At 41.9% G+C, this 282,651-nt stretch overlaps 19 protein-coding genes and 2 long non-coding RNA genes across 42 annotated transcripts in view; 6 read left to right on the top strand and 15 right to left on the bottom strand.

Moving 5' to 3' along the window:
- Positions 1-839, bottom strand: part of LOC137128022 (deoxynucleotidyltransferase terminal-interacting protein 1) — a 3,719-nt gene extending 2,880 nt beyond the window's left edge. The window contains exons 1-2 of the mRNA XM_067505671.1: positions 480-839; positions 89-159 (exon numbers count right to left, since the gene is read on the bottom strand). Coding sequence (XP_067361772.1) covers positions 89-159; positions 480-554 — 146 coding nt within the window. The 5' untranslated portion in view covers positions 555-839. The remainder of the gene's footprint in view (positions 1-88; positions 160-479) is intronic.
- Positions 840-1,876: 1,037 nt separating this feature from the next.
- On the bottom strand, positions 1,877-17,268 carry pcif1 (phosphorylated CTD interacting factor 1). 4 transcript variants are annotated; one of them, XM_067505413.1, is made up of 17 exons: positions 17,164-17,268; positions 14,490-14,665; positions 14,167-14,291; positions 13,959-14,084; positions 12,853-12,986; positions 12,608-12,762; positions 12,339-12,486; positions 12,155-12,238; positions 11,355-11,454; positions 10,287-10,446; positions 10,025-10,194; positions 8,969-9,055; positions 8,700-8,884; positions 8,319-8,412; positions 7,392-7,567; positions 4,380-4,705; positions 1,877-4,277 (listed from the first exon to the last, which is right to left on the bottom strand). In XM_067505413.1, exons 2-16 carry the CDS (start codon positions 14,608-14,610, stop codon positions 4,384-4,386), a joined length of 2,187 nt encoding a protein of 728 aa, XP_067361514.1. In that variant the 5' UTR covers positions 14,611-14,665; positions 17,164-17,268; the 3' UTR covers positions 1,877-4,277; positions 4,380-4,383. The 4 variants fall into 4 exon arrangements, with proteins under 4 accessions (XP_067361514.1, XP_067361516.1, XP_067361513.1 ...); XM_067505415.1 differs by having other exon boundaries at positions 1,877-2,090; XM_067505412.1 differs by adding an exon at positions 15,183-15,384 and having other exon boundaries at positions 1,877-4,705; positions 17,164-17,233.
- Positions 17,269-18,271: 1,003 nt separating this feature from the next.
- zgc:77375 (uncharacterized protein LOC402927 homolog) lies at positions 18,272-24,812 on the bottom strand. Its single transcript, XM_067505416.1, has 9 exons — positions 23,833-24,812; positions 22,496-22,687; positions 21,792-21,904; positions 20,681-20,774; positions 20,254-20,287; positions 19,684-19,858; positions 19,390-19,566; positions 18,808-18,976; positions 18,272-18,466 (listed from the first exon to the last, which is right to left on the bottom strand). Exons 1-9 carry the CDS (start codon positions 23,926-23,928, stop codon positions 18,272-18,274), a joined length of 1,245 nt encoding a protein of 414 aa, XP_067361517.1. The 5' UTR covers positions 23,929-24,812.
- A 155-nt stretch (positions 24,813-24,967) lies between these two features.
- On the bottom strand, positions 24,968-31,400 carry isy1 (ISY1 splicing factor homolog). The gene is made up of 11 exons (XM_067505417.1): positions 31,255-31,400; positions 29,806-29,828; positions 29,627-29,678; positions 29,302-29,367; positions 29,007-29,049; positions 28,796-28,908; positions 28,287-28,404; positions 28,079-28,201; positions 25,918-26,033; positions 25,248-25,340; positions 24,968-25,169 (listed from the first exon to the last, which is right to left on the bottom strand). Exons 1-11 carry the CDS (start codon positions 31,255-31,257, stop codon positions 25,062-25,064), a joined length of 858 nt encoding a protein of 285 aa, XP_067361518.1. The 5' UTR covers positions 31,258-31,400; the 3' UTR covers positions 24,968-25,061.
- A 1,576-nt stretch (positions 31,401-32,976) lies between these two features.
- On the bottom strand, positions 32,977-37,443 carry cnbpb (CCHC-type zinc finger, nucleic acid binding protein b). Of its 8 annotated transcripts, XM_067505408.1 has the most exons (7): positions 35,839-37,312; positions 35,637-35,737; positions 35,403-35,518; positions 34,991-35,019; positions 34,771-34,857; positions 33,971-34,169; positions 32,977-33,874 (listed from the first exon to the last, which is right to left on the bottom strand). In XM_067505408.1, exons 3-7 carry the CDS (start codon positions 35,503-35,505, stop codon positions 33,822-33,824), a joined length of 471 nt encoding a protein of 156 aa, XP_067361509.1. In that variant the 5' UTR covers positions 35,506-35,518; positions 35,637-35,737; positions 35,839-37,312; the 3' UTR covers positions 32,977-33,821. The 8 variants fall into 8 exon arrangements, with proteins under 8 accessions (XP_067361509.1, XP_067361508.1, XP_067361510.1 ...); XM_067505407.1 differs by lacking the exons at positions 35,637-35,737; positions 35,839-37,312 and adding an exon at positions 37,319-37,443; XM_067505409.1 differs by lacking the exons at positions 35,637-35,737; positions 35,839-37,312 and adding an exon at positions 37,319-37,441 and having other exon boundaries at positions 34,792-34,857.
- Positions 37,444-37,575: 132 nt separating this feature from the next.
- On the top strand, positions 37,576-41,104 carry LOC137127879 (uncharacterized). Its single transcript, XR_010914478.1, has 3 exons — positions 37,576-38,545; positions 40,684-40,824; positions 40,968-41,104. It is a non-coding gene; the product is annotated as an uncharacterized lncRNA (long non-coding RNA).
- On the bottom strand, positions 40,341-51,660 carry LOC137127877 (RNA-binding protein 39-like). Of its 4 annotated transcripts, none has more exons than XM_067505399.1 (15): positions 51,523-51,660; positions 50,007-50,069; positions 48,003-48,052; positions 47,291-47,464; positions 46,479-46,532; positions 46,258-46,378; positions 45,504-45,656; positions 45,174-45,332; positions 45,003-45,068; positions 42,931-43,135; positions 42,487-42,573; positions 41,670-41,793; positions 41,356-41,461; positions 40,718-40,796; positions 40,341-40,625 (listed from the first exon to the last, which is right to left on the bottom strand). In XM_067505399.1, the coding sequence occupies exons 2-15, from the start codon at positions 50,055-50,057 to the stop codon at positions 40,522-40,524; spliced, it is 1,533 nt and encodes a 510-aa protein (XP_067361500.1). In that variant the 5' UTR covers positions 50,058-50,069; positions 51,523-51,660; the 3' UTR covers positions 40,341-40,521. The 4 variants fall into 4 exon arrangements, with proteins under 4 accessions (XP_067361500.1, XP_067361499.1, XP_067361501.1 ...); XM_067505398.1 differs by lacking the exon at positions 51,523-51,660 and adding an exon at positions 51,108-51,265; XM_067505400.1 differs by lacking the exon at positions 51,523-51,660 and adding an exon at positions 51,108-51,265 and having other exon boundaries at positions 46,258-46,375.
- A 1,961-nt stretch (positions 51,661-53,621) lies between these two features.
- Positions 53,622-63,342, bottom strand: tsen2 (TSEN2 tRNA splicing endonuclease subunit). Its single transcript, XM_067505394.1, has 12 exons — positions 63,017-63,342; positions 62,329-62,395; positions 62,194-62,233; positions 61,867-62,106; positions 55,850-56,009; positions 55,451-55,525; positions 55,198-55,248; positions 54,815-54,959; positions 54,672-54,708; positions 54,395-54,506; positions 54,224-54,313; positions 53,622-54,126 (listed from the first exon to the last, which is right to left on the bottom strand). Exons 1-12 carry the CDS (start codon positions 63,185-63,187, stop codon positions 54,067-54,069), a joined length of 1,248 nt encoding a protein of 415 aa, XP_067361495.1. The 5' UTR covers positions 63,188-63,342; the 3' UTR covers positions 53,622-54,066.
- A 1,294-nt stretch (positions 63,343-64,636) lies between these two features.
- On the bottom strand, positions 64,637-66,839 carry mkrn2os.2 (MKRN2 opposite strand, tandem duplicate 2). 2 transcript variants are annotated; one of them, XM_067505396.1, is made up of 4 exons: positions 65,825-66,839; positions 65,401-65,450; positions 64,998-65,166; positions 64,637-64,912 (listed from the first exon to the last, which is right to left on the bottom strand). In XM_067505396.1, exons 1-4 carry the CDS (start codon positions 66,037-66,039, stop codon positions 64,666-64,668), a joined length of 681 nt encoding a protein of 226 aa, XP_067361497.1. In that variant the 5' UTR covers positions 66,040-66,839; the 3' UTR covers positions 64,637-64,665. The 2 variants fall into 2 exon arrangements, with proteins under 2 accessions (XP_067361497.1, XP_067361498.1); XM_067505397.1 differs by having other exon boundaries at positions 65,295-65,450; positions 65,825-66,022.
- Positions 66,840-67,222: 383 nt separating this feature from the next.
- On the bottom strand, positions 67,223-74,885 carry LOC137127874 (butyrophilin-like protein 10). 3 transcript variants are annotated; one of them, XM_067505392.1, is made up of 7 exons: positions 74,601-74,885; positions 73,689-74,027; positions 70,855-70,890; positions 70,061-70,345; positions 69,784-69,906; positions 69,497-69,552; positions 67,223-69,204 (listed from the first exon to the last, which is right to left on the bottom strand). In XM_067505392.1, the coding sequence occupies exons 1-6, from the start codon at positions 74,671-74,673 to the stop codon at positions 69,500-69,502; spliced, it is 909 nt and encodes a 302-aa protein (XP_067361493.1). In that variant the 5' UTR covers positions 74,674-74,885; the 3' UTR covers positions 67,223-69,204; positions 69,497-69,499. The 3 variants fall into 3 exon arrangements, with proteins under 3 accessions (XP_067361493.1, XP_067361492.1, XP_067361494.1); XM_067505391.1 differs by having other exon boundaries at positions 67,223-69,552; XM_067505393.1 differs by lacking the exon at positions 70,855-70,890 and having other exon boundaries at positions 67,223-69,552.
- A 603-nt stretch (positions 74,886-75,488) lies between these two features.
- mkrn2os.1 (MKRN2 opposite strand, tandem duplicate 1) lies at positions 75,489-79,831 on the bottom strand. Of its 2 annotated transcripts, none has more exons than XM_067505385.1 (4): positions 79,431-79,831; positions 78,094-78,140; positions 77,649-77,805; positions 75,489-77,571 (listed from the first exon to the last, which is right to left on the bottom strand). In XM_067505385.1, exons 1-4 carry the CDS (start codon positions 79,649-79,651, stop codon positions 77,340-77,342), a joined length of 657 nt encoding a protein of 218 aa, XP_067361486.1. In that variant the 5' UTR covers positions 79,652-79,831; the 3' UTR covers positions 75,489-77,339. The 2 variants fall into 2 exon arrangements, with proteins under 2 accessions (XP_067361486.1, XP_067361487.1); XM_067505386.1 differs by lacking the exon at positions 79,431-79,831 and adding an exon at positions 78,712-79,424.
- A 296-nt stretch (positions 79,832-80,127) lies between these two features.
- On the top strand, positions 80,128-85,920 carry mkrn2 (makorin, ring finger protein, 2). The gene is made up of 10 exons (XM_067505384.1): positions 80,128-80,256; positions 81,307-81,435; positions 81,523-81,653; positions 81,988-82,125; positions 82,245-82,420; positions 84,485-84,550; positions 84,699-84,847; positions 84,941-85,051; positions 85,294-85,438; positions 85,539-85,920. The coding sequence occupies exons 1-10, from the start codon at positions 80,231-80,233 to the stop codon at positions 85,704-85,706; spliced, it is 1,239 nt and encodes a 412-aa protein (XP_067361485.1). The 5' UTR covers positions 80,128-80,230; the 3' UTR covers positions 85,707-85,920.
- A 1,469-nt stretch (positions 85,921-87,389) lies between these two features.
- LOC137127873 (uncharacterized) lies at positions 87,390-91,901 on the bottom strand. Its single transcript, XR_010914476.1, has 3 exons — positions 90,549-91,901; positions 87,973-90,322; positions 87,390-87,474 (listed from the first exon to the last, which is right to left on the bottom strand). It is a non-coding gene; the product is annotated as an uncharacterized lncRNA (long non-coding RNA).
- LOC137127871 (protein FAM107B-like) lies at positions 87,442-101,098 on the top strand. Of its 2 annotated transcripts, XM_067505388.1 has the most exons (5): positions 87,442-87,577; positions 91,908-91,983; positions 96,460-96,667; positions 98,486-98,645; positions 98,921-101,098. In XM_067505388.1, exons 1-5 carry the CDS (start codon positions 87,554-87,556, stop codon positions 99,035-99,037), a joined length of 585 nt encoding a protein of 194 aa, XP_067361489.1. In that variant the 5' UTR covers positions 87,442-87,553; the 3' UTR covers positions 99,038-101,098. The 2 variants fall into 2 exon arrangements, with proteins under 2 accessions (XP_067361489.1, XP_067361490.1); XM_067505389.1 differs by lacking the exons at positions 87,442-87,577; positions 91,908-91,983 and adding an exon at positions 92,854-93,044.
- A 906-nt stretch (positions 101,099-102,004) lies between these two features.
- pik3c2b (phosphatidylinositol-4-phosphate 3-kinase, catalytic subunit type 2 beta) lies at positions 102,005-138,564 on the top strand. The gene is made up of 33 exons (XM_067505382.1): positions 102,005-102,355; positions 108,192-109,112; positions 112,001-112,101; positions 112,369-112,529; positions 113,174-113,294; positions 116,346-116,457; positions 117,548-117,627; positions 117,805-117,868; positions 118,198-118,344; positions 118,441-118,474; positions 118,655-118,850; positions 122,484-122,606; positions 122,701-122,868; positions 123,091-123,205; positions 124,714-124,856; positions 125,991-126,179; positions 126,264-126,357; positions 126,791-126,885; positions 127,030-127,210; positions 127,676-127,783; positions 128,534-128,626; positions 128,719-128,848; positions 128,936-129,072; positions 129,997-130,166; positions 130,549-130,705; positions 130,961-131,070; positions 132,181-132,379; positions 132,625-132,749; positions 132,951-133,068; positions 134,736-134,811; positions 135,553-135,659; positions 135,863-135,991; positions 136,093-138,564. Exons 2-33 carry the CDS (start codon positions 108,255-108,257, stop codon positions 136,282-136,284), a joined length of 4,833 nt encoding a protein of 1,610 aa, XP_067361483.1. The 5' UTR covers positions 102,005-102,355; positions 108,192-108,254; the 3' UTR covers positions 136,285-138,564.
- Positions 138,565-139,616: 1,052 nt separating this feature from the next.
- LOC137127868 (protein phosphatase 1 regulatory subunit 15B) lies at positions 139,617-146,715 on the top strand. The gene is made up of 2 exons (XM_067505383.1): positions 139,617-142,229; positions 143,956-146,715. Exons 1-2 carry the CDS (start codon positions 140,385-140,387, stop codon positions 144,166-144,168), a joined length of 2,058 nt encoding a protein of 685 aa, XP_067361484.1. The 5' UTR covers positions 139,617-140,384; the 3' UTR covers positions 144,169-146,715.
- On the bottom strand, positions 146,176-149,309 carry LOC137127872 (achaete-scute homolog 5-like). The gene is made up of 2 exons (XM_067505390.1): positions 149,232-149,309; positions 146,176-148,196 (listed from the first exon to the last, which is right to left on the bottom strand). Exon 2 carries the CDS (start codon positions 148,112-148,114, stop codon positions 147,617-147,619), a length of 498 nt encoding a protein of 165 aa, XP_067361491.1. The 5' UTR covers positions 148,115-148,196; positions 149,232-149,309; the 3' UTR covers positions 146,176-147,616.
- Positions 149,310-154,956: 5,647 nt separating this feature from the next.
- aldh4a1 (aldehyde dehydrogenase 4 family, member A1) lies at positions 154,957-162,231 on the bottom strand. Its single transcript, XM_067505359.1, has 15 exons — positions 162,055-162,231; positions 160,333-160,426; positions 160,133-160,225; positions 159,958-160,005; positions 159,605-159,760; positions 159,028-159,177; positions 158,763-158,837; positions 158,486-158,673; positions 158,176-158,249; positions 157,184-157,380; positions 156,723-156,770; positions 156,473-156,625; positions 156,235-156,356; positions 156,029-156,147; positions 154,957-155,950 (listed from the first exon to the last, which is right to left on the bottom strand). Exons 1-15 carry the CDS (start codon positions 162,093-162,095, stop codon positions 155,838-155,840), a joined length of 1,671 nt encoding a protein of 556 aa, XP_067361460.1. The 5' UTR covers positions 162,096-162,231; the 3' UTR covers positions 154,957-155,837.
- Positions 162,232-164,148: 1,917 nt separating this feature from the next.
- LOC137127302 (E3 ubiquitin-protein ligase RNF123) lies at positions 164,149-266,896 on the top strand. Of its 3 annotated transcripts, none has more exons than XM_067504114.1 (40): positions 164,149-164,305; positions 164,861-165,157; positions 167,038-167,122; positions 168,702-168,781; positions 169,464-169,561; positions 169,647-169,701; positions 170,148-170,233; positions 170,437-170,523; positions 170,605-170,672; positions 170,748-170,876; positions 171,141-171,252; positions 171,527-171,631; positions 172,424-172,549; positions 172,740-172,832; positions 173,401-173,476; positions 173,602-173,717; positions 175,126-175,225; positions 176,230-176,291; positions 181,002-181,073; positions 183,631-183,751; positions 184,531-184,632; positions 190,295-190,395; positions 190,848-191,040; positions 191,779-191,924; positions 193,876-193,959; positions 195,886-195,993; positions 196,087-196,264; positions 196,574-196,648; positions 196,789-196,876; positions 197,066-197,153; positions 198,221-198,305; positions 202,000-202,139; positions 202,799-202,855; positions 203,174-203,305; positions 203,580-203,655; positions 204,858-204,942; positions 245,521-245,738; positions 254,954-255,048; positions 261,489-261,574; positions 262,329-266,896. In XM_067504114.1, the coding sequence occupies exons 2-40, from the start codon at positions 165,076-165,078 to the stop codon at positions 262,426-262,428; spliced, it is 3,990 nt and encodes a 1,329-aa protein (XP_067360215.1). In that variant the 5' UTR covers positions 164,149-164,305; positions 164,861-165,075; the 3' UTR covers positions 262,429-266,896. The 3 variants fall into 3 exon arrangements, with proteins under 3 accessions (XP_067360215.1, XP_067360213.1, XP_067360214.1); XM_067504112.1 differs by having other exon boundaries at positions 183,628-183,751; XM_067504113.1 differs by having other exon boundaries at positions 164,247-164,358; positions 183,628-183,751.
- amigo3 (adhesion molecule with Ig-like domain 3) lies at positions 219,902-237,892 on the bottom strand. 2 transcript variants are annotated; one of them, XM_067505564.1, is made up of 2 exons: positions 234,977-237,892; positions 219,902-222,458 (listed from the first exon to the last, which is right to left on the bottom strand). In XM_067505564.1, exons 1-2 carry the CDS (start codon positions 236,393-236,395, stop codon positions 222,420-222,422), a joined length of 1,458 nt encoding a protein of 485 aa, XP_067361665.1. In that variant the 5' UTR covers positions 236,396-237,892; the 3' UTR covers positions 219,902-222,419. The 2 variants fall into 2 exon arrangements, with proteins under 2 accessions (XP_067361665.1, XP_067361664.1); XM_067505563.1 differs by lacking the exon at positions 219,902-222,458 and having other exon boundaries at positions 233,287-237,890.
- Positions 266,897-276,601: 9,705 nt separating the features above from the next.
- Positions 276,602-280,583, bottom strand: LOC137128213 (zinc-binding protein A33-like). The gene has a single exon (XM_067506038.1). It carries the CDS (start codon positions 280,385-280,387, stop codon positions 278,990-278,992), a length of 1,398 nt encoding a protein of 465 aa, XP_067362139.1. The 5' UTR covers positions 280,388-280,583; the 3' UTR covers positions 276,602-278,989.
- Positions 280,584-282,651: the final 2,068 nt, after the last annotated feature.

The following is a 282,651-nucleotide window of genomic DNA, read 5'->3' as shown; positions in this document are numbered from 1 at the left end:
CGCATATGCAGGTCAACAGCATGTTAATACTCACAGTATTATCCATCAGCAGATCAATAACCTGGTAACCAGTAAGAACAGCATTCACCTGACTGTCATGTGTGAGCGTCGACCTCGTCTGTGGATCTGTCTGTGTTTGATCATCAGGTTCCACGGATTCTACACAAATGTGTATCATTAATAAATCTCAAATTTAAACAATATCCTACTGTGTCAGATATATAAGATGCAGTTAAAGTATACTGTTATACTATACTACTATTATTTTAATTCTTGAGTCTCTTCTAAAATGTTTTTCGAACATATGGACGAAAGAAAAAAAAATCAAATAATAACAATATTAATAATCACAACAACAAGTATGTGATGTAACAACATAATTAATAAATAAACAAAATAAGATTAAATTTAAAACAACCAGAATCAGGTTAGCATCGAGCTAAGCTAACACTTTAGCCGCCGTCATCTTGGGTTTGTACCGGATTTTGCTCTGGCGGCTCCAGTCCGTCCTGCTCCAGCCAGTCCCGGCCTCCCTCACTGCGGTGGGCTCCCATGCTGGAATCGGTGCTAACCGGTCCAGGCTCGGCTTCAACCTTTGCGGGGCTCGGCTAACGCAACAGAAGCCAAAAACTAACAGTGGAAGCTTCTGACGTTTGACCCCCAGAACCGATGTTACAAAGCACCGTTTTCGGGTTTACAACCCTGAGTCCCAGCGTTAACACGCACCGGTTTGGTGAACTTTTTGTTTTTATAACCCGATGATTAACAAGCAGTTCTGAATGTTTGTTTCCTTTGATTCTCTCTCCAATTTATTTCCGGTTGTAGGAAGTTAGACGAAAAAAAAAGTCTTCCGGCCATCTTTCAAAATAAATGCACCGGAGCCTTTCCTGCATACGGCAACAGTAAGTGCACCACGATCAGTTTATATTAGTGTTAAATATCCTATTTAAAATTTGATACGTTCTGCTTTTTCACCGGTGTGTTTGTTTAGCAGAGAAGAGCCAAAAGGGAAATGATAAAACAAAATACTTTGTGACTTTCTTTTCAACATAAAGGGAATTTCATCATTAGACACACACCGCTCTGAGAATATAACTGGAACAGTAACACTGAATACTTTAGAAACACTTTGTGGATTGGTGCACAATAAATGGACACTGAAGTCAGTCTCTTCAAGATCAAAGCTGCCCTTCCTGAGCCTGCGTTATTATAATGGACCACCACAATAGGGGGGGGGACTGCTGTCCCTCTCAATATAGTTTATATCATTATTTAAGATGTTTGTACATGATCCTGGTACCTGTGTTCAGATTCCATGACATGAGTAGCATCACCTGAATAACTGTCAGCACTCAAAAACATAGATTCTATCAGGTGGGGTTTAAAGGATGTGTATGTGGCAACTTCCTGGAATAAAAAGATGATCATCATTTGCAAATGTCCTTAGTATTTTTTTTTAAATCTTTTTAATCTGTTTTGTGTTTATTAAGATGATGACCATTTTAACATAATCTCCATTCTTTCAATAATCTTAGTGGTTTTACTTTTGTACTTTAGATAAAAATTAGATAATCTGCTTAGTACTTTGACTAAAGTAAAAGATTTGAGTGGAGAATTTTTTAGGCCAAAACTTGCACTTTTACTTTACTACCGACTTTGTGTACTTGTACCACCTTTGTACACAGTGTATCACACATTGCTCTTTTAATTATATATTTTTTTGTTTATTGTAAGAAACTGATTTTCTTAACATCTCTATTTTTGTTTTGAATTTAAAATCATTTTCTGAAACCAAAATTGTGTTGTCAGTAGAGACGGGTGTAGAAACTGTGAACCTGTGTGAGTCCAGTGTAAATGAGAAGACGTACTAGCTGTATTGGGTTGGATATATTTTACTGCAGTATTTCTGCAGCAGGATGAAAGACAGTTTTACATTCTCCAGCTGTGACAACTATAAACAGCCGAGTCTTCCTCCGCAGCAGCATCACATCATCATCCTCTTCGGATTGAGACTTGGGGAATTAAAGGAGATTCTGTTTTTTTCATTGTCAGCTTGTCGAAACGGGCTCGAGTCGCTGTGAACACAGAATCTGTCGGTTTAAACAGAAATACATTGGAGATGAACTATGATGTCTCACAGTTATGACTGCATACAGCTAACTGTATTCATTACGCTCATGTCATTACAAGAAAATATCGTGTAATGTCTTCACATGTAGAGCTTTTTGTCTCATGTCATATGTTACTTTCCTTTTAATCATCTTATTTTTATTTAACAGATACACGCAGTGGTGCATCACAGAAGTGTAACGTTGGTGTTCAGACTGTTTCAAAGGCAGATACTGTTTTACTCTGTATAAAAGTAACAGACATTAAATGTGAAGAATTTGCAATTTAGTAACATTGCAAGTCTTTTGTTATTGTATTGCATCTCATAAACAAGAAAGCCATTAGTTATTAAATAGTTTTCTTAAATGAGTTAAAAAGTTAGTCAGAAGTTTGACAAACTGTCCTATTTAAAAGTCAAACATAAGTTATTGTATATATGTATGATGAGAACTATGTTTTGTAATTATTAAATTACAATCCTACAAATACACAAACGTCTCCAGTGTGTTTCCACAATATTTAAGACTTTAAGGAGGAGGGGGGGGGGAGTGCTAGCTCAACTCTACGAAAACAGAAATAAATCCACCACGTTCTCCAAATGTTGGACTGTTACTTTGCATTAAATTAAAACACTGAGGTTGAATGAAGAACAACGCTGCTCAGGATGAAGACTCAGCCTGAAAAACACATTCAGGAGTACGAACATCATTTAGAGTCAAAACATTTCATGCAAAAACAAAAAAACAATACAAAACAAAAAAACCCCAAACCATAAAAACAAACATATCATTTACAGAAAAAAGAACAGCTGAGAATTATTAAAAAAACAAAAACAAAAAGGTGGAGGAATATTCTGCTGGTTAGATGTCAGCATTACTGATGAATACACACTTCTACTTTTACAAGATATAGATTTTCTTAATAACACTTTGGTTTAGTTTAAAACAACCTATCATAAGCTTTATAATACAGAAAACAAATCTCTTAAAAAAATGTTAAATTAAATCAAATTTTAAAAAAGAACAGTTAAACAATTACATTTGTCATTTCCAATTTAACAGCAGATGAGGAAAATAACATCAAGAGATTTCATATAAGTTCACCTGTACAGTATCTACACACGGCAATACACGCCAACAGGACGAATCACCAGCCAATCAGAGAACACAGGCAGCTGCTGGCTGCTCGATCATTGGGTTACAAAGTGTGAGCAGCATTTGCTTTTAAAAATCTGCAAAAAGTTAGTAAAACATAAACCTCCTGAATAATGCAAACAGACTACAGCTTTATGTTTCAGCCTCAGAGGCCCTGGAAAAAAATATATTTTTGGCTAAATACAATTAACACAAAGTCACAATATTCATAGAAAAATCTAAATATTTAACGAAGGAAACAATGTTGTAAAGCGAATTATTGACTTTGTTAAAACATTAACATATTATGGTCAAATTAAAGAAAACATGTTGGGTGTGAAACTGTCTGTGTGGAACCTAAGAACAGGAGTTCACTTCAGGAAGCCTCACACCTGGTTTCACACCTGGTTAACGCCCCCAGCCCAAAAAGATAGTGGACCTGCTGCCGTGTCTCGGATCAACCTTCAACTTTATGAACCCACAGGACGTCTGGGGAGCCCATCCTCCATGACCAGTTTTGGCTGGGTCTCCTTCCACTAGTAAATAAATGCTCCACCTCCTATTTCCCACTGAAACTCAGTTTCCCACAGTGCACTGCAGCTGGGTTGCGTGACGAGTATAAATAGCTGCCTTATCAACCAATCACCAATCCCTGTTGGTGTGTGGATCAAACAAATCAAAATCCTCAACTGATGACATCACAGATGACATCACGTGAATGAGATTTTTATTGCTGGAGCTCCAACACTTTGCTGTTCACTGATTAGTTCCATTTCTCATTGGCTGGAGTGCTTGTTGCTACAGCCACACCTGGACATGAATCAGCTGCGGGTGGAAAAAAACCCAAAACACAACAGCTGATGAGAGCTGATTAAGGGAGTTTTGTAAAAGCCCACACAATGATGGATTTCGACAGCTGTCAGAGGGATTCTCAGGGGTCCATGCTGGGGCTCCGCCCCCCCACATGGTGGAGACAGCATTGTGGGTATGCTGAAAGAAGTTGAGGGCGTGCTACAGGTGCTGGTGGGGGACAGTCTGAACAGACGAGACAACAATCAGAAGAAACTAAGGCTGAAATCAAAAAAATGTAAACACCTCTCGAACAGGTCAGGGGGGTGTGGTTACATTGTAACCCACCTCTCTACACGGTGGTCGTCTTGTCTCGTGGACTGCTGCTGCTACTGCTACTACTGCTGCTACAGGTGTTGTTGTTGTCATGGCCACCCGGTGACATCACAGCGCTCGGCGGCCTGTCAGAGGCCTTGGGGGCGGAGTCTTTTTCTCCAGGTGCAATCTGGGCAGGGCCAGAAGTTGGCAGGGAGGTGGTGCGAGAAGAAGAGGGGCGGTAAGCCGCCATCAGCTCAGCCAAACGCTCTGGGGTTGGAGCCCACTTGGCAAAACCTGCGTTGTTTTGAAGGAAGATTACTGCCGTACCATGTACTGCCCGATAGTACATCTCATCCCTGCAAATAAAAGGATCAGTATTAGCAGGTATTCTTGAAGGTTTGTATATTTCACTTTAAAAAACAGTATAACGTGTAGTATCGGTAGACTGCAGTGCAGTTTAGAACATCTCCTCTATGCAGGAACAAACAAAAAAATACACTTACTGGCCACTTTATTAGGTACATCTGTACACTCTAATCCAATCCAGCAGCTCTGCCATGAATTCTGCTTTTACAATGTTCCTCAAAATTTCTCAGTTTTTAAGTTGAAACCGTCAGAAAGGTGACAATTCTACTGTGTTTGTTTTTGAGGTGGGTAGGTAGTGGAATTGTACTGGAGCGCATTACAAGAGGAGGAGGTTCTAAAGTTTTTGCCACCCTATTTAAAATGGACGAGGGGGCCAAATAGTTAGAGCTGCCCAATTAAAAAAAAAAACCTAAAGCTCTTTACCTGGAAATTAGAGGAGTGATAGATGAGAAAATTATCAGAACTGACTAAAAGCTCTTTTTAAAACATTATATGAAGGCTCCATCTAGTTAATGCATCTGTATTTTGTTGCTTGAGAAGCCAGAAATACTGCAGTGTTATAGTGAAGCCTGATGATCAGAAGTCACCATAAAACCAAAAATCAAGATAAACAGCAGAAATAAATAGAATACTATAGCTGATTCTGACACATCAATAACATCTGATCTAATTACTGCAGGGTGTAAAACTATGAAGTTTGACTTTAAAAATTGCCCAATAAGATGCAAACAGGCAGGCGACTTCATACACATTTATTACATCTAAATGAAATGACGCCCACATTAAAGAGGGAATTTTAACACAATTATAAAACACTTAAAACCCTGATTTATTATTGGTTGTTGCAGCTGTCAGTAAACACCATATGTCCCTTACTTGATGCACCAACCGGGAGATACCTGCAGATGGCACCTGTGTTTTGGATGGTTACTCATGGTGCAGATGCTGTGCGATTTACTGTCTCAGCTGATTTGCTGTACAGATGTTAGACTGTGTGAATGAGTGCATTTACATGCACTTAAGTAACTGGTATATTCAGAGAAATCAGCTTTCTCAGGGAATTGGGGAACAATGTTTACTTAAGTAACCTAGTTATGGAAAATCCCTGTATACTACAGCAGAACAGTAACCAGATTTCTCCTGCACCTCTGACCTTTTTTTGAACCTGGCACACAGATTATAGTTGTATAGTGACGGAAAATGCTGCTTTCTGACTTCTCTCTCTCTCTCAGAGTGACAGTGCAGGGGGAGAGAAAGGAAAGACATGCAGCTGATGCACAAAACACTGAATTTTAAGAATCCATGGGGAAACTTTTTTTTAAAAAGACTTATATGAGACATTGTGTCAGTTCATTTTTCTGTCGGACCTCAGGTTCACTTTGTTTAAAATGATGCAGCATCACCCTGTTAATCTCTTTTTTTATTCATTCTTTCAGTTAGCTGCATGCAGCTTATTGTCTGCAGCCTTTGGTTAAACGCATGCACAGATGGAGAAGGTTGATTAGAAACCTGGTTAATGGAGTCTGGAGTAATCAGCGTTCTCCTGACAGAAATCTACCTGGGGAAAGCAGGTTTCCCTAATACCTTACCCCGATTTTGGAAACCAGTTTTCCCATATACATGACACAGAAATCCGTTCTCCAGAGAAAGCAGACTGTAACCTGGTTACTTAAGTCTATGTGAAAGCACTCAATGTGAGCAGAGGGAGGAGAGCAAGTCATCTCATGTCAGAGAGCTAATGAGCTAATGTCCAAGTGAAGTCACTGGCTTCAAGTCTTTCAAAGACTCTCCTGAAGGCACCAGGGCACATGGGCCAAAGCGAATGTCCACGACAAAAGAATGACTCAACCACATACACGTTTCTACATTTGTACAGCAGGCTTTTTGTCAGAGGGGAAATCTTATGCATCCTTTACATGTTAAAAGTGTTTCATCCTTTTTTCTTACAGGCAGGGCCAGAACTGTGGTATTACAGCATAAGAACTGTAGTAATAAAACTGAAGATGCATTGAATCATAGCCTAAACAGCATCATTCAATTATTCATATCCAATTGATGAAAATGTCGATGGCCTAGTAAACACTCAAACCACAAACACTTATGGATTCTGTTGATGGCCCAAGCAATTTAATAAAGATAAAACTAATGTACAGTCTATAAGTGTTTGGTGATAGTGATAATAAGTAAAGTTCAGATCTTGTGGACAACTGTCCAAAAAGAATTTGACACAACAACACATCACAGGCAGTTTCCGAAAGACAAGTAGACAAAATCTCATAATTTTTAAATGTTAAAACTCATGTTAACTTCATGGTCCAGCACCTGAACAATGCACTCATCCCTTCCTCAGTTGGACAATGCAGTCTTGTAACTGTGTCCAAGCACAATTTTCAAACAGAGTTTGCGGTAAAACAGGTTTGCTGCTGATTGTCAATAAGTCCAAAAGGCAGTGACGACAACATGAAATCAAAAGCAGCAGCTATTAGATCTTCTTTGTTGATGCTAAATATGGGGTTTCCGCTTGCTTTCCCAACACCAAAAATCTGACCCCATTTAAGCCCTGTGGACTGTATGAATGAGTACAGGAATTGGTACTGTGTTAAAGATCAGTATCACAATACAATTGTAAAAGTGAAGTACAGAATAACACAGTCATAGTTTTAGTAGTCTTAGTACCTTTTGCAGATGTGCTGGCTTCCAGAGCGATACTCGTGCTCGTAAGGTGGTATGGTCAGCTGGTGACGGAGGAACCGACTTCCCTCCATGCGAGTCAGCGCTGGGGTCACAGGGTCTCTCCACTCAGGGACGAAGACGATGAAGGACAGAGGCTCCGAGGACTGATCCAGGAGCTCCTGACAGAAACACAGACCACAAACAGTTCACATGCATGAAGAGACCAGTCCTCAGGTGTCAGTGTTCAGACCAGTATCAACCACATTACTTCAGATGGTCTTAAAAAGGACCAGGGTCAACATGGCCACTCTAAACAGTAAAAGCACTGGGCTAAAAGATTCCCAGTTAAATCCAAGTAAAAGCATTAAGCAGGTTGGTTACATGTCACTTAAACTACAAAAGTCAAGTACTTCACTAAGAAAACAATGTGTTTTAAAGTTATGATAAACCCTGTAGACCAGTTAATAAAACATAAGGGTCAAAGGTTACTGTTGGTAAAGGTGGATCTAATTTTAGCCACTTTATGTGCTGACAGGTGGCTAACTCACAATGATGTATCAGCATTTATTAATACATCATAGTATTAATTTTTGTTTTGAGTGTACAATTTTGATAAGGGACAAATTAAAAAATTAATGGTGTGTGAGGGCAATTACAAAGATTCAACTCGTGTTCCACATTTGCCTGAAGTTGTTGTTTAATCTTTGCCTTAAGTCAATAAGGACTTTAGTTTGGCAAATAATTATTTCAGACCATTTAATTTGTTGTATTTAAAATATTCAACTGAAGCAGAAATCAAAAGCAAAGTCAGACTAAAGTTATTTCAAAGAAAATTGGGGTTTTCTTCTTTTTTTATGGAAGTGATTTTATGTTATTTCTTAATAAATACGATAAACAACAGTAACTAATTACAGTTTTTACTGAACGAACCTCAAAGTGCGTGACCATAACTTCCATTAGCTCTTCACAGAAGGGAGGGTTGGCTTCAAACGAGCCACTGACTGGACAGAAAGACAGGAAGGGCCTGAAAATACAAAAGTACTGTTACTAACACATGTTTGTAGAACTATAATATTACTCACTTATTGAATATACTAAAGTAGCTGCAGTATTTTGTATCTGTTGCTGCAGTCATGGGCTAGGACCTCATGAGATACATGCATGTTTCAGCACCGCCATTGCAATGTGCACACGCATCACAGGATCTGCAATGTTTTTGCTGTTTGATACAGAAGGAAAACTCACACACTTCCACTTTTCCATGACTAATCTAAAAGAGCAGCCCTACAGTGGAGAATTGTTGCTCCTCACCCTCTGGATCCGAAGAAGCCGTCAGTGTCAGGGAACGCCGAGCAGAACTGTTTGAAGTAGCAGTTTAACGGCGAGGCAAAACACTCGAAGGAAACTCCAAACTGTCGGTTTAGTGCTTCAAACACAGACACCGGCAGCGCGCCCTGCAGGCCAGTCCCCTCGTTAGCACCGCTGCCAAACATCACCTGCAATCACACAGCCCATGAACTTATTAACAAGCTTCCGGCTTCCAGATGAGAAGCTGATTTGTTAAGAGACAGCGAGCTGACCTGATATCTCTTTAGGAGACACCACACTCTGGACAGGAACTTCTCAAAGCGAGGATCGTCAATGCAGCTGTACCTGTACAAAAGCTCCTGCACAGAGAAAGTGTCAGGTGAACATCTCCATCTGTTGCTTCAGGTACTGTCACTAAAACTGATCACTTCTTGCAGAGATGATAACAGTAAATCCTTCCAGTGGTTGAAACAGAGTAAGTCATCTTTCTTTCCTGATTGTAAAGTTGGACAATTTATTCAATTAATGTGATTGATTACTTTTTTTTGGTTTTGAATTATGTAAAAAATGCCTAAATTGAAAAATTTTGATTAGTCACATCACATGCTGTCACTCATCCATAGAGGATGTAGCTAGTGTTGTAGTACTGAAGATTGGTCTCGAGACAGGTCTTAAGACCACCTTTTTTAAAGGTCTCGGTCGTGTTTTACTCCGTCGTGTCTTGGTTTCAGAGAGGACGGACTCTGCATTCTGCTGAGGACCGGTCAAGCCCACAACTGTGGCAAAACTCATTAAATTGCCTGAGCATTCACTGCTTTGATGTAAAAGGTCCTACTTCAAATGCAGCCACTTCCGTCACTTCTATCCGATTGGAAATTATTGGTTTTCACCCCCATAGAGCAGAACACCTTATGTAGTTACTCTAGATGGGTGTTTCAATACACAGCTGGTCCAAGTATTATGTGTTACAAAGTTTACAGCATGTAAAAGGACAACAGGCTTCCTACAGATGTTTTCTTTATAATTATGGCACCTTTAGCGTTAGTTACTAGGGAAAAACACATCATTTCTTTTTATTAAAAATTATTAGAGATGTTATATACAGTATGTAGCAATATAGCATGGCAGTAAAATGTTCATGTTTTATCTTGTACACCACTGGGTTTAAGCCGAAGCTCACCTACAGACCGTTCAACTCAACAGCACCTGGCTACATGAAGACCTTTAACCAGGTCTACAATCCCCCCACCCTCTGCACTCTGCCAACAAATGGCATCTAAGCAAAGCCTCATCAGAGCAATATCAGCTGTTAAACCTGAAGTACTGACCAGTTTGCTGAAGTGACCCCTGTTTACTTTGACCACCTCCCCCCTGAAGCGCAGACAGGCCACGTCATTCTCAAAGTGGAGCTCTACCCGAGGGAGGGGGGGCGAGGGGGCGGCTAAACGCACCGGGTAACAGTAGACCAGGCGGGACTGCTGCGGGGATGCACATGCCTCTGCAAAAGGAACACACATGTAAATAACAATCCACGTCAGATGTGTGTACATATGAGCATGCCAGACAGCAGGCACAGCTGTGTGTGTGTACCTGTGGGCGGGTCTTGCAGCAGGCTCAGGTGTATCTGTCTCAGGCGGCGGCTGTACTCTGCAGACAGCTGGTAGATCTTGGAGCAGATTCCTTCCACAGAGTCTTTTGCGACGGCAGTGACATGAGGACCACACTGCTTCCTCAGGTGCTCCAGACGGTCCTACAGGAACACAGCTGAAATTAAACGTTCATGCATAGACTCTGCTACTTCTTTGGCCTCAAGCTGGTACCTGAGACATCCTCTCAGACCCCTACAGAGTCAGTGTTCTCATGCCAGGTGGACCTGGTAATGTCAACTGTCCTGTTGAAATCAACTTAATGTGAGGTTGGCCGTAGCTCAGTAGGTAGATCAGTCGTCCACTGACCCACAGGGTCAGAAGTTTGGATTAGACTACTTCCTAGCTACATGTCAAAGTTCCCTTGGGCAAGAAACTGAACCCCAGCTTTGTTTTCCGGCAATCTGCTTGAAAGCTGTTAACATAAAATCTGCATTATTAATTAGTCCCCTGATTGGTTGGGGATGTGGCCTTTGCATTCAACCCCAGCCTAAAGCAGGATGCTGAAGACTTGTCTACAGTGCCCACTACAGTGTAGGAGAGCAACGATGCAAATGAGAAAAGGGCTTGACAAGTAAGAACACATTGATTGTTGTGGATGACACACGCCCATGCAGGTTAGCTTGCACGCAATCCTCTGCAGCTAGCATGTTGAGGCATGGGCCCCATAAACAAGACTATAATTTCAGAAGCAGTGAAGAGGCCACATGTTGTGGCCCACCATGAAAAAACAATTCTTATGTAGTAAGGTGTTAAGAACCAGTCTGTACACATTTGGGTTGACCAGGACTGATTAAAGCCACCTGGTGGTGAACAGCTGACAGCACTGCTTCTATTCACCTGAATAGAATATACCCATAGATTTTTGATCTACAGTTTTCTGGAAAGCAGGTCGTCTCAAAAACCACCCTGAACAATTTTGTTGTGGATGATCTAATAAACAACTACAACATAATGATGTGTTCAGGGTAAAGAAAGAAAGAAAGAAAAACAGACGCTTACGGTCACTTACCATGTAGTCCTCTTTGGTGGCGGAGTGGTCCCGGCGGAGCCAGCTCATTGTATCTTCAGCGTTCCATTTCACCACCTTTCTGCTCTCTGGACTGGCGTTTCTGCACAGTTCAGAGGTCAGAGATTACAGGTCAGTTTTGGCGTTAACAGGGTATCTGCACAGCTTTTGAAATTGTTTTTAATACCTGTAAGACCTTGACAAAGAAAACTTTTATGCCATTTCCACAGTGGAAAATTGTGCAGTAGAACTGAGCAAGATATTTTAAATCTATCACAGTATTTCTCCCCCACTGTCTCCCCATGTCTCTGAATACGAAGTCTTATCGTCTCATTTGTCAGTTCTGTGATACTTTCATCGTAAGTAAAGTCAGCCTCTGTAGATTTGTGCTGACTTTTTATACTTAAACTTCAGAAAAATCTCCTGCAATGGTCACCAGTATTAAAAGTCTGCTCCTCCTCACTCATCATGTGTAGCACATTAATTAAAAACTGCAGCTCTGTGCTAAACCTGAGACAGTAGATATGTCTTCAACTTAGCAGTACATTTAAATGAAATGTTTACTTCCTGAACCCTGTTACCTTCAGGGAAAATTGCAAGAGCGGAGGAATCTGGCAGAATCAAAACATCAGACATTCAGGGCCTGAATAACATCATTTCAATTATTAGTCACATAAAAACTGCTGGACTTATTTTAACTCTGATTAGTCTGAATCAACTTTTAAATTAAAAATTTTATTCTGAAAATTAAATTGAGGAATTTTAAGAATCCACAGATACCCTGGTTAACACCCCTGACCTACCTGGAGTCGATCATCTTCTTGGCGGCTTCAGCATATTTAAACAGCAGCTTCCTCGCCTCCTCTTTGTACTTGATACGAGACAATCTGAGACACACAGACATCAACAAAAACATTATCATCGAGGTGGTAACTTAATAAACAGTCCATTCAATCAGTGCATCCCTGTCTTTAGACAGACAGGTACCTGATGGGGATGTCGTTCATCACCTCTCTGAACATGGACGGGGAGATGACCGGGTCACAGTCACTGGGCAGTAATGGGTCATGACCTTTGTCAATCACTTTCCTCTCCAGCAGCCAACGATTGAATGATTCCCGGGGCGGATCGATCCCTGAATCACAGACAGACCAATTCAAGTGGACTTACAGGCAGTAAGAAAAACTCCATTTTTCAACAGGTTTTATTTCCTCACTTTGGTGGGAGAAAACTGTTACAGTATGACAGAATGGTACCTTCTCTCTGGTGGCACAGCTCGTGGTAGTGTTGCCTCAGTTTGGTGACCAGCTGAGCTCTCTGCAGCTCAATCTCAGGGTGGGGGGGCAGGTGGTTGGCTGGGGCGTGCTCTCTGATCACAGCGTTGGTTTGAATGTCCAGGTCCCAATATATCCTAAAAACCCACGTGAAAGTGTGAACCCTTAAGGACATACAAAGCAATGATATATATGCCATCAGGAAGGGGAGGGACCTTAGGACTCACACTGCTGGTCTGTACGGCGTGGGGGTGGGACTTGGTGTAATGGGGGTGGTTGATTGAGCCTGTTTTTCCTCGGGAGCAGAGCTCCAGGGTTTGACACCAGGGGTGCTGGGAGAGATTGGTGTGGTGGGCTCGACCTGGAACCAAAGAAACACCTGGTCAGATTAAAGAAAGTTAGAGGATTCCATTTCCTATAAGCCAGCAAACACCGGTCCCTGGTCTAATGGCGCATACATGTGGACATGAGGTTTATTCATTTGGCAGATGCTTTTATAAAAAGGAACTTGTGCCATTACCTTTCCTACCATCACTTTCTATGATCTTTGTACTTTACTTGGGCTGTCAGTTAGTTACAAAACAGCAAAAAATCTAAGTCAAGGAGAAAACGTTAAGGCAAAGTGTTATGAGAAGAAATGTTTGGATTTTATTAAATGCAATGGCCAAATAGGACAAATAGGACTTTATACGATAGATAAATAGGTTGCTGAGGAGCTCTGTGTTCCACCATTTGAATACTGAGAGTAAGGCTGCTGAAAGTGCAGAATTTGGTAGAGCCGTCATTACCGTGGGACCACTGAGTTTGTTGGCAGAGGGGAGTGGGTGCAAGTAATTGTAGAACGAGATGAGGGGGTTCTGTTGAGTTTAGGCAAGAGTCAGTGCTTTCAGACTGTGATGTGGGCAGCTACAGGAAGTCAGTACAGAGATCTGAAGAGTGTTGCGAGTAAATGTCCTTTTCAAATGATCAAAAGCTGCTGTATTTTTGCATCATCTGGAGGTAGCACTGTAGCAGGGCATGCAGAAGACAAGACAAGATATGACCAGTGCTTGCAAGAGGAATTGGGTTGCATATTCAGATAGGGAGGGTTTGATCTTTCTTATGTTGAAGAAGGCTAATCTAGATGATCGAGAGATGGAGAAACACAGAGCGACTATGAACGGAACTGTGTCAGTGTGATGGTTTTAATTTGTTCCTTTGCTCCACCTAAGACATGTTATCGCTGCCACAACTCTGATCTGTGATTCCTAATCTGAGGCTAATGGCAAGTTTTAATTGTGTGAATGTGACAAAGTCATAAAATTATCACCTGAGCAGGTGTAGGTTTTTTTACCTTAGCTCGTTTGAAGCTGTTAGGTCCCGCCCCTTGCTCTTCAGAGCTTCTCCTTTTCCTCTGACCATTACCAAGGTTACTGTCAACTCCTTCTGCTGGGGCTGCATTCAGACCCAACGGGTCAGACTGGGGAGAGAGACAGGTCTCAGTCTCAGATCCAGTTCTCGTTAATACTTAACAACGCAAAGTTTATATTTCAGTGACTCACGATAACGTCGTGCTGACCAAGAACTGGAACTTCCCACAGACTCTGATTGGTGAATCTGTTAAAGTAATATGGTCGGTTCTCTCTCCGTGACCAGCACTTAGACCAGCCCGCCTGGACTAGTTCATCTGTCAAAGAGAGAAACCGGTCAGAGACCAGAGACAAGAGACACACACACACACACACACACACACACACACACACACACACACACACACACACACACACACACACACACACACACACACACACACACACACACACACACACACACACACACACACACACACACACACACACACACACACACACACACACGGCTGTACCTGGCAGCTCAGGTGGTTTTGTGGGTGGAGAGGGGGGCGGTCCCTGTGAGGAGGCAGGGGCAGCGGGAGACATTACCCTGGCCACCTCCCCCTTCGCCGAACCCTGACTGTCATTGGACATCTCAGCTGTTCATCAGAATGACATCGACTTGCTTGGAAAGGAGAAGGTGATGTATCTATTGAAACAAAACACAAAAACTTTGTAGAAGTCAGGAGGAACTTAATGTATTTAAGTTTCACTGACTATGTTTAAACATACAAATATGTTGGGGACGACTGGTAGTCGAGTGGTCCCAATGTCTCTAGTTCAAACCCCGAACAGTGGACCTTTGACTCAATTCCACTATCAAATGCATAAAAGCCCTAAAAATACATTTAAAAAACTTTAATGCACATGTCATTAACAGCTAAACTGGTGTCATAGTGAAATGTGTCTTCACTTATGAAATATTTGAAGTAACTCGTCCATTTACAGAAATTTGCAGCAATTCAAAGTAAATTAAATTACATTTCTCCATTTTTGTCACAATCTCTTTTTTCCTCTGTTTCTTACCACAGTAAATTGGAAGTGTAAAGAGAGCAACATTACTTTTTCTTTACAGACCAGACAATACATTTTTCTAGCCTAGATTTTGTTTTATCTGGAGTATTTACTTTCAAATATTTGTGTCTTTTAGGTATCATTTGTATTACATGTGTATTACAGCGACTGTATCTCAGTTGATAAGGCAGTCGTCCACGGAGCACAGAGTCAGTGGTTTGATTCCTGGTCACGGATACGTGTCGACCTGTTCTTGGGCAAGACACTGCTCCCAGGGGGTCAGGTGATCACCTTGCATGGCAGCCACCGCCATGTCTGTCATAGAAACATACTGAGGGAACGGAATATCTGTACCTGTATAAAAGGCAAATAAACTTGATGTTCTTTGGGTTTTGGACAAAACTTGATGTCAACAGAGCACCTAAGAAACTGATCAATAGAATATATAATAAATGTTGCACAAATGCACAAATTTCTTCTGAAAAACAGTTAATTTTCTATTAGAATGAATCTGATTCTATGCTACTGTTTGGAAACTGCCAGCTATTTGTTTTATGAACACAGCTGTGCATTTCAGCAGATGTGTGTGTAGTCTACTCTGTAATCCTATTATTTCATACTTGGTTTTAAATTTAATTATGAAAATGTGATTATTAACTTGTGTAATAAACAATTGTAATTGTACTTTCCCGTGAACATAGCAGCAACTTTATACACGTGAGTTTGTAAGGTGAAACTAAACTATAATCAGATGGACAATGTGGGACTAAAGCTGCAACTAGGCTTTTATTTCATGGTTTGTCTATAAATAACAGACCCTAAATTTCAAGTTTAGGGTCATCACAGCAGTGCATTAGTCTACGTGTTGGTTTGGCACAGATCTTCTGCCTGGTGAACTTCCTGACAACCCAGTTTCTACCAGGCTTCGGACCAGCACTATGAAGATGGGGAGGGGCTGTTGGGAGTTCAGTGTCTTGCCCAGTACAAATGATCAGGAAGAGCGGGGTGCGAACCTCTGACCTTATGGCCTGTGTGCGGCACCTCTACCAAAAGAGCCACTGTGCCCCATCCTCAAATCTCCTTTAACTTGTTTAACTCGTTAAGCTTGAAACCCCATGATTTCATTGACAATACCAGTAAACTGAGAAACCAGAAAAACCAACAGGCTGTAGCTTGTATAATAAAACCTGAAATCAATTATCAAAGAACTACAGCTTCATTTTAATTAAACTAAATAAACAACTTTTCATAGCAGATATATCAAACTAAACCTGGAAAAATGTGATTTACTTGACAGGTTTAAAGCCTGTATATGAATAATTTTGTTCTTAAAAAAAAAAAAAAATCACTTTTATAGCAGATTAATTTTTTGGTAAAGACATCAGCGCACTTCGTTTGTCTGTCAAATAGGAAATAAAAAGGCAGATATCTGGGATTTCAGTCAAAAGGTAGGAATAAAAATGAAAGAGGAGGCCGAGCTGTTTTTTGGTGACAGGCTGTGTGGCGGGTTTTAGGCAGCAAACGGAGCAATGCTCGTGTTTAAAGAACCTGATCGGAAAAGCACCGATGGTCACAAAATCCCTCAAGTGATGTTTCAAACGCTCCGAGGAGACGTTTGGTCACTGCCGAGGTTTTCTCTCTCATACGCAGAAACGAGCGCCATCGCTCCGCGCATGCGCCTGGCTGGCTTTCCAAACAAACACGGAGGAGGAGAAGAAGAGGGGGAGAAGGAGGGGGAAGGACAACAAAAGGCTGCGGCTGCTCCTTCACAGCCCGGGCTCAACACACGGGCTCCACGGCGGTCGGTCCCGTCCTACCGCGAGCTCAAACCGGGCTAAAGTGACTTCAACAACTACAGTGTGAGCCGGGATCACTTCACTTCGCTCCGTAACAGCCATTTTACGCGGGCCGTTCGGTGTCCGCTCGGAGCGGCAGCTGCTGTTTCGGCGCCACTTCTCACACAAGATGGCGGACACGCCCCTGCCACAGCACGGCGCGTTCTGCACAACATTTCTTCTCCACACTTCTCACTCAGCCGCCCTGCGCGCAGAGAACCCGGTAATTCTGATGCGCGAAACCTTCCGCCGCATGTCGGCGGGGTCGTAGGAACACGGTGTGCCCTCGTTCCCTTACCTTGAACGGTTAAGTTACGGAGAGTTGTGGGTCCTGTGTGTTTGTTTCGGGTCATCCGCTCCGCTCCCTCCCCGCCTGCTCAGACATCTTTACAGGGACCCGGGGTGAGCCACTGCGCAGACGCAGCGGCGACCTCGCTTCCTGTTCCGTGTTGGCCTTGTAGTCGCCGCCATGTTGATGAGGTCAAAAAGCTTGAAATTAAAACAGTTTCTTTAAAAATGAAGAATCGAAAAACAACTTAACTTTTCACAACCAAACTGTACGAAGGTTATTTTTTTTTAATTTACCGTTCCGCTCCACCACCAGCCCGAAACCGTAAACAGTTTAAAGCAGCAAAAACATCCGTTATAGAAAAATTTCATATACATTTTTTAAGAGGTTTTTAAACAATATTTGTCAAACATGTAAAACACTTTCTATTGTACACTTAAAAACAATTTTCTTGTAACTAGGAAGAAAAAAAATACTCAAATGCTAAAATAAAACTGGGAGTGATAATTTAAAGGGAACAACAACAATCTTTTGTTTAGTTATAACTTTAAAAGTATGAGAGTTTAAACTAATGAAATTATATTCTCTGTGTTTGTAATATCCAGATGGTGCCGTTTGTGTTTTTGTTCTGAACCCTTAATCTCTGAAACTAAAGTTAAGACAGCTGCATTATACAGACAGGTTCTGTAGTCTCATTGATGTAAATGGAGGGAACATAAACTGAAATTTACTACCTTTATAAAAGTAGAATTTATGTTGGATTACATTGAATAAATTTTTTACAAACTTCTCCATCAATCCACACAATAACCAAAAATGACAAATTGAAAACATTTAAAGAAATTATTAAACATTTGAATAATTTAATCTCACATTTAACTCCCATTTATGGTGCAATGTATTTCAATAAAACATAAAATGTTTATGTTTACAAACCAAAAATTAAATCACAGCTTATAGCTCGTTTTATCTGGAAACATTTGAAATCACAGACCTGGCACCAACCAACCACTGTCGATTAGAAGATTAATTTAAAAGCAGATTCTTCACAATTCAGAGTAGGTAAAGGTTCAAAGAGTGGGTTGACTATAAAAAATAAAATACCCTGACCTACAGGTCAGGGGTCAGAGGTTACAGCCTCCAGCTGCAACAGCAGGTCGACTGCAGCCTCCACATCCTCCACCACATGGTTTGGCTCCACCAAGTCTGGCTCCAGGATTAGGTCTCTGTGACCATGGGACACTGTCTGTGTGATGATGCTGGTCTGGTCACTAGAAAACGAGGAGCGTGGATTGTAGACACCTGTGCACACCTGAGGGCAGGTAAAACATACTGATAATGTGAGGGTTTGTGATTACTGTCCTGCTCCTGGGTGATTAGAAGTCATTAACAGTAAATCTTAAAAAACAAAAGAACACAAGGTGTAAAACAAGCATCAGTAGAGACAATGGTCGAACCTCTGAATCATTATTGGTGGTAGTAGGTAGTATTTACCTGTTAAATGTTAAAGCTACTCAGTAAGAACAATGTTTAACATTAAAAGAATATTCAGGTAAATTAATGTATTTTGTTCAGATGTGTTAATAGTGCACCAAATATTATTGTTACTGACAGAAATTAAGAGTCTGAAAAGAAACTAAAAACCCTACGAACCAGTATGGAGCGACATTGAGCAGCAGCTGACACCAGCTCCTCCTCCATTGCCATGTGATTCCCAGTTCCCTTGGCAACAAGCTTGGTGCTGGTTGCCATGGCAGTGAGCTGCTGAGCCAGGTAACGGTTGTACAGGTTGGCACCGTAGATGTCCGTCATGAGGTTGTCACTAGGCGACAAGGAAGGTTTGTTTTCATGTCAGTTTAGATCAGCAGTGGGACAGGTTCAGTCATGCACCTGATAAAGCAGATCTGTATGTTTGATTGCAATTGGAGCAATGAGTTCTTTTAGTGCCCCTCAAGTTGCTGCCTGGTGAGAATTTGTCCCTGAAAAACCATTTCAAACTGGATTTTTAAAGCAGCAAACAAGATAAAACCATCGCAGATATACAGTGTTTACAGAAAATGTGGGGCAATTTGTTTACAGACAACGTTACAATTTGGTTGCAGATGGTCTTATGAACAGTTTGGTTAGAGACAGTGTTATGCATGTTTCAATTACAGAAATGTGACAGAAAGTTTGGTTACTGATGGTGTCACAGACAGTTTAGTTATAGACTATGTTATAGTAAGTTTTTGTTACCCGACAGCATAGACCGTAGTCAGCTTGCGGTCTTGGTTCTGCAGCCTCAACAGATGCTCGGCATACTGGTACATCAGTAGACTGGGTTTTCCAAGCGCCGCCTGGTACTGCAGCTCCCGACCTGTCAGCTTCCTGTAGATGGACTCCAGACACAGCAGGAACATCCCATGACCGAACCTACAGCAGCACAGTGGGGTCAAACTAAAAACCCACCGTCCTGACAGATGTGGACACAGCTTATAATTATAACACCTAACAGATCAGTTTTTGACATAATGGCATTGAGTTGGTTACCGTGGTGATGGTGCCTCCGCCATCCACATCAGATCCATGTTGCAGGCCAAAACTGGCAGGTGAGCAGACACCTGAGAATCGTACTCGCAGCTGGGACTCCCATTGGTCAAGAGCACGTCAATCAGCAGCTGCAGGTTGGTTTCCCATCTGATTGGCTCTCCAAAAAGGATGATCGCTACAACAACACAGGAAGTCAGAGATAATATAAATTCAGCATTTTGTTTTCTTCTTTATTCATTCATTTTTTTCCTTTTCATTTGCTTATTTGTATCTGTGCAGTGCCAGTCCAAGCCAGGTAGAAATTGAGGAGGGTTTTGTCAGAAAAGGCTGTGACAGATAAACATCTGGACAATGATCAGCTGTGGCCACCCTGAACTTCTGGGATAAACACAAAGGACAACATACGTTTTCATTTTGTAAAAATGTAGAGCACTTAATATTGTTGTACTTGCTGGAGTTACAGTGCACCTGGTAAAAACACGCCGATACAGAGTCAATTAAATGTAGTCAAATGTAAGTAAACCAGAGGAAGAGCATTACATTCTATTGTGTGTTGTGTGGCCGTGTTACCTTCTATTTTGGGAAGAGTGGAGAGAGGAGATGACTGAAAGAGGAAAAACACTGTTACATCACTGATAATCAAAGCTTCATTAAAAGTCTAACAAGTTTAAGTCTTCTGGATTTTGATCTGGACCTGGGATGATGTGGTCTAATTTGCCGTCTTCAGTATAGGTTCATTTAGCCCTCAGTCCAACAGTAATGTGTAAAATTTATGCAAAATGAGGAGGCGCCATTCACATATTCAAAGATTATAAGATTCAAAGACAATTTACGGACTAAAGAAGCTGTATGAGGAAAAAAAAACACCCATTTAATTTTAGTTGGAATTTAATGGTGGAACCTGATTGAGTCCTTAGGCCTTAGTCAACTAAGAACTTAGGTAGGAGTTTTTAAACTCAGTGAGGACAAACCAGCATCAACTGTCACAGGTACTCACAGTTGGTCTGGGTGTCCGGTCATGGTCCACCATGTCCAGGTGTGGGTGATGGTGTCGGAGCTGCTCAATGCTCACCACATTTTGAAAACCCAAACTGATGACAACTTGGTAAAGACTTATGTTATGAGACTGTCAGACACAGATACAGCAATAGGATGAGAGGCTGTTCGCTTCCCTGACAACTGTCACTAAGGTTGTTACATGAAACAACAGTCCTCAAAACCGGTTTCATCCTGATTTGCTAGGACTCAAAGGATTCATCTGAACAGAACCTTTAACTCCAAACAAAAATGGCTAAATCTGACTGATGTGTAGCTCCCCTTTAAACACGTTATTTTATTCTACATTATAGCAAATATAAATAAAATGAAAAGGTTTTCTGATTTTATATCAGTAAAGATAATGCACATATGCATTTTGTACATAGGTATGTGTTGCACATGCATGTTAAAATTAAATTTGTCCTCTGCATTTAACCCATCTGGTGGGGATGGTGGACAGACACACGCAGTGCTCAGGTAGCCAGAGCTGAGTGTCTCATTCAAGGACACACCTGGTGCATTGACTGGAATTTGATCCTACAGACTTATCTCGGCCTGATGCTTCATTTCAATGGGTGGTGTGTATTTAATCAAAATGACCCGACTGTGCGCTAGTGTGAATTAGCTATGAATTTGCTGGCATAAGTGTTTACTTAAAAAAATATAAAATAAAGTAAATTATAAAAATCTAGGAGATGTAACTTGTACAATACTTTGATGCACAAATAAATTATTCTATGTATGTACTGAGTCAATCAGGCCAAAACTACATGTTTAACAGAATTTTAAAAACTGAAAAGTGTTTTATGAAAATTGAACAAAAGATTTTAAAATCAGTGGTTATCATTGTCCCTTTGTTGACTTTTTTAAAGTCTACTTTATAGAGTCTAAGTTTTACTAGTACAAGACCTTCACAGATTAAATATTAGAGACCATGTAAATGTGAGCTTCTCTGCAGCTTGAGACATTTTGGCCACAGTTTTGTATTCTAGGTCTATGGTAAAAATTTGACCCCGACAGGTCAAAGGTCAAGAACCAGTGAGGGATCAGAGGTTGGCGGTGAAGGATACGTGTTAGCGATGTCGATCACTGGTCCCTGTCCAGACACCAGGACACATTTATCGTGGAAACGCTTCAACATTTTCAAAGGACCGTGGGAAAGAACCACCTGCTCCGGAGTGATCTACAGGAGAGAGGTGACATGACTGGTGGTCCACTCACAGCATAGCAGCAAATAGCTCAAAACTAATACATAAAAATAAATAAATAAAAACCATTTTCAAAAAAGCTGTGAAGCTGTAAATACAAACAATTTTTAACCTATATTTGAAAATCCATAAAATGTTGAAATAGACATTTGATTGTGGGTTAAAATAGTCCATCCTCATTTCTGGCTTGATCTTTTATACCCCATCATGCTAACTTATTGCAAATTAATCTTATCGGCTGTGACATTAAACCAACTTTTGTAGTTACCTGTAGCATTGTACACTGAAATTACTACATCTATTTGAATTAAATGAAAACACAAGTGAATTGGCAACAGAAGTGAGTCCAACATAATAAAAAAGAAACCATGAACTAAATGACAAACATACACGTGGCTTTCAAATTTTCACCTTCACATATTAAAAAGTCAAAAAGTGAAAACTGAGTTGACAGCGTCAGGATTTTAAATTGCAAATGACTTTAGCTGCAGTACTGGCAGTGACCACTGGGTGAGTGGGGGCGCCACATCATCCATTTGATGTCAATCACCCTCAGTCTGTCTCACCTTTATGTCCAGGAGGTCAGACAGCTGTTGAGCCTTGTGATGTCTGTGACAACTTCCTGTATTGGTGACAAAGACGACAGGAAACAGGAAGTTGTTGTTTGCATCAAGAAGCTTTCTGAAAGCTCGCTGAGCTGCTGGGATCACAGAGCGTCCACGGAGCAGGACGCCGTCCACATCAAAGAGGATGCCAACCTGATAGGGGAGACGGACACAAACAGGTGACTTTTATTCACTAGTTTGTTTCATGTCCATGAACAAATAAATTGTCAGCTGGTTAGAAAGTCTTTTTTTTCCCCATAAAAGGTTTTTTTTTTTAAATGCCAAAATGTTCCTGAACATTGAAGACCTGAAGAACATTTAGCATTTAGCCAAACCAGTGGTGGGAGAAGCACTCATGCCCTTTACTTCAGTCAAAAAATACCAACAACACTGCAGAAATACTCACCGTCAATCCTGTATTCAAATTCAGTACCGTCAAAGACCTGTACTTAAAGTATCAAAAGTCCTTTGTGTATTACATGAGCATATTGTTACATTAAGGCAACATTTAAATGCTGGAAGTAAAGAGAAATCTGAGAACAATTAAAGGTTCCTCAGCACAGCTGGAGCTCTTTTTGATTAGGGCAAAAAACTGTGTAACACTAGTCCAGTTTTTAGGACCTGGATGACTGAGAATCTTTAAAACACAAATTTGTATTAATTTTTCTTTGATGCAGATGTGTGGTTAAACATGTTACAGACTAAAATGGAAATCATTTGATGGAACTGGTAACAAAGTCTTTTCTCCTGACTTTAGAATTGCAAAGCTTTTTACGTTTTAATTCCTCAGCACAGGACAACAGCTGTGGCTGGAGATATTATGTTTAAGTTTTCCATCTGTCGCTTATGAACACAAGATGTCAGAATTGGTTTGAAGAACCATCTTTAAACTGGTCTCCTATTGTTCGTCAAAGTCACTGTTACCTCACATCTGTATCATTCTCATTAGCTCTACAGCTGGAAGGAAATTTCATTCACGTGGACTCATGGATGAACTGATTAGAAGATAATGACATAAAAAAATCTTAATTTGAAAAGTATTTAGTAGCTACACATTATCTGTCAGACAAATGTGGAGAAGTAAAAAGAACAATGTCTCCGTCTTACATGTAATGGAGTAGAAGTACATAACTGACATACTTGACTAAAATATTAAATATTGTTTAAACATAATACCTGAATTAACAGACTCCCCCAGGATGTCTGACCTCAAATCACCTGAAAACCCTAAAAACTTAAATTGGACACAACCCAGGACCCAATAGGGCAGGTGACATCCCCATAAACCAACCACTGACCTGTCTGCTGGTGGACAAGTGTCTGAATGTCTGCTGCAGGAAACCTCGACCCCACATGACGCCTGTGTGCGGCAGAGCAGCAGAGCCATTGCTCATTTATACTGACACAAACGTGACGCCACTGGAGGCAGGACCCAGACGTAAAGGGTCATTGTTTTATTATCAACAAAATCCCAACATTTTCATCCTCAGTTACATCCACGCGGAGTCACATCAGCTGAACAAACAGGAAACCACCTGATGGAGTCTGAGACAAACTCAGAACGAAGCAGCAGAAATGCTGAACTCATCCTCTGGACGTTAAAGACAACTTCCAGAAATACTGGCAGCAAGTGAGGCAGAAGTTAAAAGTTCCACACAAATATAATTTAACTCATTTACACCCAGCAGATCTTACATTAATAAATTAGCATCTAACGTTTAGTCTTTAACATGTGAATGCTAAACTTCCTGAGAACCTAACAGAAGCATCCTCGGTATCCACATAAAAAATGTGCCCACATATAAAGACATACATTCATTAAATAATTGAAAGCAGCTGACAGACATTCTCCCTCACATGCAGCCTTCAGTTGTTAATCAGCCAATCACATGCTGCAGCAGCAGCAGCCCCCAATCAACCAATCAGCTGCCAGACAGAGCACGAGACAGGACACATTCTGCTGCTTGCCACTGTCTCAACATTGTCACGAAAATGTTTTTTCTATTAATGACACTAAGCTCAGGACATGGAAAATGTTGAAGACAGGGTTTGATGATTTTATTCGTGCTGTGGACAAGACTCAGATCTGTTGTCTCACACAGTCACAACAAGACAGAATGAACTGTAGCACAAGGAAATAAGTCTTTATGCAAACAATCAAACTTGATCATAGCAGCATAAAACAATTCTGGTATGATGTGGAACATTCATCAGGGTTCTAAGTATGCAGGACAAATGTGTGGAGGTAGAAAGGCTCAGCTAAGCTCTGTAGCTGCTGCTAAAATGACACCTGTCTGTCTATGGTCAAGGTGCATCATGGGTAATGTAGGCACCCAAGAAGTAGTGTGTTCTGACAAAGATAGAAAGAATGTTTAAAAAATCTGATTAAATGTCTGCGACTGTTTAAAAAAAAAACAGTAAAATGTGACAAACTGAGCTTAACTATGTTTATTAAGAAATGGGCTGTGTACAAAATTCCATATTTACATCAACAGACAGACACGTTAAAGACAGACAGACACACAGGTCAAAGTCCCAGCAGAGTTCTGGCTTCTTGACTTTGAGCCTGAAGAGTCTCACTGGCGTAACGCTGCAACAACTCCATCTTCTTCCTCCGGACCAGGGCCTCCTCCACCTGTCAGACAGAGGTTAGGGTGAAACCACTCATCAAGATCCTCAGAAGGGTGGAAAAACAAACACACGTGGGTCTCACCTCTCTTTGTGAGGGAACAGGTACGTGAGAAATGAAGGTGACTCCTCCCTCTTCTCCCTCCTGCTCCTCCCGACTTTCCTCATCATCGTCAGGCTGCACGGGGACACAAAACAAACACACACTTACTGACACCAGTAAGGTCAACAGGGGTCCAGGCAGACGTTTAGGTTTAGTGGAACTTTGGAAAGTTTGGTCAAACTGAGTTGAGGGAAACTGATTTTTCAGTTCCACAAACAGATCTTTCAACCTTAGTAACCAAACCTACTTTTTCTCTTTTGCATTTAGTCCTTGTGGCTGGTGGATCAGTTTCAGTGTCAAGCTCAGTATATTCAGCATAGTCCTGCTGAAGACCACTACATCTGTCTAACATTCACTGAACTTTATCCCTTATCAAACTACTATCAACAACCAGACATAAAATCTCTTCAGCCACAGTAAAAACAAACAGTTAACCTGATTTGAGATCAGCTGTGTCCCTAATTACCATGACAGCAGAGACAAAAACATGCAGTTGTATAAGTGAAGTCTGGCAGCCTACACTGGTCTGAACAAACCATAAGAATCTTGTGATCCTGATCAGAAACTGTTCTGCAGGTGATGTGCTGTAATTAGCTGATCGCTCTGTCACAGCTGATTGGAGGAATGATGAGTAGGTAAATGGACATTTCACCTCGTCATTGTGGACAGTGTAGATGCTCTCCTCTTCCTCCTCTTCCTCCTGTTGCTTCTCTCCGGACAGACGAGACTCTCTCTCTTTTTTCCACTTCTGCACTGCGTCCATCACAACTGCACGCAGACACAGACAACAACAACAAAAACAATCAAATTAGGGCTGTGAATAATCACACATTTTACTGTAATTAATCCTAATTATTTCGACCGACCTGAGCCAGAGCATATGCTTCAGATGACAGGTCAAAGGAACCACAGATGTGTTAAGGAGAATATAGATGCCATGGCCCCTCTCATGTGAGTGAATATGAACAACTGAATAAATTAGCATCTATTTATACTGTAACAGCAACTTTAAGGCAACGTAAATGCATCTATCAATCAATCACTGCTCGAGTTGAGATGTAATGGAGTTCAAACTCCATTAGACCTTATGAGGGCACAGAGGTCACGGTGAGGCCCACAGTGACAAAGGGCTTCACAGCAAATCAACTGGTAACTGTAATTTATAATGTGGGTTAGGATTCCCCTCAGATTAGGGCTTTTTTTTTGATAACTTATGTGCATCGAGTTTGGGTCAGTTTTTTTAGGTCCCTTTCATCGTCTATGAAGCAATAAGTCCTTTACAATGACCTTTGTTTTGTTATTGATGCAATAATATCCCCAGTTCTTAACAAAATATAGATTTTTTTTAAATGATTGAAAATTATTGTAGTAATTGAGTCCACCAAGTGTTCTATAGCACAAAAGAAGAACAATTTCCCACCGAATTCTAAGGATGTAAAACTTGAAATAAATATACTGTACTCTATACTGTAATATACACTGAATTTACTAATTTCTCACTTTTATCTAAAATGACTTAAACCTTGAGGAGCCTGAAATAAACTTTAAAATTAATAAGACCTGAATCACTTCTCTGAACAAGAATTTCTTCACTACTTATTTCATATCGACTGGGAAATAAATCTATGCTATTGCTGATGTTGAAAATGCTTAGGATGACGCCTTTTATAATTTGATTACTAAGCACGATCCATATGAAAAAAATAGAGTAAAATTTTACAATAATTCTTGGTTCACTTGGGTTGCAATCACTTAAGCGTGTCACACATTGTGTGACGGTAATTCATTCATGCAAAACACAGAAATGTTTGTCTCTAGACTGATTAATATAAGCTTTGATCCAAAAAAATGTGAAATGATTCATTTTAATAATCAAGTTACTTAAATTTCTCACTGAATAGTTTCAGCAAAATCCCACTGGATCATAAAACCATTTCAGGTTTTATTTAACAATGGATTCTTGATTCTAAACTAATGTCTTCTTCTTTTCCTTTCGGCTGCTCCCTTTCAGGGGTCGCCACAGCGAATTATGTGCCTCCATCTAACTCTGTCCTCTGCATCCTCTTCACTCACACCAACTAACTTCATGTCCTCCCTCACTACATCCATAAATCTCCTCTTTGCTCTTCCTCTAGACCTCCTGCCTGGCAGCTCCAACCTCAGCATCCTTCTACCGATATATTCACAGTTTCTCCTCTGAACATGTCCAAACCACCTCAATCTGGCCTCTCTGCCTTTATCTCCAAAACATCTAACATGAGCTGTCCCTCTGATGTCCTCATTTCTGATCCTGTCCATCCTCGTCACTCCCAAAGAGAACCTCAACATCTTAAGCTCTGCTACCTCCAGCTCTGCCTCCTGTCTTTTCTTCAGTGCCACTGTCTCTAAGCCGAACAACATTGCTGGTCTCACCACCGTCTTGAACATCTTTCCTTTCATTCTCGCTGATACTCTTTTATCACACAACACACCTGACACTTTTCTCCACCCGTTCCAACCTGCCTGCACTCGCCTCTTCACCTCTTTTCCACACTCACCGTTGCTCTGAACCGTTGACCCTAAGTACTTAAAGTCCTGCACCTTCTTCACCTCTGCTCCCTGTAACCTCACCGTTCCACCTGGGTCCCTCTCATTCACACACATGTATTCTGTCTTGCTGCGGCTAAGCTTCATTCCTCTGTTTTCCAGAGCAGACCTCCACCTCTCTAGATTTTCCTCCACCTGCTCCCTGCTCTCACTACAAATAACAATGTCATTCTAAACTAATGTAACGGGATTAAAATTAATGTCACTGCATTGTGAAAAAAAAACACCTTGTTTCTCGTACTGCGCCTCCAGAGGAAGCAGGACTCCATCATCTTCATCTCGGTAGCCGTAGTACTCTGCGTCTACTTCCTTCATCAGCTCCCCTCTAGTCTTCCTTGGTGCTGGGGCAGCTGGGAGCCACATGAACAGTGAGGACCAAAGATCACGTTATATTTACTATGTCAAAATGTCTGTGACTGTACAGAGTTTACGTACGTTCTTTCTCGAACAGCTCTCGGACTCCAGGCAGATCTCTGGCTGCTCCAAAGTATTTGTACCCTCTGTTTCCAGGAACCTCCTTCCCCTCATGATCCAACATCTTTGGGCCAACGCGCTAAAACAAACATCAACAAATCCTCAACACGCGCCCAGATTATTCCATCTGATGTTATTTTGCTTCAGGATACAGGATTGGATTTGTATACTGGATTTGTTAAGATTTGTTTTTTACGTTCCACAGCCCAAAGTGGAACCAGTTTTCAGCTCCCTGACTCACAAACACCCCCCCTCTGCCAGCAGGACCCACTCATCAGAGGATCAATTAGTGATAGTGCCTTATTTCCATGTTCCTAATTCTGTTACTGAGTGTTTTTTTATTTCATGTAGCTCACACTGAAGGGAGATACTGTCTATGTGACTCTGCTGTATAACACCAAGTGAGACTAGAGCTGTAAATAACCCAAAGTTCTGGTTTCCACTGCGGATACTGGTTTATCTTTGCTTACAGCGTAGTCTGGTCCCCCGAGTTCCTTGATCCGGACCTCCCAGTGACCTTTTTCTCTCAGCAGCTTGTTGATCTCATCATTCAGATCCCGGATCCTGAACTCCCCAAGACCAGCTGCAGGCAGAAGGGTCAGAGAGAGGTCAGACAAAAAGAGAGAGAGATAAAGAGAGAAAGAGACGCACACGAGTCCGAGAGATCTGGTTTAAACTCACCATTCTGGATCTGAGCCACCTTCTTGGAGATCTCACTGATGATCTGAAACACATGCGGTTCACACACGTATCAGTACAAATGCAGTACACACAAAACATGGTTTAATGAGGGCAGACTACAACCCAGGATGCTTTTTACTATCAAATAGCTAGTTGTGTTGTTTACATGGGACTGATGCTGGACTTATCTCCCAGCAATCGAGAATTTAGAGACAAAAAGAAGTTTCAGAATTTCTCAGAAACAAGGTAACTGGCACTTGTGCTTATACTGCACTATGTACTACAGAGTAATTACCTGTCTTCTCCACTTCTCAGCTTTAGGAAGTTCGCTGCACTCTGATGCGAGGAAAGGTCTCCGCTCCTGTAGAAACACAGGTCAGAAAGAGAGAAAAGCTCAGAGAATTAGACACAAATATTCTGGTTGTCGTCTCTTGGTAAGACCCAGATTGAGGAGACTCCTCTTTCTATTTGTAACCAATTATTTAAAAAATTCTTCTCTTCATCTACTATATGTTCTCATTATTTAGAACTTTAATGGCAAAAATCACAACTAACAACACAGCTTGTGCCCCCCCCCCAGTAACTGTGACAGAACAGTAGAATGTAAAGTAGAACCTGACCTTGACTTTTCCCTCTTCCAACTGAGCCTGTCTGAACCGAGCCAGAGCCGTCCTGAGAGACAGAGGAAGATGGTTAGAAACACAACATCATCCTCAGAACATGAGGCAAATCCCAGAACACTCACCCCCACCCCTGCACACACACACACACACACAGACACACACAGTACAGTACTTACATGGCTTTCTCTGCATTTCTCGCCTGCATAGACAGACAGACAGACAGACATCAGTTAATAATTGAAAATACATTAATCTGCTAATAATCAATTAATTTTAAATGTCAAAGATACATGATACCGTTTGGCTAATGTTAAACTTAACTGAACTAAACTCAGCAGGAGTCAAACATGTTTAAGCAGATAATTTACATTAACTATGAAAGCACTTCATGCACTAAAATATTCTTCCGGAATATTGCTAAATGACTTAATAAAACTACTGAAGAGTCTAAACTTAAGCCCCAGGTGATTAAGAACTGAGTTGTCACCAAGAAGCTCAGACCAGACGCTATTCAAAAGCCAAGAATTTTATCAGAGCCTGTTTGTGACTGAATCAACACTTTAAACTTTCTGATGCGATCAATAAGATCCTCTGAACATTGTGTGACATTTTGATCACTTTATTGCAATCTAATTTTACAGATTACTGTACTGAGAAACTCTAGAGATGAAACCTTTGTGTCTCGGCCTGGTGCCTGACTGAGCAACAAGATTTTAAGGCCTTTCAGAATAAGAACGTCACATCAGCTGGGTGGCAGTAGTTTAGTTAGTACGTTAGCTAGGTTCCATTCTGAAGTGTCTTTGGGCAAGTACTACAATATCAAGCATTGACACGTGACCCACTAGGGTCAGGCGAGAAAACAACACTGTAAAAGCACTTTGGATAAAAGTGCTATATAAGAAACCATTTAATCTGTAATGTTTGTGGTTTTATTACAGTAAAATATGGTTTTGTTAAATAGATGAGTTGTGTTTATTTTGCTGTTTCTGAGCTAAAATTGTTGCATAAATACATTTACTGATTTACTCCACACGTGAACTAAATAATCCTAAGAAAGTTTCACACCAGACTCCGTTAACAAAACAGGCACTTTATCACGGACTGTGGGACCAACAGCCCCTCACACAGTCATAGTAACAGTAAATCTGACACGTTATTCAAGTTTACACTTATGACTATGAACTTTGCACTCAGTCTGAATCTGTAGCCCGAGTACTGGAGGTCCATTTATAATATTTACTGACCTGGACCAAATAAAAATGGACCCAGAACGGACACAGCCCAACAGAAGTAACGTTATGCTGACACCAGACCCCTTTTAAAATTATGTTACTTAAACGCGCACACGCTGCCTGAATCCTTAGACAGACTATGTGGAAACACTTTAGTCTTTGGACTCGTTAGTGATCGTTCCCTGAAAGGTTCGTCCCAGACGTTATGACTTAAACTATTTTTACTAGGCTCAAAAGTTTGTATATGACGAATATTCATCATCGTTGCTGAACGGAGCCATTAGCTCATTAGCCCTTAGCTTCTTCAAACAAGCTAACTAAACTCTGGCTAACATCTTAGCATGCAAACTATCTGTGATAAACTATAACTGATCACACTGATTAGCTACTCACCATCTTTGTTGCTGGTTTTTATATTTCTTTACGAAATTACAAATCCGGAGGAAAACTGAAGCAACATTAGCTTCCAACGACGCACACACCGCAAGAAGCGGCGCACTTGCTTCTTCTCCTGTTTCCGGTTTCCTGGCGCGTTGCCGCTGCTCTACTGACACCTGCTGGAGACCTCCACTCCCAGCACCCACAAGGAGTTTACACGCGTAAATACATAGGAACTAATGAGGAGATAATTTTAAAAGTAGTTTTGTGTGAAAAAAAACTGCAGAACTCAAAAAAGTAATGACCAGAAATTGTCCCAAGAAGAAAACCTGTCTCTTAGCCCCACTCACAAAACCGTCACTACTTCTGCCTGTATTGGGGCCTTTACTCTGCTTATGGTCGGCCTGACAGCCTCATCTAATTCTGGAAGTGGGGCTTTGAAGTGGCCATGCCCACACTAGTATTTCTACAAAAGGACCACCTCTGGGTGTACCTCCACTCACATGGGAGACATGAGATCGACAGCACGAATCCCTACCTCAGTAACATAAACTGCCCTGAAAGAGGCCCAATGACAGAAGGCACACAGTTCTGGAATTCATTCCCTCTGTGTACATCCTGTGTCCTGTGCTGAGGAATTTAGAGACCTGTGTGTCAGGGATGTGGTTGTTCTGTACTGATGGCCCCGACTCAACGCATCAGCTGCCTTTCAGAAGATTTCAGCACATTCTCATCACTCACTACTCATCTCATTCCACCACCACTTATTTATTATTTATTTACTTTTATCATTCTACATTTACTGCACTACACTGTTTACCTGCTGTTTTTTTTTTGCACATTCCAATGCAATTGCACTTTTTTTTTACATGCTGGACATTTAAATGCACTATACCGTTTACATGCCGCTCTTTTTTTTTAACACCCCTAGCACACTTAACTGAACTGTACTGTACTGTACAATAGTATACAGTAGGTTTACTGGTCGGCACTGTCTTGGGTCTTGTGTCTTGTGTCCTGTCCTGTGTTACTTGTGTTGTCTGTCTACACTGTCCGTCTGTACTGTTTTTTCGTCTGCACTGTTTGCACTTGGTTGCACTCGATGCACTTTATTATAGCTTGTGTTGTTTGTAGCACCTTGGTTCTTGGAGGAACGTTATCTCGTTTCTACTGTGTACTGTGTACCACTGTGTATAGTAGAAATGACAATAAAAGCCACTTGACTTGACTTGACTTGACTTGATTTTCCTCGCCTACTGGGCAGCTGGAGTCCACCATGGTTCTGCAGTGTATTCTGACGTTTAAATGTAGCTTACACATTGTGGTACTCATTGTCTTCCAAATACTTTATCCTTTAATACGTGAAAACTGCAACAAACTTTTATGTTTAACACATATCATTTTGGTTTGCCATTAGTACTTTTGTTAATGTCATGCTTGTTTCCATCTATAATTTCCCTTGTAAATTCCATTCTTCTTTTTGTCTTGACTGGTTGAAATGTGAATGCATAAACATGGACTTTATTAACCAGCTTACATTCAGCAGCTAGCTCGAGAAAGCCGATTTCTTAACTTTCATGTAAATGGGAAAGCTGTTTTATTACGAGCAGATTGGTCTTATTCTCTTCTGCTGCATGTAAACACAGATCTCAGTAACCAGGTTTCTGAAGTAGAGTCTGCTGTCTGGGCAGAATTGAGCTTCTTTTAGTTGTGAAATAAACAGCTTAAACAGAAAAGTGTCTTTGCTCCGTTATCGTCCTCCTCCACCATGTTTTATTGTCAGGTTAAACTTACAGTCTGCAGAACAACCAAAAGACATTTTTACAGTAGCTCTAAGTGATATATTGTACAAAAATAACATTTGGATCTTTTGTGAAAACATCTCCTCTCCCAAAACTTAAAATTGTTTTTTTTTAATGTGTTTTATTATTATTAGTTTTCTCCGTCGGTGCCATCAGATTTAAACAGCAACAAAATACACTTTTAAAAATGAATAATTCATGTTTCTCGTCATTCTGATTGGCTTGTTCGTCCTGCGGTGTGATTAGCTGTTTGCTGGAGGTGGAACCAATCACAATTCTTTCAGACAATATCCAGAAAAATAAAGTTAATGTCGGAAGATAAAAACTTCCGGTGCTTATTTTTTCCTTTGTTATAGCCCTGCCCACTTTAGAACTGGGGGAGGGGCTTTCGTAACTCTCTCAGCCAATCAGCTGGGCTGAAAGGATTCTGAAACGCTTTATATGTCATGATGACGCTACCAAAACTAAAAACACAGATTCTGTTTTTTTGTTTTGTTTTCTTTTTTTATAAAGGCAGAAGAAACGTTTTATTGTCCGGCCCTCATCCTCCCTCTGCCCACTCTGATTGGCTGCTATGAGGCTGAGTGACAGGCCTCGCAACAAATGAGAAGAAGAACATCAGAGGGAACGAATAAAGAGAAAGAAAGAAAGCAAAAAGAAAGAAAGAAAGAAAGAAAGAAAGAAGGGGGGGGGAATTCAGAGGTGGGGGTGCCATCTAGGCCGTGGCTTCGATGGTGCACTCCTTGGCCAGGTGACCCGACTTCCCACAGTTGTAGCAGTTCAGCTCTGATGCCTTGCTGCAGTGCACGGCGACGTGGCCAATCTCCCCACACCTGCAGCAAACAGATGCACTGGTTAGGCTGGTTCCACTCGTGTACCTCTATTTACCTGTACTTCTTAAAAGAAATTCACCTAAAGCCCCAGTTTACCTGTAGCACTTGACCTTCTCGCAGCACTTCTGGATGTGACCAAAGCCGCCGCAGGAGTAGCACTTCTGCTCATGGGCATGGTTGCAGTCCCGTGCCATGTGTCCAGCCTTCCCACAATTGTAGCACAGCTGCTCTCGCTCTTTCTTCGGCTCTTTGCAGTCTCTGGAGATATGACCCCCTCTGCCACAGTTATAACAGGCTGCAGGGATGACAGCAGGCGGAGTGTCAGGTAGATACACCGGCTCTGTTCTAATGTCACCTCAGGTCACCTAAACTCACTTCATGCAGCTTTTAGAGGTATCAGTCACTGAAGGACAAGGACTAGTTTGTGCTGATGAGGAATGACATGGAGTTCCCCAAGGCTCCATTATAGGGCCACTATCTTAGATTAAAATATCATAGCTGAACATATACAGGTGTATAACCAGGTGACTGTGGTGCACTGAACAAATCAGCTGCACATTCCAAGAAAAAAACGCCTGAAGTGAGATGATTAGGTTTGGAACCTATGAACAGTCACCACTGTCAGCTTCAGTCACTAATGTGAAAGATCACAAACGGGACAAAACAAGCTGGAGTGGCCCAATCAGATAAGAAATCAGATTCAGCAGGGTTTAGAAATCTTTGTGTTAATAATAATGTTATAGTAATGCTATGATCACAGGTCTCAGCTCCTCACTGACATTAGGAGACATCAGTCCATTTATAGTACTAGCTCCTATTTGTCAAAGATTTAAATAACTACGAATACTTTACAAAGCACAGAATGTTTTTAGATCTTCTATTAATTGTTACATCACTGTATTCTGGTGTGTCCTCACCGTCTTCAGTCCTCTCACAGTCTCTGGCGACGTGTCCAAGCTCCCCACAGCGGTAACAGAACAGATCTGAAACACAACACATTACTGAGTCAAGTATTACAGAACTTTATCAAATAAACAGCATGTGTGATCACCAACAACTCTCGGATTGTACATGTTCATGTGATGTCAACAAAATATAACTTAAAGCTTTCAGAACCTGAGGAACATCTACAACTTTCGTTTTTTCTGCAAAAAGAAACAAAATAACAGTCATTTGTACAGATTTGAAACCTGACAAGTGAAAATAAAGAGACTAAGTAAGAGGCTAATTATTTAGTCAGTTAATTAGTTTAATTGTCAGCCAGCATGACCAGGTTTGATATTACTTTCATGCTGGACCTCAAATAGCTCCAAACAAGCTATGATGTCATACATGCAGCTGGTTTTCAAGTCCGATTTAAGATGAGAACAAACAAACTGTCCTTCAGTGAATGAGGAAAGCTAAACATACACATGCAGCATAGTCCACTGCGTGACACTGATGAAGAAAACTAAATACTAAGACTTTCACTGTAAAGGCCAGAGCCAAGCAAGAGTGTTAGATATTGACATGTTTGAACGGAAGTCACCTTTGCCTCTGCCACGGCCTTTCCCTCGTCCTCGGCCAGCACTCGGACAGTTCTTCACCCAGTGGCCGCTGCGGCCACAACCGAAACACTCATTACTGCTCATCACCACGACGACGCTGAACAGAGACAGACATTTTATTATAATTAATTATTCAGTTTTCAAATACAGACGACCAAACGTCCTAACCAACACTCCTCCAGGTTAGTTTTGATGTGACCCACATCTGTACACACCTGCACCCGCATATAATTCTGATTTAACACACATCTGGTTTAGCAGACCATAGAAGATGAAACCCTGAACAATCTGAGGCCTGAAGACTCCTTCCCTGTACCTAGGACAGAGAAAGAATTAAGTCAGCAATGACCCCCCTCGTGTTTAGGTCCAGATCTGCATCTGTTTTCAGCATTGCTCCAAGTACAATCCTCCGCTTACTCAGTAGAGGCCTCGCACACAGACGTAATCCACCATCCTTTAGGAGAAAGGTCTGGACCGGACATCTCAGTCGAGCTCAATCCTGAACTGGATCAACTCAGGTGGTCTTAAGGACTGGCCCTGCTTAGGCAAGACTCATCATCCTCTCATCGGTCAGCAGAGTTTAGTCCAAAGCAAACACTCACTCTGCAATGGGACCATTTTAAACAACTTTCATTTGACAGAATGTTGAAGCCTCATATTCACCCGGACTCGAAATGGGACCAGTCCACGTTGGAGTTATTCGTCCATCGCTCTTCATTTCTCATGATGAGAGTCATTGTAGAATAGTGAACACATCCAAACCAACCACTCTTTACATTTGTGTTATTGTTTTCATATACATAAATAATTCACAAAGTTCCCTTAAATAGAGTGACTTTGTGGACCAGAAGACAGCAGGAGTTTATTATACTAATGTGTGTAGCTTTAAATGTTTTTATATTGTTGTGTTTTCACTGAACACTGAATTTAAACAAAGAAAAAGAGCAGCTGGAATAAGAAATGCTTAACAGGTTTTCATTAGATTTACTTGGAAAACAACTAAAGCAATAAATAGATTGTCAACACAGACGGTGATGAATTTCCTGTTGAGGTCTCCAGTTTTTTTATATCTGCAGCAGTGTTGAGTGCTGAGAACCAGGCGTCTATCTACAGACACCTGGACTGCATCAGAATCATCGCCTTAGTACTGTGCATGAGAAGTATGTTGACATACTTGTCAGCACTAAAAGTGTTAAATCAGCTCCTATTTACCTGCTGCAGGTTCAGTGATGTTTACATCCACCAGAAACTATTATCCATTTATAGATCATTCTGGTTAAGCAGTGCATGTGGATCATAATACTTTTGCACTATTATATAAGTAAACTTTCTAATGCAGTGCTGTGCACTTTGACTTGTATCAGAGTATTTCTACACTGTGGTAATATACTTGAGTACTTCTTCCACCACTGTAAAATCTCCTTCAGTATCGATCACTTTGTGAGTTGCTTCAGTCTTTGAAACAGCAATAAACACGACCATTGATGAAAAGCTGGTTAACGTTTCCTAGCTTTTGTAGTTTGGTTCCGTTTCGCAGGCTCTGCAGCAGCACCGCCCCCCAGATTTCCCGCGGCCTCACGTCGTTCACATGCAGCTGCGAGCGGAGACTCCCCTCCGGCAGGATCCGCTCCACACGCGGGAGAGTTGCTCCTCCGACTCGGTCCTGCAGGTTTCCGCGCTGGGTGTAGGGACGGAGGCGGCCTGTCAGCGGGCCCAGCACGGTCATATTGTCGGCTAGCATGCTAACAGATTAGCACATGTTCCACAGCAGACAAACAACGGGAGACTGTCCGCTTCGCAGCGTCTCCGCTCCGGCATGGAGCGGCGCTGCAGCCCGGCGGCAGTGAGCCTCCTGTGGGGACAAAAGAGTGGATCGATGGTCGGAGCTGAAACTCACCTCAGACCCGAAACCGTAGATGTTTGTTTTCTATCCTCCTCTGCGCCACACGCGGTCTGCACACGGCACCACGCATCCTGCTGCGTTCATGACCAGGCACAGGTGGCGAAAATGATGGTAAAATCAGGACTTTACCTGCAAAATATCACTGACTGAGGCTACAGACAACAACAGACAGATACTCGGAACAACGTGTTTATTCGGGGGAGTTCTAATGAGAAAATAATTTAGTTATTTACGCATTGGTTTTCTTTAACAATTGCATATGATTTAATATACGAGCCCTGGAGAGGAGCCTGAAAGCATCATGTGCACACGGCCTCGACAGAGTGGGGCGGGGCCGCGCACATACAGCTGTTTTGTGTTTGTGTTAACAGCTGTTTGCATTCAGCTGTCAATCAGTGTGACGTCAAAAACAAACAGCTAATGAGCCTTTTACATTTTGAGATATAATTAGAATATTTAATGAGATATTTTTATGTTGTTTTTCTCATTACACTGGAGAAGTCAGGCTGTCTGTGATGCTGCATTTTTATTAATATGTACAAAAGGTTTTTGTGGAGTTTGGGTCCTTTTGAGAGATCTTTCAGCGCCACTGCCTGGCATTTAAAGTCAATCCGTGTTTTCTTTCTGGTACATTAGTTACTGTATAGTGAGACATCTGGATGTCGCAGATGAGTCTTTATTGATCCCACGATGGGGAAGTTCCAGCAGTGAAAAGACAAGCACCAGATATTGCACCACACATGAAATAAAAGATAGTTCCCCTCACCTAACCAAATATTGCACAAGAGCACAAAAACTTACATAACGGACAAAAAAGTTCCTCCCATAATAACCACACAGACAAACTCACAAAAAGTTGCTCCCATTTGTGTGTCGCTGTATTGATGTGCTGTACAGTCTGATCGCTCCTTCATTCACTGGGGGTGTAACAGTCTTGTGCTGAAGGAAACTGCTCAGAGCCTCCACAGTGTGGTGCAGGAGGTGAAAGGTGTTATGCGTGATGGATGTCAGTTTGTCCAACGTCCTCCAGTCCACCACCTCCTCGATGGAATCGAGTGGGCAGCCCAGGACAGAGCCGCCTCTCTTAACCAGCTTATTGAGTCTCTTCCTGCCACATGCCCAGTACACAACGGGCACACAAACTGCAGAGGCCACCACAGTGTCATCGAAAATTTGGAGAAGAACCCTGCTCACACCAAAGGATCTCCGTCTCCTCAGCAGGTGAGATGACTCTGGCCCTTCCTGTACAGGACATCGGTGTTGTTGGACCAGTTCAGTTTATTGTTGAGGTGCAAACCCAGGTATTTAGAAATGTCTGAGCCCCGAATGCTCACCGGTGTGACTAGTGGGGGTGTCGGCCAAAGTCAATCAACAACTCCTTTGTCTTGCTGGTTTTTCAACACCAGTCAACAAATTCAATGATGATTCCCATATATTCCTGCTCATTTCCCTATGACACACAGCCAACAATGGCAGTGTCTTCTGAGAACTTCTACAGGTGAAAGTCTTGAAGTCTGACGTGTCTGACGTGTAGAGGGTGAACAGATAAGGGGAAAGCACTTTCGCCTGGGGGGGCCCCTGTGCTACAGACCATCACATCTGATACACAGTTGTGCAGTCTCACATACTGTGGTCTGTCAGTGAGGTAGTTGATGGCCCGTGCAGCCAGATGTTGGTCCACACCTGCCACCTCCAGCTTGCCCTGCAGCAGTGATGGCTGGACGGTGTTAAAAGTACTGAATAAGTCAAAGAATGTGACCCTAACAGTACTCACAGGGGCCTCCAGGTGGGATAGCGCCCGATGCAGTAGGTAGATGACAGCGTCATCCTCCCCGATGCCATCGGGTCCTCTACATGGTCTTCATAAGGTGGGAGGTTTAGGCGTCAGGTTTGTAGTGATTCAGCTCTCTAGGTTGCGCTGTTTTAGGAACTGGAAGTACACACAGGTCTTCCACAGAACCGGGACCCTCTCCAAGCTGAGGGTTAGGTTAAATATGTGTCGGACCACCTCACTGAGCTGGTCTGCCCACTCCCTGAGGAGCCTGGGGCTTTTATACTCTGGGGCTGTGTCCTTCCTACTTTTTGTCTTCCTTAACGCTCCTCTCACCTGGTCCTCAGTGAGTTACAGCAGGGTGGGTGGTGATTGGTTGTGGTTATCTAGGAGCCCTTTGTGACAATAGGACGAAAAGCAGAGATGGAGGACGACACAAACAGAACAGGCTGGATTTCTTTGGATGGTGAAGGCAGACAGATGTGGATGAAGTACATGGTTTTGAAAATATATTTATGTAATATTATATAGCGCTTTGGATAAAAGCGTTTTATAATGTTGCTTCTCATTCACCCAGTCACACCCTCACGGCTGTGGTGCTCACCTGAACCTGTCTTTGCCAAGGACACTTCAACTCATGGCCAGGTGGTGACCAGTTGGCACTGGTTTAAAGTAACAAGTACTTTGTTACTTTACTTAAGTACATTTTTCATATATCTGTATTTTATTTAAGTAGATTTAATTATTGCTACTGCTGCCACCTCACAGCAAAGTATTCTCTGGCGTGAATCCACATATCAGCTTTGGTGGAGTTGGCCTGTTTTCCCCACACGTCTAAGAATAGCCAGTTGATTAATGTCGGTCTCTGGTTTTAGTCCTGTTATGTACTCAGTAATGTAGTATTACTACTGTAACGTTTTCCAGTGCTGTTGATCCTTGTGATGGGTTTAGTTATTAGTCCATTTATTCAGTGAGCACAAACACTCAATGATACTTTAGTTTGTTCATAAGAAAAGAATTTATCCAAATTCACACAATTACTACACAATCTAATTTGAATTTACTCAGTTTGATGGTTACACTGATAACCTTAGCTCTATTATCTGCAACACGGCCTCGCACTTTACACCTGCATCACAGGTGGCACCCCACACCTTCCCGCCATTCAGAATCCAGCCCTTTCCCAGGAGAACTTTATGGTATATTTATATAAAACTAGGTAAAATAAAAGAGACTGTAGCTATGTGACTTCAAAATAAAATTTAATCAGCATTTTTTACAAAATCAAATCTTCCATTAGAAAAGCAATTAAATACCAAACAACCAATCAGCTGACAGCACCTGCAAACGCCCACCTCCTGACAGCTCACAGAGCTCGATCATTGGACAATATTCAGAGTCCAGTGTCCAATCAGAGGGCTGTGAGTCACCGTCGTGGGGGGTGCGCCAACAGCTGTGTGGCAGTGGCAGACTCTGGGAACAGGTTGTGATAGGTTGGCAGGGGGATGTACGCCGCTGTGATTATCTTACCTGAAACAACAGGTAACAATAATATAACAACAATAAGACGTCTCTGATTGGTCCACAGCACCAGTGCATAGGTATCACATGACAATTCTTACCTGCAAAGTATCTTCCGTGCAAAGCATTGACAGCAGCCATGGCAGCTGGGATCGATGGACATTTGACGTAAACGTTTCCCTGGAATGAAGCAGATGTAAAATTACAGGTGAGCAACAGGTGCAGGTAAAGGTGAGGAGATCTGAAAATATTTAACTGTGGTTGAAAGTAAGTAAGTACAATTGCATAGGTAATGTACTTTAGTCTGAAGTACAAGTGTTTTCATTTTATATTACTTTTGCTCCATTCCAGGTATCTGACAGAAGCAGGTTGTTAAAGCAGAACATGATGGTGTTTTATTATGGATGAAGCAGATGTACATAAAGTCCAGTGTAACTTTCTGTATCAGGAGAACTTTTACTTTTGATTCTTGTCAATATAAATAAAAATCTACCACCAAAGAGCCAACTAAACAAACATGGCTGTTCTCTGCCTTTGGAATTCTTTAAAATTACTATGATCAAAATTTTCCCAATAAGGAAACATCACCTGGAGCAGCAGCAATGGGAGTCAATACATTTTTTTAAAATAGTTTCTGAACAACAATGGGGCTCTATGACACAGCTAAATAACCAAAAATCAGGTTCTGGAATCACTGGCCTGACAGTTAGTGGACAAAATAAGTCAGGGTGTACTGTACCTCGGTGGAGTTCTTGTCAACATAGATATGAACAACTCCTCCATGCTTGTTACACTCCTCTATGACATCATTCTGGATATCCAGCTCCCAGCCAGGAGGCTCCTCACTGAAACAGAGACAGCATTCAGGTACACGACAACAACACACAGAAACACGTTTGTGTACAAACCAAGTCAGACACACACAACAAGAGGCTACAGTAATTTACACTTTGCAATGGTTGCATGTGAGCAGCTGACAGTTCACCGTGCTACTTTTAACACAGACGAACAGAACAGCCACTGAGACAGAGGGACAGAGACAGGTAAACGTACCTGTTGGGGCTGAACATGTTGGACAGCTGGAAGCAGTGTGTGGCGATTGGCTGAGATGGAAGATTCAGAGCAGTTGAGTTCATGTTCATATTGAGAGCTGAATTTATGGCCGGGTTCATGGCAGCTGAAACACAAATTTGAACAACTTCACAAGCTGCATCACAGAAAACAGGAGTGAAACATTAACAGCGTGACAGAAAGTGCTGCTTCTGTGAGAAAGTCAAGGCTTACAGCAGGCAGGTTGCTATGAATAACCTGCATTTAACAGCTTTATTATTTTTCCATCCAACTTTTTCCACTTTACTCATTCTGTCAAATTATTATTTTATTAATTTATATTTCAACAATATAACATGAAGATTAAATTAAAATCAGTGTTATTATAATTTGTATCCAACTGATTGTGTGTATTCAGATTTAAAATACACTGAAGTGGTTGTATAGATATTATTTGTCTACAAATAATATTTTAAAGAAAATAAATTATTTCTAATTAGATTTTTAATTAACTGTTTGCACAATGCTAATTGTTCATTTTAAATTAATAGAATTAATTTAGATATTCTCAATATTCATCAAATATTAAGGTGAATATATTCATATTTTATTTGTTATTGAGTTGTGTTTTATGTGATGTGAGATGGAAAAAAAACTCCCTGCTCTTAAATTTAACACACATTCGTCAACCACTAGTCTGTAGTTTGAAAACTGGGAAACTTCTTCTCTCTTCAGAATCTCCCAGTTTAAATGAACACATCAAAGTGGTTTTAGTTTATCAGAGAGCGGCTGATAGTGATAATGAGGATGATGTATGTACCTGATACTGCAGCGATGGCTCCAATAGCAATAGCTCCACTCATCTGTATAGCCTGCTGAGCAGCAGGAGGGATCTGCAGACCGGTTCCTACAAAAACACAACCAGAGAATCCTTCAGCTGAGCTCAGACAGAATGACTGTTAGTGTGGATGTTTGTGTCATCTGAATGATGAAAGATGGATGTGCTATAGCCTCACCAGTGTTTCCCGTTAACCATTTAGACTATGAAAGCCCACCAGTTCGAATCTATCCCACCACAGTCTCAATATTAACCAAAAATAACTACTTCTCATAAGAGATCTTTAACATTAGTTTTCACATCGTTGCAGCAAAGCTTCTCTCCCTGCCTCAAATCTTCACATACAGTCATCACCAACATCATCACCCCTCCACCGCTGTGCTTAAGAGTGCGTTTGAAGTGTGTCAGTATTAAGGATTATCTCACCCTCTGCAAGCCGGGCCATTAGCTGCAGTCGCCCCGTGGTTCCCAGGTCGATCCCGGTGCGTTCGAGCTCATCGCTATCGAGAAAAGATGAAGCTGTGGAGGCGTCGGTTCGCTCCGTCACATGCCCCACCTTCATGGGGCGACCGGCAAGCTCAAAGCCGTTCAGCTGCTCCAGTGCTTTCTTAGCACACTCTGAATCTGTAAACTGAAAAGGTACAACTCACATTAACTGTGACTTTCTGTCACCGATGTTGAAAACTGGCTGCAGGCTTTGAAGAAACTTGCCACTGCTGCATTTTTGTTAGGGCACAAAACTTTTAGAACTTTAAACTGTGCATTTTGATTCACGTATTTAAATCATCTGCTACTGTGAATGCAACATAAGTACATTTTATTTTTAGGCACTTTTCTCAACACTCAAGGTCACCTTACAGACACAAGATAAAGCAACAAACAGATAAAATAACCAGTAATAACCGAAATAACCAGTAACCAGTCAATAACCAATAAAATAACCAGTTTGAACAAAGAACTGTGTTGATTACTGATTTACTGATTTTAGTTGGAATAGGTAAAGACTAAAAAGGGGAGTTTTAAGACGGGATTTAAACATGGGGAGAGTCCTTGGATTGGAGGTCTGCTGGAAGCGTATTCCAGAGATGACGGGCAGAGCGACTGAATGCTCTACCCCACCATAGAGGAAAGGCGAGTTTGTGGAGTGGATAGAAGGTGGGCGGAGCATGAAGGTTGGGAAGCGTGAAGGTGTATATGACTGAAGGAGGTCTGACAGGTATGAGGCTGAGAGGATATGCAGGCCTTGAATGTAAGTAGTAAAATCTTATATTTAATGTGGAGATGGACCAGGGAGCCAATGGAGTAGTCTGAGGATGGGGGTAACATGATCTGTGAAGGTGTATCTAGTGACAAAATATGCAGCCGAGTTCTGACGCAAACCAAACGAGAGAATTACAATAATCTAAATGGGATGTAACTAAAGCATGGATGAGAGTGGGTGCACTGTGCTGAGCGAGTGACGATCGGAGATATTACTGATATTACAAGATGGAAATAGGCAGATTGTGCTACATTACGAATATGGGCAGAAAAGCAGAGGGTACTGTCCAGGATCAGACTTTTAACCTGAGGGGAGGGTGGGATGGTAGAACAGTACTGTCCATAATCCTTGACAAGCTCACAGGTGAAATGACCCTCATTGGTAAGCGAGGGGATGTTGAGTAGCCTGAAGGAGATGATGCTGGCAAGGCGAACTGTGTTAGCGCTAGCTGAGCTAATTAGGTTAGCTAGTGCATGTCTGTCCTGTTTTCGCAGTATGTGGTTCGAGCTGTCAATAGTGAAGCTCCATCTAGAGCCTCTGTGGATATACTTAGGATGAGGAGGAAGATGAAGGATTCTGAGGTGAGAATGCTGGTGGAGAAGTTGCATATTGTCGTAGTGGTATTAGTTCGGCTGCCATGTACTGCAGCAGTGGTGTTACAGGACATGGCAGTGACAGGTGAGTAATCCAGAATATTAGTACGAACCAGTTTTCCATATCTATTCTGGCTGGTGCAGGTGGGTGCAGATGCTGAATGGAAATATCCTAGCGGTGGGTGCGGCAGCGTGTGTAGGCAGGTAAACAAAGGCATATGTTGCCAGGACGTGGTGTGGTGGGGTATCAGCACGGTTATGTTAACTAATACATTCAGTTAAAAGTACATTTAAGATGACAATCAGTAACAACAGTGGCAGAAGCAGCTAATCGCACCAGCATCCAACCTGTGTTGACATATTTACTTATTTATGTATTTGGTTTGGCTTGAAATGTGAACAACAGCCAGTTAAAAAAAAAAAAAAAAAACTTGAAATTTTGATTCATGTTTTGTTTTAACCAACATTTATCAGGTGAAAAAAAAAAAAAGACTGCGATGAATAGTTTGTGGAAAGAAAATAAAATTATGGTACTGAACAATCAAATTTGATTTGACTGACAAAAGTCCGATAAGGCGATAGCTCTAGAAAAGATTTCAGATTGAATAATCTGACCCTGATGATGAAGATTAGGAAAAACTCACAGTGATGAAGCCGTAGCCTTTAGATCGTCCAGTCTCGCTGTCCATCATCAGCTGAATGCTCTCAATCTGAGAAACACCACAACAGCTGTCAGACTTCTTCGTACATCCTGTATGTCTGTACTTTATATGTACTGTACTTATGTTTACTGAAAGTGTGTGGTTCTGTCTGACCCGTCCAAATGGCTCAAAGATTCCTCTCAGCATCTCCTCTGTGATATTGAAGTGCAGGGAGCCGATGTACAGCCTCATTGGTCCTGAGGATCCTTTCTGCAGGTTGTTGGCTGCGGCTGCTGCTGCTGCTGCAGCTGCTGCTGCTCGGTTCTTCTCTGCCTGAAAACACAGCTCCACACTTTCACATGAGACGTAACAGTAAACTGCGGCTTTGTTACACTACAGTTACAGTAAACAGGCTGCAGTAACTCGGTACTAAAGATTTGTGCTTATGTAGACAGAGAGACATCAGTGTCCTTACGGGTATAAAAACATCAAGGTCTGTTTTACCTGTGAGGCCTGTACAATGATGGGAACTCCCAGCAGCCTTTGCCCCGTCAGCCCAATGGCCAGAGGAACTGAGTTTGCCTCCACAAACTCGATGTAAGCAATGCCCTTGGATCTGCGCGAGTTCCTGTCGGAAATCATTCTCACGTCTCGTACCTGCAGAGGGACCACAGGAGATGTTACCATGACAACCGCCCACAGAAAACCCCAAACCACCTTCAGCCTCCTCAAAAAAAAACTACAGCTGCAACATGCAGTTGATGAATCCTTCAGTTTATTAATAGAAAATAAATATAGAAATGGTCAACAACAAATAAATTATGCCAGTCACATTTAAGAATTCGACAAAGTAAATTCTTTTGGATTCTGATCTAAAACAAAAAAACATTTGATGAAGTCGGTCTAAATGGAGTCTAAATGAATTTACAATGATTTTTCGTTGAACCCGTTTTTGCACAATAACCAAATGTTCTTATTGCAGTGTTTTTAAAACCATATATAGGAGAGGAATACGTGTACGTGTTGCTTTCAGTACTTTAGAGAGATAGAATTATTAGAGTCTGACTGAAGTCAAACAATCTCCTGCAGTGTTTCTGTAGAAAAGGTTGATTTTTGTAAACAACGTTTGGAATCTGTGTCATTCTGCCATTTTTACTAAATAAAATAATCTGCTTCTTTCCTGCATTTATTAGCCTTTGTTCTGGACTGAGGCCACAGAGAGTTACTGCTCAGTGGAGCCAGCATCAGTGAGCTTTACCTTTCCCACAGCAGAGAAGAAATCCTCCAGGTCTCGAGGACGTATCCTGGCTGCCAGCTGCATGCAGAACACGGTCCGAGCATCTCGCTCCTCTGGAGTCAGGTTATCGATCGGCAGCCTGCTTACGGCAACGTTGAAAAAAGCGTGAAGTGTAAAAAGAATTGATTGAGGAGAGAAATGTCTGAACCTTCATTTCACTGTGGGGCATAAAACTGTCTCACCTGATTGGACTCTTCTCCTTCCTTAATGGACTTTTACTCCTCGACTGCCGACCGCTGCAAACAAACAGTCACAGGTGTAACCTCTAAAGTTTCTGAAGGTCACCTCAAAGAGAAACTGCTGCTGTAGTGCTGAGGAAATGTGGCTACAGTAACTTCAGTTTTTGCAGCCGCTTTCGTTGTTGCTGACGCCCTTTATCACCATTATTTATATTTTATCGGTTTTATAGGAGTATTTGTGGAACACTTTTGTCCAAGTCAACTTATTAAGCAGCAGATGTTAGGGAGAACTTTAGTGTACAGTGTCTTGCACAGGATACTTCAACATGTATCCAGGACGACTGGGAGTCAAACCAATAATCCTGTGGCTCAGACATTACTGTGCTACCAACTGAGCTACAGCCACTGTGTCTGTATTTTATCGGTCACTGCACAGTTCGGCTGGATTAGGTTTCTTTGCAGCTTGTTTTGTTTCAGCTTCAGCTGTATGAGAAGAAACGTGCAGCTAAAGGTTTATACTGTACATTTCTCATTTTAGTATTATTATTGATGAGGTGAAAACATTTATCAGAATATAAAACACATAGGGCTGCGTATAGAATTACCTGCTTGATTGCTCACTACACTGATGCAGAATATTATTTACATTTGTTACTTTGCAGGCGTGGAATTTGATTTATCAACCCAATTTCCCTCTATAATAACTAACTGAATAGTCCCTTACTAAATTAATTGTTTTATTAAAGCTCATAAATTCATGTGAAATTCTAAAAAAAAAAACATACTCAAGCCTGCTGAAAGAATATTTCACTCACTGTTTGTGGTGGTCTCTGTAGCGCCCGCCCCTCTCTCTGCTCCGGCGTCGTCGTTCTCGGCTATGGCTACGACTTCTCCGTCTGTCTCTGCTGCGGCTGCGTTTACGCTCTCGACTGCGGCTCCTCTTTCTGTCTCGACTTTTGCTCCGCTTCTGGTCGCGGCTGTGCTTCTTCCTGTCGAACACACAGAATATGGCCTCAATTAACATTTTCATAAATTGGAGGAAGACAATTTACCTGAAAAAATGTGAAAGCAGAGTTAGGCTGTCTGTGCAATATTAACCTAACCTACCTAGAGCAATTGCATACTGAGCTCTGAACATTTTCAAAACTCAGGTGACCTACACTCTGTAATGTACGTGAACACATCAACAATGCACAATCACACATTAATGGTCTCTATGGAGACACTGTGTTACTGTCTTTTAATGTGAAGTCTCTGCACTAAGACAAGCAATAGTTGAGAGGAGCTGAGATGTCTAACACTTCCATATCACTAAGTAAACATGACTTCTTAGTTTTATTACGTTGCCTTCAGTTGCTACGGGCGGCATTTGTCAATTTGTTGACTAGGAAAGGTGCAGGCATCTCCAAGGCAACAGAGACGGCTGACACTACTGTCATTAACACGTGAGTTCACAGGTGCAGATGCACAGACATGTAGATAAAGGCAGAGACAGGTCCAGAGACTAACAGGTGTAGATGTGGTTACCTTTTGGAACGCTCCTCCTGGTCAGTGGGGCTGGGGACCTTGATGTCCTCCTATCAGGGTCGACAGAGCAGAGCATGAAGAGGCAACATTCAGGAATCAGGAGGGAGGGGGATGAGAGAGAATATAACAATTTAATGAGTTACATTCAAACAGGCTGTTCTTTAGGGGGTGAGGGGTTCAGGGATGAGTCTGGCTTAGTCAGTCAGTCAGTCCGTCCGTCCCAGACAGAGGCCAAGCCTGTGTGTGTATGTGTGTGTGTATGTGTTTGGGCAGTCACTATGTGTGTATGTGTGTGTGTGTGAGGGGAGGGGGGGGGTCAGGTCAGCTGGAGCTCCGGCAGCAGCAGACACTCCATTGTCCAGCTCTTCTTCTTTTGGATGCAGAGCTGGGTTTGGCTGCTGGGACTCCTGAGGGCCCTGAAGCAGACAGGAGTCTTAGTCACTCAACTGTGCCCAGAACCAGAATCAAGGTCACAGACACACAAGGTCTCTCAGAAACCCCCTGACCTGACTTCCTGCAGAGCTGCTAAAATAAAAATGTGACGGTTTATGTGACACAGTGTAATCTAAAACCTGACAAAACTGACCTGCAGTCCAGTCCACCCCAATCCTGCTCTGATCCTGACCTCAGACCACACCAGACCAAGGGCCTTGTTTTAAAACTACTAGGATCCCACACACAGGCTACGTGCCCACAGCAGACAGAAAATACATATGACAAAATCATCAGATTTAGAAATCTGCAATCTTCACACGCATTCCCATTATATTTACTTGATTTTTTTTATTTAAAAAAATATTTTTTCATTCTGTTATTATGGATTATTGTGTGTAGTTTGAAATATTTCCATTTAATAAATAAATAAATAAAAATAAATAAATTTCCAGCACAGTAAATGCAGAAAAGGCGAAGAGACTGTAACCTATAACTACACACTAAAGAGATTTCACAGCTGGCCCAGTTAACCAGTGGTGCTCTGTTCCCCCGTTCTCTGAATCATCACTTAATTTGGCGTAAAGGAAAAGAAATCTTGACATTTAGATCAGGAAACGCAAGAGACTTTCGGTTTCTGAAACCTGACGCATCGTACAACATGATCAGCTGCTCTAAGCTGATGACAGTCTTTGACTAAACCCAAAGAAGAATCATTATATAAGCTGACTTCAGATTGTTTGTGCGGAACGCTTTCATAAATGGGTCACATACGATTCAAACATTTTCACATCACGTTGGACTTTTATACAGCTCCACCATTATAAACAAGCCCCCGAGTCTAGACTCTGGTCCCTCCTCTGCCATGTCACCACAGAAATATTCTGAGCTTTTTGTTGGGATGCAGAATAATGCTTATGCTAAGCTAATGATAACGCTGACGACAGCCCAGTCCCATGAGCCTTCTGTGTAAATTATTAGCATTTCCCTACACTTCTTCTCTCAGAATTCGCAGCTCTTCCTCACCAGCAGGGGTTGGGCCCAAATCAGGTGACAGTTTACAGTTACCAAGGAAACCAGTAATTTTACCATGGGGACCACAGTACAGCAAAGCATGATGGGGGCTGTTTACTACCTTCATGTTTGTGACAGATCACACTGGCATTCAGGGAAGTAGAGGTGAGAAATCGTTAGGCAAGTCTACGAAGAGAGATAGATTTAATCATGACAGTGTGTGAAGGAAGGCCATCATCATCATCATCATCATCGTCAGTGTCAGCCCAACTCTGCTGCTCAGACAGTTAGCAGACAGAGCAGCTGGAGAACACAGAGGATAACCTGAGTCACAAACACCAACAACTTACACAATAACAGTCTGTGTCCTCACTCGTGTTGTGACTGTGTCTCTGCAGCGTGGAACTTCCTAGACTCTTATCAGATCAATCATAAGAGGTAAATATTTTCCTTTAGTCCTGATTTTCAAAATATGTTTCAATGAGGTGACAGCAACTGTTTGAGGAGCAGCAGAGTCGGGCTGAGAATCTCAGCGACAAAGAGCAGACAGACTCTCACCTTCCTGTACGGAGCTTCCAGCATCTCTTCAATGTCCAAGTCGTCTGCCATCCTTCTGCTGCTCTGTAAAGACACAGCCATTTAACTGTCAAAGCACAATTCACATGGATGCCACAGTCACATCTGCCGTTACTAAGCACTGACTGCAAAGAGTTTACAGCCAGATCATACACAGATCACGTTACAATGTCCAAACTATTTATAGCCAATAAAATTTGCAGTCTATGCATAAAAATGTCTTTGATTCCTCCATAGTTCATCTAACATTTCAAAACAAATACAAAATGAAAGCTGTCGGTCCACATTTCAAACACATCTTGATCATTCCATTTGCAGGAGGCTGTAGCTCAGTTGTCCATGAACAACAGAGTCAGCAGTTCACCTCCTAGTATCTCCTGGCTACATGTCCTTGAACGCAACAATGAACCCTCGGTGTCAGTGGCCATTATCTGTTTGTGTGAATGTGAAGCGCTACGCAATCAGACCATTTACCTTTTCAGATCACTGAGATCACTGTGCAAACACGTAGGGACCCGATAGTACAACTTTTATAGGTTTTTGCATTAATACAGACGAAGTAAAAAGCATACTGGCTCCTGTGGCACTGTTCTTTATAACTTTATATGTTGTCACATGGTCCGGCCTCTGAATAAGTACTTCTACAGTAAAAGCAGCAGAAGAAATACTAAATAAAACACACGAGTCAGCAGCTTAGAGGATGACAGTCGCCACTCGGGACCAGTTTTTATTAATTAAACAGCAGGTGACTTTATTCCCGTGAACTCATGAAACCTGACGGCTGCTCGCTCACTCATAGAACCCGGTTACAGCTCGGGGGTCACGCTAGCCGCCCTGCTAAACACAGTGTCCCACCAACAACCACCCCAAAGTCACCGCCAAATTCCCGTTAATGTGCCGATGTGTCTGCCCGTTCGACTTCAGGTAAACACACCTGAGACCTGCAGTTAACAATTAGCTTAGCGTGCTAACAGTTTGAAGCAGCTGCCTGGAGCCCAGCGGGCCTCTCGTCGTCTTTCCCGGGTTCTACGGACTCTTTAACCGTGTTGGTGGTTGTTACCGGTGTGTAGGTTGGTGCTTTACCTGGATACACAGCGGTCGGAGGAAAAATAACCAGCAAACTGTTGCGTTATCCGTTTAACGGTCGTTCTACGGTCCTTCAACGCGACTCCGTGCTGTAGCTAACATGCGACTTTGGGGAGCCGCGCTGTTATCGCGAGAATTCATCTAAGTGCGCTCAGTTTACAGAAATAGCGCTATTCGTATGATACTACAATTTAATATATCCGATATAGTACTATAATGTACTGGTCAAATTGTTAAGTATTAACAATGATTACAGAAGAGATACACTATTAAAACGCACAAATAAAAGTTAGGCCTTGTTCGAAAAGAGCGGGTGATGCATATGGCGATTGATTTAACATGAACTCACAGTCGTATGTGTTATTAAATGTTATATATCCATCATATTATTTCTCCAAAGTATTATACTCACTAGTCAGACTGATAATCCTGGGTATCCACAATCACAGAGTACTTCAAGATAACTACAACTTTGATTTCACTGCTCAATATTACACTTGACAGACCTGACACTCCTTAAGTACAGGTGGCCATTTTTACAAGAAATGATTTACATTTCCTAGTTAAAAAGAACATTTCATATATCCACATCATTCGTCGTAGGACACAAGACGTCTATTTTTTCACTCTTTATGAATTTCACATCCTATAAAAAATAATAATAAATAACTCCAGATTTTATAATCTTGAAATTACCAACTAGACTAGTAAAGAATCTTAATATATTTACTATTTCTATCATGACTAGTCAAAATGCAATTTCAGATATCTATCTATCAGAATCAGGAACAGCTTATACCACAATTGAAATTGTGGCTAGAATTACTTCCATCTGCCATTATGACTTAGCAGAGCATCATTTTTAAATGCAATTACAGTTATCTATTATTTGTATAAAAAAAAATAGATAACTGAAATTGCATGTATACTAGTCATAATGTGAAATGTGGATGTCTGCACGGATATTTTTACTAGTTTCAGTGTATTTTGAATAGTAAAACTACGTTATGAAAACCCAGGTTTGTCAACCCAGAGTTCAGGTTTGACCTCAGGTTTAACCTGAAACACCCCCATGTGGAGTTAGAGGTGAACTTTAATGTTCGATCATAGCTCTGAAAAATGTCTGTATGAGCCATCGTGCTTTTCTGTGTTTGTTCTGCTTTTGTTTTCTCCGTGGACGCGGTGTGGAAGTGTGTGTATACGTGTATGTGTACGTGCTTATCACGTGGCTACTTTAGACGTTTTTCCAATTTAAATTTGCTTGACCAGTTGTCAACGGAAACGACATTTGATTTTCTTTATGCCAACGGAGCAGTGGAATGTTTGTGTGTGTGTGTGTGTGTGTGTGGATGTACACGGTTCCGTGGAATTCAATAAATGTTCAGTGTTTTATCAATGATCGCTGGAGCGGATAATTGCTACAGCGTCACATGGTCAATCAGCGAGGACGCAGCTCACAACTCTGATCCGTCAACTGGGGCAATGAACTAATATGGGAAATGATTAGGGCTCCATCTAATTCTGTTTGGCGATTAATCAATGTATTTAAAAAAATCTAGAGATTATTTTCAAAATGATGTAAATTTATAATCGTACAAGCGGAACTAATTGAGCATAATTTTATCAAACAGAAAAATATCAATAATTAAGTTACTCAAATTAAAAATTTTGATCAATCATCAAACTCAATCATATATATTTTAAAAAATAATCAATTATCGGTTTAAACAAACATGAGAAAGGATGCAGTGCAGAACATTATTTAAACCTTCTGATTGACACACTGAGAGAAATTAACTGTATATAGAATATTGTAAACAGATCACCATAAATACTTAAATACTAGATCATATAAAATATCAGTTTGACTTTTTAAAATTCATATTATCAGCAGATTTCTAGATCACTTCGTTCTCACAACTAAGTCTTAATCTTTCGTGTATTCAGCTCTGTGTTAGGATGCAGCAGTGAAATGCTGACATTGTCCTTTGCTTTAAGAGAAATAATCCACTTCCAACTTGAACCTGTATTTGTGCCCACGTCTGCAGAGCTGGAAGGTGATGAATCAAGAGCAGAACAAATGGTTATAGCAGCTAGAGGAGAATCTGATATTAGGGTTTATTATTTGGCTGGAAACATGTTATGAGACAGTTTGTTGTATTATTCTGTCCCCCACATTAAGTATCAGTGAGAACTGGCTACATAGGAAAAAACTCCTGTCTGCACTTCAGGTTAACAGCAGCATAAAAAACAGCCTCCAAAACTGAATCAACTCTTTTGAGTGTGAACACAAACTGAACATTATCACCTTCATGAAGCTTTGGGTGGATGTAAACTAACGTGTTTGTAGCAGTTAGCGATGAACCAACCAGCATGTTGTAGTAGTCACTTGACGGTGGATGAGAAACTGCAGGCACAGCTGAAATCACCGCTTTTCGGATCATTTAACGAGTGTTTGGACCATTTCCTCTCACAGATCGTTAATTTATGGAGCGTTTTGATCCTGAGTAACTCTGACTTGACCTGAGCTGTGTCCCTCTCTGCTGCAGACTGGGTTCTGTTCTCACTCAGACTCAGAGAGAAGAAGCTGCTCCGCAAGTTTATTATCTTATTCACTAATCTCAGTGGTCTTTACAAAATCATATATACAATGATTTTCTTTATTGCCTCAGATCCCAAATCGTTGTGTCCCAGGGGCACTTTTTACTGTCCCCTGCTTGTTTTATTTTCCCAGTGTTGCAGACAAACACAAGCTTTTCTGATATTTCTTCTTTTTCCTTTTAATAAAAAATAATTATTTCACATTCAAACATAAATCATTTCAATTTCAGTCTCATCACGACATCCATAGATGTCAACCTAGTTTTCACCCAGTGAGTTGTTTGACTGTTAGATGACGTCAGTCTCTTTATCACATCTTCACTCTGTAGCATCATCAATATCTTCTGTCAGCCAATCAGATGTCATCCTGCTCCACTCGCTCTCTGGAGGAAACCCATCTGCTGACAATCACTTCCTGCAAAGGGCAAAATCTTTTAGCTTGGTGTTTCTGTCGTAATGTTCAATTCATTTTAATTTCTCCCCGACACAATGTAGTCTCTAATGTTTGTTACCTGAACACTAAATCTGCTCAGGCACACAGGTGAGTCCAGCTCAGCCTCTGATAGGTCGGCAGGAGAAATGACGTAAGCCAACATCAGCTCCTGTGACACAAACACAAAATCGTCAGCGTTAACTGAAAAACAGAATCAGGTGTGGTGTGAAGAAATCGGACATATTGTTACCTTGGAGACGTTGGCAGTGATCCTGCTCAGAGCTGCCAGGGAACGCCATGAAAACGGACGCAATGCACAACCCCTGAACGCACTGTCCACGCGCTCAACCACCACTGAATAACTACAGCACAGGGAAAGACGAGACAGTACTGCACCGTGAGGACATTTTAATCAGGTTTAGGAGATGGTTGCGGAAAAGTTGGCTGCAGACATAAAGTTATGACTCTTAGAAGAGGTGGAGGGTGAAGTGCATTATGTGTCTTCACAGCTATAGGCAGTGTGTTACCTGGCGTGGTAGAAAGGGGGTCCTTTCCTGTACAACACTGAAACACACAAAGGTGAAACACACCATCAGTTTACACACAGGCTCCAGTCCCATCGCCTGTAACCTTGACTGTGTGTTTCTGTGTGTGTGCGCATGTGTCTTACTGAGGTCCACGCCATACTTGGATGCCCCCCCTCTTTTAGGGACCCAGCCCCTGCTGCGGAAGTGATGATAGGCTGCGTATGAGCTAACGAAGTCCGGACAAAGCGACCGGAACATCCTCCACAGCTCCATGACTGACAGGGGCTCCTGTCCAATCAAAGCACAGGGATTATTACCCACAGACCTTAATTCAGCCATTTAATCCAAACTGCACTGATTTCTGGTTTGTAAAACTCTTTTCTATTTCAGTCTGTTTCTACGTCCTGTACAAATAACCATTTCCTGCAGGAGTCTGTGTAAATACAACTTGATTTGAACACTGGATGAAACATGAAAATAAGACTGTCTGTCCTCTCATCTGACAGACACACAGACAGACAGGTACCTGGTGCTGATAGACAGACAGGCAGCCCAGACCATAGACCAGGAAGAAGGCCTGGAGGTGGACACAGACAGTAAGACAGGGAGGAGGAAACGTGAATCATCAATCAGTACATTAATGAGTGAATGAATGAATGAAGGCTTCACTTGCTGCTGTCTGAGAATAACTCAGGTGGGATCAGAGCGAGCTGATGTTCTGTAGCTCAGAACCTGAATCACAAACACACAGTCCTGCTTTGAGTCAGTGTCCGTGTTACCTCCTCCAGACTGAGCTGCAGATACTCTGAGAGAGAGAATGGAGTCCGCCGCACCTCTCTGACCCCCCCACCGTCCTGCAGACACACAGCAACAAGCACTGAGTGATGTTTCCTACATTCTTTCAGCAGCTGCTGTGGGATGTTCACATGCTTCATAAGATTTATGAAGAAATGATCAGACACCCCCCACAACAAACACACAGTAACTTAGGAGAAGTGCTGCACTTGTCCCAACATAACTTCACTAACTTATGTAGTGAAGGCAGCAGATGTGAAACAGCAGAACCAGATTAATCCTGTTCAGCTCCACACGCCACTGTAAAATTCCGGAAACACAGACTGAGTCCAACTGGATCTCAGAATGAACAATGACAGATCCTATTTCAGACACACACTCACCTCACTGTCAGAAAACACCAGGACAAAACCACGACCTGGAACCAAAGGCTCAGGATCAGGTTCAGAGTCAGAACTGGGGTCAGAATCAGGCTCAGGATCAGGGTTGGAGTCAAAGTCCTGGTCTGAGCCGGTATCAGGGTCCAGGTCTTGTGTGTCCAAGCTGAAATGTTTATGCAAACATTTAGGGACATTCTGAAACTGTGGTTCTCTTTAAATGTTTTAAACCTCACCAAACTGTGAAATCTAAAAACCTGAACACATGAATCCAGATCTCTGGATTCTGTTGCAGGGAACAGAATCAGGTTTCTTTTCACTTTAAACTCGTGCATTATGAATTACTTCACACGGAACTAAGAGTTGTTCTGGATCACTAGGGAACAATTATTCACATATTTACAAAAACAACTTTTGTTATCACTGAAAATACAAACGGTTTTGGTTTGGAATGGTTTGTACAACCACGTGCAAAAGTTCGTACCCCTCCAAAAACCTTTTTTGTTTAAAAACATTTTTAAAAAATCATCTGATCATAGCAGGTCTTAGTATTAGGCAGATACAACCTTAGACCTAAGAATTGTACCTGGGACACAAAGATTCAGGATCTGGGACAATAAAGAAAAGAAATAAATCTTCTTTTCCTTTGTGCTGTTCCCTCTCAGGAGTCACCACAGTGAATCATGTCCCTCCATCTAACTCTGTCCTCTGCATCCTCTTCTCTCACACCAACTAACTTCATGTCCTCCCTCACTACATCCATAAATGTCCTCTTTGGTCTTCCTCTAGACCTCCTGCCTGGCAGCTCCAACCTCAGCATCCTTCTACCAATTATACATTTGTGTTCTGACATCATTTTATATTAATTCTTTAAGGCACCACTGAGATTATTGAATAACTTGCGGAGCAGCTTCTTCTCTCTGGGTATGAGAGAGGACGGAGCTCAGCCAAGTTTCCCTGACAAGTTGATAATGTTCAGTTTGTGTTCACACTCCGAGGAGTTGATTCAGTTTTGGAGGCTGTTTTTTTGTGCTGCTGCTGAACTAAAGTGCAGACAGGAGTTTTTTCTTATGTAGTCAGTTCTCACTGATACATAATGTGGCGGATAAAATAATACAACAAACGGTCTCATAACATGTTTCCAGCAAATTAATCAACCCAAATATCAGATTCTCCTCTAGCTGCTATAACCATTTGTTCTGCTCTTGATTCATCACCTTCCAGCTCTGCAGACGTGGGCACACAAACAGGTTCAAGTTGGAAGTGGATTATTTCTCTTAAAGCAAAGGACAATGTCAGCATTTCACTGCTGCATCCACGAAAGATTAAGACGTAGTTGTGACAACGAAGTGATCTAGAAATCTACTGATAATATGAATTTTAAAAAGTCAAACTGATATTTTATATGTTCGAGTATTTAAGTATTTATGGTGATCTGTTTACAATATTCTATATACAGTAAATTTCTGTCAGTGTGTCAATCAGAAGGTTGAAATAATGTCCTACAGTGCATCCTTTCTCATGTTTGTTTGTTTAAGCAATAATTTATTAAATATTGAAATATATGATTGATGAATCAATGCAACCGCAAGGGGGCACAAGCCAGTGTCTTCTTGTGCCAGTCCCAAGTCTGGATAAATGCAGAGGGTTGTGGCAGGAAGGGCATCCGACGTAAAACACATGCCAAACCAAACATGCGAATCGTGACAAAGACTTCCATACCGGATCGGTCGGGGCCCGGGTTAACAACGACCGCCTCCGGTGCTGTTGACCTACAGGGTACCGGTGGAAATTGGACTACTGTTGGTCGAAGACGAAGAAGAAGAGGAGGAAGGTGTGTTCGTAGGCAGAGAGAGAAGAGGAAAGCTAAGAATGTAGGACTGACAGTAGGGACTTTGAATGTTGGTACTATGACAGGGAAGGCTAGGGAGTTGATCGACATGATGCAGAGAAGGAAGGTGGACATACTGTGTGTCCAGGAGACCAGGTGGAAAGGTAGCAAGGCTAGAAGCTTAGGAGCAGGGTTTAAGTTGTTTTACCATGGGTCAGATAGGAAGAGAAATGGAGTAGGAGTTATATTGAAAGAGGATTTTGTGAGGAATGTTCTAGAGGTGAAAAGAGTATCAGACAGGTTGATGAGTCTGAAGCTGGAAGTTGAAGGGGTGATGTTCAATGTTGTGAGTGGTTATGCCCCACAGGTAGGATGTGAGTTAGAAGAGAAGGAGAAATTCTGGAGTGAGTTAGATGAAGTGATGCAGAGCATCCCCACAGGTGAGAGAGTTGTCATTGGTGCAGATTTCAATGGGCATGTAGGTGAAGGGAACAGGTGATGAGACAGTTATGGGCAGGTTTGGTGTTCAGGACAGGAACGCAGAAGGTCAGATGGTGGTTGACTTTGCAAAGAGGATGGAAATGGCTGTAGTAAACACTTTCTTTCAGAAGAGGCAGGAACATAGGGTGACGTACAAGAGCGGAGGGAGAAGCACTCAGGTAGACTACATCTTGTGTAGACGTTGTAATCTGAAAGAGATCAGTGACTGTAAAGCATTGGTAGGGGAGAGTGTAGCCAGACAACACAGGATGGTGGTGTGTAAAATGATACTGGTGGTGAGGAAGATAAGGAGGACTAAGGCAGAGCAGAGGACGAAGTGGTGGAAGTTGAAAAAGGAAGAATGTCGTTTAGTTTTCAGAGAGGAGCTGAGACAGACTCTGGGTGGTTTGGAGGTGCTTCCAGATGACTGGACTACTACAGCTAATTTGATCAGGGAGACAGGTAGGAGGGTACTCGGTGTGTCATCTGGAAAGAGGAAAGCGGACAAGGAGACTTGGTGGTGGAACGAGGAAGTTCAGGAGTGTATACAGAGAAAGAGGTTAGCTAAGAAGAAGTGGGACACTGAGAGGACTGAAGAGAGTAGACAGGAGTACAGGGAGATACAGCGTAAGGTGAAGACAGAGGTGGCAAAGGCCAAACAAAGAGCATATGAGGACTTGTATGTTAGGTTGGACACTAAAGAGGGAGAGGTGGATTTGTACAGGTTGGCCAGACAAAGAGATAGAGATGGAAAGGATGTGCAGCAGGTTAGTGTGATTAAAGATAAGGATGGAAATGTATTGACAGGTGCCAGGAGTGTGATGGGAAGATGGAAGGAGAACTTTGAAGAGTTGATGAACGAGGAAAATGAAAGGGAACGAAGAGTAGAAGAGGTGACTGGTGTGGAGCAGGAAGTAGCAAAGATTAGTAAGAGTGAAGTGAGGAGGACATTGAAGAGGATGAAGAGCGGAAAGGCAGTTGGTCCTGATGACATACCTGTGGAGGTATGGAAGTGTCTAGGAGAGGTGGCAGTAGAGTTTTTGACTAGTTTGTTTAACAAGATCTTGGAGAGTGAGAGGATGCTGAGGACTGGAGGAAAAGTGTACTGGTACCAATTTTTAAGAACAAGGTAGATGTGCAGAGCTGTGGCAACTACAGAGGAATAAAGCTGATGAGTCACACAATGAAGTTGTGGGAAAGAGTAGTGGAAGCTCGGCTAAGGGCAGAGGTGAACATTTGTGAGCAGCAATATGGTTTCATGCCTAGAAAGAGTACAACAGATGCAGTATTTGCTTTGAGGACGCTGATGGAGAAGTACAGAGAGGGTCATAGGGAGTTGCATTGTGTCTTCGTAGATTTAGAAAAAGCGTATGACAGGGTGCCGAGAGAGGAGCTGTGGTATTGTATGAGGACGTCTGGAGTGGCAGAGAAGTATGTTAGAGTGGTGCAGGACATGTATGAGAGCTGTAAGACAGTGGTGAGGTGCTGTAGGTGTGACAGAGGAGTTCAAGGTGGAGGTGGGTCTGCATCAAGGATCGGCTTTGAGCCCCTTCTTGTTTGCTCTGGTGATGGACAGACTGACAGATGAGGTTAGACAGGAATCTCCATGGACTATGATGTTTGCAGATGACATTGTTATTTGTAGTGAGAGCAGGGAGCAGGTGGAGGAAAATCTAGAGAGGTGGAGGTCTGCTCTGGAAAACAGAGGAATGAAGTTTAGCCGCAGCAAGACAGAATACATGTGTGTCAATGAGAGGGACCCAGGTGGAACAGTGAGGTTACAGGGAGCAGAGGTGAAGAAGGTGCAGGACTTTAAGTACTTAGGGTCAACGGTTCAGAGCAACGGTGAGTGTGGAAAAGAGGTGAAGAGGCGAGTGCAGGCAGGTTGGAACGGGTGGAGAAAAGTGTCAGGTGTGTTGTGTGATAAAAGAGTATTAGCGAGAATGAAAGGAAAGGTGTTCAAGACGGTGGTGAGACCAGCAATGTTGTTCGGCTTAGAGACAGTGGCACTGAAGAAAAGACAGGAGGCAGAGCTGGAGGTAGCAGAGCTTAAGATGTTGAGGTTCTCTTTGGGAGTGACGAGGATGGACAGGATCAGGAATGAGTACATCAGAGGGACAGCTCATGTTAGATGTTTTGGAGATAAAGTCAGAGAGGCCAGATTGAGGTGGTTTGGACACGTTCAGAGGAGAAACTGTGAATATATCGGTAGAAGGATGCTGAGGTTGGAGCTGCCAGGCAGGAGGTCTAGAGGAAGAGCAAAGAGGAGATTTATGGATGTAGTGAGGGAGGACATGAAGTTAGTTGGTGTGAGTGAAGAGGATGCAGAGGATAGAGTTAGATGGAGGCACATGATTCGCTGTGGCGACTCCTGAAAGGGAGCAGCCGAAAGGAAAAGAAGAAGATGATTGATGAATCAAAATCTTTTAATTGGAGTAAAATAATTATTGCATTTTCTGTTTGTTAAAATTATGCTCAATTAGTTCTGCTTGTACGATTATCAATTTATGGTAGATCTCAATATCATTTTGATAATAATCTGTAGATTAATCAAAAACATAATTGATTAATAGACAAAAAGAATTGTTAGGTGCAGAAGCTCCCTGATGCAATAGTCTGTTGTTTCACCATTAGCAGTAATAACTTAAAGGTCTTTATCAGTCTTTCACATTACTGGGGAAGAATTTTGGTCCATTCTTCTACACATTACTTCAGTTCATTGAGGTTTTTGGAATCCTCTGCTATAGAGAGGACTTCATGTTCGAATCACTGTCTGCAAGGTGCCAAGGTCCTGTGGCTGCAAAAAGCCCAAATCATTACTCCTCCACGGCCGAGCTTGACAGTGGGGATGAGGTGTCTCATCTGTCCATAGGACGATGGTCCGAGTCTTGTGGTTTGTTCAGATACAGTTTTGTGAACTTCAGTCGTGATTTCATGTTCTAGATAGAAGAAGAGGCTTTTTCCTTTTTACTTGTTCAGTCTTCTTCTAGTTGTACTGAGGGGATGTTTACATGCTCAGTGAGGCCTGTAGGCTCTGAGATGAAGCTCTGGGGATTTTTCTGTATTTCTCTGAGCACTGCTCAATCTCATTCCACCCAGTGCTGGGAAGATAACAACTGCATTGAATTCTTTCCACTTCCACAATAATTTTTCTCCTGTTAAACACTGAACTCCAAATTGTATAGAAATGGTTTTATAACCCTTTTCATTTTGACATACAATGACAATTATTTCACTAAGACCATTGCTCGTGTCTTTCCCTCCTGACCTTAACAATCCAGACCAGCAAACTGCTGGAACTTCTGCTTTTATATACGTCTGCAGACCTGCTGATGATCAACTGACCAAGGGCTGATGATTAGCAGCACCTGGCTGCAACTTCCCTTCTTAAATTCTATGCAAGCAGTAAGGGGGCACTTAGTATTGCCCACATTTTCTTTCGCTTTGGCTTAATTGTTCTCAAATAAATAATGGCTTGGTGAAAAAAACTTTTATGTTGTTGTTTGTCAGAGACTGTATTTGTGTTACGTTGACGCACTACAATCAGATGATTTCTATTATGTTTTTACCCCAAAAAACATAAAATCAAAAAAGCACAATTAAGTGGAACAAACACCCATTTAGTTTAAAATAAAAGGTTTTATCTTTTGAGTTGTGTTTTGTCAGTAAAGAAAGCAGAAAATAGAATTGAGTCTTGTGAGTAGAACAGTACCTGCAGCTTCTCTCTCTCTCTTCTTGCTCGACCTCTGAGCCTGACCTGGGCCTCTTGGTGGGGGAGCAGACTCCCCCCTCTGGTCCTGTTCCTTCTCTTTCCTCCCCACTTCCCACCTCTCTCCTCACATCCTCCATCGTTACTGGCTGACGGAGTTGGATCAGTGTTTGACTGACAGTGTCTTCATTCAATCCCTGAGCAGACAGAAACGACCTCGCACACCTGAGCAGCTCCTCATACCTGGTGTGGGACGTGGAGAAGATGTGACATCATCAAAAACAGGGAGTGATGCCATCATGTGAGCAGACAGAATGTAATGTCACTCACCTGGACAGTGAGATGACAGGTAATAACAAACCTTCATGTTCTGAAAAAGAAACAGAAACAGAGACCAGTGGATTTAGTTGACAGTCTTGATTGGACCAGATTCAGGATGATGTCACTGTGTGGGTGTAAACTCACGCTCCCATTGGTCAGACAGGCTGTGGTCCGGTCTGGCTCTGGACAAGATGCCTTTGCCAAAATAACCCTGAAACACAGCAAAACCCGATCAGCGTAAGACAAAAAACTGCTCCCAGCGGTTTGATCTGAATGTCTCACTGCTATGACAACAGGTTCAAAACGTTAAAAATGAAGACCCAGGTCTATTGATGTTGATATAGATTAGTCAGAATCAAAATCTGTTTTATTAGTCAAATCTTATCACATATTCTAGAACTTTTAGTAAAAGTCTGGAAATTTAGTTACCTCTCAGGTGAATTTATGTGATATTTCATGGTTTTCGTGGTAATAATACCCGTCAGATCCCTATAACTCTTGAAGGGATTGCATTTGTGTAAAGATGGGGGGAGGGGGGCACACTGCTCTGAGGTGCTCCTGTGCTGCTTGTCAGTGGGGAGGAAGTGTGTATTTACACAGCGCTGTACAGCGTATTTCACAGATGAACATATTTCTGGTTTTAGGTGATATGGGTTAAGCCTATTGGTTTTAGATGGTCTGGATTACCTTAGACCTGGTTTTAGGTCCTGAAGATTAACTAAGAATCGCTTTTACATAATGTGGGCTCAGAGCGGGTTTTACTAAGTGTGATTAAGCTCGGTTTCAGAGGATGTGGACTAATGTAGACTAGGTGATGTGGGTTAACTCAGACCTGGCTGTAGATCTTCTGGATGTGGTCCGGATCACAGACCAGCACGTGTTGGTTGATGAGCTCCGCCCGGAGGTGGCTCCTCTCCCCCGGGCTGCGGCAAACCGGCAGCGGTGCCTCGTATTCCTCCCGAACCCGGTTGCGTCGTCGGGGTGGGCGAAACTCCGCCTGCATGGTGGAGGACCCCGCTTGGACCGACTCAGACCGGGTCAGACGTGGTGTAGACTGTGCTGATGCGACAGACGATGCTAGTGTATAACTTTTCACTTCATGCACCAGCTCTCAGGTCGGCTTTGTTTTGGTGTCGGACTCTGTGTAACAGAATCTTTGTCCGGGTAGAAACATCGACAGTAGTTCACTGGTTTGATCAAATGAAAAACAAATTTATCATGTTGTAAAGTCATTTAGAGAGAAAATGTTTCTTAAGAAAAATGTTGAATAGTTGTTAAATATTTGCTTTATGTTTATGCTTGGAAGCAGAGGCTCACTTACAAATAATTTAAGGGGGCTTACATTTTTCATCATCTGCACAACTTATTTCTGTTTTCTAGTTAGAGATTTTCTTTTAAAACGTTTGTTGATTTGTACATTTACATACCCGTGGTTCTACATACTGTTGTTCTTACATTCTGGGAACATAATTAATGCTGTTAAGGGGCGTAAAACCGACAATAGATATTTTGTTGTATGTAAATAAATAAAATTCTTTTTTAAGACCATCAAAACAAGACAATATCCGTGAGATTCTTCTTCATCAACGTAAAGTTTTATCTTGCTTGACCATTTTGTGCTAAATTATACCTGTTGATGTGTGTGTGTGTTTGTGTGTGTACACATTTAAAACTGTTGTTATTTTAGTTTAATAAGATAAACTGTTAAAGTTACAACAGTTATAAGAAACATTTCACAGCTTGAACATGTTCGACAAAGGAAAATAATAAAAATACACACAGACTGTGAACATGTATCCTCACAGACAGTAGTTAACGTGTACACACACATATGCTGGTAATAGCTTCCCAGAAGCAGCTTCATGGTCCTGTTTAGACCTCAGCCTCATTCAGGTGTGAGGATGGAGTAGAGAGGGTCCAACCCAAGTGAAGGGAACATGAGGTGGAAGCAGAATATGTGCTCATGCCACCAGCTTCATCCGTAACAATGTGGAAATAAAAATACAACTGACTTTCAACTGAACTCTTTCACCCACATAAACAGTTTGTCTCATTACTTCACTAGCTTCAGTTTTCTTTGTCCAACATTTTCTCTCTGAGTTGTTCTCAAATCTGGAGCAAGAGTTTAGTTTGTTGTCCCCATGTTACAGATTACATCAGGCACAAAAGTTATAATCAGTTACTAAAACATCAAACTGCTCCCTAAACAGATGGTTTAAAGTAAGTCAGAAGCGACTGATTTGGGGTTAAAATAAAGCTGAATCTGTACAGTTCATGTCCTGGGTTTTGTTAATCTCTGTACTAAGTCAGAATTTGTCTCAAAATTTAGAGCAGGTTTAAATCTGAGGTCATTTTTGCTGTTTTTGACTGTTGTCCTGACACCTGCTCTATCTGAAGGAACTCATTTGGAAACCAGCACCTGGAGGATCAGCTTCCATGACAATAGAGGTCAGACTGGTTTACAGTCCTTTGTGAAACGCTTTACTGAAATAGTCCTGGTTTAACTGGCGTCTCCTCCTGCTGGTCCTCCTGCTGGTCTACTACATAGTACTGGTGTCTCTGGATGTGCTGGTGCAGCGTGGTGTACTTGGAGACCCTCCTCATCCTCGGCAGGATGAAGGTGTGAGCAAAGCTGTCTCTGCTCAGGGGGCTCCGGCCCTCCACCGCCAGGACCCCGTTAATAAAGCCCAGACAGAAACTGAAGCAGTTGTGGTGATCCTCATCAAACCTAAGAGATAGGTGAGGAGAGTGAGATGGGTGGTCAGAGAAGGGGACACGGTGGTCACAGAGACCTGAACAGGTTTCAGGAGTACCTGTGCCAGGCAGGGTCCCACATTGGTCCATCAGAGAAGCGGTCCAGGTACTGGTCCCACTGAGCCAGTAGGTGGAACATGTCAGGTCGAACCAGAGGAACGCTGATGCAGCGCTCCCACCTAGTCTGGTCTCTGCAGACCCCTCCTGGAGTGTAGTTGTACACAACCCCTACACACACACATTAAACAGGAAGGTCAGACTGGAACGTCTGACTGGGGTCAGTGCTCGATCATATTTTCTCAGTCAGTCCATCAGAACCATTAGATACAGGTGTCCTCACTGGTTTCTGACCCTACCGTTAAACTGCTGGAATAATATAAAACTCAGGTCACACTGAGGACAGCGAAGCTGCCAGGAATGGAACTGGCGACGCTTCTCTGATCTCTGTACCCTGAGTCCCACCTTTGGTGTTGGAGATGCCGGTGTGCAGGTCTGACGTCCCATCAAAGTCTCTGAGGAACAAACAGCAGAAACACACTGGTAGGACTAGTAAACCTGGGTTAAACTGGGTTAGACTGGCAAACAGGGGCAGTGGTGGCTTAAAGGTGAGAGAAGTGAGCCTGTAGCTGGAAGGTCGCTGTCTCATCCCTCATCAACATCACTGTGGTGTTCTTGAGCACGACATGAAACCCCAGCTGCTTTAATGGAGCTGGTTAGTGGTGTGGTTTTACTGAACAGCCTCTAGGTGTGAGTGTGTGTGTGTGTGTGTGTCTACCGTGAACAAATAATGCTAAAACCACTTTGGTTTATACTGCATAACCTGGGTTAAACTGGTTTAAAGTGGGTTTTCCATGAGGTCAGAAAATTCTTTTTTTTTTTTGCTCACCTGTCCTCGTTGTCATGTGCAGGTGTGACCAGCAGGCAGCAGGAGGTCTTGTGTCCATTGGTGAGGGGTGAGGGGATGCTGACTGGTGCCTCCTGCAGCCTGCTCCCCCTCAGCTCCTCCCCACAGCACGGACACTGCTCTGGCAGACAGAAACAGAAGATCTCCTTCTGGCAGTGACTGAACCGGATCACAGCACGTTCTGACTGCTCCTCCATTTGCTCCACAACACCTTCTTCTGTCACCTGTCTTCTTCCTCCTCTGCTCCTTTGTGGCTCGTTTTCTTCAGTTTCATCTTCTCCTCGCCTCAGTGTTACCCCTGGTCTCCAGGTAACAGTCTATCAGATGACACTACAGCCTGGCTCCGACCTATCAGGTTGCAGTTAGTGTCAGACTTCACTCAGACTTCACTCATTTCAAGTTGATGTTGAAATAAAGAAAGATAAAAGATTAAATGATTTTAAATTAATGACACTAATAAAACTAAAAATACAATTAAACACAAAAATACTGATTAAACTAAAAAATGTTAAAACTTACTGCACGATAAAGAAAACACTGTTAAATAAGTACAGTCAAACACTAATGTGCCGTCTTGTCTCCAAAGCTCTAATTAACTCGACAGACACAGGCTGCTTTTGAACAATCTGAGCTCAGAGCTGGATGTGTAAGTTATTGGTACCAATTAAGTTCTTCAACTTCTAACCTAATGTTGAGGAACTGCTTATTTTAACAACTCAATTCATCACACAGATGTACCAACATTCTGTAGGATGCTGGTTCTGACATAATCTGGCCCACAGGAAGCACAGTATCTGTGTGCGTCCTAAACCTCTGCTGTTGATGATCTTTTGAGGCTCCATTGCTTTGTATGCATCAGTACCAATGTATCAATGTATCAGTGTCCTTTCCATCCTGGCAAGTGTGCTGGTCCCTGCTGAAGAGAAACATTCCCACAACAGGATGCGATCACCTCCACGCTTCACTATAGGTATGTTGGTCTTTAGATGGTGACTTGTATTGTTTTTCCTCCAGAACATAACTCTTGGTTTTCAGGCTACAAGTTTTCTAAGAGTCTCATCTGACCATAGCATCTTTTACCGTTTGGCCTAAAAATCTTTTAGCTGCTAAAAATCTTTTAGCTGCTGTTTGACAAATCTCAAATAAAACCTAATGTGTCCTTTCTTGAGGAATGTGTTTTTTTCCTTTAGGTTACTTTAAGTATATTTGGATGCTCATTCTTTTACTTCATTCTTCTTCTCTACTTTGTTCAGTAGTGTCAGGCACAAAACCATCTACCTGAACTTTTACTTGAATATGAAATAACTTTCAGTATAAAAGCTGATCTGAATGAAGTGAGAGCAGGTTCACATTCTCCATCTCATGTGACTCTACAGTAATTTCATGATGATCAATTTCATAGTGTAAATGAAAAGTCAACTTAACATTTGTAGGTTTTATTTTCAGATTTCAGAACTGAGAAGCATGAATTTATCTGACTTTGGAAAACTGATCAATAAACAAATAACTTCTTTAAGTAATGACTTCATAAAAACAACATTGCATTTATAAAAAAACTTATCATCTACATGGTCCCTTTGAGCAAATCTGGTAGATTTCATTTCAGCTTCAACTGATGCATGTGCAGATTAAGTCTGATGATGTAGTTTTCCATATTAATACAATGAACATTTTGTCAAATGAAAAACTTGCAGAAATGTGACACGATCAACTCGCTGAAGTCTCTTTGTCACCTTGAATCACAATGAGTTTATGTTTCCACAAGGTTCTGATAATCGAGACGTGACAATGCTTATGTTGAACCAAGCACAGACAGCAGTGACAACCTGGAGAGGGGGCTGAAATTTTACCTTAAGCAAGATTTATGCTTCCAATTAATTCATACTGTAAATCCAGCTTGTGAGTGTTAATGAACTTCTCTCCAAAGTAGCTCAGATCACAGTGGAAACAGAGAGAAAGGTCAGAAAGGTCCATCAGTGGAAAAGACCCATCATGATGATACAGAGTTAGTCTCTCCACTCACAACAGTGGTCACAGTGTAACAGCCATGTTACATTAGTTTTTATTGTACTAGAGTAAAACTTAATGTCCCTGGTGCTTTACGTTGCTTACTGCTAATTTTAGGGGACCGTTAATTAATTGTGCAGTATGTATATAATAATTTAGGACGACTGTGGCACAGGAGGTAGAGCGGTCGTCCCCCACAGTTGTTGGTTCAATGTCGAAGTGTCCTTGAGCAAGACACTGATCCCCAACTTAGTTAGAGTGTGAATGAGAAGCAGTGTAGCTTCGAGTACCACAAGGGAAAATTTAAGTGTGGACCAGTTACCATTTATCTATAAACACATAGAAATTAATAAAGTGCTCAAACTATTTTTCAATGTAGAATTTCTGACTCTTCTTTATGTGAGTTGAGGTGCAGCCTGAACAAATGTTTTGCACATGCATTAGGTTGATTTTGTAATTACAATAAGCTCAAGTTCTTATCTGGGCAACTGACTGTAGTTTTCACACAAAAAGATGTAAAACCTGTTCTTTAGTTTTTCATTAACATGAAAACATTCAAGGAAGTCACATATTATATCCATAAAAAACACTTATTTAACACATATATAAATGTTAAAAAAACATTTATTTAATATATATATAAATGTAAAAAAACATTTTAGGAATGTCTACGCAAAATCTTTGTATTTTCCCAAATATTACAAATGCTTGTTCAAAAGTTGAAAGTTTGAAATTTGGATAATGACTAAAAATTACATAAAATGGGACACATGAAACATAGACACATGGAACATGGAACAAATTTCATTGTAACATGTAAATGTAAAAATATTCATATTCAATGATGGTCCAAACCCGGTAGAAATTGGGGAGGGTCCGAAAGGGCATTCGATGTAAAAGCTGCCTAATCAACATGCGGACAATAATCACCTACATTCAGGGTTGTTACACTGAGCGACCCTGAATGTAGGTGATAAGCCGAAAGGGGAAAAAAAATAATATTCATAATCAATGATGAGCAATAAAACTTCTAATTTCTCACTATGCTTTTTGTGTATGAATCCTGGTCTCCTGTGGAAAAGTCGTGTGTCTTGTGGATGCACCACGGCGTCCACCTCTATGACACTGTTTCACTTTAAGCTCAAATATTGAGGCTGACTCTGGTGGAGGAAGGTAGAGCAGTTGTCCACCAATCTCTCAGTTGTTGGTTCAATCCACTGCTGTCGAAGTGTCCTTGACCAAGAAACTGAACCCCAGCTTTGTTGCTCCCAGTGAGTGTTGACCACCTGCATCAGCCCCATTGGTGTGTGAGTGTGAATGGGTGAATAAGAAGCAGTGTAAAGCGCTTTGAGTTCCTGTGGTAGAAAAGCACAGACCATTTACCATCTGAACTAAGCTCACAGCTTCAAGCCTCAATCAGGAACAGCTGCTCTAAGCATAAACACATAACTCAATGGGACTTGACAAAGAGGTGCTTTTTGACACCTTAGTATTGAGAACAGGCTGAATATGACCTTTGTTTTGCATTTGTTGTGTAAATTTGGTCATTTAAGAGGCTTTAAATTGTGTGGAGCTGCCATATATTAATGACCCCAACCCCAACAACAGTGGATGGAAATTCACAATAGATATCAAACTATCAAACACCTTCTAGGTGAGTGGGACAGCAGCACCGTTCTCAAGATTTGTCTGTTGGTCAGAACCTGCAAAAAAGAAAAACATCTTCTATAAATCAGTTTTGATAATAAATAAAAAGAATTTGTGGACCATAAAAAATTAGACAGTTGATAGTGATGAATGTTAGTTAAGTTAAAAATAATTATGTTCATTATCCAATAATCTATTTCTCTCCAATTAATTAATTAAATATTTAAAATGGATTTTGTATTTGCTCAGTGACTGTTACATTCATGTCTGTATGTGATGTAACTTACGTTTCTTTTGACGTTTTCTGATGTGCTTTATGACCAATAACACAGCTAGGGGGCCACCTACAGTTGCAACTCCAGAGACCCATACACCAATGAATGTACCAGCTGAGTGGTTACATTTGGTGTCTGAAACACATCACAAAAGATAATGTAACAAAGACTGTAAGTGCAGGTCATGTACAGTAACCATGGACAACACAAGACAATAAAAATGTTAAACCTAAAAACAAATGACCAATGAAAAACATCTGAAAAGTAGTAAACTTAAAAAAATTCCCACCCCAGAAAGGAACGTAGATGTCAGCAGCCGTCCTGTGTTTGATGTTGTCCTGTGTCACTACACAGTAGAACTGGTTTGTTGTTGTCCTGGTCACAGTGGTGATGAGGGTGACAGAGTAGTGATGGTCTCTGTATGAGACCTGTGGCTCCTCAGCTGGAAGGACTTTCCCATCACTGTCCTGCCACTGTACTTTAGGTTGTGGAAAGGCACCTCGGACCTCACACTTCATGAGAACCTTGTGTTCAGTGGCATTAAGTATTGTTACGTATGGTTCTTGAGCTGCACCTGTAAACACATAAACATCAGTTTATGAAGTGCATCACTTTTACTAGAAATGGAAGAAAAGAAAATGCAGAAGAGGAGAAACAGCATTTGACAATTAATGAAAACTGAAACAATTATACAATCATGTGTTAATTAACTAATCACTAAACACCATCACTGATATATTACTTGTTTTCATTTAGAAACCAATCACATCCACATTTTCTTGGTTCCAGCTTTTCAAGTGTGATCATTTTCAGCTTCTGTATGTGTTTGTGTGTGTGAGTGTGAGATAAAGGACCAGTGTGAATTTTCTACTATTAAAGTGAGGACATTTTGACAAAGTATGGACGGTGCTCATGTTTATCCAGCTTTTTGAGGGTTAAGACTTGGTTTCAGGGAACGATGTGCTGGTGAACTCATGGAACAATAGAAAGTAAACCTCTGTGTTTTGATGACTGATAAATCCATATATTCTATTGACCTTTTGTGCCTAAACTACTGTGACATGTAAAATTAGTGACTCTCACCTGGGATTATGTTAGAACGGTCTTTAAACGTTCCCCCTGAAAAGAGAAAAAACAATGTTAGCAGGTGCATTTTATTCTTTAGTAATGTAATTAGTAACATGAGGTACATGTATGGCTGTTTCTGCAGCTATTATCTCCATGGCAGGTGTGTAATGGGTGAATTTTATGTGTATCTCAAAAACATGATGTGTGTCAGCTCCACCAAAACAAAAACGACAAGTATTTGATATGAACATTACGTCGGCTCTTTTACAATGAATAACCAAACCAAACAGAGCAGCCACTGCATGAATCTCTGCACCTGTTGGTGCATCATAGTAAGGGACCATCTGCTAATTATTAATATCTGTAACAATAAAATAAATAAAACTAATTTCTTTTCATGTTAAAATTCACAATGTCACAGTTTACGCTACATTTAATTTAGAGTAACTATAAATTTGAGGAGCACTGAAACGTGCTCTCATGGTTATAATTTTGACTGGCAAACTGCCCCTCATGTCTGTAACACGTGACTTAAAACTTCTTTACTGATGTGACATTAATGTGACAATTAACACAAGGAAACGGTTTGTCAGCAGGAGTAGAACATCTGTTAATTAATCATTTTAAACCCACCGTATCTACAATAGCCATAAGCTAAATGATACTGGATCAGACAACTGGAATTGGATTGTAATTTTTCCCCAGCTCTAAGTATAACAGCATATTGATCATGGAGATTTTGGCTGCACAAAAAGCAATAGAGATACGTCTTGTTAAATTCCTAAAGAATAACATGGACTCTAACATTAATGTTACCTTTAAAGATTGAGTCAATACAATCAGTGAGGATTTCACTGAATGTACAATGTGTGTGCTACAGTACTACAAAAGTCCTGTGAGTTCTGCCCCCCATTACACACCTGCCATGGAGATCATAGCTGCAGAAACAGCCATACACGTACGTCATGTTACTAATTACATTACTACAAGAATCCCACGCACTCTGCTAACATTGTTTTTTCCCTTTTCAGGGGCAGATTTTAAAGACAGATCCACCTTAATCCCAGGTGAGCGTCACTTGTAGTTTTACATGTCACAGTAGTTGTATGAGCCAAACAAGGGGGTTAGTTTAGTTACTTGTTTTATGTAATGTTTGCTTGTGTGTGTAATGTAATTGTTTATGTAATGTGTGTTTGTGATGTGTCTATGTACTGATGATGTCTTTAGTGACATCATATGGCTTTGATAGTTTACCTTTAAGTTTGTTGACCAGTGGTCAAGGAAACAATGCAATGCTAAGGGTTTGTTAAGGAGAGATGCAGTTTTTAGCTCAGCTACTGAAGGGTGCAGACGTGACACAGTAACTGAAGCAGAGGAACTGAGTACAAGGAGGTGTGGACTGCAACAAGGTAGAAGAAAAGGTTCTGTGTGTAGCTGTAGAGGCACACGGTTTCTTACCGAGTTCTACGAGTTCTGCGAGTCCTGTGAGTTCTGTGAGTTCAGACATACTTTGGGAAACTTGTTTGATGAAACAGCTAGTGAACGTGCTTGTGAGATCACTGTGCTTAACGTTGTATGTACAATTGATCTGTCATTGGCTAAGTTGAGAAGCAAGTCCAATAAATGTTCAATGTTTGTCTAACAACGATCTCTGGAGTGAAGTATGTGCTGAAGAGTCAGGAGCGTCAGATTCGAGTAAGATCACCTCTACATTACAGTTGAGTACCTTCAATGTGAATATGTTTTCAGATAATGTTGCACACAATGGCAAATAATCACCACTGAGAACATGATTTATCAATCACATCATCACATCAGTGCATCCACACAAGGCCAAACACCCACTGAGAATATATACAGTATTAACATATCATAATTTTAGACAACACCACATCTGCGATGAATTCTAATTTTAATTATGAATAATTATAATTATAATTAGGATTAGAATCTGCAACATTACTTAGCCTTCAGAACACAAGTAGTTTGACAATGTGAACGAAGTTTGTTTGAAAGCTTTGCAAATTTATTAACACAAAAAACCTTCAAGACCGAAGTCCTTGTCTTCCCAGTCAGACCTTCAACACAACAACATCAACGTTGGATCTACAGTGATCGTCTCCACTAAGTCAGCCAGAAATCTGGGGGTCGTCATCAACGACCAACTGAGCTTTAAGGACCACATCTCCTCAGTCACATACAGATTTGCCCTCTACAACATCAGAAACATCAGACCCTACATCCTGGAATATACAACAAAACTCATTGTACAAGTCCCTCATTCAGGTCTACAACCCTTCCAGTCTGCTGCAGCAACACTTCATGACTTTATGAATAAAATTGTAGCTTATACAGAAAGAATTCATCCCACCATCTCCAACCTTAGTTGTGCTTAGTGCTTAGTCTTCCCCTCTTTCCCCCACTCTTATGTCAACATTGCATGACATTAACTTTGTGTCCTCAGTCTCCCTCTCAGTGTCCCTCTCAGTGTCCCTCTCAGTGTCCCTCTCAGTGTCCCTCTCAGTCTCCCTCTCAGTCTCCCTCTCAGTCTCCCTCTCAGTCTCCCTCTCAGTCTCCCTCTCAGCCTCCACAGCTTTGGAGCTGTGTTTTAAATGTGGCTTTTTGTCTACACGTCGGTATAGTTCTGTCTTTGTTAAAGTGCCTTGAGAATATCTTGTTGTGAGTTGGTGCTATACAAATAAAGTTGAATTGAATTTTAAATATGATATAAGATTCATACCAATTTACAAAAAAACAATATGTGGTGCTAAAAGGATAGAAGAAGCTCTTTACACACACACACACACACACACAAATCAGGAATCAGCTGTTTAGAAAGAAGTACTCACCAATTAAAAGTTGAATTTTGAATATTTGTGCATGTGGCTGAATACGTGGAAACACACAGGAGTAATTGCCGCTGTCAATCACGGTTGTACTTCGGATAATTATGGAAGCGTTGCCAAACTCCAGCTGTCCTGGATAATGTGAGACCCGTCCTATGAATTGCTGATCTTGACCTGTACGACCGTTGTTGTAATGAATTCCAGCATCATAGAGGAAAACCTCTTTCTGATCATCCTTCTTCCAGTCAAAGACTTTCTGAACAATGTTCTCTCTGGTGCTGATGGAGCAGGGTAAGATCACATCATGTCCTTCTTTACTCATCACTTTGACAACACTTTGGTCTGAAAGCAGAAACACATTATAATAATTATGTTTGAATATGGAACAACAAGGTTAAGTCAGCAAACACATTAATATGTCATCTCTGTTTTCTAAAGGCCGGGGTAAGATGTATTAATAATTTGAAATAAGATTTGTTTTGGTTTAGTTTTAGACATCTTAAAAAGCCTACGTGTGCCAAGTTATGGATCAAGTCTGATCCATAATTCAACCACTAAATGTTTTGGTTCAAAGACAATTTGTATTTAAACAGTCCTCTTCATCAGGCTGTTCACAATTTGACATCATGAGACGAAGACAACACCTAACAATTGTCAAGTTACTGAGACATTGACATTTTTCGTTGTGGTAAACTCACCACAGTTTGTTTGAGATATAGAAACTAGCATTGCATGCTAGTTAAAAGCCTTACATTCGGGTTTTGTCAGCAACCCGCTAAGCGATGATTCCTTAAAAACTGAATCAAATGTGAAAATAACAGCTGATTTCACGTCTAACGTTAAATCGCTACAGGTAGTGTTTCTGTATTATGTTATACTTGAGTTTTTCTACGTACAAAACGACGTTTTTCTTACCCTTCGCATGTCCAACTCTTGCAGCAGACAGAGACAGAAGACACAAAATTGACCAAACTGTATTATTTAACATGGTGAGTTACAGCGTAGTGCTATGTCAAGACTAACGTTACGTTTTCTGAAATGGTAAGTAGTTAGCTGTTATAGACTCCTAGTCGCTACTAGTACTGTGAGAACTGTTTGTAACGTATGGCGCCTGTTAATGATGAAGAATTTTAACAAGTTGTAAAGTCATTTAGGAAGAAAATCTATTAGTCTATAACTTTTCACTTCACTTCCACTCGGTGAAACAGAATCCTTTGTCCGGGTAGAAACAAGTAGTTCACTGGTTTGAGCAATTAAAAAACAATATTAACAAGTTGTAAAGTCATTTAGGGAAAAAATGTTTCGAAAAAATTTTTCGAATAGTTGTTAAATATTTGCTTTATGTTTATGCTTGGAAGCAGAGGCTCACTTACAAATAATTTAAGACGGCTCCTATTTTTCATCATCTGTTAACACAGTGCAAATTATTTCTGTTTTTGAGTTAGTTTTTTTTTTTTTTAACTTTTATTGATTTGTATATTTACATACCTGTGGTTCTACATACTGTTGTTCTTACATTCTGGGAACATAATTAATGCTGTTAAGGGGCTGTTCTATTTCAGTGGAGGTGACCACATTTAGGTTAAACCCCCGACAAACAAACCAGAACCATCTAAACGTAAAACCGACAATAGATATTTTGTTGCATGTATATAAATAAAATGCTTTTTTAAGACCATCAAAACAAGACAATATCCGTGAGATTCTTCTTCATCAACGTAAAGTTTTATCTTGCTTGACCATTTTGTGCTAAATTATACCTGTTGATGTGTGTGTGTGTTTGTGTGTATACACATTTAAAACTGTTTTTATTTTAGTTTAATAAGATAAACTGTTAAAGTTACAACAGTTATAAGAAACATTTCACAGCTTGAACATGTTTGACAAAGGAAAATAATAAAAATACACACAGACTGTGAACATGTATCCTCACAGACAGTAGTTAACGTGTACACACACATATGCTGGTAATAGCTTCCCAGAAGCAGCTTCATGGTCCTGTTTAGACCTCAGCCTCATTCAGGTGTGAGGATGGAGTAGAGAGGGTCCAACCCAAGTGAAGGGAACATGAGCTGGAAGCAGAATATGTGCTCATGCCACCAGCTTCATCCGTAACAATGTGGAAATAAAAATACAACTGACTTTCAACTGAACTCTTTCACCCACATAAACAGTTTGTCTCATTACTTCACTTGCCTCAGTTTTCTTTGTCCAACATTTTCTCTTTGGGTTGTTCTCATATCTGGACCAAGAGTTTAGTTTGTTGAGTCTGTTGGATTCTTCCCTACCAACCTTGTACATCCAAATTAAGCCATGTTTGACATACACTTTCTTAAAGAATTGTCTTTCTGCCTGAACATAACTCTTGGTTTTCAGGCTACGAGTTCTCTAAGAGTCTCATCTGACCATAGCATCTTTTTCCGTTTGGCCTCAAAATCTTTTAGCTGCTGTTTGACAAAACTTGAGAAATGTGTTTTTTTTTCTTTAGGTTACTTTAAGTATATTTGGATGCTCATTCTTTTACTTAACTTTAAAGGTATTTTTACTACTTTGTTCAGTAGTGTCAGGCACAAAACCATCTACCTGAACTTTTATTTGAATATGAAATAACTTTCAGTATAAAAGCTGATCTGAATGAAGTGAGAGCAGGTTCACATTCTCCATCTCACCTGTCAAACACTGTGTCTGATAACAACAACAATGGACTCAGTCTCATGTGACTCTACAGTAATTTCATGTTGATCAATTTCATAGTGTAAATGAAAAGTCAACTTAACATTTGTAGGTTTTATTTTCAGATTTTCAGACTTTGAAAACTGATCAATAAATGAATAACTTAATTAAGTAATGACTTCATCAAAATCCTGCTGAAGGTCGACATTGCATTTGTAAAAAAACACAATCAACTTATCATCTATATGGTCCCTTTGAGCAAATCTGCACATGCAGCTTCAACTGCTGCATGTGCAGATTAAGTCTGATGATATAGTTTTCTATATTAATACAATAAACATTTAGTCAAATGAAAAACTTGCAGAAATGTGACACGATCAACTCGCTGAAGTCTCTTTCAAGGTTCTGATAATCGAGACGTGACAATGCTTATGTTGAACCAAGCACAGACAGCAGTGACTACCTGGAGAGGGGGCTGAAATTTTACCTTAAGCAGGATTTATGCTTCCAATGAATTCATACTGTAAATCCAGCTTGTGAGTGTTAATGAACTTCTCTCCAAAGTAGGTCAGAACACAGTGGAAACAGAGAGAAAGGTTGGAAAGTTCCAGCAGTGGAAAAGACCTATCATGTATCTAACGACACCAGTGTCACTGAACCAGAGAACTGAATAATCAAGTATTCATCTCATGTGCTGGCAGACCGAAGTGTTTTAAACAAATCAACCAAACTGTGGGTAGTTCAGGGAGAAAAGGGTTTACGACAAACGCACAGATCTAGCTGACAGTTTGTGCAACGTAGTGGCTACAGTTCAAGGGAGACACGACTGTTTCCAGTGAATAGACAAAACCAGGAGGTGAATCAGGAGGCCCAGGACACTGGAGTGTTTTCAGGAACGAACAGACCAGCAGGTACTTTGTAGTTCAGGGACCCGGTGGTTCAGAGGACTCAGGAGACTGGACTGTTTCCAAATAGGCCACATCAGTATGTAGGCCATGAACGGTAGGACTCTGCAGTGCTGTGGTACCCGTGCTGACAAACGTCTTGGTACACCGACAGGTATTTGGAGGCTGCCTCCATCCTATGCAGGATGTACTGAGAGGTGAAATGCTCTCTGGTGATTGGCTCACTGCCCTCTGACCTCATCACATGGTTGATGTAGCTCAGAGCAAAACCGTAGCAACACGACCCAAACTCACGCTGCTCTTGAAACCTGCAGAGAAAGAAGATTTGTCACAGCTTCACCTGTCAAGCAGGTGTCAAAGCCAGGGAGGGGTCACATGGTCCCACCTGTCTCCTGTCCAGGTGTTCAGATTGCTGAATGTTTCTAGCTGTGTGTCCCATAGCATCCTGTCATTGCCGGGGGCAACCAGAGGGACAATTATGCTCTGCTCCCACCCCACCTGCTGACGCAGGACCCCCAACTCTGTATAACTGAACACCACACCTGTAGAAACACAGACAACACAAAATATAAGTTAAACAAATTAAATTCAAATTAAATTTATTAAAAACTGAATGAAAAAAACAAAACAAAAAACAAAATCATATTATAACCTATCACAAATTATTTTAACAAAATAATACAAATTAAAATATTATAATTTGCATAAATTCTCTATTAAAAGAACAAAATAAAAATGTAAACATTTAAAGTATTGAAATTGATAAAATAATATTTAAATTGAAAAAGAAGATGACAGAGTAAAGCAAAACTAAAAATAAAAGCCATAACCTTTGGAGTTGGAGATGCCAACATGAAGCTCAGACTCATTCTCTTCACTGTGAAGACAAACAAATTATCTGGGGTCAAAGTTCATCATTTTGGTGAACACATTGTTCCAGTACTTACAAACCTGACTGTCCACTACATCTCAAAATATTACAATATTCTTTTTTTTTCAGAATGTAATTCAAATGTCAAACTATACATTTTCTACGGGCACCATGTTGGTGACCCCTGGTATAAACACTGTGTATCTGCCTGATTAGTTCAGCATACAAAACCACAGTCACTGGGAAGACAGTCGTCCAGAAGACAATGGACACACTCTACAAGTGGAGTAATCCCAGCGAGGTCCAGGCTCAAAGGCCTGGATGTTACCTGAGTTCTGTATCACAGCGTGTTAATGGAGAGTTGACTGGAGGAGAAAAATGTGGGACTTAAATGTGGATGAGCAACAGGGAGGACAGCTGGCCTAAGATGACAGTCAGGCAAAGATGATTCAAGAAGATGGAGGAGTTTCATGAGGAGCAGAGTGATGCTGGAGTCAGTGCATCAAGAGCCTCCATACTGTCTGTTTACCATCTGTCCTCATATCAAGCCAATCCTGAACCAGAGACAACGTCTTACCTGGACTGAAGTGAAAAAGAACCAGACCGTTCCTCAGTGGTCCAACGTCCTCTTTTCAGATCAAAGTAAATGTTACTTTTCATCAGGAACTCAAAGGTCCCAGAGTCTGGAGGACTAGAGGAGAGGCACAGAGTCTGCATCGCTTTAGTCCAGTGTGAAGTTTCCACAGTCTGTCATGATCTGGGTCCATGTCATCCGCTTGTGCTGGTCTGCTGTGTTTGATCAAGTCCAAAGTCAATGCAGCCGTCTACCAGGGAATGTGAGAGCTCTTCGCTTTTCTGTCTGCTGATAAGCTTTATAGAGACGCTGGATTATTGTTCCAGCAGGACTTAGCAGCACCTGACAGTCCATGTGCTACAGTAAAAGCCGGAACCAGTACAGTACCACGTACTGGTTTTCTGACCATGTTGGTGCTGTACTTGATTGGCCAGTTAACTCAGACCTTCATGCTGAAGGAGGACAGGGACAACATGGAAGAACACATGGTTTATGTCCTTTCTGACTGATGTTATGAAAGGCTGGTGCCGGATTTTTCTGAAAACTGTGAGCTTGAATCATCAGAATTAAAACTAAAGACAAGGACCCACTGTCTTTATTTGTCCTGTTTATATGAACTAAAATAAAAACCAATTTGACTCATTCAGGTCTCACTTCAGTCTGAACCAACAAGGTCCGGAAAAAGGTTAGAGACCTCCAGGTGCGACCAGGTCTGGATTTACCTGAACCCTGCTGCTCCGACCTGGGACGTGATGAGGAAGCTGCAGGCCGCTTGGTGTCCGTCTCTAATCGGAGTCTGGATCCGGACCGGAGCCTCCATCAGACCGAACCGCACCGCCTGACAGCAAATCGGGCACCGCAGCGCAGTAGGACCCGCCGGGTCACCGAGCGTGAAGATGGTCCGGTCACAGTGTCTGAACTGTAGGAGGTCTCTGAACCCCATGAGGACCCCGGACAGGAGGACGGACAGGTGCAAATACAGGAAGTGGCCAGGGTGACAGGTGTGGGCGGAGCCCTATTCTTGTCCCTGACAATCATGTGTGCATGAGCGCCCCCCTCTGGAATGGACCGTGGATGATCCACAGTGGAACAGAATGGGAACCTGGGGGACAAAGAAGACGGAGACATCTGAATTAATCCTATAAATAACACTTTAAAACATTTATTTAAAGGAAGTGACACTTTGCTTATTAAATGACTGATGGAAAACCACTGGGCTTTTTATTCTAATCAGTTTCTTTTTAAATAAAAACCCCAATGGTTTTTATATAATACAGCAGAAAAAAAGTCACATTGAAAACCTACATTTTATACTTTCCATCACCGAAACGATTCCCACTGACATGTAGTGGCGTGTGGAGTAAAAGTATAAAGTATTATCAAGTAAAACTACTGCAGTAAAATACCGCTACCTCCTCGGGACCTTTGTGTCGTGACTGCGTTTTTCAGTCGGATTAGTTTGAAAGTGACACCGAGGTGACGTTTCCGAAGTAGCTGTTGCAGCTGAAACTCCTCGTGAAAGATGAGCACCAAACAGGTTACTTGCAGGTAAGTATGTTAGTCATTGGGCTACCTGTGTGTCTATCGGTCACCTGTCCGTCTTGTATCCGTCTGTGTCTCCGTCCTACACTACGATGTTGAACGAAAACATGGCGGAAGCAGCTGCGTGCTAATGTTTTTAGCCGTTAGCTTTGTGTTTCGCCTTCACTTCAGTTTGACTGACTAATGTTAGCTAACTCTGACTCGGTGGGCTTAATCGATTAGCTGTGCTCATTAAAACATTAATCTGCAAATAATCACATAATTTATTTCCTATTTTGCTATTTTAATTGAAAATGTAGAAATGAGTGGAGCGATGGTTTTAGCTTCACCACGTGAATGTTCTTCTTAGTAAACTGTTGTTTGTCTACATGAGAAACCCTTGTATATACTATACTGTTATTTCTGATGATATATTAGACTTTACTACATTAGAATATTTATTACCTTAAAACACTCTCATTGAATTAGTATTTTAAGTCTTTTTGAGGGATTGTAAAATGTTCCTGTCTTTAACATCTGTCACCAGATAATGGAGTCATTATTAAATATCAAACATCACAATTGTAAGTCGTCATTGTGATTGGCCCCCATCCCCCTTATTAATTCTATCTGGTGATATAGAAGTAATTGCCTCTTTGCCCTTTCAATCCTCATTGACAGCACTGAATGTGGCTCGTTTGGGGAAGCCTGCCCTCTTGCATGCATTTCATCTTAAATTTATAAAAACAAAATGCAATTACAACACCAAAACCAAACCTAACCCAAACCCAAACCGCTGAGACACAGGGGCTTCTCTGATTGGTTGGAAAGATTCTACCAGTGTTGGTTCAAATGGTCTTTGAATAAATGTGCTTGAGAAGGTATTAAATGCCCCCTGTCCTTGAGGGAGTGGCTGAAGCATCTGCACTGTCATTTTTTGTAACCTGATTTTGAACAATGAACAATTTGAACTGTACAGATAGAGCTGGAAGTCAGTAATGGAGCAGAGAAGTTTCCATCACCCGCTGCTATTGTCACTTCCTATTCAGGAGGTGTAAAAGGTGTCTCGTGTTGCAGGTATTTCCTCCATGGAGTATGCAGGGAGGGCAGCCGCTGCCTGTTTTCTCACGACCTGAACAACAGTAAACCCTCAACAATCTGCAAGTTCTACCAGAGAGGAGTGTGTGCTTATGGAGATCGCTGCAGGTAACAACATATGACAGCTAACACTCAGCTGACAGGAAAATTAGTCTTTGAGTAACATCACTTTCCTTGTGTGTCACCTGTGTGCAGGTACGACCACATAAAACCATTCAGAGGAGGAGTGGGAGCAGCTTCAGAGGATCAGCCAGGTGTGGGAGGGGCTGGAGGTGGAGCCTCTGTCAGAGGTGGAGTAAAGAAGACCCTGGTTCTAAGAGACAGAGGTGACTAATCACAGTCTGCACATGCTTGGTATGTTTGCAAACAAACAGGTTAACTCTGGGTCAGGTACATCACTTCCTTTAGGGTTTCGGGTTCCATTAAGTACAGTTTACCCGGCAGGAAGTTTGCCTGGGTAACAGGTTTTTTTAGGGTCTCAGTAGGGAGGAATATAGATTTGTTAATACACTTTGGGGAAGGTGAACACTTCATTTACATCACTTACACACAAACAACATGAAAGCTGCCGTCACACAGAAGACAAACTTCAACAGAATCATGTCCCAACATCCACTCTCCTACTGTGTCCTTCCTCCTGTCTCTCTGTCTGTTTCCCAGCTCTGTGTGTTGACAGTATGTTTGGGGGTCAAGCAGATGGTTTGGGGTCAGAGGTCACAACACCAGCATCAGCAGCTGTTCCTCATTCATACGTGGACGCCATCAGGACTGGTCTGGACACTTCAGCACAGGAACAAGGTGGGACAATACTCATTACTCATTGGTTAGTGTCAGTCTGCCATGCCATCAGTAATTAATCTTAATAACAGCTAATGTCATATTTATCTTTATTTTATGTTTACCTGTGTGGTCTGTAGACCCTCCCCTAGAGGGTGGGGCCTATCAGGACCTCCCCCAACTGTGTCCATACGCTGCTGCCGGACACTGTTACTACGAGGAACGCTGTACCTATCTCCATGGCAATCTTTGTGATGTGTGTGGGCTGCATGTGCTCCACCCCCATGACCCAGAGCAGAGGAAAGTGCATGAGAAGGTTTGCACATTCATTTAGTTTAACTTAACCAAGAGAAAGTCTGCGTTGTTGTTTGTGTGTTTGTGGACTCGTCCTTTTATCACAGTTAACCATCCTGTATCGTAGTTCCCATGATTCACATTCCAATCATTTATGCACAGAAACTAAAGCTGGATTGAATTATTTTGAGGTATGTCCTGATACCAATACCACGGTTGGGTATCGTCAGAAACTGTCATATGTACAATTCAAATACTGCACCTGATACCACATTAACCTCTCATTGGTTGAGCAAGTAGGCAGAGGTGGAACAATGTCTTTGGTTTGATTTGGAAAAATCTGTGACAGTTTTCAGAAATAGTGTTCAGTGTTTCCCCTGTTGGGGTATTTATTTCTCATGCAGCACCTTTGGTTGGTAAATTCCATGTGAGGGTCGTGTAAAACAAAGTGAATATTAATAAGATGTATTTATTACAAGCAAATAATTTCTCCTGTATGTCTCACTGGGGGCCTCAGTTATGTGTGATGTTAGTCTCCTAACATATACAACAGAAATTTCCTGCCACTTATGAAAGACAATGTTTAACGTTGCTATTTCACAACTATTGCATTGTTAAAAAAACGAATTATAATAAAGGTATTTCTATTTAAAACTTTGTTTTAAATTTATGAGGCCAAGCAAACAAACTTACCACAAGTAGCCTGATATATCAGATTCAAACTTGAACTTCCCATCAATATAATTTATTTTTGCTTATCTGTGGACTTAATTTAACAGCACAAAATCATATTTCAATACTCTGCATTGTAAATATTATATGCATCTAGTTTCAGTTGTGTTCAGTTGTGTTCAAAGTCCTTCCTGCAGGGATGTGTGACCATGTTAGTTAGTGTTTTAGAACGTAGCCGCTGTGTAACGGTCAGAAAAGACCACTGGATTTCTCTGTTCCCACTAACTACGCTCCCTCTGTTCATTCACTCACTGTGTCAGTCTACTGCTGCTCTTACGTTTACCGAGCTGGGGAGGAGGAGACAATTAAATGATGTGTTTAAGGACAACAAGGGACGAATTATATAAACTTTAGTAAGTCGCCAACATCTACGTCTTTGCGACGGCTGGTTCTCATCCTCCAAATAAAAAAGTGAGTGGCTTTTAAAAAAGTGAAATTTGGGCACAACATTAACAAGAACGGCTCTCGGATCCCATGGGGAGGGGTCTCGTTACCATGGCGGGCCACCATGCTTGTACCAGTGTGGGGGAAACACGTGTTTAAATGTGAACTGTCCAGGTTTTGAAAGTCAGTCTTCAGATGTAGATCAGCAGTGTCTTACAGTTTCTCTCATTAACTTCACTGCAGTGGATGATGAGGATTTTACCGTTAAGCACAACTGTTTACTACTTGAATCAGTATTGGGAAGTTCTTTTGTGGCTTCACATAAAAACAAAGTCCGTGTCACTGCAGAAACCTAAGCGTTAACTTCCTGTTAGCTACAAAAGCCTATGCTGTGTGAGCTGAGACTGTAAAGTATCAAATCGAGACAGAAGGTAGCTCTAGGGTTTCACAAAGGTTTTCTTCCAAAACTTAGGAATCATTTGTATGTAGTGTGAGGTTGAAAATATGTGTGATGGGCACATGTTTTCATATTATCTTATGCTGATTTCCAGATTGTTCTGAGATCATATGATGTAATGACCAACACCTACAAACCAACCAATAACAACCAACCAATAAGAATACAGTGTGACACTGCAGTCGTCACAAAATTGAATCTTATTTGGACATGTAATGTGTCTCATGTCAGTAAATGCTACACGAACAGAGGCTTTTGGAAGCTAACAAACAGCTTCTTACCACAAGTTCTTTACAGTCTCTGCATTCTCTTTAAAAAACTGACATCCTAAGTCCACATTCTCCTCCTTCTCTGTTCTGGATCACGCACCGTAATCACGTTTTATTCGTGTATGTTGAGTTGGAAGCCTACAATTCAGTGGCATCATGTCTGACAGTCTGTAGGCTCCTTTAGAGGGTTTGATCAGTTTTTGAATGGTGGATAGCACTAATAAAGCTTTCTGTGTATCTGCAGATGTGTCTGCTGGCCTTTGAGGCTGACATGGAGAAGGCGTTTGCTGCCCAGCTCAGCCAGGACAAGGTGGGTTATGTCAGGTCCTAATCTGGTTTTTATGGTCACAGTAACTCAAATACAGAGTCTTTCTGAAAGTCTTCCTGTTTATTTTCCTGTTGCTGTGGTTTAGAGGGTTTCTGATGTCATTCTAACACTGACGTCTGCTGTTGTTCAGGTGTGTTCCATCTGCATGGAGGTGGTGGTGCAGAAGGCGAACCCATCGGACCGCAGGTTTGGCATTTTGTCCTCGTGCTGTCACACTTTCTGTCTTGGTTGCATCCGACAGTGGCGCTGCACCAGAAACTTCAGCAACAAGATTATCAAGTAAGAGTCACAGAGTCGCCACAGGGACCCTGAGGTTTGGACTGTGGGCTATAGCTGGCGGTCTGAGGTTCTAACAGCCTATCTTGGTCTCAGGTCATGTCCAGAGTGTCGGGTCATCTCAGAGTTTGTCATCCCCTCTGTCTACTGGGTAGAGGACCAGGACAACAAGGACCATCTCATCGATCTCTTCAAGTCTGGAGTCAGGTAAGATACCAGCCTGTGCCTCGGTAGCGACGCCCACCTGTAGATTTTCAGCCAATGAAGTCACAGCAACTTTTCAAAAGAACCTTAAAAGTCCAAGTCAGTGGATCAAAGGTGGTTTAGTTTTAGGTGGAGCTGAATTAGGTCGGGATGATAAAACACAACACTAAAAAACACTAAGTATTACTGACTTGACCGAGCTCAAACAGGTACCTCCATGTTGTTTTCTGTGTGTGTGTCTGCAGTAAGAAGGCCTGTAAGTACTTTGACCAGGGTCGAGGTTCGTGTCCATTTGGAGGAAACTGTTTGTATCTACACGCCTTCCCAGATGGAACCCGAGCAGAACCCGATCGGCCACGGAAACAGCTGAGCTCCGAGGGGAACGTCCGGGTCAGAAACCACAGCTGTCTCTTGGATTCAGTCTTCTATCACCTGGGTTCACCTGGTTCTGTGGCTTCTAAGTCCTGTTTTTTTTGCTGTTTCTCTTCAGTTCATGAACAACGTCCGACTGTGGGATTTCATCGAGGAGCGCGAGCAGCAGTCAGTGCCGCACCTGTCGCCCCTCGATGATGACATCTCTGAGCTGAGGGACCTCTTCATGCAGATGTCTGGGCCGAGTAACGAGGAGCCAGAGACCCTGTCCCCTGCAGACCAGTAGAGACCTGACAAGACCGTGTCCTGATCTCTCTAGGGTTCCCAGTGATAGGATGTTTGTGCAGGAGTCACTGAAATATTAAATCGTGTGATCACTCTGCCGCTGTGTGTTTCAGTCTGACAACTAAACCATGTCCCTAAGTTTGGTCATTGATGCATTATTACTACGGTTTTATTTATTATGTAAATAAGTAAATACAGAGTCAGTGTGATGTCAACTGCTGCTGCGTTGTCTTCATTTTAAAGATTCCATCGACTCAAAATGTGTTTCATCTGTTTTCTGCTCAGAATGATTTGTTCAGATATGTGATTGTGTTCCGCTGATCATTCAGCTCATCAGCTGAATGAAGGGATGCAGGTTTATATCTTCCAGCTCAAACGATGAGTCAGGTTCTCATCCATCCAACACAATTTACTGATTCACAGAGGAAGTCCACTCCACAACCGTGCCGGCCAGGACTTTAAACATGTAAAAATAAATGGATATTGCAAAATACCTGTTAAGTTATTGGAGGTCAAGTTTTGTTAGTGTACTGTGATCCATGAGTTTTTGAAAAGGCCAAAAAGAAGCTGTCGAGTGGTTGTAAGTAGAAACTGGATTTTTTTTAAAGGCTGTGGGTAAATGTGAATCCAAGACCTGCAAAATTACTGTTCATAACTCTGGGAATTCAAGTAGAGTGGAGATTGAATCTTTCCATAGTGGAAACACTAAAGAGGAGAAATGGATTGTTGTGTTCTAGGTGACTAACAAGGAGGAGGTTTAGATATTTAAAATTTTCACTTTTACATTTTCAAATTTAATATTTTGATACTTCAGAAACTGTTGTTTTAACCTTTTTAAACCCATATTATTTTTATCTGGCTTCACCTCTTACATGCATTTTGTTTTTAACCTGTTTACTAAATATAGCTTCACTTGTGTCGGTTACCAGGCAACATTTTTCCTCTGTGCCAACTTACGAAGATGGCTGAGCAAAACCCACATGACCATGTACCCACCAATGAAAACTGGTTGTTAAACATGTTTGTATGATATGATATTCGTTATTATATTGATGTGTCCTTCTAACAGACCCCAGGCTGAAATGTGCTGGTCCATTAACACCATCCTTTAAGTGTTGCTGGCAGTTTGACCTTCTCATGATACTAATACCTGAAAGTCTGTGCAGAGCAAGGAGAGAAAGAAGCAGAGTAGCTTGGTTTTAATTTAGTCTCCACATTTTCTCAGAGCTCAGCTGAATATTGACGAAGCTTCTTTTTTCACAGTTCAAAGTTGAACCAGACTAGAGGAGTCCGTTCAGGACTGACAATCTCAGTTTGGTGGGGCCAAGGCAGATAAAGGGTTGGTCTGTGTTTGTGATCTCTGAGCATCACGTGATCCATCATGTGAACAGTTGAGTTCAACTTTGGAGAAACTTCTGCAGATATTTGTGAACTCCGCTCCTGATCCCGGCCTCCCTGCTCTCTGCTTGTCAGCTCTAGTTAGATTAATCCAGGCAGAGCACCTTAACTCCTCACAGCGAGAGCAGCCAGTCAGGCATGTAACAGGTGGCAGAGACACCACCTCCTCCTCCTCCTCCGCCTCCTCCTCACACTGGGGCTATTCTAGCTCTGTCCAGCTGCTCTCTGCTCTCCTCAATCTGGGACGGGGTTGGGTTGGTGTGATGAGGGTGCCCGGGCTGCCTCGCAGTTTGGTGGGCTAACAGACCCCAGCACCCAGGCTGTCAGGCTGCCAGGTGGTGGGGGCAGCAAGGCCTCTGGGAAAAGAAGTGCTGCAGAGGAAAGAAAGACAGGAGGACTGTGGACGGTGGCGCTGACAAACAACAAAGGCTCAGTAGAGGACTGGGAAGAATGGGAGCTGCTTATGGGAAGAAGGTCAGTGCAGCTTTCTGTGGGTAGTGGTGTAGAGACTGTGCTCAAAGCTTTGCAAAACCAACACTTTAGTTCTTTTACTACTTAAATGTTCACCTCTAGGGTTTGGCATCAAACATTTTCCAACACTTTAGAAACAGAAACATACTCAGAGCTGAAAAGAGCCACAGATTCATCAAAGTGAATCCAACTTCTCCAGTGTGAATACGTGCTGCTCTCTGGGTTGGAGACCGTCTTTAAATATAACAAATGGTTACAATAAGCTACTGTGAGCGAATGTTAGTTTGTGATATCTGACAAACCGAATACTGGATGGAGCTTGCGTTAAACACAGGTGGTGGTCTTGTGCCAGCAGTGTGTTGGCTTACAAACATCCGTAGGGACGATGTGTTTCCTGCCTGAAATTCTTCTTCTGTGCTGCTCCACCTTTAGAGGACTGGAGGACTCAGAGTGGTTAGTGGTGCTGTCAGAGCTGGAAGGTCCTGCTAGCTGTGTGTTTCTGGGTGGGTTTTTGGGTTTTCCTGGTCTCTACCGGTTCAGTATTGCAAGGACGATGGCTTTGCCTTTGTGCTGACGTTGATGGGTGGGTAAAGAAATAAGTCACATTCACTGATCCTCGCTCCTCGTCTCTGCCCATTCTGCTGATGTGATTCACTTCTGGGCAGGTGCAGCTCTGAGAGGGGAACCTCCAGAACCCATTCAGTTTTAAGGTGATATGTAATGAACTCGACTATCACCTTTGGTTTGAAAAACAAATGTTTGAAGATGGTGGATAGATGAGGAAAGTTCTTCTTTAACGACTGTTTTAATCAACTTCTTTATTGTGGGTTTATTGGCTGAACATTTATAATATTTATTGGTCAGTAGAAGTTGAAATGATTTCATGACCACTGCTGGGTGCTTAGTTTGTGCCTCTGGTTGATTCATGTACGAAAGCAGTGGATTTACTGAATCAGACTGCTGTAAAAAGATTCCACGTAACTGAAGAGCAGCAGCTGTGTTCACTTGTGACACGTCAGGAGACGACTACTGATATCCATACCCACTCAAACAGAACCAGCTCTGGTTGGATTTCACCAACTACTGGAGGCGTGGAAATGTCCAAAAACACGGAGAAGAGGGGCTGGATGCCCACAGCTCTTAAAGCAGTTTTGTTTCTCAGAGGTGAAAACAAAGTGGAGCTGGGATCTGAGGTTCTGATTAACCAGAGCCAAGCAGACCTTTGTAGATCAGTATAGATATTTGTGGTGTAGACAAATATTTGAGCTGCTGGGCCAAAGCACCTGTTGATGAGGGTGTACTTGTTGCCATGGTGACCAGCAGCTGAGAGCAGGGTGGAGGGCTGCATGCAGTGGGTCATGTGTCTGTGATGCCCCCCTCACATTTGGCTATTTTTAGTGGAGAGCTCCTAAACAATGCAGCAGGGGCGACGGGAGCGAACAAGCTGTGGTAAAAACAGATCGTCTTTCTGCACAAACAAGTGGTGTCCAAACGCATCAGTCCTTCTGAAGATGTCATCACCGTTTCAGATTTAAAACTACATCCTCAACAAGTTCTGAGAAAAGTTTGATAGGACACATGAGGGCGGGTTAGGTTCCAGTGCAGCTGCTGAGTCACGGTGGGAGGACAGGGGATGGACAAAGTGCAACACAAACTAAACTTAAAACTGAAGTTAACACAAAATCCGGAAAGTACATTGACTCCCACACCTTTAAATCTGAACAAATATTTGTGATACAGTCTGTGCGTGGGTTCATTAAACATCCGTAAATAGCTGTAAATGTTCAGGGTTCATAGTTTTAGACATTAATTAAAAAGACACTATTATATGTGCAAAGATGTGAAAGTTTCTAAAAGCTGATCCCAGAAAAAAGAGTGAACCATTTGAGTATGTTGTAATGATGGTGGAGGATGTGTGGACCAATCAGAGCTCAGCGAGGAGGTGAACAGACTCTGATGGGATAAATAGCTGCAGAGGAGTTTCAGCTGCGATTACATAACAACGCTCATTAACCAAAAGAAGAAGAATGAGGAGCATGTGACTGTAAAATGTAGCTTCAGTCTGATCCAGGATCAGATTGCATGTGCAGAAACACAGAACACACACGTGTGTTTTAATAAATCAGGTCTGTGTGTTTGTACTGTGGCTCACACCTGAACAGGAGGATTAGGACAATCAGAGAAAATCCCACAGCTAAAAATACTGAAACCACAGGAGAAGGAGGGAGATGTGGGGGGTGTCACTCACAGCTACAGGACGAGATGCAAGCAGATTAAAAATGTTGTGTCCATAGTAAAAAAACAACTTCAGACTTTATGGAAACTGAGACAGAAGTTTGTGGTGTTTTCACCGTTTAAGGAAATAAAATACAAACACATCATGTGACTTCATTATTTAAAGTGTTCGTCACTTCCTGTTTGTCCCAAACAGCCAGTTGGTGTGTTCAGTACAGGTCTGCTGCTCCCTGTCTTACTGTGATGCAGCTGTGTGACCAGCAGATGTCAGACCACCTTCGGTTCAGTTCTGCAGCCTGCAGAGACCCCCGGGGTCCTGCTTCAAGTCCCGCAGATACACCCTCAGTTAGTCCCTTCGTGTTTGCACTCAGACAGGATGCTGATCGTTGGACATCGCTTCTCCTCAGCATGTGGCCTTCAGCTCACTGGATTCTTGTGTGGTTTGTTTGCAGAGGAGGTGAATGTAACATGTAACTTTTCCACTGGTTACATTTTGACCAAATGGATTTTTGTCTGAAAATGGATGAAATCAGTTCAATCCAGTTTAACTTTGTCGAATTAGAAATTTGCAGCTTCTGTCCAAAACTTTAATGTCAAAACATTTTCACAATATATGAATAAAATACCCACAATATGAATAAAATGTGCGGAAATATTTTAAACAGTCCCCAAAAATTACTAACATTGCAGAAAAAAAACCAAGAAAACAGTAAAGAAAAATTGATAAATTGATAAAAACCTCGTGCAGCCTCTGATTTCTGATTTCCTGTCTTCATGCCTGATATTCAGAAATAGAAGAAGAGAATCCACTAAATGTTGAACTGGTCCTTTAACCTGAGTCCAGACTGGCACCAGTTTAGGAGAGATGGCCCTCGTGTCCCCTCCACAGAACCCCCTTCCCTTCCTTTGGAGGGGGTGGTGGTGAGTGGGGGTCTCTGAGACAGTGGGGGCCTTGTCACCATGCTGAAGCCTGATCAAGCGTCTCCTAGCAACCAACACAAAGTCCATTCAGCCAAAAGGGACAACGTCCAACTGACCTGGAGTCTGACAGTGGAGGAACAGCTGAGAAACACCCAGGGTGGGGGCTGGGGGGTGAATGTGAAGAAAAACAAGCCACTTGGAGATGTTGTTAAAGGAACAGTCCAACATTTGACAATTTTGTCTTCTATCAGTGACGTGTCTGCAACAGTAAAGGTGCGGAACAGCATTAATACTAAAGTCAGTACCCAAGAGTTTGGGCCAGGTTCAGTCACACGGCTCAGGATAAACTGGCTTTAATGTAAATATTTAAAACTATAAATCCACGTTTCTTCTTTGACCAACTGCGATACCTAGATCAGGTGTGGTCAGTAGTTCAGAGGCTGGAGGAGCAGTGGGTGGAGCAGGGACAGTTGGACAACAAGCAGGGCTTCAGGAGCACGGTGTAGCTGTCTTATGGGGGAGGGACTGATGAGCCTGTAGTGAAGCTGCTGGTGGGGAGGGGGTGCTGGGGTTCAGGCAGAAATATGGAGCTAGATACTGATAGCTGATACTTTGTCATAAAAATATGTTAAAAAATGCGTCATAAATTTTAGTCTTGGTTTTCTTGTTATTGTCAGGACTTAGAAACCAGAGTCATTGTGGCTTTTAACATCAGATGAATAAATTATTTCCTAAGAGTTCACTCAACTCATTTAATGACGACAATAAATGCAAAGTATGTTAGTGGACTGGTTCTCCATTTGTTTTCTAAGTAAAAAGGAAAAAGGTCACAGTCTTTAATATGTGTTAAATGAGGTCATGGCTGTTTACGAAACATCAGGCAGAGGAGTGAATAAAAGCTCTTGAGTGGACAATAAATTTACCAGCAAACGTTCAACTTGTAGAGATGTGAAACCCAGAAGGTAACATGGAGCTAAGACCTGCAGAGAAGGAAGATGGACCAAACACAGCTGATGTGGTCTGGGGTTCTGCAGTCTGAACTCAACATGTGAAAAATTCTCCTTTTGTGTTGAAACGGCTCGACCTGCCTTCTCCTGTTCATTCCACGGTTGATATTTTCTGATTCTGCAGCTCTGCCGTCTTCATTTCCTCTGTTTTTATCTTCTCTCTCTTCCAGAAGACGTACACCATCGACCATGAGCCTCCGCCGAAGCAGCAGTGTCTGAAAAATGGAAAACCCCCAAATGGCAAAGGTAAGTTTGTCCCTCTCAGGTGATTGTCTGACCCAGAGAACAATGACGCCCTGTGGAAACTAGATTTAAAAAAAAGAAACACGTAATGATAAATTACGCTTTTCTTTTAAAGCCTAAGAAATTCGGTTCATATCCTCTGGAGTTTGTTTGAGCAGATCAGAGTTCAGCATCATGGAAAAGCTTTATTCTGACTTTGGGAATAAAAAGAAGTGAAACCTGCTGTCTGAGGTTCAAAAGCAGAAATGTCCAGTGTCCAGTATCGACAGACACACATCAGGGCAGAGTGGAAACACGACTCTAGTCTGTTTCTGGTTTCTGGAAGTCTGCTTAAAGTTTGCTCTATGTGTGGATGGAAACTTGACCTTGACTGAGGATAAAAAAAAAGTGTCTGAACCAATAAACAGGTCAAACTCTCACAGATAATTGAGTCCAGTCTCCAGGACGTGAACACTTTTCAACAAGGGGCACAAAAAGGTTTATGAGGTCCACCAAGCCTCAATCAATGGCCTTCTACTAATCCATGTTTTAGCTCCATCCTCGTTTTGGCACTTTCTTATTTCAACGTTAATTTGGGGGGATTTGAAAAGTTCATCTTGTATTAACTTTTGAAATGTAATGGTTTCATTTCCTTAATAAATATGGGCCCTTTGGACTGAAGCCCCCACCCTGACTGATAGTCCAGCCTTGTTTACAGGAGCACTTCTGTCTGATCATCGAGCTCCACCATCAGCTCGTGCTGTCTTTTAAACATGCTGAACTTTAGCCTCTGGAGCTGGTTTTTATAAGTTCCCCTGGATGTGGAAAGTGATCTGACAGCAGCGTGGGAAAAGGCTGCGAGTGGGTCAGGGAGTGGAGGAGGAGCAGTGAGAGTGAGGGAGGGAAACACCAGGAGGATCATGTGACTGTAGTTTTACACTCAACACGACTCAGTCAGAGCAGAGACGCTGCAGCTCCTACAGGCTGAAACACATGAGGACCATCAGGACCACATCAGATGGACCAGAGCAGGATCAGCAGCCCTCAGAGGCCGGCCGCAGCAAGGGAGGGGATGGTGAAGTCTGGTAAGGAGCAGACTCTGATCCTGGACCCTTCTTAGTTCAGACTATAGGGAGAGAATCACTGCTCAATGGTCTTCATGTGTTTCCTTTAGGCTGAGCTTAAACATCAGAGACCAGCAGATGTTTGTAGACGGATTCTGGCTGATTGACAGTCGATCAGTAAGAACTGTCACAAAGACCAAATAATGATGTCCTGATGTGTCCAAAGCCTGTAACTGAATCTGATTTTCAACAGGACACATTTGTCTTTATTCTCATGCTCTTCAGCTTCACAACTGAGACCAATTGTTCGATTTAGACCCATTATTTCAGTGTCTGTTTGACGAAATTTCTGTGAACTGCAAAGGGTTTAAAAGCCCCCCCTGATACCCCGTCCCTACTTCTGAGTGGGGCCCCATCTGGACACGGTGTCCTCAGGTAGCAGTAGATTCTGCCTTCATCAGCTTCCTCCCAAAGTGAATCCTGCTGGAAGCTTTGTCTGGTTCACTGCTCGTCCTTCCTGGGGCCAGTCCTGGTTGGTGCTGACTAGAGCCGGGTAGTTTTCCAATTTTAAAGCCTTGACTTCGATATGGGGTTTCTGAACGATACTTTCTAAGCGAGAAAAGAAATGACATTATGCTATGTTTGTCTTCATGGAGGAGGATTTAATGTGGGACTGTGGGATTAGACTGACTTTGTTTCAGCTCAGTAAAACTAATAAACTGACAACTGGGGCTTGATGTTGTTAAAACCTTTTCAAATTCAACAACAAAAGTACATTTCTACAATTCTAGTTTGTTTCTAAAGGTTTAAGCAATTTTACAACTTAAAAAAAACATTTACTGCAAACCGATTAATGCAAGGAGGGAAAAAATGTGAACAATACCAATATTTTCAGTATAAAACAGCGAGTTGCAGGTGGGTGTTAAATGCTGCAGGTCTACTGTCTCACTGATGCTGATCAGAGTTCGTTATTCAATGATGAGGCATTTTTCAACACTCAGTATTAAAGCAATCAGACGGTGCCATGACAGTGTTGTAGTCCAGTGGTCCAGCCTGAGACCCGGCCACTACAGACCAGCACACTTGTTTTAAACTTGTTCTGACCCAGTTGTCACAGTCTCTCATTGGCTCCACCCCCCTGATAGATGTTATTTGCCAGCCAGTGGTTTTAATGTTGTGGCTGTGTTTATTTATTAATGCTGAAACATGAGGAGTGTACAGATTTGTTGAGCTGTAAAAGCGGAAGAGTTTAATATTACGACACAACAATTCTGCAGAAAAAAAACTAATATTTTCCTGTGTGTGATGCAGTAGTTTGTCACTTCAGCTGAAATTGAGTGTTTCATTAGTAACAGTGCATCCTGTTTTCTTAATGAGTGTGTGTAAAGTGTCTCCCTCGCTCTTTACATGTACATGTCGTGTTTACATGTCTCTCAAAAAAGGACTCGAGTTATCGTCGTTTTGCAGCCCCAGCAGTGAGCAGCTCTTTCTGCTGTTAGATTTCACATTTCCTGTAACTCAGCGAGGTGCGAACTGTTCAGAAAGCGGCGTGAAGATTGTGAGGCGGCGGTGAGCGTAGGAAGAAAGTGAGAAAATGAAGAAACTTGGTGTGAGTGGGAGCTCACATCCACTCGCTGTGCTGACTTTATTATGTAATCAAAGATTTCAGGGGGTTCAGTCAACAGAACAACTGGAGGAAGGTGAAGTTGTGCAGATCTGGCGTTTTAGCCCGAGTTTATTTCCCGTTTCTCTAATGTTCTGGTCCATTGGAGGAAGAGGGAGGTTCGAGGTGACAGCACTTTTTCAGTTGCTGCCCCAAAAATTGTGGAATGAGCTGCCTTTGCACATCAGGCATGTGTCCTGGTTTTAAATCTCCCTTAACACACATTATTTCTCTTTTATTGTCCTCATGTTCGTGTTCAGCACTTGGGCCAACTGCTTTTCTTTAAGGTGCCTTTTAAATAAAGTTGGATTGGATAATGTTGTAGTCCAGGTTTGTTTCTGCATGAGCTTGTCTTTTTGTGGGTTTCATGTTGTGTGGAGCCGATCAATAGCTGTTGGACAATGACCTGCCAGACTAGTTTGTCTTTTGCAACATGTCAGTGTTTGAGCTGAGAGCTGAGACTTCAACCTGCTGTTTGAACACTTCACACATCTGTGTTAAGCCATATGGATCTAAAACACGATGAAGCTAAAACAAAAAAACTATTTATGGCTTGTGTTGTTGTCATCAGCTAAATGTGTCAAACTCGGTAAATGAGAGAAAGTTCTGATTTTCAACTCGCAGAAGAAACAACAAAGTTCTTTGGTTGCAGCTTCTCTGAGCTCTTTAAAAGATTTAATTCTGACCTTCCGTATTTTATTTCCTCAGGATGAATGAATGAAAGAGAAAAGACATTATCTCCTGATATTACTGTGTAACATGATCGCATTTCCTCCTCGCTGAGCTGCAGTCAGACCAACTTCCTCTGCAGAGATGCAGAAATCAGCTGGTAACCAGATCAGAGGCTCCTCACGCAGACATCGATGAACATTCACAGAGGGTTTAGTTTGCACGACCTGCATCAAATCGATATGAAAACACACATCATCTCAGTCCTGTTCATTTCACCTCAGAGCCACACACACACACACACACACACCAGCTGAATGTGCAGCTCCCAACACCTTTACAAAGCTCCATAGTGCATTTGAGCAACTTCACAGCTTTGGGTTTGTTTTTTGCAAAAAAAAACTGAAAAAGTCAGAGCAGCTAATGAAAAAGCAGACAATTCCACAGTCTGAGCAACAACTTTTCACCGTCACAGCGATGGGATGTCAGATGTTACCCAACAACTGGACAGTGGAGCAGCAGATACGTTGTCTCCAGCTTCACTGTCCTGCATAGATTTTAAAGCTCTGGGATCGACTGCAGCAGCAAATGTGAGTGTGAGCCTCAGCCACAGCTGCTGTCCACAGACTTTGGGCCATGTATTATTGTCTTCCTATGTTTCTGACTGAGACTCATTTCATTTTTGTGAAATATGACGCAGCGCTGACGCTGGTCTCTGGTTGCACTGGGTCATTGTGTGTGTGAACTGATGACATCTGATCTGTGTCTCCCAGAATAACTGAGGACTCGGATCAGATGCCTGTTAATCTGGTCTTTCTCCTCCTCGACACACAGGGACAACAGAGTCCCTTGAGACTGTGAAACCTTAAAACAGAGCTTCATCCTGATACCATCAAACAAACTAATTCAGACCTCGCGCTAAAATCTCCCACAGGCTTCAGTGTCAACTAACATCTGATTGTCTGTAGAGGTAAACATGTCACTATGGAGACATCATGGAAGCAGTGGAATATAATGTGTCAAAATCTGATGTTTATCTGCAAAACTCTGAGTTCACAGTTTGCATCCTTTACTTCTGATCACTGTCTTTCCTCCCCTCTGCAGCCTCAGCGTATGCAGACCTGCAGCAGCACCGTTCTGACGGAGTCCACAGGAAACCGTCCCCGGTGTCCAGCTACATCCCTCAGCCCGACTACCTGAATGGAGAGGAGGATGACGATGACCTCATCAAACCCAAAAAACTGGTGAATCCTGTCAAAGCTTCGAAAAGTCACCAAGAGCTTCACCGAGAGCTGCTGAGCAGCTGCAAACGGTAACAACACACAGTTTCAGTAAACACACCAGGACTTTGGTCAGTGGGGACACTTGTACAAAGTAAAGACGCATTTAGAAAGAGAGGACATATCAGTAAGAACTTTGATCCAAAACAATTTTGATAGATTATTGACTATGAAGACATTTGATGTTCATTTCTAACAAAACATTTGAGCTAAAATAGAAGCAGTACTTGTGGAAAGTGGATATTTAGTAGGAGCAGGGCGAAGTGTCGACGTAATCGGTTACGTAAATACGTCGACTTACACAACGTGTAACAAGTAGGAAGTAAGATGACATTGATCCACTGAAGAGCGACGGACAGAAATAAACTCCAGCAGAGACCAAACGACGTGGTCGTCTGCCAGCTCTGCTAACTGTTTGACTTAGTTTGCTGTTGAATTGCTAAATGGAGATTGAATCACATCCCTTGGACTTGAATGGAACAAGGTCTTACTTTATTTATATTGTGGCGAGAATTGTTTGTTTAGAGAGAAAATCATTGAATAAAATATTGAAACAAAAATAATTGATCAATTTAAATGTATATTTTTACTACATTAGTTTCAACTATAATATTCATATTAATAAAATAATAATCAAAAAATTAAAAAGAGCTTAATGGGAAAATAATCTATTGATTAATCTGATTAAATATTTACAGATTAAAAACATCATGGCCTCTGTTTAAACTTATGTTCACACAGAAAATGATCAGGCAAATAGAAAAACAGTCAGACGGAGTGAAAGCAGCAAGGAGCCAGATTATGGACGTCAACAACTTTAATCTGAGGCCTCGTCTCTACTGCAGCCACACAGTGTTTGCCTGTGGTACCACATCCACCAGTTTAACCAGTCTGACCAGCTGGGATTAAGGGTTTTGTTTGAACTGATCTGAAGTTTATCTCAGCAACCATTAGGCCACTGCCTTTAATTTCCACTCTCACGGAACAAAATCATTCCTTTAACTGATCTGCGCTGACCAAGCAAAGAGCAGGTCTCCTGCAGGTGTCTGTTCTGTCCTTATTGTCCTGCTCAGTTTGTTTGCAAAGCATTTTAGAAAAGTAGGACCTTTGTGCCTGCTTTTGGAAAGGTCTTCCAGAGTATCCAGAACAACATGTTTTGGAGGAGACGTGAGCCGAGATCCTTTCAGGACTTGTTGTGGCAGTGGGGACTTGTTTAGGACTCTGTGCTCTGGGTCTATTCTGTGTGTGAAGTTTCTTGAACAAAATGAGTTGATGCTGCTAAGCAACAACCTCCCACCTCACAGCCTTCTCCACCAAGGACGCTGGGAAAGTTTTCACCTCCACACAGTTGCTCATTCAGTACTGTGGGAGACGCAGGGTTGATTTGCTCTGCAGTTCTGTCATTGAGGAGGGAAACTGAGGCTGTAAAACACTTTATTCACTGTAAATAACCTGACGCTGGGACACACGGCTGCAGGGTGGATGTTCCGTTTAAACTGTGCGCAGACACAAATGAAGGGACAGGAGTGTGTTGATAAAGGATCTGATAAAAACAGCAGATACACCAATTATGTCACGTGCAGCTGCCGACAAGGAGCAAACTTCTAGGTTTTACATGTCAAATTAGCACATTTTATCTGTAATTAGACCAGACTGCCCCCTGTTGGGCACACACACACACACACACACACACACACACGGGCACACACACACACGGGGACACACACACACATGAGACAGTTAGAGAGTAACATGATGAGACGTTTACATTTCAACAGCAGCAATAACCACAGTACTTGTACACAGAACAGAACAGTTCAGGCAGACTGATGTATGATGTACTTTCACAGAGGGGGGGCGAGCGTGGAGATGAAGCCGGAGCTGCAGAGAGTTCTGGAGTCGAGGAAAAGAGATCAGGTGATCAAACAAAGAAAACAGGAAGACGAAGCTCGGAGGAAGATTTCTCCTCTGGAGGCCGAGCTGCTGAAGAGACACAGGAAGCTGGAGGAGGTAACACACATGTTGTTATTAACACACACACGTGTTGCTAGTAACACACACTGTCACTCATGCACACATTAGTAACACAGGCCTTGTTAAAACACGCCTGTTGCTAACGCACAGCTACTAACACAGGTGTTGTTCAATCTAGACTAAAGTGGAGCAGGAAACACTGATGTTGTCCCATTTTAAAGTTAAGTCATGATGTCAGTCAGTCATCGTGTCCGTCTCCGTTCCTGCTGGACGCCTCCCCTCAGCTCAGGGTTTCTGTCTTTGTTTTGCAGTTGGAGAAGCAGCAGGAGAAGGAGCAGGAGGAAAACCTGAAAGCTCCCGAGTTCGTCAAGGTCAAGGAGAATCTGAGACGGACGTCTTTTCAAAGCAAGGAGGAGAAGGAGGTGTAGAGACAGAGCTGCTGTCCAGACTGGCTATAACTTTATAGGACATAATGAGGACAGACCCAGTAACATCCAGTGAGGACGTACTGAGGACGCTGCAAGGACATAAAGTGAAGAAAAACATGCTGCAAAAACCATGGAGACCAACACAGGACACGATCGTGTTGAGCTGGAGATGAGCTCTGTGTTTAGGACGACTTGTTTCCTGACTTTCACAAACATCCAACACAGAAAAAAGCAGAGATTTTTCTTCCACATCCAAGCTCATAATGTCAAGAAACAATCCTGAGAAAGTGTTTAAGAGACACAAAAGTTGAATTTCAAAGTTTTGTTTTGATTGAAACACAGAAACTCCACTTTATTCAGTACCTAAACAGGAATAACTATCTAAGGTGTGAAGCATTTTCTGTGTGAACCTGACCGAAGCCCATCGCGGTTGAGTTTGTGCAGCGTTCTTCTTCTACACCTAACGGCATCGTTTCAGATTTTTACAGCACTTTGACTTAAAGAATAAAGCAGAAACATGGATTTACATATTCTGTTCTAGAATATTTACAATTACACCTCATTATGTGAACCTACGTAACCAAACCAGACCTGAACCCAAACATACATTTAGTTTGAGTCCGACCTGAACCCGCGTGTACCCATGGGTCATGTCGGCCTCGGTTTGGGTATCCTCCCTTTAATGTCCTCCTCCCTATCCTCTCACCGTGTTTATCACTTTAATTATTTAGAGGTCTGGGGTCCACCCTGAGCCCCCATGAGGGAAGTGAAGACGAGGCCTGATCAGGGACCTATGGAGCTGGATTACTGTGTTATAAACTCATTCTCTTTATGGGGACATTGTTTTATTTGTACTGCCTTTTTACAAAACACAAAATTATGTTCAATGTTCTATTTCGGTTTACAGAACGTCACAAGAGATTTATATTTAAATTGTTTTTAAACAGTTATGTAAACAAAAGTCATAAATCCCAGAAAATGTGTCCAGAATTGTACATTGTTTTTAAAGAGACAAGAATTTATTGTTGATTAGTTTCTCTGACATTATGTACATTTCTGTACAATTACTGTCATCTGAGAAAATGTAGCTTAAAATATTCTGGATAAAAATTCCAAGTTTGGAATTATGAGGTAAAACTCTGACAGTTACAGGCTCCTATGATTTTCCTTTAATTCTGAGAAATGATCAGATACACAGATTTACAGACTTGAGGAAAGTTTTTTTTAAACTATGATCATGAGAAACAAGCCCATGATCATTCATTCATTCATACATACATGTGACAACATAGTTCCAGGATTTGGAATTTCAGCATTTGTTATTTTTAAAAAATGATAAAACAAAAGTGAAAATGACAAGAAGTCTCTAATTTGATTGCTCTAATGAAGGAGTGGTGTTTCTGACGGACCAGATAAAGATCTGGACTCACATATTTGCTGAGTCAGAAATCCACTTTATTCTCACAAGAATAAAGATTTTTGTTTCATTTCTGTGGTAAATCTTGCATTAGTGTAATTATTGTATTTTGTAACATCAGTATAATCACGTGAATGGAACCGTTACTGACTTTACTGTGTTTTACTACAAACTCAACTTGTGCCTAAATCTTATCAAAACAGGTTAAAGGTTCAGCTGCAGTGTCGCATGTTATTTAAATCACCATTATATTTAATCACTTTTATGATAAAACATCTTGAAAACATTTTTTTAATCTAAACGAATGATGTGTAAGAGCTTCGGTACTAATGAGACGAGACTGATGTAAAACCATAATTCAATTCTTTAGCTTCACGTGTAAAAAATTGATTTCTCAATACAGTACAGACCATATCAATAATATGCGACTCTGAAACTGAAGCCTTACACCAGGTACAACAACATCACAGAGCACTTTAGACTTTAACTGTAGAAATCATTTTTTTGTGTTTATAATCTGACTTTGTTGTTTGTCTGTTAAAGTGAAGATGATTCTGACAAACGTGCACAGACTCACACCGGATAAAATCAGATCCTGAAGCAGAAATGTCTTGATACGAAGACAAATAAAGGACTAATCCTAACATTGTGTGGCTTCATTATTCATTTAGAGAAAATGTATTCATTTACAGAAATTCATTTACAGAAAAGTTATTTGTTGAGGAACAACAGTGTAACACAGAATTAAAAGTTTTAATCATGAATCAACTTCCAAAAAACCAATGATGACCCTTCGCTGACATATAAGAAAAGGAAACAATAAAATAATTAACAGAATATTTAATGAACTACAGTCACAGCATCACCCTCTGAAATGTGCTGCACTAGAAGTACAAAGTAGTAGCAACTACAAATACTTTTCTTGCAGAGTTGTTGTTTTTTTATCCACCAGGTGTCACTGTTTCTTCTTTTGTCCCCGAAAACAAGGCTTGTTACCAGCATTGCTCTTAACTTTAAATTACCCTCTTTAATTTGTCCGTTTTGGCTCTGACAAGAAGAATAAAATAAGGCAACAGGCAACAATGCACTTGGTGGCTAAATATTATTATTATTATTATTATTATTATTATTATTATTATTATTATTATTATAATATATAAGTCAGGCCTCAGAGCTTCTCTTCCTGCTTGTTTTCCATCTATCCCTGCACAAGCCTCATGGTCCAGCTTGTGTTTGGCTGAACACACCTGATCCAGGGAATCAAAGGGGGGTAATGGAAACCACTCAGGGGGACAGAGCTGCTACAAAAGGGCCCAACCAGGACAAAAGTTTGACTCTCGCTCTCTGATAACCTAGAGACCCCTGACCCTTGACCCCTGCTCCTGGGCACAGTGTAATAATCTCACTTCAGCTCAGTTGGGTTGTTCATGTTACACTTTCAGTTTGAAAAAGCCACAAAGATTCAAACTAACCATGAGATAAACGCAGTGTGCGCGCACAGACGCTCCGTGAACACGCCCGGAACAAACTGTGCTTTTGTTTTGAAGCCGTCACCGGAAGCGGCCTGTGTGTAGCGTCCAGCCTCACGCGCCGCAGCTGCCGAGGAGCCGCTGACGCAAACCGCCGAAACCGTCGCCAGAGACCGGGCTGCAGAGGTACCGGAGCTGCCGGAGCCTGCTTTGTTTGACCACAAAAAGAGGCGGACACGGCGGAGCCGAAATCCGGTTCTACCGGCCGAATGTGAGGAGCCCGTCTGAAGCAGAACCGGAGGCTGTGGGTCAGTGTGGCTGCGCCGAGCAGAAGGCGACACTTCAGGGGACCGATGTGGTTTCTGGCAGAAGACTAAACTGCTTTAAAATGGCAACCACCGCCCGGTCCCAGAGACCGTAGACCGACAGCAGGTAAGACTGGGCCTCCGGAACCGGAGCAGCTGCGAAGGTGAAAACCCGAGGTGACGCGTTGGTCGAGCGGAGGCTGAAGCTGCGGGCGGTTCACTTGCTGTGAGACCTGCCCGTCTGCGGTGCACTCAACCAAACTCCGTTCAAAAATCTGACAATTACACCAAACACGCCCTATGTTAAACCTGGGCTTCCGTTCCAACAGGAACCACTCGCTTCTACAAATTACTTTAGTCTGCTTTGAAATTCGGCTTAAATTTAAAGCCCCGAAACGCCGTTTATTGCAGAAGATTGAACCTTTGGAAGTGGGTCGGACTGCTCGCCTCCGCGCCTCCATGACGGGCTGACGGTGGAAAAACACTGGCACGAACAGCAATAGAATCGATATTTAGAGTTTTCGAGCTAACACGAGGTGATATGGTGGCTGCGTGTCGGTGCGAACGGCTGCAGTGTGGCACTTCGTACTGGGGCGGTGTGACTGAAAAGCGGCAGATTTCTGAATGAAGTTTGGTCGGTGTGTCTCGGTGGAACTGTACAGCTCTGGCTGAAAACGCTGCAGCTGCTGCAGGAGCAGCTGTCACGGACACGTTTGGACACTTTCCCACAGATTCTTTATCCCACTGACTTTATAACAAAACACACAGTCATAAAATCAGGCTTCACCTGTAACCTGTAACAGTTCACCGTAATATTTTCCCTATGACGTCATATACACCTGTCTGACAGGTGGGGTTTCTTGGTTCAATTGAATGTCACTCTGAGAAACCTAACAAAATGTGTAGACCTGTAAAACGCATCAAAGAAATGAACAATTCGTCAACAAGTTTGAGAAACGTTATCACACAGGGGCGTGGTCAGGAACCCAGGTGAACCACTTGTGTTAAAAAATCACTGAGATTTGACAAAAAACAAGGAAACAGGAACGAACAGTTTGATCTTTGTTTTTTAGGATTGTGTGAAATGTCAAAGACCTGGAGAGAATTCATTCATTTTACAGTGATCACTATTATAATAACACTTTGACATTACACTGTGCATCATGATCATACTGATGTAAACAGGAAGTGAAGTACTGCTGCTGTGGACTACAGCTCCTGCTGGCAGTGTATCATGGATGCACAGACATTATTACTGTGATACTAAAGAAAAGTTATAAAGATCAGGATTCTGAATGAGGTTCTGCAGCCTCTGTTTTTGTTCTACTTTCCGATGATGGAAATCAGTCTCGGGAAGTGAAAGTCAGACTGAATTCATTTTTTGTGGGTAAAGATGATTTTTCAGCTCCAGCTGCTGTGTTGGAGCAGCAAAACTAGTTTAACCTGAACCCCTTTGGCCGCAGACTTGTAGAGGACAGCAGGTGTTTTTTATTGGCCCTGCTAGAATCAATAAACTAAATCATCAATCCTATCAACAGTCCGGTTTCCATGGAGACCATGAGTCACACAGTGACATAAGGGCTGATCAGCATGTAGAGTCACAGAGTCCTAGTGGACACAGGAATGTGTGTATGCTATGCTCACGTGAGCGAGTCTCAGACACACCTGCACCTGTAGAGATGATGCCTGTGATCCAAACAGGAAGCTCACACACCTGTCTGCTATATTGGCCAACATCAGCTCAGTGCAGATGTTATCAGTACCTGTCACACAGTAAATAACAGTAATAATAATAAAAAGTTTCCATAAAATGTCCTGAGTCTATCCCGCCTGTCTCTGCTGAGGTGAACAGTCTGATGGTCAGGATTAGTCAACGTTAGAGCAACGTCAGGAACCTCCCTAAATTTCCCAAAATGCTGTAGTTAGTGAACGCAGCCTGATCAGGACAGCAAATACAAACAATCAGCTGGTCACTCATCAGAAACGGTGGGTGGAGACAAGCTTTCATTGTAAACCTGGTGACAATCCATAGCTCTGTTAGTGATTTCAACAACACATTCATAATAGTGAATAGAGGTGTTTGTTTGCATAAATGTCATGTTTCGAAATAAATAATCCAGATGATGATGGACCACGTGTCTAAAGGTGACGCTGACGAATGAGTCACATGATGAATGTTGCCTCCAGGCACCAGAGGAAAACCTATGGAGCGAGAGGAAACTGGAAGCTTTTTCGTATGAACACAGCCTTGTTTCCAGAGTTAGAGTCAGCTGTTTTATCTATTTCATGTCACTGTAAATACAGAAAAAAGGATTTCATTTTGATATTTTTGTGTCACATGTACTGCAAATGTGCACAATAATGAGAATAAAAGCTACCCAAAAGTAAGCGTTCGTTGACCCAGTGAGCCAGTGGCGATGTAAAAATTACCCAATCACGTGGTCACAACAACTGTTACTGTGTAAATTTACCCAAGTCTTGTGTGGGTTTTGTATAAGGCCGACTTTGGGTCAGTTTTTACCAGGCAATTATTTCAGCTGCTCAGATTGACAACAGCAGTGAAAGTTGGCTTGTTCAAGCTGCAATCTGTGAAAAAAGAAAAATAGATAGATTTATAGAGTGTAAATTAAAAATATGTAAAGTGTATATGGTATGTTAGTTCCTGAATCCAGCAGTCTAATGGCCTATGGCTAGAATCTCTCTTGTGTCTCCTGGGCCTGGCTCTGATGTTTGTAGATGTATTTTTAAAATACTTTTGCTGGGTTTTTGGTGCCCTCAATAATGATCTTTCAGCTTTCCTCCTGATCCAATGGGTTTAGGGGTTGTGCATGGATGGTAGGTCAGACTTTGTGATGTGCTGGAAGGCCCTGATGACTCTGCAGGGCTTTCCAGTGCTGCTTGGAGCTGTTCCACACCAGGCTGTGATGCAGGCAGAGAGAACAGAGACCACCATCAAGAAGGTCCATTAAGACTAAACTCCGGTGTCATTTTAACAATTTTTGGAGACTTCAAGTAAGAATTTAGCCTAATTTGAATGGAGCCTGGTTTGTGGTGTTGCTGCCAGTGGTCCCACCCCCATGTTGTCTCTGGGGGGTTCATGAGTGACAGACATCAGTTCTTTGTTCTCTGACTGAAAGGGTTTTACTCTCTGTGGTAGGGGGGGGGGGTGTTGGGCGTCCGGCTGCATTGGAGAGGCTGACAGACAAACTAAATTCTAATCTTATCTGACATCTGGACCAGACCAATGACACCAGTGCTGTCTCCACATTGGTTTTTGATATTGCTGCTGTGAACTGGGACACAGCTTGTCTGTGGTGTGCTTATCATAGTTTAATTCCTCTCTGTGGGGGTACAGATGAGGACAGGGGGGGTTGTATGTGCTCTGTCCCTCCCCACCCCCATTACCCACCGACCACAACCACAGGGGGTTCAAATGAAGAGGTAGGAATCAGACCATCAGACAGCAGCCTGCTCCATCTCATTAATTCTAATCAGTGATTTACTGAAGATTAAAATGTCTATGAACCAGTGGTGCAGAGGAAGAGGATGTGTGCTGTCAGGATGCAGATTGATGTTAGGGCCTCATGTGTTCTGAGCAGTTGGTGCTGATCGGTCCACTGTGTACTGCTTTTTGGTTGATGTGATGAGGTTGATCTTGATCAGCGTGGGTTGCCCTCTGGTCATCAGTGAGACCCCTCCGATTGGCTGTTCAGATTAGTGCATCTCAGCTTGATGTGTCATGGTCCTTAGAGGCGGTGCTTTGTGTTTCATGAAATGAAGTTCAATTTGTTTGCTGCTGGTAACCATACATTCATGAAAAAATACAATTTAGTTGCATTTGAGTAATTTTTATTACTTAAATTTGAGTTTCTTAATAAATGCATAGTGTTCGCTGAATCAAATGACTAAACTCTTCTCTGAGATCACTTCAGTTCACTCTTTCTGCCAGTATCACTGTAAAATGTCTCAGTTTATTGACATCCCCTGTGATTTTCTGGTGTGTGTTGTCTTTTTGTCCACATGCTCAGGGCCTGCAGTTATAGATATTAACGCTTATGTAGACATTCAGGTGGGGTTTTATGTGATTTCCTCTTATTTTCAGTCCTTCCTCCTCATTTTGTTAGTGTTTCCTTCCTTCCTTCACATTCAGCAGGCAGGCCCAGGTCTGTAGGTCAGATCCTGATTCAGTCTCTGGATCACAGCTGTGTTTCTGTGGAAGTCCCAGTTAAACGCCTGCTGCAGTCACACATACTGCAGGAGTCTGAGGTTCAGGTTGTTTGTCTTCGTTTCTCTGAGCAGGTGTAATGTAGATGCATCAGAGCTTCTCAAATATCACTATAAAAGTTTTGATCCTTGATCCAAGTTTTAAAGTTGAGGATGTGTTAATACATTTTGAATAAGTAAATTCAGTTTTAGCAACTTCTATTGGAAATATTTCCATTCACAAAGTTTAAATAAATAAAAAAACTTAACATAAACTTACCATAATCATGTAACCATATGACAAAGCTTACAGTCATTTCCATTTAAGATAAATAGAAAAATTATCTGCAGAGGAATGATTCATTGTTTTATCTTTGTAGAACAGAAAAAGGAGCAGGTCAGTGCAGGTCTCATAGTGACACATCACCCAGCTCTTCTTCACTGATGAGTGAAGTGTTGTGACTCAGTAGAAGAATTCAAATTATAGGAAAAAAATGCCGCAATCACATTTGCCTATTGGGTTATTGGGTCTTAAATTCTCATTTAAGAAGATGGAATCAGACTCTTTTATTATAATATATTAATGGTTATGTTTCGGCTAATTGATTAGTTAAAGCAGTGTTTGCTCACTTACTCCCCAATTTGTTGGACCAATTGAAGATTGGCGGAGCGGTTTTAAATGACTTAATGTCAAAACTTAAAGAATGACTGTGGCTTAGGAGGTAGAGCAGTCATCCATCAATCCCTGGGTTTTTGGTTCGATTCCTGACTTCTGTCACCAGTCTTACTGTCTTTGCCCATCGGTTTGTGAGTTCAAATGGGTGAATTAGACGCAAAGTAAACTGCTTTGGTAGAAAAAGTGCTGTATAAGTGTGGACCATTTACCTTTCATCTGTTCGTTAAATTCCTAAATGAAAACACACACAGAGCAGTCAGTGGTAAAAAGATCTTAGATTTTTCTCCAAGTTGTTAATGATAACTTTTAAACGACATTATTATCAACTGAGGGAAAATGCTTAAAACATAAAACAAATGGTTAAGGGAAGTAGTTTAATTAAAAACCTGGTCCTGACCTGCAGATAGTGGAAGGTTTGATTACCAATCAGGCCTCAGGAGACCTCAGGTCCTAGATTTACTGCATGTCAGTTGGATTCGGTGATTAAATTCTAAATTAGTTTTTAAACTGACTCCAGTAAAATATGAGAATATCTGTAAAAACATCCACCTACAAGTTTTTCCCTCAGCTTTTCTTTACTCTCCCCCTGTGATCAGCAAATGCTGTTGAAAGTCAGTAAATGGCCTCAGAACAGTTTTTGATAAACAGCTGACTTTAGGATTAACAACTTAAATTTGATACTCAACACTACACAACAGTAAATCTTCAGCGGACATCACATAACTGTGTAGAAGTTTCTTTCTGACTCCTCACACAGGTTAGCTGAGTAGTTGAATTTGACATTTCAGTCTGCACCTCAGTCTCGTTTTCTTTAATAAATGCTATTAGAACAAATCGCCTCATTCCAGGAGAGACACAATAATATGATACCGGGTAATACGTTGTCCATTGTTTTTCAGCCATGCATGCTACACACCCCAGAAGATAATTCACCTGCAAACTCTTTTACATACAAAAGAACAAACATCACAAACATAAAATCTGAGTAAAAAACACTAAACAGTATTAATCAGTGATGTAATTGTGTAATTGTTGATGTTTTTGTTGTTCATCTCCTCTTTCTGTCTCTCCTCTCTGTCCTCAGCTGGTCTTCATCAGCTCCATGTGTCCTCGCTGCCTCTTCTAGCAGCACTACTGTGGACGCATCATGTCGGCAGCTCACACCCAGAAGGAGGGCAGTGATGCATCCTGGGGGTGTCTGGAGGGTCTGGGTATCAGTCAGAAAGAGCTGGTCCTGGCAGAGGCCCTGCAGATGGAGTACGATGCCCTCTCCAGACTCAAACAGGACAAGAACGGTACAGGAACCAGCCAGATTGAATCTATTGTTTCCAACCAGACCCGTTCCAAGACTCCAAATCCCTCCATTGAACGTCCTAGACCCACTCCCAGCCAGTCCATTCCTGGCCCCTCAGAAGGAAACCTGCTGAGGGGTCTCTCTGGATCCGATTCATCATTGAACCAGCCTGGAGGGTCCCACTCTCCACCCTCCATTCCAGCCAGGATGCTCCCTCCTCAGGGTGGCTATGGCAAAGAGTCCCTGTACATACTGGACAATGCAGAGGTCAGCAAGTTCAGAGATTATTCAGGTTCCAACCTCAGGGACTCCTTTGGATCTAAGCCAGGGCTTCTTTCCAAAGGCTTTCCTTCTCTACCAGATGATGTCCCACCTGCAATCCCACCTCGAAACCCCATCCCCCCATCATCAGGGTCTGGGAACCCTTTCCTTCCTGCTCGAGGGTCCACCATGCCCCGTGATGTGAACCTGTTCACACCTGATGTGGATCAGCCCAAAGTGACTTCAGGTGAACTGAACTATGACAACATCAACGAATCACTGGCTAGACTCAATGAGAGCCGCCAGGGGCCTCGAGTACTTAGGGCCAATGGAGACCAACCTGGGAAGCCTGTAGCTCGAAGTAAGACGCTCCCCCCCCAGGTGCCCCCCAGGACGTATGTACCTGTACCCAAGAGCAACAAGAACCAGAGGCGGGTGTCTGTAGACCCGGTAAGAACCTGACAATTTTCTGGTCACTTTAAATTCGGGCTGTGTACTTTAAAGCAATAGTAATATTCTGAGGCCAGTTCCTTTAAGTGTCAGTCATAATGCAGCTCTGAAGCTCTGTGTGTAACGGAGTGTGAGGAGGCTCCTCCTCACAAACACACCTGCAGCTTTCTGGTACTATTAGTTATTTTATGTAGATCTGACAATTTAATCACGGGCGATATTGAGTCTATGTGACTCTGGTGTAGAAAGGAATGAATGAACTTTCATTCAAGTCTCAGTTTATTAGGTGCTACAGGACAGTACCATCAGTACAGTGTATTCATTCATATGTTAATGAAAGTAATTAAACCTGAAAAACGTCCATTTAAAGTAAATTCTGAGAAGATGCCAGTAATCAGTCTGACGTCCTGTGATTAATCCCAATTACCAATTTGAATTGGCCCTCGTTTAAAGACCAAACATGCCAGTGTTAGTCATTATGACTATCAGATGTTTCTGAATAAATAAGGGAAATTCTTTGTCATAATAATTAATGTGTTACAGATCTGCAATAGTTAATTTAATAATTCATATGCTTGTTCGGGAAAATGAATGCTCAATTATTTTGACGATCAAACACTTCATTTAATATTTAAAGCAAAATCCAAACATTTAATGGTTTTCAGATTTGTTTTTCAACTTGTTGCTTTTCTTTGTGTTTTTTTTTTGGTACTAGTCCAACACCAGAACCACCTGTAGGAAAGAATGTAACAAAATCTAACAAAATAAGTGTCTCAGTGCATCAGTGTTACGTAACAGCAGCAGTGGTACAACCGTTTTCTTAATGAAACAAACACTCGTACGTTGCTGAATGAAATCAAAAAATTCCCAACTACGTTCGACTGTATATGTCTCTATTTGTGCCAAGATTTTACAGTTCACTGTTTGTGTTAAAAAAATAGGAATCTGCAGTTTGTGAACATCAGCGATCAGACCAGTTAAACCAGTTGTAATCTAAAACGCTGGTGTTAAGGTCAACTGCAACAACTTTATTCATCCAGCAGCTTTGGAAAACATGACAGGTTTTTACCATCTGACATGTATGTTTACGCGTTGCTGTGGCTGTGGCTCAGGTACAAGTCAGTAAAACAGGACAACAAGAGTTTCAAAAGTCAACATATTTTACCTCATATACTGTATTTATTCACATTAGGCTTGATTAACATCTGTGTTTTCATCAAACAAAACCTTCCAGATATTTCACTGAGGTATATACCGGCTGTGACATGTTTTGTGGACAGCAAAATTAATTATTTTTGAAAGCAAAATCACTTTTAAGTGTATAATGTTATAGAAGCACTATTTTCCAATTAATTGGACAAGTCTTACTGGAAATAAATGCTTCTGACCAATATTATGTTGAAGCTCTGAAAATAAAGGGGAAAAAATCTGTAAGGATATTAATTAACCAAACCACCTAATAACTACAGTACATGTCAGGGAAAGAACAAAACCTCATCTTTTTTTAATATGTTATTTCATTCTGTATTTTTTTTTTAGTGGGTTCATGCAGTCTTTTAAGATAAACATTGATAAAGGTTTATTCTTAAATAGAATGAAAGGAAATGCCAGATTATATCATCAACAATATCATGAAATAAGTCAGTCTAATACCTAAACCTGATGTTATGTCGAATTGGATCTAAGATATTTTGTGTAATAATCACGTTAATGGTCATGCAACTTGCCAATTTGGAACAATTTTGGCACAAATACATTCAAATGTTATATTAAAGGAATCTACGATAAACAAGCTACACTGTAGGGTGGGGAAAACAGAAAAACATCTTTGGAGAGGGTCAACTATGACTATGACACACAAGTTCAGATTTAGAGCTTTTATTTGCTATTTGCATGTGATATAATAAACAACATAGAACACAGCACCTTTGGTATCAGACCATCCGAATATCATTTCTTCAGAAACTATTGGAACATGTGACTGGCAGGTGTTTGTTAGCCAGGTGTGTCCCGTCATATTGTTCAAACAACAAATGGCTCTAAATTATTAATTTTTGGTTTTAGCCTTGGGTTTTACGTGTCAAGAATAAAAACAATCAAAGCCCTTGTACTAGCATTGATCATAGCTAATACTACAATTGTGCATGTTCTGAAAAAGAAACCACTGGTAAACTGAGCAACCTCCACAGAACAAGTAAGCAAAAAAAATGTTGATGACAGAAACATTTTGAGAGCTGTGAAGAAAAAACACAAACCAACAGTCAGTGACATTGGCAACAACCTCCACAGAGCAGGACTGATAGTACCACGATCCCCCATCTAAAGAAAACTTAACGAGCAGAAATACAGAGGCCATGACCCAAAATGGAAATTCCTCATCCACAGGAAGAATCAAAAAGTCAAAAAGTAGACATGATCCACAAAAAGTTCTGGAACAGTTTTATGGACTGATGAGACCAAGATGAGGCTCTAGCAAAGTGATGAAAAGACCAAAGAGTGAAGGAGGCAAGAATCTGCTCATGGTCCAAAGCCATACAAGCTTATCTGCACAATGGAGGTGGTGTCATGGTTTGGGCAGCATGGCTGCTTCTGGATCAGGCTCACTGATCTTTATTGATGATATAACTCATGATGGCAGCAGCAGAATGTCATTGTTCTTGGACTTCAGTGAGCTTCTCACAGCTCATCTGTCTCCTGCTACTGGCTCACATTTCCTCTGTGATGTTGTCTGCATCCTGCTATGATGCAGAGTTACTAACCCTGGTTCATGCCTCACATCTTAGTGCTTTTCATTTATGACATTATCAGTTGTAAAGACAGTCAGGTTGATGCAGTAGTCCTGCTGGGGAACTCTCCTCTGATTGGCCGACTGTCTGTGTGATTGACAGGTGTCTCTGGGCTCCAGGATGAATGGGTTTGGATATGAGCTGTTCCAGCTGTTCGAGGAGAGGGACGAGGAGGTGGCAGCTTTTTGCCACATGCTGGACGTGTGAGTAAAACAACACCTACTGTATCTGTGGGTGGGGCAGCCGAATCAAGTTTGTTTTATCAGTGTTTATTCCAGAAATGTAACACAGGGAAAAATAAAAACTAATGAAATACACAAAATTAAAAAAGTTTAAGACCATTAACATGATGAAATATGGCCCTAAATGATTTCCTCAGTACTGCAGGTGCAGACCTGGTTTTACGGTTGGGGTCAGACGAGTGAGATCTTCATCCCTGCATCTGTGAATTTAACTCTCTGTGTTTTCAGGTTGCGTTCTGCGTACCCGTACAGCGACCCCTTGAAGAACGCCGGCTTCGTCTGGTCTCCATCTGTAGGTCATGAGGAGCTCCATCAGGGTCTGGGGGTCAGTGTGAGGGTCACCATCATCAGTGGACATTTCAGAGAGCCGCTCACCTTCACCTGTGATGGTAAGACACTGTCTCACTCATTCAAATGTTATCAACAATACAGAGAAAAAAACTGCTTCCTGTAAGGGTGGCTGACTTCAAAATAAAAGCCCCAATGTTCAGAATACAGGAAGAAATCAAATCAGAATAAATCCAAATATGTTGAGAAACATTTTTGTGCTATGCCAGAACGTGTTTTATGACCAAAAAGCTGAGCAACTACCCACTGCAGACTTTTTGCGCCTCAGAAAGTTTTGCTCTTTGTATTTAAACCACCAGTAGACCAGTATGTGTTTATATTCCTACTATATGTTGATTTGTGGAGAGTCAACAGACTGTTTTAAATTCGAATAAATCGAAATTTTCCCGTCAGAGAAACTGGCAGTAACATATCATGCGTCGACTCTGACACCAGCTGTTATGTTCCAAAATGATCTATAGCATTTAGGAACACCACAGAGAGAGCTAGTGATGAATTACCACTCATAACACTGGTCTCCCCTGGTTCTGACAACCATAAAAAATGTCCTCTGGTCTGAAAATGGCTACAAAGTTTTATTATGAGAATAAAGTTCTAACCCTGACACACTTAAGTGTTGTTTCAATTTGTGAGATGAGATAAAAAATCTTGTTGTTCAGACAAATAAACTCTGTGTGTCTCTGAGGTTCGTCCACGGTGGACCTGCTGATCTACCAGACACTGTGCTACGCTCAGGAAGACCTGGATCACCTGGACGTGGATGAGTACCTTCTGAAAGTCTGTGGAAATGACGAGTTCTTCAACAAGTAAGAACTTAAAACCCCAGACCTTCAGAGTCCGTGTCTTGATGTTTAGAGCTTGTTTTTGGTTCTGGGGGCTTCAGCGGCTCCTTTAGTTTCTTGTTTCTTCAACACTGAAGCAAAGTTTTATTGAGTACATTGTTTGTTTTCAACCTTGGACCATCTTGAGTCAAGCTAAGGGACCTGAATCATTTACACATACACTCAGATGTTTTTAACTGTAAAACATTTGTAAAAAGCAGTAAAAACCAAAGGAAAGTAAATCCACAACCTTGACACCCAGCTGTCACTGTAATCTGTGTGATGGACATAAGGGTGTGTCCTGGTTTTTACGTTTCAGATTAATGTCGCTAATTCGCAGTGTAAATTCTGAACAGCATGATATTAAAACGTGAACAAAACTGTTAAGACAACAGCAGTGTTAACAACAGCTGTAAAGTATGTATAGAGTAGTAACTCCTGTTATTAGACTGGCTCTACAGAAACATCTGCTCTGTCTGTCAACAAGGTATAATCTCTGCTCGCTAACATGAACACCTGCAGACAGCTGTGGTTTACTCTGTGCATATTTTGATCAGTACTTCTCTGTGTGCTTCTAACAGTTAATATGTGATGGAGTCTGTCTGTAAAGGTTGTCCCTTTATATACGTGACTCGAGTGCTGTGGCTCAACCCCACCCACCCCCCCCCACCCCACCCCACCCCACCCCCAAACTGATAAGTGTTAAAGCCAAACTGCAGAGCAGCTGGTGGACAGATGTGTCTGAAAGGTAGAAGCCAGGACAAAACAAAGTCTACTTATCAAAATCTGCTGGTTATTGCATCATGATTTCAGCAGTTGCACAGTCAACAGGTTAAAACAGTAAAAATAGGAGGGACACGTCCCATCTTCACTGCTGTCGTCAGTGTTAACTGGCAGGAAACAGCAGAATAATAAAATAACAGGAACACAGATCTGTGGTCTGTGGTTCAGACTCATAATAACAGGCTGCAGCTGAACCAGCAAGACCACAGCACACGCTCATAACTCAACATGTCCTCACAGTGCATAAACTGTTCCCAGAAAAGTTGGGACTTTTTCTAAAAGGCAGTACAAACTCAAATCTGTGATTTGTTCATTTGTTTAAACCTTTCTGTGACAGAAATCCAAATAATTGCTTAAATATTCACTGACAAACTTAATAATAATTAATAATTAATAATTAATTTTAGAGTTTGCTCCAACATAAAAAGTAATGTCTAAAACCACATCATCTTTCCTTTTAATGACCCTCAACTGTCCGTCAGCGTTGTCTGATTCTGATCTGACATACGCATTTTCCCTATGTGATGATTAAAGTTCTATAAATCTTTGAATCTTGAGTCATGCGTTTAGCAGAAGACAGATGTGGGCTACAACAGCTCAGACACACACACACGCACACACACACACACTCTGTGTCTATGAAGCCACCCTGTTGTAACATGTAGAGAATGAGGCCTGATGATGTCCTGCAAAAATATCCACTGACTTCCTGGGAGAACCTCTCTCTAACATAAACACACACCTTCACATTGATGGTACCTTTATACATATTCCAGTCACCAATGCTATGGGCACGAATGCCCGTATACCTTGCACCTTCCACTGATATCAGTGTGGATGACATTTTTCATCTTTGTTACAGATACACTAATGTCCATTTTTCTAGAAATGAAGCTGAAACATAGACTTATCAAGTTTTAGCTCAAAAAATTGTGCAGCAGCTTCCTCCTTATGTAACATGGTCTCACGTTGCATTTCTGTAAATTGTGGTGAACTGCGAATGGCTGTGACAGACGGTCGGCCAACTTTGGGCCATCAGTTAGTACCTGTTGCCCTAGTGTGAATGATTTGTGGTGTGTCCTGCCCTGTTGGCACCAAACTGACCCTGTATCTGACCCTTTTTTTTAGCCAGTTCCACAGGTTGAATCGGTGTGGGATGGTTTGCAAGAGAGGCCTACTGATTGGCTGTTCTGCTGAGATGCTTAGTGCATGAGAAGAGACCACAATATTAAAAAAACACCAAGATCATTTGTAACTTATTGGACATTTTGTCAATTTGAAATAATTATAAACCCACTGTGAATAATATGAGTGGTGTAAAAATGCTAAGCTAAAGCTGCTTTGGCTACAGTTTGTACTTGCAAGTCTCCAGGTCTTTCACTTGTCTTTTCCAAAGACGCTAACTCTGCTCCTTTATTATCAAATCACGATGCCTAAACAAATTAACTTGCTCATTGTTAATCATCCAAAAGAGTGTTAGTTGAATTTTTTTGTTTGGGAGCAGCTGTAGCCTGGGTTGTAGAGCAGTTGTCCCCAAACCAGAGTTTGTTTGTTTTTTTAATCCTATTCCTACGTGCAGAAGTGTCCCTGGACAAAACACTGATGGCTGGTGGTAGCTTCATCATCTATGTGCTCATGAAGATCAGAAAAGTATTTAAAATGCCAAATTCCTAAATTATAAACTTTTGTCTTATTTTGATTGTGCACCACTGTCTTTTTGAGTGTGTTGCAGCAGAAGTTGTTCAGTGAAAATGCATAGAAAATCAGTCAGATAAATAAAAGTTGAATAAAATTAACAGTCCACAGATTTGTGTTGTTATTGCATTTTAGTCCCAACTTTTTTGGAAATAGAGTTTGAAGAATTGTCCTCATCGTGAAGAAATAAATAACTAATAAATAATATTAATAAGTGGGTTGTGACATTTGAGCAATACATGCCCCACACAGCCAGCAGCTCCAGGTGTCCCCAGAGACAAACTGAAGGACTTGATGTGTGTCCTGTCAGTGGAAGTGTGTTTGAGTCTGATAACCTGCTGCAGGACAGCTGAGCTTCCTGCAGTCAAACAATAACTCTGAAGAATTTATTTTCAGATTCATACATCAGCAAACTGCTCTGTCCAACACAGCGTCAAAGTCTGGTCAAGATTAAAGGGACAGAGCTGAGATAAAGAGAAACCTGCAGGACTGTAACTGTCTCTCTCTCCCTCTCTCTCTCTTTCTCGCTGGTTTGGGTTGTTTCTGTCTGTCTCTCAGCTCTCAGACTCTGGCTGGTCTGGAGTTCGTTCAGCAGTGTCTAAAGTTTGACTGGGACGTTCGACTGATTCTCACGAAGAGATCAACCATCAGCACTGAGCTGACTCGCACGGTGCTCGCACACACACGCGCGCACACACACATACACACTCACTCACTCACTCACACACGCGCACACACACACACACACGTTAAATGCTGCCCTGCACACTTTGCAAATGACTGTTCATTCCCCAAAGTTTCGGTATTTACATCACATGTTGAGGGTGTGTGGTGTGAAAGACGTATGTCTACTTCACTCTGCTGTCAGAGGAAGACAATGTAATTCTTACCTTCAGGAAACACAGAAACAACACTATTTTCACTTCCCTGTATTATTTGTGTTTTTCTTTTATTATCTACAGCAGTGGTCACCAACCTTTTTGAAACTGAGAGCTACTTCTTGGGTACCGATTAATGCGAATGCGACTTTTGAAATAAGAACTTAGCTGAATTTACAGTTAATTATGTTATTACTAATAATTAAATTAAGGATATTCATCTATGTGAAGACACGGATCATGTTAATGATTTCTCACAATAACTATCAAATGTGATTTAAAAAATAGTAGCAACAAAAAAATTTAGATGCAGCTCATTGGTAAATGGCGCTATGGTGAGTTACTTTTAGAACAGGCCCGTGGGCTACTCATGTGGTCCTTGCAGGCGACCTGGTGCCAACGGGCACCATGTTGGTGACCCCTGATCTACAGTATGAACAGACCTTGATGATGGTTGGCTACAGATACTCTGTTCATACACTGGTATCACCTGCATAATTATAGTGAATTGGAACCTGTAAATACAACTCAGACTTAAGTTGAAAATTACTTTATTTCATTTACTGCTTTTTCATACATCAACATAATCACATTGTTGACAGATATAGTATTCTTTCTTGTGTTAGTGAGACGTTTTCAGTATCACCCACCTTCAGACACAAAAACACAAAAAGCCCACAGTGCAGCCTCAGTGTGCAACTTTCCTATTAACACACAGATAAAAACACACCTCAACACAAACAGGAAGCCTAGAGACACACACACACACACACACACACACACACGCAAACACACACACAACTTTGAACTGGTGCAGAACAGATAGTACTGTACATTGCTAAAATCAATGCTAATTTATTTTTTTATTTTTTTATTTGACAGAAAGATGACGATGAGACAGCATCCACCATGAACCATAGCATTTTGCTTCAGGAGCGTCCAGTCAAACAGACCGTTACCAGGTGAGGGGGGTGGGGGAGTTGGGGTTATTTGGAATATGGCAATGCTCCACTCTTCCACCTGATGAAGCTTTAGCCGTTAGAAGGCGATTGAACGAGTGACTAAAGGTTCCCTCAGTTCAGAGTCATTTTTGTGTTAACTTTTACTACGTTTCTCTATATGTGTCTGTTTTTGATTAGGGAGGCTCTGACTCTTCTGTTGGACACTTTTCATAATGAAGCAGAGTCCTTCCTGCTGTCAGAGGTAACACACTTCTTTCTCTTTATTTGTGAGGACTTGACATATTGTGAAATATTAATTCTACTGATTGGCCATATAAAAATGGAATCTGTGGGGCATGTGTGGGGGGGCTGTACTGGGACCATGTACTCTATTCTGCACCAAATTAGTTGTTGTACTGCCAAAGTAGGTCAACAAACAGTCGGTACTGAATAAAGGTTTCAGATGAATCTTATAAGTTTGACTCCAGGCATGAGCATGAAGTACAAGCATGATTTCGAGACAGAAAGTGAAACATGACGGAAACATCTCAGTGAAACACCTTTTTCTCTCCTGTCTCTCTGTCTGTGAAGGTGGAGCTGCCGCTGCATGTGGAGCGACTCGTCCAATCAGTGAAGGCGCTCTGCAGCTCGTTAGCTGCTGTGGAAACACCTGATGTCACCTCCGCCCTCGGCCAGCTCCCCGCCTGCCCCTGTCGTCTGCAGCCTAAAGTCCTAAAGGTGAGAAACCGTCCTGAACACACTCATACAGATCCACTGATCAGTAAAAACATCACAAGCTGAACCGTGTTTGAACCTGTTTCTCCGTCCTCACAGGACGCCTCAGTGCTGGCCATCAGAGAAAACAGAGGTTTGTACCCACAGAGGATATTAAAGGTTCTATCCACTACAATAACATAATACACCAAATACACCACTTTATCATCCCTCAGTCAACTCTACGCTGTGTTATGGAGGTTTCTGATGCCCTCTGGTCTGTCTCACAGGTCTCACCACTAACACGCTCGTGTAACTTCTTTTCGTCTAACAGAGAAAGTGGTGGAGAAATTGACAGCAGCCATCTTGGACCTGGTGGAGCTGTACTGCAGCACGTTTAATGCTAACTTCCACACAATGCCACAGAGTCACGGCTGCACGGCACCGGTCCAGGAGGCTGGCCTCATCACCAACGTGCTGTCCTTCAATGTGTATGCTGCCCACCGCATCCCAATCACCTGGGCCGCCAGGTAGGACAAACACACACTCCCTCCTTACCTTTTTACTATTAGTGTAATAGAGTAATGCAGATATTCTCATCATTGATCCATCGATTTATGTTGTAATAGACTAACTCAGGCTTGTGGCAAAGATTGAGCAAGAACAGAAACATAGTTTATGTCAAAAGTAACAGTAATTTAATAAATGGTTTACATAAATAAAGATTGTGTGTCAATAAGTGAAACCAGTAATGTAGGTGGCTCCATGAATGAGTGAAGAATGTGCTAAGAAAAGCGGCCATGCAGCAGATAAGTGGGAGTGAGGAAATGAGCAGGCCACCTTTAAATGCTTCCTAGACAGCGCAGGTGAAGCTCCTCCCACACAGTGGATCCCAATTCCCTTAGTTGGTTATTCCTCGAGCCTTGATCTCCAGACGTCCCAGAAATGGTTCTGGTTCTCCTTGTTTAAGGACGTACCTAAGTCTTTTATTTCACTCTAAAAGGATCGAGGATCAATGTTTGAGAATAGAAAAGTGAGGAAACACAAGAGCATTGTTCACAGATGTGTTTTACCGGCCATGCACACCCCTTTGTTGAAAACATTGATTGGATGCTGCAGCAGATCTGAACCCACAGCACAGCTTTATACTGAAATAAACAATAGATTAATAAAACATTAGCAATGTTTTGTTTTTTTTTGGATCCACCATATGGTGAAAGTTGTAAAATGTATTTTAACTGTAGATCTAATTAACAAAGACCAACTTAATATATACACAACAAATATTTTTCTGGCATTTTCTACTATAAAAAATACCATTGAGACAAGGAGAGTCTGAAGTCTTTCAGCATTAATCGGTTTCGGTTGTTTCTCGTCTTTTTCCATAAGGCTGAACACTGCTTTGTGTTAAGTGTAAATCGCTGGACTCCAGCAGGAGTTTTCTCTGTATGTGTTCTACTTTTGTTTTTCTATAGTCACTGTGTCTTGAAAGGTACAGTGGGTGACTCAAGAAACGTAAGTGTAGTTATAACGTTGTCAATGACATCACATAACTGCCTTTGAAGTGTTTGCCTTTGAACTTTGCCTATCCCGTTGTCAAGGAAACAATATTTGGTATGGCAGTTTTTTTTGGGAGAGCGAACAGGGATAGCAACAAGGTAGTGGTAGAACGTTGAGTCTGTAGCTGTGGAGGTTCACTTGTACTGGAATAAATGATCTCTGGAGTGGATACTTATTAAGCCTGCATCTACCATAATCTGAATTCCTGAATAATTAATTCACAAACTAAACACCAATAAATGTCCATGCAATTAATCAGTTTGTCAAATCAACAAATTGCTGTTAAGCACAGTGAAAATACAGAGCCCAGGTTTCACTAAATGAGCAGATATTTATATTCAAACGTACAGACTGAAAAGGAAAAACCCACTGTGCAGAAAATAGGAACTAATCAGCTGAGCCAGTTTCATTAGAATCAGACGTCACTGCACATGAGAAGTCCTTTCATTTGAACCATTGTCTTTAATAACACATTTCCTTTTTTTCTCTCTACTCGTGTCTTTTTCTTGAGTCCCTTTTCCTTGAGGGACTAAGACACAAGTGAGGGACACGTGGATGCAGTTGAGAGAATTGGGATGTACCCACTGACAGTCACTGCTGCTTCCTGGAAGGGAGGAAAAGGAACACCGGGCCAACCCGGGATGTTGAACAGGGAAAAAGGGGGTTGTCACTATATGAACTAATACTACTCTGCTCTGTGTCCCAGGACACAGTTTTAACTGTGCTGAGGAATCACAATTTCAGGAGGTAGCTTGTTTCAACAAGCTAGATTTGAGTCCACAGCACTTTCGCTTTGGTGTCAGCACAGATCAGGTGACTGCGTGCTGTAGAATGGGTCACACTCAATGGCAAAACAAAACAGTTTTGTTTGATGGCAGTTTTGTCTTTTTCTGAATTTCCATCTGGCTTCAACTGTGTGCTGAATGTTTTCACTGCAAGTCTCATTAAAATGGCAGAAATAACTACTAATGGAAGATGCTATGATGTCATTGCTGGGTGCCGGCTCCAGTAAATTTCGACCAGGCTGCAAAGCTTTTTTTGTTTGGCAGTTTTGTTAATGTGCAATAAATACGAACTGATGAGAGAAACAACATGATTCCACAGTTGGTACAATTTGCCTCTTACATGTTTTCCCCAAAATGCATGAACGTAGAACTGAAGTTAATGCACCTTTTATAGAAGTAACTTATTGTTGAAATAATCGACTTAACCCACAGTCAGTCGTTTTTTTTAGAACTATGACAACTCAAGATCTTTTAAGACTTTTTAAGGCTTAAAATTCAGATCTTTGGATTTGAGACTTTTTAAGGAATTTGGAATCTTTCCAGCTGCTTAACAACACCTTTGGGTTAACTATGACCTGGATGACTGAGAAGCCTCACATATGCTTAGCTTGAACAGCAAAGCATCAGTGCTGCAGCCTGACAAAAGCAGAAAACCATTAAACCCTTTGAACTCAGTTTTCTGAGAGACTTTCTTGTCTGTGCAAAGCTGTGACCAACGTAAAACTGTTAAAGGCAGCAGCTTAAACTATGTTTTAGCCCCATCAGGCTGCAGGGGTCAGTACAGCCTCAGTGTTAACAAACATGATGATTCAGCTGTTCTCAGACCAGCACAGAGTCTCTGTGTGATTCTGAAACAAAAGCAGCTCAGACTGAGCACTGCTTCCTGCCTCCCCTCCCCCACCAGAGAGACCTGACAAAGGGCCGATTGCCTGGGAACCAGAGCTGACCTTTAACCTCTGAGAGGAGGCCAGCCACTCCGCCTGACACCTGGCTATTGGCAACACAAACCATCTGTGGAAGTGCACAGACACACATTCTGAAGGGCCTGTGTGCAGGTTCAGACAGGAACTGCGACTGAAGGAGAGAAGAGTTAAGTGACAAACAGCCTGAACATGCTGTCGTCTGTGACATCTAGCCATCGTCTGTCGCTTATTCAATTCGAATCCGAGTGGCAGCTTCTCCTGGGGGATGCCAAAGTGTTCCCAAGCCAGATCTCTCCAGCGCGTTCTGAGTCCAGGGAAAGCCTGACCTCATGTGGGAATCACCCTTAACTGGCTCTACTTTAAATGAAGGAGCAGCAGCTCCACTCTGAGCTCCCTTAAGATGTCTTCAGATGAATTTTGTACCCTATCTCTAAATCCGAGCCCGGCCACTCAGTCATTTCAGTTGGTCATATTTGTGATCTCATTGTTTTAGTCATGAGCCAGAGCTCATGGCCGTAGGCAGGGTTTGAAAATGCTTTGCCTTCTGGCTGACGCTGCATCAATCTGCCCGTCGATCTCACGATCCATTTTACAATCACCGTGAACAAGATCTCCTTGGTCATTTTCTAAGTTGATCTTGTATAAAATATTCTAACCTCACTTCAGCTGATGGGTTTCTGTATCATATAATCTTCAGACCGGAAATAAGAAGAAAGCAAATAACTACTCCACTAAAAACGTAACAGAAAAAATTAGGCAGCAGAACTTCTGTACGCTCTTAATTAAACCCTGCACTAACTGAGCCAGAATGTCTTAGGTATCAAGCAAAACTAATGAGGTAACATCAGGTCCACATACACAGGAAACACTAACAATTTGCCTTCTGATTGGTCAGTTATGAGGGTTTCTTCCTGTCCTGCTCTCTGACCCACGGGGGGGCCGAGCTCTGCGCACCGCAGCACACCAGCAAACAGTCGGTCAGCAAATATCTGTTCCACCTGGTGGTGTGGGACCAGAGGTATGTACCCCCACCTGACAGAGCCATGAGCTCAAACTCACCTGTACACACCTGTAGGTCCACATCAAGCATTTACTGTCCTCCCCCCTGGCAGGGTGTGTTTCCCCATGCAGATTAACCAACTGCCCAGAGAGTCTCAGCTCACGGTGATTCTGTACGCAAGCTGTCTGCCCCCTCCCGGAGGAGCAGAGGACAAGGGGAAGCAGCGCCGCAGCATTGAGGCTCTGGGTTGGGTCACCATGCCGCTCTTCAACTTCAGACAGTGAGTCCAAAACCCAAAAAAAAAGATCTGATGTGAAGATCAGTGAGCTTCAGAGGGGCATGGGGTGGGGGAGGGGACTTTTTTCATTTGACAGTTCCCAGTATGTCCACTACTTCCTGCATCTATGATATAATTCCCTCCTGTGCAGCAGCAGCAGGAAGTGTGTGTGTGTGCATGTGTGTGTGGACTCATATGTGTGTGTGTGTGTTTGTGTGTCTGCAGCATCCTGACATGTGGTAGGAAGTTACTTGGTCTGTGGCCTTCAACCCCGGGAAAGAGCGGAAACGCCAGGACGAGCTCGCCCAACTTCAGCCAACCAGACAGTGTCATACTGCAGGTGGGAGACACACACACACACACACACACACGGACTGGTTTCCACAATTTTAGGGTACATTTCATTGTTTTACATTCATTTGCTGGAGACTCTGTCCACTATGTTCCTAGCCCCCAACCCTTATCGTTCAGTGTTTCCCACACATACAATTTACCTTGGCAGGCCACCAAAGTATATTTTTCCACCTGTTTTTTTTTTATCTGTCCAAGAGAAAGACAACATTCATGATCACTTAAGTAGAGGAATGTTTCCCTTCACTCTACCACATCTGTAAACTACTTATTTACCAGTTAAAATATTAAACCTATCTGTAAGGTTAATACCAAGTCAGTGTGTTTGATCTCTTTTCGCTGATGGACAAATAGGCTTTAATACAACAACCACTGCCATTATCAAAAAATCTCTGTACTCGTATCACGTATCACTCTGTACGAACTGGGAACAACCAGTGGACTAAGTGTCTCTGTAGCAGGGGTTGGCCAATTAATTTAGTCCAAGTCACTACAAATCTTAAAGCTGAGCAAGGTTTTGTCAACTTTGACTGAGCAGCCCACACTCCCAAATCCTCGCCTATGTTTTTTATGTAGAGTATGTTGTTTAGTTTAATGGTGAAAGTCAGTCTAAGTTGCTGAATATACAAAATGTTGCAGAAACCAATTTTCACTCATGTATCGGTTTATTAGGTACAGCTAAGACTAATTCAGTTTAATGCAACGGTCCTACAGTAAATGCTCACTTCATGAAGGTAATAATGTCCAGTTTTGTTTGAAACAGCTTTAGAAGTTGTTTCCGCTGCTTTTTGATCATTGGGAAAATGCTGCTGTTGAACTGTCCTACAGAGAGGTGTTTCTGTACTTAGCTTCATTGATAGAGCTCAAATAAATAACAAGAACGCTGGTAGAACCCAACTCAAGAGCTTCAAACACTGCAGCCTCTAAAATCATCATACAGGTGAATCAGCATATGTTAAACAGGTAAAATAAAATGAATAACAACACTGTGTTGAGAAACGGTGTTAGTTCATTGGGTGAGAGGTTGGGTCCACCCTGGACATGTCTTCAGTTTGTCTCAGGGCCAAGACATACACAGGTAAACAACCAATCACACTCACATTCACACCTACAGGTAATGTTGTGTCAGCATTTAACTTAACATGCATGTCTTTGGACTGTGGGAGGAAACCCACACAAGAACATGCAAACTCCCAGAAAGGCTGCAGCAGACTGGTGGATTTGAACAAGGGATCTTCTAGCTATCAGGCAGCACCAACCACTCCACTGCCCGATTAAATGTTGACGTCAGCCCACACTTACATTCTGTGGGAAACACTGGCCTGACGTTAGATTTATTTCAATAATGAATTATTAGAGCACCCCCTGCTGGAGCATAGGTGAACTACTTACATTAGTAAACTCGACCTACTGCACATAGTTTGTTGAAAGGTTGAAATTGAACTGAAACGTGTCATTGTGTCTCTCTGTTCGTCTCTCCTTCTGTCTCTGTTTTAGGTGGACTTTCCCACCTCCTCGTTTGAAGTCCTATTCAGTACTCCTCCTCCTGCAAAGTTCTGTCCTAAGTACGACTTCTCCAGACAAGACACCATCAGTCAGATCCAGCTGCAAGAGGTCTTGCACAAGAAGGGTTTTTTCTGGTCAGAGACGCAAACACACCAACACACAAGAAAACAATCACTGATAGAAAACAATATTTGAGATCCTGAGGAAATCATTTAAGGACAGATGACTGGTCGGTCCTTCCTGATCCAGATCTGTTCCAGTCTGGTTTAGTCTGTACTCAAGATCAGCAGAGAAAATCATTATGTATGTGCTGTATAAAGATTCTGGTTTTAAGTCCTAGAACCAAGTCTCTTCAAATTAAATCAGTTTGTACTTTAGGCTATGAGTGTGCGTGATGTTTGTGACATCATTATTCACGCACAGGAATAACGATTCATCATGGAAACAGGTAAATAATGAGCAGAGGGGTTGTTTTAATAGAAATAATATTGTGTGACGTGAATTCAGATTTATCTCTAAAAACTCAACTGCAGCAGTTAAAATAAGTCAAAGTAATAATGTCAAAGTATTAAAGTCAAAGTAATACATGTGTTCAATAAATGAACACATGTACATTTTATGTGATGTTGTCCATTCATTCAAACTTTGATTTCCTTAGGTCATTGTTTCCTACATGAATTTTATTGCATTGAGTTTATTTAAGGACCTCAATTTTAACTTTATAGTCTGACTAATAAAGAATGAAAATTAAAATAAATTTTAAAGTGAAGATTTTAAATATTTTAAAGTGAGAGTAAAATTTTTACATATTTAAAAATCTTGTTCGTGTAATGACTATTAAAACAGAGAAACAGAGAAAATGTTGTAAAAAAAGATTAATCATAAAAGTTAATAAAGCATCATATTCAGCATAATAGCTACTTTTTAAAATGGAAAAACTTGATGCCCAAGAGGCAAATTTGAATATTAAAATAGGAGCAGTCTAGTTTCACAGAATATGTTACGACAATTACGACTCGGGGTTTTCAGGTCCAGAAATAGAAACAGAAAGTACCCTGAGTTTCACTTCAACTAATCAAACCTGCTTTCTGGAATAACGCCCAGATATGTGCCACTTCCAGACTGTCAAGAGACCACAGATCTGTGACAACTGGTGGAAACCAACTTGTCTTAAATCTCGACTCCAAAACAGCTATTCATTTTTAAGTAGCAACTTAGTTATACGTAGTCCAGATGTGCAGGTGCGTAACCTCTGTGTACCTGTGCAGGTTGACAGCAGAAGATAAGCGCCTACTGTGGGAGAAGAAAGCCTTCTGTCAGTCAGAGTCTGCAGCACTGCCCCTGGTCCTGGCCAGCGCCCCCTGCTGGGAGTGGGCCTGTCTACCTGAGATCTATGCCCTGCTGAGGCAGTGGGCCTGCCTGGGTCACCTGGATGCCCTGGGTCTCCTGCATGCCTCGTACGTCAGCTGTCTGTCTGAAAGTCTGAGCACCTGAGTGACAACATCATGACCATCTAAATGACACTGTGGTCTGTGTTTCAGATTCCCAGACCAGGAATTGAGGAGGACAGCGGTACAGTGGATGGACTCCATTTCTGACCCAGAGCTGCTTGATGTCCTGCCGCAGCTCGTCCAGGTAACGTGTGAACGCCTGCAGCGGGTGGGAGGGTGATGATCCAGATTTTTACCCAAAGCAGGTCTTTAGGTCCAGTGTTCTGTGCGCTGTGTGTCACTGTTTGGGTACATTTCCTCCCCACCTGACGTTTGGTTTAAAGCGGATAAAGTTTCACTGATTAGCTCGAGTCACTTTACCTTTTTAATCACTGCTGCTTTAACAGAACCCAACACTTCCTGCTCACATTTTCACATTAAAAGCCTTAAACTGACTCAAAAAGCCAAGGAGTTTCACACTGAATACAATCTGTATCAAACATGGATACCTGTGATTCAGTGTTGGGGTTTGGTCTGAATGAAACAGACCAATCCCTCCTAGCTAATTATCATTCTTTTGCTTTTATTTTAAAATACTCAGAAACTGTAACAGTACCTGGTCTGTCTTTTTGTCTAAGGCTTTGAAGTACGAGTGTTACCTGGACAGTTCTCTGGTTCGTTTCCTCCTGCGCAGAGCCATCGGAGACGTCCGCATCGCCCACTACCTCTTCTGGTCAGTCTGGTTTTACTGGTCACATACAGACACGAGTCACATTTTTTACACATTTGTTTCTATGAACAATTGTTTGGGTAGTTTACAAACCAACTCGGCTAATATCAGGTTTAGTTTAGCAAAGTTTGTCTGTGTGTGTCTAAGGCTGCTGAAGGACAACCTGCAGGACAGTCAGTTCAGCGCACGCTATCAGCACCTTCTGGCTGCTCTGCTGTGCTGCGTCGGTCGAGGTCTCCGTGAAGAGTTTGACCGTCAGTGTTGGCTCATCTCCATCCTCACCACGGTGGCTCAGAAAGTCAGAGATGCCTCACCGTCCAACAGACAGGTCAGAACAGAGAGATGGCTTTCAATGCTGGATCATAATTAAAGCTAATGAAGCTAATAAATGATTTGCTGATGTTTGCTCCTGTGTCTGCCTCTGATGATGATTTTAAAGTTAGATCAAAACCAAATCATGGCAGGAACGGTTGCCTGAATTGATTGTTAGTGGATCTCCTGGTCCATGGAAAACAACAATAATACTTTTAATCAAGTGCAGATCATCTTCTGACTTCAGTTTCCATCAGTGTCTCAGAATCTGATGTGATGTCTTCAGATGTTCTGTCCAAACCCCAAAAAAACCTTCTCAATTTACAAACTAAATTAGATAGAAATTTATTGAAAAGCTGGAACCACTGTTTTCTGGTGTTTTGTGGGTCTACAGTTGTCCCTTTTTTCTGGATAAAATGTGGAGTTATGCTGTCAGGATGAAGACAGCATGACCTTAACAAACACTTCCTGTGTGTTGCAGTGTGTCCTTAGAGAGAGTCTGGAGGAGATGAAGCTGTTTTTCTCCATGAACAGCAGCTGCAGACTTCCTCTGAACCCAGCACTGCTGGTCAGGGGAATCAACATCCAGGTAAAAACACACTTGCTGATGACTCTGTTCATTGGAGTAACAAAATAGGAATCTGATTCAAGTCTAAGTTTTCTAATGTTTTATTACAGATATTTGCACTGTATCCAGTATGTTAACCCACCGTAAACATTTATCAGTTAACACTATGACAGATCATCTAACTTTGCTTTTGTTGAGTCATTTATTGCTTAAAATGATTCTGTAGCAGTTATTGTAACACTGGGGCTCCAAGTGGAATTTGTAAAGACGCAGAACCCTGGTCCAGTGGTGCTGCTGAGTGGGTTTTCACAGACAAGATTGTCGAGAGTTTTCATAGGAACAGTTTCTCTAATTTTGCAGAAAATGAAAATGTAGCCACAAGTTTTATGGAGCTGGACTCAACTTTAGCAGTATTTAAATTAATGTGTTGCGTTATATAATTATCAAGTTATTTCAGATGTGCCACCTGTGCACAGCCCCTCCCTAAAGTTGGAGACGTCTACGTTTCCATCTGCAAACTAAGCTCCAGATCCAAACATCCACTCTCCTTATTTCTGACCCGTCTGCTGTTCTTTTTTGTTGTTTGTATTTTTTCTCAGTGATTTAAAGCTCATGGCTTACACATACAGATGTGTCACAGATGTTTCACATCTATATGTGCAGTTAAAGCTTTTCTCCTGACAAATCTCAGTTCTTGTTTTCAGTTAAGCCATGAGCAATTTAAATAAAAGAAGAATCTAACTGCGTGTTTTCTTCTTCTGTCTTTTACAGTCATGTTCGTTCTTCAACTCCAACGCTGTGCCTCTCAAACTGTCCTTCCAAAACCTTGACCCTCTTGGAGACAACATCAACGTCATCTTTAAGGTCAGATATTTCTAGTTTGAGCTGAAGCTACACAGTCAGATTTCTTCCTCCAAGGCTCTAAAGTCCAATGTAATGTCTCTGTCTTCGTCCAGTCAGGGGATGACCTACGGCAGGACATGCTGACGCTGCAGATGATTCGCATCATGAATAAGATTTGGATTCAGGAGGGTCTGGACATGAGGATGGTCATCTTCAAATGTTTCTCCACTGGCAGAGGACGAGGTGAGGACACAAGTGTATTACTACAGGAGGAGGACAGGTGTCAAATTATGCTGTCCTATTGACAGGTGTGTGGTTACCTTTTGTTAGGTATGGTGGAGATGATTCCTCATGCTGACACTCTGAGGAAGATCCAGGTAGAACATGGAGTCACTGGATCCTTCAAAGACCGACCACTGGCCGACTGGCTGCTGAAACACAACCCCACTGATGAGCAGTACGACAAGGTAACACACATGTGGATACTTGGAAGGACATTTACTCAAGTTTTCTAAGGATTTTTTTGTGAAAGATTTTCAAACACTAGAGGCAAATATAACAAGTAGTTTTCTCGCACGTCATGTGTCATTTAGCCATTTCACATCAAAGACAGATTGCACTGTACAAAAAAGCAGTTTTGTTGTCCCCAGATCAAATTCTCCAGCATTTTGCTGTTGCCATGTGTGATTGTCTCTGCCAAAATCACAAAATCACTAAACATGGTAGATTGTCTGGCGGTAAAACTGCTTACACTGCATAGTTGGAATATGCATTTGTGCTCAATGTGATTACAAACACATTAACACAGACTGATCACCAGGCATCTTTGTTAGTTTAATAGTTTCACTCAAGCTGCAGAGCTGTTGTCTATTCAAATGCACACTAGTGCACCTGTGAGACAAACCTACTGATTTGTTTAACAAACTGCAGTATTCGTTTTCAGCCTCAGGGTTGTTCAGGGTCGATCAGCTTGCTGAATTTGCTCCTTTGCTTCTTGTGACAGCAGCACCAACAACTCCTAAAACTGTCCCACAGACATCCTAAAGTGTGTTGCAGCTCCACCAGTTTCAACTGGTTTCAACGCCTGCACCAAGCAGTGAAATCTCCATATTCTGCCTTTCCTCTCAGTATGGGAGGGACCGATTCTTCTCTTAGCAGAGTCAGCACCAGCTCACTATCGCTTTATGTTAACATAATTTCAGAATTCATTTTTTTTATACCTACTTGGATATTTTGTGTCTCATTGGATGTAAATCTCTGACCTACACACACTTCTGACTCTTACTATCTCAACTTTAACCTATGATGTACTTAAACTCACCTGTCCTCTGACTCACTTGTATCTACCATGACCTACCTGTACCTGTTTCTAACCTGTTCACTGCATCCAGGCAGTGGAGAACTTCATCTACTCATGTGCTGGCTGCTGTGTGGCGACCTACATCCTGGGAATCTGTGACCGCCACAACGACAACATCATGCTGAAGACCAGCGGTCATATGTTTCACATTGACTTTGGGAAGTTCCTTGGACACGCACAGATGTTTGGAAACATTAAACGGTGAGTTGGTGAAGATTCTCAGTCATCCAGGTTTGATAATCCGAAGATTAATCGTGTAGACTGGACATCTTTTTTGTTGGTTAGAAACATTTGGCTACTTATCCAAGCAGCTTATTAGTCTGAATAACTAGGGTAGCGAATCCAGTTATTACTCTGGAGGATATAACTGGGTTCCCCGGCCACTTTATTCAGACTCAAGAAGCTACTTGGATAAGTAGCGAAATGTTTCTAACCAACAAGAAAGAAGTCCTGTTGACATAATCAATCTTTGGATTAAACAGTGAGGGACACATCTGTTTATGTGATGACTGGGTTAGAACTGACTGCATCCCTATTAGTTCAGATTAATTAAACCATGTTGTGGTTCATGTAACTTGTGCAGGGACCGCGCTCCTTTTGTCTTCACCTCTGACATGGCATATGTCATCAACGGAGGAGACAAGCCGTCCAGTCGCTTCCATGACTTTGTGGATCTGTGCTGCGAGGCATACAACCTGATCAGGAAACACACACACCTGTTCATCAACCTGCTGGGCCTGGTGGGTATAACACACTCTCATCAACATGTACAGTAACTTTGGATGCATACGTCTAGAGCAGCTGGACAGTCATGACGTGTTAACTGAAGAAGACATACAGACTACACCATTCATATTCTCTCAGACACAAAGCAGCTGCATGTTTTGCAGCTGCTCTCAGACTGTTAGACCCTGGTGTACATGCACAGCTGAAATATTACCATTAATTGATTAATTGTTTGCAGCACCTTTGGTGACCTGTTTGTGTTTGTAAAGATGTTGTCCTGTGGGATCCCTGAACTGTCGGACCTGGAGGATCTGACGTACGTGTACGATGCACTGAGACCTAATGAATCTGAAGCTGATGCCACCATGTACTTTACTAGGTAAACACACACACATTCAGTCTGAATTAAAGCAGAAGCTTTATAGAAGCACTTCACCAGTTTTTCAGTTTGCTCCTCAAGAGAAATCATCCATGTCAGATCCGACATACAGGAGCGACCTTTAGTTCCCAACTTAATCTGGCTGTTGTTTTATACAGAGAAATATTAGTGTAAGATGTTTCTTGTGATGTGATTATGTGTAAAAATGACTCTGGCATGATGACCAATGTCTGCCACAGCTTTAACCATGTAACATAAAAACTGAGGAAAAATATTGAAAATTAGGATCAGGACAGAGGATTCATCAAGTTCATTCTTCAGCTGCTGTGCTTCAATCGTAGCTGATATTCAGCTGCTTTCTTAGTTCATCTTCTCTCAGACAGAAAGCAGCTGCATGTTCTCACTGGGTGATACCACAACAATAACTAATACCAGTTTGTAGTGCGAATGGGAGTGAGTGTACTGCACAAGTTTATACGATGTTAACCTCCGCAGTTGTACATGTACAAACAGCTATTTTATACATATACACAGAATACACACAATTTTCTGTAATAACAATGGATCTAAAGTCGTGGTAACAAAAGTTTACGTGGACTAAAGTAACCAGGTTACAGTTGGCTTTCTCGGGAAAGCTGATTTCAGCTGATGTCATGTAAATGTAAGAGGTGGTTTCTGAGATCAGAATAGGGGATTAGGGAAACCGGGTTTCCCCGGATGGATCTGTCGCTGATTTCTTTACTGTGTGTGCAGCAGTTTGTAATCTGCTTTCTTCAACTGCACATGTGCATAACACAAGGCTGTAGACAGGAACACAGCTGAGTGAAAGAATAAATGCAATTACAGATCATTAACTGGGTTATGCCACTCTGCTGAGACACAAATACAGAAAGGTCATAAAGCAGCATTTTCTGTCACTATACAGTTATCTATCTATGAGCCAGGCTTTCAGAATAAGTCAGAGGAGAAGGAGAAATCAGGTTACTCTGCTGCTGTGCATGTAAATACAGTTGTTCTCACAGGAACAAAAGCTTAAGAAGAAAGAAGGATGTAAATAAGATGAAGGCAAAGCAGCCCCCCAGACTGCAGCCCTTTCCTCTCTCTGTGCAGGCTGATTGAATCTAGTCTGGGCAGCGTTGCCACCAAACTCAACTTCTTCATCCACAACCTGGCTCAGATGAAGTTCGCCTCATCAGAGGATCATCCCACACTGTCATTCGCTCCCAGGGTTCACACCATGAAGAGCGACGGCCTCATCAGGAGCCTCTACATCTGCAGACACCTACGCACATCTGCCAGCAAGGGACACGTGAGTCCACAAGTGCAACTGGTTTTACTGTTTCATTTGATTAAATCAAAGAGTTTGGTGCTGCTGCAAACTCCGATCTGTGTTTATCACATCATCAGGAAGAGTTTGTGTAATTCACTGTGCAGTATCTCTCATCCACTTTATTTATATCAGTAATCCAATTAGACTGAAGCAGTATCTGATCACTGTAACACAAATAAAACAGTAGTGTCACAGCTGAATGTGTGTGTGTGTTTGTATTTCAGGTGTTTGTGGTGAAGGTGGAGCGTGAAACACAGCAGGATGTGCAGCTCATTCAGAGGACGTTTGAGGAGTTTCAGGAGCTTCACAGTAAACTGAGACTCATCTTCCCTTCATCCAAACTGCCCAGGTACACACTCAACTGCTACAGCCTCACTGATGTTACACAGGGTTCTCCACCACCTTCCTCAAGCACCTAATGAGGGAATATTTGTAGGAAGATGAATGTTCCTTCTCTGCTGTAGAGTCCAGACATTTTTAAATCTGTCAGCGTCTGTTCTTTGACTCTAAACAGCTAATTTTGATTTTTTTTCCCCATTTTCCTTTCCAGTTTCCCCAGCCGCTTTGTGATTGGTCGGTCCCGAGGTGAGGCGAATGCTGACAGGAGGAAAGATGAGCTGAATGGTTACGTCTGGCACCTGATCCACGCTGCGCCAGAGGTTTCACAGGTTGTAATCATCCCCAACATCATCATCATGATTATTATTATTATTATTATTATTATTATTATTATTATTATTATAGTTAGGGGGCGGCTGTAACTCAGTTGGTAAGGCCATCGTCTATGGACCACAGGGTCATTGCTTCGGTCCGGGCTATATGTTGAAGTGTCTCTGGACAAGACACTGAACCCCTAACAGCCCATCCCCATCCCCAGCTGTGTAGAAGTTGGGGAAGGTTACATCAGGAAGGGGATCCAGCGTAAAAACTGTGCCAAAATCAAACATCCGGACAATGATCCGCTGTGGCGACAGTGAACTCACGAGATAAGCCAAAAGGACAAAACAAAAAAAAAAAAGATTATTTTAGTTGGTTAACTTGGTTTATCTAAAAGGAAGCCTGCGTGCTCCAGTTCAAATGAAAACACCAGAACAGAGTGTGTACAACAAATACAGGAAAAGGGTTTTGTTGTTTCTGTTTTAGTGAGCAGTAGCATTATTAATAGTATAACAGTAGACGTTATACATCCGAGTGACACTATTTTTATAATTATTGTGACAGTTTTTAAAAATAATACTTAGTAAATGTTCTGCCTTTTGAGAGCAATGACTCAGCCTGGCTACACTGCTGAAAAGAAACCAGGACTATTAATGATGAATAATATTCTGTTCTTACATTTCAAAGGTTTTTTTAAATATATATATGTTATTAAATTATCTTTCCAGGCTACGCCTTTCTGGACAAAGTAGTTAATCATAACTCTGCACACATATCTATAATTTATGGATTATCTAAGAAAAGAATCATTTGTGGCATAAAAGGGTTTATTTTGTTTTTCTTTTGCTTTCTTCTCTGTATTGTGTAATCACACATAAGGCTCATGGCTCAGTGTCAGATAGTTAGTTTCACTTTGTACAAGTTCAGTGCAGGGTGGAGATCAGTGCCGCTCTATCAGAGAGCTGCAGGATGTTCACTCCCTCCCCGAGTCCTCTCACTCTCACAGATGCACAAACACACAATAAATATGATGGCTATTAATTTATTTTCTTATGTTTATCTTCCCTGGGTTTATTTACCTTGTAAACCCCTCTGATATTTTTACAGTTTTTATCAGTTCTTAGTGTGAACTGAGTCATTAAAAGCTCATTAAAACAGGTTTATTACTTTATTTTAATATTTTAATATGTTCTGTTTTTGATAGCTGATTGTTAGTGATCTGGTGGAATCATGTCCTGCAGAAACAGACAATCAAACTGACCTGTCATCGTGACAAAAACAGGAAGTAGTGTTTATGCAATAAAATTACTTACTTATTATTAGATATTACACAGATCTGCAAGAATGATGCTGGCTTCAATTTTCAAGATTGATTTTCTTCACCTGTTGGTGATGGCTGATGGACACTTATTGTTGATGAGGTGCAATAACACAAGAAGCAGCTTTTTTCTGACTCGGTGCAGCTTCTATAAAAACAGTTTTCTATTGAGTTTAAAGATGAAATCAAACATGAACATAAAATGACATGAAATGATTGTGCAGTCACTGACTTGAAAAGGTCTTTGTCTCCATTTCTCTGCAGCAGAAGCTCTTTCAACTTAGTATTAAACATGTCACTTGTGTGTGTGTGTGTGTGTGTGTGTGTGTGTGTGTGTGTGTGTGTGTGTGTGTGTTGCAGTGTGACCTGGTCTACACCTTCTTTAGTCCTCTGCCCAGAGACGAGAGGCCGAGAACAACCAGCAGCAAACCTGCAGGTTCAGTTACAAATTTTTTGTGTCTTCCATGTGGTCGTCAGTCCTTGTGTTATCTAGCTAGTGTTTATGTAGACGTGTTCATGCTGCTGTCAGAGGTTTGATAAATATGTATGTTATTACAGCTGTCAAGATTATAAGAAATTAAGTTGTATATAGTTTCAAATATAGTTTCGAGTCTGTGACGAAAACAATGTAATGTAATATACAGTTGCAGATTCATGTAATCAGGGCAATGATACAAACATGTGTTTAACGTGCTGTTTGGTGCAAGTTGCTGCAGTGTGTACGGTAAATTTAAATAACTTTAACCAAGTCTCTTATTGAAATGAAGGTTGCATTACATTATTTACTACACTAACTAAACTTATCTACTCTAACTCTTAAAAGAACTAATCATGTTAAATCCTGAACAAAATAACTGTATCTGGCTAACTGTTCCACTTAGGAAGAGCAGGGCTTGTGTTTACATCAAAGTCTTATTCGTAGGTTTAATCGGCCCACCCACAGAAACACCGGTCCAGGTCAAAGTCCAGTATGGATCAGATCTGTGGATTTTCCTGGTTAATCAGCAGTAATAATTAAACTGCAGCAGACATATGAACAGCTCCTGATTCATTAAATACACAAATGTTTTCAAAGTGTAAATAAACTGGAGGAAGTAAAAATTGTCTGTACACAAACTGTGTACTTTTTTACTCTGTATCTGATGTGTGTGTGTGTGTGTGTGTATGTGTGTTGCAGAGCTGTCGTGGGCTCCAGCTGCAGGGAAAGAACTGGGTGAGGTGAAACTCTCCATCAGCTACAGGAGTGACAAACTCTTCATCATGGTCATGCACATTCGAGGACTGGTCAGTGTGTTTATTCAGACTTGTTGCTAAGTAACTGAAATGTAGCTGCTTTTATTAGAGCCCAGCACAGAGTCACATGTTTGTGTTCAGAGGTTCTAATGGGCTGCTGTGAGTCCAGCTGCAGAAGTGTTCAGCTCCCATGATTCTGTTTGACCTGTACACTGAGGTGTGTGTATGTGTGTGTGTGTCTCGGTGTGTTACAGCAGCCCCTGCAGGACGGGACAGACCCAGACCCCTATGTGAAGCTCTACTTGCTCCCTGACCCTCAGAAAACTAGCAAGAGGAAGACCAAAGCAGCGCGCCGCACCTGTAACCCCACCTACAATGAGATGGTACAGACTCCTGCTCTCTGATTGGCTGCCAGCTGTGGCAGGAGGCTCATGACAGAGAGATGCTCACTTTTCAGTTTCCCACTCTTTTGTGTCTCCTGCAGCTGGTGTACGAGCGGATCCCCCAGGGGGACTTGGACCAGAGGGTGATCCACCTGCGGGTTCTTGGGGACGGGGCATTCTGGGAGAACACCTTGCTGGGGGAGACCTTCATCCCCTTGAAGAGGCTTGTCCCAGGTCAGCACTGGGTGGACTGGCACCAGCTGGGAGCCCCTGGCTCCGACTCAGCTCGCTGATGAGCAGGACGCAGGTGATGTAAAGGAAATAAAGAAGAGGAGAAATAGTCCTCCTCAAGAAGAGAAGGACAAAAAGGAAACTCTTTTCAAAGTAAAAGCCTGTGTCCTCCCTCTGTGGGTGAGGGAGTTTAGGATTAGAGTCGAGTTTACCATTAAACTGACGTCATACAGAATCTGGACACTTTCTTGGTCCTTTATCAGATCAGTATGAAATAATAACTGAAGACATTTTTCGTCAATGTTTTGTGAACAAAGATGAATTTTCTTCTTTTTAACTCTTCACATTTTACTCTTTATTGACAAAATGCACAAAATGTTAAATGAGTACAACTACTAATCTAGTGGGGTTTTTTTTTTACTTGATCTGAATATATGGAAACTAAATAAGTTTAATCATAGGAACACAAGAGCACAGATCACAGATTTCATATGTTTAAAGAAATTTTTAAGAATTTAAATGAAGATGTGTGACTGCAGCCTGATGCTCAGCAGAGACGGAAGTGAAGGAGACATGTTTGTGACCACAGTCTTTTCCCTCAGAGCTGATTCTCTGCAGAAAATTCTCTATTCCTTTTTTTTCTCTCTACAATGTTCTCTGGGTTTGGTCTGTGGCTCTGGATAGTGATGGGGTTCTGATAACTGCTTCTACTTTGGATCCACTTCCGTTTTCCAGCAGTTGATCTCTGCAGTAAATAAATGATAATGTGTTTTATTTTTTTGTCAGTCAAAAGCAGCTGTACTCTATCACACACGTAACTTATGTAGTGTTGTCTCCAGTTTGTCATTAAAACATATTGAGTGATTAATTACAAAAACAAAATCAGCATTAAACACAATGTCAGACAAAACTAATATTTTAAGGTTAAATCAGACTTTGGCTTAAACTGATGCAAAACAGCTTTTTGATTTGTTGTTGAGTCTTTGAACAACAGCTACTTAAAGTTGACATATTTTTTTCATGTCTTTGATGAATTTTCACCTCAGGTCAGTGCATCCGGTGGCACATTAACATGTAATGGTTGAAACGTATCGTTATGCTCTATAGTTCTTAAATACGACCTGTTTCACTGCTTGTCATTTCATTCTGTAGAGATGTTTGCTAAACGAGTGTTTGTGCTGCGAAGTACAACCCTTCAGTTCAGCACAGCGTCCATGGTTCAGGTTGATCATTAATATCAGTGTCAGGATTCAAGAAGTGAATTCAGATCAAACTCCATCCCTAGAGCTAGAGTGTTTTTTGTATTTGTTTTTTTTTTTGTGCATGTTTCCCATTTTTTCTCAGAAAAACAAGGACTACAGTTCAACTACAGTTGATAGAGATAATTAGTCATGATGGGAGAATGTACTATTTACCTGCAGGAACAAAAGTAGAACAAAGGGACCATGAAGAAGCAGCAGCCCTATTGATTGTTCAGAAGTTGGTTCACACTTTCTTTTTTCTTTTTTTCTTTTTTTTTAGCTTTCTTTGCAATTGTATGAAGTTTTTCATGTTTTTGCAGGAATGAGAAATTAAAACTTTCCAGGGCTTTTCCAGGACTTTAAAGTTGCATGAAGAAATTCCAATGACCTATTTCTGCAGCTTTATGATTCCTAAAAATAATAACTTGAGTGAGTGGGGGAAAATGCACAAAACAGCAGCATGGAGAAAAGAGATCTTTGATGGAGAGCTTCAGCCTCAGTGTTCAGGTGAAGTCTAGCTCTTCAGAGGATATTTTTGTAGTGACAGGTAGATTTTATTTTGAAAGTTTGAGGTAAATCTGTTCGGCAGAACAGCGATAGAAAGAGAAATCCTGTGCGTTTGCCTTAACACCCGTCCTCCTTTCATTGTTTCCGTCACTGCTTGCTCTCCTGCTTCTGGTTTCTACACTTTATTCCTTATTTAATCACCTCTGCCTGTTTTGTACTTTTTGGAAAAATTGTGTTTAAACTGCTTCTCTGGGTTTGTAATAATCCAGGCTGTAGTCAATATCAAAATGAAGCTGGATTGGTTTTTGCGCTGTAGATGAGACCAAGTGGTGGTGGGGGGGCAACTCAACTGCAACCAGTGACTTGCGCCTTCACCCCCCACTTGAGAAACACTGAGACTACAGGAACAGAATGTAAGTTCAAAGTGAACTTTATTTGTACTGTAAATACTGACCTTAATGAAATGTGATTAGCTTTTCCACCGTTTGGCTTTAGATCCACTTGTAGGAAACAAGCTGTTATTAATGTGTAACATTCAGTTTGCAACATGTTTTCTATGATTTGCACTACAAAATAAACTTGAATAAAAAATTATTTACTTTTGTTTCTCCTCTCTTTGCACAAATGCAAAAATTGCGAAACATTTAAATCTGAGATGACTGAACTGTATTATGAGGTATATTAAATATTATCTGCAAAATGTATATGTATATGTATAATATGCAGCCAGTACTTAAGATTAGAGGTTAAAAAAAGTCACTGGGCTTCATGCAAGAACATTTGACATTGTTTTGGTTTTTTTAATGTCTCTGACTTTTCTGAGCTTTCTACAAGTACAGATCAGGAAACCTATTGTAAATCTCTGGTTTTAGCCCGATGAAAAACATAATCGTGTCTCTAAAATCACCACATGAGGCTCCTGTTCTAACTGCAACTAATATAAACTGCAGTAAGGTGACGGGGTCTGAATGGTTTCTGGAGCACGTTGTGTGGTTTGCACCCAGCAGCCCCCGATTACGACCGTCATGGAGGAGCAGGGTCAGCGTAGCCTCTCTGAGCAGTCTGCAGCTACACAGCAACATGTGGTGTACTGGACAGAGGTGGTACTAGTACCCAAACTCAATACTTAGGTAAAAGTGCAAGTACTGGTCTACATTCTGCAATACAATTAATCAACTTTCTTCTTATCATCTTTTGGACAAGTTCTAGGCGAATACAAAACTAAATGTACTCCAACAAGTAAACAGTATTCTAAGCGATACTGATCAAACATGTACAGTAATTAATAAAAAACTAAGTGTCAAAGGTCACTGTTGGTAAACGTGGAGCTCAATTTAACCATTTTATGTGCTGACAGGAGGTTAACCCAGAATTATTAGTTATCAGTTATTAGATCATGTTTTTCTAAACGAAATATATCGTTTCTGTGCCTTTACATCTTGTTGCTCAAACGTTTGACAAACTGAAAGTCAAACCAGTTTTCTTGCAGCCACATGTCTAAATAAGGGACCGGGTGTGGGAGTCTGCTGCTGATAAACACGTAGAAGCACAGACATGCACACGCAGACTTTGGACTTTTTCTTATGTAACAGCGGGGGCACACGTTCCGCCACGCCACCTCCCACCGCTTCAGTAAAAGCGCGACGCTCCCTGAGCGCCGCCTTCACGTTAAAGCGAGGACTAGACGCTGCAGACGGTCCCTGAACTTTCTGATGAAATCTCTTAACTGGACGCGGACGGAAGCGACTCGATGGTTAAGTGTTTATTTTCGAAGGGCAACCGAACCTGTATTAACACTGAAAGGAGGAAAAACTTCCAGTAAACGAACAACGGAGGCGATAAACTGTGTTTGTGAGGCGAATCTTTTTTCAACATTTCGTCGCTTTCGAGTTAACTGGTCGTCGAGATAGCTGCTAAGCTAACCTGCTAGCACTGCCGGTTATAGCTGAACGATCTCCAGCCGCCGCCGCCGCCTTTTCTCGGAGATTAACACCGGACAAAATGGCTCTTCTGTCTTCTTCAGACCTGGATTATTCCTCGCGTGACGACTTCAGCATGTTCGGCCTCTCTTTCTACTCCAGCTCCTGTTCAGCTTTCACCAAATTCACCACCAGAAAGAAGTCCAACCACCATTCTCAGCAAAGCCGCAACGCCGCGAAGATCGCCGGGCAGATGGAAGATATTTCCTGGGTTCCCTCTTGCTGTGCTAATCGGTATATGATGCAGTCAGTTTAAAAACTATGATCCACAAAAAAAGCTTGCAGTATTAAAAATGGAAAGCGTTAATAATCGCTCCTGGACCCCGCCGCTGCAGTTTGACAGCTGTTAAGTTAAGAAGCTGCGTTCGTTACAAACGACTGTTTGGTGTGTTGCCAGGTTCGTGTTGGATTAATGATTTTTACACTTTTGTGCAGATGAAAATGTTTAGAAATAGGAGCAGCGAGGGGCACTTAAACGGCGGGCAGAGCCCGGCCTCACCGAGCGGCCACGGAGTCTCCTCCCCCGTGTATGAGAGTCAGGAAAGCTCGTGGATCGGCCTGCTCTCCGTGCTGTCCAGGCCCGCGCTGTCATTCTTTCAGAAATATGTGACAGGTCAGCCCCGGAGCCCGGCTCTGACCTCGGAGACAGGACCCGTTGGGTTCACTGGGGGGTTAAAAAACTATTTTGCTGGGGAAGAAACGGAGATTTTAAGACAGCTGGACGACATGGTGCCGGCTCCTCGTCTGGCCTACTTCCAGTGTGAGCACGACGCAGCTAGCGGCCTGCTGGAGCCCAGTGCCGAGAGCTCACTGTCGTGGCTGACCGCTGATTCTCTGCGGGAATTGGGGATTCAAAACCCCGAGGAAGTGAACCTAAACCGGACAGGGCATTTCTCTCCTGTTAGGACTGTTCTCAGTCATGTTGTGTTGAGTTCATCTCAGGAAATAAAACCTACAGCAGGAAAGGAGTTGGGGACCAGTAAAACCAGATCGTGGTGGGGCAGCTTCTGGGGAGGTGAGGGCTCACAGAAGGGGCTGTTGTCAGACTTCTGGGCTGAGGAGGAGATGACAGGCCGGCTTTGTCCACAACAGCAGGTGGCTGAGACAAAAGGTGCAGAAACAACTGATGTTTTTGTCCTGAGCAGAGGCATGGAATCGACTGTGGGAGAAAACACTGGATTGAGTGACCACAAAGACCACCTCATTAACAATGGGGGCCTTCACGTAGTCCAGAATACAGATGGGTCTACACCAGACCACCAGCTCAGCATCGGTGACCCCCTGAGCAGATTAGGAGCTGCCGCCGCCTGCAGTGAGGTGGCGCTTCTAACCCCTGATCAGGACAATGGTTACTCCAGTCTGGAGGAGGAGCAGGTCCAGATGAGCCACCTGTACAACCTAAAGGCCTCTGGTGGAAAGACCGGTGAAATCGGTGACCAGACGGAGCTGGGGGAAGAGAAAGGACAGATGGCTGAGGAAGAGGAGACAGAAGAAAAAGGAGCCTGTCAGGAGCCTCAGCCTGCGGGAGCAATGGTGCTCTCCACCATTGAATGCCAAAACAAAGCCATCGCCTTCATCATGGGTTGCCCGTGCAGTGACGATGACAGCAGTCAGTCAGACAGGGAGTCTAGCGATGATGATGATGATGATGATGACGACGACGATGATGGTTTTGACAGTGAGGGCTCGTCTGATTTGTTTAGCACGTCTGATGAAGAAGATGATGATGACGCCTCAGACTCAGATAGTGAGGGAGGCTCAGAGGCTGAGCGTCTGTGGAGTTCCTTGTGCCAAAGTCAGGACCCCTACAACCCCCGAAACTTTACAGCCCAGCTGCACACCAGCAGCACACTGCCCAGGACCATTCCCACCTCCTCCACACCACCTTCCTCTGCCCAGTCCACCCCGAACTCCTCCCCACAGCTTGCAGCCGCCGCATCCCCTCCCTGCACCCATGATGCTTGGGATGACTCCACCTCAGCCAGTGAGGTGGACGAAGCTGATGGCTTCCTCCTGTGGAACTCCTTTAGCTGCTCCTCAGACCCCTACAGCCCCTTTAATTTTCAGGCCCCACTCAGGACACGAGGGCCCATTGAGGCTGCTCCTAAGGTCAAAAGCAGGGTCAGAAAGGGCACACAGACCCCTCCTCAGGCCCCGCACCATAAAGCATCATCTCCTCCTGAACACAGGAATGAAGAGGCTGAGGAGAGGCTGAACAAGAGCCTCAGTGAAGGGTCATGCAGCTCCTCTACCAGCCGGAGATGTGCTCCAACCAAAAAGGTCCGTTAGTTTTTTCAACTGCTTTTGAGTTTAATTTCTGATCAGATAAACATCACAAATAGTCAGTCTGCTGCTCTGAGACACCATGATGTCAGTGTTTGTCCAAGAGAAATTGTTTGTTAAACATATTCTGCAGAAGGATTCTTGATGTAATGTTTCTGCAGCACAGTTTCCATTCACCTGTTGACACAGATCACAGTGCTAAGAAAGAAACTTAAAATTATTTACCTTTGTTTTCTTTAACTACTGTAAAATACTTTCACTTTCTCTGCCCTTTCAAACAATGAAACATTCTTGTTTCCACACTATAAATGGTCAGAATATTTAGGTTCTACACAACATAATCCTCACTGGTCCGAGATTAGATTTTCCCCCCTTTTTTCGTAAACTAACACCAGACAAGTTCTCCTGAAGGACATAAAGGAGGATTAATAAAGTTTATTTATTTTTTCACAGCATAGAATGTAAAGTTTGCTGTTCAATAGTCACGTGTCCTCATCAGGGGAGAAACATTTCCCCAAGCGTTGCATTACAGCCATAGTTTTAAACAATGATGGGTTGGGTAACATCACAGTAGAAACTTCCTCATGTCTGTAATCATAAGCAGTTAAAGTGTAAAGTGAAAGAGACAAAACCAAATTTGACTTTGTCCACAACAATGTTTAATCCAACAGTTAAATAAAAACGGCTCACGTCATTTAAAGGTCAGTATATTTCCAGCAATGATTATAAAGCAGCCCCCACATTTCAGTGTGCATTTGCTCCACTCTTCAGATTGGGCAACGCTAACATGCAGCTGAATCATGTGTAACCTGGTCTGTCCTCAACCTGAAACCCCCGGCCCCCGTCTCTGTGGGGGTTTCCGTTTCTTGTTTATGATTTTACTGCAGCTCACCTTGTGTTGAAAACTGGACTAGAACTCAGTGAAAACACAGAGACTAGTTTGTCTTTATGATTCAGGACTGAGTCACTTGGACCCCTACAGTCCCTGTTATTGAACAGTAGTAATGTGGTCTGAAGACCCTGACTCCACTCTGAATAAAGTGTCACATTGAATCCTGTGAGTTACATATAAAGAAGTGGTGGCACGTTTCTGCTGTTAGAAGCAGCTTTAACTGGAAAGTGGTGGAAACCAAGTACAGTTTTTAACTACTGTACTTTATGTCAAAATACTCTCATGCCACTGGTTGCTTCTACTTCAGTAAACTGAAGTACTCAAGTACTTTTTACTCACTATATTTATCAGAGTTTCACTTTTGTTTAGACTTGAATGCTGCACTGTTACAAGTAACTGAGTACTGATGATCAGTTTATAAATGATAAATGCTCTGCACTTGTACAGCACCTTTCTAAATATTGAAACTCAAAGCTCTTTACACTGTTTCTCATTCTCACACACACACACACACCGACAGGGGAGCTGCTATGCAGCTGGCCAACACTCACCGTGAGCAACTAAGGTTGTGTTAGTGTTTTGCTCAAGGACACTTTGACATGTGAGCCGGGATCAAACCGACTGTGGGATTGGTGGATGACCACTCTACCTCCTGTGCCACAGTTGCCCCACATCACTGCATGTTGCTTTCAAACAAAAATGAGAAGTTGCATGAGTGAAATGGATAAAGCTCACATGACTAATTTTTGAGCACCTGTCTGTATTTGAAATTGTTCAGTTGAGATCCATCAGGTCACATAGTCTTTTTTTTTTTTTTCTTCTCTCTGTCAGGTTCGATTCTCTGATGATGTTGAGGAGTTCTTTGCCAGCTGTGGTGAGGAAGAGGAGGACCGGCGGGGCCCCTGGGAGGAGCTGGCCCGGGATCGCTGCAGATTCCTGCGCCGCTGCCAGGAGGTGGAACAGAGCATTGCCTATTGCCTGCAGCCACAGCACCGCAGCTTGATGTACCGCCGCCTCACCATCCTCTATGTCCAGAACACCTGAGGAGGACAGAGCACCTGTCCTCGACATGTGGGACACAAAGGCAGACGTGTCGCGCTAAGGGGAAAAAAAAACTCTGAGATATGAAACAGCTTGTACAGACCTTGGAAACGGAGGCAGCAGGTGGATGAACTGAGCTGCTGCACTCTTCACTGACTCCAGTCCACGTGTTCATTTTGGCAACTTTGTCTTTTGCTTTAAGTTGACTAATTCTACAAGATTCAGGGCAACTGGATAGTTCAGTTAAAAACTGACGTGTGAGGAATATTATTAAAGCAAAGGAGTGTTGCTTTGAAGGGCTTAGCTTGTGGCTTCACTGTGAGAGAGATCAGTTAGACATGTGGGCACTGTGCTCTGGTGGAGATGAGCCCAGGGTCTTTTATTTATAGAAACAGGCCGAGCTCTAATTATCTGCAAGTGTTTTCAGCTTCACAACTTCCCCTGATTACCTGTACTGATCACACACAAGCTGCTGTTTTCATCCAGAAAACATTCAGGAAAATCAGAAACCCAGCGAAGAATCAAAATCCTATGTCAGTTCCCACAAATCCTCCTCCAAAGACATGCAGATTATTATTGTTTTAGAGCTGCAGATATTGGTCGGCTGTTTTAAAGTATGGAAACTCAGTTCTGAAATCAGTTTGTTATTTTTGTTTTTCTGTTACTGTTCAGTTTTAATATTCAGCTCACACACAACCTTATCAGGTGTCCACCCACTGGCAAGTAAAACAACTTTTACTTTAGAGCAGCACTGTGGGAAAACCTCTTAAGCTCCAGCCAACAGTTGAAATCCCTAAAATAACAGATGAGTCTGACTGTTAAAATGGTGAAAGATCAGAAACTACACACTTGCTGAAATTGACATTTTAAATATTTAGACTTTTACAATACAAACTGCAAATTTTTAAAGACAGATATTCCCGTTTGCCTCTGTCTGGAATTTCAGCTGAAACAATCAGCTCTGATCATTTAACCTTTGATGGAAGCAGCAGCTTGTTTCTGAGAGTCGGGTGTAAATTAGATGAGACTTAAACTGCAGCTTAAATTGTGTGTGTGTCCCTTCACAATGAAGTTCAACTTGGATTCAGGTGAAATCATTTTGTTCTTGCTGTTTGCAGGTTTTCATTTTTGTCCTTGAGGCCAAAGATTGAAATGTGGGATGGTATCAGTCTGACGAGATGAGGAACCGATGTGTTAGAATCGGGTTGATTTGCATGAGTTAAGATCATTAATCTAGAAATGTTCCTCTAACTGCTCAGACTTGTTGATCCCTGATGATCAGTACAGTATTTTGCTTAAGTATGATACTCAGCACTGTGGTATTAAAAATTAATCAGTCACCTCACTGACTTGCTGGCTGCTGGACTGAACGCTGACACACGGAAAACTAGACCCCATCACCTTGATGTGGTCGTGTACTAAAACATCTGCACAAGAGCTTTAGAGTGTTTTTGAATCAGGTCAAATGTAATTGATAATGAACAGAACCACACCTTCAGAATCCAGAAATGTATTTTCACATTTACCAATAGTCAAATAATGATCTTGATCTGACCTAATCTGTCGCTTTATTTGTTTTCTTCAAAAGTATTAATTCAGTCCTGCCACTGAACTCGTGTCCTTAGTTATTTAATACAGATGCACCAATACCACATTTTGTTTCCAAGTACTTTTATTTAAACACTGATCATTACTGAATCGGACAGGACGGTGCTGCAGGTCCTGTCAATAACGTCCCAACGTTTGTGCCATCAGTCACATTGAAACTGACTCCATTTCAGTACTACAGTATAACAGCGGTTTAGTTTGACGTCTCTTATACTAAACTGTCTCTGTGCCGTCAGCCTGAGCCTTAAAATCCTCAAGAATCCAACGGATTATCAGGAGTTTGTTTCCTGTTCAGTTCTCTGCAGCTTGTGCGTTTACAACCCGGACTCCTAAAAATGACTCTCTTCACATGTGTAACATTTACAGCCATCTTTATTTTTGTCACTATTGATTTCAAAAAGGGTTTATCTCTAACCCAACGCAGTGAAGTGGTATTGGTGTGTTTGTAGCATTGGATTTTGTACAAGGCAAACAGAAAAATGGAAAATGTCCTGTGATGCTTCAGCCTCTAACAGCACATTCTAACAATCATGTTTTCTACAAGTGTGATGTTGGAGTTCAGTTGTGTTTCAGCTGTGACTCAATGTGTGTCTTCACATCAACATGGTCTTCAGGTTAAAGCGCTGTGGCTCTAAGCTCCGCGTTGTCCTCTCCTCCCACAGCACCTTCACAGAGACCTTTAACTCATGGAGACGGAGACTGAACAAACGTGTTGTTTGATCAGGAAACTGACTCCAGTCTAACTGCAGTTGAAGGTTTATTCCCAAACGATGAGAAGGGAACACATAGAAAATCGTAAAGAAATCAGAGCAATGTTTGGTGTCACTTAAGTCAAAAAAAAGCTTTTTATTTTTCTAATACATCATTTGGTTGATAACTCATTCTGCTTCATCCTCACAAACTAAATTACTTAAATATTAAAATCAATATTTAATAATCACACACTGTGTTGCTGTCTACTTTCTGAAAACCGGTTATTGCGTCCTGGCAAAGGCCTTCAAGTGTCTTCAGAACCAGGAAAATGGCTCAAATGAAGTGAGATGGTGTTTTTTGGCAGATGAACCCGCTTTATAGACCAGTTTCTCCAGCAGCTTACGCCGCCTACAGGAAGGGAAGCTCGCTGCAGCGTTTGCAGGTTTTAGCCCTAAGTGTCTAACAAATGTGTGATCGCACGTATCGCTTCGCCTGTAGAAGCTTCTATCTGTCCATAAAAGTCACTACATCCTGCTGTGACGGACGCAACCGGCAGCGGGTCGATCCAGACTCTGGCTCTCAGTTTGAGGAAAACTGAAGCAACTGGGATTTCTGATCGCTGTGGTCTGGGTTTCCGGAGATTTTACTACATGTCTTCAAAAGAGGGACGTGTAAATTAAACTGTCCAATCAGAGCAGAGAATGTAACCAACGCGCTCAGCACGACGAACCTCATCTGTAGCGTGAAACCCAGTCGTAAAAAGTCACTTTACACTTTTCATAATAAAGCACTTTTTCCGCGTTCTTATCAACTCTGTGAGGTGACCATGGTTACGGAACACGGTGGATGCTGAACAGCTAAAATGGAAGAAAGCCTAGTGATGGAACCTATTACCTGGACATGCTCATTTCTTTCTTACCCAGAACAAGACCTTCCCTCCCAGGGAGGGGGCTTTTAGAGCGCTTTCATGGTATGTATGAGCAGGGGGATGGGGTCTCGGGTTCAGATGGGCTTTTTAAATGTTCTAAACCGGCCTTTTAATGTTGGTAGTAAACGTCCGCTCTCGTTGTTCTGGACTGACTGTGGTTTAGGGGCTTTGGGGCTGAATAGAAAAGATGAGGTCAGTCATCCAGCTCCTGAGTCCTCCTGTTTAACGTGTGAACCCCTCAGACTCTGCTCCACAGTCTGGTCCAGGAGACGAGTTGTTGGGGGTCCTCCTGTCCTCCAGCTCCACCAGTTCCTGCAGGTATTTGATGTACCTGATGGCGGCCCTCAGTGTCTCCACCTTGCTAAGCCTCTTGTCAGCACTCTGACCTGGCAGGTGGTCCCTGAGTTTGGCGTAGCCCTGGTTTACGCACTTCACCCTCTGACGCTCCCGCTCATTTCGTTTCTGAATGAAAGCCGGTTCAAAGGGACACTCGTACACACTGAAGTGTCCATGGTGGTGGAAGGGCGTCAGGTAGGGCAGGAGACCTGGGCCCCTTAAGGGGCCTTTATAGAGGGCAAGGCCCGTAGGGTCCATGCTCGGGGGGTAGAGGAGGAAGGGGACGGAGCTGGGCAGAGAGTCTGAGTGCTGAGAGATGCTGCGGTCCTCATAGAGACCAGCAGAGGGAGACAGACTGAAGCGCTGGAGAGTGGAGCTCATCATGTGCAGTTTAACCAGTACCAGTCCGCTACAGGGTCCAAAGACCAGAAAGAAAGGTCATCATCCAACACTCAGTCCTGTTGACCTGAGGAGGGAAAACACACAACCTGAGACACTGAGTCTATTTAAACTAACTTTGAACTTTGTCAAACTTTAAGTTTATAATACTTTTCCTTCATTCTTTGCCTTTTAAGTTAAACAATCTAATAAACAGATAAATGCAGGTGTTTTATTTGGGATGAAGCAGCTGTCACAAAGTTTTTATAATTCACAATCTATAATCTATATAGATTTTTAAAACTGGTTCGTTTCCCCCAATTTAGTTTTTGTTACTAACTACAGGATCAAATGAACGGAAAAAAGTTTTTGATTAGTCGGGAATCAGGGATTTGAAGTGGTTTTCTCCTTAAATCTGTACATGAATCAAACTTAAACGTTTCTACACAAACAGAACAGAGTTTATTTTATTCACAAGTTCAAAGTTTAAAAACTTTTTTATCAATAGCTCAAAGGAATCACTGAATTACTGCAGTATTGTTACTTTTGGTAATTAGTACTTTGAGTAATGAACTTATACTTGGAGTTGAGTATTTTCTTAGTCAGATACTTAAACGTTTACTTGAGTAATGACTTTGTGTACTTTCAGCACCTCAGCCACAGAGTAAAAATACTCAACAACAAGCACAGGTGCAAGTGAAAATCGTCCATTTAAAACTGTGTGTAAGTAAAAGTACAAGAGACGTCATAGTCCTGATAATATCAACCTTCCCGTGACGCACGTCCGGTCATTGCTAAAGTTGCAGTTAATGTAGGAAAATATCTGATGTGATTATTAACAGATTCCCTCCCTGGGCACCTGTCAGGGTCACACTCCCACCTCCACAGCCAAGAACTGGACAAACACCTGCTTTAAGAGTCGGGTATTGACCACAATTCTGTCCAGAACTTTGTCAAGTACAAATACGCAGTAAACATCCCAAAACTGCACTTAGCACAGTACTGTAAACGTACATTTGTCGTCTGACAGTGAATCACACACAGCTGCAAAGTGACAGGAGAAGTCAGAATAAAGACGTGTGACCTGAAGCGTTTACAGAAGCTGTGTTTGTCTTTGTCTCACCTTCTGATGCAGCTGCAGCGTCGTCTCCTCTGACTTTGACTGAAGCTACACAATGAAAGGCTCTGGATTTACCTAGTGTTACCTTCTTAAGCTCCGCCCCTTCAGGTGTGCGATGGGACAACAGGTAACGAGCGAAACCGACACCCTGTGTCCAGTGTTGATAAGAAAAAATGTTACATTTGTTATTTATAATCCCCCCCCTCATTTCAAAATGTTGGTCTTCACTTTCTCCCCTGTCAGTTCTACGTTTAAGGCCAAATGTACACAAGTACATGAATAAGTTACTAAAGGAAGAGAAGGTTTCACATACAGTTTGAGTTAGTGCTGAGTTCTGTTGGATTTCAGATGATTTTAAATGATCAGTTCTTTCACTGTGTTAAAGAAGCAGCAGGTCCATTTATCTGAGGGTTAGACCCTTTACACCCCCTGACTCCCCCTGGTCTGGATGCTAAGGCAGCAGGGCTGTCTCAGTTTTCTGTGAGCGAAGGACAAAGTGGGACTTTTCAGAGTCCAAACAGCCTGGTAGCCAGGAAATACACATAATAATTTATTCTAATAATTCATTTGGACTCATATTATTATGTTAAGCATTACTCTCCCCGGAGTTTACGGATGTTAATGAATGTTCTAAACTGCTTCTTTAGCAGAACTGCTACATTAGACATCACTGTGGGATTCAAGAAAAAACTGAACCATCATCAGCTTTCGTCTCACTTCAGTCACTATTTCAACCAATAACCCTCTAACATTGATTTCTGAGGCGAAAATTCAGAAATGGGATTGAACTCAAAGCCTGTTTATCTCCTCACCGTCCCACAGTGAATGTGAAATCTTCTCTACCTCTGCACAAATGTGACCTTCAAACGTATTCATTTCTGTATTTACTGTGAGAAGTGATGCGATCTTAAATGTTTGTCTCTGCGATTACTGGTTCATTTGAGGGTTAGGATCCCACCGGGACCAACAGCGTGACGGGGGCTAATATCAGTGTTTCAGGTGAACGTAGCCGAGCTACAGGAGGAAAACGAGCATTGCTGCCTGTCTATGTGGATAAAGACAGTTCTGTGTACGGAAGAGGACAATGTCCCTGAACACAGCAGTGGTTCGTGACTTTAATCCCACAGAAACGCTGTGATGAGCTGACGCAGACTGTTCACTCTGATCTGTGGCTTTGTTACATGATGCAACACTGGAGCAGAACACGAGGGTGTGATGTTCATCACAAGTGTATTGATTGAGTTGTTAGGGAGAAGACGAGCTCTCCGGTTTCCTTTATTTCCGAATTTCTTCAGATTGGATGGGGGGTGTAAATCTGCGCTGTGGGGTCATATTTTTCAGCTTGTGAAACATCAAAGGCCGTGGACTCAGGCAGAAATGAGTGTTTGCAGTTTCCTCTTCCTAAATCCTGTACTTCCAGATGAAAGGCGTCAGCAACACACACCCTTCCTGTCAGCCTCTCATCACACAACACACTCTGATGACTGTTTATACACACACACCTGTAACCTGAGCTGCTGTCTGAGGCTCACCTGAACAGGTAAGTCTGCAGGTCTCACTGTGTTACATTCTCTGGTACCACCTGTGTCTTACCACTGTAAATGTTCCTTCTAATGATCATCAGCGTTACTCACTGCTGAGCCGCACATCCAACAAACGTCTGCACTTTCTGGACTAAACAACAGACACACACACGCTGGCCGTCACTGGCAGAGCTGCAATAAAAATCACTCGGTGTAGAACGTGTGGAGGCTTCACTTGTAGTTTCAGAGCTGAATTTAGATCCACATGCGTGAACACGCACAATTCTCGACTGATCAGAGACATGTCTGTGGTAACTTGTTGTCAACTTCTTTTTTTTTTTGGACAATGTTATCACCAATTTGTCTGTCTTTGTCTTCCATTGTCATTGCTGTGTTCACTTTTCTTCAACTTTTAATCTGTGAATCACTTCAAATTGCATTATTCTGTACAAAGATGCTATATGACTGTGATTGACTGAACTTAAGACCTTTGACCTGTGACGTGTTAAAATCACTTGAACTTGTTTTATAATGACACGAGTTGACTTGTCTTAACATGAATGGAGACTTTTTTGGCCTTTTCTGAAATGATAGAAAACATTAATCTTGGACTGACTTGGAGCCTTATTTTCATTTTTTACCAGATTACAGCGATGATGAAATAAGACTCGTTTGAAAGTGATATTCTGATTTGACTTAATATTGGCGACTCAGTGGTAGAGCATTGGTTTGGGATGCGAAAGGTCACGGGTTTGAATCCCACCCCACCAGCTGTGGCCCCACCCAGCAACCAAGGGCAAACTTGGTGTTGGTCCTGAGCCGGGATAAAAAAAAAACAGGACGGTTGTGGCAGGAAGGGAATTCGGTGGAAAAACTCAGGCCAATCAACCTGCGGAACACGTTCTCCTGAAGGGACAAACCAAAAGCCGTTGATCACTTCAAGGGCAACTTCACCAATGTTCAACTTGCTCCCTGTGGCTTTAGTTTAGCGTGTGAAGATACAATAATGTTTTTAAACTTCTCTCTGACTTCCCTGTTTTAAAATATCTTTTTTCACGTCATCTCGTTGCTAAAACTATGAAGGTTGGTCTTGGTCGACCTGCTTTTCCAGATCTTCCCCAGATGATATTATCTGAACTCCTCATGACGTAAAACTCTTTTTCAGCAAGAAAAAAAGCGATATTTTAAAATGGAAAAGTCTGAGAGAAGTTTAAAAACCTTACTGTATATTTACCCACTAAACTAAAGCTACAGGGATCAAGTTGAACAAGTTGCCCTTTAAATTGGGCTCATTTCCTGTGAATTAACACACTTGTGTACATGAGTCTGTGGAGTTGATATTTAAGTTTTGTTTGACTTGTGGGACAGTCTCTTTTGGATTTGTTTTTCTTGACTTGAGACTTGCCCCTGAGGACTTTCCATCAGCTCTTCTTCACGCGGACCTGTCCAAACACTCGGGAGATGGAGTCGGGCTGTGGAAATGTGTTGGGTTCATGTGTTGCTTTTTGCTGTGAGAGGAGAAGTCTTCACTCGGCACCTGAGGCCGAAGACCTGACACACACATACCACACTCCCCTGACAGGAACAGGGATGTTCAATACAAACCTCAAGGTGGGAGACTACATTCACATCAAAGCTGATGTTTCTCTGCAGAGCTGGTCAACATTCATATGGGATCTGTGGCTCTGCTCACGTCAGAATTCATGTGGATTGTTAGCGAAGCAACAACAGAGACCAGAACGAGAACATTTATGGAGAAACGTCTGAGAACATCAGCATCATGTGGCTCATGTTTCAGTTAAATGGTGTGTGATGGTCCAGTGTAATGTCCAGCTGAATGTCTCTGAATCCACCATTTCCTCCTCTAATCTCTGTCTCTGTGTGTGTTCCTGCAGGAGGAAGCTGCTTCAGACACACACACCTCTGTTTGTTGTGGTTTATCAGCGTGTGTGTGTATGTTTTAATGGAGGTGTGCGCACACAGGAGTGTGTACTTCCCTCTGTTGTTTAAGTGGAACATCAAAGATGAACTGAGGCTGATACTACTGTAAAGAGAAACCTCAACCTGCAGAGACTTGGTGCTGAGCAGATCTGCTCTTATTCTGACTTAAGACCAGGTTCAAACCCCTGATTTATTTGACATGCTGCTCTGCTTTCTTTGACTTAATAACCTGTTGTTTAGGGATTTCTTGCATATTTCTGCTGCTGTGACTCAAACTGAAATTGTTAGAATCTGTGATCTTACCATGATTTTAACTGTGACTCTGTGCGGCGCTGTTCTGCTGACATGGACCCATGTGTCTTCTGGTGTCCTGCATCGTCATGTTGCATCTCTGAGGGGGATTTTCCGCCGCTGTTTAGAACTTTGAATGATTTTTGTTTGAGCTGTGTCTGCTTTTTTTCTCCACTGACGGTAGTTGAAGAATTACTCAAATCTTTAAAAAGAAATTATTAATGTAGTAAAAATCATCAAAGGATTAATGGATCTGACATGAATTTGATTAAGAATATTATTAAATGCATTATAACATCTTTTAACTAAGGTGATCTACTGTATGTAGAAATACAGAATAGTATAAAATCCACTACTCTGCAAATATTGATAATAGTATAATACAAAACAAGAAAGTAATATCATCAGCTTAACAACAGGTAATAATATAATGTAAGACCAGGTGATACTACTACTACCACTAGCAGTAAAACTTCAAAAACCCTCTTTCATAGTCTAATGAAGTGGTTAATGGTTTGATTGGACTGTAACATCGTCATCTACGTGCAGCTGCCCAACAGCAGCTTCCCTCTGGTGAAGCTTTACCTAAACTACCACCTGTGGAAGCACCAGCGGTGATGGCAGCAGTGTCATTAGTGATACCAGCAGTTCACCAGACAATTGACAGTTGAAAATAAAATGTTGGCAGTGGTATAACAACCATGATTAGAAGAAGAATGTGTTTTCGTTATTGGATTATAATGATCATTATTTATCACTTTGATGTGGTAACTGAATTTAACCAGCTCAGACGTTAATTACATTTCCATTTCCTGTTTTGATTTTCTAATATTAATCCGTAACTGAAAATGTCTCGTTACAGCTGCTGCCAGTCTTGTTGGGTGACTCCTGCACCTGCCCCTGGCTCAGTGGCCCCGGCCCTCCTGTCAGAACCAGCCTGGTCAGAACAACAGATGGAGGGTTGTTGTGTGGCCTCCGTTGCCCAGTCTGCATCGAGATGGGGACAACAATTACCTGGGGGGCAAGAAGGGTAAGAGCTCATGTAGACTAATGAAGGTGAAACAGAAAATCAGTGTCACTGCAGCAGGAAGAGTTTTCCGCCGAGACGTCCAATTAACTGACCAATGAGGAGGGAAGAAGATGGGGGGCCTGTACCTCAGGTGGTAAAGGCAGTCCTCCACTGACCACAGGGTCAGTGGTTCAATCCCCAGTCACCATCAAAGATGTCTAAGTGTCCCTGGGCAAGACACTGAACCCCCAACAGCTGTGCAGTGCTGGTCCAGTAGTAATTGGGGAGGGTTGTGTCAGGAAGAGCATTTGGCATAAAAATCAACATGCAGACAATGATCTGCTGATCAGTGACCGTGAACTCACAGGATGAGCCGAAAGGACAAAAGAATAAAATCAAAAATTAAATCTATATATAAATGAGGAGAGAACAAGGCTCCTCAAATGTTTTCATTTATTTTAATTCCTCATTTGTGTTTTATTACTTTAGTTTATTCCATGTATCAAATAATCAACAGGCAGAAGTTAACAAAGTCTATTGAGTTTAACAACTGGAACCAGTCACTGGTCTAACAGCTCCACCTACAGTGGGGAGTGTGTGGCTTCAGGTTTATACTGTGGTTTTAGTTTAAGAGCATTTACTCAGTTACTTGCAAAGGAAGAACTAAGTACTTGACAGTGAAGCTTTAGTAACTTTGCAAATAAACACTGATGGCTGCTTCATCCAGTTAGTGTCAGAATCTGCTCCACCTTTTACCTGCTGACACGTCACCCATGGTTACACTTTTCTCACTCTGTACTTCTGTTAATGCTTCACTTAGGTGGAGAATTTTTACAAGCACTTTTGAGCTGGTGAACACACAAAGTCTAATCCAATTTAAAGGTTTCTTCCCTCTGTGAAACATTAAAGCCAATCATGGACATACAGACACAGGAAAACACGAGTGGACAACAGTTTTCTACTGTATTTTTATAAATATGTTCAACATTTATTCTGGATTAAAGTATATAAACTAGGCTGAATGAAAGAAATTACAATAATTTAATTTTTATTGTCAAAAACTACGTCTCTGAATGTATAAATTTACTAAAGACAGGCACATTCTGAAAACAGAAGAACTTCGAGCTTAAAAGAGAAAAGACCATCCTGAAGTCATTAGTCAGCAGAGTCATACTGATAATGTTCATATTCAAAAATGTTCATGTTTTAGTGGGACAAAACTGATAAAACACAAAAAACATCTGAAACATTTTTTTCCTTAAAAATAATTTGTTTCACTGTTAAATGAACTCATTTTACAAATCAATTCAATTCTGGACAATTTAAACTTCACTAATGACTGAAACAAACATATTCATCTCTTAATTTTTTCTTTGGGCTTTAAAATATTAGTTTTCTCTCACTGAAGACAAAATGTTTGCAGAGCTGGATCCAGTTTCTAAAAAAAAAAAAAAAAAAAAATCACGATAACGTTTAGGTTCTGGGTTAATTTAGATTAGAACTATTTATATGTGAACATTTATCGATCACTTCCATGATCTTTTCACATTAACACAAAAATATTTTCTGTTTCCGGTAAAATCCAAAGGAAAACAGAAAATATCCATGTAGAGAAGCTGGAACCAGCAACTGTGGACGAACCGGTCGATGCGTCAACGCGATCATGTGTCAACGCAGCTGAAATCTGCCACATCGCCGTGGATCAGACATGAGCTGTGGAAGGAAGACAATGTGATACAATCGTGTCCAGGTTCAGTGCAAAGGTCAGAGGGACGGAGATGAAGGAGTCTGGTGTGATCAGAGAATCAGCTGAAGTGGGGTGGACTCTGAAGGGACCAGCAGGACTCAGTCCATGTAGGGGTACCTCCACTCTTTGAGGGGGACGTGGGTCTGCTTCACTACCTGCGGGGAAGTCCACCTGAGGACGTAGTGTGGACCTCCAGGTTTGTCGTTGGTCCCTGAAGAAAAGTCCACGTGAGACTCAAACAAACTCAACAGAACCGTAGTGAGAACAGAGAACAGTTGACAGGTCTCACCTGAAGCTCTGGCTCCTCCAAACGGCTGCTGAGCCACGACGGAGCCGGTGGATTTATCGTTGATGTAGTAGTTTCCTGCTGCGTTCCTCAAGACTTGAGCTGCTTCATCAAGAACCTTCCTGCAACACAGACACAGTCCACTTAGAGAAAAAACCGAGACCACACGAGAGGACAAACGGATCCAGAGACATATGAATGTGTCATACTGGTCCTGAGCGAACACGGCTCCCGTCAGAGCATACGGAGATGTGTTGTCGATCAGCTCCAGAACCTCCCTGTAGCTGTTCTCAGGGTAAACGTAGATGGTCAGAACCGGCCCGAAGATTTCCTGCACAACACAACGGTGAGACTAGACGTCTAAAAGTTCTACTTAGGTAGAAATAATAATCAGAGAAGATGTTGCTACATGTACAATGTTCACAATCATCCTGCTCCAGTCTTTACCTGGTTCATGATGGCGTCCTTCGGGTCTTTGGTCTCGATGATGGTTGGCTCCACAAAATATCCCTTCTTATCATCACAGTTCCCTCCAGCCAGGATTTTCAGGTTGGGGGACGATTTGGCGTGATCAAGCCACTTCCTTATCCGAGCAAAGGCCTGTAGAACCAACAGCAAACACAGCGAGGAAAATCTACACACACACAATAAACGAAGCTGCTGAGGAGACGTGAAGAACAGCTGACAGTGACTTTACCTTATCGTCGATCACGGCTGAGAAAAAGGTGCTGAAATCTTCCACAGGCTGAGGAGAGACAGAAAAAACACCATGCTGTGACTTCCTGTGTAGCAGTTAGCTTCAAACATCAGAAGGTGCTTCATTAGCTTTGTTCAGTTAGAGCTGCCACGAGGATTTGATCTTTGGAAAATATTTGGAAATGTTTTTCTGGTTTCTCGTGATGATCTGATGGTTTTCTGCAAATGTCTGAGAACTAGTCATGTAACGCACCATCACTCAAGCTTTAGAGAGAGAGAAGAAACTAATTCGGTTTAATTATTTTCTTAATCTGTCAGATTAAGAAGACAACAAAGAATCACTGGTTTTGTAAAAGGTGTAAATGTGTTTTTTAACAAATGCTCAGCAGAGAAATAAACCCGCAGATGATTTGTTAACGGACAAACTGTGACACGAGCAGGAAGTGAAATCTGTGGACTCACGTCTCCCACTCTGATGTTCTTGTGAATGTCCAGAAGTCCTTGTTTGATCTGTGGCCACATGGTGTCTGGTACGTACATCCTGGAGCAGGCGGAACACTTCTGACCTCCGTACTCAAACGCAGAGCGAATCGTCCCCGTCACTACGCTTTGAACGTCTGCAGACTTATGAACAAAGTGGAAATTCTTCCCGCCGCACTCTGAAAACATAAACGAGCAGGAATCGAACAGCGAAACTCTAAATCATTTCTGAGCACAATGTTTAATACCTTGAACTGTTGTGTAACACTGTTTATAATTATCGCTTTGTTGGACAAACAAAATTTAGACCTAAAAAAAGAATAGACACTGTGATAGTGAGTGAGTCCAAGTGGACGATTGTGGCTCAGGAAGTAGAGCAGGTCACAGAAGGGCTCAGCAATACATTCAATTATTTCCATAAATTTAAATTTTTGCTAAATAATATGAAAAAAGACATTGTATTTTCTTGGCTGTAACTCAAATGGCAGCAGCAGTTCTCTAGAGTGTGATGGTTTCTTAGTGAACAAGTTGGAGTAATGGCAGCTGCTGCAGCCAAGACAATGAAAAAAAAACTAAAGAAATAGCTCACAGCTCCTCACTGCTACTTGTCTTTGTCTGCAGGCTTCACAATGAAAGAAAGTAAAACGCTGTCTAGTACCTGTTAGCCACATTAGCTCCTGTGTGATGGAACACTGCTGCGTTCAGGGACATTACAGAGTGTAGGTCACCTGAACTTTAACAGCGTTCTGAATTTCTTTAGTGCCCAGTCCTGGGCCAAAGCTTCAATCACAAACTCCTCCAGTCCACATGTCCATCTCAGCACGGTGACCGTTCACTGGGATTGTGAAAATAAAAGCCCTCTTGTGGATTATGGGTCTCCTGAGTGCAGGTGATCCATCGTTTCTTGTGTGTAATTAAAGCATCACTCTTGCTGGTTCCTAACTCTTTGGTTGTGTTTGAGAGTTTGTACTGACCTCCCGCCAGTCGAGGGAACGTCCTGTAGGTGTCCAGATTCTGGGCGACTTGTTTCCACAGACGCTTGAACGTCCTGAAAACACAGATTTTCTGAACAGTTAGAAGAATTTTAATGCATCTACAACAGTCTGAAGATTGTAGTTGGTCATTTTTATGATGAGGACACACAGAGACGTGATGTCCTAGCTTTGTTCTGAGAAGAGACTGAGACCTTCCAACTGACTGAGGACAGACAGTCTGGCAAAGCCACATGTTAACAGCAAAGAACCCACAGTAAATGTCCTCATCATATTGGACAAAGCTCCTTACGGGACGCTGCCGGTGAAGTTGATTCCTGCCAGTTGTTTAGAGGAGGTGACAGTGTCTCCAAACACAGGTCCGTCAGCTGGAAGGAACTGGATGATGTTGGGGGGCAGACCGCACTCCCTCAGGACTCTGTAGACCGCGTAGCTTGCAGACACGGCCGTGTCACTGGGCTTCCACAGAACTACGTTACCCTGCAACACACCGGCACGTCCACAGTTGGAAACAGCTGATCCCTCATGAGTTAAAGACTCTGGACCCAGAGAAGTGTGTTGTCACTCACCATCAGAGCTGGCGTACCTGCCAGGTTCCCACCAATAGCAGTAAAGTTAAACGGAGCCACAGCTGCTACAAAACCCTGAGGAAATCGAGAGCAGACAGTCTAAGTTCTTGTTCAAAGGTAAGAGAACTGCTGGGGGTCGGTGGTCACTGACCCAAAACCAGAGCCAACATTTCAGAACCCTGTCCATTCACGAAAGGTGCGAGGTGTTTATTCACAGACATACAGCACAATAAGACAAAGGTTAAACAGCGGAAGACGCTGGTACCTCCAGCCCCCGGTAGATCATGGTGTTGGTGCTTCCCTCCGAGTCGATCGGCTGCTGCTTCTCCAGCTCCACCGCGTGTTTGGCGTTGAATCTGAAGAAGTCGATCAGCTCTGCTGCAGCATCGATCTCCGCCTGCACCACTGTCTTCCCCTAAGACACACACACACACACACACACACACTTAACTTTATTATGGCCAAAGGGAAATTAGTTTGCAGAAGGTAACCACGTGCACAACACACGCCCAACATATACAGTCACATGCACGTACAAAGTCCTGCACAAGTTAAAAATGGCAGCAAATTGTTATACAGTAAACTGCAGACGGGATAAAATGACTTCTCGGTCTGAGTTCTCTGAGTTCTCTGAACCAGGGCCAGCACAGGTTCTGTAAATATCACTTAGACCGTCTTGTACAGCGATGGCACTGCCATACCACCTGAGGACGCAGAATGTCAGGATGCTTTCAATAAAATCTTGTAAAAAGATTCTAAGAACCTTTGAGGTCCATTTGTAAATTTTAGTATGACAAGTCAACAGATGGAAGACAAGTCCGTCCATTTTAAATCTGCTGTACCTGTCCAATCATAGTCTTGGCGAGGATTTCTGCTCTCTTGGGGCCACTGATGACATCAGCGGCTTTGAAGAGGATCTGGGCTCTGTCCTGGACCGGCTTGAGGTCCCACTCTCTCCTTGCTGCTACAGATGCTAGGATGGCTTTGTTGATCAGCTCCTGCATCAGAAAAGTTAGTGAGGGAACTTTCACCGATCAGCACTGGTGGCCTTAACAAATTCATGGGGGACCAGGGTCAGCGTGGCCACTGAGCAGCCAATAGGGCAAAGAGGCCTTTTCCACATGTCTTCACAACTTAAAACCTAAACAGAAGATTACAAATCCCAGTCAATGAGCAGCAAAGATGTAAAACTCACCTTGTCAGCGTAGCAGAACTTTGCCACTTTGTGTGAGTGATTGAAGGGCTTTGAAAAGAAACAAAGTACATGAATGTAGATGTGAATAATGAAGATACACAATAATGCTCTACCCCCACTACTGAACATGTCTGAATAATGAGTCCAGGTCTGGCCCTGAACACTGTTGCCTCACAGACAGCTGGTATCTGATGTCTTGGGTCCACACATGTTCATCTCCAACCACACAGGGGATCTCCTCCGTCGTCCCCTTTAGACTCTCCAAAGCCTGAACCAAGACAGACAGAAAGTGAGTGACAGCTCGGCAGGAGTCTGGGCTGTGTTATAATAAAATCCAGATGTGGGACTGATGCACAAACTGATGCAGCTTCTGACCTTCAGCAGCTCTTTTCTTTCTGCACTCCCCTCTCTGAAGCCCAGGATCGGCTCATTCTTCACCGCCACAGCTGCACAGGGGAACGTTTGAAACCTGTAGGAACAAACACATCGTCACTACAGGTTTATTCTGAAACCACATCACAGATCTCTATAGAAAGCCTACTGGGTGTGTTCCCAGTCAAAGTTAACCCAACGGGTCATTCATGGAGAATATCCACAGCAACCCATTAGGCAAAAAGAGAAGCTTTCTGCACAGTGGAGGCTGGATTACATTTGTCCACCAAAAACACTTCTGTTTAGTTTCTTAACATGTTCTATTTTCAGCACAGCAGATCTATTTATGATTAACCACATGGTAAACTCTGTGGACTGAGGGTCACTGGGTTGATTAAGAGGAGAGGGGGCATCAACCAACCAATTTCTTTATTTGTACCACCTTTATTTATTTGTACCAACAGAGTTCATGCAGCTCAAAGAGCTGATAAGGAGACATAACAAGATGAGAGACTATAATATGTAAAACATGAAAAGAAACAAACAAACAAAAACAAAACTTCATAGACAAAAGCAGGTTTTTAAACATCATCTACATAAATCATAAAGAATATGAGAAAATCCAGGCTGGACAGGAATCCTTTAGTTTAAAGAATAAAAATTTATAAAACATATTTCCAGCAGCTCAGGCTTGTGGTGAAGGTTTTGGTTCTAGGTTTGAGGGGAGCTAAGAGAGAACCTGAGGACCCAGAATTCCATGGTTTAGTGTTGTGCCTTAGAAGACTGGACAGAAGTGTGGAACATGTGTCTGAGCTGCTGTGGCTAAGACACCAACACAGAACCAGAACAAACACCTGGAAGCTCAAGCAGTTTTCACACTTGTCACAGACAAACCAGCCTGTGTTCCTTCTAATAATCTGATGGTGAGATTGAAAAGGGGAGAGGAGGCCAGGCCGAGCCAGACCCTCACTCACATGCTCCATGAACCTGAATGTGGCTGTGAGCTGTCCCCAGGAAACCTCGAGGAGCTGAGTGACTGTTGCTCAGGTTTATTCTGAGCATCGTTAGCTTTAATTCTCGATGAATTAGTTAATTGTTGGCCATAATAAGCCGAGCAAAAAACCAAAGTGGGCTGGAAGTGATCCAACACTCAAGTCTGCAGTTTATTGTGATATGACAAAGACAAGCAGAAGGAGCAGTAGATCTTTGTATCTCGGAAACTGAAAATGTATAAGATCTAGAAGCTGATAATTTTTACTGTTGCATTCATTATGATAACAAAAATAAATACTACAAAAGTTATATGCTTTCAGTTAGAGGAAGCCACAGAAATTAACTGGGATGTAGAGTGAGTCAGCAATGAGCTCTTCTCTTCTAATCGAGTAGAACCGATTAATTCCCTATTGCATGAATTACAAACGTTTTCTAATCGATTGATCGTTGTATGCGGATCAACATATGTCAGAGCAGGAGCCCGAGTGTGACGTCAGTCTGCGTTCAGCTGACACTAAGAGGACTGAAAGTAACTACAGCCCCCAGCCCCCCGCTCCAGGTGCACCCTAATTATTACGTAGGCAACAGTATATTTACTCTGCACGATCGGGGCACATTTACAGGTGAAAGCAGGTGCGCGGCTCTGCTCACATGAAGCTAATATTAGCTTATTAGCTAACAGGCTGTGAAAACTCTCGTGTCCGCTCATGTGAAGCGTCAGTGAGAACCTACCCCCTCCAGGACCGACACACCGCCGCCCTCACACGGAGCATGTTCCTATCGCACCCACAGATCACTAGGTGAAGCCGAGAAATCGTCTAACACACTTCCAGGACTGACACCTGACGCGGGAATCAATAACCGATCATTAAATGGTTTTTGAGGCGCTGACTGTAACAGGAGCAGCGGGAGGACTACAAACCGGACTAACTGATCGCGGGGAGGGGGGGGGTGAGATATGTTTGAGTGACAGACTGGATTTAATTTTCAGAAATTTGAAGAAGTCAAATTTATAAAACCTTTAAGTTACCAGATATATTCCAGTTTTTGTTTGAATAGAAGGAAAGATGCAGCTTTCTTTGTAAAACTCGTAAAAATCTGTCAACAATACCCCTCTCTCTTGAAATGGAACGTTCCGCAGGCGGGTCTGTAACTGGCCAATCCGCGGACAGTAAAATATTTTCAGCCAGTCACAGGCCACACGTGAGAGTTCAGACTGAGGCTTTGCCCCTTTTAAATACTCAACAAATATGAAAATTGGATGGACTATGGAATGATTTCCGTAGCCTTATTTCTACAATTAGTTTTTGTATGTCCAGATGTTTTGCCCTCGAACTCAAAATGTCCCTGGTCGCATTCAGTTTTACTGTGCTCGCACTCCAAACTGTCTGTGTGCTCTCACATTTCCTGTGCTCCACCTCAAACTCTCCCCCTCGCACCCAGGTGCTGCCGCGCGCTTACGAAACGTCTGCTCTTGGATCTCTCGGATTTGTTCTTGGACAAACTGTGACGCTATCAGATTCCCCAACCAATAAGATTCAAGCTGCATTGAAAAATCACAGACTCATTCAGCAGTACTTTTACTTACAACCCAGTCCTGAAACCCCGCTAAACAAGCAGTTTACCTTTAACCAACGCCACTCTAAACTGATATTTGCACTACTTCCTCTTTTCCCTTATTAAAGTACATAGTTATGTACAACATTTCATCTGAATAAAACCCTGAGTGAGTATTTACATTTTGTCTGTGATGGCTTGAAGTAACCTCTGTGTTCCCCCAGAGGGGGCAGACATGTGGCCTTAGGGTTTTTGTCCTTCCATTTATTATTAACATGTGACAACTTGCTCTTTGCAACGTCCATAGTGAATGTGCTTGAATTTGTAGAAGTGTTTTAAGAAGTGATGTAGTTCCCAAGTCTTAGTAGTTCTGTGGTTTGCAAGAAACAATTTGCCAAAATTGTGACTGAATATGATTTTGAGCAGTTAACAACAATGTGTTTGTGATTGTGGCATTTTTATTTTTATTTTAGAAGCCACTCATGTTATCCCACAATCTTGATGAGAAATGACTAATAATTAAAAATCTTATTTTGATATCTTTGATCTTATTTTTGCAAACTGCAAATCTTTGAAGTACTACACTCATACAACAATTGTTATACATTGGGGCATTTTGCATTAGGACATCCACCTTTGGTACTTTGAGCACAAATTTTTGAATGTAAAACTTTTTCTCGTAAACAGAATATTTCTACTGTGTTGTGTTGGTACTTTTAGTTAAGTAGACCTGGTACTATTCCTACCCCTGGCTTCACCTTGTTTATTTATTTATTTATTTTTAATAAATAATCTTCTGCAGGAACACAGACTGAGCACAAGATGGAGTAAAACACCTGAGACAAGACAGAGGCGTATGACCTGTCCATTAAATATCCATCTTTTAATGTTCTGTCCACAGCTTTCCAGTCTCTGAGTGTGTGTCAAAGAGTCACAGAAGACACAGAAACACAACAACAACGTGGTAAGAAATAACCCAAAGAGATGGAAAAATGACCACAAATTACACTGGAATGAGGCATGAGTGTCATATTTTCATAATCCACCCACCCTGCTGTTTTAGGTGGGTGAACTCAACGTACATCAAAGCTGTGAAAATGTCGTTTTTCTAATCTTTCCATAAACTTTTCAAAAGCATAATGCATAGCTTAAGTTGGCTTCAACTACATATGTGATACTTTACAGTGAGAAGATAAAATGTCGAGCATAGGACGCTAATTCTGATTTATATCCTGTAGCTGAATTTTAAAAGCCGCTTTCAACCTTTTGGCTTCGCGTTTTGCCCCCGAGGATTATTTTGTCCCAGCTGTCGCTCCGTACTGTGAGAGGCGTTGACAGCAGCTGAGACTGTTGTGGAAGAAATTAGCTTTTTCCTCACAACAGAAGGCTGCACAACGCATTGTAACCTCACCAGCAGGAGTATCAGGTACGTCTTGGTATTAGAGTTGGAGGAGAGGCTTGTTTACGGCGACGGAGGCGGTAAGAGTTAGTGTCGGCTCGCCGTTAAGTGCTAGCTGTTAGCTTAGCCAGAGAAAACTGTGTTTGTGACAGTGAGCGGTTAACCACAGAACTCTGACATGTTACAGAGAAGATACGAGCCTATTCAATACTGACACTGCTCGGTTTTTAATTCTGATAAAGTGTTTTGTGTGTGTTATGTTAGGACTGAACCACGCTTCGGTTTGGAGCTAACAGCTGGGCTTAACGGGGTTTGTCTGATTAGCTCGGTTAAAATAATGTTTAAAACCTAATAAACGTTGTATTCAGACATTTAATAATTGTTAACACAGGGACAGGATCATACAGCTGTAAAATCAAGCAAATGCTGCCAGTTTCATGTAGAAATGTTACACCGGTATTATCTGCTTCACATGTCTTAAATGATTAGCAGTAAAAATACACGGGTAAGTCAGGGGTTCTGGTTTATCGACCTTTGAATAATTGTGTGTGTGTGTGTGTGTGTGTGTGTGTTTACCCGCAGTCCAGTCCGACAGTACCTATGTCCAGCAGAGTCCAGACTGACAGTACCTGGGTCTGGCAAATTCCGGTCTGACAGTACCTGGGCCTGGCAGAGTAAAGTCCATCAAAGTCCAGACTGACAGTACCTGGGTCTGGCAGAGTCCAGTCCAACGGTACCTGAGTCCGGAAGAGGCCAATTTGACAACAACCGGGTCTGGCCGAGTCCAGTCCAACAGTATGAGCTCTAAAGGGGGTGGCACGGCTCTGACCCGCCGTAACTACAGACTGTCCTCAGACACAGATAAACCTAAAGCTACAGGTTAGTACAGGACTGTTCCCACATGTGACACATTTACATCTCCTGTAACTCAGCTCTTCCTGGATGGAGTGGCAGGGGGATTGAACACAGCAGTTTGGGGCTTGGAACAACAACCCACAAAATATACTTTCCTAAATAGTGAACCAGTGATTTTGATAATATTGAAATGAAAACAGCACATCTGAAGAAGCTAAAAAGCTTTTGGGAAAACAGATCAGGTTTTGATAAGAACCAGAGCTCTGCAGGTCCTTAAAATGTATAACATTTATCCAGTCATCTGGCCATAAAAATCTTTAACACTCTCAAGTATTATTGTTATAAGTCTTAATAATAATAATAATCAATTATTTTTGAGCTGTAGCTGATCATTTTTATTTGCCTTTAAATGTATGATATTGCTTTGACAACAGTCATGATTTTTTGGTATGTTCTTGGGAAAATGTTGCGCCACTCTTGGTTTTCATGTTGTAATTATTTTTCTCATCTGCTTTTATTTATCGCCGTGTAGCTGAATGACAAAACAAACTTGGAACTTTTAACAAGCTTTTCTGCCCAGTTGGAATTTATATGAGAACTCTCAGTACCTCAGTAGAAATCATGCAGTGTGAAGAATAGGTGAAATTTAAAGCTGTGTTTAATGCACGAGATTGTACTGGAATATCAGCTGTGGTAACTTTGCCTTTAATGTAAAAAATGTGGAACCTGTAAAAAAAGATGATAAATGTGAGCCCAACTGGGGGGAAAAAAGTTGGGAGGATGTGTAAAACATAAAAACAGAATGCAATGAGTTGCAAATCTCATCAACCCGTATTTATTTACAATAGCAGATAAATAATGTATCAAAACAGACATTTTACCACTTCATGGAAAATATTAGCTCATTTTGAATTTGATGGCAGCAACACATCTTAAAAAGTTGGAGCAGGAGCAACAAAAGGCTGCAAATAAAAAACAAATAAATGGAGGAGCATTTGACAAGTAATTAGGTTAATCAGCATTTCAGAGAGGCAGAGCCTCTGGAGTGTAAAGATGGGCAGAGGTTCACCAATCTGTGATGAACAACAACAATTCTGAAACAACTTCAGAAAAATGGACCATGGTCAGTATGTAAATTGCCTATGGTGTGAGCGGCTTGCACAACTAGAAAGGTTCCATCAATGCTGAAAAACAGCACATAGAGGATTTAGAGCAACATATGCTCCCATCCAGAGGTCGTCTCTTTCAGGAAAGGCCTAGCTAATCTCAGCAAGACAATGCTAAACCACATACTGCATCCATCACAACAACATGGCTTCACAGGAGAAGAGTCTGGGTACTGAACTGTCCTCCCTGCAGTCCAGACCTTTAACCAATAGAAAACATTTGGTGCATCATTAAAAACAAAAAATTCAGCAACAAAGACCCAGAACTGTTAAGCAGCTAGAATCCTGCATCAGAAAACAATGGGACAACATTCATCTGCAAAAACTCCAGCAACTGGGCTCCTCACTTCCCAGATGTTCACAGACAGTTGTTAAAAGAAGAGGAGATGCTACACAATAGTAAATGGTTTCAACATCTGATATGTTATGTTCTTTTGGGAATAAAATATGGTTTGTAATTTTTCAAATCATGTTTTACACATTGTTCCAACTGTTTTTGAATTGGGGTTGTGTTTTTGAGGGTGGCAATTTAGATTTCAATTTAGACTTTCTGATCAATAAAATTCATCAGAAAGTAATGTCATGTCCTGATCAAGTCATTTTTAAAATATTTCAATAACGGTCACATTTTGGGCAGTTGAGAAAGCTTTTTTTAAAAGTTAAGCTACAGATCTGTAATAAATGTTAAAACAGAAACATTAACTTCCAACTTCTCATCTTCTGGTTTTGTTTTTTCAGGTGTAGTGAATGAGAGGCTGCTGAGCGACTACCTGCATCATGTGTTTCCTTGTACCACACAGGGGCCTGCAGTGGCGTCCCTCAGGTAAACTCGGCTTTAGCCCTTTTCACATTTGAACTTTGTGTGACGTCCAGAGTTGTTGTTTCAGGTGGGTACACACAGCGGGACATTGTCCGAAGCAGTATTTGCTCATGAGGAGAAGCGCTGCTTGATTCAGGGCGGGTGCCAGTTCAGCGTGTGCAGGAGGCACAACATGACACAAAAAGTTGGCGTCTGGAAATTTCTTCTTCTTTACAGCCCAGTAATGTTGTCTCTGAGTGTCACTGCCAGTCATCTGATGGACATGTTGTCAACAGACTAACTCATTCCTTTCTGTTGGACTGTTTGTTTCTCAGTTTATCTCCCGAAAATTCAAAACTAAGTAGGAAAAAGTTTATCACTTATTTTTTCCATTAATTAAATTGATAAAAAATATTGAAATCCCTTTTGTCTTTAACAGAGCATCTTTTAGATGTATAAATTATTACTAAACAAAATTCTAATAATGATAACAATAACACAAAAAATTATACAAATTTATACTTTATTTAATCTAGTGAGGAAACAGTTGTTAGACTGCTACACGTACATGATGGACCTGCTATGGGAACATTTTATAGTGTTTGTTTTAATGCCAAGTTGGATCTTGACTTTTAATTAAAAGCTGACCTTTAAAAGTGTGAACAAAGTAATCAGATGAACAAGTGTGTCGTCAGTTTGATGAGTGGTCTGAGCTTCTGTGAGCTTGTGTCGATTTAATGCGTAGAGTCTAAAATCTGGGTCACAGCTGGTAGAACTCCGGACTAGTCTTTCACTACCCTGACCCCAGACGGGTTTCTGTTACCCCCAGCACCTCTATACATAGACACATTAAGACAGCCTCTCTCTCCAAGCCTTAGCGACCAGCAGCAAGGTGATGAGGCCTGTTGGCCGCAGCTCCTGTGTAAAAATAACTTATGCAATTTCTCGGGTGTCAGGTGTTGAAATGCTTCCTGCTTCATGTTCTGTGGTAGAAATTATTATGCAACACTGACACAGAGTGACCGACAAACACAACAGCACAACAGCTGGTGGCTTGCAGGTTGACTCTGAGTGGGTCATGAGGAGGTAAAGTGGTACCACAAGAAACAAGAACTGTAAAAAACAAGTACTGCTTTTTAGTTTATAGCGGTACTAAACAAATACACATATTTCACATTAATAGTACCGTGTAGTAGTCTTTTCCTTATGACTTTCTGATTTGATTGGGGGGTTTTCGTGTCAAATATGAAATAAAGTGAAAACCCTAAAGACATAAGCGCAGTCTTTTGTAAAAAAAAAAAACAGTTTATAATATTTAGCATTGTTCAGTTGTTTAAAACCTGTATGCTTTAATTTTAGTCCTGAACCTTTCAGATTTACTGAAGCTCAAAAAACATCTCACCCTCAATAATCCGTGCGATTTAGTCCTTAAGTTTGTGTGTTAAAAATATTAGCAGCAGTTAAAGAGTATTTGAGACCAAAGGTACAAAAATGTCAAATAATATTTCAAAAAAGTACCAAAAGAACTGTAAATCAAATAAGTTGTTGGGTCTCTTGCTGTTTGTTCCTGATCTTTTATGTGTGTCGTCTTCCACTTTCACAGGAGCCCTCTTGGCTTCCAGGATCTTGGTGCCCACCTGGAGAGGCTTTTGTCAGAGGGAGAACCTGCAGAGGACAATAAAGGTAAAGCTTTATCCATAGACGCTCTGTTTGAGGTGAGCTTATAGCAGCAGTTTACCTTTTTCTTTGATTTATTTTGGCCATCACACAGATGATTCAGCACAGAGGAAAAAACACCCATAAATATCTCAACATGGGGTTTTCCCTGATTCCATAAACCTGTTAAATGGGAATTTCCTTTGCCTCACAAACGAATAACTGTATGATTTTACGCAGTTTCTTCCAGTAGTTGAATGGAGGAACAGGAGATACCAGAGAGAAAATTAATTTCAATGAAGGAAATTGATGAAATTATGTCTGATATCGGTTACAGAGGGGGGGGGGGGGGGCAGTGGGCAGCCATGGGGGAGCCCAGGGGGCTGGCACTGAGTGTCTCGGTCTGGGATACACCTGGTGGGTGGGCTGGGATTTGATCCTGCAACTTCTGGCTCCCATCTTGCTGCTCTACCCATTGAGCCAAACTAAACCCCTGAACTCTCTAAAACCCCAGCTTTGGCTAAGAGGTTTGGGTGGGGGCAGGGGGGACATCTGGTTTTGTTTGGGACCTTAGTTGCATTTTCCTTTCTGTCTTTCTCTGCAGCTTTCTGACACAAAACAGACAAACTAAATATAAACTTGTACTGTCCTCTTCATGCTCACAGAAAAAGAGCTGTACTAACGCTGTCTGATGTCTGAATCTGTTCAGATCAGGTCATTGAGGGGCGTCTGGGCCCCCAGCCAGTGGTTCTGGATCACACCAGTGGCTTTGAAGGACTTTTGTTTGTAGACGATGATCTTTTGGGGGTAAGACGACATCTGCATAAGGAAATGTTGTAATCAAACTCCTCTGTCCTGTTTCTGCAAGTGCCTTTTCATTTTCTGATTTCAGGTCATTGGCCACAGCAACTTCAGCTCCATCAGAGCCACCACCTGTGTTTATAAAGGTAAACTCTGTCTGATGCATGTCAGGGTCTTGTCACACAGCATAGCCTCTAAGACAACATTGTTACAATACGTGGTCTGCACATGTTTGACAACTCAGCTACAAAGAATAAACCATGACTTAGTCAAACTGATTCATAAAAAATGAGTCTCAAGACCGAGCAGGTTACAGGACACAAGTCACCGGTTCAGAGTGTCAACACTGTGACAAGTTTGTTAAGGTTATTGATCAGGTGTCTTGATCTCGAAGTCCTTGTTAAACAACAGAAATCTGACTCAGGCTGAGCTACAGAAATTCTGTCAACAATAAAACTGAACACGACTGCTCGAAGCTGTTCTGCCATATTGCCAGTCAATCTGAAATCACCAAAGTTGAGCCTAATTTTCCTTTTAAACTGTCTGAAAGTTTAAAGTAGATTTATTTTTTAAATCCACATTATGTGTGCAGGGAAATGGGCGTATGAGGTGCTGATCTCCTCTCAGGGTCTGATGCAGATTGGCTGGTGTACACTCAACTGTCGCTTCAACCAAGAGGTAAACGCACGTGCACACACACACACGCACACACACACACACTCACTGACAAAATGCCCTTCCAGGTGTGCTGGGTTTAACGTTACACCTAAATGTCTACTTCCTCCCCTCCCCTTGACCTAAACCTGGTTCTGCACAGAGCCCATCTTAGTGTACGTCACTCTTCAGCTGTGTCTTTGTGTTTCTGTGTGTTTTCCCGTCAGGAGGGAGTCGGTGACACCCCCGACTCGTACGCTTACGATGGAAACAGAGTTAGAAAGTGGAACGTGACGACCACCAACTATGGAAAGGTGAACACTGATACTTCCTATATGAAATCAAACACTTTATTATTGTGAGGTTTATGCTAACGCCACTTATTGTAACGTCAGTCGTGGGCGGCCGGAGACATTGTCAGCTGTCTGATCGACCTGGACGAGGGAACCATCACCTTCTGTCTGTGAGTACCATCGTAACACCAGTCCTGCAGGAATGTGCTGCAGATGTTAACCCGTGTGTGTTTGTGTGTCCTCAGGAACGGCCAGTCTCTAGGCGTAGCCTTCACCAACATCAAGATGGGCCCAGGTGTTGCCTACTTTCCTGCCATCAGCCTCTCGTTTAAAGAGTCGGTGGCTTTTAACTTCGGCAGCAGGCCCCTGAGATATCCTTTGCTGCTCACAGAGATGTAACTGCACTCCAGTGTGTATGTCCGGGTAGATTTTAGGGTGGGAGGGGTCACTAAGAGGGACTTGTATTAGGAGGACAAAACATTAGGCTGAAGAAGAAATTCTGGAAAAATATTTAGCTGTTATACCAAGTAGAGTTGTACTCACAGTGACTAGACATGTCCTCAGAACCAGGATCAGTATCCGCTTTCTGCCTCTGACTCAACAACCGTTTTTGTCTTTAACCGGAGTGTGTTCACATACCTTGTGGAGGGCTACCTCCCCCTCCAGAACCCCCCAACAACAGACCTGATCAAAGCTCACAAACTGCTGGGCTACATCAAGAAAGTCCTGTCCACTTCTATTGATGCACAGGTAGGAGCAGGAACAGGAGGACACACTGTGGTTTTAATGACTCTGAGCTGCTGAATGTTTGTGGATAATCAATGAGCTAATCTGAAGTATTCAGTTATCACACAGATATTGCAGTTTTATCCTTGTTCGTAGTTTGCAGAGAACAGTGGCTGATTAGATTTCTCAGCCCCTTCTGATAGTTGTAGTCAATTGTTTTCTCTGGTGTAAGTAACTAAGTCAGATATAATGACCTGAGTTTTTTTTAAAGGACGCTGTGTTTGTGTCTCTGCTGCAGGAAGAGAAGCTAGTGGAGAAGGACCCTGCAGTTTGGAGGCTTCATGGAAAACCCACCGTCCTCATCACACTGGCTCACATCTTTAACCACTTCGCTCCACTCATGGTGACAGCGCTCGTTGGTGGTGTTGTGATTGGGGAACGATTTTTAATTTGGCACCACCTGGTGGGGTTTTTATAATGACCAACACCAGGTGCAGACAGGACTGGGACCCTTCTAATTTTCTACAAAGTGTTAGAATGATTAGAAATTAGACCGTTTTTCACATCTGAGATTCCACAGTTACAACAAACATCTTGGCACATAACATTTTGGAAGACACAACACAAGGCTTTAAGCAAACAATGTTCTTATAGATTTCTTTTTAAGTGATAACTATATTATGTACATCACTTTTTAAGTGTATTATGTGGAGGCTGAAAATCACAGGAAAGTCGACAGTATTGCACTCTGAGGCCGATTGGACAGGGTGAAGACCAGGCATCCTGGACAAACATCAGTTTCTTTTTATCACATTGTTTTAGCTCTTCTAAACATTCTGGACACTGAAAATAGCTTTTCAGAGTAACATCTGGACCTTTCTAGATATCAGGTGGAACTTTTTGCTGTTTTTAAAAGTGTCAAAGACAATGAGCGAGGACAAATACAAAACAAAAAAGTGACTATGTCCCTACCAATGTTAAAACCTAACCTACGCCCTTTGTGAGGACTATCCCAAAAAACTATCTTGTCTTGAGATGGTCTGTGGTAGATTTTGAGGCACGTTTAGCATCATTATTGTTTCGGAGAAGCGTATTTGCCGATGCTGTGACTTTCGTTTCTCTGCATTATGAATCTGAAGTGAAACTTTCATTGTGTCCACTTTAATGACACTGGTCCTTCTCGATGTCCTTTCAGTGCAATGTTTACCTGGTAGAGGACGTGCTAATGAACTTCCTGTTGGGGATTCTGGAGGGAGGAGGGTCAGTTGATGAACATCCGCTCATACAGCAGCTGCTGGATCTCTTCTGGCTGCTAATGGAGGTGATTCCCAGATTTTACCTACACTCCCTTTAGCCTCACACCACACTAAAACCAAGATTTCACCCCAAACTGAATTGATTTATATTACAGGGATGTTGAGTCTCTACAGCCTGAGTAACATGAATATCTACAGACACACTGGAGGATCAGTGATCACAGCTCTTAGTGTTCCCATCTGTCTCCCCTGTAGGACTATGAAGTGAACGAGTGTCTGAAGCAGCTAATGATGTCCCTGCTGAGGGCATACCGCTTCTCCCCCATCATCCCTGACCTGGGCTTCCAGGTAGTTATGAGACCCACTGCATGTCTGCATTAAGCGGAATGTAGAATGAATGCAGCCCAACATCAGAATTAGCCTCTTAGTCAAAAAGCTTAAAGGCAGTGGATCCTTCAGCAAGACAATGATCCAAAGCAAAATCAAACTTAAGTGTTGACAAGATCAGACTCCTGATTACATTACGTATTAAATTACCTAGAGGGTCTTCAAGGGGAATGCAAACATTTGCAATAGTATAATTTTTATTTTACTATAACTTTTACAAACAATTTTTGTTACTACTGATAAAGGACCATGTTTACTAGTTCAATGTCCATTAAATATTATGTTAACAAAAAAATTATTTGTTTTACTCTTTTTACAATTTCACAATAAGTGGCAGTTTTGCACTCTGTATGTATTAGGATACAGCCCATGAGTTTTACCATCTCCTTTTAAGGGGGTCCTACTTGCATTTTACTTGACCTTACCACATTAAAGCTTCTACCCTGAACAGCTCTAGCATCGTTGCTTTCAGTTTGCATCCACCTTCTGATTTATGTCACTCTTTATGAGTTTTGTTCCTCTGTTTCAGATTCACTATCTGCGTCTTACCACAGCCATTCTGCATCATGAGAAGTCCAGGAAGTATTTGCTTAACAATGTTTTATATCCTTTTGGACGTTACTGAAGTAGCCTAAATCTGCATCAGAGCTCAGCATGTTTTTAAATCTCAGATGTTAATTGATGTACATTTTGTAGATGGTTAAAAGTTTTCTTTAACGAACTTTCACATTTGACGTTCTACGTTCAGTCGTGTTTTTCTACATCAAAACTCCTCTGAGGGTGAAGGAGGCCGGGTTAGAGGAGCTCATCCCCACCACCTGGTGGCCCACACACTTTGACAAGGAGGTAAATTTATCTCACCTGGGGCCTCATTTAAAACAACATGTAAATGTGTTTTCACTGAAACGTGAATGTTGTCCTGATTTTCATCTCGGCCGCAGTAACTTATGAAGGTAGTATTCATGAATATGAAGGTTCTTTATAGAACTGGAGAACAGATCACTGTTGGACATTTCTGATTGTGACCTTGCTTTATCAGCTGTCTTATTCTGGACATTTACATTTAGTCATTTGGCAGACGCTTATCCAAAGCGACTGAGGTACAAGGCAGCAAAAATCTAAGTCAAGGAGAAAGTCAAGTCCTAGCAGAAGAAGTTTTTCCATTTTGTGAAATGCAAGTGCAGAAAGGAAGTTTTTTTTTTTTTTTTTTTTTTTATTTTAAATACATTTAAGTACATAGGAAGGTGCAGAAGAGTTTGAATATTGTGGACAAAGACTTTGGTAGCTTGTTCCACAATCGTGGTATCACTGAGCTGAAGTGTTTTGCTTGTTGTCTTCTGAGCGGTGCTGGGACCACCAGTTGTCAATCTTTGGCAGAGCGCAGGAGACAGGAGGTATTGTAGACCTGAATGAGGGAGTTGAGGTAAGAAGGAGCTGTTGAGGCGATCAGTCTGTAGACGAGAGACAGAGCTTTTAACCTGATGAAGGCAGCTACAGGACACCAGTGTAGAGGTTTGAAAAGTGGTGTGAGTACTTTTTAAAGGTGTGTTGCTGCATTTTGGATCATCTGCAAGAGTTTGATTGTACATACTGGTAACCACATTAACAGGGGATTGAAGTAATCAAGATTAGATATGACCAACGCCTGAACAATTCCATGAGTTCCATTGTATATTCCGTGGGGTGGGGTCAAATTTGCATGCTCGATGATGATGACCCCCAGATTTCTGGCCGACTTAGTGGGGACAATCACTGCAGATCCAATGTTGATGTTGTGTTGTGGCGAAGGTCTGGGTGGGAAGACAAGGACTTCGGTCTTGAAAAGGTCTAGCTGAAGATGTCTCTCTCATCTGGGCAGAGTCGTCAGAGAGACAGCCAGAAATGTGTTATGAGACCGTGGAGTTATCTGGCGCAAAGGACAGGAAGAGAAGGTCAAGATAAGTCAAGAGAAGGCTTCTTAAGCAGTGAGGTAATCTGGGCCGCTTGAACGGGGTCGGAAAAGATAGATGTGCTGATAGTTGAATATTGCAATGAAAAGCACCCGTGGGCTTTGTGTTCAGTCTTGATATTATGTTGTTCTGGCAGTGAATGAACTGTTTGACAGGTTTAATGCTGATTAGATACTTAGTTTGCCAGAGACGAGCACCATCTGTTCCTTCCTTACCTGGAAGCAATTGAGACTGTTTGGTTTCCCTGTTAATTTAATTGGTCTTCTTGGTTTTTTTTATTTTATTTGTTTTCTTTTTTCATCCAGGGTAAAGATGAACGGGAACCCAAAGAGGAAAGTTCAGATGAACGACTGAGGCGTCGAGCCTACGAGAGAGGCTGCCAGAGACTTAAAAAGAGGATTGAAGGTCAAATGTTGTTTGGCTTTAGTTTATGAACCACTGCCTCATATCTTTATCAAACTGTGACCAGGGTTATTTTTAATGTAATGGCTTTTATATATAAATGGATAACTGCCCTGGGAGTCCTACATATGTATTTTAGATAAATTAAATGACGTGTATATATACACTCCCCTACAAAGGTGTTGGAACAGTGAGGCCTATTCCTTTATTTTTGCTGTAGACTGAAAACAGTTGGGTCTGACATCAAAAGATGAATATGAGACTGATCAACATTTCAGCTTTAATTTCCAGTTATTTACATCTGGATCTGATACACAACTTAGAAGATAGCACCTTTTGTTTGAACCAACCCATTTTTCATGTGAGCAAAAGTATTAGAACAGAAAGACTTAAAATAGATTAAAGTGAAATATTCTTAATATTTAGTTGCAAATACTTTTCTTGCAATAACTGCATCAAGCCTGTGACCCACCAAACTTTTGCTTTCTTCTTTTTGATGCTTTTCCACTCTTTCACCACAGGTTCTTTCAGTTGTTGTTTGGTTTGGGGTTTACTCCTTTCAGTCTCCTCTTTAGCAGGTAACATACATGCTCTGTAGGCTTTAAGTCTGGAGGTCTGCAGGTTTAAAACCTTCCACTTCTTGCTCCTGACGAACTCCTTTTGTTGTTTTGGCTGAATGTTTTGGGTCATTATCTTTCTGCATGGTGAAGGATCTCACAATCAGTTTAGACAAAATGTTTCTGTAGACTCCAGAGTCTGGAACTAAAAGCTGAAATGTTGATCTCTTGTCTCATATTCATCTTTTGATATCAAACCCAGATATTTATATATCAGTCTACAGCAAAAATAAAGGAATCACTGTTCCAATACCTTTGGATGGGAGTGTAATACTTAGTTATTATGAATAAAACAAAATCCCACATCAGTTAGTTTTTTATGAAGAAGAAAGAGACTGTTGGTCCCTGTGCACTTTGTCAAAGATTAAAATGTTGGTGATTTCTTTGTAGTGGTCGAAGAGCTGCAGGTTCAGATCCTGAGGCTGCTGCTCAATAACAAAGACAAATCTACGGTATGTACGATAGTGTTAGTGTGCATTATTTTTATCTGTTAACACATACAGGGATAAAGTAATTAATACCTCACATTGAGACTGAGATCCATTTGATTGACATGCCAGAGACATGATGTTAACACATGCATGTTGACAAGTAAGTTAGCATGTCTACTTTGGATATGAGAGAGATTTTCTTTAAATTCACAATATCTGAATTTCAGTGTGGTTTAATTTTACATCCACCAAGTTCACTTTAACGTCGTGTATGTCACGACTGACAGCATGACCCCTTTATTTTCACTATTGGAGTTGTACCTGTGGCTTTGTTGTAGGGCATTTCTTCAGACCCAGTGTCCTTTAGCTTATCACCACAGGACGCCATCAGAAATCGGTCAAGACCTTGAGTCATTATAGACCTTCACAGGTCTAGTTTCTCCCTGGGAGGTTCTGAATTTGTATGTACACACAATACTACATCCCCAATTCCTAAGAAGTTGGGATGTGTGTAAAATGTAAATAACAATAGAATGCAATATTTTGCAAATCTCATTGACCCATATTTGATTCACAGTAGAACACAAACACCATACTAGATGTTGAAACTGATGCATTTTACCATTTCATGGACAATGTTGGCTCATTTTGACTTTGACAGCCTCACATCTCATAGAAGTTGGAACAGGGTGATGTTGTGTATATTGTGTAGCTTGTTGTATATTGTGTAGCATCCCTTCTTCTTTTAACAACGGTCTGTAAATGTCTGGGAAGTGAGGAGACCAGTTGCTGGAGTTTAGGAGATGAATGTTGTCCTTTTCTTCACTGATGCAGGATTCTAGCTGCTCAACAGTCCTGGCACTTGTTGCCAGATTTTTCGTTTTATGATGCGTTAAATGTCTTGTATTTGTGAAAGGTCTGGACTGCAGACAGGCCAGTTCAGCACCTGGACTCTTCTCATGTGAAGCCAAGCTGTTGTGATGGATGCAGTATGTGGTTTAGCATTGTCTTGCTGAAATTAGCAAGTCCTTCCCTGAAAGAGATGTTGTCTGGATGGGAGCATATGTTGCTCTAAAACCTCTATGCACTTTTCAGTATTGATGGAGCTTTTCCAGATGTGTAAGATGTCCACAGCATAATGCCCCCATACCATCAGAGATGCAGGCTTTTGAACTGTAAACAAGCTTGATGGTCCCTCTGCTCTTTAGTCCGCAGGACACGGCTTCCATGGTTTCGAAAAAGAATTTCAAATTTTGATTCTTCTGACCACAGAAGAGTTTTCCATTTGGCCTTAGACCATTTTAAATGCGCTTTGGCCCAGAGAGCACTGCAGAGCCCAAACACCACATGCATCCAGTTTTGATCTTCAGCCTTGTCCCCTTTGCACAAGGATTCCTCCTGATTCTCTGGATCTTTTGATATTATATACTGTAGATGGTGGGATCTTTAAAGTCTTCACAATTTTACGTTGAGGAACATTTTTCTGAAATTGTGCCATAATTGTTAGACCCAGTGTGTCACAGATTGGTGAACCTTTGCCCATCTTTTTATTTGAGAGGCTCTGCCTCTCTGAAATATTATACCCAGTCGTGTTACGGACCTGTTTGCTAATTAACCCAATTAGTTGTCAAATGCTCCTCCAATTATTTTTCCAGCCTTTTGTTGCACCTGTTCCAACTTTTTGAGAGGTGTTGCTGCTATCAAATTTAAAATGAGCTAATATTTTCTATGAAATGGTAAAATATCTCAGATTTAACATCTGATATATTGCTTGTTTTCTATTATGAATAAAATATGGGTTGAGTTTTGCAATTAATTTTTTCTGTTTGTGATTTGCAGCACATCTTACACTGTAAAATACTAGGCTGTAAGCTTACAGTAAATTACATATTACTGGTTGCATTAGCTTCACAGTATGCTGCTCTGTGTAATTTGACAGCTCTGTACTGTGACTTCACAGTAAGTTACAGTGTGCTGCTGTGATTGTACAATAAAGTTTCTTAATATTACTGTAAAGTATGCTGTTGGAAAATTACTGTATTTAATTGTGATTCCACAGCAAAGGCTCATCACTTTGCTGTGATGTTACAGTATGTTGTTTTACAAATAACATATTACTTTGCGATTTCACAGTAAATATTTTATGAAATGGCTGTGAGGCCACAGTATACAATTGCAGAATGACAGATACTGTAAAAGTAATGCAATTCAGTAGCAAGATATTAACTGTAAATTTGGAAATTATAGTTACGTAGAATCTAATGAAGTATTATGAAAACAAAACTAAATTACCACAATAACAGCATCAATTTTACTAATTGCTTTTGCCACCAATACAGTCGGAGTGGCTGCAGTCATGTAGAAGTTAGGTTATTATTAAAAACCTGAAACTGGGTTGTCCAAGACTCACTGTAATGGATTAATAAGCCTGACATTTTGATTGGACAAATCAATAAACTGTAGTACATATAATCAACTAAAAGACAAAACCTTTGGAAGATTATTTAACTTCCTTGAGCTTTTTATCTATCACTAGTGACAATTGTAATTTGTACAAAAACAAAAAAGTGCATTATATTTACATTGGGTGGCTAAAACATTAAAACCACCTTTTTGACAGTTTCTACTTAAAATGTGAGAAATTATAACCTTGTAAAATTAAAATTGTGGATGACAGATATCATGGATAGTGCCAAAAAGTAGAAACAACATGAAGATTTGCATCATCATTCTACATGCACAATGCAAACAGCAGAATGTCAGGACTAATAACAACATATCTGATAAGGCAGACTTTCAGGTGACATTTGACCCAATGACTTGAGGGAAGTTAATGGGGCATTGGTAGAGTGACTGCCCACCGACCATAGGGTCAGATGTTGTAACCGGCTTCTCCCGACCACATGTCGAAGTGTCCCTGAGCAAGACACTGAACCCCCAAAAGCCCGTCTACATCCCCAGCCGTGCAGTGCTGTCCCAGGCCCGATAGAAATTGGAGAAGGTTGTGTCAGGATGGGCATCCAGTGTAAAAACTGGGTTTAATCGACATGCGACAAATGATCCACTGTGGTGACCCTGAACTAACAGGATAAGCCGAAAAGATGAAGAAAAAAACTTGAGAGGAGTGAACACACTGTTTTCAATATGACATTAAATGATCTCTGTTGATCAGTAGAAGATATTAAAAGGTAGTGTACATTTTGTATCCACATTGTATATGTCTATGCAGTCCTGGCACATTGTGTCTATGACATCTACTCAAAGTCAGAGTTTCCTGATAAAGGTACAGGCTCGCTGATTGATGTGTCAATGCTGCCGCTTTGACTTTGTTCCCATCTGTGAATTAATGTCTAAAGAAGCAGCTGTAAAAATAAGACTAAGAGCAAAGTTGTTAGTTTTAGGTGAGAAACTGAAGGAGTCTTTAAATAAAGATGACATTACCTTTGGATAAATTCCAGGATGCTGGAAGCATCTTCAGCACACTGCTGGTTAAAATTGTTGTAGTTTGTGAAAAGAGCTGCCAAAGCACGTGTAACGTCAATGTTAGGCCCATGTGACCACCTGTCCCTCAATAGACAGCAATATATCATCTGAAACAAACAACCCAAATATAATATACCCCAAAGAATAGAAATCCTTTTAATAACTTTGTGTAAAACATTAACAAGAGTGCTCAGAGCTCAACATTGGGAAAACCAAACAGCTTCTACACAAGAGGATGCGAAATCCAGGTCGACTCCAACACTGCAACTTCCTGGGTAAAAGCCCTGCCTGCAGTGATTTCACAGTAACCGGAATACAGTATTATACTGTAATACCACAATTAAAGCCTGTAAAGTGGCAATAATGTTATTTACCGTGAAATATTAAGTCAGATGTTGTGAAATCATGGAAATAATGAAATAGTTACTTAAATAATTAACATTTTGGGAATTGGAGTTGTACATTATTCAGACAGTGCTGTATTGTCATAATCTGAAAGCCTGTTCCCCAAGGAGCAAACCACTACTCTGGGCATAAAAATGCAAAATGCGTTACTAATGTGCCCAGTGAGCACCGTCAGATCACTGCCTTTCAGAGCAATGTTTTAAACGCCATTTTGCCTAAACTGCTCCACTTTCTGGAGAATGCAAATTATGTGGCTGATTTGAAAGTTCATCTGAAGTCATTAGCCAGGAGGCTCAAGCTTTGGTGCAAATAAACGTTTAAGCAGGGCAAGTATTCAGAAGCAGACCCCACAAAAGACGGGGGCTTAAGGCCAACTAAGTTGAAGTTTTGGACTGGGCATCACAAGACCTAAAATGTAAAGCAGGCTTGTCCAAGGGGGCAGTGTGAGTTCTGCCTGCAGAAATGAGCCCAAATTTCCACAGAGTGATGTGCAAATGCATTTAGCCAAAGATGCAAACTTCCTTGGGTAATCAGAGCTGACAGATTAGGAAGCTGCACTGTACCATGTTATTGTCTATGCTTGGTTGGAGTCTGATTAAATGGTGAGGATACTTCAGTTTGGCTGATGTACTTGAGTAATTCACTACTACAGCAGAGTTAATTAAAAGACCCTGTGAGGGTTCGTCTCGTGGTCGTGTGTCTTTGCTGCTGATGTTTAATTACCGTTTGTCAAAGTTAAACATTGATAATGGCGTCTCCTTGGCCCCACTGTTGACTTAGTTGTCAATCTGTGTTTAGCCTGTGAGAAGCAGTTCTAAGTTCCTTTCTCTTCATTTCTTTCAGGGGGAGGCCTCGCGCTACATTTTCCTTAATAAGTTCAGGAAGTTTCTTCAAGAAAATGCCAGCAACAGAGGGGTAAGAACAAATGTTGGGCAATGGCACATGGAGGGGATAACTTCAGCTTTCCCAGTCTGCTGTGGTGGAATCTAAATAAGTACATTTTTACTACATGTTTCCAAGGGGCTCTCAAGACAGACACAGGAAAAAATACAATCTTAAAAGACAAAAGATTAGACAAAGTTTAAAGAGCATGTGAAGTTACGTCACACCACGCTAACCGTTAGCACGCGGGCACCATCTTGTGACCTGTGTGGGTAGTTTACCTGGATCTGCCGTAGTTGTAACCTACAAACCTTTGTTTTGTGATTATAAAAAGTAGTTTGATTCTTGATCATTTTGACAGAGAAGGAAAAATAATTGGAGAAGTAAAGAGCCTGTACAGGGTTACGTTCAGTCAACCTGCCAAAGCATTACTGGGACTAATTATCGACACTGAATCAGCTAGACCCAGTAGAAGACTGGATTACTGACCCCGATCTCTACTCACCTGCTCAGACAATGTCAATTGTGTTTTTGGACCAAGTGCATACAAGTTCCTACAAATCCCTTGAAGCTCATCGGCAGTTTTGCAATGACTGCGAGTAAGGTACCTAAATTCACAACATGGTAAACTGTGAGCTCAGTCATTTTGTAAAAGGTTGGGACTTCAATTGAGCCCCAGTAACCGAATTGCACATAGAATTTGTCTCATGCTTCTCATGACTCTTCAGCAACATGACACTAGTCAACTCCATAGCTTTCACACTGGCTACGCAAACATTCATATGTCCTGGTCTCACAGCCTGATCCGTCTTCTTTTATATATAATCTAAACTGCACCTAGCAGCTGCAAATGCACCTCTTTATGCTTTGATTGAATCCACTTGGTCAGAACGTGTCTAATGAGCAAACACCATTGATAGTCTCCACATATACTCGGATATAAGCCGCTTAAGCTCCTTCAAATCCACGGTTTTTACCAATAACTGATTCAGCTCCTGGCTTTTAGTGCTTTGCTTCTTTTTGTTGCATAGAGATGTTGCAGATTCTGTATCATCTGTCTCAGTGAGTGTAAAACAGACTTTTGAGGATTTTAGTCTGTCCAGAAAACAAATGACCTTTAAAAACAAGCACAGCGTGGTTTCTAAGCCTGATAATGTGTTTGTGGTATGTTCATAAAGTAACTAGTTACCTTATTAGTGATAATAACATTATATTACAATGTTACTATGAAAGTAATCCTCTGTTGAATCATCATGGAAAGGGACATTTGGTTTGTGATGAGACTTTGAGACTAAACCAGTTTACAGAGGTGAAATAAGTCAGAATAAATTTGACCAGTAAGAATATTCCAGTCAAAAGGAGCCCTATACATTACAGCTTTATAACCAGGTGACTGGTAACTAGAAACTCATGAAACCATAAAGAGAAGCTGTTCACATCATCATAGTGAATAAGTTGGAGTATGATGGGCTAAAGCAGGGGTCTCCAACCTTTTTTCCCCTAAGAGCTACTTTTACAAAATGAAAATGGCCGAGAGCTGCTCATCTCCAACATTGTTTCAACCCAAACAAACTGATGAGCTGTTTTCTTGAACCTTTAGAAAATGTTGGTGTCCACAACTCACGTTTTGCATTAAAAAATCACAAAATATTTGTAATATTTTAATATAATATTTAAAATAATATTATACATAATATTTGTGCATTTAGTGTGTCTGTATGCATTCCTTTCTATGGTATTCTCTTACTGGTACGGGTGCCGGCGGCGGCTTCGTGCATGCGTGATTCATTTCATATTCAGTCTGGATGCGGTTGGAGGGGTGGGCATCCAAAGCTCTGGCTGCTGCTGAGACGGGCTGCTGTGTGGGGAGTGGGCCGCCTGTGAGTGCTTTGGGACGTGTGAGGCCCCTACAGCAGCACCCGTGGAACGATACGTGCTGTCACGTCGCAGTCTCAATATCTCCAATAACACTAGAAAAAGTTGCTAGATTTTTCGGTCGATTTTGAAAAAGAGTCACTTGACAGGTCTGAATACTAAATGTAGTGACAAAGTCATTAAGTTGGCAACATTGATCACAAGCTCCTCAAGCTTGACAGCAGTACACTGTTTGACAACCAATTGTCAAATAGTCCTTTTTGTAGGAAGGTGGTGGGATTGGATATACGTGTAAGTTGATTTGCCTGGTGACCACTCAGTTTGACTAATCAAGTATCCACACAATAAGGCAATTTCCCTATGGATCAATAAAGTTTTTGAATTTGGGATTTAAATCTATCTAGATGTTTAGTAGGGTAAACTTGTGGTACTTCAGTCTAATAGTCTTATCTTATATTATATATAATTTATTTTTATTTTTTTTATAGACTAATCGTAGACACATGCTGCAACAAAGGTGGAGCTATGAGACACCACAAGCTTTGACACTGTGTCTGTATTTCCTGCCTTGGGTGGAAGTCTCATGCTGCAGCTAGCATGATACCTAACTCATCATACTTTAGCTTTACCTTAACCAGTTTTACCCTCTATATTTAAGGGTGAGTGCTGGATCTTAGCAGCATATACACGTGTTTGTGTTTGTGTGTTGAAGCAGCACCCAACAGCCCTGTGTCCTCCAGAGTACATGGTGTGTTTCCTGCACCGCCTCATCACTGCTGTGAGGTCCTGCTGGGATGAAGCTAACAGGAAGAGTCCAAGCAGCATCATCAGTGAAGGTACAGCACAATGGAGGACAAGCAGAATTCATGAGTTACACTTCAGGTGATGCTGTTAAGTCATTTGGGGAGACTAGTTTCAGAAGCAGGACAGTTTCTGGACAAAGCTCTCTGTTGTTCAGGAACTTTGGGAGGCTGGTCACGTGGTCCTAGACTCCAGACTGTTTCTTAAGATTAAAGTAGCTTCACTGAAAACATTTTCCAGAGTAATGATGACTTTTGAAGCTCTACCCACACTAAATATATTTCACTGTGAAAATTCAAAGACTGATATCTGTCTAAACGGTCAGTGAAGGACTGGGTGAGGTGACGCTTTAAATGAATAAAATACCAAAGCTATTGTCCTACAAGTATAGCGAGTGTGCAGGCCTGTAGTCAAACATGGGGAATCATATTTGTATTTTCGATGAAAATAGAAATGTACTGTACTGTTGTCTAAATCTTCTGTCTCTGATTCGTCTTTGCTTCTTCCCTTGTCCCCTCTGTAAAAAGAGCAACGATTAATATTCATTAACCAGCTGTTAAATCCACACTCGCCAGATTGAATATGTGCGTGTGCTCTCTTCAGGGCCAGTCTCAGGACTGTGATGCTCTTTGTACATTTACTGCTCTTGAATTATAATGAAGGTTAATTACACTCCCTCCCCTGTCACATGTTATCTCTGCCTCTTGGCCTCGGCTTTATGTTCTGCTTATTTACTCTGCACATGCCCTTTATCTGCTGTTTCACTTCCTTTGTCGCTCCCCCAGTTCACTCTCTTCTCCTTTGTCTTCACCAGATGCCTACGTCCCCCCCCAGCTCTTCTACAATGGGAAAGTGGACTACTTTGACCTGCAGAGGCTGGGAGGGCTCCTCTCCCATTTAAAGAAAACACTCAAAGGTTGGTGGGTCTCTGATTAATAAAGATTTGAGCTCAGAAATATGGAAAATACTTCACAACCTGTTTTCGCCAACAGATTGACACAATTATTCAAATATTTTTTGGAAATTCCTAGTAATGACACTAGAATGATCTTTTATGGATTCTTTGGTGGGAGCGACACACCCTGGAGGTAGTTGAAGAACTTAGGTGATACTTTTACTCACCCACAATGAAGATTTTGATGAGATAAAGGTTTAAAGAAGCTGTTTTCAGCTTCATCTTCGAGTGGATTTGAACTTGATTCAGAGGATTTGAACAGATCAAACAAATCCCCGCTGTTATTTTGTTTGGTGACACTGAGCCCCACTAGAGGGAGATATTGCTTTGTATTTATTAGAAATACAAATCCAGGCATGTTGATTTGTACATGGAGATTCCACATGCTGATTTTAAAAAGTTCCCTTAAGTTCTTTATTTATTCAGATGTTCAATGTTTTCCAATGTTCCTAATATGAAAAACATCCCTAAATGTGCTTCATTCTGGACTGTCTGATTTTAGTTTAATTAGAATTTACTTTTACAAAACTTGGAAAACAAACATTTCAAGGTTGAAGCAGAAGATACAAAGAGGTTATAAAAAGGGTTTTAATGACCCTAGAAACAATTGTGTAAATATTAAACTGAAGACAAACTAGATGGATGTTTTCATGAAGAAACTCTGCAGTGTTTGCATCCTTTCCTGTCGACTTGAGGAAGTGAAGCACAGCGTTTTCCTGTTGTCAGCAGATGTGGGGGACCGGTGTGTAATTTGGATTGATGGTCTTTCAGCAGGCTACCTGCACAGACACTCTGCTGCTCAGTCAGTGCCATAGAGGACCGAGTGAGTGGAACTGACAACTGGAATCATTTCCTGCTACAGTGGCTCATTCATTTCAGTTTCCCATCAGAGCAGAAGCTGGTCTTCAGTTTAATTTAGAGCAGTAAAGGAGGAGGTGGATGTTCCATGTCCTTCAAATGTCACTCAAAAGCTGTAGACATCAACATGTCTTCTACATCGACTGGAGACTAAAACTAAATGTTGTTTGCATATTTTGATATGGAGGGACAAGCAGGACATAGGGATGGATTCCATTTTGGTTCTTAGTTCCTTTACGATAAAATACACACATTTATGAAGCTATGACAACCTAAACATGTAAAGTACGAAGCGCAGCATCAGATAATATTCAGACCTCCATTGTGGAATGTTTGGCAATGCAAATAAAAAAATCAGAAACCTAGATCTGTTATTTACAAATGTATTCAGACCCTTTGCTGTGGCTCCAGATCTTGATCAGGTGCATTGTGTTTGCTTTAAAGCTTGAACTTGACTTGAGATCGCTTTTAGTAAATTGTCCTGATTGGGGTTAGTTCAGGTTTAGGAGTCTTGTCTCCATGTTTGATATGTTTCATTTAAAAAGTTTACGGTTTAAAAAAAATAATTTATTTAGGTTTTAGTTTTGAAAATTGTTATCCACTATGAAGTAGATGTTATTACTTAACTTCCTTTAGTTTGTTGAGCCTTGCTGGAGGACTGTTTGGACAGGATTCATTACACTTCTTTATCCATGGAAAAACTTTTGGATTGTCCTAATTGTGATTGTTTGTTTATGCTGTGGTGTAAAAAAGTATCCCAGACAAAGACTCAGGGAGCTGAGGTTAAATGTCTTCCTTCTGCCCCCTATGGTTTTAGCAAATGTTCATATGGATGAACTTCAGGCTTGTGTGTCTTTTTAGGGATGTCTGCGTGATGGTCTTTACTGAAACATGGCAGATTGATGGTTTCATTGTGGTTGATTTTAATCACTATGACTACAGGAAATTATTCAGTGGTTTTCACCTATATGTATTATGTCGCACTAGAGGTGATACAACTCTGGACTTATGCTATGTCTTAATTAGGACAGCATACAGATTAGCTGCTAACTCTCTTCATTGTTCATATGATCCCCACCTGTAGAACTGTGCTTCACAAAGCATAAATTTCAAATCCAGGTGTGGGGCTTAAGAAGCTCAGATTCTTGTCCAGGACCCATCCATTGGTTTGGACACACAGACCAGTGTAACGTGCAGCTATACAGCATATCATTTAGTGTGGACAGCATGACTCCTTCAAATACTGTACCCGAATACCAAGCCTTGGGTTTCCAAGACAAAAAAACTGCTGTTTGGAAAAAGTGTACTTTTAGAAGAGGTGATGGGTGTTTATACTCTAATTATGAAGGAGGCCAATTTGAAATATAACAGAAGGATTGAGTCCAGATTTGGCTTTGAGCTCAAGTCTGTATGGCATGAAACCTAGGTTTGCTTCTAGGCCAGTTAGAGATGCTACACTGATACTCCTACATCTGGTATTATAACACCTTGAACAATCAAACTCATGCCAGGCTCTTGTTTATTGGTTTCTCTAATGCATTTAATACCACATATAGTTGCTGAAAGCTTTAAACTTCGAATGTAAATAGAAATCTTATAGGCTGGATTTGCAAACTAATTGAAACACCTATTGAAGTTAAGGGTCTATCGTAATGTCCACATCTTTGCACTTCCGCCACAAACAACACTGTAAATAAGACGTCCCTGTGAAGAACATGGTGGAGATGTAAAGTTGAGGAGATATGTAAAGATAAAGATTATGGAGAAGATGTTGCCATTGTTGGACTGTCTGAGGGACTTTAGAAAATGTCTGGCCTTTAACTATTCAGATCTTAATGAAAACAAAACAGACTGGTATCTGTCTGTCTGCCTTTGACCAACGTCTCAAGTGCTATATAAATAAATTGAATGTGATTTTAATTTTCCGTTAGTTGAACATCTGACTCATCCAAGCCAGTGCTACACATTTATAACCAGCTGATCAGCTGATTGTTTGCTACTGTTTGTCCTAACGGAATTCAGGTTCTTAGCTTCCTTGCAGTATAAAGACAATGCTTTAATAAAAACTGTCCCCACTCGTCAGTTATTAAACTGTGCCAAGCTGTCCAGAGCAAATCTCAAAGTTAATGTTCGGTGTGTTATCATTTCAGCAGAGTTGAGGAGCTTGTTAAATAGAGAGTTTCATGCAGAACAAGCCCTGACTACCTCATTAGTCTGACTCTGACTTGTCCACAATAAAAACAAATCCCCTCTAACTTTAAGCTCTTGTTTGTTTCTCTGCATTCAGTGACTTGAGCTCGGCTGTTATCAGTTCTTCAGTTATCAGTTCAGTTGGCTGGGTGCTGCTGCTTGCTGTTACTGATTCAGAAAAAGCTGTTTAGAGCCATAAAATGTGCTTTCTGTTCTCCGGGGACTGTGTTGCTTATCACTTTGTGAGTCTAAGTTCAAACGGAGTGAGCCATGACTCACTATCAGCTTTATCACAGCTCTTAGCTCGGTTCTTAGTAACAGCTCAGTGACTGGTGAGATTGTTTTCCTATGAAAGAGTCTTTGCCTGGATTCAGGATGTGTGGAAGTGATCGATGCACCCACTTACTGTAGTTTAGTTGGGTAAGACTGTAGATATCAGTTAATCTTCGCATCTGATATGTTTATCAGCCTGTTACTGATACACTTCATTTTAAAATACAACCCGAGTTCAAAATAGTTGGGCGACGTGTAAAACGTAAATAAAGACGGAATGCAATTATTTGCAAATCTCACAACCATCACTTTATTCCCAATACAACAGAAACAACATATCAGATGTTAAAAGTGAGATATTTTACAATTTCATGGAAAATATTAGCTCATTTTGAATTTAATGGCAGCTACACATCTCAAAAAAGTTGGAACAGTGGTAACAAAATGCTGGAAAAGTAATTGCTGCAAATCAAAAACAAATGGAGGAACATTTGACAACTAATTAGGTTAACTGGCAACAGGTCAGTAAGATGACTGAGCATAAAAGGAGCATTTCAGGGAGGCAGTGCCTCTCAAATGTAGAGGTGGGAAGAGGTTCACCAATCTGTGACAAACTGCATCTGCACATTAGTGCCTATGGAGTGCACAGCTTACACATCTGGAAAGGCTCCATCAATGCTGAAAAGTACAAAGAGGATTTAGAGCAACATATGCTCCCATCCAGATGTCGTCTCTTTCAGGGAAGACCTTGCACATTTCAGCAAGACAATGCTAAACCGCATGCTGCATCCGTCACAACAACATGGCCTCACAGGAGAAGAGTCTGGGTGCTGAACTGGCCTGTCTGCAGTCCAGACCTTTCACCAATAGAAAACCTTTGGTTTTTGCGCATCGTCCCAACCTACAAAAACCTGCAAATTTGCTACAAATAACCACAGATGCAAAATAACTACTAAGAGATGCCCAACATGTGGACTCACTAGAGTGGGATGCAAGAAAGCAAAATGATGTGACTGTAAGAAGACAAAAAGTGGTGTACAGGTGTTACCAAGTATTTCAAACTGCAAAGAGTCTTACTAACATGACAACTAGACTTACAGAGGGACACAAATGGACTGTGAAGAGACACAATAACTAGAAAGCCTCAGATGTAAGACACATAGTGAGTACAGTATGAACTACAATGTCAGCTAAAAAGAGACGCAAGATTCAAAACAATTACAAAAAGACACAAACCTACAAATGGACACAACAACCAATAGAGCTTTCTCTATTTGGTCTCTTCCAGCTCTGTCTGACTTTTCCTTCTTTCATTATTTGTTGCCAGTCTGCATCTCTCTAGTTGCATTTAATCAAGGTTTGGTAAACACCCCCACCATTACCTCTGTAAATCACCAGCCCATTCATTATCTGCTAGCTGCTCTCATGATGATGTGTCATTTGTTGTTAACCAAGCTTAACTCCTTTTTATTGATTAGTTCACTATCAGTTTGATTGAATGCCAGAGAGGGTTTTTCCATCTGCATGAAGAGAGAGGCAATACGTACAGAGTACCAGCCCTTTGGATCTCAGCAGTATTTAGTTCTGTTTGACTTTTTTACTATTATGATAATGAAACACTTGGTTTCATAGTGTGCTATAATAATAAATATAGTATTGCTTTGGTTTGGACATGCACACAAAACCAGACAGTGGAAGACATTGTATTACTCTTTGGGACAATTGGGACCCAGGATTCTCACCTTTCTCACCCAAATTAGCTAATGGTGGCAATAGTTGGAACAAAGCTAGAAAAATATATAATTTAAAATAAAAAGGCAATATTATTGAGAATAATACTAGTAATAAAAAGTCTTTGATTGTAACGTTAAAGAAATTGGAGATCTGGTCCAATTAGCCGTCTGTTCCAGCTACTAACTTGTTTAAATGTTCTGTGTTTTTCTGGTCTAAAGACTTACGTCAAACATTGCTGCTGCTTTAGTTAAGTTTCTTTTCAGATCTGTGTGAAAAAAAAAAACTGTACATCAACAAAAAACAGAAAACAAGTCGTTGCTGTGATGAAGTGAAAGATGTCTCCAGAGTGTCAGGACTGAAACCTGGATGAGTTTTAAACTGAAGACTTGCATCATGTTCTGCAGTGATGACTTCATGGTTTTCCTTTGTTTTTGGGTTATTCTGTGGAGGCAATGATGAAATCATGTTTTTTTTTTTCTTCTTTCAGTTTCTGTAATGGTAAATAAAAACCCTGAGACAAACTAAACTCTTGTTTTAATATTGTAAATGATTTATTCTTTTTTTACAGATGACTTGGCCAGTAAGGCCAACATCATCATCGACCCTGCAGAGATCCAGGCCACGTCTATGGATGACCTAGATGAGGACGAGGAGAGTGGAGCTGCCCAGGTTTGATTCTTTTCGATTGACACTACGTCTATACACAGTGTTTATTATACATATAGATATATTAGACTTTTTAAATGACCAAACCATATAAACAAATATTAAGGTAAAGGTAACAGACTAAACTGAGGTGGCCCAGTGTGTTTAACCATTGATGTATACAAATTCTAACTTTGTGGGTGTGTGCCTCCACATCATGTAGAAGTTTACCTGCATGTCTGTGCAGACTTAGACCAGGAACAATATTAAGGTGGATTAAAATGTGCTAAACTTTTATCATTTTCTTTTCAGACAAGAAAAGACCAAGGGTCAGAAAAATAAAGTTTGAGGATATTGTCAGTAGTATAACTCAGTCATGTGAAATATGATCAGGGAATGTGTCTCTTGAGTAAATACTTGACTTATCTTTAGATTGTTCTTCTGGTGTTTATATCAACTTATGCTTTTATGGTCAGAGGCCATTTGGAGCAACAGCCATGGGCGGAGCTCTGGCGAGGCCCAGCTGGTTGAGTTCTCCCACTCTGGGTCGGGCCAACAGGTTTCTGAGCACGGCCGCCGTCAGTCTGATGACCCCCAGACGACCTCTCACTCAGCCTGAGAAAGTGAAGGTCCGGACTCTGGCTGTGGAGCAGAGGACGGAAGAGGACAGTGAGTAGTCTTCAGAGGACGGGGAATAACTTTTCTGAAGAAGTTAGTTTGGCTCGTTGTAACAACAGCCTGAGGTTTTGTCAGTTATTCTGATTTTTGAAATGCAGCTCCTGAGAAGTGTCATCTCATCATGTCTCACTGATCCTGCTGTGACTTTTCTCAAAGCTTTAGTCTGAAAAATCTCAGCTCTCAGATAAACAACTGTGAAAATCTGAGTACAGTTTTGAGGAATTTCTACTTCAGTTCCTGCTACTTCATAGTTTAACTTATTTCACTATATTTCAGGGACATGTGTAACATATTAGTGCAGAAGTTCACAAGAATTTGACTTTACTCGATTACTGAAACACATTTACAGATCTGCTACATCATTAGTGTCTCACGTCTTTAAGAAACTCTCTCAACACAGACGACAGCACAACAGATGTGTGTCTGGAGGCTTCAACAAACATGGTGAATTAAAAATTGGTGCTGAAGTGACTGCTGTGTTAAGACCAGAGTTTGATAAAACTGGACTTTAAAATGTAAATTCAACATTAGGTCCTGAATGTTGCCTTCACCAGCCAAGTTCCTCAGTCCCAGTAGAGCTGCTTCCTTATTCAGTCCAGCCAAGTGCTGCTTCTTCTTGAGGAGGATCAAGTCTTAGAAAAGTCAAAACACCTCCCACCAGCTGAAGATACAGCCCTGAAAGCTTGGATGTTCTTTCTTCTGTGTGTTTCTCTTCCGTTGAACTTTTAGTCGAGGGAAGCCACGGGAACGACGGCCTGCTGCTGGGGCGACCACTGGAGGAACCGGATCAGCAATTTGCAGACAAATCCCTGCTGGAGATCGTGGATGGGATTGTGATGATGTACAACCTGAGTGTTCATCAGCAGTTGGGAAAGGTGAGTTTGTCTTCACATAGATTTCTCAACTTGATTTTATTCTGTGTATAATATGAAGCAACTGAGTTTCAGTAAAGACGACCTGTTCCTGATAAAGAGTTTACCAGAAAAAAGGGTCTGATTGGCCGTTTCCACAGAATAACCTTCACAGGAACTTTGTGAGGAACCAGAGGAGCCAGGGACTAAATTTATCAGTCTTCTCTGTACAGTTAGTAAAAAAAACTACAAACAGGAACATGAAGGCATTGGGATTCATCAAATGGCTGAGACAATGACAATGAGGACCGTGATGTTTCTTCAAGAAGATCCTGTGATCTCCTGGATGATCACTGATTATTTGGTTGGACTTATGTCCTACAGGTGTTCTGTGTTAAACCTCTGAAAAGCTCCTGATGTCCATAAGTCAGTACTCAAAAGACTGGGGAGAAGATGAGTGTCTTTCAAAGCCAGCATAGTTGAAGCTAAGGAGATGAGATGAAGATGTGTGTTTAACCACAGAGAGGTGAGTTTACCACGTCAGGACAGGGACACCAAAGGTTGCATATTGTGTTCATGCATAAAAATCTGACCTTGGCACACAGTGACATGTGATCTTGAAGTCACAGTAACAGGGAGCAGTGTGCAAAGAGACGACTGAGAGCTACGTGACCCTGGTTCAGATAAATGAAGCTTAGGTTATTTATCTGACCTGAATGAAAGGACTAAGAAAATGGGACTCTGATACTGACATGATGGGATCCTCTTGAGTGCAGACATCTCATTCTGTTGGATTTCCTGTTACAAAGTGGAGCATCTTCCCTCACCAACTATCTTTGTACACACCAACCAAACCTCAGTGTCTGAACTCAGACTCTGATGTTCCCTCTCTTCTGCAGCAGGAAGCTGCTCTGTAGACCCTGAAGCAGTAGCAGGTCAAGAAAGGAAAGATTCTGGTAGATTCTGATCAGATTTCTTGTAGCTGATGCCCATTCTTTAAAAGATCTGTGCTGCTTTGAACATATCTAACGCTCCATTCAGTGATGTGTGTCCTCTGTTAATATGAACATATATCGTAGCAGTTTTGTACATAGCTGAAATGAATTGTTGCTGTTTTCCTCCACACAGGGACAAAACCTGACTTCTCTGTGTTCATCTCTCAGTAATTCTCTGCTGCCCTTTCAGTCAGCCTGACCTCTCCACCTCTCTGTTATTGCTGCCTCTCTTTGCTGTTGTAAAGAACAGTCTTTGTACCTCCATGTTGCCCTGTGCTGTTGAGCGTCTTGTTTTATATGAAACACTGGTCTGCTGCTTTATTGTTCGTCATCTCAGCAGTTACTTATTTCGTTCATTTTAGTCCACTTTCTTTTTTATTGAGACCTTCTCACAGCTTAATATTTGTGGAGAAAAATCTGTTCAGAGTTTTACACAAACAATGAAAAGGGTTCAGTTTAATTCCAGTTTATTTTCTTCAGAACTGCAGAGTTTTAAATGAAGTGTTGTTGCATGGCTGTTGTGATTGATTATTTTCTGTGTCCCCTTTTACTTTAATTGAATAGCTCAGTGTATTGAACTGTTGAGTTTATAGACTGAGGATCTGTTCATTCAAATGCACAACAAACATTTGTTCATATTGTAATTAATAGTTCATGTTCTCTATCAAATTGGTAAAGCAGAGTTGGGTTTTTGTTAAAGGTGTAAGTACATTATTAGGTTTTTATGAAAGATTTTAAGAGAATCGGAGCCTTTACGTCATCATTTCTGTTTACTTTAATGAAAGCACAAAAACGACTGTTTGTTTGTTTTTCACGTCCATGAGAAGATGAACGCTGGTTGTTGTTCAGGTTAAAAGTTAGCAGTGTGTCTCAAAACTGCAGGACATCAGTGGACTCTCAACTGCATGTAATAAAAAGTGTCATTGATACTGATAATAGTGTCATTTCAGAAAAAGTAAGTGTATTTGTTTTCCTTCCAGATGGTGGTAGTTTCAGATGATGTCCATGAATACGCTGTGGCACTGAAGGACACGGAGGAGAAGATCACTCGCTGTCCTGTCAGAGTAAGAAACTGTGTTTGACAGGATTTATTTCTCTTCTGGGGGTTCTGGGTGCTAACTCTTGCTAGGGAAGAATCTGGGTGAGCACTGAACACTTCAAAAAAATGGCTGCATGTCAGGCTGTTTTGTCCTGCTTGTTAAACCAGGTTTGGGCAGGCAAGGGATTTGTTGTCTTTGTGTCAGAAGACGAAACTCAGATGGTGGCTAGAAATGATACAATCTAGTACATTTTGTATGGCTTGACTGAGCAGAACATTAATCACAAACTGCTGTAAAATATCCCGTGGGAACAAACATAACTGCCTCAGAAGACTGTAACAGCCTTAGACTTGCTGGACAAGACATGTTTTTAGCTCATATTTGTCTCATGTATTGTTCTGTCTGTAGACAGACATTATCTATAGCAGCAGTGTAGTTTATAAAATAGCTACAAATGTTTTTGCATTGATTATTGATTTAAATATCACCACCATAATGTTTGAAACCTGCAGATTCTGCTCTGTGTTTGGATTATTGGTGTAGTATTGGTCTTTATAGGTCTTTACAGTAAAGTAAGTAAGACTGTCGATTAGTCAACTAACCTATAGCTTATTTTCCCATCAAGCTGTTTTTTTAAAATTAATATAACAATTAATTTACTAGAAATGCAATCATTCAATCATCTTCTCTTTAAACAAACAAATATGACAAAGTATGAACCACAGAACTTATTCCCCAAACAAAAATAGGTCAGTCTTAATTGTGTAAATATAATAGTTAATATAATTTTTACATAAAATAAATATTAACATAATATAATTTTTATATAATTAAAGCAAGAGGTTGTTCCATCCAAGTTAAAGGAATGTGGTGCAATCTACATTTAATCAAACCAGCAGCAAAATAAATAAAACAGTTTGCAGAGCTCGCACAGAACCATTTTGTTTGGCGTCTGCTTAAAATACTTATATCGTATTTTATGACAATGCGTCGTTCCACCCATAGTTTGGACACACCAATACTCTTTTATAATTTCTAGAACTTGAAGAATTGGGAAAAATAAAATTATCTCATGATCTTTGAGCATTACAAATTAAAAGTTGGGTTGAAGAGTTGAACATCCAGCTAACTTCCAGCTTTAGGTGGATGTAAACTAACGTGTTCGTAACACTTAGCGATTAATCAAAAAAGCTTGTTGTACAAACGGAGCGTTTTTATTCCGAGTAACTTTGACTTGACCTAAGCTGTCTGCTGCCTCTCTGCTGCAGACTAGGACACCTGACCAGGCTCTGTTCTCATTAAGACTCAGAGAGAAGAAGCTTTTTTTTTTTACATCAAGAAAGAAGTTTTTTTTATGTTAACTAATCTCAGTGGTTTAGAATTTACATCCAAAGATGTCAGAACACAAAGATTTATTTCTTCATGCTCTAGTTAACCTTTAACAAGTAAATGTGACCACATTATCTTTATTGTCCCAGGGCTCGAATCTTTGTGTCCCCATTGCAATATTAACTGTCTCTGGGACAACGGGACACCATTATTTGGTGCCCTGCTTGCGATGCATCGATTCGCAAAACGGAAATCTGCGCATTTTCGTAAACAATTACATCGACGCGTCGCCCCACCCCTAAAAGTAAGTCATTGTAAACCAACTTGACCTGAGCTCCTGGTTGATAAAAATCAGATTTAACAGCAGGTTAATGATGGATCTTGGCAGCTCCAATACTATCTCCAGCAGCCTTTTGACTAGTTACACAGTCAAAGCAGTTCCTTTTGTTTGCAGCTCCTCAGTGGAACATAATTGGCCAAACTCCAGGTGTCACCAACAAAGTGAGCAGCAATGTGACTTGGAGGAGTTGGTCCTGCAGCTGTTTGTAAAAGCACAGGGCAAAGAGCCAAACTGTATGATGTGGTGTGATTTCTCTTCCTGACATGTGTTCTGTCCCGCAGAGAGCAGACATCCTGGACGAGCTCCAGAAAAGTCAGAAGGTCTTTGCAGAGAAGCTGAACCACCTGAGCAGGAGACTGGCCTGGATCAATGCCACCATCTACTCCAAGGTGATCCAGCTCCCCACAGTCTGTTTGTTAGGCTAGTTTTTTTTTTCACTGCTTCACTGTGTAATTTCATCCTGTCCATCTGTGTATTTCCAGGAGAAGATGTTGGACGTGTACTGGCTGCTGTGTGTTTGCATTCGCACCATCGAACATGCCGACAACACCGGCTCCTTGTTCGCCTTCGCTCCGGAGTTCTACCTCAACGTGGCCATGAACGCATACAGTGCCCTCAAGAACTACTTCAGCCCTGCAAACAACATGGAGGAGCTCCCAGGTGATGCTGCCTTTTCTTTCCTGTAACTAGCAACATTGTTGGAGATCAAGCTTCTGCTGCTTCTGCTTAAATCCATCATTATGACCATTAATATTAACTTTGAATGAAAGCTTGCAAACTCTGACACTGCATTAAACAGATTGATGTTTGCATTATAAATGAACAGTGTGATACATCCAGCCTCTTTGTTACTGTGTATCACAGACAAGCTGCTGTTTCAGCAGCTGAACATCACGCCCATCATCACGTTTCCTCTATGTTAGCCCAGCTCTGAACACGTGTGCCAACATTTCTGCTTCTGTTTCTCAGGCTATGAAGAAACCTTGACTCACCTAGCTGCTATCCTTGCGAAGCACTTTGCTGATCCACGGATAGTTGGGACAGGTAACAAATGCACACTAGTTAGTTTCTGTTCTCTGATCTGATTTCTGCAGGACTTAACGACAATTGGCTGATTATTAGGAGTTGATCCTGGTCAGCTGCATGTTCAGTGACATGGTCTGTGTTGTTTTCATTCCTCAAAGATATCAAAGACTCTTTGATGCAGGCCCTGGCCAGCTATGTCTGCTACCCACAATCCCTCAGGGCCGTGGAGAGGATCCCTGAGGAGCAGTGAGTGTTGTCTTTCTCATTGGTCAGATTCACTTTGTGCTGGACTGAACTTAATCTTACTCGGTTTACTTATTCGTGCTTATTTAATCTCTTAGTGTTATTTGTATGTGATGTACTGGTACTTGCAGTGAAGTAGATCTTCCACCCCTGCCCCCATCATTCACAGCTGTGTTGATGTTTTGATTTCAGGCGTGTTGCCATGATGAGGAATCTGCTGGCTCCGTATGAGCAGAGACCCTGGGCTCAGACCAATTGGATACTGGTCAGACTGTGGAGGGTGAGCAACACATTTGTATTTCCCCAGCAGAACCATCAAACCCTCACAACTAACCGCAAAACTTAGCGGAGTCCACGTCGACTCAAAGAAGAAAGCTCAGAGTGAGGCTGAGCACGTCATTAGTTTTTGTAGAAAGCGGTAAAATGTTTGATCTGAAGATGTTTCATGAGAAGGGTTCTTCAGTTCTGACTCTTGAGGGAATCCCAGGTATTGAACTTCATTCACACCTTTGGGATCTTCGTACATACGACATGAGACGTCTTCAGCAGCCTAAGCAAAGTTCAGCTGCCTAAATACAGCACTTTTGGCAACAGCATCGCTGTATGACTGCAGAGAATCTGACTTTTTACAGAGGAATCACAGTGGAAAGTTTTTTTTTTTTAATTATTTTGGATAGAATTTATCAGTCCCCATGGGGAACTTAAACCTGACAGTATTCTCCTCAGTAGGTGAGGATCCGTCTGGCACAGTCAGTGTGAAATGACACCTGAAGCTGGATCAGGCATCTGAAGTTTGTGTCAAACCAGCTTCAGTGGGAACTGATTTCATGGTATCAAATTCGGTTTTATGAGAGGGAGGAGTGAGCCATCACTCAACCATCACTCTAACCTAAACCTGATTCCAGCCTGAACCAACCGTAGCCCTCCGAAGGGGAGAGGATGCCCAGCTCCAGCTCCTTCTTTGCCTTTTTTCTGTTTACCAGCCAAACCCAGTGATACACAGTGATGAATGATGGTGTTTGCAGTTGTACAGAACCTCTCTGATCACCTGTTAATTTCTCCTCTGAAGACTACAGAGGCATAAAGGCCTCTAACAAACTGGTCTCTGGCACAACGAGAAGCTGCGATGCCTCAGTACCAACGTGTAGTCTGTTTCAGCTCGCGGCCGAGGATTTATGTTTCTGTAATCACCTCATTTGGCAGCGTGGGGACTTGTTCTGGGCTGGCGTTAGACCGAGCTCCGACCGAATGATTTTCGGTCCAACTTTGTGTCGTGGCCCTGGATGTTTATTGCAGCCCAGTGTTGCTCAGTAGTTTTGGTCTGAGCTGTGTGTTGCTGTTTTTCAGGGCTGTGGTTTCGGCTACAGATACACTCGCCTGCCCCACCTGCTGAAAACCAAACCTGAGGACGCCAACCTGCCCAGTCTGCAGAGTAGGTGCTCTGATTGATTCAGTGTTGTGTGGCTGTCTGTGGTGGGAGGCTGGGAGGATGTCAGTCAGTGTGAGTGAGTGAGGGGCCACAGGTATGTGTTTTGGGATCATTTGCAGACATTTACAAACCCTGAAGAAGAATTGGTCTGAAATGAATGAGTCCATATTCTTTGCTTCCCTCTCACTTTCTTGTGCTGTTTGTCTTTGACTCTCCAGCTGTGGGTTTTTCTCACTCTCATGTTTTATTCTGTTTGTATGTTGCCTTCCATATTTTCTTTTCCATTTCAACATAAGAAACATCCCTGTTGTGAGTGTGTGTGTGTTACTGCTTCAGGTCAGTTTTCTTCATGAATTTCCATAAATAAATTGAGGCCAAGGCTGCCTGTCTGCAGCAGGTTTATTTTTACCACATCATTCTGTGATTTATGGCTTTAATCATCAGCGTGTCACCTCACGTAGCAGAACCTGAATATAACATGTAAAAAATTAAAAAATGAATAATACAAAATAAATGATTCATCTCAAGAATCCAGGACACAACAACTCAGTTCAGTTTTGTCTCAGGTCCACACAGAACCACAGACGTGTCCCACAGTGTCCAAAGGAAAAAGCCTTAAATGATGATAATAAGCTAAGCTAAGCTAAGCTAAGGCATTAGCCACGAGTCGCGAGTCAACACAAACTTTACTTTAGTAATTTAATTTTTCTGTTTGGCTGTGTCATTGTCCTCTTCGGTTCAAAGCTTTTTTTTTTTTTAACGTCTCCATTTCTTTTCTATCTAATTATGATTTTCTGCTCCCTCTTTGCTCCTGCATGGTAATTGACTTTCATCTGTGTTCCCTCTCATTTGCATGCCTTTCAGGGGATCTGTCTATTGCTAGTTTCCAAAGTAAGTTCTTCTCCATCACTCTCAGATTTGTTCAGCTGTTGCTGTCTTAATTTCATTCGGCCCTTTTAATAACAGCTGTTACCTTTTGTGAACATTCAGTGCACAGCTGTACCTTCATCTCCTTGCTCTAAATAAGTACTGTAGTATGTGTAGTAAGAACATTTCAGGACCAGTTCTCCCAGGAGAAATTCAGCACAGTGAATGTAATTATGGTTTCCCCTTTATCAACACAGCATTGTGATTGTTTTCCATCTGTGTGCTTTGACCCTTAAACACTCATCCGCATCCCTTTTTCTAATGTTTAAATCAGTTTATCATGGTTAGATGGCCGAATGTAATTATTTGTTTGGTTCATGTGGATCTTTATCTGCACGTTAAGGCAGAGTGTTGGCAGAACACTTTTATGTTTAGGATACACAATTTAAAAATGATAACTAAACACTTCATCTTTAACACTGAAGAAAACAGTTTAAACATTGACGTGATCTACGTTCGCTGCAGAAATCAACAATTTAAAGAACAGTTGAAGCTACATGAATAATAAACATAATTTTCCCTCCCTGCTGTCCAGACAAAACCCAGATGATCACACACAAAAAGCAGAGTGAATGTGAAGATTCTTTCTTTTCAACAAAACTGGCAGAAAATGGTGATTGTGATCCACAGTTCACATCCTGTATGATGTTTTGTCTGAGCACAGCACTGGAGTAACTGCAGTGTTGACATTTTTTCTGGATAATTGACTTGATATTTGAGCAGTGACTCAGTCGGTAGAGTGGCTGCCTACCGACCACAGAGTCAGATGTTCGCTCTCTGCTCTTCCCGGCCACATTCAAAGTGTCTCCGGGCAAGACACTGAAGCCCCAACAGCCCACCCTCATCCCCAGCCACGCAGAGCCTGTCCCAAGCCCGGTAGAAACTGGGGAGGGTTGCGTCAGGAAGGTCATCCGGCGTAAAAACTGTGCCAAATTAACATGCGGATAAATGATCCGCTGTGTCGACACTGAACTCACACAATAAGCAGAAAGGACAAAAATAAAAATAAAAAATTGACTTGATTGGTGTGTTTTTGCTGATAATTTGAGCTGGAGCTCCACAGAGCTTTGCTTCATCACTTGGGTTTGTCGTCGTCCTCTGTGTGTTCACTTTCTGTCCTTGTCCCTTTTCCTCTGTCCTCTTCTTTCTACTCTTTCTGATTTTCATCCAACTTTCTTTCCACGTGTTCCTATTTATTTTGTCACAGATTTAATTAATTTTCTTCCACACCTACTTTATATTCTTTTCCATTTTTTAGTAAGTTCATTAAACATTTAGTTCTGTGTAATAATGTCGGAGGGTTTGTAGATTTCCAGTATGTAAATGAAAGTTTCCATTGTCTGAAAATGCCCACACTGATGAATTCACATTACATTTTACCTCCAGTTTATCGGATAGCTACTGTTTGAAATCAGACTCAGAAACTGTACAGTTCCTGGATGTATTTCTGCCATAGATATTAACTCTATATATAGAAGTGATTATTCTGCACAGGCACATAACTATCACGTTGTTTTCATCTCTTGTATGTTCTGTAACCGACGTATGACACCTGTCACATCTTTAATTAGTATAGTTAGAGCCACTGATTGTTTATCACTAGCACACATTTAAAAGTTAAGAATCATGAGTGATTCCCACCTGATCAGAATTATCCTGGGGTCTCTGTGGATTTCCTGTTTGGTTAATCAGTTTCCTGACTCATGTCTCCACTGGGAAGAATTAACACACAGGTGGACGCTGCATTAGTTACCAAAACGGACTGCTTCCAGTGTCCCAAACGTCTGCAGCTTCTGTTTCCAGCTCAATTTCCATCCATAGGAGGAATTTACATATTCTTTTTGAAACTGGTTTAATGGCTTCAGTGGCTTTCGACTCGTCTCTTCAGGGTTCGCCACAATGGAACATGAGTTTTTTACGCTAGATGCCCTTCCTGCCAAAACCCTCCCATTTCATCCGGGCTCGGAAATGACACCCAGGTGGACCTTGGTGGATGGGCGGGGCCACACCTGGTGGGATGGGATTTAAACCTGCGGCCTTCTGCATCCCAACCCATTGCTCTACCACTGAGCAAACAGCCCCCCCCCCCCTTTTTCATTTTGGTTTGCTTAATTTCACAAATATCTGAGGTTCTGCAGGTAAATTCCTCCAAGGAGCTGAGGAGGAGAGAGGTTGTTGTTGTTGTGAGGAGGATAAGTGGTATATTAATGTGTATAGTCTCATCGCACTAATACCAGCTTCCTGCGCAGACCTTCACTCCCACGGAAGCATTAAAAGTTGGAGTGTAGAGCTTTATCTACAATCTGCTTTCTGATGGCTGATCTATGAAACTCATTAAGTCTAATTGAAATCAGATTTTTTTAATGTTATAGATAATATTTTAAACATTCTGTGCTCTCAGGAAACACAGAAATGTGTTTGTGTAATTCTTATTGTGGCTATTTATGGACATTATGTGCTGTCTACAACTGTTCATTCCCTCATCCCATCAACCCCTTACTTATTGAGTTTCCACAAAACAGACGCTGCAGTAGATTAACATGTTCCTCTCTTTCCTCTACCACCCAGCAATCAGTGACCCCCCTGACAAAAATAGCCAAAACCCACAGAGAAACTTCTGATGTAGCTTCCAAATGTTCGAACATTCTCAGATCTCACTTTGAATCTAGTTCTTTCTGTGTTGTCCTGAGGTTCCCACTGAGGAACGTTGGACCTTTCCCTCTTCTGCTCCTGCTTTTTTTTTACCGGTTTCTTCTTCTGGTTGCTTTAGAGCCATGTCCATCGTTACTGCTGCAGAGACACATGGCAGAGCTTCTAAGTGTGGACAAAGACATGGGCGCCTCCTTCCTCAACAGCGTCCTGAACCAGCTCAACTGGGCTTTCTCCGAGTTCATCGGCATGATCCAAGAGGTGAGAGAAGATCTCTGTGAGCAAAGCATGTTGATACATTAACCAACCAATCACCTAGGAATTTCTGCATGACCTTACAATGTAAAACATCATAAAAACATTGCAACATTCATCACTTTTTCTTTCACATTTTTTTGAAATCCTGGAGCGACAGAATTACAACTACAAATCCAGCTTGTTGTTTTTTGTGGAAACATGAGTGTTTCTGTTAGGACCCCATGGTGTCCCGTGTCACTATCAGTGTTACTGTGAGAGCAGTGCTAATGCAGGATGCTGCCCACATTTAAAAATAGAGTAAGGCCTTCTCTTTGTGTGCCTCTAATGAGATTTGGATAAATCCTCAGTAAGATGCTGTGAATCATCCAACTTAGCAGCACTTAGTATTCTAATTGATCATATTCCTGTGGGAGTATTAGGGATTTTCAGCACCGCAGCATCCTTTATTGTTCCCTTAGTGACACACAGAATTTTACTTCTCGAATAAACCAGCCACAGACACTCAGGATGTTCAGCAGCAGCCTAAATTGATCGGATTTCTGATGTTGTAGTTTTTGTTTATATGTCAAATAGGGGAACTCAGCAAAAAATTGTACTTTAAATTAGATTTAAAATGTGTGGTCCAGCGTGCACATTATTACTTTTCTGCCTTGGTCTCTTAGATCCAGCAGGCTGCAGAGCGTCCAGAGAGGAACTTTGTGGACACTCGTCAGCTGAAGGTAGGAAAACAAACTGCTGCTCCTGAAAATGCTTTCACATGTTTAACATCAGCCACAGTTCGAATTCTGAATCTGAATCTGAATCTGAGTTCACATGTCTGGTCCCAAGTCCTAAACAGACCACTGTATTACCACTCTGTGTTAAATTGTTTCAACAAAGAAATTGTTAATTTAGGAAAAACACAAAAGAAATGGAGAATTTCAATAATTTACAAAAAGCAAAGAGAGTCTTCATTACCTTGTCTCTGGGGTTGGGACCCGCCTGTTTCATCCAGGGTCGCCTGCTCTGTTGGTTTCTGATATATAATCTTGTTCCAGGTGTGTGCGACCTGCTTCGACCTGTCTGTCAGTCTGCTGCGAGTGCTGGAGATGACAGTCACTCTGGTACCCGAGATCTTCCTGGACTGGTCCCGCCCCTCTGCAGAGCTGCTGCTCAGACGACTCGCTCAGGTAACCCACACCAAGATGTGTCAGGTCAGAGAGGTCCACTGGGTCATGATGGGGTTTTGCCCGTCGGCCACATCTGAGACATTGTTCCTCCTGTTCATTCGAGCTATTAGCAGCTCCCTTCTTAAAGATCTGCTGGTGTAGGCGGTGGAAGTCAAAGTACAGCTTTCAGTAATCTTGGTTTTAAGGTTTAAACACCAAGAAACCAAAAATATTGCTAAAAAGTTGTATTTCTTGTTCAGAATTCTAAATAAATAAATTGTCTGTGTGCGTGCAGCTGCTGAACCAGGTGTTGAACAGAGTCACAGCAGAGAAGAACCTGTTTGATCGAGTGGTCAACCTGAGACTGCCAGGTAAAACACACACACACACACACACACACACACACACACACACACACACACACACACACACACACACACACACACACACACACAATACCTGTGTACACAGTGACATACAGTGCCTTGAAAAGTATTGATACCCCTTGAACTTTTTACAAACATAAACTTATGTTATTGGGTTTTTTGTGATAGACCAACACAAAGCAGCCCATAATTGTGAAGTGAAAGCAAAATGATAAATGAGTTTCAAAAGCTTTTACAAATAAATATCTAAAAAGTGCATTTGTATTCTGTTCCCCTAAGTCAATACTTTGCAGAACCACCTTTTCCTGCAATTACAGCTGCAAGTCTTTTGGGGTTTCTCTCTACCAGCTTTGCACATTTAGAGACTGAAATTTTTGCCCATTCTTCTTTGAAAAATAGCTCAAGCTCAGTCAGATTGGATGAACAGCAATTTTCAAGTTTTGCCACAGATTCTCAATTGGATTTAGGTCTGGACTTTGACTGGGTCATTTTAACACGAATATGCTTTGATCTAAACCGTTCCAGGTAAAAATATAAATGTGAATATTAAACAATCGGAACATGGGACATTTTCTCTATGAGATTCATAGTCATCAGAATCTGAATAAAATAATTGTGCAGATTTCTCCCTGAAAAAGTTTATTTTTCTTTTAATTGACTGAAAGCATCACATTCAGGCCTTCAGGGTGTTTGTGGAGGGGGTTTAAATGGTGGGATGGCAAAATGGTTCAAATTAACAACAACAGGAGAGATTTTTCCAATGTCTGGTCGACGTAATAGAGCAGAAAATTAGGACCAGGAAACATCCTGAAGCAACAATCTGCTCACTGACAGTGGTGGTATGTTTTGTCCCAGTAAACGAAGTAATGAAACTTGCACAAAGTAAACGATCCTTCACATGTTTGTTTGGTTTTGGGAATTAACAAGAACAGCAATGAGAGATAACAACGTGTTATGTGATTATAATGAAATAAACTGGTATAAATATGTCATGTAGCTTTTACAATAATCAGTGTTCTGAATTATGTTCTGTCAGAAAAGATGAAGATGAAATAAAACTTTTGCCCACAGCAAACCAACAGGAAGTGCTGTGAGATGACAATAGATGTAAAAAAAAAAAAAAAGCAGGTGTGAAGAAATACTCTTCTTTCTGTGTGATTGATGAGAGAAACCCGATTTTGTTGCAGGTCTGGAAAGCGTGGACCACTACCCCATCTTAGTGGCTGTTACAGGTATCCTGGTTCGAATCCTGGTGGATGGAGACAGACAAGGGTAGGACATATCTTGTGTCTCTGTTTGACGTGTTTAATGACCTGTGAACCACCTGATCCATGTAGTTATGAGCTGAAGCTGGTTTCTTACATTTTGCAGCTGGTCTGCTTCAAACATTGGATCTGCTGCATGCGGCTGATTGGTGGTTGCTGTGGTTTTGTTGCTTCATGTGGGAGTTTATCTGTCGAGCACAGAAGTTAGTTTGATAGTTATAGTTACCAACTATAACAGCGGTTACTTACATAGCACATTAAATGACACTCAAAGACACTCAATGTTTCAGAGACTTGTATTCGTAGGAACATAGACCTGCACTGGAGAGAACTGGCTTGTGAAAAGTCATGTAAAGGGAATTAATTTGAAACCAGTGTCTTCAGATTTGTGTGTGTGTGTGTGTGTGTGTATAAAATGTTTAACCTGCTCAAAGTACAGATGCCTTTTGCCGAACTTTGCTCATCCAAAGGTGAGACAACACGTGTAGTTGTACCTGTGTCACTTTCTCCTCATCTCAGGTGGTGTGTGTGTGTTTGATACCTGCAGTTCAGAGCTGGACGTTGCTAACGTCAGTCTGTGGGTTTGTCAACAAAGCTCAGGATTCTATTAATACACTGAGAATGTGAACTCATCTCAACTACAGAACAATCACACCTCACATTAAAACCCAACAGCACTTTTGTATAAATACAGAATTTAAGCCCTGTTCAAATTCATCTTAGAGATTTGACTTTAGCAGAGAGAAAATACAAATTTCTATAAATGTGGAGCCTGGCTGTCAGGTGCTTGGAAGGATGGAGACAGTCGGACTTCAAAGTCAGATCTAAAATCTTCGGGAATATTTCCCTCCCTGATTTGTACCTGATACGTAAAAGTGTGTATTTGGAATAAGTTGTTAAGAAGTTAAATTTCTGTCTGACTCACTGTGGAAGAGTCGCCCAGAGCACCACCTGTAAACGTGGCTGGAAAGCCCACGAGAACTTCTGTATTCTTGTTTCCCAAAGTTTGTTGAATTATTATTCTTCACAGCTTTAAATCTGCAGCACTGACTGTAGCAGGTTGACTTGTGTGTCAGGCTGCAGCAGAGATGAGGACCCAGCAATCACTCTGGAAAACAGGCTCAATACAGAAGCAAGCAGTTGTCAACATTTTTTTATTTTTTTTTTGTCCTGACGCCTTATCCTGTGAGTTCAGTGTCGCCACAGCGGATCATTGTCCGCATGTTGATTTGGCACAGTTTTTAAGCCGGATGCTCTTCCTGAAGCAACCCTCCTATATTTCTCCCAGGCTTGGACCGGCAGACCACAGCTGGGGATGGGAATGGGCTGTTAGGGGTTCAGTGTCTTGCCCAGAGACACCTTGACATATATCCTGGCCCGGGGATCGAACCACTGACCCTGTGGTTCATGGACGACTGCCTTACCAACTTAGCAACAGCTGCCCTCATTACTTTGAGCTTTAAATAAGAGGCTGGTCAGCTCTCAGCAGCTCTCCCAGCTACACAGTGAAGGTCTGCTGACTATAAATTGTGATTTGGCTGAGGAGCCGTTTACAGTGTGTTGGCTTCATAGAGCTGCCTGCTGCATATTTAGGAATAAAGTTTCCTGGTGTGACTCAAGGTGTTTCTCTGTGTAGTGAACTGGATAATTGAGTTTCACACGGAACTTCTGCTCGTTTTTACTTTATTTCACTCTTTGGTTTCTGCCTGTTTCTGCAGTCAGAGACTTCATTTATATCATATGACTGTCAACGTTAATATAGATCTTACAATTTGTCTAGAGATCTACTGTAAAGCACTGACTCAATGTCGTGGTGATACTCACATTTTACTATTTTTGGTGGTTAATGTTAAACTGCAGCAACACATCCAACAAATCTGAGCAGCCTTCTGATTACTGGATGACTTTAATGTGAAAGATTCACAGAAAGTGGTGTGTTTCATTGTTTGTCTAGTTTTCTCTGTTTACAGTTGTGGCATTAAGATTTTAGCCTTAGTTCAGTTGTATCCAAGAACCAGACACCGTACAGATTCTTACAGGTCCAGGTTCTGAGGTACGGCTCAGTTAGTGTGGATTTTCTCACATTTACTTGTTCCACTGTCACACTGGGAGCATAACTCAGGGTGTTGAAGGTTTGCAGGGTGAAGGAAATTCAGTTAGCTGACGATAAAAGCTGCAGCTGGTGCCAAAGAAATACCACAGACTGAAACGAGGATCCTCAATCTCTTCACTCATTGTTGTTTTGGCAGCATCAGTGGTTTGATCTGAATGAAGATCTGTTTTTATGTGATCCTGTCTTTTCTGAACTCGCTGCTGCTCCCCTCAGTCCCAGTCAAGCTGCTTGTTAGTCCATGGAACTGACAGGACAAAGTGAAGCTTTTGTGTTGTGTTGAATTCGCTGGGAATGTGCTGCACTCTGTAACACAGACAATGGAACAGGACCAAACAACTCAACGGTTACTGCTACTACTATAGTTTGTGCGTGTGCTTACATCCATTGCAATCTTTGGCTACAGACAGAAGTATTGAAGCCTGTTTCTCTACCAACCTGCAGACAGCACATTTCACTGACAGGTGATCTGAGCTACTGTTTGACATTTAAACCAGGGACTGATACAGTAGTGAGGGGAAATTGTCCTTTTTGTGTCCCTCACCTGCTTTATTCAAAACTTTCAGATCAAAGATAAATTAAGTTTCTTCTTTCCTCCTCATGCTGGCAGTGTTGATTGTGTTTGTGTGAGGCTGTTAATCAGTGTGTGTGTGTGTTTCTGCTCCTGTTATCTCCTGTGATCACACCTCCAGCCTGTATTATTAGCAGACAAATCCTTAGTATTCCGATGTTGTTCTCTCGTCGCTGCAACACCAAACTGATTGATTGTCTGTCCGTGTTCTGCTTAAATGTTCGGATCAGCACTTTATAATTCCTCTCTCTATCTTTTAGAAGAGCTCTTTGACCCACATGTCCCTGACTGAGTCTCAGGAGAATGAATGTGAGGGAAATGTATTAGACTGTCCATGTGTCCCGCAGCCTCCTACATCCTCCCCTTTAGTGGGAATTACAATTAGTCGTTTAGGACACTTTGATCCAAAGTGACTTACGAGTAAAGGGCAGGCACAAGGGACAAATTGGGGTTCAGTGTCTTCCCCAAGGACACTTTGACCCTGTGGTGCATGGACAACTGCTCTAACCATCTGAGCTACAGCCTCCTGGGAATCTTTCTGTCTGCACCCGGCGTGTTTCGAGGTGTCCAAATTCCCATCTGCCCCTTAGGGTCTCATTGCACCAGTTTTATAACATGGAGCATGAAGGACTGTAACTGTGAGGTAGCTACATATTCCAGCTTTGTGTTGTTTCAGAGCTGTAACTGTGATCACACTGAAAGTAAATGTTAACCCACATTGGAGCAGATTTGAGATCCAGCGTACAGAGGGAACATACAGTGAGGCCCTGAGATAAAAACTGAGCTGTCAGCTCAACGTTGGTTCGCTCTGTGACTGATTGCTCATGGAAAACGATGAGCAAAATATTTAGCTGAAATTAGACATTTCAACGCTGACAAATGAGCCAATTAAACAGCTGTGGCTGACGTTTTCAGAGCTGCTGCTTCTAGTAAATATGATCATTTAGGACTAAAGAGGAGGCTGTTTGCTGTCTCTTTATGTGCCAAACTCATTTCCACTCACCAACACCCTCATGTTTTAATTTACTGTTTTTGTGGAAAAAAACTCCCGGCTCTGTCCAGATGTTACTACCAACACCCTAAAGCACCTGATTATCCCTGATTATACCATATCACATCTGTTGGTTTCATCAGAACACAAACTGCTAGGGGGAAACTAGTTTTGAGGTTGAGCAGAGGATGTTGTGGGGAACTTTGTTTCTGCCATAGATGGACTATTAGTTTGGATCAGAAGAAGTTTATCTGTGAGCAGAGGCAGGAATGCTGCCCTCTGTCTTCGTCACACTGATCATCTGACTTTGAAAGAAAGACGAGGAGTCGGGTTATTGCATTACGCAGGAGAAGCGTTTCTGCAGAAGACAGATGAGAGTTTAGGAACACAGTCACCTTTAGTCAAACTTTAAAAAGTGGCACAGAAAGCGGCACAAATTTACATATGAGAAAAACAACGTGGGTGGTGAGTCCCCAGAAGGACAGAGACGCTTCCAGCCGGACTAACAGGGCTTTATTGACAAACAGCTCAGACTGGAGAACGTGTTGACACATGACCTGAAGACTGACTCATTTACACCAGAGCCCGTTCTAATAGGGACTAAATGTCAAGAAATGCAGACAGTTTACAGGCCTGTTCCCTGCTAATGAACTTCACACTGAGGACCAACAACCGCCAGCGGCAGCTGGACCAGTATCAGAACTGGTCCCAGCACGTGTCGGTCCTTGTCCCTGTGTTGTTTAAAAAAAGATATTTAGTTCTGTGTTAGAGGTAAAAATAAAAACTTTTGAATAATGTGAGGAAAAAGTTAGAACATTCCAACTTTGTGACAATGGGACAATATTCTCACATTATTCAGTGTTTCTATACGTTCTGCTCTGATACTCGTGAGTTAATTTCCAAAATACTTTGTCACAGTTTTCCAACCATGTCCAGTTTTCGGACATTTCTCGCATAATTATCTGACTTTTATTCCAAAATGTTTTGCCACAGATGTGGGACTTTCAAAAAGTCACTTATAAAAACATTATATATCATTTGTTAAATCAACAGAAGAACTTTGGATGGATCAGTTTTAAGCAAAAAATCCTAAAAGTTAACGTTAAGTTCATAGAAATTGTACAGACAAGTTTAAGTACAGTGATCTCACGAGCATGTTCGCAAACAGTTTCATCAAACAAGTCTGTCAAAGTATGTCTGAACACGCAGAACTCGGTAAGAAACCGTGAGGCTCCACAGCTACACTGAACCTTTTTCTTCTACCTTGTTGTGGTCCACACCACCTGGTAGTCAGTTCCTCTGCTCCAGCTACCGTGTCACGTCTGCTTCCTTCAGTAGCTGAATACACAATACATACCACACAAAACTAAAACTAAAACTGAGGAATTGTTGCTTGGCTCATACAGGTTCTTTTGGGCAGTAAGTGACAACATGCGGAGCTCTGGTGCAAATAAGCAGAGGATTTGTTGATGCTAGCGATGCCTGTTTTCCATTAAAAAGCATTTACAAACGTCGCGAGCTGCAGCCTCCACAGGTGGATCATGTGTGATGACACACAACTGAGTGTGTTTAAGCAGTGAGCATGCTGAGCTTCGCTGGGCCTCGCCCTGTAGGAGCCGGTGCAGCCCTGCTGTGGAGGACAGTAATGCTTTTATTCATTCCAACAATTATGTTACTGCTCGCACAGAGTCCATTAATGGGCAGTGAGCCTTCCTGTGGAATCCCATCACTGCTCTGTTCTGCTGCGCCGCTCCCACCCATCTCAGGCCATTTATTATGTTGGAGCTAGATGGAGTTTCTGCAGGAAAAGCCTCAGCTCCTCCTGCAGAGGTCACACAACATGTTAAACGCTGTGATTAAATCTGTTCACATTTTTAGTGATGTTTGATTTGTTAATTGTAGTCAACGCCAACATGTCAGTGTTTATCCTTCATTTTTAGTCTCAGCAGGCTTTTGAGACCATCCTCCTGTGAAATACAACAGAGCAGGTGGTTTGTACTGGCTGGAAAAAAATGAACAGCACATTACTGTTTGTGACATCTAGCAGCTGTGATACTATCACGTAGTATTTATTTTTGTCTGGGGGACTTTGGTGGTAGATCATTCACAAATCACAGGAACCTAACAGCAGTTTGAGTGAAACTACCCCTCTGCTGTTTGCACAGTTTAAGTCCTGCTTCTTTGAGTATTTAAAGCACAAAATTGAGGGTGTAACTGGCTGAACGACATGAACTAAAATAACTGCTAACAATAATGCAAATCAATCATAAATATCTATGCGCTTTATGACCTGTGACCCTTTCGGTTCTTGCACTGTAATCCAGGACTTGTTGGTGGCCTGGTAGAGCAGAAGTCGGCGGGATCGAATCCCAGCCCACCCACCAGGTGTGTCAATAAGCGAGACGCACAGCGCTAGCTCCCCGGGTGTCCCCCCGTGGCTACCCACTGCTCCCCCCAGGGGGATGGCTTAGATGCTGAGGAACAATCTCATTATATTCATGTCTGTGCAACATGTATATGTGCTCAATGACATAAAGGAAGTTGTTCTTCTTCTTGCATTGCTGTTGTTGATGGGTTGGCTGTGGGTCAGGACAGCGAGCGGTTGTCCAACAGCTGTTGGGTTGGTGGTTTGATCCCTAGCTCCACCTGTCCATGTGTCCTACTAAGTAGGTCCCGGTGGGTCAGGTTGGTGCTATGCACGGCAGCTGCTGTCCTTGTTGTGAGAGTGAAGCAACATGTAAAAGGCATCTGGATATTGATGAGGTAGAAAAGCACAACAAGTGCAGACCATGTACAACTGGTGCAGTAATGTCATTTCGTCCTTTGGTATTTTAATTAGCTTCACGTCAACTATAAGTAAATTGGTTTATTGACCCTGCTGACATAATATTAATTTGTAAAGAATAAATATTGTTTACTAAAGTTGACTAATGTATGTAAGATCGGACACAACACTACTGTATGTGAAACTGTAATTGTAATAACAGCAGAAAGTTTTTTCATAGCTGTGTCCCAGCAGGATGCCCAGAGGAACACTAGATTTTAAATGTACAATTGTTTATGAGGAAACTGAAGTCTGCCCACATTCCAACTGACATCTGTGTAGTTCACTGAATTGTCTGATGAAAGGCAAAAATAAGTGTTGATTACATAAACATGTAGATGAAGCTATAACAGAGAGGAAGATGAAACACAGGGAACAAGAGACACCAAGTAGGAAGTTCAACTAAACTTTGAATTCATGGAACTAATTAGACCTGAATTTATGGAAGAGATCGTTCTCAGCACTAAAAAACACTGTTTTAGTGTCTGACCTAAATCTCTCCAAATGTCCAGTTAGAGACTGCAGGAGGCTGAGAAATGTCTGCTAAATTACACAAAACTGTCAAAAACACAAACTCCTGCATAACTCGTATGATGTAAATGGGTTAGTCAGCTTCACTTTAAAGCAACAGTAAGAAGAATTTAGCATTTGGTGCAGTTTGTCTTCTCCTACTGTCGCGTTGTGTGATTCCCTTTAAGACTAGTGTGCGGTTTGTCTCCTAATGAACAGAGGTAAATTAGTCCATTAGTTTAAAAGCTGAACCAGCAAACGACCATCAGAAGCCTCACAATGACGTCGACTGACATGTTTCAGTGATATTACAGTGTTTTATTGAGTCTACACAGTCATATTCCTTTATTTATACATTTATAAGAGCACATATTTCCACTTCTAGTGTCCTGTCGGTGTGGCATTTAGAAAGTTAGCCACTTCATTAACACAACCCAACACAGCAATACAGCACGAGCAGCTAGCATCTCACTTGTCCGGGAGTAGAAAGGACTCAACACCACCAGCTTTGCTTCTGTCTTGTATCTTTTTATCTCTTTGAGCACTTGCCAACAAGTACAATCCAGCTTATTTCTCTGTCTGGTCTCTGTCTCATCCTCTCTTCCTCAAATGTTGCAATTTGCGACTTTATCAGCCAGAAATATTGTATGAGGAGAAGCTGTGGAGCTACGTGGTGCTGTGGAGCTCTACACAGGCCTGGAGCTTTTTTTGAGATGGGACCTCAGTGCAAGTTCTGGAAACCCTGGCCCATTATTCACCTTAGCAGAAGCCACTTTACTACTCACAGAATAATTGTAATGTGGCTAATTAATAAACCCGTTAAAAAGAAGTTTAGTACTTTAGATCCAGGTTTAACAAAGCCAGGAACCGTTTCATAGAGCATAAACAGCTAGTCTGTCAACAGTAGGGGTGTTTGTGTGTGTGTGTGTGTGTGTTCATGTGTCTGTGTGTGTCTCTTGTCAGATGATTCAACTTGTATCTTTATTAATCCTCCATGAACAGGCACAATGACAAATCAGATGCATCGTATATATTAAGAGAAATCCCAACAAAACCCCCTTGAGCAGGCAACAGTAGAGAGAAAAACTTCCTTTAATGGTAGAAACCTCCAGCAGAACCAGGCTCAGGGAGGGTGACCATCTTCCTCGACCAGTTTTGGGGGAGTGAAAAGTGAAGAGAGAAAAGAAAAAGAGCAACAACAGAACATCAGGCAGGTTGGTAGGACCAGTAGCTACACACTGGAAGACACACGGCTCCAAAGCCCGGGGACACCTGCAAAGGGACAGAGAGGGTGTCTGCGTCCCAAATATGAAGTAGGAGCTGGTTCCACAGGAAGGTCTTTCAAATACAGTGGAGTTGACCATTAAGAGTAGCAGAAGGGTTTTAAATTCTATTTTAGATTTTATGGGAAGATGATGGAGAGAAGCTAATGAAGGAGAAATATGATATCTCTTGCTAATTCCAGTCAGTGCTGCTCCTGCACTCATCCTGTCCCAGGTCTTCAAATAGCTGTTCTCTGTCCAGCTTCGGTCCCAGTTGTAGAACATGCATGCAAAGAATGTAGCAGCATATTGATGGTGAAACCTCTTGATAAAGTTCCAACCATATTCCATCTGCTTCTCATTCTGCCGAATTTGACAGCATGCAAGTTAAGATTTTCAAGAGCAGAGTTAGAACACGGTCCTGATTGTGAGCAAGTCTGCTCTGTTTTCTCCAGCTGCTTTGGCTTCACAAATAGCAAAGCTAGTTTATTTTTAGCACAAAAGTTGTTGAAATTTTTAGATTGATAATTGCAACGTAATAAGGACATAGATATGTTGTGCTGGCCCTGGGTAGTGTCCCAGCTTTTACTTTGAAAAGAGAAGTATAGGTCTAATGGGATGTGTCTTCATATTATTTCTTTCCAAAACATGAGTAACAGAGACATGCAGCAAAGTTCCCCAACTTTTTAGCTTTAGACAGAACCGGTATGAGGTCTTTATGCTAAGCTAAGCTAAGCTAGGAGCTGCTGTTTGTAGTGTCATGTTTACTGACAGTAGGACAAAATAAAAAGCCCCATGTAGCAGATCCATTACAAATAAATATAATGATGTGTGTGAGATGTGACACAGTGCAGGTTCAGGGGAAGTTGTGGGTTATAATGACAAAACTCTTTGTGACCTCAGGGTGTCTCACCTTGTACTTAGCTCACAGAACCTAATGAACAGACGTCAGTTTAGTCTAATATCTCCAGCCATTCCGCCAACGATGATCGAACTCCATCAGCGGATATTCTTTACTCTCTCCTGCTCTGTACTTAGCCATTAGTGTCCACACATAATGGTATTTATTGACCAGAGTGTGTAGAATACATCAGCATCATGCGGAGGAGATGATGCTTTTATTTGTTCCTGCTGACTCTACAAGACACTGTGCGAATCTACAAGGACACAAGCTGCAGACTGTGCAGTTGCCACAGTTTTTGCATGTCCATGATAAGTACAGTATGTGATGTGTAGCTTGTTTATATGACGGAATAAAACCCCAAACCACCCTGCTGCGGCATTGCTGTGTTAGATTATCACACCTTGACATCCCTTTCGGGTGGAGTTGCTGCACTGCAGAAGCTACACAGTGATGCATGTTTTTACCTGGATTTTTTTGCTCTCCCAGCGATGTGCAGATCTCTCCTGCTGCCACTGCTGTCTGTGCCATGACTCTTGCAAATGTGCATCTGTTGAAAACCAGTAAAATTGTAGTTTAGATGTAAATGGGGTATGTGGCGAATTTCTAAAGCTGTTTTTAGCAGCGCTGTTCAATGTGTCTGTTGCTCAATTTTTGCCGTTTCCCTGCTGCACAATAAAAAAGAAATGGCCATCTATTATCTATTTTAAAGCGTTAACAGTAAAAATAATTCAATAAAGATGAAATGAATCATGCAATGGAAATGTTAAAAAATGTCTTTAGTTTGAGCATAAATCGACTACGGTGAACACAAACCGCATCAATATTAACTGTTATGAACCTTGAAGAATGCTGCGAACCAAAGCAGTGAATTTGAATTACGTGCACGTAGGAAAACATGCAGAGCAGCCTCTGTAAACAGCGGCAAGATTTAATTGTGAGTTTTTCTTCTGTGTGTTATAGTGGACCACCACACTTCACTCTAATTAATCAAACCGAACAATGTTTGTCCTCTGAACAGCCTCAAGCTGTGTTCTGAACTCATTCCACATCCTAATGCATCTCATATGCAGTCTGCTCTACTGATTTGGTCACTTGTGCCTGTTGAAGTATTTGCATGTAATATATCAGAGAGGCAGCGTTGTGTTTCTGTGACGCTGCAGTTAATTTCATATGTAACCATCTGACTGAGTGGAGGTCATGTAGAGGCCTGTACCTCCTCAAACCAGACACAAGCCCACAAAAAAGTAGGTGGGAAACAAAAATTACATTTTTTTCTCATAACCTTCCTTTTGTTGGTGCTGAAATGCTCTCATGGCCTTTTTATTCAGGTAAAACATTTGCTGATTTTCACTGCAGGTGAAAGTGTTAAATGAGAAAATAACATTCATTCACTTGTTGGCGATGAAAGACCAAGGCCGGTGACACAGAGTATAAAGATTCAAACTATCAATCTGTTAGTCTGTCCCCCGATGCTGCTTCTTCCCCTTCTCAGCTTTCAAAAACACCAACACACAGGTTCATTTGTAGACTAGACCTGCAAATAGAAAAACCAGGGACCAGCATCCAAAGGTGCCTTCAGTAATAACATAGGCAGAGTAGAAATCCATGCTGCCAGTGCCACATACACTGCTGTGTGCTCATTGCAAGAAGACTACAGCTCATTAGTTTGGACGTTTACACTATTTGTGTGAGAGCATCCAGTGGTTCAGACCACCATCAGATTTTACCTCCCAGACCAGCTTGTTTAGTCAACTTGTATAGATTAGGCAGATTCCTCTTTCTGTATTTATTAATTCATGTTTATTTCACCTGCTGCCCACCCACATGTAGTAGTTATTACCTCCTGATCAGCTCAGTACCCGTCACCATGTGCAGGTCATGATTACAAGATGATTACAATAATAACCCGAAACTAGCAAATTTACACACAGATTTCTAGTTTAGGGAAAGATCAGCAGCTTATTAATTTTAGTTTAGTAGATTAAACCCTGAGCAGCACAGTGGTGGAGTGGTTAGCGCTGCCGCCTCACAGCTAAAAGGTCCCCGCTACGAATCCACCTGCCAGCTGCAGCCTTTCTGTGTGGAGTGTCCACCTCCTCCCTGTTGATGTGTGGCTTTCCTCCCACATCCAGTCCAAACACATGCATGTTAGGTTTATCCGTGACTCTTAAATTGCCCTTTAGGTGTGAATGGTTGTCTCTTTGTGTTGGTGCTGAGACAGACTGGAGAACTGTGCAGGGTAGGACCCCACCCTCACCCAATGACAGCTCGTATAGACCTCAGCACGCACCACACTAAACAGGATAATTGGTTTAAAATAATGGGTGGATTAAAACCTGTATTTCACTGACATTTAACCAGTTCCAGTTGTGCACGAAAAGTTTTCTCCGTGACGGCTGCCTGATCCGTCTGTAGCTCCCAGCTCTTCTTATAAACCCACACAGTCTCCTCTTAATGTCCTCTTCTTCTTCCTGGGATGTGATTTCACAGAAACCCACTAGTTATTGTTTTATCATTTGGGTGGAGAAACCTTGTTTCCATAGTCCATCCTCATCCTCTGTTGTTGCACAGTGTTTAGCTAACTGTCCGATATTTGCAGTTGATTTCATGTGTCCATCAGCCCGTGTCTCCCTCCTCTCTGTCCAGATGAAGAGTATTAACACCCCCCCAGTGTAGAAAATCAATGGTGCTAATTATTGTCCATTACCTCAGGCTGAAAGACACGAGAAGCAGCTCACAGCTACCCACAGATTAGATTGAGACTGAGGCTTATTAGCTTAGCAGCTTTGGACCATGAGAGGACTGGGCTCTGGGGATGTTGTATTTTTTCCACCACACTGCAGGATTTTCATTGCTCTGTGCAATCGCTGCTTTCACTGCTGATCTTCTCAGCTGGGAGGATTGGTTTTCAATACGGGTTCTCGTCTGCCGAGTCTGGTTGCAGAAAGGTTTCTCTCTGGGGTGGGGAATGAAATGTTTTCAATAATAATAATAATAATAATAATTTTCAATATATCAGATTTGATTTGTCAGAGGAAAAGTGCAGGCCACTAATAATTGACGTCAGTGATGTTAAAGATAAGTCGCGGTGATGAATATTATAAAGACGAAGTATTTCTGTGAATGAGTCAGTGTTTGACAGATGGATGCTTTTCAGCTGCTTTGGTGAGATGTTTCCTGTGAACTGTTAAACATAACGCACAGGAAAAAACAAAGGCCTTAAATACAGCAACAAACTGCACAGGAAGAAGAGGAACATGGCTGAAGAGTAGTGCAGTGACACAGCAGCGAAACCCAACGATCAGAACACACAGATCCATGCAGAGCAGCAATAACCCATCAATGCTGCTGCTGCTGCTGTTAAAGTGCTAACCGGTACAGATGGTAAAATGCTATCATCATCCAGCACATTAGCCATGGAACACGAGCTGTAACACACAGCTACAGGTGATGAGATAAACCCAGACGCTGCGTTGGATGTTGTCTGCAATAACGCACTAAGCAAGTGATCACTTTTGATCAGTTGTTGTGTCCAGTGCCTGTTTTTGCTTCCACCACCTGTGTCTGTGGGGTTTGGACTAAGCAGTAGAGTTGTCCCTGGTTGAGGTTACTTCATTCTACTGCTACTATTACTATTACTACTACTATACTTAGTTTTTTTTTTTTTTTTTACCCCATCATCAGTTTGACATTTTAATTTGACCAGTCCTTTGGTTTGGGACTAGATACCCTCAGAACAGCCGATTAGCTATTGTCGGGATATAGTTTACAGTGCAACACCATGTGCACATGTAAACGGATCTAACTGCTGTGTTTAGGCTCAGTATCGAGGCTTCATGGTGCAGGACTGTAGCTCTACTCAGGGATTTCACTTCCCACTGTCTTTCACTCACGTTGCATCACTGCACCACCACCATCTTCTTTTTATTAATTTGGAGGCTTAGATAAGAAACGGGCTGCATGAATTGAAAAATAGTACATTCACATTTCTGTTTGACGTTTGGATCCTCTCCCCACCTAAAGCTTCATTCCCCCCGCCACACACACACACACACACACACACACACACACACACACACACACACACACACACACACACACACACACACACACACACACACACACACACACACACACACACACACACACACACACCCACACCGCGCGCGCGCCCATCGACAAACCACAACTGTAACACGTAACAATGGTCTGATGCCACTGAAAATTCAATGTTTGCTTACACAAAGTTTTTAAATAAGTAATTTGAGCCTTTGAGCAGAATTCAGTAGAGCTCGGATACAATCTATTTTTGTTCCCTGTGCAAAAAGACGAGACTTTGAATCATAGAGCTTCACACAGACACAGACAGTCTGTGTAGGTTGTTTGATAGACATTTACTCTTAGAAAGGTTTGGACTTTAAGTTAGAGAAAAGAACAGGTTCCACCCCGTGTGCGCTGATCTGTTCATACGTGACCATCCTGCAGGTCACACACGAACACATTGGACACTTGATTACGTCTCTGTGTGTAAAGGGAAGTATTATTTTCTGCTCTGCTCACAAATACAGTCTCTCACATATACGACCCCTCCTGCATTTTATGGCCTGCTTTTTCCCCCGTGGCCTCATTTCCCACAAAAGTTTCTCATATTTAATACGTTAGAATACCATAGACTGTCAGAATATAGACTGTGTGGCACTATGTGAAGGCTTGGGAGCATTTCTCCAGACTGCTTTTTGTTTTGTGCTCAACATATTTTTAGCTTTTTTCAGTGTCAGTTTTTTCCTTCCCTTTTATGTCGGTGAGGGTAAACAACCTCTGGATAGCGCACAGATGGGGCAGACGTGCACAAACTCGGCACTAAAATGCGAGTGCCCGCCTAAGAACACGCTCTCCTACAGCCACTTCACACTGCTGCCTGGCGTGTTCGTTGTGTTTTTGCCCAAGTATGTGTGAGTTTGGTCCCTGTATGTGTCCAACACACAGGGGCAGTTAAAATAACATTAGAATTGTTGTGTGTCTACTGAAGGCTGTGGTATCCATCTTGTTCTGTCCAACCTTCGTCCTTGTTCTGTCCCCCCATCTGTCCCACTGTGATATCACAGTGTCAGTCCTTTTGTCTCTGTCAGTCACACAGCTCATATAGATCCACTGTCTGTGGAGCGTGTTGGAAACATGCAACCTGACTGTTGCTGAGTTGTTAGAAGCTTTTAGTTTTTTGGTGGACAGTCTGCACTCAGACAGCTTTGGGTTTTGGCTTTAGCTTGGCACTTAGTGTAACATCCTGTCATCCAACCTTTTTCTTGTTCCCTGGACCTGGATGAAGTCAACCTCCAGGTCTGGTGGTTTAATGCCCCAGTCCAGAGACACACAGGTTAAACACCTAATGGTTTCTGCTGAGAATGAGATTCACCCTCTGCTAACTACGCAGAAGAAGAAGATCTCTCTGCTGAAGTGTTACTTTACTGTTGCATCAAGTGTTGGCAAACAGGTGCTGTATACCATCAGTACTTATCGGTTACTGAACCACCCCCCTGGACAAATGTGACCCACAGTCAATGGACAGACGGGTCATAACTGCATATCACAAATACACAGACATGTTTCTTTTCTTCGAATAGTTAAATAATCTTGTGTCTTTTATGTGTTTATTTTGTTAGTGACTTTTATTCCTTCTCCTCTGATCTTATGTTTAATTCTATTCTTACAAACGTTTTGTGTAAATTCTCATGTTGGACAGTTGTAATACACATGTCACTGCCCTGTGCACATCATGTGGCACTGACCATTTGATTGGATTACCACAGCATTTCCTGGTTCATCACATCCAAACTTGACAAATGACTGATCTCTAAAGACCAAACACATTTCATGTCTCACAACAGATGGACATTTTATTGCTTGGAACAACACAGGTGATTAGGGTGATGGGGCTGGTCTCCTCAGAACAGTCACACAGAGCTGTAACCTCATGACAACTTCAGAAATGACCTCTTAGACTTTATAATGTCATAAAAGCTCAACTCTAGGAAATTATTACTTTTGATTTTCACCATGTTCCAGTTGACAATCTGAAATATAAACAGTTCTTCAGGTAGAATCACTGTGATCATAGTGTCACAACATGTTACATGAATGTTCTAAAGCGTCAGATACTACAACTTCAAAAGAAAACATGTCACAGTCAAATGCTTTATACATTTTTCATGCTTTCCTCATGCTGAGCAAAGAAACGTTTGTTTAAACTTTGTTTAAACCCTAATTCATAATGTATAATAACAATGTAATGACAAACCTATTACATTAAACAAGTTATTTTACAAGTGGCAACTTTGTAGTATAATGTAAAATTATCATAAAGTGATAATTAAAGTATCATGTAATAATAAAGTTATATTAATACGTGTTTAGTGTCAGTATTATAACATGTTTAAAATCTAACTGTACACATAAAGATAGAAACTTGCAGTATCTTGAGCACTTTGTGTGAAATACTCCACAAACATGTAAGGAAATGAGTAAATCTGTGAACATTTGGACATCACATGTTTAATAATCAAAGTCAAAGTGGAGCTCTGCCATTGTTTTCAGTGATGTAAGTGTCTCCTAGTGTTTCTATGAAGACTTGATGTCCTTCACTGCCTAAAGCCTCTTTATTTTTTCACCAGTTTCCACCTCCGCACATCAATGTCTGTATATGTTTTTAAATTTGGTTTTCTGAAATTCTACAGTTTTATATTTTTTTAAATTGTCTAATTTTCACCCAGGAATCGTCTCTCCAGCCTAAATACTGCAGTAATATGTGTTTGTCCTCAGAGAACAAACCATCTGTTGTTGTTCTCTGTTCATTAACACAATACAGCAAAAGCAGTGAGACACATTTTATTAACACATTCACTGAACATTAAAGTGCAACAAAAGCAGGTGTGATGGTAACAGGTGTGTCCACAGCAGGGGAATCACACACAGTGATTCAAAAGAATTCAGTCTGAACATGATCACAGATAATCCTCCTCCAACCTACGTGTCTCTCCTCAGTCTCTATCTTACCCTCTTTCTTCGCTGATCTTAGTGACAGTGCAGACATGGCAGAGTTTTGCTCCTTTAGTCTCAAATATTTAATTCATGATACCAGAGAACGACATGAACTAAAATGGCAGCTAACAGTGCAAATCACCCATAAATATATATGCACTGCATTTGCATTAGTCTCCATGAGTTGTGACCTCTTCCGTTCTTGCACAGTAATTCAGGACTTGTCGGTGGATCTTCTTCACTCGGGGATGTGCTCAGTGTTTTCTTACAGACAAGTGCTTTCATTATTTTGTTCAAGGCGCTGCATTCTGTGAGTTACTGTTAAAGCTGTTCATGCTATGTTTGAACTTTCATCCATTCCACACACTCCTTACGTGTGTGTGTCTATTTGTGTGTGTGTGCTATACAGTGGCGCTATGAGACAGATCAGGACTGTTGTTATGTGGTGACTGAAGCTCTCTCTAACATCTGCAGCTCCCTGATAGGCCAGATACAAGTTGGTTCATTTCCATGTTGCGTAAAATGTCTAATATTCAGCAGGGAAACATGCACAGAAAGTATTGAACTTTGTTATGAGTTGCAGGCACCTTCTCTGCGATTTAACAGATATCAGACATCTGTTAAATCTGATTTGACATCACGTTATGTTGTTTCCAAACTGCAGAGTACAGGAAACTAGGGATGAAGATGTTGAAGATGTAGAAAGGCTCCTGTAGTTCTTCAGGACTCTGGTTTTGTTTCTCACTTGTCTAATGAGGAAATGTCAAGCCAGGAGTGTCAGGCTGATGTCAGCAAACACAAGCGGAACAGAGGACTTGGACTGTGTCCACACTTTGTAGGTTCTACAAAACCGTTATGCTGCCAGAAGACGTCCCCACAGCTTCCAGTGAGCAGGTGTGGACGGATGATGAAGTGAAGCCAGCAGCAGAGATTTACGTGTTTGACCCGACATGGAGAAATTCACACACACTGAGCTGTGTGTGTGTGTGTGTGTGTGTGTTAGTGTCACGTTTGCCTCTGGAGCAGATTTTCCCATCTTCTCTGTGGTCTTTTGTTACCATGGAAACGACCGAGCGGCGTAAATGGAGTCTGGGAGACGCCTGGCAGTCTGAGGAAAAAAAGAAGGACAAAAGACAGGAGGACAAAAGAGGAGCAAAGGTGGACACAGGAGACATGTAAAGTCAGAGGGCAGAAAATAAAATAAAAAAAGAAGACGAAGAGGAATTTCCAAAGGAAGAAACTGAAGATGGAGGCTTTTAGAAGGATGGAGCAGAGGATTAGCGTGAGAGCAGAGTGTAAAGGTTGGATAGACTGATCTGAGGGAAAGGAAGACAAAACGTGGTGAGAGGATTGAAGGAAGTGAAGCCAAAAAGGAGGAGGAGGAGGACGTGGAGGTAAACAGGATGTAGACAGAAGCAGATGAGTTACTTTGTCAGATTCATTCGGTTCAAATTAAACAGTACATTTTAAAAACACTCAACATCAACAGACTACTGTATCCTGGATTCTGCTTCACCTACAGCTGCTGCTGATTTTAATCCTTTTCTTTTCCTCAGTGTGGAGCCCACCTCAGCCCACAGTGAGCCCCCAACAGGCCTGTTTTCACTCATAACTTACACTTTGAAAGTGACTGACATTGTTCATGGATTGGTAAAACTTTTTATTCTCTTTAAACCTGAAGTTGCTGGAGGAATCTAAACAGACCCTGTAACATCCAAATTCTTTTTCAAACGTCTGTAATTATACCAGTAATGTCTGACGTCTTCCTCATGTTTCTTAAAACTGCACGGCTGCTTGTTGATGACTTGCTCTGTAAAGCTCTGTAGAGCTGAGTGTAGCATCATCTTTTAATTGGAATGTGTTGCATAAAATCCTGCAATAGTCTGGTTTCCACCACGGTTACGTCATATTTTATAACTAAAACTGCCAAAACAATACAAATGAAAAGTCCTAGCAGCTTTATTTACAGTATTTCAGTTTATCTTTGAAAGCCTGATCTTTGCGTTCAGATCCCTGTGATCTGTTATTCCCAGCTGACTGGCTGCTTCTGGACGTCATAAAAGTCCTCAGTGGCGTCTGTGGAGCTGGAGGGCGACAAGGCTGATGAATTTGGCACCAAATCAGCAGGAACTTGGCTGTGCCGTCTGCACAGATGGAGCCAGAAAACAAGCTAACATGCTAAATAAATGAACAGTGGGGTCTGATCACATCCACCCTCATTAATACTACTTAATGTGATTCCTTTATTTATCCATTTGACATTGATTTGATGGATTGTGCTGCTGGAGTCTGAGTGCAGCCTGCAGGAGCTGCAGAGGAATCTCACAAAGCAGCTGGATTTCTGTAACCCTGTGTTTATTACAGTACGTGTGCTGGTATTAGTATAAAACGTTCAAACAGAGGCTGTTATTCTGTTTCTACCTGGAGTAAAGGTAACAAAAACATTGTTAAACACTTTTCCTTTATTTAATTTGATTTGATTATGATCTGGATTTGGTCCGGAGGCCCGGAGATTATCATGTTAGATAAAGAAAATCAGAAAATCCTCAACTTAAAAATGATTAATATGAGTTTAGTTGGTTGCAGTTGGGTCCTAAAGTTTGCATCCTCTTATTTTTCAATGTCAGTAAAAACATTTTATTTGTATTAGTCACAATATTTATCTTAATTTATCGGGGGGATGCAAACCTTTGTACACATATAATTTCCATTATTTTATTCCGCACTCTATTAACATTTGTCCTAATAATAAAGGAAGATTTGTACCAGCCGAATGTAAATTATTAGGTTTAGGTTAAGTTTTCATCCCCTTATGTGGCTTTTCAATGTAAGAGGGAACTCAACCTTAAACCTGATAATAACACACCACTACGTACAGATGGACTGTAAATGGTAAATGTTCTGCACTTATAAAGTGCTTTTCTACCTATTGACACTTAAAACGCTTTACACTGCTTCTCATTCACACACACACTCACACACCAATGACGGAGTTGATATGCAGCTGGCCAACGCTCACCAGGAGCAACTGAGCTGAGGCTCAGTGTCCTGCTCAAGGACACTTCGACATGTGACCGGAGGAGCCGGGGATCAAACCAACAGTCACATATTAACACAACTGAGCTGAGGGTAGAAAGAGCAGGAGGAACCAGGAGGTCAGTCCCTGAATGTTTGAAGGCTGCTGAAGGGGCTCAGTGGTACTTCCACCAGCGATCGTGTTTGACGTGCTCGTACTCCCCCACTTAGCTGATGACCACATAACCACCAAGAGTGTACAGGTTCATGTCAGCACTCACCTGTAGAGGAGCTTGCATATGCTCCTCCACAAGAAACATGTTCAAAGCTCAGGACCTTTTTAAAAAAAAAAAGTGCCTGTTAAGAACTGATGTTCTTCTCCCAGTCAGTCTAATCTGAACACAGACTTGACTTTGTGAGGATCCCCCTCATCTCTCATGTGCGTCTAAAAATGAAGATCCATAGACCTGTTAACAAAACTTGATATTTGTCTTTGTGCCAATGGCTACACTGCAGACAGGAGCTAATCACTGCTTATTTACTGTAGCTGCTTTTAATGGTGATACTTTAATAAATGTCATTTTCTAATCAAGGCAGTTTATCCACTCAGTTTTTATCCAAGGTGTCAGACTTTGAACACTCCCAGAGTATTGTTTGCACCTCTGGATGTAGTTCTTCGGGCCAAATATGAAATCGCGGGTTCCGGGAATTTTTTGTAGTTTCCTTCCTGACGTGCTGTAGCTGTAATGTGTGTGTGTGGGTCCTGGAAAACTGAGGTAGTTGTCTGACGACAGCCGCCAGCTGAGCATTAACACCATCTGTAAACATCTATAAATGCTCTCTGTGTTTTAGAAACACTGATTGACTGTCATTACAGGATGTCACAGCTCCACTGTGTCCTGTAAACACTCAGGTACAAACCACTAATCTGTCAAAACAACTTCAGTCCTGATGAAGCCAACAGCCTCTAATATTTTTTATTTTTTTAAGGAAAGTATTGATAGGCTCCAAGACCAGCAGGTCTGAAAGCTGTGGTGTAGAGATGGGTGTGAATCGACAGTGCACTGCTTTGTGATGGTCCTTCACTTTGGACCCGCGTGTTTGCAGCATCACTTTACTGCTGAAGTATATTTAATATTGTGAGCCTAATTCTTCGGCCCACAGTGAGACAGAGTGAACAACAGAGAGATGGGATTTCTTCTGCTGTGCTTTATTTACTCTGTGGTTATGAATAATTGATGTGATACGTTTTAGTAGAGAGAGCAGGAAGTACAGGAGCCTCAGATGGGGATTCCTTCTTAAAGGTTTGTCATGTAAAACAACATCTCAGTCTAAAGGTGTCCGTGTGTTTCATTGTTTACAGACCCAGGACTCGCTCTGCTCTGGTCGTACTAAGAATAGAAATCAGTGTTCACCTGAAAATCAAAAGTGGATCAGAGCTTTAATGTAAATGGGAGAACATACACAGTGTGTCTCTTCTTTGTGAGGCCAGACGGCTCTTGATCTGAGCACGATGTTGAACAAAAAGACGTGATGGCCAAAGGGTAACGAGTACAAATAAGCCAAAACGTGTTTCCGACTCCATTACGTATTTTTTCCACCAGAGAAAACTGTGTTAGCTTCTAATGATCTATCCTGTTGACCCCTCTCATCCAAAATGTGTTTGGGTGAATCTCAGCTGATACATCCTTAGTTTTAAACCTCTCAGTTATTAATGACTTTTATGTGTTTTTTTTTGAAAATTTCCAGATTGTTAAATTTCCCAGTTCTGGTGCAACATGGTCTCCAGTGTCTTACAGGACTTTAGTCCATTTCTACTCTGCCAGCCTCTAGAAACAGTAAAACGATACGTGATTCAGTCCTTCAGTTCAGACACTTGTTCATATTGGTTCTACCCTTCAGTGTGACTCTGCATCCACCTGTGGGACCCTGACCGGACAACATTTAAGGCTCGACCACCAATAATTGTTTACTGCTGCTCAGCATAAACACTCGCAGACAATTTATTGGCCCATCTTAATGTTATTGTTCTCCCGACTCTTCCTCATCCCCTTTTCTAACCTTTATCTTCTCCAGACTCGAGTAAACTCATGGTCACGGAAACATTATTTGTCTTTTCTTGTAAGCAGTGTGTCCAGTGTTGATGCTGCTTATCTGGTGTCTGTAAAGAAAAACCAAACACAACTGAAGAACCGCAGTTCAGTCACCACACAGATGTGTCAGAGTTTGAATAGATTTCTCGTCCCCTGAATGCTGCCGCGACCTTTGCTGTAGTTCTTGTTGAGGCCATGTGTCACCTCTGCCCTGTTCTTAGTTTATTTCCCCCCTTTAGCCATGCGCACATGTTCTCTCTTGTTTACGTACTGAAGCTGCCTTTCTGTTATCTTAGTGTCACATTTTGTGAGACTGAAGGTTGATGCTTCTTCTGAAGTTTTGTTATGTTGAACTGCTTCACTGTATGAAACTAGGCCATATTGGATGATCTGATCTGAATTGCTGCTAACTTCACTTCATCAGTTGTGACTTCAGTCCGGTTCCCAGCTGCAGTGTGTGATTATGTAGGTAAAAACAGCACCTGTTACTTCAGTCAAACCGTTTACACCAATGGAGTTTTAGCTGGTTTGTTTAAATTTGTGCAAATTAGCATCAGGAATCATCCTGCTGCTTTGGCTGTTAGCAGTTCTCCTGCTGGTGCAGAAAACCAACTTTTTTTAAAACCAAACTTTGAAAAAAAGAGCATAAAAGTGATGGTCTGTGGTTATGAGGAAGACTTTGTTGAATGTGATTTCTAAATGTAGATTTAACATTTAATATCCTTTACATCAGTAGCTCTGCCAGATTCACAGTGGACAATTTGATCTAGAGCTAATGTCTTTTTTTTTTTTTTCTTCCTCCTCGTCAAAATGTGGGGTCTACGTTACTCCCAGAAACAAAGTCCAGCTCTTCTCTCTTTGTTTACCGACCATTTAGTTCTGTTTGGTTGTTTCACAGCTTTCTACCAAACCATGACTAGTTCTGAAGTGGAAGCTGAGCATGAGAGAAATAAATATTTAATATTTGCTCTGTCTTGTTTCACATTAGTGCATCACAGTGAGAGCGTCCCTTCACTCCCTCATCACATTAACTCCTTCAGCTCAGGTGCTGAGGAGAACTTAGAGTCATTTGCAGGTTCTGTCCTGGACCCAAACCTCAACAATGTGGTCCGATAAAAAAAGCTGCCCTCAGTCCAAGACTTTCTCATTTCACTCTGTATTATGAAGCTACTTATTTCTGATTTGTACTGAATAATAGAACTACTGGATTACTGCACATTTATTGCCAATTAACTAATATGTTGTCAGTTTTTGTAATGTATATTTAAAACCAACTTTTAAGTCTAAGGTATTATTTTTTAAATAGGGCCTTATTGGTTGTTTCTGTGCAGCTGTAACACAAATCTCCCCTTCAGGACCAATATAACTGTGATCTTATCTAATCCTATTATATTGTATTGTATCAGTATTTTATTGTGTCATAATTTAATCTTTAGTTGTTTTTTTTTCTTTTGTGTTTTCTTCCTTGTTATAATGAAAATACTTGGGCACAGAGCTTTGGTCTTTATAGGATTCAAACCGATTGGACTGAATGGAAACGTTTGTGTTTTCTCTTTAAAGACGACCACAGTTCACTGATAAGTCGTGACACATGAACCAGCAGTCGAAATGGCCAGTTGGAAGAAATTGGAGTCGAGGTTTTTATGTTTTTATCACAAACTATCGATATAGATAGTTGGGTAATAATCATGTAGGACTGCTCGGCTGAAGCTGACTGTATATGTTTACGCTTGGTGCAATAAATGCAGCCGAATACAAAGTATAAAATATGAAGATAATCTGAAAGGTTCTCTGGTTTTCTGCAGTTTCCCTTCTGCGAATTGAGTGATGTCTATAGAGCTTCTTCACTGACGTACCAGCAGTGACCCCCCCCCCCCCCCCCCACTACCATTGTACTGTGTGGGCTGTTGCACTTTAGAATAATGGCCTTTTCTTCGGTGTCTGAACCACTGTATAGGATCTGCATAATGATCAGCGCTTTCCGCTGGTAATTTATGGCTGCAGAGGATCTTTGGCGATGTTGATTTGAATAATAGCATGAAGGAAATGAACAGGGGGATTAATGATCCATAGATTTTTATGTGTGTGGGGGATCTCTCGTCTTCCATGCACTCATTACGTTTGTGTGTCTGCATACAAAGGGTGTGTGTGACTCTTACATAACACGAGACACATCGAGTGGAGCAGACGGAGCTCGGTGATGTTTATACAGTCAAACTTCAGTGACGTTACATCATGTGTTTGGTCTGCTGTTACTGTGTGTTTTCATCCATAAAGAGCTGGCGCTCTCTGTCTCTCTGCCTGCTCCGAATCCCTTTTTATTTCTTCAGATATTCAATCTGACACGGAGGGAAATTTTTGACCCCATCATTGCTGCTAGATGCTGAAGCTGTTTGGGCTGTTAACTCGATGACTGACTGCAGGAGCTGTGCAGGATTAACCAGGCTGCTGTTTTTGTTTAGTCTCTGCTGAGCCAGAATCTCTGCATGCATGAGATGTGTTTGGACGTTTTACTGAAATGAGCTCTCGCATGAATCTGCTGTGTCTCTGAAGGGTTTGCAGCAGTTTTAATGCAGCGTGTGATGAGATGGAGACTGATGTTTGTGAGATGACTGAGATAAGAAACCAGGCTGAAGCGGTTGAATGGAAAATGCTGTGGATTTTAGAGCTGTTGTCTTCAGAGCTGCTTATTCTTTTCTGCTCAGCTTTTTCTCCCAGACCAGAATCCAGCAGCTAATAAACACGTACAGCATCCATCTGGGCCAGACTCATCTACTCCAGTCTCACAGCCCATTACACATTCACAGTGAGATTTTATTCTCTGTCTTCTCCCAGTGCGGGAACACACACACACACAGCACACACTCAGTGCACTAAATACACTGCCATTGGCTGAGTATTTTATTTTATTTTGTTTTTCCTCCTGTCGATGTTTTGTTCCAAAAATGTTATTTCACAGTAATCAAACATCAGTGTTGTGTGGAAAAGTCCTGTTTTCTGACCCTGAACACTTCCTAACAACTTAATTGCTCTGTACCTATGTCACCAACTTTCTTTTTATCAGCTGCTCGATGTTTTCCTAACAATAATTTGCTACTGCAGCACAAACGACGTGAACTTATTTTTTTTTATAGCACCGTCAAAACAACAGCAACTGCGTCACATCTGGCTCCAGTTGAGCAGTGAGACAGACAGCTGAGTGAGCAGGAGGTTGTCTCATCAAACCAACATGAATCAGGTTGACAGCAGCAGCTCTGCAGAACAGCTTTATCAGACACAGAGACTATGTCCTAGTGTGCAACGACAAAGCTGAATTCAAATCTCCTCACTGACACATACATTCGGAAACAAAATATGAACTCTGCTGTAAAGAAAAGTGCGAGGCATGATTTTGATGCTTTTACATTTTTCTCTTTGGGACGTCAAACAGCTGCTGCTGCTGAGAAAATCAGTATTTCAGAATTAGTAAAAACTGCACGTTAAATCTGACCAAACCTTCAAAGCAGCACAGCTTTGAACTGAGACACTGGACAGAGCTGGATGTCTTACAGTCTGCTGCCCCTGGTCAGGACCGTTTCCTCGCTGCATAGGAGACAGGCTGGGATCCATCTAAGAGAGACCATCAGTAAATGGCTCCAAACAAACTTAACACACGGTTGCAAAACCAAATCCAAGTCTCTACTCGTTTAGAAAAACTTCCACTAATGCAAAAATTTCACTTCTCTGTCCAAGTGTGTTTTTGAAAACACCGTCACCTTCTCCTTGTTCTGCTGCAGATATGCTCAGTAAAGCCACCTATGGTCTGGGTGTGAAGGCGGAGGCCAATAAGGCTGCAGTAAGGAACAAATCTGCACCAAAACGAGCAGTAAAAGAATTCATATGCTTTATTATTTATTATCACAATAGGCCCCTTTTTGTAATCAATTATTTATTTTCAAATTTAAAGATGGCCGTCCCTGCTTTCTGCATCGGTATCCACTAACATTCAAGTGGTCCTTTCAGCTAACTTCATTACACAGACAGCTGTGGGAGGCGCCTGTAACAGCCACACGTCACCACGACAGAGATTTACAACGAGAATGGGGAGTACGCCGGACTGTGAGGCCCCTCTGCTGCCGATTCAGCCGACTTTGCACTTTCACAACAACCAAATTACAATTTGTTTCTACAAATAGCTGTGTTTCAGAATTTGGGGGGTCGTCCTACAGTATAGCCAGTATATAGTAAGGTCACAAGAGCAATTGTAGACTCTGTCCGTCCACCGGCTTCATGGTGCAGTAGATAAACTCAGAAATCATCAATTCCTACAGTTTCTCTCACACGCGCACACACACGCGTGCACACACACCTATAACTAATTAATGGTAGCATGTTGGCAGCGTGGCTGCAGCCTCCCACTCAATCTCATGGTGACATTATTGACTGTTCGTGATAAATGTGCTCCATCACACACAAATGCACACAAATATCCACAGAGTTGTCAGTTTATTAGGTACTACTCACTAAAACTACATCAGTCTAAAGCTGAATTTACACCAGGGCAAAGAAATTAGCTTATGTCCCCAGTTTTCTGACTTCTGTCGCAAATCCTACATTTAACCGTCTCCATCATAAGAACCAAGGCTCTGGATTCACTCCCCTTTTTTTCTCTTCTGCCTTAGAAATATTGTGTAATTTGTTTGTGACTCATCACCCGTAGATGAACCTGGCAGAAAGTGCCCCTGCTGTTATCTAGCGTTCTTAGTTTTTGCGTGTTGTGGCTTTTCTGTTGTGCGTTACAAACAGTAGACGTTTGCACAAAGTCCCTGAGCAGCCAACAGGTTTGTGAAGCTTTCATATTAATGAATTTCAGTAGAAGCTACCAAACAAAGATCACTTCCCAGCTTCTCAAGCAGCTAATATGTAGTGAAAGTAGCACAATTTGATCCAGTCGTATATGTTTGGGTTTTAATCTGACTATGTTTTAACGTCATATTTATATGGAAATAGAGAAACTTCTAAAGGCTTCCCAAACTGTCAGGCACCACTTTAAAGCAGGTTATCCACTAAATTATTCAATCCCCGGCTCATCCTATTCACAATGTCCCCAAGCAAAACACAAACCATAAGCTGCCCCCATGTCATTGTTGTCCTTTCCCCACGACAGTCAATAATGTCATTAAACTAAAAAGGACATCATCATCCAGGGACAGTGGGACATTTAGGATCTGGATGACTGTGTGCACTGTGCCTGGGTTTCAGCCCTATATCTAATTTTAGATCCCACTTGAATTTCTGCCTGATCAGTTGTTGATCAATGTACGGTTTGAGGTCCTGTCGCCCAATTAATCACCTGATCGATCGACGATTCTGCTGCCGGACATACCGATTCTGTCCAGTCAGAAACTTTGCCCAGCTTTCTGCAGAGTGAGCACTTCTACAGTGCAATTTCCCACTTGGCTGCTGTCACAACATCTGTTTTAACCTGTCGTCAGCTTATTGTGATGTTATCGCAGTTTTGCTGTGTTACAGAACCCACCTCCACTAGAGAACACACACCTTGGTGGTGGTTCTCCTCCATGTTGGGACTCTTTAGGCCACTGTTGGCACGGATCCAGACCATAGAAACATCACCATTAACAAAAATTAAACTTCATGAAAGGGATGTGAGGGGCGGTGAGGTGGCCATTAAGAAGCCATTCAGTATTCTCTCATTTTTCCTTGGGTGTATTTTTATTCGCTCACCACATCGTCTCTGGCTCATTCATTGGACCAGGACTCAGTTTATACTCAGGCTGTGATTGTTTTCTGGACCGTGTGCTGTTCTCTTGGTTTTTATAGTTACAGCTGGTTATTCCATGGTTACAAAGATGCTGGACCATCAACCTCAGCAGGAAATAGTAGTATGAAATAGCCATCTTGTTTGAATAAACTTTATAAACAATCACAATCCTGAGGAATTTGAATCACCTCAGCTGATTGTACAGCGTGAGCCGAGAGGAGGGAGGGTCAACCTGAGCAGAACGTCAGATTAAAACGTGTAGTGTGAGTTAACACTGGGGCTGAGAAAGCCACGGGTCAAAGCACAGAACAACTTGGGGTCGAGGGTAAAAGTCGGCCATTTTGTAAACAGCAGCCACTGCTTCTGTTTTTAATTAAATAGTAAAACTGTGAATTCCATAGTTTTAAAATACTCCAACACAAGTCAAAGAACACACAGATTCTGAACTCTGAACTTCAGAATTTAACATTCTGAAAGCAACACGAATGAATCTTAAACGGACATTTGACTCCACATGTGTACAGCCTATATTTCCTTCTGTTTGTATTTGATATGATTTACTAGTATTCCACTCACATTATTGAAACATTCTGAAACAGATTGTTGTTAATTTTACATTATTATGTTCTACTGAAGCTATTTAAGAGTTTCTGAAACTATAAAGAAATAAATTAAAACAGCACTGAGTGACTGTAGGATTGTTAATTGATTTGATGACGACTGGTTTGGGGAACTGAATTCAAACTGTTGTCAGCTGTTCTTTCTTTACTTCTGTCCAGAAGAATTATTCAGAATCAGAGAAAAACAGATATTACAGAATAACGCTGTAAAAACACCCTTAGTTTCTGCATTACATCCACCACACACAGAATTCCTGAGCACTTTTCAGGCCACAGACGAAATGTAATTTACCTCTGCTCGACTCTCCCATCTCTGCATGACTGTATTTTAGATGGTGGTGTATTTTATTTCTACATTTTCTGATCCGTTAAGTCCGGGACAAAACTTATTTTAAAATAAATTGGAAAACTCCACTGGTGGGATTCGCTTTAACATCCTCAGAAGTTGATGCTGTCTTACTTAACATACGTCAAGTGTTGTGTATTGCTACAAAAAATATAATAGAGAAGTTGTGAAGCAGGCTGTATTCCTGCCTCTTAAATCCTCCCTGAATGATTCAGCATCATGTTGTCGGCCCATTGTTTGCAGCAGCCGCACCATCATATTCTTCACTACAACACAACGTGTAGAAAAAACCTTTCTCAAATCAAGTTCTTAATAATCTCGTGGGGTAATTTGGGGGTGTTGTTATGCGAGGAGAAATTGTCAGCAGAAATCAAACTCGTGTAGCAGTTTATCACCTGGAGGCTCAATAAAGATTGTGTACAGGTGAGCGCATGCACACACAAACACACCCTTCACATTGTTATGTACCAGCATTCATCTGTGTGTGACAATAACAAGGCAGGCGTTCAGCAGGACGGTCCACATACAGAGGTTTATTAAGGACAGGAGACGGGGGAGGGGGAGGGGGGGGGGGTGCAGGGAATACAGTGAAGACAATAAAAACACAAAGTGCCCTGATTGTCCTGTCAGTCCCCCTCTACGCTAACCACAAAAAGACAAATCTTTCCTTTGTCACCAAATCATTTTTACATTTATTGTCCCAGACACGGAGAAATAAAACCAACCGTCGATAAACAGTTTTGCTCCCCCAACAACAGTTCTTCTGCTGCATCAATAATTTCAACTGACATTTCAGTTACTTATTTATTTCCCTTTTTTTCCTGATGCTCAACTTGACTGTTCTGACTGATGATGACAGTAATCAAGTTCTAGGGGAGATGAGGAGCTTTGGGTGGTGGTGGGGTGGTGGTGGTGGTGGTGGGGGGGGGGGGGGGGTTCAGGACTTTAGAATCAATCCTTTGAAACAGTTTCTATTTTTACTTCCTAAAAGCTCATCTTCTCTAGCTTGTCTACAACATTTCACTTGGTGACAGAGCTACACTATGCAGATTTATTTGGCTCTAATGAAGTGACACACACTGACTCTGGGGAAAAAGAAGAAACGCTAGAAAGCTCTACAAAAAGATTGTTTTTTATTTTCTCTCTCTCTACATCTCTGTATGAGACTAGAAGGCATCTGTAGCAAATATTTATTAAAGGTACAAGCCGTGCTTAAAGGGAGAGAGCCCTGTGCACTTCATTGTAGCAGTCCATGCTTGGCATGCTCGCAGGATCACGCTCTTCACCTCCTGAATTCCTGACGTCCTTTGAGACGCACTCCTACACTCTCGGACTTGGACTGTGAGGCAGTTTTCACAGCTCCTCCCAGGGGTTTTCTCGTTCTGTCTTTGGTCTGTTTTAGGTCTGATGGCTGCACTGTCCTGCCTACGTCTGTTTGCTCTGACCTGTCTTCTCTACGAGCACCGTCCCTACCCTGTACGTCTGAGAGAGCCCCTTCCATCACAGTGCATTGGTTCATGGCTGTAGGGCTTAGTGGGCAGACCTGGGCAAACAATAATATAGGTGTAATAATTTAGTTAACAGTATTCAATCTCTGAAAATTGCACTTGATCTGTGATTTCAGGCAGTTTAAAGCCTCAGAGCAAAGACACGTCAGTTCTGGGTTAGTATTTTGCTCAGGCTGGGTACTGGGTGCAGTGGGGGGAAGGGGATAGGAGGGACAAGGTTAGTGAAAGGTGGTGATAGTGCCAAACTGTGTCTCTTGCCGTTTGTCCAGTTGCTATGGCAAATTGATAGGTGTGTCTGACAGCATGATAGGCTCTGTCTCCGCCGCCCTCTGCTGCGACAGGCTGTGGAGCTGTGGGTGCTGCTCTGGCCCTAGCAATAAACCTGGCCCCAGATGTCCGTGCACCGCCCCAGCTCCCGGCCCCACCCTGAGTCTGCCGTTCTGCTGCTCTCTGATTGGCTCCAGAAAGACCACATGCTTGTTGGTACTGACCTTGCGGCCCGGGCCCTCGGTGGTCGTCGGCGGGGTCGGGGTGAGGATGGAGGACTGACCGCTCCCCACCCCGGCCTCGTTCCCCAGACTTGTGGTAGCAGTGGCCGGGGTTGGGGCCTTCCGGCAGGTAGGGCAGTGGCAGGGAGTCAGGTAGAGGTACATGAGGACCAGCACGAGGCTCACCACACAACCCAGCAGGGTGGTGAACCCAGTGTTGAACGACTCATGAGGCTCGCTCTCATGGTGCGGAACCACGGTCACGTTGATCTCTCGGGTTTCATTCCGCTGCTGCTTCTGGTCCAGAGCCATGCACCAGTAGATGCCAGAATCCTCTGCACGCGCCGCTACAATCTCCAGGCTGCCATTGGTGAACATCTTTAATGATCCATTGTTCCCGGGCGGTGCCACATACTCCTGGTTGGGCGACACCCAGAGGAAGGTGACACTTCGGCCAATAAGAGTGGTCAAGCAGTGCAGCAGCACTGCCTTCCCTACCGTCACCGAAACACTGCTGTTCTGCTCTCTCAGCTGCTCATTCAGAGCTGTCAGGTTGCATTTGTCAAAGTAGCTGCCATGCTGGAAGAAGCGCACAGTACCTTTCTGTATCCCGTAAACCCGACAGGTGTGCTCCTGTCTAAAGTCTCTCACCGAGGCATATCCCTTCTTTTCCCAGTACCTGAACAGTCCATACATGGAGCACTCGCACTCCAGGGAGTTGTTGTGAAGGTAGAGTCCTCTCTGAACTAAAGAGGGCAAGTTTGAGATGTCCTCCAGGGGTAGTTTGAGCAGTCGATTTGAGGACAAGTCCAGCATGCTCAAATTAGGGTGGCTGTGCTCTTGAATGGAGAAGAAAGGGAAGTGAGTGAGGCGATTATGACTGAGGTAGGCCTTTCGGAGGTTTCCCAGTCCAGCCAGAGCTCTGCTCTCCACCTGGACGATACGATTGTTAAACAGCAGCAGTTCCTCCAATCCAGGTAAGTCTTGGAAGTAGTGCTGCTTCAAAACACGGAGTTGATTGGACGACAGGTCCAGGTATCGGAGTAGTGCTCCAGAGGTGTTTTGAAATGCTCCCACATGAATAGTGGTCAGTTGGTTGTGTGCTAACCGTAACGTCTCCAACCGGTAAAGTCCTTCAAAGGCGCCCCCCCTTAACTGCTCGATCTGGTTATGGCTAAGGTCCAGAGTGACAGCATAGACTGGCATTTTACCAGGGACCTGGTCAAGGTCCAGTGCGGTGCAGCTGATGATGTCCGAGGCACAGAGGCACCCTCCTGTCTGTGTTGAGTCTTGAGACAGGCAGATGGTGGCCTGGATGGGGCTCAGCCATGGGAGTTGCAGACAAACCAGCAGCAAAGCAACAGACCACCATGATGGTGCTGGTGCTACCACACCCTGCAGAAAACAACCAACACACAGCATGGTGCTGTGGGCATCAGCAGCCGGGAATCTGTTGACAGTTTCCTCTCTGGGACCCCGTTCAGGCCTCTGTTACTCTCCCCTTCTGAATAGGTTCAGTAGTTTATTTTTCACATTCTTCATGCCGTGTGATTCATCTCATTTTGACGTAATTTGCACTAGACGTAAATAGATTCCTGACCAACTAACACATGATCCTGGTTACACTTGTTTTTCATTTTTTCCTGTATCAGCCTTGCTTCACGTGGAAGTCGAGTCTTCTCTCTCTTGCTTCTCTTCTGACTCCAGGCAGATTTGCCAGTAAACAGTTTGATCCCTCAGTCTCTCATCATTTTCCTGACACATTGAAGACACAAACACAACACTTTTTTCATGTTGAAGTGTTGAAGGTACAGGCACCGCACCCACCCGCCTGCTCGCTCGCTGGCGGTTATGCTTCCAGCTCTGTTGTGATTGTTTATTTTGTCTGACCTGGTTAATGTTGAACAAGGCGATTGCATCTGGTTCCACCTGCTAGCACGGCAGCCATCTGGAGAAGGTAAAAAAAAGGGAAAAGTAAGGTGACTACATGAAAAGGCACGCTATCTGAGTTCCAGGCCCAGATTTCTTCTGCTCTGTAGGGTTTGAGCAGTTCAGCCGAACGGAAGTAATAAGGAACACAGCCAAAAGCCAGCTCTGTTAGCTCAGAGCTTGGGGCAATAAAGGTAAAAAAAAAAAAAAACAGAAATATTCAGGGAGCACGTAAAAAAAAATAAGCTGAATACTGGAGGGAAAAAATGATGCGTGGTCACTTTAAAAGTTGTGCTGGTCTTTTGAGAAAAGAAAACAAAGGTTTAATTTATTTATCGGTTTTATTCCAACCCAAGAAAAGCGTACGGAAATAAATCCAGCTGTGGAGAGGATTCAGCAGGACGAGCAGCTTATCCCATAACTGCAGCTTTGTGTGCCCCACTCCGACAGAAGTCCCTCACTAGTGCTTAGATTCTCAATCTGGCTCCGGCGTGTCTCATCTGAACCAGGGAAACTTCTCTGAACATGTTCATGTGCAGTAAACGTTAATTGTGTTCACTCCGTAGCTGCTGTCTCGGCCGTAGCTTCTCTTTGTTTTCAAGCCAAGTTGGGTTTTTGTGAGTCACATCGCCGGCTGTCTCACACCCAGCTCACCCCGATCATAGATCAAGTCAGCATCCTGTCCACTTCACACACAGGCGGTGGGAACCGCTCGGCACACACTTTCAGCTACGCTCTGCCGTTTTCCTCTGGCTAATTTGTGCGGAGCTGTTTTTCTTTCTCCAGCAGTGGGAGGATTTTAAAATGCTACTTTGGCTCTTGGTGAAATCCCAAACATGAAGATCCTGCTCTCAAAAAAGGAGGAGAGTTGTTGTTCGTCCAGCTCCAGATGTGAGTGTGGAGCAGGTGGAGCAGTTTGCAGCCTCGGCTGTCTCGTACTGTGAGCTGTGGCTGCTGCTTCTGGTGCTTTCCCAGCTCCTCCTCTCTCTCTCTCTCTCTCTCTCTCGCTCTCTCGCTCTCTCGCTCTCTCGCTCTCTCGCTCTCTCGCTCTCTCGCTCTCTCGCTCTCTCTCTCTCTCTCTCGCTCTGCCTCAGCATCCTCCGCCCATCTCACAACCTCCTCCTTCTGTTTGTCTTTTTTGGCTGCTTTGCTCACTTTTCTATTTCTGTTTGTGTTTCAGTCTTTCGCACTTTCTTTTCGTCACCACGTCTCCCTCCTCTCTCCTTGTTTGATATTGTCCTCTCTCCCTCCTCTCTCTCATGTAGCCACAGGCGGAGCTTTGTGAGGGTGATTCTGGAGATAATTTGATTGGCCAGAGAGAGATGGGCATGAGAGAGGCACGGCTCTCTTCTCTGCAAATATCAGTGTTATGCCAACGGAGTCTTTTGGGCATTTTTTTTAAGTGCTTAATAAACCACATTTTTACATGTGGTTGTACGTTCTGTGCTTTTGATGCTGATTTTGTTCTCGCAGCATCACTTTATTGATGCAGAGTGAAGCTTTAGCTTTTTCTATCAGATTCACTGAAATCAACAATCGTTGGCTGTAGGTTGTAACGATGTGGTTCACTTGTTCATGTTCCCCTCAGGATGAACTGATAACTTTGCTGATCATGTGACTTTTGCTCTACCATGAGGTTCATATTTTCAGTGAAACATTTTCACAACTATCGAAAGATGCGTCACAAAGTGTGCTACAGCCTTGTAGTAGATCCAGCGCACTGTTTTGCATGGAGACAGGTTGGCTGACAGCATCACCAATCTGTTGTTCTGTGTTGAGTCAAGCACTAATTAACGCCCTCTGCTCCAACTGGACAGTTGTTCACTAATGAATCTGCAGCTGCCAGACAGACCGGATGAGTTTTCATGTCGCAGCGACTTGTTAAAGACACATTGTTGAAGCTGTGGCCCACAGCAGGGTACTGAACAACATGGTCTCCACTGGAATCAAATGAGTCTGGTTTTGCTTTATTTGCATGATGCTGAGCCTTTAACACGTTTCCCTGTAGTGCTGGGAGCTGTAAGTACCACACTGATCACTTTGTTTGGGCTGTTTCTGCCGTCTGCACTGAAAACAAATAAAACCTACTGAAATACAGGAAGGAGTGCGTGACATTGGGAAGAGGCTATATGAAGATGATGCCCTATTGATTTGGTCCTTCCCTTTGCTAGAAACACGATGTAGTATTTGTTTGTGCTTCATCTGTATTTTTCTACCAAAGCAAACATTTACACAGTCAGTGCACCTGCTCCCTTTATCGGCTTGGAGGATTTGAACCCCTCATTCCTTTCCCTTTATCTCTTCCTTCTCCTTTTTTTCTTTCACTTACCATAATGAACTCAGGTCTGACTGCATGAAGTATTTCATGAGCGAGGACCTCAGCGCTCTTTGTTTTAGTCCACACATTAGGCACTTTAGTCCCAAACAGTTCTAAGAACAGAGTTGTAGTTACTACTCCCTCCCCAGGACGAAGGTGGACACTGGCCGCTTGCTTGGCTGTAGGTTGCCGACATCTCAACGGTCTCACAGCAGAGCAAAGCATGGTGGCGCTGCATCGTGAGTTATGAATCAAAGCTATACATTTGGATAAACTCACCAAATCTTCTAAATCTAAACTAGGACTTTCTTGCATTAAAACTATCAAAGGTTTGATTCTGGATGAAAACTTTCATAATCACAGTAATCTTTTCCGGGGGAGACGGTTCAAGTGTTGCACACTGGGTTGTTGAGAACATTGGGTCAAATTCATAAACAGACATTCGCACAAAACTGACCACATGTGAACTGGGTCTTTCTCACATCACAAAAAACTACAGCTTGAGCCTCTTCTTTGCTCATTGGCTCAGAGTTCAGCTGATCAGCCTAAATTTATGAACCTGGTTCCTGATTAGCTGTCAAAGTGCCTACTATGATGTGGGAGCTAGAAAGGTTCCTCAAACCAGTGTTTCAAAAACCTTTATGGTTCATAGTTCCTGCTGAACAAATGAAAAATGGGACACGTCTTGTTGTAGTGTGAAGAACTACAAAACGGTTCTTTCGGTCCAGTAGTGTCTTTTGTGAAGTTGACAGTTGGGTCACAGAAACACACACACATGCAGTTAGTGATTTGTGTGTCTTTTTCTGTCAGTGCTTAATATTCAAACCATGACCCCTCCCCCACTGATTGAAATCACACTAACAAGCTGCTGTCTGCATCAGGAGATGCTCCAACTCTCCATAAAATGTCTTGACATTCCTTATTTGCATAATTATTCTCTCTAACCTTTTCGTAACCTTTCGTGGTGCAGAAACACACCCAGGATTATGGACCGAGACTCAGTGCAGTCGCAGGCAGGTGGGATTTATTGAAATCCTCTGTAGAGTTGTACTCCAGCTCTGGTTCATTTGGTCCGGGGCTGGTCAGTGAACCAGTTTCTAAATGTGGTTGATTTCCCCCTTTGTTTCAGTTCCCTTTCGCACACAGAGAGATGTGATTGAATCTAAACATCACTACATCACTAAGTCACGTAATTATAGTTGCATCCCCTCATTGACTAAATTAATCTGTGGTAAGAACAAGAAATACAGGGAGTAGATTTCTTTCGGTTATGATGAAGCTTCCTGTGAGCAACAAATTGCTCTGCAGCATGTAATGACCGCACCTAGATCTATCATTTCAGCATCGTCTGCACACTGTTCCCACAGTGTGACGCAGGATGTAGACGTCGTGCTACAATTCTAGTTCTGCTTGACAGAAAAGAAAACTCACATTGCATGATTAAGCTGCCGGCTGTGGCACAGGAGGTAGAGCGGTTCGATCCCCGGCTCCTCAGGTCACACGTCGGAATGTCTTTGAACCCCACCTGAGTTGCTCCCGATGAGTGTTGTCCAGCTGCATAGCAGCTCCCTCATCGGTAGAAGTGCAGAGCATTTGCCATTTTGGCTTCTTGGATGCATGGACTTTGCCAGTGACTGACATGCAGCAAACCACCCGTCAATCATTCTACAATGATTAGTTCTAAAAAAAATAAAACTGGATACTTAAATGATCTGCTCACCTCCTCTCTTTTTAAATATCACAGATAACATAAAAACTTTGTTTATGTTGGGTTTGTCCCCTTTTACAGAGGCTGTGTTCAGTGGAGGTTTGTGTTGTCGCTCTGCATGTGTCCCTTACTGCTTGTTTGTGTGTGTGTGTCTTTGGTCGTGGTCACAGTGTGAGCTTCATGGTGATCTCCTGTCACAGAGGATTAACATCAGAGACACACAGCCAGACATTTCTCACACACCCATTTTTCATCCTCCATGTTTGTGCTCACAACAGTTCACTTAGTAACAATTAAAAATTAAACTGGTTTAATTTTCGGTTTAAATCAAAAAATGTAAAGATGTGCGATTGTTCGAATGTTGATTATGGCTTTCATTGATTATAAAAAAATAAGTGACAAAAAAAATCAGTTATTGTCCCCGGTTCTGTTTTGTAATTGTGTTATCTTGTGTTATAAATCCAGTGCACACTTTTTCTTTAACAGGGGGCTATTCAGCCCCTCACTAAAAGCTCAAACTCTCTCATTCAGATTCTACACAACAAGATGGTTCACTCACTAACTCAGCCTGTTAACATCCTGTCACACGGTCAGGTTTTATTACCACAGAAGAAGAAGAGACAAAAGAGTGACATAGACGGGAATTACAAAATTGATGTTTTGGGTGTCGGTCAATACTGGACTCTGTTCTAGGTTTGGAGCCAAAGAGGCTCGACATTGTTTGAGAGGTGCAACGTGGCCATGTTAGCAAAAATGTGTCTTTGCTTCTCTTGTTGGATTCTATTCACGTGAAACTGAGGAAAATCCACCTGTAAGAACAGTAAAAGAACTTTAATAAATGCTGATGTTTCCCAAGCCAGTAAGTAATCGAGTCATGTTTGCCACAGTATTGTGTTGTTAGGTAAACAGTTCAGATCCACTAATGTTCCGTTTATTGTAATCCTCCATATTTCAGGAGATATTTACTATAGGTCTGAAATGGCCGTGGACTAAAGAGCAAACATTTGTTGGGCTTGGTTGAAAACATGAGCTGTTGTTGTGTGTTTGCCTTTGACCAGGATGAGCATTGAGCACGAACTACCATTCAAAATGTGGGGGAAAGTTTGTCCAGTTTGAAGACGCTAACAGGTGGCCGTTCATCATGTGGTGACACATTGGACAAGGATTGTCTTTTGTGTGTTTGTCGACATTTTCCTGCAGTATGTTCGTGCCTTTTTTTTTTTTAATCTTCATTCATGATGAAGTAATTTGCCTGTGTATAATTTGCCTTGTCACTCTACAGTCTTTGGCCTTTTGTTAGTTTATAATTAAAGAGGGAAGACAATGGACTCGCGTTGACTTGAAACACAGTCCTCTGACAAATTCTCAGTCATTGACATTTTCCAGCCTCGTGTTGTGACTCTCACTGCTGCTCTTCACAATCATTTCATCAGGAGACGGTCTTTTAGTCTGGTTCTCTTTTCGAAGGGATCCGGCTTCCAATTGCTTTATTTTTGCATGATGGGAACCGATGAGAGACGAGGTCAGCGGAGAGGGGGGAAAGGAGGCTCTCTGCGTGAAGTGTGATGGCTGCTTTAATGAGAAGGTCAGAGGAAATTTTACTGGAAAATGTCACCATGTTTCCACATCAGTCCCTTTGAAATCCTGCTGTGAGGGCCAGTAAATAAATGTCCCCAACAGGTGCAGCTCAGATTACTGCAGCTCAGTGCTTTTAACTCATGTAAGGAAAAGGAGCAAGTTGGAGCTCTGAACATCTCCACTGACCCTGGTCAGTGTCATTCAAGCAAATCTTGTCAGTTAGAAGTGAAGAAGACGACTGAGGCCACTTTGGAAAATCCACGAACCTCCACAGATGACAACCTGTCCCTGTAATACAAGTGTAACTAAAGTCAAAGAAGAATGAACCCAATTAATTCAGCTGCAAATAAAAAAAAATAAAAAATCACCACCGTCCTTGTCATTTCAGTGATTTATTTGTTGCATAATTTGTGTCACGCAACATCAAACTAACACAATTACTGCCTAGTGTGTGTTCAGTTTTCTGCTCTTAAAACACCTGCATTTCTTCAGTAGATAGTAGTTTTGTTTTTGGTGATGGGGATGGACGTCTGATTATTTCACTCGTGAAACCATGAATAACCTATTTTACAGTCAATTCTCTGTCTCAGGGTCAGGACAGTCACATTTTTACTCCTCTAACTTGAGGACAAATTGCAGGGTCGGAGGACAAAGACGGAGTGATGGAGCGAGGAAACGGAAATGAAGAAAAAATGAGGCAGAAAATGAAAAATGGCATCGGAGAGGGAGAAAGCACTGGAAGTAAAATGGAAAGACAGAATCAATTGAACTCACCTGAATACGGGTCAGGTCTATATTTAGACGTCCTGTCAGGTGTAGCTTTGGTAACACAAAGGCACATATGCATGTGTTTCTCTTTAAATATGATAACTGTGAATTTATAGGTCTTTGCTCTATTCAGAGCAGAAATTTGCCTTTGCTAACTTTTTGTTACTGTGGGGCCCAGATTCAGTTGATGACGATTGTGGCACATTTATTATAACAGTGGGGGTTTGACTTCAGACTTGAGTGATTTTGTCGTTGGGTTCAATGCTTCCAGCTAACAGAAGCTTGTTCATGAGTTTAAAATACAATGGTTTCATAAAATGTCACCTGTGAGCCTGAGTTTAAAGCTAATGGTCCCACACCAAGTTGTTTGGTCAGAAATCAGTGATGGTCACTGTCCATCTTAGTGGTGGTTGTGTATTTAATGCTTTACTCTTTTGATCTGATCACCCAGAACAGAATTACAGGGTTTGAAATATTCCCTTATGGAGCAGGACGACCCTTGCAGATGTGTCATCAGTAGTTGACAGTGTTTTAAACTGAGATTACTGAATGTGAATTAATTTTTTTGACAGTTAAAGAAGAAAACATGTAGGTTTCACCATCATCTTACTTTTTTGTTTTTGTCCTTTCGGCTTATTGCGTGAGTTCAGGGTCGCAACAACACAGTTTTTTCTTTTCTTTCCTGACGCAACCCTCCTCAATTTCTACCGGGCTTGGACCGGCACTGCAGAGCTGGGGATGGGAATGGGGTGTTGGGGGTTCAGTGTCTTGCCCAGAGACACTTCGTCATATAGCCAGGACCGGGGATCGAACCAGGTCTGAGGTCTGTGAACGACTGCCCTTACCAACTGAGCTACAGCCATCATCCTACTAATGATTCGTATTCTGGCAGAATACGTCTTCAGTTCCAAACCCAAATGTGTGAGCTTGTAAAACAGAAGATTAGGGCACAGTGGTAAGAGCGGGGTGGGGGAGTCGCAGTCAATAAATTGAGGAGAAGTAAATGGACGACAGCCGGTGAGTGTAGGTGTGAGCCTGTTCATCAGGTGTGTTTGCCTTTTTCTGCTTGTGCTGAAGCTGAGAGAGATGGTGGGTGGGAAGAGACTTTCTCCAGCCAATAATGTGTGTGTGTGTGTGTGTACATGTGTAGGTGGGTGTAATACACCTCTTTTTTTCCTTAGCTACAACCTTCAAGCTCAACACAACATGATGCTGTGAGCTGACAGTACATTTCATTTGTCACACACACTGAAATACCTTTAATGTCTACAATTTGAGTTTTTACATCTTTTCTCAAATTCAATTTCTTGAACATTACTGTTTATTTCACACCAGAGGCTGAAATGTATGGAGATTTATTTAAAAAGAAACAGTGTATGGTGATACACTGATGTTGTGGATCCCACAATGCTTTGCACAGAACACATATTTACAGGCTCACTGTGGATCGAAAACAACCACAGAAACTGGTTTCTGGATGTGGTCTCAGATCCGATCCCAGTCTGGCCCGGTGCATACTCACAGCAGCTCAACTGTGAAGGTTCGAGCTGTTAGGTTGAGAAATTAACAGTAATTAACTTTTTTTCTGTTTGTGTGGCTTTGATTGTAGCAGGTCGTGAAGAAAAGAGGCCAAAAATAGTGAGACAGAGGCATAAAAAGAGGCAAACAGAAAGAAGCAGAGTGACAGCAGAGTGGTTTTTCACAGAGAAGTAGTGAGTGGGAGTTGGCTGTTGTGGAAAGCCCCGCTATGAAAGATTGATGCAGAAAGTCTGGATTGAGTGGCACTGCAGGGGGGAGCAGAAAGCCGAGGAGGGGGGTTTGATTGGCGAGAAGAGAAGCGACTGATGGATCAGCAGTCAGAGAGACGGAGAAGAGATGGGCTCATGAAAAACAGCACCGAGCAGCAGCACTGAAATAGAAATAAATCCTGAGGAGGAGCCGCACAGCGGCGCCTGAACATGCTTTTATATGTAACTCTGCTGCTGCTGATTTCCACACAGCGTTAGTTGAGACTGCAGCCCATTACTGCCTCAATGTCTCCAAGCAGAGGCGGAAAAGACTTGGTCTCATGCCGTGCTGATCCAGCAGAACTGTGGACAGCGGAGTCTTTCTGCTGCCTGCTCCCGCACAGAACTCTGGATATCTTACTTTGTTAAAGCACTTTGTGCTGTGTGATGATCTACAATGCTTCCTCTAACGTGTTATCCTCTTTTTTTCCTTCCACCCCACCCCCACCCCTCTTTTCAGGGTCTTTCGAGCGGCCTCCGTCCTGCTCTCTGACCCTTGTTTCCAGCTCCACTCCATCCAGCACCTGTTGGGGGAAGGGGGGGAGTCCTCCAGCTCCTCAGCGGCCACCACCTCACCCAACGCACGTCCGGTTGTCATGTCTCTGGGCTCATCTGTAACCCCCCCTGTCCCTTCAGCTGCTGGGAACCCAGAACGCAAACACTTCTCCCTGCACGCATGTGAGTAGAGAGACAACACTTAGATTCTGCAGTCACCAAATTTGATGGACGATCATAATAACTGACAGATGATGGTGTGTGTTTGTGTGTGACGCACAAACCTCATGGCAAAGTCTCTGCTGCTGTGGACGCACTCAGCCGTACATAAAACAGACCAGGTGATCCCGAGTTCATCTTCTGCCAAAGGGGATGGCCTGGCCACCAAGGCATCCTCCACCGTTGCTGTGACAACACAAGCTGTTTCCATGACCACCCCACGTGGCACGTGGAGGTCACACAGATATCTGCTCATATTTTTAAATGTTTATGACAGTCTAATAACTGTAATGTGTTCTTCTCTGATTATTGATGTCACGTGTTAAACAGACTCAGATCAAATCAGCTTAAAGCAGCAGATATAGAGCAGGCTGCTTGTCTGAAAAACAACTGGAAATGACTTTAACATGTCCTTTGTTCTTTGGAACACTGGATGCACACGACGTCTCTGGAAATGCAGGTTGCACGTAAGCAGCGGTTGAAGTAGTGGGAAGTTGAAGAAGAATGAAAGTTTAACTTGATGGGTTCAGATGTTGCTGCAGATGTTTTTTTCTTCGCGTGATTATTCCACAGTGTTCTCACAGATTTTGTTGTAGAATCAGTATTGGGAACTGCCCACCAATCAGTTCCAGTTTCTCTGCTCAGTTCTAGTCCAGGTCCATCAGATTTAATGTCACTTCAAGTAAATGTTTGTGCCAAAAGTTCCTTCACGATGTTCCTGAAGTATCATGTTAAGCAACATTCCTGAGTGCGAGGAACAGATGACCTGAAAAACATGACTTCATCATGCACGTCATCTTGTTTCTGTCACTGTTTATGATCTGACCCACATCTGACAGAGGCTTCTCATATGCGTTTGGAAATTTTCAGTGATAAAACTAATGAATGAAACAGCTGTTTTGTTTCTGTATGTTGCTCAGGCAGCTGATGGTCGAGCATGTCGCTCTGAGGGGAAGATGGTTTGTTTTTATGTGCCCAGAAACAGGAGAATGCAAACACACATTTGAAGCTGTGGCTTGCAGTGTTGTAACATCGGCTCGTGGATGTCGTCCATGTTGAGGACTGTCGAGAGCAGTGAGTGATGCTCAGCTCTAATGGCAGCAAGAGATGACACAGATTCAGTAATAGATACTGAACCAACAGGGTTGTCCTGGATATTTTCATGTCTCTGTGTTTATTATGGGCTGTTATGTCTGTGTGCGTTGAGGCGTAGACCTCAGTTCTCCGGCTGGCACCTTCTGAATCTTCAGGGCTAGAGTTATTTCTCTGTCCGTGTCTCTCTGTTCTGCTGAGGCCTTTTTTTTGTCAGCTTGTCCACTGTCTTTCCTCTCTCTGGCTTCTGGAAGGAGTCTGAACCCTCAGACCTGCCTCACTAATGATCACTACATTTTAACTCCTTTGTTTCAGTAGCGCAAACACCACCCAGAACCTGGATTAGATTACGGTCAGAACCTGGAACACTAGCGTCATTAAGTGACATTATGTATGTGATGATGGACACATCATCCAGCTGCTGTGACTTTAATATCCAGGGTGAAGAAGCTCTGGTCTGTTCTGTGACATAACGTCCGAGTAATGACGCAGCACAGGAGGGAAGCTGATTATTGTCCAGGCTTTGTCGTTTTGTGTGTGGTTGTGATAGTTGTGTGTTGATGGAGCAGTCCGATCCCTGCAGCTCTGAATGTTTTATGGATGAGATGCTCCGATGTAGCAGAAGCTAACGGGATAGAGAGGCTGACATGGAAAAAGACCGGAAAAGACAGCACGTCTTATTAGCATCCAGTGTTTTTTTATTTCCCCCAGAATGTGCAGATGCTGTGTTTGACCAAAAATAAATCACACCAACTGTAGCCACCACTAGAACAACACTCAAAATGACTTCAGTTTTTACTCTGAAATGAAATTGGCCCAATTACAGACAACATGTAACAACAGCTTCAAGCTGAGAAAAGTTCCACAATCGCTAAGAAAGAAGGTTTCGACACAGACGATTCATCGAATGTCTCCGGTTTTAAGCAACAAGTCTGAAGTGTGTGGGTATTTGCATGTGTTAGCTCTGTGCTCGGGTGTGGGATGTCCTGGTAATCAAGACGTTTCCTTCTGCCTTCACATGCTGCAGTCATATTCATAAATTGTGCCCACTGCTTTAAACACATTAAATGTTCATGGTATTCAATGCATTTGTAAGCAATAGTACGTAAGTAGTAAGTTTTATATTACAAATATGAAACTTTATTACACTTTATTCCGTTTTTTTTTCTTGGCCTATGTTGAAACAGCACCAGAGTTGATGCAGAGCGACACTTGTTCACAAACACAGAAACACTGACAACCTCCAACCTCTTTCTTCTCTCCATCTGAGCAGCGACTGCAGGCAAAGCCCATTTCTGCTTCAAGAAATTGAAAGTAACTGAGTAAATTTACTAAGTACAATTGTGAGGTACTTTTAGTTTTCTTGAGTATTTCTATTTTCTGCTCCCTCATACTTTTACTCCACTACATTCATCTGATTAATACATTTAGACTAATAGAAATAAAACTGGTCTGTACTTGTACTGCCTGAGTGCAGTACTTGTACTGCCTGAGTGCAGTACCCTCACATATACCACTCTGGCTGCCTCATTCTTTACTTTCACCTGGTTGGAGTTCAAGGAAACTGCAGACCTGTATTGATCACATTGTATCAAACTTAAATTATTCATTATTATCAATTGTTTTTAAAGCACATTTAGTTTTCCATGAGAAGCTCTTGTCTCTACCATCCCACCACATGAGTCTTTAGACTCATAGACTTTTACAGTGTTGACTGATTTTTTTTAATTAAATTTTTTTTTTACTCAGTGCAACCATGTCACAAAGACAAACCCGACTCTGCGTGGAAAGATGAGGAGCTCTGTGTAGTTGTAGCTGCAGCTCTGGCTGCTAATAGATCCTCAGACTGACCCAGAGGACTGTGGGAGTGGGAGTTGGTGTTAATGAATGAGCTGACTGTAACGTGGGAAAACGGAACGTTTGCACACATTCACACACTTACTGCAACAGTACAGGTGGAAAAACTCACAAAACATATTGAACACTGCTGCACAGTGAGATGTTTTCTGGGTTGGTGGGTACGTGCAGCAGGTTTCAGGAATAGGCACAGGGGCCCGGGAGCTCCGGGGGCTGCTGGATAAAGTTCTAGATCTCGGTTAAAAGACACAATGAGCTTAAACTGACAAAAACCACAAACCTTCACAAATGAGCGACCAGAAAATAACCAAACATTGAAGCATGGTGAATGAAATGGACACAAAATAATCACAGATGAAGATGAAATGGACCATAAATAGACTGAAAAGTTGCCTGCAGAGAGACGATCAAAAAATAAACTAATGGACCAAAAAGAGACAGAGAATGATAAAAATACACACAGTGACACAAACGGAACATAAACAGAGACACAATGATTAAAAATGATGTGACAGCCAACATAACATACAAACAGGTGAATAACACGGTAAGAACAACCAACCTAGACGCAAAACAATGTCATTAGAATTAGTTGTACTGCATTTCTTACTGGCTTCCAAGCAAATATTCATGTATAACTGCAAACTTGTTCGCTGTCACATTTGATGTTCAGATCAGCTGCTGTTCTCTGAATACAAGAGTGACGGGATGATATCTGTTAGTGTTTCTTACTTTTTAAAATGTTTTTACTGGGTTTCCCCTCAACAGGTCTCCTCTAAAGATCCTCTGGATAAGACATATCTGAGACAAGAAAACTCTCTTTGAACAGCTGGTGTCCACAACCTTTGCCGAGTCTGCAGTGGACCCTGCTGCATTAGAAATGTTAGGATCCTCTGTCTGAGGCCAGTTGGTGGATTTACTGTGTCAGTGTCTGGTCAGCCGGTACATTTCTGAACGAAGCCCATGTGAAGACTTTTAAACTGAGGAAAACCACTTCTGTAACCCCTGAAGATTATGAGCGTGTCTTAATTCTCCATTAGCATCTCGGGGGTTAATTCTCACAGACCCGTCTTTTATCCTGAGGAACTCTCTTCAGTGTGATTTTACCTTGAACACGCTACAGCATCTGATTGACCATGAACTTCTTTATTGTGCTGCACTGTTAATTTGTACACACAAAGAATATCATGGGCTGTGTGAGAGTCTGGTGGTGCACAGCTTGTTCATGTGCTTTATTCGGTGATTATAAATTCTTTTTTTTGTGTTGTGGTGTTTGCAGCAAAGCTGTGTAGAGAACCAAACTAACCTCGCCTTCATTCCATTGTTCCTCAGAATTTCTTTGCATGTTCTAGCACAAATCACCAACCACTGCAGCACAGGCTGTTAGAAGTTGGAACCTTTGTGATCTAAAAAAAAAAAGTTCAACAATGAAATTTTTAGCATCTGAAACATGATAACACCTGCTAACTGTCCCTGTTTTCTACTCTGAGGACGACATGTCCACCCTCCTATTTTCTGGATCTCATCCTCTCCACTCTCCTTCAAGCAGCTGCCCCCACACTAATCTCAGCCATTACACAAATCATCAATACATCTCTGACAACAGGCACCTTCCCCACCTCATTCAAACAGACCCAGATTACCTCACAGATTAAGAAGCCAACTCTCGACCCTTGTTGACAATTACAGACCTGTCTCTCTTCTTCCATTTGACCCTTGAACAATCAGTCTTTGATCAATTCTCAGATTTTCTCTTTCTCAAAACAACCCCCTAGATGTCAGTCAGTCTGGCTTCAAGAGTGGTCACTTCACAGAAACTGCACTTATTACGGTTGTACAATCCATGCAGGCTGTGAAAACTGTAGCTCAGTCTCCTGATTTATTCCTACTTGATCTAGTGAACCACCAGATTCTTCTGTCCACACTCTTTGACTTGGACACCTCTGGAACAGCTCTGACCTGCCTCAGGTCTTACTTTATCCTGACGACTGTTTAAGGTATTTCTACCTCTCTAGGGCTCAGTTCTTCTTCCTCTTCTTTTTTTCCATCTACACCTCATCCCCTCACATGGCTTTTCCTATCATTGCTATGCTGAAGACACACAGCTCTTACTGTCCTCTGCCTCTCTGACATCTCTGCTTGGATGAGAGAAAGACATCTACAACTCAACCTCTCCAAGACAGAAGTACTACTCTTCACAACCAGACCTTCAAAACAACACATCAGCATCAACTTACAGTTCTGGTGCACAATTTTGCTTCTCCTTATTTGGAATTGTCAATATAATATTTAATGTATATTCAGCTCATACAAATGTTTTCATTATTTTACTATAGTTTTTTAATGTACACTCCTTGATTATCTTTGTTACATGATGATGAAAGAACATTTTTATTAGCTGAATTTGCTTTGTAATTATGGACATGGATCATTAACGTGATCCATGTCTTCACATAGATTATCATTAATTTTATAAATTATTAATGATACCATATAATTAAAGGTAATTTGAGCACATTTATTTTTTCATAAGTGTGTATTAAACTGGTAGCCCTTTGCATTAATCAGTACCCAGTGAAGTAGCTCTCAGTTTCAAAAAGGTTGGTGACCCCTGCCCTACGTGCAATTTCAATGGAAGAAAAACTATCCCAGCAGCTGTGCAGAGGGTAAATATCACCATCAAGTTCTCACGTTCACCATTTTCTGAAGTGTTTCATTCATTAAGTAAAATCTCCTCATCAACTTGCTCTTCCTTCCCACTGTTTTCACTTTCTCTCCCCCTCTTGAGTTTATCCATCTCCTGCCTTCTCCCTTCTCTATACATCCACCCTCTCACTTGATGGCTTTCGATTTGTCTTTCCATTTGGTCTCTCTGTAACACACACACACACACACACACACACACACACACACACACACACACACACACACACACACACACACACACACACACACACACACAGACATTCACACTTCTCTGCTACAATCAGACAGATCCTCTTTCGCGGGGGGTGGGTAGCACTCGATCTGGTCCCGATATTGGCTTGTTGGAGAGCTGCCATGTATGTTGATTTGCAGTGGAAGATTACAGTTGCTACCCATGACATCTGTAGGATGAGGGAGGGAGGGAGCACATGCAGATGGATGAAACAAGAAAGAACAGAAGGAAGTTGGAGGGGGTACACTGAAAACTGAGCATGCAATAAGAAACTGATAAAAGACTTTTTTAAAAGGCTTTTTTTCCTCAGGATGCTAGGAAAAGCCCTTTAGAACGGCCTCAAATCATCTGCAGCTAAGAGTTAAAGTTGAGCAGGTTCTGAAGCCCTCGACCGAGCTGAACAAATACACAGCAGAGCTGGGAAGATTAAAATCCAGTGTAAAACTAATTATGGTTCCGGGAACCTGACAGACAAGACAAAAAAACATTTTGCTGAAGTGTAGTTGTTTGTGTTGTTCTAAATCCACAGCTGGATGAACATCTGATGGTGCACACGTGGAAAATGGGAACTAGTCATCAAATTGCAAAAATAGTTATATTCCCAGAGGCTCTGCATTAGTGACCTTCTATGGCAGCTGCCTTTCAGAATCCAAAAAAACTCAGAAGACAGAAAGACGGGGGATCCTTTCTTGGTAGTATAAAATAAATGTATATTGATCAACTAATAACAATAACTGAGCAAACAATAAAGTGGTCTGTTTATCCAAAGTACTTTACAATGTTGCTTGACATTCAGCCATTCACACGGCGATGATGGCGATGATGTGCTTGTCTGACCAGTGGGGGGCAACTTGGGGTTCAGCGTCTTGCCCAAGGACACTTTGACATGCAACCATGAGAAACGACTCCCCCACAGCTGAGCTGATGAAGCTGAAAATAGAAAGTTATTGAGTCGTAGACTGCAGCTGTGTGAGGATAAATGCTGACATGTGATTCTTTTAAACACTGCCATGTCTCTCTGTGGTGCATCTGCTACAGGGACTCAATGATCCGTAACTTTACCCGAAACTTGTGGGAAAACATGGTCCGATCTGTTCTTCTTGCTGCGTTGGGCAGTGTTTACTAAAGGACAGGCCGAGCTGCTCTCACACTTATTACCTTCTTGGGGAACCTCAGGACACAAGAACAAAGGTATAGCTGACGTTCCTTTAGACACTGGGGCAAGTTGACATGCAGTGTCAGGGACACTTCAGCATAAACAAGGGGAGCTGGGGATTGAACCACGAATTCTGCAGTCAGTGGATGACCTGCTCTACCTCCTGAGCTATGGCCACCCCTGACCTGTTGGACAAGAGTCAACACGCCTGTTAAAGTCAAGAGCTGATCCACTGACCAGCACCCACCATCAGTCACAGAGGTTGAGTGGAGCCCTCTAACCACATCTGTACTGACCTCAGTGTCCGGCTGGGAAATGAGCAGTGACTCCCCACAAATCCTCCATTTCGTCCATTGAGGGTATAAAGTGGTGTCTTTACCGCGGTCGTCCAGTTATTACTGTTGCAAGTCTTTCGTTGTGGTGTCCAGCAGCCTTCAAAACCAGAACTTATTTTTTTCCATGACCACAGATGGTCTACAGAACCTTTTAACTCAGAAGCCAGAAGTCCTAAGACCGAGCCCAGAAAAGCCTGACAGCTTCCCTATCAACAGGTATCAACCAGCACAATGAGCACTGAGAATCTGCTGCAAAACTAATGGTTTCCAACCCATTTAGATCTGGGGAAAAGTAGCATACAAGTTAATAAGACCACATCCCTGTTTTCAGCTTTATTCTGAATTGTGACAAGTCACATGATTCGTGCCAGCACACACTCCAGTGTACACGTCCTCTTTGCTAAAGATCCGGTGTTGGATGGCTGATCATTTTCTTTGTCTTCGTGTCCCTGTTTGTGCCCGGGATTTTCCCCAAGGTGCAGAAAAACCCTGGTTTCTTCTGTTTTTCTTTACTCAATACAAAATCTTGGTGTCATTTTTCACCAGGGACTGACTCTGGATCCACATATAAAGGTTTTGACTGTCGGTTCAGATCAAGGAAATTTTGATGATTTCGATCATGCAGATCCAGCACAGTCCAAGTCCAGTTAGTAAGAACTATTGAGTGAAGCTGCCATGTTGTCGGCATCTGGACTGGATAGTGTTCATGGTTTCTGGAAGTTTCCTGGACGTTCTCATGTTTTCCTGCACCAAATATGTAGAAATATGGCTGTGAGGTCATCAGTCACCATATTTGGCTTTACTTGATCTTTGGCTCTATCACAACCTGGGTGATTGAGAGTCTTCAGAAACATTTACAGTCTGGTCAACTGCAGCAAAAGAAACCAAATCAGATCCTGCATTGGGAAAGTGTGTTTGTGCTGTTGTTGCTGAAAGATGTAATTGATCTCACTGACATAGTTTTTTAAATTTCTGCTTTACCTTTGGGGTGAGCACAGTGTGCTGTTATAATACAAAAACAAGAAGAACTTACTACTACTAATACTCTTATTATTGATTTAGCAACACTAGCACTTGTACCGCTAGTGTTTGCTGATGATAATAATAATGCTCATCATGTAATTAGCAGTACACAATAAACACAGCAGAAGCAATGAAGACAATACAGTTCAGTCTTTTTAAGTTTAGTTTCGTCGGTTTGGAGACGATTAAAGTTAAAGTCTTTCTGTCTCACACTTTTTCCAACTAACCAATTTCCCACTTTCCTGTCTTATGTTTGTATTTCTTTTTCCTTCCTGGACCTTTAACACATTTGCACCATGTAGTTGTGTCAGAAAGGAGCAAATGTTCAGATGTTGTTAGGTTATATTAAATAAACTTTGGTTAATGAAAATATTTAAAAAGGTCTTTAAATGATCATTTCTTTGCACAGTTTCCTGAAACATGTCAGACACAGTAGTTCATTCTTCCATGTTGGATTTGTTGTCATTTTTTCATGTCTGATATAAAAAATGTCTACGTATTGTACTACACACAGCAATTAATACATTCTTGTAATGAGGGGGGCTGTGTCAAAACCTGACGGAGCAAATGAAGCCACCCTGCTGTTGGAGCGAATTCTGCTCCTCCAACGCTCGATACAAGAATCAGTTGCAGCTCTGACTTTTCCTGGTTTGCCCTGAAGACAAGCGGCTATAACAATAACAAGAGTGTGTTGACTTCACACTGCACTGTGTATTAACAGGTATGTGTGTGTGTGTGTGTGTGTGTGTGTTTGTGTGTGTGTGTTTTGTACCAACAGACACCGACTACATCAGTGAGAAAGAAAAGAAGAAGGTGGAGCTGATGTTGTCGTTTCTCACAGAAGAATCCAAACAGGCTGCAGCCAGCACCGCTGTGAGTATGACTGCATGTGATGAAAGGTTTCCTGACCTCATGGGGGTGTAGAGAGGAACCTCGGAGCTTCACTGGGTCTGCGGGGAAACTTATTCAGACTAAATACAAAGCACCACGTCAGCTCAGGCTGCAGTAACATCTCCAGTGAAGAACAGGTGAGTGACTGGGCTGCAGAACCAAACTGTGACACAGTGAGGCTCCTTTAAATCATCACTGATTCAAGCTGTACTGCTAAACAACAAAGCCTGAAGTTTAAAGGGAAGGATTCAGTTAAAGGTGGCAGTTTGGACAAACTGATCCCATTACCCTTGAGGGTGAACCTGGTCAGGAGAAAGCCATTTCCTCCCCTGTGAGTCTCGCTCTTTCTCTCAGCAGCAGAAACCTGATCCTTCACTTTCCCCTGCCGACTCCACCACAGAGCTGAACTGGCCGAGGACAAGGTTTATTATTGATCATAGGAGGAGAGAGGAGACGGAGGAGTGAGGACGACGTATAAATCACTTTTTTTGCTACGTCATGCTTCAAGAGCCAGTAGATCAAACTCCTGCTTTCTCCTGCACACAGATGTGTACGTTGTGTTAGTCTCAGATAGAAGCAAAGAGAGAAAATGAAACAGAGGAAGAGCTTGAGGGAGGAGGGGGGGGGGGGGGGGGGGGAGGGGGGGGCGTCTGCTCTGATGGAGGGCTGACTGGAAAGTTTCCTCTGTCTAAGAAACAACACTTGGATTTGAGCCCTCAAGAGTTTTATACTTGGATTCTTGTATTGGTGAATTAAATTATGATAGTTTCTTTTTGTTTGTTCAGAATTTTCCCTCTGGGGGAACAGTTATGTACAGTTTAGCTGAGAGTCCAGTCCGGTTTTGAGAGAGGACTGAAGCTGGGGAGTTGGTACCATGTGTGAGTCAGTCAGCAAATCCCAGTCTCTGTCTTTCTAATGTCTGTACTTACTGATAATTCTGTTTTAGAGTGAAGACCTCTGCTGTCTCTTAAGGTGGAATGATGCTGTTCACGATCCGCAGAGGAGTTGAATCGACCAATCAGCTTGCTCGATGTGCAGCCCTGCACAATGTGTGGTTAAATTTTTGTTGACCTCTGTGTGCATCAGTTTTACTCATAATACGGTTCTGTGTTGGGGTCTGTAGACTTCACATGTATCTGAGGAGAAGTTACCGGTAACGCACAGCTAGCAGCTCGCTCTGTAATGGCTGTGTGTGAGTGATATGTAATGTTCAGATTTGGAGAAGTGCCTCATGAAGAATGGTGGTCAGGTCCAAACTGCACCTAAATCCATGTCGTCTGATTACTGTAGATGAATCATCGTCGGGTAAATGTCAATTGAACGGTAACTAACTGCCTGAGTTAACTGTGGGCAACACTCCGACCCACTGGTCCACAATGACTGGAAGCTCAAAAAATAGAAAAACCTTCAAGTTGTATTGGCTCTTTTCTCAAAACAAACTTTGCAGCAAACTTTAGTTTTCAATTTTTTAAATGTGAAAAGAAAATGAAAACAGAAACACTAGAAACTTTCCACAGCACACACTGACTGGCAACAACCAGGACCAACAAGATCCAACCAGTGTTTACGTCCATCTCACTCTGCTAATTGGCTCCACAGTCATTAAGTGTGTTTCCTCAGTTGTGAGGTGTGTGGACTGTCCTGGCTGTCACACTCTAAAGATTTGTGACTTTAGTCTTAGTAGAGTTCAGTTAATTGCTTCTAGCTGCTGTGTGTGTGAGAATGTGGTTTGAGGCCTGGTTGCTCAAAGAGGAATGTTGGGTTCTCTCTTTAAATATCTGAGGTCTTTAGCTCACTTTGTTTGGAGCCTTGGGATGAATTTTACTGTGAATTGCTGCTGTATAAACAAATCCAATTAAATTTGTGTTAATGCTGTGTTTATTCGTCACTCATCAATCTGCTTTAGTTTGCGTTGGTTGCAGAACCACTGTCCTTACTGGTGCGGTGTGATTTGGGATTGAACTGTAAGTCAGGTAGTTCCTGCATTCAGTCAACCAACATCGCACAGGACACTGAGGAGCGTTTAACAGCAGTGTGAAGTGGTGTGATGTGTCTCTGTAAACCTGCAGCGGCTGTTCAGAAGCAGAAACCACCCAGAGCAAGATTCTCTTTTCTAACTCTTCAGGTTTTATGTAACCAAAACATCTTATTTGACTATCAAACATTTATTAGGGGAACTACAAGAGTTGTTGAATTATTTATGGCAGTCCCATGATTTTAGCTGCTCCGGCAACACACGGCTGTTTGAAGGGTCACATTAGGGTTAGGGTGCTCACAAGTATAGAAAGGAAGTTGGACTGTTACAGTGTAAGCTCCATGGTAAAATGGGGGTTATATGTCCTCTGCTTTAATGGAATGGACCAAGTCATCTGTCCCCAGACGGGAGCAGACCGTGGCATCTGGAACCATGCTGACATTTCTTTTTTTTCCCTCAGTACAAAGAAAGTCAGAGTAGAGGCGTCAGCAGTTGATGACACAGGAGCTGGTCCTCGTGCAGTATCTGCCACCTCGGTATAAAAACCGCTTCCTGCAGATGCCCCCCTTCAGCTGCCTGTGTCTTCCTAAATCATTAGACTGTTTGAAAAGCTGTCGGATTGTTTCAGTTTATCTCAAGGTTTCCATGGACATTTAACACACACACACATATACACACACTTTTTGTGTTTGCTTATATTTGCCAAGACGGGCAAACCAGATCCAAGGGGGAGGGGGAGAAGGGCCGCTGATAAACAGGTCTGATGACTCCCAATGCGTTGACCTTTGAATTAAACCTGCTGAGCTTTACAGGTGAGCTTCATGTTCATCCTCATCAGTTCATGTGTCAGTACTTGTTACTACTGGTTCATCATCCAAATGCAATTGAACCATAGCGGACGTGAAACTTTCTCTATGAAATAATGACTCATCAAACAGTTAATCTGCATCTGTATCATGTGTATCAAGTCCAAAAACAGTGGATCCCATAATCCAGCATTTTCCAGTAAACTGTCCCCGTCTCTACTGTATCTGTTTGTCAGGTCTGCAAATCATTCACTGTGTTCCTAAACAGGACACAACTCATTACTGAATGCAGTGAATTAGAAGGATTGTACTGAGAAAATCAAACTCAAAACTTGTCGTGTCATTTTTATTCGTGGGTTATAGGAAACATTAAGCAAACCAGACTTTTGTAGATCAGCGGTTGGTGGACTGGGTCCCTGTCTCCAGTCTTTATGCAAAGCTAACCCTTTTCCCCCGTTGGCATATGAGGACATCAGTGTGACATGTCCAAAAAACCTACTCTCACACAGACTGAGACACCTGGAACCAGGTTCTGAGCTCTAACACTCTGATAATACGACCCTTCATTTCACGATACGCCACTGTCAGTTTAACATGGACGGCTTTTTCTTTTTCTTTACCCCAAAGGAGACGGGAGCTGACCGGAGCAACAGACCTGCTAGCTGCACTTAGCACATAACCCAGACAGGCAGAGTTAAGAGTTGAGATGTTCACATTGAAATGCTGATAATTCAGAGCAGAGTGGTGGGGGGCAAGTGGGATATCTGCACTCCTGAGATCTGAGGTAATTACTCTGCTAAGAAACAGTCTCATTTTCTTCACGTCCAGAACCACGAGGCATGAGAGGAGGTGAGCTGTGACTGTGCAGCTCTGCGTGACCTTTCATTATCACACTGAACTGTGTGTGTGTGTGTGTTTACTATAAAACCCAGAAGACGTTAAACCCGTATATGAGTTTCATACGATGGACTGAAATTCATCGACCTTTTCTTCTTTCCCCTCTGCTTCACACACCAGCCCTCAGTGGTGTTGGAGTGTAATCACGTCTTTTCTCTTTTAAATATTATTCTGGGATTGTTTTAAACGATCAAAGCGAGTAAGAGTCAATGTAAAGAAAAGTTTGCGATTAGGTAAGTGAGTTGGTTTCTCTGTTAGTAATTCAGCTCATTTGACCAAAGGAGATTTTATTCAGTTGGATTTAGAATAAATCCAGACGCACAACAATAAAGTCAGAGACCAATATTATTTTGTTAGGGATGTTTCCTACAGCTGTCGGAAGCTGTAAAGATCTGTGATTATTGGTTCTCAGTTCAGTTTAACATTGTCACATGACTTGTAGAGATGTTTGCTTGGATTTTTCTATGCGTAAAAGGAAACTGGACCAAGCTTACAAAGGGGTCCAATGATTGAGAGCAGAGCAAAGGAAGTGGAGGTTTAAAATTGTCCTCAGTGATTGGTTTGTGTCTTTGTGTCTCTGTGTAGTGTTGGTCATTTGTCTCACTGGTGTTTTTTATGTGTGGTTGTTATGTCTCTTAGTGTCTACGTTGGGTTTTGTTATGTTTTTGTGTGTCTCTCTGTGGTTATTTTACATCTCCTTGTGTCCACTTTGTCTGTTTTATTTATTTCCACTTTTTTTTTGTGAGGGTCTTGAGGCCAGTCCAACAATTCAACGGTGCATTTCAGTCCAGCTGGTGGCTCTGCTGCAGAGAAATGTTCTGTTACTGACCTGATCTTTTTCTGTGTGTGTGTGTGAGAGAGAACACACTGATGTGAAAAGCCCTGAGCCGTCAACAGCACTTCCAGGAACTTTCATCTCCACTGGTCATAAAATCAGTCCAGGAGACTAATGTCTTTGTTTTCTTGTCTTTCTTTCTCTGTTCACCATCGGTCTGTCAGTCGTTCACTCTCTCGTCTTTTCATTGTCACTCTGAACTCTGTCTGACTTTTGGAATATGACGTCTGCAGTGTGAAGAGGCTTTGATATGAAGCTTAGAGAGAATTCTGAGTAATTAAATTTAAATGAATCCTTTTATTTTATAGCTGGTTTTGGGGGCAAATTAGGTTCTATTACATGTTACTTCTCTACACATCAATAAGCTACATAATGTTTTATTCAGGCTATTATTAACTGCAGCATTACACAATTATTTGTCAGACATGATCTATTAAAGTAATTTAATGTTAAAAAACTTCTCATAAGTGATTCTCCAAGGACAGGAAATAAACAAGAACACGCCAAAATAAGAGTCGTGAGTGTTAAATGCCGAAAAACATGCAGCAGGACTCCACAGATCATCTTTAATAATCAGTCACACAGTCCATCGGTGTTTAATGGTTTTAATCAGTTTGCAGACATTTGTTAATTACTTTGAGTTGCAGCTTCATCAGGACACAGTTCCTCTCTCTGAATATTCTGTAGCACCTCGTTGTTGAGTGTTTCAGTCCAGTTCTGTCTGCAGCCTGTAGTGTTGGTCTGGAAGTGGTCCGAGGTTTATTCTTTACATTTACTGCACTTAGGTCTGTTTAGACGGAGGCTAAATCCTGTGCGGCACGTTACAAAGAAGCTGAGCTGTGAATTCCTGTTAACGCTGTCACCTGCCGCTTGTTGAGAGAAGGGAAAACGCTCAGTGGTCTGATGAAACCAATCATCTGTCTGGCTACAAGCTAAAAGATGCTTTAATTTGCCCGGTGATAATAGTTTTGATCCTGTTTGTGTAATAAGAAATAAGTACAAACTAACAAACAAAGTACAAACTTCTTTCCCCCTCTGACTTGTAAGAACTTCAGTCAGCAGCATCTGTTGGATGCTAAAGTAAGTTTGTAGTATTTCTGGTTGTAGTTTGCATTGTGCAGCACCTCTGAAGAATCATATCTGTGATGCAAACCGCTGCATTTGCTGGGCACAGAATCCCTTTTCTAAAAAGGCAGTGATGGATTCTACTTGAGTACAGTTTGAAGTATTTCTACTTTGAGTATTTTAAAAGCATCAGAATGTTTCTGCTGAATGTTTCTGTGTGATCACGAGCCTGTGCGCTGACCCTCTGCTGGTCTCAGGGCAGCAGGGTGACTATGGTGGGCCGGGGTCACACGGAGAAACCTCAGGAGACGTGGTATAAAAAAAGAGTCGAGGCTGCAGGGGGGGAAAACTAATAGCATCGGTTTTCTGGAGGAGGAAAAGAGGAGTGTGGGTGCACGGCCCTAAACTCTTGCTGCAGCCGGTGATTATTCTCACACCTGCAGTGGCAGGATGAAGGTGGAGGGCGGGAGGAGAGAGAGAGCAGAAAGGCTGTGAAGTGAAAACATACGAAGTGAACAGATGGGACGAGAGTAGCAGGAAAGGAGGCAGCGAGCGAGAGCAGCAGGTGAGAGGGTGATGTTGACACCGTCAGGAGAAGTGTTTCCTCCAGCACCTGTGGTGTTAGCTCAGGCGTCCCAGCATGCACCAGGGCTAAAAAAAACAATGCAGTGAGTGTGTGTTGTTGTTCAGAGACAGTAACCGTCATGATCCTCGCTTCTGAATCCTGAACATGTATCTGAATACGTCTGGTACAGAGCAGAGTCGGTACTGTGGGTTTTTACAGGGAGCAGAGAACATCTGAGTCCAGATTCTTCAGTGAAGCTGTTCTGTTTCTGTCTCGTAGCCGACCAGTGAAGAAGACCTCTGTCCCATCTGCTACGCTCACTCCATCTCTGCTGTCTTCAAGCCCTGCTCCCACAAGTCCTGCAAGTGAGTCCACACAGACACACACACGCACACACACACACACACGCACAGAAAGGTTTAATCATGTCCAGCTTCTTGATTTTAGTGCTGTGATCAAACCTTCTGTCTTTGAGTTGCACAAAGTCTGAGCTAAAGTGATATTTTTACAAATGATCACTGTAATGTTCCCCATGAAAGTTTTCACCTTTGACATGTTTTTGACTTTGTGTCATGGTCTGATTTAGCTTCTTTGACAAAAAAAAACAGATTGTTGTGGTGCTGATCGAAACCAGACAGAACTGAGCTGATTCTAATCACCTCCTCAGCCAAATTCTCACCTTGTTTTCCGTTCCATCCCACATTTAACCTAAATATGGAAAAGGAGAGCTAGACTCTCAACTTAGGGACATTTACTAATAGATTTGATGTCATTCTGCGTTGTGCAGTCCCCTGTTATGGAGGCTGCCATGTTGCACCTCTATGTTACTACAATAGCACAAACTGTACATGGTCAAAGACTTTTTTACTGCTTAAAGGCCGAATAAGCACGATTTTGTACCTCTGCTATTTGACATGGTTGTCATGCTCTGCCCCCCCCCATCAACAGAGCTACATGCATGTTTGTTTCACTGATCCAGCACAAAAAATCGATAATGTTTCCAGTGAATCACCTTCATGGAGGAGGATTTATGAAGACCTGTTGAGCCAGACTTAGTTTCAGCCTGCTGTACCTAATAAACTGAGCACTCAGCTTGTATGTCTTTCCCTCTCTGTCCAGAGCCTGCATCAATCAGCATCTGATGAACAACAAGGACTGTTTCTTCTGCAAAGCCACCATCACTGGGGTGGAGGACTACAGCAAGCCTGCCGCCTCCTAACACACCCAGACATACAGAAGAAGCCTCTGTAAATAACTGAAACATCCTTCACACATTAGACCACATATCAATAACCCAAAGATTCCACACAGAGCTGTGCTGCTTGCGTGTGTGTGTGTGTGTGTGTGGAGTGCTGTCACCTGAAGAGACTCCTGCAGGTGTAAACCATGTGCAGACACCATTTCCTGTGTGTGTGTTACTAATTTTTCCTTAAAAAGAAGTGTGAGTGTGAACATCTCACACACACTGTAGTCGTGCACACAGCCCTTTGGAGGCAGCTCCAGGTGAACTGATGGAGAGGACGTTAAAAAGAGGACAGCAGAGTGAGTGTGCAGTCCAACCCTGTAAAATATCAACTAACACGTTTGCGAGTCTGTCAGGTGCCACATCAGCTCTGACCGTTACAGAGCTTTTTGTTAAGAAGTGTTGAGGTAAAGACAGAATTCTGTAGTAAAAACACTGTAAAGCTCAGATGGTGGTAACCTGACAGTAACGTACATCAGATAAACATTTGTTAGTGTTTTGAAACCTCGGTGATGTCTGCGATCATTTATATTAAAGGGAAATCAGGGAGGAATTGGTTCAAAGCCAGTAACAGGGAGGAGGACAGCAGTGGTGAGCGATGAAGGTTTGCAGGTGAATGGATAAACAGACGATGATCAGACAGCAACAATTAACAGATTCAACTAATCCCAGCAAATTTTGTCACTGCAGCTTTTCTGCAAATTTGACCTATACTCTGCCCTGTCCCTGAACGCCTCACGACAGAGCTGCTGTTGGATGGTTGGTTAATAGTTAGTGCCATCACTTGTGTGGTTGTGTTGTGTACTGTGGGTCTGGATTCCTATAGATACACATCTGTGCACTGTACCACAGGAAACCAACTTCACAGAGAAGCCCGTCGCTCAGATGCCGATGCTGTGGTTTAAAGCCGTTACACAGGTTTACTCTGTGTGTTTGCGTGTGTATAATAGTGACTGATCTTCATATACTGTACTGAGTCGGCCACGTTGGTTTGTTTTCATGTGGCATCAGGAGTCATGGAATAATTCAACGTCTGGACTTTAAGCTGGATAATTGTGACATTATTCAAAGGCAGTTTCTGTGAGAGCATCATCAGCAGTGATTCCTCAGCCATCGCCATTAATCTCGGTGACTCACTCACACTACTTCAGGATCAGATGTCTCCTCATCACATCACCTCATCTGTTAAACTGTGCTAAATACTCGCTCATGTGGGAAATGATGTCTACATATGGTTTTGGTGCTTTTAAACATCTGGCTCCAGATGTGCGAGAAGAAGCTGCGTCTCTAAGCTGTTTATCGCACACGTTAAATTAATTACCATCACATTTGCATGAAGACGCGTGTCTGCAGTGGAACTTTATGAACTGTTTCACAGACTATCAGGGCTGGATGAAGGTTCCCATAGAAACAGAGACGCAGAGAAATGTGTATGTCCTGCATTTGGACTCACTCTGCCGCTGCAGCAGTTAGGCCTCAGCAGCTGGGTAACACATCTGACACGAGTCGCTGCACAGCAGGGAAACACACTCACACACACGTTATTATGTGAACGTGAGCAGATTTAGACGTTGGCATGAGACGAGGAAGCTGCGGTGATTAGAAGAGGACACAGAACAACAATGAGTTGGGAGGGTTAAGGTTTCTAAAGCTGCTGCTGTGAGCAGATGTTTAGAAAGCTGATGAAAGCAGAGTCTGCTGTTTGATGGTGATGATGTTTGTGCAGAGAGAAAACTAAATTATAAAGGATTCAGACTGAATCGAGCTTAAAAATACGTTCCCCACTGGAGTTTTCTTCCTGAAAGCATCAGTGTTTCCTGCTGCCACATGTGATCTGCAGCCTTGTTATTGGTCCCAAGTACATCAGTAAATATGTCTGAGCCACATCACCCAGCCCTGACGGACACACCGATTTCTCCCGCATGCGTTTTGAATCGCACAAAGCTCCACGCGCTGTAGAACAGAGGCTGAGGTTAAATCTGTTTGTGCTTTCGTACAGTTGGCTGGAAAAGTCTGTGTCCCCTTCGTATTCGTGGTATGTGGGGGATGCAAACTTACACCTGAAGCTAACGTCACATAACATAACAATGCACATTCAGCTGGTACAAATGTTACTTCATCATCAGAAGCAATAAGTTAGTTATAGTAAAATAATGTACAGAATAATGACTAAAGTGCAAAAGTTTGCATCCCCCTTTATAAATTAAGTAAAACTTTACTTTAATTTCTGATGAAACAACATTTGTACTGACCAAATATGCAATAAATGTTGTTTGTTTTACTCTTTTCGAGTGAGGAGATGCAAACTTTTTCATCCAACTAAGTAGTGCAAGTTCACTTCAGTGTTACTGTGTGTGTGTGTGTGTGTGAGCGAGAGCGCACAGACACATCTGGGTTATAAATAGAGGTAAACCTGCAGCAGAGACACACAGAGGTGTAAAAAAACAAGAACATATCATGATGTAGAGAGAGGACAGGACATTGGAGTCTCAGTACAACATCACACACACACACACACATGCAGTGGGGATAGGACGACAGCGTCCTTGGGTGTGAGGAGTAGCTGTCACATTAGCACAACAGTTCACCTGTAGCTGTCAGAGCAGTACCACACTCTTCCTCCACAGCAGTAGCATGGAGGTGTTATCTCACACACACACACACACACACACAGAACTGTGGAGAATTCGTACCTCACCACAACTCAGGTGGATTACACAACGGGACGGACCGACACAGATGGTTTGTGTGTTTTTGTGGTTGTTTTTTGTCTGAAAAGTGGCGTTAACAGGGCTCAGGGGCCCCGGGTCTGAGCCTCTCTTTGAACAGACTATTTGAGGGGACAACACGGCTAGAAAAGCACTAGAAGCTTAAAACAAAGACACACAAATCACCACAGACAGACTCTGGGCCTGTATCCAGGGGCCCGTTGTGTCCTAATCCATCCACGACCTGCAGGAAAACTATACGTACTGTAAACACAAGGGTGCAGGGAGAAGGTCTACAGCCATCTGAACTCTAACACACACTTTAGATAATCACACTGTAAAGTTCCACACACTCGGATCAGGACAGGTCAGGTGTGATGGATTCAGTTTCTCTTTAAAGGAACAGGTCAACAACCTGCAGGAACAACTGGGTCTTGGTGCTGAAGCTCAATAAACCACAACAATGTGTCCAGACCTCAAACTGAAACTGGGTTACTGTGTTCAAACACAGCTGCTGTCATAAGGAAATTGTAGGCAGATAGTGAGTTAATAAAGGGACAGTTCACACGTTTGTCTACTACCTGACGTGTTGGACTGTTGTGATCAGGGTCTTAGTGAATCGTGGTCATTGTGTTGACACTAAACTGATTGTGATCTATAGGAATGTGCATCTTTAGACTCATAAATGTTCCCACAATAAATTTTACTTCTCACTTTTAAATTTAGTTTGTTATAACAAACAGCAGACTAGAATTTTTCCTGTCCGTGTCTAATCTAAAGGCTTCTGATTGTTGAGATTGTGCTTGTTTCAAAATAGTTGTCGGTGTGAAAACCAAATCAGATAAAAATGATACACATGGAGCTGAAGTAGAAAAGAGAACCTTTGATTATGTGTGGGATGTCTCGATGCTGACGCCAGCAGCTGTTTTAACATAATTGGTGGCAGACAAAGTAAAGCCGGTCGCCACCATATTTGTTTTGGCAGAAGAATGTGAGAATTTTCATTCTTGCACGATTTGCGTTACTGCAGTGGATTGATGAGGACAAAACAGTTCAGTACTTGTATCGGTGCTCGGTATCGACGAGTGCTCAAATGTAAGTATTTGTACTTGTGCTCAGAATGGGAAAAAGTGCTATCGGGACATCCTCAATTATGTGTCTTTTAAAAGGAAAAAGGGAACATCAGAATATTTTATTTTATTTGTCTTTTGATTAGAATTCAACAGTTCACTCTTCAGCTTAAATTTGTCGTTAAATGTTGGTTTTCCTAACATTTAATAACAGCTGGAATGTTCCGAGCTGTAACGAAGGGGGTCTGAGTGAATGTCGGTGAAATGTTCAATATTTCCCGTGGAACGACGTCGCACAGTGAATTTCCATTGAACTAATGCCAGATATATGAAGTTCACACTGACGAATGAAACAACACATATTCACTGCTACAGGCGCAAGTGAACGGTTTCAGTGGGAACTAAAGGGCTGATGGGATGTTGATACAGTATTATTTCACTGATGTGTGTATGTGTGAGTGTGAGCTGAAGGCAGCATTTATATTCAGAGCATGTTTCTGACTGAACAGTGTTTTAGTTCTCTTATTCTGGGGTGGAGGGAATGCGACATGTTGGGGAGGGACAGACTTTCTTTTTCTCCTTTGTGTGACACAGTGCACATATATATATACATGGAACTGCATTAAATTATTTATCCTGAACCAAAACATTGCTTCAGTGTGTTTATTAGATTTAAAGGAAAACCAGTCGGCCTCAAACTGATTCAAAGCCACCGAAGGTAAATTCAAAAAAGTTAAACCTACAGAAGCAGCATCAAACTTAAAATCACCACAGTCAGACTCAGAACCTGTATCGGAGTCAAAACCACAGACTAAAGAAGATGACCACAGACTTCTAAATGGTTTGCACTAATAAAACACTTCTATCTAAAGCTCTTTACAGCTGCTGCCTGCTGGTCCGGAAGCAGTTTGGGTCTCAGCAAGTTGTCCAAGGACAAGCATACACATGGGCAGGTGAAGGATGGTTCAGACCAACAACTGTGAGATTGATAGACCTACCTACTCAACTCCTGAGGTGCTGCTACCTCCTTGCTACACACCTTTTCTCTGTGTGTGTGTTTGTGTGTGTAAACACAATAATGCAGGTGTCCTACGTTACAAGTCTGCAGACTTTTAACACCTCAGAATTTCACTTCAGCAGGTGTAAAAGCGACCGACAGATAAATATGTAATTGCTTCATTGTGTGTCACCTGCAAGTCTGTCCTGCTAACTGACACCAGGCCAAGTTTATAGATGAGGACGGAAATAACTGGACCAGAGAAAGCAGAGGGACTGAAAGATGACGAGGACAGCCCAAGGACACGGTGTATTTATAGTGGAACAGGAGCCTCTTTGGTTTTCTCCCTGATCAATGGACGAGCTGACAAAGAATAAATGGGTCAATGAGAAACACGAGGCAAAGAGGACGATGCAGCAAAAACGCAGATTGACTTATGGAAGCAACAGGCCTTTAACTGGTTTCAGAAATCAGGTTTCAGCTCATTTAACATGGTGCCGTCTTTTCAGTCATATAACTGTACCCTGTGTCATGGTGTTGGTGGTGGACTTGGAAAACCTGTCCCAAACAATAACCCACCTGTCCCCAAATATCTGGCTGTCCTATCAGTGATGCTATTATTATGAGCATCTGACAGGGCTCCTCCTACATTTCAGTGGGACAGAAATGGAGGAGTGTGGTCTCTGTCAAAATAACTGTCTTGTGTGGAGAAATAGTTGGATTTGGTTGAACCTTTTCTGCAGTGTAACAATTATAAACATGATCTTACTGCTGCATCAACACTATTGACCACAACATTTAATCTCAGAGAATAGAAGATGCAGGTTGGTTCATGTCTGTGATGATTCTTCCAGGCACACACAGGTTAGTGATGGAGTTCCACAGGGCTCTGTGTTTGGACCATTGCTTTTCACTTTATGCATATGTCTCCTTTAGGCAACAATATTAGGAAGCATTCCATGAATTTCCATTGCTATGCTGATGACCCCCGGCTATATTTATCTATGAAACTAATTGATTAGTCAAACTTTATGCATGTCTAATAGACATAAAGTCATGGTTATTGGTTAATGTATTTGGGCATGAAAATCTCAGAGATATGATGTCCAACCATATTGTTACTCTAGATGGCATAAGTCTGGCCTCCAGTACTACTGCAAGGAACCTTGGAGTTATTTTTGATCAGGATTTGTCCTTTAACTCACATATAAAACAAATCTCTAGAACAGCCTTCTTCCACCTACGGAACATTGCCAAAATTAGGAGCATCCTGTCTCAAAGTGACGCCCAAAAACTGTTTTGCATTTGTTACCTCTAGGTTGGACTACTGTAATTCCCTCCTTTCAGGATGCCCCAGTAACTAAAGAGCCTGCAATTAAACCAAAATGCTGCAGCAAGAGTGCTGACTGGAACTAGCAAGAGAGATCATATTTCACCTTCACTACATACCTTCACCTGCTTCCTAAATATAAAGCTCTGAATGGTCAGGCTCCATCATATATAGAAGATCTCATAGAAATATATCATCCCAGTAGACCACTTCGATCTCAGAATGCAGGCCTACTTGTGGTTCCCAGAATTTCCAAAGGTAAAATGGGAGGTAGAGCCTTTAGCTATCAAGCTCCTTTCCTGTGGAATCAGCTCCGGGTTCAGATTCGGGAAGCTGAAGTACCTCTTATTTATGCTGCTTGACTTGCTGAAAATAGCTGTGAATGAGGTTTATTTCTTAACAGACTGTAGCTTTAAGTCCGTGACCTCAGACCATGGTCCAGGATCTGACACTCAAACGGTTTAAGTCAGAAAATCCAAACCTGTTACCAGGAGTTTTTAACTGGAGCTTTAACTAACAGTAAATAAATAATCCGAAGAGACGACTCGACCTAATTCAATCAAGATCTCATTTTAAAATTTTCCTAAATGAACTGACTTCTTTCTACACCTCAGCCTCTATCAAATTCTTAAAATTCTTCTTAAACTGCTTATTGAACCTGAATTTAATAAAAACTTCATAAATTCCTCAGTTTTATACTGGACGGATTTCTTGTTACCTGAACTCCTGAAGTTCTTAGGTTTTTACCTCAATGTTTGATTCTGAAAACATATTCTCCTCTTTAAAGCGCTGATTGTGCTGTTTGAATAAGCTCATGTGACTGCAACTAAACAAAAGCATTTTTGCCCATTGATTTTAGTGCAAACATCAAAGCTAGAAGAAATATTTTTAAACCCATTTTGGAGATGACTTGAAGTCAAATATGTTTCCCTTGGGAATCGTTCACTAACTGAGCTCAGTTAAGCACGAAATGCATCCAGTCACGTTTTTGTAGAAACTTGGTTAGAAACAGGTTTCTGACCTGGGAACATGTTGGAATGAGCCTCCGAGCCGCTGCTGCTGTCGCCACCACATTCTCTACATTTTTCCTTGTTTGCACATTTGGACAAACAGTGACATGTAGTGATTTTGAAACGGTTTCAGATATTGCCACTGTGTGAGGAGCTGCAGAGAGTTGGGGGCTGCTTGTGCTGAAGACCCAATAAAGACCTGATGAGGACAGAATCCAGTCCTGAGATGAACATCAGCAGCTTGGTACCAACACTTTCCTTCAGTCAGACATGGTTTCACACAGGAGTCTGTCTCCACCTGCTTTCCGCAACATTTCATCACAGGAAAGTAGACGTTTAGTCTTCAGTCTGCAGCTGTACACAGTTGAAGTACAGAGTACATGCTGGACTGTGCATTAAGTATAAAAGTACCAGTACTACTTAAAACCCTATTGAACTTGATGCTGATCAGTATTAATGTATATGTCTAGTCCAGATTTCCACAAGTTCCTCATGAATAAGGATTCTGCAGAATCATAAAGGTTCACGTCTTGTTCAGTTTAGTTTATGTTTAGATTCAAGGAAAGAACCATTTCAAAAATCCTGGTTTCTGAAATGTTACTGTGAAACATCAACATTCACTTGATTTCTTTTACTCACTAATTGACCCTGTAGTTTGCAGTAATAAAAAAAAACTGCAGCAACACCTGTTTGGATTCTAACGCTCAGTGATGTGTGAGAGCTGCTTTTAAAACCTCAGTGTTCACTGTGTCCTGCTCTCTGACTGGGCTCTGCTTCCCCCTACAGGACTGGACCTGCACTGCACCTGAATCCTAAAAGCAAAACATTACATCACACGATTGAGAAATCACTAAGTGAGTAACATGAGCTTGTTCCCACGCAGCTGACATTTTCCAGTTTGTCTGACTACAGTCTGCTGCTGAACTAAACCACCAAACCTGAATCAAACACACACTCAGAACTCAGGTTGAACTCAGATTGTGTTTTGTTTGCCCATCACCCATATTATCTGCCGTTTGTCATTTTTAATAAGCCGTCACCACACACACACAGAGCAGCATCTGTCTCCTTTAGTTCTTCAGAGGTGGCTCATGTGATCCAAACTAACCTGCTGATATCAGGTTATGTGTGTTGGAAAACTGGGATCTAAAGCCGGATTCATGTGCACTATTGGACCAAGAGGGATGTTTGTGCAAAAGTTGTGATGTTCTTTACCAAGAGCTCAGACTGAATCTTTGTACCCTGCTGTAGCCTTTATGAAGCTGCTCAAATCTTTTTCAAAGTGGAGTAAAATATAGATTCATTTGTGCACATTAAATCTGATATGTTGTGTCAAAAACTTTAGTTTTACTTTCTTTCTGCTGACAGCATCAATGAATCTGGATTTATTCTGAATTCTATTTAATATTAGAGAGTGTGAGGATTTTTGGTAAGAAGAGAGAGATTGGTATATAAAAATGACTATAGGAGGCTCGTGGTGAGCGAGGTATAGAAATGAGTAGAATTTATCCTGAGTGGACGATGTAATATAATGCAACAAAATGTAATAATAAATGCAATGTCCAGGCCTCATCAGTGGGAGTGACAGTGTCAATCAGTTCACAACTGCAGTGGAGTCAGATTAGCAGATGTAAATTCATAGTTGTGGTTTTTATGGTCTCTGTCTAATGCAGGGAGGCATCTCCTACACACACACACACACAGACACACACACACACACAGAGACACAGAAACAGACACAGTCCAGCTGAAGTGAGACACTCAGACCGACAAACTGTACCTGCAATAAAAACTTAATGAGCAACAACCCAACAAAAGCAGGTCCATAAATCACTGTGTCTGTTTACATGTGTTACATAGTGAGTTGGCTGCTCTGAATCCACTAACCCAAAGGTTTCTGCTTAAAGAGCCAAAAGCTTTTAATTAACTGCTACTTTACTCCTACTCTTTAATTTTAATTTAAGTTTTATTCGTGCTTTTAATCTGCTTGTGTAGCACTTTGACATTTGCCCACAAGTGTGAGGTGAATATGTAAAGTACATGAAATGTTTTGTAAATTTCTCGTTGCGATGAATAAAGTATCTAAAGTGCTTTAGAAATAAAATATAATCAATTCTTGTTATTGTTATAGTTTTTGCCCTTGCACAGCGTTTTGATGGATCAAAAACAAAAGCCATCATTTGAAATGAAACACTTTTCTACCACCAAACACAACCACAGGGACAACAAATGGATCCTACAGACGCAGATCTACTGTGGGTGAGATTCAAAGTGAGTTAAGTTCATTCTTAACAAATACAAACAAAAACAAAAATCACAACAATTTCTGCATTTTTACAATAAGTATCTTCATCTTTACAAATTCCTCCTCCTCCACAGTCGCTGCCACCCATGTGCTTCATAAAGATATAAAGGCAAGAAGGTGAGTTGGACGCCACCGTGTCTTCTCATCCGAACTTGACTGTCCAAAGAGCAGAGGAGCTGTAAACTATCCTGGTTTCATTGGTGTAAACATGTTTTTCACTTCTCAGTTTCACCCTGACATGAAATAAGTTTTCATCTTCAGTCAAACACCGCCCTCTGCAGTGGGAGAAAGGAATTACTACACATACACCCACTGGCCACTTTATTAGGTACACTTTATGAAGCCTGATCACTCAGGTAAAAGTGAAAGGACTAAAACCCACTTAAAAAAAACTGGTTTATGATAAATTGAAATAATTATCAACATTTATTTCATCAGGATCAGGAATGAGGACATCAGAGGGACAGCTCATGTTAGATGTGTTGGAGATAAAGTCAGAGAGGCCAGATTGAGGTGGTTTGGACATGTTCAGAGGACAAACTGTGAATATATCGGTAGAAGGAAGCTAAGGTTGGAGCTGCCAGGCAGGAGGTCTAGAGGAAGAGCAAAGAGGAGATTTATGGATGTAGTGAGAGAAGAAGATGCAGAGGACAGAGTTAGATGGAGACACATGATTCACTGTGGAGACCCCTGAAAGGGAACAGCCGAGAGGAACAGAGGAAGAAGTCAACATTAAGTTCATTCTTCACTAATTGTCCCTTTAGTGAAAGACCTAAGGTTCGGGGCTTCATGCCAGAGACCATGTAGCAAGAGCAAATAGATATGTAGAATTGTAGAAAACAGTGGTGCGCTTGATGTGAACTATGGAAATCAGGGGTTGAGGGCTGTCTCAGAGAGACGGATGCACAGTCTCAACATTTAATTGGCTGTCAGTCAAAGCCTTTGCTTGGTTTCCTCCCGAGCTCGTTCGCAGGCTCCTCAGTCCAAATGAGTGCGTATTGATTTCAGCAGGTCTGTGGCTGACGGAGTCGCTTCCTCAGCACATTATCGGCCTGAGACTGAGACCAGGGTCAGAGAGATGCTGCACTTCACATCCACACGTTACTTATCAATCAGCCTGACTCCATTAAAGAGTCGGTGCCATTGTTCTGCTTGCCGTAGTATTTGTCTATGTATTTACAGGTTAGTTTTTTCCTGATATTTAGACGTCTGTTCTGCTGCTGCAACTTCTAATGTGGCTGCACCATCAGGTGTTTGTTGTGTAATGTTAGGACCTCACGTCATCTTCCATCACCATCGATGCTGATGCTCCAATGTAGCTCATGTATCCGTCCATACAGCGCTGACAGCTGACAATCTACATGTCTGTGTGTTTCCAAAAACCCACTTTCTGTCTCTCATGAGCTGGTGGCTTTGGCCAAAGTGCGATTAGATGGAAAAACACCAGTAAACCCACTGTAAAGTCGTCTCTGGAAGAAACTACAAGAAGTACTGAGAAATTCAGACAAAGTACATGAACCACTGACCAAACAGATGCAGGCTGAGCCGGATCCTTATATTCTGGCCTCTCAAGCTTCTCAAACATGAGTAGAAATAAATATGACTCTAATTTTCTATCTTTCTGGTTTTCTATCAGAATTTCTATCGACATAAAATAGAAAAAAAAAAACAAGTCCAAAATCCTAATTTTACATCCATCTGAGAAATGAAAGGTACAATTTTAGGGCATCAATTTAATATTTCAATTTTATATTTTTAATTTGTAAACAGAAAAGTGAACTGTTACCCAGTTTTTTTTTTTCCTGTTTTTTTAGTCAAAGTGTTTTTGTTTCTGATCCTTGTTTTCTTCTTTTGTTTCAAATGTCAAAGTCTAATTCTGTTGGACAGTTTCAGTTCTTTACACAACAAGAGTCTGAATGAGACCCTGTTCCGTTTTGCATTGTAATGTACGTCCCACTAAAAAGGCTGCACACAGACAGAATCAGATTCAGGGACGTGATTAGGACCAAACTCCTGTGTTCAGATCAGATAACTCATTCCCACAGTTTGAACCTCATTATCCACCATGAAATCACTTCTTTTGAAGTTATGTGAAGATTATCCACACACAGCTTTGTGCCTGAAATACCAAGCTTTTTATTCCAGTGAAGAAACGTTGGAATCAAGCACTTTGTCCTGACAGTCCTGGCAACATGAGACTGATAAGGAAGAAGAGGGTTTCAGCTGTGGGTGTTCTCCAAAAGAAGAAACCAGCTGTGGACAATAGCAGGTTGTGGGTGTCCTGACAGTTTTCAACATTAGATCCACAAAATAGAAAGGTGTATTTATGTGACTGGTTCAGATGAGTCACAGATGGGGTCATCTTGTTTTCTCTGCAGGATGCAGCTTTAAATTCAGATCGTTGGACATCATCTTTTAATACAGTGTCCCCAGGGCCACCAGCGATTCCCCAGGATTTTTTTTGCCTTCACCAGGCATCCTCCTCTCTTTTGTCATGGCTGTGGAGCCACGTCACGACAAACTACAACAACTTGCCGCACACTATCAGAAATCTCCACTAATAAATCAGTTCGTTGGAATGAAACTGAGCCTGTGTTACAAGTGAAGGAACAGCTTTTATCAGAAAAGGTCAACGTACTCTGACTCACCTGATAAGGACCAAGAAAGAGAATCTTCCTCCTCAATAAACAGCAACACAGACTGAAAACTAGATGATTAGATTCACTTCAGACCAAAAAACAAAATGAGTCCAGCTTAAGGAAAGAAAAGAGCAAAAGTACAAAACAGCTGCTTCAACCTGCTGAAGTTAGTTTTCAGTTAATTCAGTAAAAGACGGATTTGTATCTGTGGTGTTTTCAGCTTTACTCACAGACTAAATGGCTCCCAGATCAGAGGAGGTCTACAGAGAACCCGTTCTTCTGTCCTGTAGCCACAGCTTCTGTAAAGACTGTGTGAAGAGCTGGTGCAGACAGAAAATAACAAGAGAGTGTCCAGTTTGTAAGAGAAGATCTTCCAGGTCAGATCCACCTTTAAACCTGGTGTTAAAGAACCTGTGTGAGTCCTTGTTAGAGGACAGAGGTCATAGATCTTCAGAGGGTCTCTGCAGTCTGAGAAACTCAGACTCTTCTGTTTGGACCATCAGCAGCCACAATGTGTCATCTGCAGAGATTCAGAAAAACACAGCCAGCACAATAAGAGCCACAGAGGACGAGCTGAGAGCTGAGGACTTCTCATTCCTGACCAACCACAAAGCTCCAGTGGACAGAGTCCAGCATTTCCTGCTGCTGGAGGATCCAGGTCTGCCCTTTAGGAGCTCTGATAGACCAGGCCAAACACCTGGGAAACTTCCCAGCAGTCATGTCTGGGACATGAGCTAAGTCTGCTACATTTAGCCTCCAAGAAGGATTTGGAGGGTTACTACTTTGTATGTGTAGCAATATTTTTATTTTGATTGATGTTATTGTTGAAGAATACTTTTTCAATTTTATTGAGGAAAAAGTTGACCATTGTCAGCTTTATACTGTGAAATAAATGTCAGTCGTCTTTGGCTCCCAACTTAAACTGCGGTGTAATTTTCAGCCTCTTGTGTGATTAAGTTTGACTGACTGTTTATTCGATGCCTCACAAATTAAAGTGCTGTAAAACTGTAACACAAAAGAACTTAATATCTAAGCAAATACACAAGTAGAGCAAAGCTGACATAACTCAAAAATCATTGTTGCTAAAAATTTGACAGTTTACTATTATTTATTTATTGGTCCGTTAGCTCGATGCTAACACATAATAGAATTTACTAATAAGATGCTGACGGAAATTAGCATCACGATGGCTACTTTACCACCATCCAACCTCATTAAACTGCTTGGAAACGTCTCACACTTTATCTCCAGGACATTCTGACTGTCCTACTATCTCACTGGCCTGGACATTTCTCCTGCTGTGAAAGGGGGGCCACATTTAACAGGCTAAACTAGTGAACAAGCAATAGAAAAAGACGTCACAATGACTGAAACCCTCCCACTGGGGCTGAACCCTGGTGACTTCTGGGAAAGTCCTGTGTTATTTGTAAGACTTTATTCCCAAGGGATCAAATATTGAAACGCCAGCGTTTCCATTGTTGTGGACTGACAGCCTCGTTCATGTCTTACTGACTCAAAAGAGTACGTTTTAGAATCAGCACAAGGTGGCGCTGTTGGACACCTTGAGAATGAGGATGGACTGAAATGACAGTGTAAGGTTCCACGGAACATGGTGTTGATGGAGGGAGGATGAGGACATCAGATGTGACTGAGACTGATTCATGTCCTCCAAATCCAGCTGCAGATTTCTCAGGCTTACTGAGACACCTACCGATGAACGTCGTCAGCGTCGGCGTCCGTCTGCTGCAGAGTGAAGCTCAGCAAACCCAGTGTCTGACCAGCTGTTGGACAATTTAAACCAAATGGCAGCAGATTTTAACATGTCGGCTGTTCTGCACATGTTGAGTGTTTGTGTGTGTGTGTGTGTGTGTAGCCTCTGAACTCGCCGTATGACAGTTTGCGGCTGATAAATCTGCAGTGACAGGCCCTTAAACAATGGGCGAAGAAGATAAGTGAGGTTGGCGTGAAATATGATTAAAGCAAAGCCTTCCTCTTGCCTTTGATTCAAAGGAGCACAAACAGCTCATGTCCTCCACCCACACACACACACACACAGCCTCTTTAAAAAAAATCCAAAACGAGCAGAAGAAATGAGGGAGGGAGGAGACGATGGAGGGAAACGGCCGTTTGGAGGAAGGTTTTATTACTGATGCTTCTAAAGAAAAAATGTGCTGTAGGAATTAAGAAGCTCTGAGATCTGAATCTTTGTGTGTGAACTGATTCCAAACTGTAGCTGCTGGTAAACACCTGGGACTGGGCCCAGAAACACAGAGGTCCTAGTGTTACACACGTAAACTTTATTAACAACAATCACACTGACATGATGTTTAAACTGTTTAACAACAGAAAATGTCAAATGAAATGAAATCAGTTTGTTCGACAGCTTTCATGTGACTTCTAGATGACTGACAGCTGATGATGGGACAGAAAATCGATGTGAGATAAATAAATGCTGACACCTGAGTCACTGAGGAAATGTTCCTGCCAGCAAGATGCTGGATCAGTCAGATGTTCACAGGTGACATCTCTGGACACAAACAGTTAGATTTTACAATTTGAACTTCTCTAAATCCGAACAGGCAGCACACAAACTGTGTATGAGTTCAGAGGCTGCATCCAAGTAAAGACAGACAGTGTTTCAACAAGGCTGTCTCACTTTGGGACAACTTGATGGGTTGTTTGTAGTATGAGGGTGCTTAAGGTTGAGGTGAGGTTAGAACTCACAGCTAGAAGGTTCCAGGTTTGAATCCCCAGCCGGTTGCAGACTTTGTTTGTGGACTTTGCATGTTCTCGCCCACTGACAGCTGGGATAGAGTCCAGTCCCCTTATGACCCTGAACAGGTTAAGTGGCTAAACATAATGGATGTTTATCATACAAGACGCCCCCCATCTGATCTTCCTGTCTCTGCTCATCGTCTCCCTCCTGACCACCTCCTCTTTCCCTGCAGCTTTCACCGTCTTAAGATTCAGAGTTTGTTCACCTGGACTCTCAGTGTGTCCGTTTAGGGTTTAATTTGACTTCTGTCCACTTGCCCTAGTGTCCCCCGTACCATCTCCTAATTACGAGATCTGTATCTTATATTTACGAGTTATGTTTCTCGTAATTAGGAGAAGAGGCACTTGGGGACCTTGTAAATATGAGAACATAAGCCTTAGATTAATCAGGTTTTTAAGATGTCATTCTGTGATAGCTTTCAATACTTCCAAAACACTATATTAAAATAAAAGTGTTGATAGAATTACTATTATTATTATTATTATTATTATTATTATTATTATTATTACGAAGATGTGTAGGGAAGGTTGAGTGGTTTTTAATCTGAAACGTTTCTCGTAATTAAGCTAAGTTTACTTAGTTTAGTTAGTTTTTCTTTGGTGAATGAAATGGCACTTACAGTAATTTCTGTCTTGGAGAGACACATTTCCTCCTCTGCTTCCTGCACAAAAAGCAGAAACTTGTTTACCAGAATAACTCAGATGAACTTCTTGGTAATTGAACGGCTTCTTGAGAATCTGAGAATCTGTGAATCTTGTGGCTGAATCTGACTTCAGTGCCGTGGACAGATGAGCTGGAAGTTGTTACACCGTGTTCCTCCATGAGTGCAAACCCTACACAGCAGACGAGGGAACAAATAAATTAGTTATTAACTTTTCCACATTATCTCCCAGAGCCCACCTGCAGAATGAATTATGCAACACTTGATCCCCGAATGTCCACAGAGTTTGTGGCTCCTGTCTTTGCAATTGCAGCTGTACTGAATTTCTGTCTGTGCAGGTCCAGTGTTATGTTTCTTTCCCTGTTTCAGTGTTTGCAGACAGCAGCACCAGCAGCAGCAGTTCCCCTCAGTCCGTCCATGCAGTCAGTGGGTCATGATTATTTTCCTTCTGCTCCTCTATGACTGTTCACTGATGTGATAACTCTCAAACTGGTTCAACTAGACAGAATCTAAAACAAAATCATTTCACATTTGACAACACAAACACACTGACAGTGATCTGCACAAACTGTCAGAGTAATGACACTGCAGCAGGACAGGTTGAGTCAGGATAAAGGTTTTGACCAGTCACTGGATGTTTATTATAAACCATACAACCAAGGTAACATTTAAAGAACTTCCTGTTTTTAATGTCAAAATTCATTCAAATAAACATTCAAACAAATAAAAGACTCAGAATAAATGATTCAGATCTGAAAAGTCTTTTGGACTAAAACTTTAAACTGTTAGATCGAAACAATGACTGGCAGCTCAAACATGCAGTAATGGACTAATGTGTTGTTTTTTCGGATCTACGTCAGGTTCTCCTGGTTTTTATGGTTCCACACAGAATCAAAGTAACATAAAATAATCACCAAAATGACGCCATTCTTAAAGAAAAAGACACAAACATAGAACTATAAACATTGGTGCACTGAGACAGCAGCTGGACAGATGCAGTTCATCCTGTTAAATTCAGTGACTGACAGTAGACCTGCCGCTCTAACTGCTGTGTCTCACTGAGCCAGAGTCCTTTACTGGTACAATCCTCACGGGAAGTTTGTCCCCAGTGTTAATGTATGGAAACAGTCTCCCAGTGAAGGTGTGTGTGAAGGAGTGTATGTGTGTGTTAGTATCAGCATCAGAGAACCTCAGTTTTCCTCTGGTCCAGTCCAGATTCACTCGTATCCTCTGGAACTTTGTCTTCTCTGGCAGATCAGCAGATGGATCTGGTGGTGACCATGCTGAGTATTTACCTTCGTAGAACCACACTATCCATAATCCAGACTGAATGCTTCCCTTCCTCTGGACAGACTCTGCTGACACACCTAGTTCCCAGTTGGAATTATGTCCAACATCAACATCCCAGCTGTGATTCCCTGATGTAAACCCCTCAGAGCCCAGGACAGAGCAAAAATATTCACCAAATCTCTCTGGATTGTCAGGAAGCTGCTGTTTGTCTCCGCGTTTCACACAGGTCAGATCTTCAGACAGGTTGAGGTGAGAATTTGCAGTGTTTGGATCCAGAATCACTGGAGTGTAGGAGACCACGTTCTTCATCTTGTCCCAAATGTTGAAGCTCAGGTTGCCCAGGTGTTTGGCCTGGTCTATCAGAGCTCCTGAAGGCAGCTCTGGATCCTCCAGCAGGGGCAAATGCTGGACTCTGTCCACTGCAGCTTTGTAGTTGGTCAGGAGTGAGATGTCCTCAGCTCTCAGCTCGTCCTCTGTGGCTCTTATTGCGTCTGAAAGAGCTGCTATCTCCCTGCTCAGAGCCTCCATCTTCACCTTCATCATCTGACTCTTCTGCTTCTCTTCCTCCCACAGTGCAGCCATCCTGGCCTCCTTTTCCTCTTCTAGAAACTGGTGAAGCTTCTTAAACTGCTCCTGAATCTGCCTCTCTGAGTGTCGAGCCTGGACCTTAATGTGTTCTACTATTTGACCAAAGTCCACTTTAAATTTCTTCCAGAGCTCCAGTTTGTCCTGTAAGGGCTCCAGGAATCTCTGCAGAGTCTCTCTGTGATCCTGTGCTGCTTCATCGATGGGTATATAGCTGTGGTTGCTGTGTTTTCTTGAATCTCTGCAGATGACACATTCTGGCTGCTGGTGGTCCAAACAGTAGAGTTTGAGTTTCTCAGAGTGTAGACTGCAGAGAGCCTCTGAAGATCTCGGACCTCTGTCATCTAACAAGGACTCACACAGGTTCTTTAACACCAAGTTTAAAGGTGGATCTGACCTGGAAGATCTTCTCTTACACACTGGACACTCTCTTGTTATTTTCTCTCTCCACCAGGTCTTCAAACAGTCTTTACAGAAGCTGTGGCTACAGGACAGAAGAACAGGTTCTCTGTAGACCTGATTACAGACCCAACAGCAGATGTCCTCATCTGATCTGTAAGCCATTTAGTCTCCAACCATATAGTCTCTCAAGAAGTTAGTTGTGTTTCGCTCCTTGATGTAGAAAGTTTGTAGTTAAGAGTATTTCGCTAGTTCAGTACTGTCACTGTCCTGCCTCAGTCACAAATGAAGTGAGAGATTAGAGAGTCAGAGAGAGAAGTCAGAGAGATCTTACCACCTCTGTGTCTGTCTCTGTCTCTTCTCTGTCAGAAATAGGAACACATTCAAATTTGTTTTTCTTCGACAGGAACCAAATGATTAAGACAGTGACTCATGCTCAAGTCATAACACTTCAAGGAAGCAGAAGTAAGAATAGATGACCACAGCATCCTCAGAAATAGAACATTGTTATTAACCCTCTATGGCAACAGGGTTACAGGACTTGTAAGGCTTAGTCACAAAGTTTATGTTAGCCTGTTGTATTCACTCCACAGCCACCTCTGATGGGTCCTGCTGGGACACCCAAGTGTGTCCAAATTTGAACCATCTAATTTAAGGTTTAGTTAATTCTGCTCCATCATTATTCCATCCACTCTGTGAAATTACCAGTTCTCATTAACCAAAAAAAATCAAGGGTTGTATTTTTTAGTTAAGAATGCAACCACAAAGATGCACAATCCAGTGTCTTCTTGTGTCAGAGCCAAGTCTGGATAAATTGTGCAATAAGCAGGAAGTGCAAACAACAGTTGACAGTGCAGTGTATAAAGCTAATGCATAGTATTCAGTACATGAATGAGTGAAACAGAATGAGGACTTGGGGAGATGAGAGTGCAGAGGAAGGAAAAGAAAAGTTTGAGCTGAAATGACACGAGTGGTTCTGACTTGAAGTTATTTAACTTGAATAAGGTTGATTGAATGACATTCACACATTTAATTAGTGGATTCATAAACTTGCTTTCATGCATTGGTAAAGTCTTAAAACTGCTTCTTATAGTAACAGGATTGAAACTTTGAGTGTGGTCATCACAGAAACCTTTCTCCTCACAGCAGTACTAGGTATTGCTAACCACGATAAAGGCAAATATAGTAACAGTTTGAAACAGGAAACAGTGTTTCACAAACTTTCATCCTACACACACTTTATAGCTTCAAAGTTACTGTTGCTCCTGTCAGTGTAGATGATTAATGACACATTTGGATTTACCTTTGTACCATGTTCTGCTCGGTCTGATGAATCTACTCTGAAGTCAGTCAGCATCACTAACAGGAAATTAAGAGGCCTCCGTTTTTCCAAATTAAAATCACCATTAAATGAAGAGTCTGCGTAGTTGTCTACAGAGTTGTGAGCCCCGCTGACGCCAGAAAACCCTGAACAAATGAAAGATGTATGCAGTATAAGAAGGGTTCCAGGAAAGAATTGGGACATTTCAGAGGTTTAGTCAGCAGCACTTTCTGTTTGTTGGTTTTTATCACGCTAATCTGCACATTTTGATGCTTGAACATCCTGTAGCTGAGCCTCCTGCTCTTATTTGGAGACAAAGGGCTGTGTGTCTGAGGTGAACCTCCACACTGTGACAGCTCAGGTTAACAAGCCAAGAAACATCACACCTGATGTCTCCTCTGCTGCACTCTCACACAGCTGCTGTGTGAGAGTGCAGTGGTTTTTGTTGCTGAGAAGAAAAGCGTTGTATTTTCTGTGGCAGAGAACTTTTATAAAAATAAATCATTTCCATGACCTTGACCCGTCGTTCTTTGTCTCTTCCAAACAAAACTGTAAATTGCTGTGACCCCGCAGGGAACCTCCACATTAGAAACGAAATTGTTTCTGAGTTCAGGGACTCAGGTCTGCGTGTGTGTGTGTGTGTGTGTGTGTGAGACAACTGAAAAATCAGTGTTTGCAGAATCTGTTGACTGCAGAAACCTAAGTACAGTGCATGACATAAAAATAAACACAGGGACCCAGAGCCACAAAAAGATCTGCTTCACCTTTTTTCACATTTCACTCTGAAATTGAAAGAAGCATTTTCCCCATCAATAAACACACTATTAACTCATAGTGATAAAGAAGAAACATATTTTTAATAATGTAAATACTGAATTGTGAAATTCTTGTTTCCACATAGTGTCTCCCTGTGCTTCTTTGGCCCAGCTGGGAACATGCAGCCACCTCGCCAGGACCCTGTTTTGCAGTCGGAACATGTGGATGCAGCAGATCAAAGACTGGACCAGAATCTGTCTTTCCCCCCATGCGGTGGCTCAGTGTGGGGCCTTGCTCGGGCTGAGCAGAGGAAAGCAGTTTCCTCATCCTGAGCTGCTTGTTGGGAAAGTGC

This window comes from Channa argus, chromosome 5 (genome assembly GCF_033026475.1).
Source record: "Channa argus isolate prfri chromosome 5, Channa argus male v1.0, whole genome shotgun sequence".
Lineage (NCBI taxonomy): Eukaryota > Metazoa > Chordata > Actinopteri > Anabantiformes > Channidae > Channa > Channa argus.
The sequence above is the reverse complement of the archived record's forward strand: the minus strand, read 5'-3'. Positions and strand labels throughout refer to the sequence as shown.

Coding starts and splice junctions, on each gene's coding strand:
- pcif1 (XM_067505411.1), bottom strand. CDS start 14,610: ATGTCCAATGACAGTCAGGGTTCGGCGAAGGGGGAGGTGGCCAGGGTA. Junction 12,763..12,852: donor ACGCCGTACAGACCAGCAGT/GTGAGTCCTAAG, acceptor GTGGGTTTTTAG/GATATATTGGGACCTGGACA. Junction 9,056..10,024: donor GGGGTCACTTCAGCAAACTG/GTCAGTACTTCA, acceptor TTCTCTGTGCAG/GAGCTTTTGTACAGGTACAG.
- zgc:77375 (XM_067505416.1), bottom strand. CDS start 23,928: ATGAGCAATGGCTCTGCTGCTCTGCCGCACACAGGCGTCATGTGGGGT. Junction 22,688..23,832: donor ACTTGTCCACCAGCAGACAG/GTCAGTGGTTGG, acceptor CTCCCCTATCAG/GTTGGCATCCTCTTTGATGT. Junction 21,905..22,495: donor CTGACCTCCTGGACATAAAG/GTGAGACAGACT, acceptor TCTCTCCTGTAG/ATCACTCCGGAGCAGGTGGT.
- isy1 (XM_067505417.1), bottom strand. Junction 29,679..29,805: donor AGAAATGCAGAGAAAGCCAT/GTAAGTACTGTA, acceptor TCTGTCTCTCAG/GACGGCTCTGGCTCGGTTCA. Junction 25,341..25,917: donor ACACTGTCCACAATGACGAG/GTGAAATGTCCA, acceptor GTCCCCGTGCAG/CCTGACGATGATGAGGAAAG.
- cnbpb (XM_067505402.1), bottom strand. CDS start 35,505: ATGAGCAGTAATGAGTGTTTCGGTTGTGGCCGCAGCGGCCACTGGGTG. Junction 34,858..35,402: donor AGGCCGTGGCAGAGGCAAAG/GTGACTTCCGTT, acceptor GTTGTGTTTCAG/ATCTGTTCTGTTACCGCTGT. Junction 33,875..33,970: donor GAGAAGGTCAAGTGCTACAG/GTAAACTGGGGC, acceptor TGTTTGCTGCAG/GTGTGGGGAGATTGGCCACG.
- LOC137127877 (XM_067505399.1), bottom strand. CDS start 50,057: ATGGCAGACGACTTGGACATTGAAGAGATGCTGGAAGCTCCGTACAGG. Junction 45,333..45,503: donor TCATTGTACAGGCCTCACAG/GTAAAACAGACC, acceptor CTGTGTTTTCAG/GCAGAGAAGAACCGAGCAGC. Junction 41,794..42,486: donor AGCCATCGCTGCAGTATCAG/GTACATACATCA, acceptor TTTGTGTTTCAG/CTGCCATGAACCCGGCCATA.
- tsen2 (XM_067505394.1), bottom strand. CDS start 63,187: ATGCAGGCGGAGTTTCGCCCACCCCGACGACGCAACCGGGTTCGGGAG. Junction 62,396..63,016: donor TCCAGAAGATCTACAGCCAG/GTCTGAGTTAAC, acceptor GCTGTGTTTCAG/GGTTATTTTGGCAAAGGCAT. Junction 54,127..54,223: donor TGAGCAGATTTAGTGTTCAG/GTAACAAACATT, acceptor TGCCCTTTGCAG/GAAGTGATTGTCAGCAGATG.
- mkrn2os.2 (XM_067505396.1), bottom strand. CDS start 66,039: ATGGAGGAGCAGTCAGAACGTGCTGTGATCCGGTTCAGTCACTGCCAG. Junction 65,167..65,400: donor CGGCATCTCCAACACCAAAG/GTGGGACTCAGG, acceptor GTGTGTGTGTAG/GGGTTGTGTACAACTACACT. Junction 64,913..64,997: donor TGGGACCCTGCCTGGCACAG/GTACTCCTGAAA, acceptor CCTATCTCTTAG/GTTTGATGAGGATCACCACA.
- LOC137127874 (XM_067505391.1), bottom strand. CDS start 74,673: ATGTTAAATAATACAGTTTGGTCAATTTTGTGTCTTCTGTCTCTGTCT. Junction 70,346..70,854: donor CCGTTCTAACATAATCCCAG/GTGAGAGTCACT, acceptor ATGTGTTTACAG/GTGCAGCTCAAGAACCATAC. Junction 69,907..70,060: donor CATCTACGTTCCTTTCTGGG/GTGGGAATTTTT, acceptor GATGTGTTTCAG/ACACCAAATGTAACCACTCA.
- mkrn2os.1 (XM_067505385.1), bottom strand. CDS start 79,651: ATGGGGTTCAGAGACCTCCTACAGTTCAGACACTGTGACCGGACCATC. Junction 77,806..78,093: donor TGGCATCTCCAACTCCAAAG/GTTATGGCTTTT, acceptor GTGTTTCTACAG/GTGTGGTGTTCAGTTATACA. Junction 77,572..77,648: donor AACACCTGGACAGGAGACAG/GTGGGACCATGT, acceptor CTTTCTCTGCAG/GTTTCAAGAGCAGCGTGAGT.
- mkrn2 (XM_067505384.1), top strand. CDS start 80,231: ATGAGCACCAAACAGGTTACTTGCAG. Junction 81,436..81,522: donor GCTTATGGAGATCGCTGCAG/GTAACAACATAT, acceptor ACCTGTGTGCAG/GTACGACCACATAAAACCAT. Junction 85,439..85,538: donor GCTCCGAGGGGAACGTCCGG/GTCAGAAACCAC, acceptor GTTTCTCTTCAG/TTCATGAACAACGTCCGACT.
- LOC137127871 (XM_067505388.1), top strand. CDS start 87,554: ATGGGAGCTGCTTATGGGAAGAAG. Junction 91,984..96,459: donor AAAACCCCCAAATGGCAAAG/GTAAGTTTGTCC, acceptor TCCCCTCTGCAG/CCTCAGCGTATGCAGACCTG. Junction 98,646..98,920: donor GACACAGGAAGCTGGAGGAG/GTAACACACATG, acceptor TTTGTTTTGCAG/TTGGAGAAGCAGCAGGAGAA.
- pik3c2b (XM_067505382.1), top strand. CDS start 108,255: ATGTCGGCAGCTCACACCCAGAAGGAGGGCAGTGATGCATCCTGGGGG. Junction 122,607..122,700: donor CTGGTGGTGTGGGACCAGAG/GTATGTACCCCC, acceptor CCCCCCTGGCAG/GGTGTGTTTCCCCATGCAGA. Junction 126,358..126,790: donor TCCTGCCGCAGCTCGTCCAG/GTAACGTGTGAA, acceptor TTTTTGTCTAAG/GCTTTGAAGTACGAGTGTTA.
- LOC137127868 (XM_067505383.1), top strand. CDS start 140,385: ATGAAAATGTTTAGAAATAGGAGCAGCGAGGGGCACTTAAACGGCGGG. Junction 142,230..143,955: donor GATGTGCTCCAACCAAAAAG/GTCCGTTAGTTT, acceptor TCTCTCTGTCAG/GTTCGATTCTCTGATGATGT.
- LOC137127872 (XM_067505390.1), bottom strand. CDS start 148,114: ATGATGAGCTCCACTCTCCAGCGCTTCAGTCTGTCTCCCTCTGCTGGT.
- aldh4a1 (XM_067505359.1), bottom strand. CDS start 162,095: ATGCTCCGTGTGAGGGCGGCGGTGTGTCGGTCCTGGAGGGG. Junction 160,427..162,054: donor GTGTGTCGGTCCTGGAGGGG/GTAGGTTCTCAC, acceptor TTGTTCCTACAG/GTTTCAAACGTTCCCCTGTG. Junction 156,148..156,234: donor GCCGTGTTCGCTCAGGACCA/GTATGACACATT, acceptor TCTGTGTTGCAG/GAAGGTTCTTGATGAAGCAG.
- LOC137127302 (XM_067504112.1), top strand. CDS start 165,076: ATGAGCTCTAAAGGGGGTGGCACGGCTCTGACCCGCCGTAACTACAGA. Junction 168,782..169,463: donor ACCTGCAGAGGACAATAAAG/GTAAAGCTTTAT, acceptor GAATCTGTTCAG/ATCAGGTCATTGAGGGGCGT. Junction 175,226..176,229: donor ACTTAAAAAGAGGATTGAAG/GTCAAATGTTGT, acceptor ATTTCTTTGTAG/TGGTCGAAGAGCTGCAGGTT.
- amigo3 (XM_067505563.1), bottom strand. CDS start 236,395: ATGCTGTGTGTTGGTTGTTTTCTGCAGGGTGTGGTAGCACCAGCACCA.
- LOC137128213 (XM_067506038.1), bottom strand. CDS start 280,387: ATGGCTTACAGATCAGATGAGGACATCTGCTGTTGGGTCTGTAATCAG.